General features: G+C 42.0%; 1 protein-coding gene across 1 annotated transcript; it reads left to right on the top strand.

Annotated features, from left to right (window-relative positions):
• The first annotated feature begins 75,759 nt into the window (after positions 1-75,759).
• CLMP (CXADR like cell adhesion molecule) lies at positions 75,760-248,287 on the top strand. Its single transcript, XM_082273760.1, has 7 exons — positions 75,760-76,236; positions 222,311-222,465; positions 227,989-228,184; positions 229,887-230,030; positions 230,160-230,276; positions 240,745-240,886; positions 247,522-248,287. The coding sequence occupies exons 1-7, from the start codon at positions 76,209-76,211 to the stop codon at positions 247,709-247,711; spliced, it is 972 nt and encodes a 323-aa protein (XP_082129886.1). The 5' UTR covers positions 75,760-76,208; the 3' UTR covers positions 247,712-248,287.
• The last annotated feature ends 40,071 nt before the right edge of the window (positions 248,288-288,358 follow it).

The raw sequence follows: 288,358 nt of genomic DNA, 5'->3' as shown, positions 1-288,358 counted from the left end.
GCTCGCCACAAGTAGTCATTGTTTTATATAGCTCTAGTTTACATCTGCGCCATGTGTTGATATGTATTTTTTGATGTACACAGAAAGGTGGAACCCCCCGACACACTATACAGCATAGAATGCGGACAGCGTCTTGAAAGGTCTTTCTTGTGGTCATCCCAAACTCCCAGCTTGCAAGTTATTGACCTGATATAACGGATATAAAATGGCATGGGAGATATTATATGCGAGTAAAAATCTGTGCTACATTTCCTTCATCTTACATAAATCACCCTGGGGAAACCAGAGCTGATCTCCTCAATTACACAGCAGCTTGTTACTCAAATCTATTTTGCCGTCAATTTGGCCGATATAACAATGGCAGTACATTGTGCAACAGCTGCACCTGTGTTTACCTCCATATATAGCTTTAGACATTTACAGGAATCCATGTGCAGTACTCTGCATCTCCCAGCAGAACACCATTGTTTTAATTAGGTATTTGCCGTTCACCGGCTATGAGGACTGCAGGGGCCTCTTTATGTGATGTTGGTGTGTTTGTGAGGTGATAAATGTATTGACAGCTGCATTAGAGATTATGCAAATCAACTAAATGGAGTAAATGAGTTAATTGCATATTCGTAGGCGTGATGTACACTTCTATTAAATCCTCTGCACACGAACCAATCCCTATACACCAGCTATCACACACTGAGCGTTATTGTGATTATGTCATTATTTCAGACCTGTCACTGTGTAAAGATTTATCACCTGCATGAAATATGGGATACACTATAGTTAATATCACTAACATATTCTTATTTATTTTCTGTTACAACTACTTGACTGTGATACACACAAATATACACGAATACCAAACATTAAATAAAGCTTTTACTTTTTTTAGTAACTCTGTCAACAGTAAAAAAAAGAACACACCCTGCACAAGAGTTGTATTAAAGGATAAGTTCACCTTTAAATAAAATAAAAATAAATAAATGCACATTTTTTGCAGGTAAAAAATGTGCATTTACTATTTTGTTTTTTTCTAGGAGCCTGTGAACCATTGCACCAGTGACCAGCAGATCACTGATGCCATGCAAGACTCCTGCAGACTGTCAGTGTAAGCTGTCTGCCTGTACCTCATACAGGAAGGCAGTTTCACACTGACACGAAGAATCAATGAGCTAACTAAAGCACTCCACGGTGCCGTGGTAGTGCATTGAAAACTACAAGCCAACAGCAGCAATGGTTGTCAGTAGTTGTAGTCCATTCTTCACAGAACACTGTTTTCTTTAAATTGTGGAATCTAACGGAGTAAAGAAGATCCCCCGCTCGCTGCCAAAATGGGGGAACGGGGGGTGCGGGGGCCAGTATATTTGTAATATGTTACACCCTGAATATGGGTGTAACAGATGTTACAAAAGGTGAACGTATAATTAAATGCTTAACTGTCCTGTTGTGGGTGCCCCAGATTTCACTCTCCTGCAGAACCTCAGCCACTGGCTGAACTGTCAGATACTGTAGCACTGATAAAGAGCATACATTAGATCCATGGCACTGGTGGCAGGACAGGTAAGTATTAATACTGTCCCTTTACAGGGTGTTTTTTTTTTCCTGCCAACAGAGTCCTTTTAATCATATGTCTATTCATTCAAACAATAACTCCAGCCAAACAGCTGAATACACAGTTAAAACACACACTTTATATACAGTACTGTGTTGTGCAAAGGTTTTAGGAAGGTGTGAAGAAATGCTGTAAAGTAGGAATGCTTTCGAAAATATATATATATATTAATTGTTTATTTCAATTTATTGAAATTCTATTTTATTTTAATCAATTTACAAAATGTAACATGAGCGGACAGAAGAAAAATCTTATCTAAATTAATATTTGGTGTAACTAGAAAACCAGCATCAATTCTTACACTTGCACACTTTGTACTCTTGCACAAAATCAGGGATTTTGTAGGATTAGAGTCAGATATATGATTAACCAATTATACCACGCAGGTGCTAATGAACATCAATTTCTCATATAGGTTGAAACACAGTCATTAACTGAAACAGAAACAGCCTTGTAGGAGGCTTAAAATTGGGTGAGGAACAGCAAAACTCTGCTACTAAGGTGAAGTTATGGAAGACTGTTTCATGTCACAGGTCATACTCTATGTCAAGACTGAACACAGCAGCAAGACACAAGGTAGTTATACTGCATCAGCAAGGTCTCTTCCAGGCAAAGATATCAAAGCAGACTGGGGTTTCATGTTCTTTGAAGAAACACAAAGAAATGGGAATGTTAAGGACCGTAGACGCAGTGGTCAGCCAAGAAAACCTAATGCAGTAGATGAAAGACATCATGCTTACTTCCCTTCGACATTGGAAGATGTCCAGCAGTGCCATCAGCATAGAACTGGTGGAAACTAGTGGGACCCAGGTACACCCATCTACTGTCTGGAAATGTCTGTCTAGAAATGCTTTTCATGGAAGAATTGTTGCCAAAAACCCATGCCTCCAATGTGGAAACAAGGCTAAGCGATTCAGCTATACATGAAAACATAGGAACTGGGGTGCAGAAAAATGGCAGCAGGTGCCGTTGAATGATGAGTCAAAATTTGAAATATTTGGCTGTAGCAAGAGACAGTTTGTTCACCGAAGGACTTGAAAGCAGTACAATAATGAGTGTCTGCTGGCACAGATGTAAACAGTAAAGCATGGTGGAGGTTCCTTGCAGGTTTTGGGCTGCATTTCTGCAAATTGAGTTAGAAATTTCGTCATGATCAATGGTGTCCTCAATGCTGAGAAATACAGGCAGATACTTATCCATCATGCCATACCATCAGGGAAGCATATGATTGGCCCCAAATTACTGTGCAGCAGGACAATGACCCTAAACATACATCCTTCTTCACTATGAAGAAGAAGCCTACATCCACAGAAGGTGTGTGGTTAGTTCTCCAAGATGTTTGGAACAACCTACCTGCCGAGTTACTTCAAAAACTGTGTGCAAGTGTACCTAGAAGAACTGATGCTGTTTTGAAGGCAAAAGGGTGGTCACACCAAATATTGATTTGATTTGGATTTCTCTTCTGTTCGTTTACTTCCCATTTTGGTAATTGATAAAAAAATTTAAGTATTTAATACTTCTATTTATGAAAGTATTCTTCATTTACAGCATTTTTTTTTACACCTGCCTAAAAACTTTGAACAGTAGTGAAGATAACTCCTTTACCTGAAAAAAAGATTTGTAAACTACTCTTTCAATCCACACACCCCTGCTGTACTATATAGCTATAAAACATAGAATGATACCCCTTTTAGAGATGACAGTTCAGTAAACTCCACACCCCTACTCTGCCTGTCTGCTTCTTGAACTACTAATAAACAGAGCTGGAGCATCCACAAGCCAATCTAGGAGGGGCCTGTGCCAGGTGGATGTCCAAGGGGCCTAAATAACCTTCATTCTTAAGCCTCGTACACACACGTCGAAAATCGTCAGGGAATTTTCGTCTGACGACCGATCTGCCGATTTTCGGCTTGTTAGTATGATGCTTCGGACAACCGACTCAGACTTTTCGGCCGAAAAAAAATCTGGTGTGCAGGCTATAAAATTTTTGTCCGCCGTCAAAACACGGCCGATTTTCGTGCTGTCACTACAGATTTCGACAGGGAAAAATCTAATGAGCAAGTCTGGGCATGCTCAGAGAAGAAAGAACACAAAGAAAGCAAACCAACACATGACATCACTTCTGAAGTTGAATTTGTCGGGTGAGAAAATTCGTGTGCAGTCTAGGCACATTCCAACCAACAAAACACCACTCTGGACAAAAGACGGACGATCGGTCGGCCGATAATCGTTGCGTGTGTACTAGCCAAAGATGCTAGGTCCTAGGTCCCCATTCTATCGAAATCTATATCTGCTAATGAATATCACTGCAATGGTTTCCAACCTACAGCTTTCTTCATCTGGTAAGCTCCCCCTTTCCCTACAAGCTTACATAGCAGGCACTCCGGCTGCAAGCCTAATCTAAGCTTTCACATAGTATGTTGTCAGCCCAACATAAAGAAAAATGCTTAAAATAATTAAGGACTCATTTACAGGAGATGCAGTTGCACACATTTTAATTGCAGTAGAAACACATGTGTAAGAAAAATGAACCTACTGTATTTTAATTAGTTTAGTTGTGGTGTGTTTACTGTAGTAAACTGCATTTTTTGTGCATGTGAATGCACACAAACACATTGCAAACCAATATCAATGCAATGCAGTAAAAAGAAAAAACAATTCCAGAAACCTCACCACAAGTGCTTTACAAATGCATGTGGAACCTCACACTGAACACAAGGATCAAAGTCTAATCAAGGGAGGGTTTCATTTTTAGTGTAAAGGTAGATTAAAAAAAAAAAAAAAGGAAATGTGTACTGAAAGAAATACAAAACCTGCTATTGCTGACCTCTTGAAAAAAGGGCTGCCTGGTTGTCTTTTATATATTCCGAGTCACTGATTAGAAAAAGCATGCAGATCGTGTGGAAGGTTAAAACTCCTGATCTGTGACTCAGAAAGCATTGAAGAATTTGGGTCAGCATAACAGCCAAGCGACTAACATTTTCAAAAGTAGAGTTCAGTGATGGCAACGTCCTCATTTTCTCAGAACAGGTTGCCTTTAACCAGCTTGCCAGCTTCTAATAATCAAAGTGGATAAGAAAGAGACGACCTTGACCTGGAAGGAATTTCTAAAATAAATGGTTCTACATCACAACACAATCTATGACTCCATAAAAATTGATTTTGCATGCTGAATGCTGATTAATCTATTGATTATATGTATGTTCCTGTTCTTCAGGGTTGGCCGAAACCCAGGAGCCAAAGCACCTAAAGAATTACTGCTGGCACCCAATCTTTAGGAATCCCATCTACAGACGCCACTGTGTGTACAGCTTTGCTTCCTAAAATAGCCTGCTGGTTCCCTGGTCTGTTTTATATTGAATCTGTCAGGACAGAAATATGGGAGCTGCCGTATCTGACTGGTAATAGATGCATGGTCCACAGCCACTGTCCTTATCCTTCTTTTTATGACTTAATGAGTCCATGAACTGGAACAAGAATGTGTGGCAGGTGAGCATAGAAGCTGGTCCCCTGTCAGTGGCCCATCAAAGAAATAAAGAATCCTGATGTAACAATTCTAAAAGAAATCTTTAAACAGGAGCTGCCATAATTCTAATCTGCACATGTATTTGTAATCAGTCGGTGTACGTTTATTATGATGCTTGATACAACTAAATGAACTGAAAATGCTCAAGTTGAATGGATGTCAGATGTACAGTTGTTCAGTGTATCTAAAGCTGAAACTTTATTTTTTTTTTGGTTTTTAATGGAGTGGTGAAAGGTTAGCACCCCTTCTTGGTTATTATGGCTATCTGTGCCCCCACTGGAGTCACCAGAACAGGAATGGAAGGGAAATCTTCCAATGGGAACACATGTTCCAGTGATAACCTTCTTAAATAATTTTAAAGTGGAATTCCTGCCTAACACTTCCTATTTTGAAAAGTGTCCCCTTCCTCCTACTGCTACCTATACTGCCTAATTTGTGTAAAAAAAAATGTGTATGTTTATCTATATTTAGTTACATAGTAGTTAAGGTTGAATAAAGACAATAGTTCATCCTGTGTAGGGGTGTGTGTGCGTGTGTCAATGGCGATAATCATTTCCCATATCCCTGTACATTGTGTTCTTTGAGATGCACGTCCAAGAGTCTTTTAAAAGTATCAATACTCCTCACTGATACACCCAATTGTGGAAGAGAGTTCCACATTCTTACCCCTATTTAACCAGTTGCCGACCATGCGCCACAGATTTACTGTGGCATGGTGGCTTGGCTGCGTGAACTGACGTAACTGTACATCGGTCTCGCGCAGGGCTAGGGGGCACACGCACACCTGCCGTCCCCTCAATGTGTTGATTCGGTTCAGAACTGATCAGTCATCAGGTCCAGGCCAATGATTTTTTGCCTGGACTTGGTGATCGGTTCTGACCAATTGCAGAACATCCTGTGCCTGTGTAATGTAAACACAGGCACAGGAAATTATGCAATCTTCTCTCCTGGAGCCCTTTCAGTGAGTACACAAGCAGTACACTGACATCAGTACACATAGGCACATATTTAACCCCCTGATCACCCCCAGTTAACCCTTTCAATCCCTGTCACAGTGTCACTATATATAGATAATTTACTCATCACTGTATTAGTGTCACTTGTGGCTTCAGTTAGTATGAGTGACAGTTAGTGGTAGTTTGTGTCTGTCCCAGATAGTTTTAGGGTACCTGCCATACATCCCCTAATAAAGAGTTAATACCCTAATTTTCTCCAGGTAACCCCTTCATTGCCCTGTTACAGGGTCACTATTATAGCGTATATATCTTTTTTCTGATCGCTGTATTAGTGTCACAGGTGACATCAGTTAGCGTTAACATTAGTTAGAGTCAATCCATGATAGCGTCAGATTAAATTTATTGGCCAAAATGTCCAAACAGAGGTACACTAGTGAAGAGGCATAGACGATGCTGAGCATGACAAATGGGAGCGATGGGGAAGCCTCACTGTCAGAATCAGGCTCATTATTTGAACCTGTAGAGAGCAGATAACTCTGATGACGGAGTAGTGGTCCGTGCTAAGGTCAGGCCTACCCGACCCCGTTCTTCTGTTACAGAGGTGCAACAACTGCAGGGTTCTCACATGCAGCAGAGTGTCGGTACTAGTGCCGCTCAACTTCCTGGTGAACTGGCAAGCACCAGCGGCTTAGTACATCCTGGTCATAGTCAAACCAGCACCGGAGTAACACTTGGTGGCGAGTCCCATAAGTGCAGTTCAAGGTGGTGCAGTGGCCAGCACAAGTAGTGTCCCGCAGCCACCAATAATTCAAAGACAGGCCCATAGATCCCACAGTGCCCTTCCTGATGCGCTTGCAAGTCCTGAGTGGGAGCCCACCACTTCTACAGTGCCCGTACCCCCCCCCCCCCCCATTAACTGGCCAACCCGGAATTCAGGTGGAAACAGCTGATTTTACTCTTCTTGATTTTTATGAGCTGTTTTTCACAGAAGATCTGCACAGATCTATTGTAGACCAAACCAATTTATTTGCTGATCAATTCCTCGCCGCAAATTCAAATTTGACCCTTGCCAGAGAATTTGCATTGAAACGTATCACTGTTTTCAAATTTAAAACCTTTCTGGACCTATCCCTTCTCATGGGCATTACTAAAAAGAGTGAGTTGCGGTCATATTGGTCCACTGACCCAATTCATCATATGGCCGTATTCTCTGCTGCCATGGCCAGGACTAGATACCAGCAAATATTGAGGTTCATGCACTTCAGCGACAATGAACTCTGTCATCCTCGGGGTGACCCTGGATATGATCGACTCCACAAAATTCGGACCCTCGTAAACCACTTCAACCAAAAGTTTGCAGCCTTGTATACACCCCAACAAGCTGTCTGCGTTGAGGAGTCCCTGATTGAATTTTTTGGCCACCTTGCTTTCAAGCAGTTTCTCCCCAGCAAGCATGCCAGATATGGGGTCAAGATGTATAAGCTCTGTGACAGGGCAACAGGTTATACATGTAGTTTCCGGATTTACGAGGGAAAAGATAGAAATGTGGAGCCCCGAATTGCCCAGACTACATGAGGAGCAGCAGCAAGATTGTTTGGGTGTCACCCTTATTCCGAAAGGGGTACGACTTATACATGTTCAATTAATACACAAGCGTGCCATTTTTTAGTCACCTTTTTGATTCTGGAATTGGCGCACGTGGCACCATGAGACCTAACCGCCAGGGCTTCCCCCAACAGCTTGTAGATTCCCAACTTAGAAGGAGGAGAGTCTGCTTGAAGTGTGAAAAATTGCTCGCAGTGAAGTGGAGGGACACACACAATGTTTTCGTTCTGTCCTCCGTTCACGCAGATATGACAGTCCAAGTTGCAACCGCGACTAGTGTTGTTGAGAAGCCCCTCTGTGTCCACGAATACAACCTTAACATGGGACGGGAGGACTTTAACGAGAAGAAGATGGCGCCACACTTAATTCCCCATAACGCCAGACGCTGGTACAAAAAAAGTGTCTGTTATTCCAATTGGCTCTGCTGAACGCTTATGTGCTATACAAAGCGTCAGGAAGAAGTGGATCCTTCCTAAAATTCCAGGAAAAGATCATCACGGCACTTCTGTATCCAGAAGGTGCTGTGGCTCAAATTCACAATCCAGATGCAGTGAGCCGGCTGCATGAGAGGCATTTTCTGGATGTCCACTCTGGTACCCCTACCCAAAGAGCACCCCAAAGAAGATACTTTAGAGTGATGGTGAGTGATGGTGTTGCATATTTTAAAGGCAATGTTATGTGTATTTGGTAACAATGTAAATTTTTCTTAAATAACGTATACAATTTTATGACATTTGTGTCAGTCATTATGTGCCAACAAAGTCAATTTCTAGCTTCCCATTCTTTCCACCCCAAAGAAGATGTCGTTTCTGTAGAAAACGTGGATATAGGCGTGACACCCCCTATTTTTGTCCCTCCTGTCCTTGCTAACCTAGTCTCTGCATCGGTGACTGTTTCCATCACTACCACACACTAGTAAAGTATTAGTATAGGGTACAGTACTGCACAATCTATGGCACACTTTAACACAGGATCTCAAAAGATGTTATATGGCTATCCCATTTCGAGAGACCCTAGACTGGAACGTTTAAAGTTTCTTACAGTTACAAAAAAAGTGTAAAAAAAGTTAAAAAAAAAAATTAAATTTAAAAAAATAAAAAATAGTTGTTTTATTGCGTTAATTTTCTGTTCTTACTCTACTTTTCTACTCTTTCTACTTGTACTGTACCTTATAATATACTGTAATGTCTTACTGTTACTGTTTCATTGTTAACCATAGTTTTCTTTGCACCATTCTACTGTTTAACTGCGCTGTACTATTATATTGTTTAATTGTTACTGTTTTATTGTTATTCATGCTTTGCAGGTACGCCCATCAGCTGCAGCACTGATTTGTTTATTCTGCAGGCAACAGCGTTTGCTCTCAGAATATACGTAAATCAATGATTGCAGTGCTGTAGGAGGTGACTTCACCACGGCAGTTAAACAAAAAAAGAGCATGTATGTCGAAGCATAGGGGATGGGGTGGGCACAGAGGGCGGATCTCCCCTATGCTTCACCATGTATATTTTTAATACTTTTCTTGGCAGAGATTTCTTCATCCACATTGATCAATGCGAATGGAGGAATCTGCTATGTTCTTTTTTTTGTTCAGCCCATGGGCTGAATGAAAAAAAAGAAAATTGCATGTATGCCCATCATTAGAAGTGGGTGGATTCTGGGAAGTCTAATGGCGGACATACCACACACTTTCTGGCAGAGATTTCTTCATCCACATCGATTGATGTGAATGGAGGAATATTTTAGGTTCTCTTTTTTCATTCAGCCCACAGGCTGCATGAAAAAAAAAAGGAACCATACAATATTTATCCAACAAGGACCAGCAACGTATAAATTGGCCACTAGACTGCTTTAACAAGCAGTGGGAGGGGACCAGAATGGCTCCAATCATCTCTATGGCCTAAGATGCTGGAAGCTAAAAGCATTTCATGACTTCGGTTTCGCCATATATTACCAGAGCCATTGGGAAAGCATCTTATCACAGCAATCTTGGTGTGGCCAGATGCTTTAAGGGCAGAGAAGAGATCTAGAGTTTAATAGACCCCAATTTTTTTTTAAAAAAAAAGAGTACCTGTTACTACTTATTCCTATCATATGGGATATTTAAATTCCCTGTGATAACAATAATAAAATTATAAAAAAAAAAAAAATGAAAAGGAAGGTGTCAAAATAAAATAAAAAAGCAAAATAGTTAATAAAAAAAAATTCAAGCACCCCTGCTCCCCTGTGTTTGCGCGCAAAGGCGAACGCAAGCATCGGTCTGGTGTCATATGTAAACAGCAATTGCAGCATGCATGTGAAGTATCATTGCGAACATCAGATCAAGGGCAGTAATTCTTGCCATAGACCTCCTCTGTAAATCTAAAGTGGTAACCTATAAAGGCTTTTAAAAATGTACGTAGGTTGTTGCCACTGCACGGGCATGCACAATTCTAACACAAATGGAATCAATGCCGCTCCAGGTGGGAGATAACAATCCAATCTAAACTGGGTGCACGTCTAGTTCGTGAACCATGGAAGTATTGTCTTTGCAGAAAATGGTTTGACAGCACTCCAGTGTTAATCGGATGAAAGTCTTTATTTCTCCATAAATGTGACAGCACAATAGACAGAAGCCTCAAACAGCAAACGCGTTTCACTAATCAAGTTTGCTTATTCATTGCAAAAAAAATTTTTTTTAAACACCTGTGACAAAACTAAAAAAATATTCAATGGGCTCAGCATGCTTCTCAGGAAATTCCTTGGGGTGTCTACTTTCCAAAAAGGGGTAATTTGGGGGGAGTTTGTACTGCCCTGCCATTTTAGCACTTTAATAAATGAGCTAGGCAGTCAGAGAGTAAAAGCTTAATTCCAGCAGATACACCATAGTTTAGACGCTATAACTACATAGTAGACGCTATAACTTGTGCGCAAACCAATAAATATACACTTATTGAGATTTTTTTTTTAAAGACACGTACCTAAATATATTTTGACCTAAATGTATGACAAAAATTTAGTTTATTGGATATTTTTTATAAGAAAAAGTAGAAAATTTAATTTTCTTCTTGGATAAAAAAAAAGAAAATGTAATTTTCTCTCAAAATTTTCGGTCTTTTTTCCATTTATATCGCAAAAAGTAAAAACTGCAGAGGTGATCAAATACCACTAAATGAAAGTTCTATTTGTGGGAAAAAAAGGACATAAATTTTGTTTGGGTACAGTATTGAATGACTGCGCAATTACTGGTTAAATCTACGCAGTGCCAAATTGAAAAAAAAAGGCCTGGTCATTAAGGGGGTAAAACCTTCCAATCCAGAAGTGGTTAAACTATGAATGCTACAGGCAGACCTACCCTTAACAGTGAATTCATACAGGTCTCACAGATGCAATATCCATAGGTTTCAATGTACCAGCCATTGTTGGCGCTCCCTCCTCTCCCCTGTAGCTGCCACTGACTGACTGAGGGCAACTGCAGCTGCAGATCATTTTACCGGACAGGAGTGGCTGAAAATAGGGAAACATATATATTTTTTACACAGGGTAGGCAAAAGGATAGCAGAATAGGAGAGGGGACATTTTCAAATACAGGCGGTCCCCGAATTACAAACATATGAATTACAAACTGAGAGAGACAACAGGAAGTGAGAGGAAATCTCGCCCTAGGAAGGGAAATTCACTCCTGTAAGAGTTCTCATGGGAAAAAGGTGTCTCCACTAAAGCTTTAGCACTAATCCTTCTTTCCACAGCAACCAAAAATTTTCAAAATCCAGTTGTCATTGGGACAGAAAGTGAGGTTAAATCTTCTGAACAGGGGCACAGACAGCAAAACAAATGGTACAGGGGTGTTAAGCCTTCCCTATGCTATCCAAAAAACATAAAAACTATTTGTTTCGCTGGAACTACACTTAAAAAATTTACCTGTTCTGACTTACAAACAAATTTGACTTAAGAACAAACCTACAGTCCCTATCTTGTTTGTAACCCGGGGACCGCCTGTATAGTGTTATGTAGGATTTTTACTTTAATCATTACCCAGTCTGTAGAATATAAAGTAGAAATTGTTTGGGCTTTAGATAAACCTCAAAATAGACTGAGCCCATGTCCATTTTAATATCTGGCTGTACTGTCCAGATGGAACAAGAGGTGAATTTTGGTGTCGTCTCTTGTAGGAATTGTCTATCTCTGACTGCTACACAGGGGAAGGAACCTGTCATCCTCCAGAGCGCACATATGGAATGATTAGTCCTTCATTAGCATTGTATGTTTTACTGGAAGTATCTTCCTTTCAGGGAACATCTGGGCTAGATGTTTATGAGAATGACACCTATTAATATAATGTCCTCATATGGTCTTAAATCCTGTCTCCAAATGTTCATAAGCAACGGTTTAGTTAAAGTGAATGTATACTTAATAAAGAGCTTCTGCTTAGTAAAAAAGTAGCCCAACAGTATTGAAAATAAAGGCTTTGCTACAATACTCAACTTCAGAAGGTCTGTTGATATGTGGGCTACACTCAGGGTTGTAGGGGTTTATTTCAAGGACAACTTAACTAAAAATTAAGCTGTAAGGTTTTTTTTTTTTTACTTTTTCAAATTTAAGAAAACCCCACTATACAGTGCATCCAGAAAATATTCACAGCACTTCACTTTTTCCTCATTTTGTTATGTTACAGTCTTATTCCAAAATGGATTAAATTCATTATTTTCCTTAAAATTCTAAAAGCAATACCACATAATGACAACGTGGAAGAAGTTTGTTTGAAATCTTTGCAAATTTATTAAAAATAAAAAAAATCACATGTACATAAGTATTCACAGCCTTTTTTACGGCACTCAAAATTGAGCTCCCGTGCATCCTGTTTCCACTGATCATGTTTCTACAACTTGATTGGAGCCCACCTGTGGATATTTCAGTTGACTGGACATGATTTGGAAAGGCACACACCCGTCTATATAATGTTCAACACTTAACAGTGCATGTCAGAGCACAAACCAAGCCATGAAGTCCAAGGAATTGTCTGTAGACCTCTGAGAAAGGATTGTATCAAGGCACAGATCTGGGGAAGGGTACAGAAAAATGTCTGCAGCACTGAAAGTCCCAATGAGAACAGTGGCCTCCATCACCCCTAAATAAAAGAAGTTTGGAACCACCAGGACTTCTACTAGAGCGAACCACCCGGCCAAACTGAGCAATTGGTCACTCTGATAGAGCTCCAGTGTTTCATTGCCGAGAAAGGAGAACCTTCCAGAAAAACAACCATCTCTGCAGGACTCCACCAATCCAGCCTGTTTGGCAGAGTGGCCAGATGGAAGCCACTCCTCAGTGAAAGGCATATGACAGCCCGCCTGGAGTTTGCCAAAAGCCCACTTTAACCACTTGCCGACCGGGCCATAGCCTAATGACAGCTACAGCGCGGTCGGCTTATTCTGGGAGGGCGTACAATGATGTCTTCACAGAATCGCGCTTCCCGTGTGTCCCCTTGGGGGCGCACACAGGAGTGTCCTTGTTTGCCAGGTCCCAGGGACCCAGCGCATCATGGATTGTGGTAAAGGGCCAATTACAGCGGGCCTTTACCATGTGATCACTCTGTCCAATCACGGATCAATCACTTGTCAACAAACCGGCGCATGTTCTGTTCCTTTCTCTCCTCTCCTCGCACACTGTACGCAAGGATCGGTACAGTGTGCGAGGAGAGGAGAGAAACTGTAGCTGCAAGCATCCTCTGCCTCATCCATACCCCAATTATGCCCATCTGTGCCTCATCCGTGCCACATCCATGCCTCATCCGTGCCACATCCATGCCTCATCCATGCCACATCCATGCTACATCTGTGCCCACCCATGGCACCTCAGTGCTCATCCATGGCTCAAATGGATAGACTGAAAGGGTCAACCAGAATGTGGAACAATATCTTAGTGCCTTCATTTATGCCCATCAGAATGATTGGGTAGACCCTTACCCTGGGCAGAATTTGCCCCCAGTAACCACGCTAATGCCAGCACTGGTTAGTCTCCTTTTTTAATTATATATGGTCGCAATCCTTCGGTACCATTTCCTGTTCCGATCTCTGATGAGGTGCCGGCGACTGCAGAGATGTAACAATCTCTCAATTCTATCTGGGCAGATGTTTCCAAGAATTTACATCTGGCAGCTTCCAGGTACAAAGTAGCGGCAGATCGTCATCACCGTGTGAGTCCCAAATTTCTTCCTGGTGACATGGTTTGGCTCCCTACCAAGAATATCCATCTTCGAGTGACTTCTATGAAATCTTCTCCCCGTTTCATTGGTTCCTTTACAATTCTTTGTCAGGTTAACCCTGTCGCTTTCAAGTTTCGTCTCCCTTCACATCTAAAAATCCCTAATGTTTTCCATGTTTCTCTTCTTAGACCATACATCATCAATAGGTTTTCCCGCCCTATTTGTCATCCTTCTCCAACAGTCAGTACCTCAGATCAGTATGAAATCAAGCAAATCTTGGATTTTAAATTCTCCAGGGGGAGGATCTTGTGTCTAATTGATTGGAAGGGATATGGTCCTGAGGAGAGGTGTTGGATTCCTTCTACTGATGTTTCTGCCCCTCGTTTGGTGAAACATTTTCATCAGAAGTTTCCTCTCAAGCCTGGCCCTAAACGAGTGGGGAGACTTCGTAAGAGGGAATGTTTTGTCACAAGTTAGCCTGTAGTTCTTGCTGGTGTACTTTTACCTGCTTGCTGAAGTGTTTTTCAACCCGGTTTCCTTTCACATGTGTGGTTTGGCTGTGCTCATCTATGGGCGTCGTCTGCTATTTTGTGGGCTTTTATTTCCTTCCCTTTCATCACTTCTTGACCCGCCTCCTAGTTGGCTTGTCTATATAAGACATGCTCAGTGTAACCCACATTGCCTGAGCAACTTCACAGCTCTCTGAACTCCCGTTGTATTCCACTTGTCTATACTGTGTCTGATTACCCGTGTACTGACCCCGGCTTCGTTTACCGTCTGTGCTTGTTCGCTACCCGCCCTGACCTCGGCTTGTCTCCTAGATTTCTTTTCATCTGCTGCTTGTACTCTGCATACGCGAGTGGTATGCACATCCTCAGTTGGGCATACCCGGGGGCCGCAACTTGGTTCCAGCTTGCTGCAAGTCCATCCCCACCATCAGGGGTTCTGGTGAAGAAGCAGGCTGGGGCTTAGACTCTGCGCCCTGGGGAACCCTGAGCTGGCGATCTACAAGCGCTTACTACCAGACTCCTGACACATGAGGCTGTAATTGATGTCAAAGGTGCTTCCACAAAGTATTGAGAGAAGGCTGTAAATACTTATGTACATGTGATTTTTTTTATTTTAATACATTTGCAAAGATGTCAAACAAGCTTCTTTCATGTTGTCATTATGGGGTATTGTTTGTAGAATTTTGAGGAAAATAATGAATTGAATCCATTTTGGAATAAGGCTGTAACATAAAATGTGGAAAAAGCAAAGCGTTGTGAATACTTTCCGGATGCACTGTATGTTACAGTGCCTTGAAACAGTATTCATATCCCTTGAAATTTTCCACATTTTGTCATGTTACAAGCAAAAACATAAATGTATTTTATTGGGATTTTAAGTAATAGACCAACACAAAGTGGAACATAATTGTGAAGTGAAAGGAAAATGATAAATGGTTTTCAAAATGTTTTACAAATAAAGTATTATACTATAAATACAAGGTTTTTTAGACATTCGGCTGGCAACATCTTATGAATAAGGCATATTTGCTGAAACGCGTTAAGGCCACGCCATTGATAGCCTACCTATGTATTCCTGTTATGCTTGTATCCATGGGATGTCTGTAAGTGCATTTTGTTATTTATTTTTTTAATACATTTTAGCAGTATTACACTATATTTTGCTCCCCTTTGCTTCATTTGCCACGTCTTGGCCGCATGGGAGTTTTTTGTGTGGCGTTATACCTGCTACAAGATCTCACTGGAACATCTCTGGATATATCATCGATTTGGAACATCTACTCACAATTTATCAAGCTCTTCTGACCCAGGTGCTATATGGCCTTGGTCCTCAACCCTGGTCCTCAGGGCCCACTAACAGGCCAGGTTTGCAAGATAACTGAAATACATCCCAGGTGATATAATTTGCTGCTCAGTGATTGCAGTATTCTAGTCTGCATCTCCCCAAGGTAATACCTAAAATCAGGCCTGTTAGTGGGCCCTGAGGACCAGAGTTGAGGAACATTGCTATATGGCATCCTCCTGAGTCCTACCCTTCTGGTGAGCATTTATTATCTACATTCCCTGTTGGTGTCGGGATCTGCTGAGCACTGTGATCATCCACTGCTTAACTGGACAAATATGTCACTCCTATCACTTGGGAATGTTCAATTTGGACTTTTTAATATACATTGATTATTTAGATGTTCATTCACATTGATTTATGTCACTCCTATCACTTGGGATTGTTGATACATTTTTGATTATTTAACACTCATTATCTAGGTGTTTATATACACTGCTTGTTTACTAGCGCTACTTAGTTTTTTACCCAACAATCTTTCTGTCAGTTGTTTGTGTTAGCGGCTTATCCTCATGGTTAGCGCAATATTCCTTTTTTGTATTCACTAGAATAAAAAGGCGATAGTTGCAAATTTTTGTGTCCCATGATATTTGCGCAACTGTTTATTAAACGCAGATTTTCAGGAAAAAATATAATACATTTTAGTTGAAAAACACACCATATGATACCCATATTTGGTTAAATATGAATGATGAGGTTGCATTGAGTAAATAGATACCAAAAATTCCATGTCTTAAAAATGCATGCGCCCACAATATCGCTAAAACTATGATGCCCAAAAATCAACATAGGTGACGCTTTAAAAGCTTTTACAGCTCATCAGTTAAGAGTTAACTAGGAGCTCTTGTGCTAGAATTATTGTTCTCACTCTGACGTTCACAACAATGTGTCACACATGTGTTTACATATGCATGCACACCCTGGGCTTGCTTTTGCACTAGGGTTTCGACAATTTTTATTTTTTTTAAGTTTTTAACATATTTTATTATAATTTTATTTTTTTTAACTTTTTTTCTTTTATTTTTTTATTTTTTTTTGCTTGTTGGCAATCACAAGAGGTTAATAAACTCCTATGTGATAACATTGGGCAGGTGACAGGTACCCTTTATGAAGACATTAGGGGTCTTATAGACCCCAATGTCTCCCCTGCCCTTCACACCATGTAAACAAGCACAGAACAGCTTGGTTAGATGTGTCCCCTGGCTGTACTGGCCAGGAAATGGTGCATCTGAACCCGGAAGTAACATTACTTTCGGCTTCATTCTTTGCATGTGGGTCTAACAGCAATCTCTCTCCCCTAGTTGGCGGCTGTTCCTGGGCACCAGTAACAGCGGGACAGCCAGAAACCACTACAGGAGGGGGAGGGGAGTGCTGGCAGGAGGGGGGGTGGTACTGCGCTGCCGGCTGTGTGAAAGTGATCGGCAGCTATGGAGCTGCTGCATCACTTTCACTTTAAAGCCGGGAGCTGGCTGAACAAAAACACACATAAACTAATGGCTGCTACTGCATAGTACATAGTACATCCAAAGAGCTGAACTGCTTAAAGGCAAGCAAAGGGCCAAATTCAGCCCGTGGACCGCAGTTTGGTGATCACTGCTCTAACTGATACATTTGTAGGAGAGCTTGTTCTGTTGAAAAACAACAGACTTACTGGCTGGATCCCCAGGTGAAAATAAAGTAAAGAAGACCTAGAAAATAAAACAAATGTAGGCATCATATCTAAGAATTAGTAAGCTGTTATATAGTGTTTGCTTTTGGGTTTAATATCACTTTAGCCTTTTGTTAGGAGAGTGTTTAAATCTGGTTTACAGCTGGTGAGATCTGCCAGCATTTTTTTTTTAAGCCATGCTATGCGAATAGGAACATATAACAAATATAATGTAGGTGTTATACCAATTTGGCTGCAAAATTGGAAATATACTTTAAAGCGGAACTGAGGTAACAGCAAGCAGGCAGGCTTTTATTGCAGAAGAGACATTCACTGTCTCTTCTGCAATAATATACAACTACCTGCCTGCTCACTGCCTTCTCCAGTGCTGTAAACTGGACTTTTACTGCATCGGGCTGGTCTCTGAGTGCTGGGTTGACTAACTCCTGCACGTGCGTGAAGGGAACCAAAGACTGGCACCCAGAAAAAGATGACCGCACTGGCGATGCACTGTTGGACTTTAGGCTACTAAATACAGGAACTACAATAATGTAGAATATACAAATAATTTGGGAATCCAGGTGAGGGATGTGATTGTTATGGCCTTCTAGAAGGGGAAGGAGACGCAGCCTACTACAGACAAACCTCTACACTGAAAGGAGTTGTAAAGTCTCAAGGTTTTTCACCTTAATGCATTCTATGCATTAAAGTGAAAAACCTTCTTGGTTGCAGCTGCCCCCCAGACCCCCTGTTATTCTTACCTGAACTCGAACGTTCCAGCGACGAGCACGTGCCAGCTCCAGCCGCTGTCTCGGGTCCTCATTGGATAGATTGATAGCAGCAGGAGCCATTGACTTTCGCTGCTGTCAATCAAATCCAGTGATGCAGGGGACGGGGCCAAATACTGCTGTCTGTGTGAATGAATGTGTGAAGGAATGTGATGAACACTTGTGAATTAAGCAAAATGTCTATTTTTCTATGTGTGTTTCTCTGTACATGTACATATCTTTTCTGTCTTCCTTACTCAAAATGGCCGTTACTAGATACTCCCCACCACCGACAATGGAATGTGAGAAAAAGATGGAGCCTTAGCACAGTGCCTTCAAGAGAAGATAACATTCATGAACTCGAAGGGGACCTCCTTATAATGGACATGACTAATCAGAAAGCTGCAAATAATCAGTATTATGCTAATATTATGCTTATGACGTACTAACATATGACACCGCCTACTAACTATTTAATAGACTGTCCATTAGAAATAAACAGGAAGTATCATTTACCTGAACAATGTGTCAGTCTATGATATCCTCGTTCATGCACTCTAATTACCTATCTAATCAGATCCAGCAGCAAGAAATCTATTTTGAACCTGATTGAGGTTCGTTAACCATTACAAATGGCGCCCTGAACGTGGAGCCCTCAGGTGTTCGTCTGACGAAAAAGCCGCAAAGGAGGTTTGGCGAGTGGATGAGACAGACCCAAGAGGGACTTGTGCACCCCTGAGAGTACGGTAGGTACTTTTACCTTACCACTGTACAACTTGTTTCTGTCTTATCTTAATCGCAGATCTCAAGTGCTTTTCGAAAGACGTCTCAGAGGTGGGTAATTTTATTCCTCACCTGGGGCTGTTTTTATTAACCTGCCGTAAGATTTCTGCTGGCTGTATATTGTTTGTTCAGTGTCTGCCACCCTGGCTGGTTGGGACTCTGCAGACTGAAAGACAGTCCATCCTGAGTGATTGGGACTCTGCAGACTGAAAGACAGACCACCCTGAGTGATTGGGACTCAAAAGGAGGTTGCCCGACACTAGGGTGGATGTACGTCCTTCGGGACGGGTTACTCAGGGGGTTGCTGGTTAAAGTGACCGCCTGAGGGGTAAGCTCAGTTGCAGTAGGTTGCCCGACACTAGGGTGGATGTACGTCCTTCGGGATGGGTTACTCGGGGGAGTTGACTGGTTCAAGTGACCTCCTGAGGGGTAAGCTCAGCTGCAAGTAGATACCCGACAAAAAGGGAGGCAGGTGTAATGTCTCAGTGTCTGTCGTTTTGTTTGAAGTGTGTCTCTACAGACTGAAAGGTTGCATTTGTGTGTCCTGGGAGGGCGGATATTTGCAACGTCATTCGGGATGGTTACTCGGGGGGGGGGGGGGTTGGCTGGTTAAAGGTACCCCTGAGGGTTAAGCTCACCTGTTGAGGTCACATGACAAGAGAGAGGCGACAGGAGTTATGTTTTGTTCTGTGTGTGTTGTGAAATAAAACGTACATCTCTCAGCCCACCACCCATTATCCTCACACCACTACTACTCAAACGCAAGCCACAAGGACAGTTCCTACAGACGGCCATCTTGGTGCAGTCAAGTCTTCACTTCCTGCCCCGCCCAGTACAGTTCCTGCAAACGGCCATCTTGGTGCAGTCATGTCTTCACTTCCTGCCCCGCCCAGTACAGTTCCTGCAGAGGGCCATCTTGGTATAAATGGAAGGCCTAACAAAGGTCTATATCCAATTCTCCCTGTTCTAACACTCCCATCCAGTGGATTAGGCAGTGGCTGAGTGGCAGACAACAGAGGGTTGTAGTCAATGGAGAACATTCAGAACAAGGTCATGTTACCAGTGGGGTACCTCAGGGATCTGTACTGGGACCAATTTTGTTTAATATCTTCATAAGTGATATTGCAAAAGGTCTCGATGGTAAGGTTTGTCTTTTTGCTGATGACACAAAGATATGTAACAGGGTTGATGTTCCTGGAGGGAAACGCCAAATGGAAAAGGATTTAGGAAAACTAGAAGAATGGTCAGAACTCTGGCAAAGGGCAGAATATAGAATATTTGACACAGTCCTGACCTCAGTATCTGAGGAAAGGGATTTAGGAGTAATTATTTCAGAAGACTTAAAGGTGGGAAGACAATGTAATAGAGCAGCACGAAATGCCAGCAGAATGCTTGGATGTATAGGGAGAGGTATAAGCAGTAGAAAGAGAGAAGTGCTTATGCCGCTGTACAGAACACTGGTGAGACCTCACTTGGAGTATTGTGCGCAGTACTGGAGGCCATATCTCCAGAAGGATATAGATACTCTAGAGAGAGTTCAGAGAAGAGCTACTAAACTAGTACATGGATTGCAGGAAAAAACTTACCAGGAAAGGTTAAAGGACCTTAACATGTATAGCTTGGAAGAAAGAAGAGACAGAGTGGATATGATAGAAACTTCTAAATACATAAAGGGAATCAACTGGGTAAAGGAGGAGAGCATATTTAAAAGAAGAAAAACTACCACAAGAGGACACAGTTTTAAATTAGAGGGGCAAAGGTTTAAAATTAATATGAGGAAGTATTACTTTACTGAGAGAGTAGTGGATGCATGGAATAACCTTCCTGCAGAAGTGGTAGCTGCAAATACAGTGAAGGAGTTTAAGCATGCATGGTATAGGCATAAGGCTATCCTTCATATAAGATAGGGCCAGGGACTATTCATAGGATTCAGATATATTGGGCAGACTAGATGGGCCAAATGGTTCTTATCTGCCGACACATTCTATGTTTCTATGTTTCATCCTCCCTGGATTACAGGTTCAATATACTAGTGATGAAGACACATCCGACTGGGACGACCAACCGCAGGTGACAAGCGCACCCAAAGATTTAACCCCATCACGAACAGCGACCTTAATGACAAGTCTGCCTGACCCAGAAACACGGCCAATGCCCCTATACCACAGGATAGTACAGCTACAAGAAATTTACCTAGTCCTCTTACTGAGCCACTCCGAATGGGGACATTTCCTGATTTGCTTGCCAGATTTGTGGTGTCTTCTACATGCCCCTTGCATCTGCTAGGAGCTGATTCGCTGTCTGGACTACAGGCCTCAATTTTTTTTACTCCCGAAGGAGGAGTGAAGCTACATACTCCCCTATCCTTAGAAGACTCATCTGTCTTGTGTTCTCTGGCTCTCATGAAGACACTCAGTGAAGCGACAATTCCCTGTTCAGTACCACTGAAGTACTTGGCAGGATCCATGCATGCCTATGGTCCACAGAACCGGAAGACATTGATCACTTAAAAGTACCACTAGTCATGGTGCAACTAAAACCTGGGGCACTCCTACCTGGAAAAACATGCCTCCGAAGAGACTGGACCCGTTGAAGCCAGCTCAATCCGAAGCTATCTCAAAACAGGTTGAGACCCTTGTGTCTAATGGTGCTTTGATACCCTGTACTTCTGAATGAAACACACCTTTGTTCCCAGTAAAGAAACGGATCCCAAAAAGGTGAAATACAGAATGGTCCAAGATTTCCAAGCCAATTTGCCAAAGCCATAACCCCCGTCCTTGATACCTGGCAACAGGAACACCCTACAGTGACTCTTCTCCTCTTTGCAGATGACTACCCTGCTGCTGAAGAAAATTCAGAAAGTCTACTATGCTACCTTGCAGAACAAGGCTGTAAGGCCTCCAAAGACAAAATACAGTGGTGTTCCAGACTGTCACCTTTTTAGGCCACTGCATTTCTAAAAGGCACAAGACATATCACATCAGACCGAGTAGCCGCAATCCAGAATATTCTTCAACCAAAAGCAGCTAAACAACTGCATGCCTTTCTTGGACTCATATCTTACTGCAGGGCGTGGATCCCTGCTGCATCCCTCCTCATGCAACCACTCTATGATGCTCTCAAGTCTGTGCCATTTACCCTGTCAAACGAGGCCCTGGACAATTTTATTCTGCTGAAGCAAGCAATATCCACAGCTCCTGCTTTGGGCCTTCCAGATTATGAGAAACTCTTCAAACTGTTTGTGTCGGAGAAGAATGGCCACGCCACAGGGGTACTGGCTCAGGAACATGGAGGACGGACTAGACCCATTGGTTACTACTCTTGCCGCCTAGACCCCGTGGCTAGAGGTGGTCCTTCCTGTCTAAGGGCTGTCTTTGCTGCCCAAGCACTCCTAGACAAAACTTCAGACCTTGTCTTAGCACATCCCCTGCTTCTTTTGGCACCGCATGACATTGCTGCCATCTTAAATCAGGTGCAACTTCGACACCTGTCTACAGCCAGACATCTATGGCTGCAAATCTCCCTCCTACTTCCTGACAAAGTGACCCTCCAAAGGTGTCTCACTTTCAACCCGGCCACCCTTCTGCCGTTTTTTGAGGGGGGAGAAGGAGAAGGTGAAGAAGGAGACCCCTATGACACTCCACATGACTGCCTTGAAATGATGCGCTTGGAAACCTCATATCTCCCTACAGTGAGTGAAATTCCTCTGGAAAACCCTGACTACATGCTTTTTGTGGATGGCTCTAGATATGCAGATGAAGGAGGCAAGTACCACACAGGTTATGCTGTGACTTCTGAATTTGAAATCCTACAAGCAGAAGCATTACCACCAACTGTATCTGCCCAGGAAGCAGAGCTTCAAGCCCTCACTGCAGCGTGCAAGATAGCAGAAGGCAAAAGAGCCAACGTTTACACAGACTCAAGATACGCCCTTGAAGTAGCTCATGATTTTGGTATCATCCGGAGAGCCAGAGGGTTCCGGACAGCGGCCGGAACACCGGTGAATCAAGGATTTAATGGATGCACTGCTTCGACCGGAACAAGTGGCTGTCTTGAAGGTTAAAGCACACGGCAAGCTGAATTCTCAAGAAGCCAGGGGAAACCACTTGGCGGATAAAGCGGCTAAACAAGCAGCAACAAACCAACGAAAAACGGCTGAAGCGGCTGAAGAGCAGAGTGAATCCCCAGTGCAGATGCCTTTGGCAGTGCATGTGCCATCTGACAGACTATACCTAGCTTCTATGCAAAGGCAGCCTACACAGATGAAAAGCTGGAATGGATCGACAAAGGAGAAGAATACGAAAGACGGGGAGGACAGAAAAGACACCGCAGAAACATTTGGAAAAACCCCTATATCCATCCAAGAGGATACACATTGATCACATACAGATGCCAAAAAGCGGCCGATATGAATACGCCCTAGTGGTGGTGGACATGTTCTCGGGCTGGCCAGGAGCCTACGCAGTCGCAAACATGACAGCTAAAACCACGGCTAAAAAGAAAAAACTACTTAGTGAGATAGTACGTCGATTTGAGGTCCAAGAGGTGATAGAGAGCGATCAGGGCCCAGCTTTCACAGCCACCCTAACAAAAGAGTTTTGGGCAGCACTGGGAGTTCAGTTGGTTTTACACACCCCATACCACCCTCAAAGTAGTGGGAAGGTAGAAAGAATGGGATTCTAAAGAACAGGATGTTAAAGATGGCCCAAGAGACTAACATGAGTTGACCAGACAGTTTGCCTATTGCCCTGTTCAGTGTCAGACACCCCCCCCGGGGGGGGGGGAAACATGCCCTGTCTCCATATGAAATTTTGTTTGGTTCAGCCCCCAGACTTGGCTGTTACTCCCCACAGCAGTCGCAGTTACAATCTGATATGTTAACTTGTTATGTTACATATTTGTCTAAAGCCTTAACTAATATCCATTCTCGAGTATTTTCCTCCATTCCAGATCCAGAAACAGACTCGGGAACCCACAGTCTTCAGCCAGGAGATTGGGTGTTAGTGAAGAAATTCACAAGGAAAAACTCACTTGATCTCCGATACGAAGCACCTGGATACACGCCTTTCACTGCAAGAAAGCCCAATTTCCTGAAGACAAGATCCTGCTGGCAGCACAATGATTGTGCTGTATATCCTTTTTTTTTTTTCTTATAAGTTTGATAAAAGCTCAGCAGGTGATTATCACCAAAACAGGTACTCAACAGGCGGCCATCACTAAGACAAATGGTATCACTACATTTTGGTACAATTCATCCAGCACACAAGTGGTTACGTTTATTTTTTTTGATTTTTGTAGTATAATACCCCTGATAAATACACTGACTCAGCACCCAACCACAGGAGGAAGCGAGCAGCTCCCGCTGGAAGCTTTGATCCTCATGTGTAAATAGATGCCATAGGGGTCCCAAGGGGGGTCCCAGATGAATTCCAAGCTAGAGATCAGGTAAAAGCTGGTTTTGAGTCTTTGCTCCCCATAATAACCTTCCTGACAACACTGGTCCAAATGGTAAGGTTACTCTAGCTATCAAGAAATTGAAAGATCTGTCGTTTGAGTTGAAGAAGAACTCAGGTATTACAGACCCTTGGGATCAATATTTTAGCTGGATGAGTGGGTTGGCAGAAGGCGCTCGCCCAGGTAGGAGTAACAGTACTGATAATCCTAGTTTTTTTAGCCCTGATTGTATGCTGTATTCTACCATTTATAAAGAAGCTAATGAGCAAAGCTGTAGACAATAGCACACCTACATTTCTCCACCAAGAAGAAGAAGACCGCCTTATGATGGAAGAGGACAAACCCTTCACCCCTCTACAGTCACTCCCTGTTCATAATATCACAGTTCTATAGGGTTATAGGGATAGATAGCACCTGACTGCCCTCTCCAGGCTGTATCGAGGGGGGTAGTGAACTAGTTACTGCTCTTCTCTATGTACAGCCCTAAAAAAAAGTTCCGGAGGAGTATGGGCCAGGTGAGTAGGCATTTTAGTATGAGGGACAGAAGAAATATAGCCATTTTAGGGGGGCTTGTGAAGGAATGTGATGAACACTTGTGAATTAAGCAAAATGTCTATTTTTCTATGTGTGTTTCTCTGTACATGTACATATCTTTTCTGTCTTCCTTACTCAAAATGGCCGTTACTAGATACTCCCCACCACCGACAATGGAATGTGAGAAAAAGATGGAGCCTTGGCACAGTGCCTTCAAGAGAAGATAACATTCATGAACTCGAAGGGGACCACCTTATAATGGACATGACTAATCAGAAAGCTGCAAATAATCAGTATTATGCTAATATTATGCTTATGACGTACTAACATATGACACCGCCTACTAACTATTTAATAGACTGTCCATTAGAAATAAACAGGAAGTATCATTTACCTGAACAATGTGTCAGTCTATGATATCCTCGTGCATGCACTCTAATTACCTATCTAATCAGATCCAGCAGCAAGAAATCTATTTTGAACCTGATTGAGGTTCGCTAACCATTACAAACGCAGCAGCAGGACTCGGGAGCGCACCTGCAACGGGTACCCCCAGGGAAGTGGCCAGTAGCGGTGCCAGGGGACCCCAGAAGAGGAGAATCGGGGCTGCTAAATGTCTAAAGGGATACAGGCCCAGCAGCTTTCCTCATTAGAGCTCTGTAGCTGCACAGCTGATAGATAATTATGAAACCACTCTCATTTGACCCACTCAGCAAAGAGGCACAGAGGAACAAACAGGGATTTCTTCGGAATAAGAAAAGGTAGGAATCTGCAACAAAGTTTGTTAAAATCCTTGTAATGTAGAGAGATTACCCAGAGGGGAATGCTTTTTATCTCAACAAAAGTGAAGTTACGCTTTAAGCTACTGTTATATTAAACTACAAAGTCTTTAGGCTGACATTTCACCATTTTATAAATGCCTCTAGGCTACTACAGTGCTTGCTGCAGATCTTTACCTCTTCTAAGTGGCAACGTGGCTACCAGCATAATGTGATCATTTCCTGTTAGACATAATGGATTCCATTCATAAACAACCCAACGTTTGCAAAGCATTTCATCAAAGAAATAACATAAACCTCTAAATATGAAAAAGCTTACAGTCACAGAGCTGAACATTTAATACTTGATACAGAAAAATAGTAATATCAGAGAGGGGAAAAGCCTCCAGTTTTGATGATGGGCTACAGAAGCTGTGAAATTAGCTAATTTGTTGTCTCCACAGAGAGAAATGTGTGAGCCACAATTGGTTACTTTTGCTATAGAGATAGAGGAACATTAGGCTGATTGAGTAGGGAACGTCACATACAGTCCCCTGTTAGCCAAAGACCTTTTCCTGCACATCCTGACCACTGCTGGGAAGTAATTGGTTTAGCTTCATACAGTAGAGAAGTGAAACAGTGTGGAATTAATGCAAAGAGAACATTTATTTGGAGAAATCTCGTCTTTTGAGCAGAGTATAAATAAATCACAGCTAAGATTGGCCTTCATGGGAGTGCAGGTTCACTCTAGCTTGACAGGAAAATTGTTGCTTCTCTGGTGGGGGGGAAAAGCTGCTAGTCGGGAGTCGTGTTCTGCAATTGTGAGCTTTGAGGTGTACTTACAAATCTGAAGATAATGGATCTGCAAGAGAGACACCGATCCCAGGAAACCATGCAGGTGAACAGGAGGGAGGGGGGTCCTCGTTCTTTTAGCTGACACCCTAATGAGCCTGTGTCTGTAGCAAGTATGTGCAAGATCTGTATGTTCATTATTATTACAAAAGTGGAACAGAGATTTTCAGGCTGTCATTTTTCATTAGGACTGGGCCTTTGCTCCAGGGACAGGAAAATAAAATCAGAACTGGTTGTGCAGTGCAAGGATGCTGTACAGAATTGCCAGAAGCTAGCAAACTTCATCACAGCCCAAGATCAACTTCCAAAATAATGATGATGTTACGTTAAAGGCCAGTGACATTATCCGAAAAAATTGGAGAGACTGCATATTAAAGTCAGCATGATAAGGAGAGAAGTGGGAGGATAGGATGGGTGAACGGAATGATTTGAGACAGCAGGACAGAGAAGGAGAGAAGCTGACGATCTCTCTCCTCGGTCGCAGAGTAGCTGTGCCTATTCTGAGTAGTAGACGCCAAGTCCTCTTCTGTCAGAGGCGTAATGTAAAGAGACAAGCTCAATACTAGCTATGTTCCCTGGGAGAGAGACATTCTGCAATTCAATGTATTCGTTTTCATTGATTTATGTTCTTTCACAGATCCAGTGAACCGCTTAAAGAAAGTGCTCTCAATTTAATCACTGCCGCACAGGCATTCAGAAAAATAAATACACACACACAGACACATATACATTAATGCAAATCTAAAGAAAAGACGATAGCCCTATTCTCAGTGGTGCTAGCATATAAACGAGTAGAAAAGCCACAAGTCAGTTATGTCTTATGAAGCATGTACACTATATTACCAAAAGTATTGGGACACCTGCCTTTACACGCACATGAACTTTAATGGCATCCCAGTCTTAGTCCATAGGGTTCAATATTGAGTTGGCCCACCCTTTGCAGCTATAACAGCTTTAACTCTTCTGTGAAGGCTGTCCACAAGGTTTAGGAGTGTGTCTATGAAAATGTTTGACCATTCTTCCAGAAGCGCATTTTTGAGGTAAGGCACCAATGTTGGACGAGAAGGCCTGGCTCGCCATCTGCGCTCTAATTCATTCAAAAGGTATTCTATCAGGTTGAGGTCAGGACTCCCACTGTTCCCACAAAGTTGGGAGCATGAAATTGTCCAAAATGTCTTGCTATGCTGACGCCTAAAGAGTTCCCATCACCTGAACCAAGAGGCCAAACCCAACCCCTGAAAAACAACCCCACACCATAATCCCCCCTCCACCAAATGATTTGGACCAGTGCACAAAGCAAGGTCCATAATGACATGGATGAGTAAGTTTGGGGTGGAGGAACTTGACTGGCCTGCACAGAGCCCTAACCTCAACCTGATAGAACATCTTTGGGATGAATAAGAATGCAGGCCTTCACATCAACATCATGCCTGACCTCACAAATGCGCTTCTGGAAGAATGTTCAAATATTCCCATAGACACACTCCTAAACCTTGTGGACGGCCTTCCCAGAAGAGAGAGTTGAAGCTGTTATAGCTGCAAAGGGTGGGCCAACTCAATATTGAACCCTACAGACTAAGACTGGGATGGCATTAAAGTTCACGTGTTTGTAAAGGCAAGCATCCCAATATTTTTGGTAATATAGTGTATGCCAGACTGGTGCTTTTTGGACTGTATGTGGTTCCTTAATACTTTGCATCCCTTAGCCTTTTTTTTAGCGATTGAAAGTAAATAAGGTAATGGCTTTTCTCCAACTGATCAAAGTTTCTTACATAATTTTACAGTGTACAGCGGTAGTTTACATCTGAATATTATTATACAAAATGTATATAGCGCCAACAGTTTGCGCACAGCTTTACAACATTAAGGGGGAGACAGTACAGTTACAATACAATTCAATACAGGAGGAATCAGAAGAATATTTCAGGGAATATTTATTCAGCGTCTTTATCTGCAATACAATGTTGTACATATTAATTATTATGTTATTGTTTGAACTCTAAGCTCCACAAATTAATGCAACTAGATGTTCAATAATAAAGCTTTAACCACTTGACCTGCAGAAGATTTAGCCCACTTCATGACCAGGCTATTTTTTGCGATACGGCACTGCGTTACTTTAACAGAGAATTACTAGATCCAACGCAGTAGAGCCGCCTTGTCGCCATATATCTAAGTGATACAGTCGGTAAGCGGTTAAAGCAGTATTAAACCCAAAACCAAAATGTAATAGATTGCAGCTTACCAATCATTAGATGTGGTGGCTGTATTCGTTTTCTTTTTATGAGTTTGACATGCCTGCTGTAAAATTATTCATCAGTTATCTTTGAACCCATCAAAGTGAATTTTAATATCTAGTTTATAGTTCAATTGTCACTATGGCAACCTTTGTGTATCTGAGCAGTCAGGTCCATTATGACACCCCAGGGGGACTCTGGAGGTAGGTTCCCAGTATGTCATGTCACAAGGAGTTTAGTGTTGAGCTCACGATGTGTATTATTGAATAGGGGAAAAGAATGGGTCTTGGAAAAATGCTCTGGTCTTGAACTTGATTTTAAGTTTAAAACTACAAACTAGTAAAATATAACAACTGAACAGAGAACATTTTTTCCCAGCAGCCAAATTCTATAACAGTAATACAAGTTTCACTGGAAAAAACATGTAAATGTTTAGGAATGGTCTCTCACTTCAGGCTTTATATGCTCAGTAAATCTAAAATGTTTTTTATTGAAAAATACTTAAAAAAGTAACATGGTTAAAATGGCTGTCAAGGTGTTTGTAATGTGTCCCATTGGGGAGATTTTCTCTCACTTCCTCTACATGGGACATAACATGATGTCAGATGAAATCTCTCCAAAGCAAAGGAAAGATTTTCTTATAATCTTGATCAAGAGACAGTTTTGGATTGGATTTCCCATCACTTTTTGGCAATGCTCACCATGAAAACAGAGAGGGTGAATATGCTCAGCAGAGACAGAAAGCAATAAATACCTGACAGGAGTTCTAACACTTTCACTCCCTATGCAAAATGTAAAGACATTTTAGAAACAAATTAAGGATTGGGTCAATAGGTTATTCTGGAATATGCATTTTATTTTCTATAAAGAAAGGGCGGACACAAAAATGTGAACACCAGTTTTAAAGAGCTTAATGCTGTTTAATTGCATAGGATACACTGAAAAAAAAAATATGGTAATTATCTTTTTGTCTAAGCTCTCTGGGTTGTAAGCCATTGTAATATATGTTTTGCAGTGGCAAGTAAAGGTGGTCAATAGAATAGGTACAGTAACTTGTCAGACTGTTGGAGCCAGTGTAGCTGGAGCAATTGTTACCAGAAGAGCCTAATGCCCCATACACACATGCAGATTATCTGCAGACTTTTGTCTGCAGACTTACCAAAACCATATAATATGAGGTCAAACCTAAACATTTTCAATTTGTATGCAATCCGGCAGGCCCTTGTACTACATAGAAAAGGTAAGTCTGCAGACAAAAGTCTGCAGATAATCTGCACGTGTGTATGGGGCATTATTGTTTGGTGTTCCAAGAACAACTGTTATGGCTGAATACCCAAAGCATGGCAAGACGTCCTCAGTGAAGAATAGTAGCCAAAATAAAATGTTACATTGGTTTAGGTTCTTCTATGGATATTGACTTTGTAAAGTTTTCCACAACTTTGGGGGCCCCCGAGGATTTTTAAAAATCTGTGTATACATACCTTTTTTTGCAGGTGTTCTCAGTCCAGTCACATGATCTGTGAGGTCCTCTTGCTACTAGTCTGTTCTCTGCAATAGGCGGTCCTGAATGCTGCAAAATATACACTCACGTAATGCAGTGCCATTCTCTTCAGCATGTTCCTTTGAGCCCAGCCCAGAGGACATACACCCAGAAAGCTGGTCCTTGATGCACTGTACTCACGGAAAGATGTCTGAATAATAATGGGCATCATTTAAAACAAAGAAGGAACAGCCCCAGAGCAGTATGTCTGTGGGGGACAGAGAATAAGAGGAGGTAAGTATCTGCAATTTGGTTAAAATAACACCTGGTGATCCTGCCATGAAGGTCGTTATTTAGGCACTTGCTATCATGTGACAAAAGTCAATACCTGTCCGCCAATTTCACTCCTGGCTTCCCATAAAGACCACAAATGGTATGCTGATGCCTATTGCACAAGCATGTTCTGCATTTGCCACCATCAGGACACCAACCCTCAGAAGAGATGTGCAGCTGCAGTTGTGTATGGCAGTTATGTATTTTGCACACTAGTTTTTACATATAAATGTAATTCTTTTTGGGTTTACATCTACTTTAAATTCCGGACCTGCTCAAACGTTGTTCAGAGCATCACTGCTGCTGAACATTTGTTAGTGATGTTGTTGTATTGCTGCTTATTATATGTGGTGATCCTCCGGGGGAAATCCCCCCTCATTTTCTGTATGACCACAGATAATATTAAAAAACTGACTTAAGTTCAAACCCTTTCCTGATCAAATAAAAAAGTGGTGCTATTTCTATGTCTCTGTTAAGAGGTTCTGCTCACCTCCTGTCCTGGAAGCCACAAAGAAACTGAGGGTACTTTTCTCAATGGCCCACTAAGAGCAATGAAAGCCTGACAGTTTCTAACCCTTCCCCATTTATCCATTGACATTTTTGTTTTTGTCCATCAATGTAGAAAGAATCAGTAAACATGGCAAAAAAAGGATTTCATTACTTTATTTGTAAAAAAAAAAAAAAAAAAAAAAAAGCTTAAACAAGGTCGAAAGTCCTGAGACCAGCACATTTATTAATGAATATGCAGGTGCCAGAGGGACAGTTACAATACGTCTCATGATAGACATTTTAAGCCTTCGAGGGAGGAATAAATATAAAAAGCTCACAGAAGGAGCTGCATTCCCAAAGGATTTACATTCAAGTCAGTAGAATATATATCCACTGCATTACCATAGATCTGACAACTGAGATCTTCAGCCCTTACAGAATCCTCTGGCATCAGTGTTTCCCAAGCACTGAATGTTATCACAATCTGTGTCTACCATTCATCCTTTTTAGGAGTTAGAAGTAAACTGACAGATTATTCTGCGTTATTAGTAATCTTTTTAAATCTAACAGGATGCAGTACACCAGTATATCGAGGAACACACTAAAGTTTTAATGACACGTAAGTGTAGAATCCAGTCTTTCCAACATGATGTCTCCCCAGCCATGCTCACTGGAGACAGCTATTTCATGGGTTAAAAAGACATTAATCCCCATAAATGAATAAAGTTTAACTCCACCCAAACAGTATCAGTTTAGGGTAACCACTGATGGGTGGAATCATTCATTGACATCTTGTGTCCCAACTGTAGTTTGTTTCTCTACCTTCCATACATACAATATCACACTCTCTATTCTAGCTGGAATCACAAATGGTTTTCTTATTCTACAGTATGAAGACTGCATGAAGTTAGTGAAACACTGTTTTTTGGCTTTACAATGTCAGCTTGGCAAATATTGGAATTCCAGGGTGATTCAGGGGAATATGTAGCACTAAACCCCTCAGTTTCGAGGCCTAAAAGAAGTTAGAATGTGATTCAACTGTCCATATCTTTTTGGGTGAAAATTACCTTTAGAAACTAACTGCTTCCAAAAACAGATTCAATATACAGGGCTGTTAAAAAGTATGTGCCCCCTTCCTGATTTTGTGAAGAATTCATTGCCAGTTATCGCAATGAGACTTTATAGGCAAGTGGCTTATAACGTGTGTGCGTGTGGTCCTTCCCAGTTGCTCGAATTGTCAGAACTTCCACTGCAGAGAATAGAGGTGGAAGTAGGGGGCGACAGGGGCTTCTTCTGTCTCTTACCTAGCTTCACTGGTGTGGGCGGTGGCTTGGACATGGTGATTGGACAGTCTTTGGAAAGGCAGCAATGATCATGCTCAGGGCGACTATGGAGGAGATTGTTCAACTATGTCCTGAGAATGAGGAAGTAGTGGAGGTGGGTGAGACAGTGCTGTCACCTTCCTGATCCACACATGCACCCATAGACATACACCTTGTGTCACCCCCTGGCTGTCTGCTGTGCTATACTGTGGGGTTGATTTACTAAAACTGCAGCATGCAAAATATGATGCAGTTCTGCAAAGAAACCAATCGGCTTCCTGTTTTTTTTTTTTTTTGTCAAAGCTTAATTGAACAAGCTGAAGTTAGAAGCGGATTGGCTACAATGCACAGCTGCACCAGTTTTGCACTCTCCGGTTTAATAAATCAACCCCAGTGTGTCTGACACATGACAGGAACTAGGTGAGGAATTCCTCGATGTCACTGTGCCAAATCCAAATCTTTCTTTATATATAGTACTTCTCAATCAATAGGGACTAGCTACATTTTTGTATATTCTGAAGGGACTCCAGGAAGGGAAGGGGGTGCTGACAATCCACAGGTCAGGGGGTGCAGAACTTGCCTTGCCCCAGGCACCTGCAACCATCGCCATTATTTCCTTTTGAACGAGGACTAAACCCACCAAGAAATGATATTGTGGTATTAAAATTGCAATCTTCTGTTATTCAGATGTGACAGCATATTAGGGATTTTTCACACTGAAGTCCTTCCCCCCCACATAATTTCTAACCACTAAGTCATTTTAGATGATGTATGTAGACATGAAGACTTTTCACAGATGTATCTTTATATTTATTTTATCTACTGGACAGCAGTAGCTGCTGGAGGTGTTTAATATTCATAGCTAAAAGCCGTTGTTTAGAAATATCCAGCAAGATAGTGGATCCTCAGGCTCACTGAGATCATAAATTTGCATAAGCCTTGGAATGCAAAAATATCTTCTGTAATCCAACAAAACCTTCCAATACAGTGCGACTCGTAAATAGAGTAAGGCTGGTCTGTACTTGACAAATAGGTTATCATTATTACAGCCATATTCCTTTATAGCTGTATATAACTTTAATCCACAATCACTGTATTTTTACACTAACCAATGAGATTTATACATTAAATACATGCAAAACACTGATAAAAAACTCAATGATAACCATCCTGCAGAAGACCTAACCACTTATCTTTAGCCATTCAGATGTTTGCCAATGGTAGCTAGAATGTTTATTTGCCTATTATAAAATAATCAGCTCTGTCAATAAGCAAATAAAACATGCATAAGAGGCTGTATTCACAAAGATGAAGTCACTTTATATGGCTTTATCAATTCCCCCTCCCCCCTCCACTTCAATACTAAAGGATATCAAAACCCACAGAACAAAATTTAAATATATCACAATTTACCAGTCTTTAGATGCACTGACTACAATAATTTTCTTTTGTCAGGTAAGAACATTTTCTGTAAGCACAGACAAAAATATTTTGATCTTGCCAGAGATGCAGTGTCTTTGTATCTGTGATCTCATATGATGTTATCTGCGCCATCTTCTGTAAACTAAAAACATCGCCCCCTGTAAGGCTCCATTCACACCTGAGCGTATCATTTTCAGGCGTTTTTTTGGGGTGTTTTTCAGGTGTCTTTTAGGGCGTTTTTTTGCAGGTGTTTGGAGGCAGGCATTGACATCTACCAAAAACGCTTGTAATCTGCCAAAAAAGAAGCTCATGTACTTTTCGAGGTTCAGGCATTTTGCTTCAGGTGACAAAACGCTCTTATGTGAACAGGGGCCATTGAAATGAATGGGATTTTGCTTGTTGAGCATTTTGAGACTTCAGAGATGAGCGTTTTTTACGAGCTGAAAAATGCTCAGGTGTGAACAGGGCCTAATTGAGAGGAGAAAGATATTTGTAGTGTAGAATAATAGATAAACCTAGGGTGACAACACTGCTCCTCCACAGATACAGAGTATTTAGTGAACACAAGAAATGCAACTCGTTTTGTACCAAATATAAATTCGGACTAATATTTAGTTATTTGGAAATTCGGATGTATCCAAATCTCCGAATGAAATAGTAACGAATTTCGTTGAAATTTGTTTAGTTTCGTATATTTGTTTTATAAGGAATTCCACATTTTTGGAACAATTCGAATTTGGATCGTTCGAAAAATTATCGACTGATTCAAATTCTGTGTGAAGAATAGCTGGTTGTTAAGGAGCATGGGGAAGCCAGCCACCACCTCCTTAACAACCAATGACTTATCAGCTGTCATTGGGCTTTCCCACTGACAGATGAAATGTAAACAAAATAATAAACAAGCAAAAAATTTGGGGGAGCATCCAAGGGTTAGAAAGGCTGGATTCATCTCTTTTTCATGGATAGTGTAGGACCCACTGATAATGGGGTACTTTGACGCAGTAGTGGGCTTGAGCAAGATATGGCCATATGGTGGGACCAAATCCCCATTTTTATTTATGGACTCTCTTCAGATTTGGTAGTAATTTCTTTTGCATTTGCGCGCTATTCTTTTTTAATAAACAAAATAATGCCGACAATGAAAAAAAGCAAAAAAAAAAACATGCATGGCCCCCCCAATTAATACCAGGGTCTTTGGGTCAGGTGTGATTTTTAAGGGAAACCCCACACCAAAATAAAAAACAGTGTAGGCTCCCCCCCAAAATTCAGAAAAGGGGGGGAAGAACCCCCCCGCTCCTGAACCATACCCGTCCACATGCCCTCAACATCAGGGGGTGCTTTGGGGCTCTGCCCCCCCCATAGCACCTTGTCCCCATGTTGATGGGGACAAATGCCTCTTCCCCATAACACTGGCCCGGCTGTTGTGAGGAAGCAGGGTTGAATTATCAGAATCTGGAATCAGATCCTGGCCCCCCCCATTTGAATGAGTATGGGGTTCATAGATAAAACGTCAATCATAATCCCTGCAGCTACCACACCCGACTAAGGTTTCTGCTATGTGACAGCTCCGCCAACTGACATCCCTTCCATCCCTTTAGTTATTTAAGAACTGTCAGACAGCAGAGCTGTCACACGGCGGCAGCCTTCATTGAGTGCGGATTTTTTTTTTTCGGGTTGGCGGTAGCGGCGGGCATCATGATTGACGTTGGATCTTCTTTGGGGGACATTTATTTTTTGTTTTTTTTATAAAGGACATGTCAAAAACATGTTGTTGCGTTTTTATTTACTTTTTACACTTTTTGGTGAATGAGTAAGGGAACTATGTACCCCATACTCATTCATATAGGGGGCCAGGGTCTGGGGGCCTCCTTGTTAAAGGGGGCTTCCAGATTCTGATAAATCACCCCCTGTACCACCACAACCATGGGTTAAGGAGAAGAGACCCCCCCATGTTGAGGGCATGTGACCTGGTATGGATTTAGGCGGGGGGGAACTCATCCCCCTGTCTTCCTGGTCTGCTGGGCTGCATGCTCAGATAAGGGTCTGATTTGGATTGGGGGGGGGGGGATGCTGTTTTTTTGTTTTTGTTTTTTTATTTTAACATGTTCTTTTTTCTGCATTTTTCATTGCCAGCATTCTTTTGTTTACATTTCATCTGACAGCTGATTATTCATTAATTGTTAAGGACGCAGCAGCTGGCTTCCCGACCTGCTCCTTAACAACCAACTATTCTTCACACAGAATCCGATCCAAATTACAATTGTTCCTAAAATTTGTAATTCGTTAGAAAATTATTAAACTAAACGAATTTCAAAACGAATCAACAAAACAAAATGTGTAACATAACGAATCTACCTAAAATGAAACAAATAGGCTTTAGATCACATGTCAAACACAAGGCTCTCAAGGCCATCTGCTTAGAATTATTATGTGAATAATACAATTCTATGCCAGCTGAAAAGGAGGTCGCACACCACTGGCATCATCCACAAGAAGCCTTATTGGATACTGCTCAGACAGAACACCATGGCAGAACCATGTGCGACCTTCCTTTTCAGACTTGCATCATCTGCTACAGGAGCGTGAGCGGGCTCTGTGCCAGTCTGCACCACAACCTAAAGCTGAACAATACTCACCTCGGCTCCAGCAATGTGGCATCCCCGAGCTCCCCGCCTGGCCGCTGACATCATCGAGTGGGTGGCTTCTGGGTCTCGATTGTGGTGGACCGCTGTCATTTGTTGGACGGGAATTATGTAACTCCTGCACATATGCAGGAGTTCAGTCAGATACGACATTGCTAAATTTTTGAGCTGCGCGTGGGCAGACAGGCAAGTAAGAAGCATGTCTCCTAAAAATCCTGCTTCACCCAATTTTACTTGCCAGCCTAAAGTTCCAATTTAGGGTATTACTAAAACCAGTTATAACCAAATATAGATGCAATGATTTAATATGATAAAGAGTAGATACATTTACAGTGGGTATAGAAAAGAATCACCCCCTTTAAATAATCACATTTCGTTGCTTTGACACAGTTTCTGTTTTAGCCAGGTGTATTTATGCAACTTATAACATCCAAGTAAAAGTTATAAAATATATAAGTAAAAGATATAACACCAACATGTCAGAAAAAAAAAAAACAGCATTGCTGAGTTGGAAAAAGGATCACCCCCTCCTAAAAATGATTTGTAATCAGGTGTACCTAATCACCTTCTCAATGGCATACAAAGCCATTTGACTTTCAACTGTGATCAGCTGTGGTCATTTTCATTAGCTCAGCATGAAAATAGCTTTCCTGGAGCATTTCAGTCCCTGGTAGTGCAACTGAAGCAAACAATCAACTATAGGTGGCAAGGCATGATCAAAAGGTCTCAAGGATAAAGTTGTGAAAAGGCACAAGTCAGTTGATAGATTTACAGATAGACAAATCATTTCGAAGGCTTTATCAATGCCTTGAAGCAGAGAGCAGTACATTATTAGGAAGTAAAAGGTATTTGGTAAAACACAGTCCCTCCCTGGATCAGTCGCCTCAAACAGGATGAAAGAGCCAAGAAGAAACTGGTCAGAAAGGCTACCAAGAGTCCTACAGCAACTCTGAAGCAGTTGCAGGAATTTATGACAAAGAGTGGTCATTGGGGTTTATTTACCAAAGCTAGAGAGGGCAAAATTTGTCACAATTCTGAAGAGAAACCAATCAGCTTCTAACCTCAGCTTGTTTATTAAGCTTTAGCAATAAAACCTGGAAGCTGATTGGTTTCTTTGCAGAATTGTGCCTAATTTCCCCTCTTTAGCTTTAGTAAATAAACCACATTGTGTGCACATGACAACAATATCACAAATTCTCCACAAATGTGGCTTGTATGGGAGGGCTGAAAAAAGCCACTCCTCAAGAAAGGCCACATGCAGTTACGACTGAGCTTTGCCAAAACTCACCTTAAAGATTCTGAGGCAACATGGAAAAAGGTGTTATGTTCAGGTAAGACTAAAATTGAATTATTTGGTCTCAACGCCAAACGATATGTCTGGTGGAAATCGAATACAGCTTTCCATCAAAAAAACACCATTCCTACAGTAAAGCATGGAGGTGGTAATATCCTGTTTTGGTAGTGTTTCTCTGCAGCAGGGACTGGAGCACTTGTCAGGATAAAAGGAAAAATTGATGGGGCAAAATACCATCAAATTCTTGTGGAAAATCTGCTGCCCTCTGCCAGAAAGTTGTCAATGGGAAGGAGTTTTACCTTCCAATAGGACAATGACACAAATCACACAGCAAAAATGACCACACAGTGGTCGAAGGAGAAGAAGGTGAATGTCCTTGCATGGCCTAGTCAGAGCCCCGACTTAAACCCCATTAAAAATCAGTGAAATGACTGCAGTCCACAAACGGCACCATCAAATTTAACTGAACTTGAGCAGCTGAGCAAAGAAGAGTAGGTAAATATTGCAAAGTCTAGATGTGCAGTTAGAAGAGATATATCCCAATAGACTAAAGGCTGTAAATAAAGCAAAAGGTGGTTCAACAAAATACTGACACAAGGGGGGTGATTCTTTTTCCAACTCCAGGAAAGCTTTTTTCATGCTGAGCTAATCAAATTGACCACAGCTGATCAGGTGAAAAGTTGACCACAGCTGATAACAATTGAAAGTTAAATAGCTTTGTGTGCAATTGATAAAGTGATTAGATACACTAAATTGAGTTTTTAGGATGGGTTTTCCTTTTTCCAACTCAGTGATGCTGTTGTTGAATTTTGTTTTTTATTTTCTTCTGACATTTTGGTGTTATATCTTTCACTTGGATGTTATATATTAAAAACAGTAAATACAGCTGGATAAAACTAAAACTGTGTCTGTCTTATTTCAGGCTGCAAAGAAACAAAATGTGATTATCTTAAAGGGGGTAATTATTTTCTACACCCACTGTACAGTATATAGTCTTACAGATAAAAGATTGAAGGCCACTATAATGCTGATGTGGCCCACAATACAACTGAGTTTGACACCCCTGCTTTATATAATCCTGGTTTAAATTATCTCTATAAAAGCTTTAATGATGAAGCTTTTAAAATTTCTAAATATAATTGAGTTTTATTTTTTATTTTGTTTCCTGGATTTTGAAGAATGGAGAATATAATAATTAGCAGGTCTCTGAGACATTGCCACGTCTGTGCCATACTGTCCATGTGTCAGGATGACTGACAGCAGATCAGAGAAGCACAGCAGACATCAGGAACGCTTGGTGGGTTGTGTGAAATTTCACATGGCCATTATCTCTGTTACAGAATGTATCTGCTAATATCTGAACAACCTTCAGCTGTTGCAGCTATAAAAGTGTCAGTCGGTTATTGCATTAGGTTCAGTGAGTTGAATCTAATTGTCAGTTCTGCAAATATCAATGGGTATCCAGAACACAGTTTCTAAATTATATTCATTCCTGAAATAAAACATTGGTTTGCTGGTTAATCACTACATTGATGCTACTGTCACTCCTGCTCGTTACCGGTAAACTGGGGAGGACAGCTTGTTAGAAAGATACAATGGAAAGGAATAAGTATTGTCGATCGGAGAAAGATTTCTGTAACCACTGCAGAACTACTATTGCAATCCCTCTAGCAACTGTGTTTGATATCTTGGGGGGTGGGTAACCAAGAACTCTATATAAATAAACTGCTCATATCTAAAAGCAATTTCAGATCTGGGTTTAACAAGATTTTCCTTTGGCTACATTGTTAAAGGACTATTCTAGCGTATGCAATGCCATTTGAAACAATACAACTATGCTGTTTTGCAATGTATATGTTAAAGGACCAATAAACTGCAATTTAAAATAGGATTTCCTTACTGTAATGTTAGCGGCAGCCTTTAATATGTCTATTGTACCCCTTGGCATAAAATGTTGTAAATCTCTAAAAGTTTTGAAAAAAAGTTTTTGATTTACCTGCAAACTGGAGTACAGTACAGAACACAGGACTTGTATTCGTAGACCATGGGTTATATGCAGTCTACTTTCAGGTGATTGGACACTGACAAAAAGTTTGCTAGGGCTGCCCCAATGTACAATCATATAACCCCCACCCACTCTGTGAGACTCCAGTTTTTAGGCAACCAATAAGAAGTGACCACAGAAGACAGAGAGCAGGATCCTGTGTCCTGCACTGTGCTCTAAGATAAGGAATTTACAGGTATTACAGGTATTATCTTCATCGTACAGTACAGGACTAGCCTTCATAATAGTGATCGACCTACATCGTTTTTTTAATGCCGATACCGATATTTTGGTCATCGGATATCGGTATCGGCCGATATCTGCCGATATTTTCAGACATTAAACATTTTTTTTTTTTAGGTACTCCTTGTGGAGGGATCTGGTGGTCTAAAAGACCCTAAACCCCTCCTCAGCACTGAAAAGCATTCAAAACGCCAAGTTTGGCTGCTTTGAATGCTGTCAGTTTTTTTAATTTGGCGCCGAGTACCCGGAAGTGATGTCATGACATCACTTCTGGGTTTTTTACATGGAGACCCGATCAGAGCCGAATGCGGCTTTGATCAGGTCTTCTCTTCAGCGGCGGCGGCGGTGGAGGTAGGATGCCCGGGTCTCCCGGTGGGACAGGAGACCCGGGCGAGCCACGGAAGGCGGCAGGAGGGGGGATGTCCCCTCCCGCTCCTTGTAATGACAGCCGAGCTTCTCAGCCTCATCGGTTGTCATTACAAGTCAGCCGACCATCGGCTATGGACACCAGTACCGGGGTGATGCCTCTAGCTGCAGGCATTACCCCGGTACATGCACTTTCCCTAAATATTGGCAATATCGGCAAATCCAAACGCCGATATAGATATATCGGGGAAAGTGCATATCGGCACCTCTCTAGTTCATAGGAAATGGGACATCCCAAAAAATTAAATTGAGGGGTGGGTAACAAGAGTGCAGACAAAACTGCCAACAGGCTAACAAAAAACAAGGGTTAGGGACCCAAAAACACTCAAATAACAGCTTGAAGCACCTGAAGCACCTGAAGCACCTGAAACTCGCATCAGCCGAAGCCTGAAAATCCACTTGGTAAAACCTGGAGAGCGTTTGAACAGAGGACAAGGTGACAGTCTTGCAAATTTTGGATACAGATGCTTAATGCTGGAAAGTCCGAGTGGTGGAATGAGCTCTGTGTCAGGAACCATAGACCAGACGGAGACAGAAAGGGCAGTTAAAATTACACCTTTAATAAAATAAAACTCTGGTGAGTGCAATGTCAGGCTCAGGATGAAGCCTGCATGTCTGCCCCTATAGCAAGCGGCTTGCTTGCTATAGGGGCAGACACAGAAGAGGAGGATTTAAGATCATCGCAAGGGTGCCCCAGAAGAGAAGGGCCAATCTGTGCAACACCTTTGTACAGAGCAGGTAGGTATAACATAAAATAAAAATAACAAGCTTTGCAATCACTTTAACTCCATATTCCTCTGCCTGTGTATTCCCATTGTCCTGTAAGTACTGTGGGCTGTCTATGCAAGTTAGGGGTCTTAGTGTAGTAATACTAGAAATTCCCCGTTTCAATCTATAAGATAGTATTAGCCAGGAACCTGTCCTAAAATACAGGGAAACCCTGTCTTACCTTATATCTGTTGCTGAACCCATTGGGGGTCCAGGCTTCGCCCCTCACTTCACAGTAGTCATATCCCTGAAGGGCAAAAAATATAAATACCAATAAGCTCTTTGAGATAAAAACATTTTCAACCTATTACACTAGCAACTGTGAAAGCATCATAAAATTATATGACATACAGAATGTAGAAGTTACAACAGCACTGCGATTAGAAAAACTATACTGTGCAAAAATAGCTGCTGTTCCTGATAAAGTCAACCAATGACCAAATGTGTTGGGTGGAGCTATACACAATGACATCATCATGTACTAGAGAGGGAGGTCCATGCAAACCTTTGCTAGTTTGTGACCAGAGATACTAAAAGTTGAAGTGAATCTATGTGTTTTCTGACCAACTTTAGTTAACTGGTTACATCAGTCTTGTGAGTTTATTTCTGTTGGGGATATCTCTGGTGTTGGAGAAAGGTGCCCCCTGCCTATAAATTACCTTATGCTATTTTTTCACTTAATTGAAGACTGAAAACAATGTTTTTTTTTAACACTTTGGGATAAAGTAATTGAATGAACTTTATGCACTTTTATGCAGCAGCCACTGTTGCGTTTAAACTGAGCATTGAGTCATTAATTTACAGAGATCTGTGAATGAATAATGAAGCTCCACCCTCCGCGGCAGACGGATTTGTAGTTCTCAATTGGCAACGAGTGCGCTGATCAGCACAGCCGTGGTCCATTGACACTTTCTGCAGCTCGGTAACTGGAAGCCTTTTGTAGTGAACTTAGTCTTGAAGATCAGGCCTTTTCTGACACTTTTTGTTAACATGTGAAAATCAGTATTTTTTGCTAGAAAACTACTTAGAACCCCCAAACATTATATTTTTTTTTTTTAAAGCAGAGGCCCTAGGGCATAAAATGGTGGGTGTTGCAATTTTTTATGTCACACAGTATTTCACAGCAGTTTTTCAAGCGCAATTCTTTGGGAAAAAAATACACTTTAATGGATTTTTATGCACAAAAACACAATATAATACCCAATTGTTTAGTAAAATATAAAAGATGATGTTACACCGTGTAAGTAGACACCAAATGTCTCATGCTTAAAATTGTGCACAGCCGTGCAATGGCGAAAAACGACATACATTTTATTATCTATAGGCAATGATTTAATAGCCTTTACAGGTTACCAATTTCGATTTACAAAGAAGGGCTAGAATTATTGCTCCCTATCTAACGTTTTTTTGTTTCACAGGGTATATAAATATCCCCTGATATAGGCAGTCACAGGTACTCTGTACCAAGAGAATATTAGACCCCAGATCTCTCCTGTGCCTATAAAACCTAAAAGCTTCAGATTATACCAAGATCAGTATGATTCAATGCTTTTTATACCACTAATGGTTTGTTTACAGCAGGCGAAACCGAAAGTGAAGAAATGCTTATTGCTTCCGGTTTCTCAGACTATAGAGATGACCGGGGCCATTCCCATCCCTGATCAGCTCTATGGTCAGCCAGCAGAACAGCCAGCTGCACACTCGCGTCACCCGGTCCAACGGGAGAGCCCGGGAGAGCAGCGGAAGGTGCTGGGAGGGGAATTAGCCGCTAAGATTGCTTTTACAAGAAAGCCGACCGCTCGCTGAAAGAAAACAATTCCGCAATGATCCCTTCAGCTGCAGCTATCATCCCAGTAATACTGTAATTAAACTAAAAAAAAAACTGCGCTTGCTATCTAACAGAAATTAAGACTGCAGCTCCCACTGTATACACTAAATACAGCTTCCTATAAACATTAATGTGTTATATTCACCATTACATGTAAATACATAAAAAACATGAATCTCATGAATCACCGAAAGTCTTGTAGTGCTAAAGTGCATAAAATAAAGTGCAAGTATATCACACTTTTAATGATTTGAAAAACAATGCAAACATATATAAAAGTCCATCTATTAATATCCCAACGATGTCATAATTCAAAAATCACACCGCTGAGTGACAAACTACTACCATCAGCAATCTGCTTACTGAAGGGTTAACCTCCACATTATAAGAGGTTACACCAGAAAATTCATCCACTCTCCCAAACACAGGAGGTCAGTCTCAGATGGAATTCCAATGGATGGTACCAAAATTTGACCCTGCTCTCCACAGTCTCAGCTCTGGGAAAAGCACCAGTGAGACCAGAGACCATGGCAAATATCTTCCACAGAATTGGTGTATTTTACTATAGGGTACCTACAAAGAATATAGGCATGTACAATGACAACAGCACCCGATGGTGGCATGTGCAATGACATCACAAAATAGGCTCTGCCTAACGGGTTTCATGGCAACCCACGTGCTCAGGGGACTGGACCGATTGTGCAATGTCTAACAATTTATATACTGGTAGCCATAACCCTCCGAGATGGGCAACAAAGCACCGCTATAATACCATGGCCACCTGAAATATAATTTACACATAAAAAACACAATGTAGATCAGCAGATCAAAAAGGATGGAGCAGGCTTAACAAAAAACTTCTATAAATTGAGATAAAAAAATAATCCATAATAACTAAAATAATATATTATGCTAGTGTAGCTTCATCTACTGGAATAAAAAAACATCAAAGTTGTACCAATTTACATTACAATTTATCAGATTCACCTTTTTAAAACGTTTACTTAAAAAAAAAAATGTAACAAATTAGAAATACATATACTCATACCATCTATGGACATAGCACACCTAAAAGCAATTAAGTTAGCACCTGACAGAGGAGACTGTTAGCTGGTAAATAAACACCTGACAGGGGAAACAATTAGCTATTATTATTAAAGCAATTAAGATCCCTTCCACATTTAGGCCATATGGAGTATAGGATCTCAACTGGTAAATCCAGCGGGTTTCCTGTATGGAAATGTCCCTAATCATATTACTTCACTAGTGAGGAACATGTTTATTAATCCCTACAACTTTTATCAAAGAGGGGTCTTTATTATGATAAGTCCGAAAATGACCAAAGAGACTATGTCCTCTAAAGGGAAATTTCCCTAATCATATTACTTCCCCAGTGAGGAACATGTTTATCAATCCCTACTACTTTTATCAAAGAGGGGTCTTAATTATGATAAGTCCGAAAATGACCAAAGAGACAATGTCCTCTAAAAGCCCTACGAATATTACCCACCCTACATGTTTTAACCCATACTCGTGGAGATACACAACTTCTGTAGTAGAGCACGTGATGAAAGTATTAATATTGTATGTCTTTTGGGTAATCTGGGAGGAAAAGTTACTAGTCCACACACAATTGGACATGTTACAAACCTTGCATCTGCGACAAGAAAAAAAAACCTTTTCGGTTCTCAAACAAAACAGGACGAACAGGCCTATCAACCATATTGTGGGCAATTTTGCTCCTCAATGTGTAGCCTTTACAAAATATTATAGAGGATCTCCCTGGTACATGTGGGCTCAAAATAAATCAATTCCTGTCTGTTTTCTTAACCACTTGACCTCCGTAAAGCTTTACCCTCATGACCACGTCTTTTTTTGCGATACAGTACTGCGTTACTTTAACTGATAATTGCACATGACAGTGTACCCAAATGAAATTTATGTCCCATGAAAAAACTTTTCCCACAAAAACAGCTTTCTTTTGGTGGTATTTGATTACCTTTGCGGTTTTTATTTTTTGTGCTATGAACAAAAAAAACCCGACAATTTTGAAAATAAAAACAATATTTTTTACTTCCTGCTATATAACATATTAAACATTATTTAAAAAAAAAATCGAATTTCTTTCTTCTAGTTCAAAATATAGAAAAAAAATCCCAATAAGAATATATTGATTGGTTTGGGCAAAAGTTATAGCATCTACAAACTATGGGATATACAGTATTTATGGAATTTTTATTTCGTTTTTATTTTTACTAGTAATGGCGGTAATCAGCAACTTATAGCGGGACTGCTATATTTCGGCCGACACCTAACTAGCACTTTTGACACATTTTTGAGAATCAGTGACACCAATACAGTGATCAGTGCTAAAAATATGCAATGTCCGTGTACAAATGACACTGGCAGGAAAGGGGTTAACATCAAGGGCGATCAAGGGGTTAAATGTGTGGCCAACATGTGTTACTGGATGTGCTGTGTGCTGATTTTTACTAAGGTGAAGAGAAGGTGCAGCGCCATAATTATTATAGAAAACTGGGACTACAACAGGTATAACAATCCTGCAACAATCTCAGCTTAGTGTAAGTGAAATACACCATGTGTGAAATTGGAATAGGAATAAAATAAAATTGAAAGTACAATACTCCCATCATCCTGTGTCAACAAGTAGAAATATTTGCATAATGTAAAGAATGTGTCTAGTTAAAATAAAATTTATTATAAAACTGAAAATAAACTCAGATTATGTGCTAACCAATAAAGGTGAATACACCTGCTGAAATTAGGGCAAATGAACAGAAAAAACAGTCAGAAAAAACATGTAAAAAATTGTGTATTTAGAGAAAAGATTGTCCAAAGTCACTTGTGATAGGGCTCTGCAGGGAAAGTGTTCAATAGATTCCAACAGTCTTCACATTTCATCTTTAAAGATCACTCAATCGTATATAAACCACCACCAATAATAGAGGGGGGCTTACCCGATGTAAGGGGCACAAATAGGCATATGCCTAATGGGCCAACAAAAGCATATTCAGTCAGCGGTGACCACTTCAACTTCTCCAATTAAAATGTAGACAGCCAAATAATAACTGCCTTCACTCCTCCAATGTGGGTATGTGCGGATGGGATCAAGATGAATAGGGCATTCAATAAGACCGACAACAGAATCCTCTCTGGACCATCTCCACAATAACTCAAAGAAAAGAGGAACTCCACAAAATGTAAAAACTTCCCAATAAAATATTTAATAAAGATTGGATACACTTAAAAAATAGAAGAACAATAAGCGCTTGTTTTTTACTAAGCAATGTGCTGTTTTATAGACAACAGTTTGTTTATTTACCTACACAGGGCTCTTTTCGATAATATCCGGAGCCAATTGGCAGATGCCGGTGACCTATCAACGGCCGGCACCCAATCGCAGCACTCCTGGGGTATAGCTAAGGTTGGCAGGCCGCAAGCAGTTGAAAAATGTCCCCCACTTTATTTGTTTTGAACTCCCGTGACCCGCTCTCAGCAGAGAGCGGGCTGAAGTCCACTCTCTGCTGACATCACAGAAGTCGGTGGCACCCGACTCAGCCTCTCAGCTCAACCCCTTTGCAGGGGTTTCCCTGCAAAGGAAGCAATAAAAACCAACAATCATCACACATTACACACAGTAAACATCGTTAGGCGTCTTTCACACGGAGCGGACCGTATTTCGATCCGCTCCGGGACTTTTTTTTTTTTTTTACGGACACGGATGACACTTGTTTGTAGATGCAAACCAATCAATATACACTTATTGGGTTTTTGTTTTACCAAAGACATGTAGCAAAATAAATTTTGGCCTAAATATATGAAGAAATTTGATTTTTTTATGTTTTTTTTACTGGATATGTTTTATAACAGATATTAATATATATACTAAGCAAGCGGTTCCTTCTCCATTACAGATGAAGATGCTTCCCGAATCTATACTGGGACTGTGGGATCGATAGATTTCTTGACACAAGACTCGTCACTGCAGCTCTCACATAAGCTGGAAAAATTGCCCCAGAGAACTATTACTATGGAATTGCATGAAGTTACCCTGGCGGAGTATTTTAAACTGCAATTTATACCAAGAGGCTTACGAGTGAGGCTGATCCGTACGTTCTCTGAGCTGTGAGTGCATGTCATGTCCTCTTTTCTGATGGATTTATAAATAAATATGAAGATTTTATACTGGATGTGCCGCCACCTTTGCTCTTCTTTGTCTCTACTCCATGGTTGTGGACCCTGGCAGACACCCAGCTCCATCTGGTTCCCCCTACAGTGGTGGAATTTTTGATAGTCCGCCTTGAGTGTTGGAAACCTTTTTGTTGTCTGCTGATCCCTACTTTTTTTTGCCCATGACATGGATTTTAAAAAAAGGTTTGCACAAATCATCAATAAATGTTCGTTTGATATTATGACACTGACTGTTCAGTTTATACAACAGGAACGGGTCTCTCTGGCTAAACAAATAGCAGGAGTAGAGACACAGTTGGATAATCGTATGGGCCAGGAAGAGCTGTTAAAAGTGAAGAAAACCTATATGGATAAATTGGTTACATTTAGAAAAGATGTTGAAACCCACAAAAGGAACTAATTGGAATGAGATCAGGATGATTATGCCCACAATAGAGTTCACAACTGGTCGGATCCAAATTAGCAATGGTTCAGATCTCATGAGCAGGGATATCAGTATACAGCTGCAAGAAAAAGTATGTGGACCCTTTGGAATGATATGGATTTCTGCACAAATTGCTCATAAAATGTGACCTGATCATCATCTAAGTCACAACAATAGACAATCACAGTCTGCTTAAACTAATAACACACAAAGAATGACATGTTGCCATGTTTTTATTGAACACACCATGTACACATTCACAGTGCAGGTTGAAAAAGTATGTGAACCCCTAGACTAATGACATCTCCAAGAGCTAATTGGAGTGAGATGTCAGCCAACTGGAGTCCAATCAATGGGATGAGATTGGAGGTGTTGGTTACAGCTGCCTGATGTGAATGATGCCTCGCACAAAAGAGCTCTCAGAAGACCTACAATTAAGAATTGTTGACTTGCATAATGCTGGAAAGGGTTATAAAAGTATCTCCAAAAGCCTTGCTGTTCATCAGTCCACAGTAAGACAAATTGTCTATAAATGGAGAAAGTTCAGTACTGCTGCTACTCTCCCTAGGAATGGCCGTCCTGTAAAGATGACTGCAAGAGCACAGCGCAGACTGCTCAATGAGGTGAAGAAGAATCCTAGAGTGTCAGCTAAAGACTTACAAAAGTCACTGGCAAATGCTAACATCCCTGTTAGCGAATCTACAATACGTAAAACACTAAACAAGAATGGATTTCATGGGAGGATACCACAGAGGAAGTCACTGCTGTCCAAACAAAACATTGCTGCACATTTACAGTTTGCACAAGAGCACCTGGATGTTCCACAGCAGTACTGGCAAAATATTCTGTGGACAGATGAAACCAAAGTTGAGTTGTTTGAAAGAAACACACAACACTATGTGTGGCGAAAAAGAGGCACAGCACACCAACATCAAAACCTCATTCCGAATGTGAAGTATGGTGGTGGGGGCATCATGGTTTGGGGCTGCTTTGCTGCGTCAGGGCCTGGATGGATTGCTATCATCGAAGGAAAAATGAATTCCCAAGTTTATCAAGACATTTTGCAGGAGAACTTAAGGCCATCTGTCTACCAGCTGAAGCTCAACAGAAGATGGGTGTTGCAGCAGGACAATGACCCAAAGCATAGAAGTAAATCAACAACAGAATGGTTTAAACAGAAGAAAATACACCTTCTGAAGTGGCCCAGTCCTGACCTCAACCCGACTGAGATGTTGTGGCATGACCTCAAGAAAGCGATTCACACCAGACATCCCAAGAATACAGAAGAATTCCCAAGAAACAGTTCTGTAAAGAGGAATGGTCAAGAATTACTCCTGACCGTTGTGCACGTCTGATCTGCAACTACAGGAAACATTTGGTTGAAGTTATTGCTGCTAAAGGAGGTTCAACCAGTTATTAAAACCAAGGGTTCACATACTTTTTCCACCTGCACTGTGAATGTTTACATGGTGTGTTCAATAAAAACATGGCAACATTTCATTCTTTGTGTGTTATTACTTTAAGCAGACTGTGATTGTCTATTGTTGTGACTTAGATGATGATGATCAGATCACATTTTATGAGCAATTTGTGCAGAAATCCATATCATTCCAAAGGGTTCACATACTTTCCCTTGCAGCTGTAGATCGTATCATACCTGTTCCTCATCTGTGGCATCTACTGGCTCATCGAATATTGTGACCGATCCAACTTTTTTAGAGGCTGCCTCCCTGGACCCCTCATAGGAGGAAGAAAGGGGGTAAGTGGCATAAGAAACCAAGGCCAACGAGGAGTGGCAACCAGAAGGATGAGACAGAGGAAACCGTAATGGAAAATGTAGTATATTTTTTCTGTTGAACTGTCAGAGACTGAATTACATGTAATTAATAAGGGATTGGGTTTTTGCCCAAAAGAACGTGTTAACAAATTAATTTTAAAACAGGACCTGTATAGATTCTATAGACAAATTCCTTTAAAAGCTTTTTTTCTGCACTACCATTTGTGTATGTCTCTAATATGTTACCGTTATCTAAAGGAAATCTAAACTTGGGTAACAAAAGACAAATAACCCCTCCCACTTCTTCACCTGCGGTGGAGCTATACATAAAAAAGGTTGATCAGGATATCAAGCTATTTTAAGAAGATCGTACACTGATAGATTATACACCTAACAATTCGAATCGTGATGAAACTGCAGCGCTAACCTCTTTGTCGGCTAGGCAGCATATTAGTATCAAGCCTGCTGACATAAGAGGCTCCATCGTAGTGATGGACACAGTGAAATATGATAAAAAAATTATGTGACACTTATCTGATAATAATACTTATGCATGCTTGGAGTTTAATCCAGTAATTCGCATACAAAAAAAGAATTAGGGATCTTTTGAAATGTGCAGTGAATGAGAAAATTATTGATACTGATATACAGACATACTTAATTGCCGAATTTCCGATTACTCCTGTACTGTACATCTTACCTAAGATCTGCAAAAATGCTTATGATCCATTAGGTCGCCCTATTGTGTCCAGGATGGAATCAGTGACAGCACCACTAGCCAAATATTTAGATAGGTGTATTACACCTCTTATTTTTGTGACACGTTAGTTTATAAAAGATACTTATGATTTTTTGGATAAGGTTTATAATATCAGGGTGCCTTCTGATTCCCTCCTGGTCACCTGGGATATTTCAAGCCTTTATACTGTGATCCCACATGATTTGGGATTAGAGGCTTGTCGTCTATGGGAAAGCTCATAATTCTACACAATAGTACAGATCGAATTCTTGTTGAGCCTTTTGAGAATTATTTTGGAGAAAAATGTTTTTTTTGTACAAAGAAACTCATTACAGGCAGCTCAGAGGAGCGTCTATGGCAGGGATCCTCAAACTACGGCCCTCCAGCTGTTGTGGAACTACACAGCCCATGAGGCATTGTAAAACTCTCAGACAAGACAAGGCATGATGGGAATTGTACTTCCTGAACAACTGGAGGGCCATAGTTTGAAGACCCCTGGTCTATGGGTTCCAATGTTGTCCCCCCATACGCAAACGCATTTATGAACATGAAAAAATGATTTTATTTATGAGAATGTTCTCTTTAAGAATAACTGTAAAAGCTGGTATTGTTTCATGGATGACGTGTTTGTGATATGGGGTGGCGACATTGATACCCTTTTATTATTTCATGCATATCTTAATTATTTGGTGCCTGTCTTAAAATTTAACATCAGTTATAGTTATTAAAAAATGTCTTTTTTAGATACATGTTTGCGAATTAGTGAGGACCGAATACAGAGTGATCCTCATGTAAAACCAACCAATCGTAATCAGTTATTATATCACAAGAGTTTCCATCCCCCTGGAGTATTCAAATCTATCCCTAAGAGTCAATTTACTTGGGTTAAATGGATTGTTAGTGATCCAACTCAGAGAGAAAGACGGTTAGATGAAATGGAAGAAAGGTTGGTAGGAAGGGGTTATCCCAGACAGGTAAATAAAAAAGTGAGAAACTATACAAAAGATAAAAAGAATAGAAGGGATATACCTAGGAGACTACCATTTGTTACACATTTTCATTCTTATTCTATACAAATACACAATATTGTGAAAAAACATTGATCCATCCTTAGGGAGAATTACCCCCCAAATTGGTGAGTTTAAAAATTTCCCCATACAATCATATCGGAAGGGGAGAACTTTATATAGCAGACTGTTAAGTCTGACCAATATAGACGTTGTACTAATATTTCTAGAACCTTTTTGGGTTCCCCTAACAATGGATCATATCCTTGTCCTAATTATACCCAATATAATTCTATGATAAAAGGAACATTATTGAATCATCCACATCGGGGTATGAATATAGGAATCGAGGGGTATCACACTTGTCAGTCTTCGTTCGTTATTTACATTATCAAATGTCCATGTGATCTCTTATATGTAACAGAAATCACTCAAAAGGTAAAAGATCGCATAGCCAGACACAAATACTCTATACGTGACAAATTAACCAAACCTCCTTGAGCTAGGCATTTCGTTCAAATGCAACATACAGTGGCACAGCTTCGCTAAATGGGGATTGAAGCCATCCCCCATGATAAAAGTGGTAATCAAGAATTAAAACTTAAAAAACATGAAATTCACTGGATTAAGTGCCTTGAAACTTTACAACCTAGAGGGTTAAATTCTGACTTTAATCTGCACCTGTTTTTGTGATGCACATGTAGTCCCTGGCAGGTATATATAGATAAATATTTCTAATGATGGATTTTATGTGCAACATTTATGAACATTCCATGAAGGGTTTTGTATTCAATATGTCATTTTTGTATTCATTTTTATAGTTAATGGTGTTTTTCTATCAATTATATGTGTTTTGATAATAGGTTATGAACGAGGATCTTCTCGTTAACTGTATAAACGAACTGTGCATCCATCGATCTGAGATTCAGGATATTATGATATAAGAGATACTTGCTTTTGTATTGAAAGAGTTAAATGGCTATTTAGTTCCCTGAATAAGAAGACTATATAATGAAGTTTGATACTGTAAATCATTTGTAGTTGTTATAAACCTGAAGAAGGGCGTGAACAAGTTGTAGCCCGTTGTTATGAAATCTTTCTAATTTTGTATATATATTTTTTCTAGAAAATTAGTTAGAACCCCCAAACATTACATATATTTTTAAAGCAGAGGCTCTAAAGAATAAATTGGTGGATTTTGTAATTGTTTATGTCACACAGTATTTGCGCAGCAATGTTTTAAATGCTTTTTATTTTTTTGGAAAAAATAGACTTTTTTGAATTTTAATGCAAAAAAAACAAAATGTATAACCCAATTTTTTTTAATCAATATAAAAGGTCAAGTTACACGGAGTAAAGAGATACCAAACATGTCACACTTTAAAATTGCGCACGCCCTTGCAACAGCAATAAACAACGTAAATTTTACTTTACAGGTTACCACCTTAGATCTACTTTAGACCATGATCTGATGTTCGCGGTGATACCTCATGTGTGGGACGATCGCTGTTTGAGTGAATGCGGGACAAAATTGCGCGCTCACCTTTGTGCGTAAGCATGGCAGGACAGAAGCACTTTAATTTTTTTTTATTATTATTATTAATGTTGTATTTTTTTTTTTTTTTTTACACTGTCGTTTACATTCTTTTTTGTAGCACTTTTATAGCTGTCACAAGGAATGTAAACATTTTTGTGACAGCAAAAGGGATGTGACATGTACTCTTTATGGAGGAATCTGGGGTCTTTAAGATCCTAAATCCCTTCTTTGCACTTAAAAGCAATAAAAATACCAAGATTGGTGTTTCTGAATGCTTTAGATTTTCAAAAACTGGCGCTGGTGGTTTCTGAATAAACTGAAAGTGATGTCATGTCATCGTTTCCAGTTTACCATAACAAAAAGCTGATCAAAGCTGATCCCAGCTTTGTTCGGCTGTCTGGCCAGCCAGCGGACAAGCTGGCTGTCACTCTGGTCTCCTGGTGGGATGGGAGAGCCCAAGAGAGTCATGGAAGGCAGCGGGACGGGGAAGCATCCCCTCCCACTGCTTGTAATAGCAGCTGAGCTGCTCCAGTTGATGTTACAAGAGAGCTGACCGCTAGCTCTAAAAACGTTACCAACATGATTCCTTCAGCTGCAGGCATCATCGCGGTATAACCACCAAAAGTCCAGCATCGTACCGCTACATCACTGGACGGCAAGTGGTTAATGTTGTGTTTTCGTGTATAGTGCAAAAAATAGAAAACCCAGTGGTTTTCAAACACCACCAAAAGAAAGCTCTATTTGTGTGATTGGGATGATTGCGCAATCACCAATTAAAATAGCGCAGTGCCGAATAGTAAAAAATGGCCTGGTCATGAAGGGGGTAAAATCATCCAGAGCTGAAGTGGTTAAGATAGCCTGCATATAATCCATGGTCTATGAATACAAGTCCTGTGCCCAGCAATAAACTATTATGATAGTTCTCACTGAGCCAAAAGTTGAACTTCTGCTCATTTACTTCCTCCCTCCCTCTGGTGCCACATTTGGCACCTTTCAGGGGGGAGGGAGGAATTGGTACCTGTTTTTGACAGGTACCCTTTCCCACTTCCAGGAGACAGCACCACAGCGCCGTCCCTCTGAAGTTCTGTCCCCTTTCTCCTTCCCCCGCCGCCGAGCCAATGAGAATGTGCAGCGTGCTTTGCACCTGTGCATTAGGGAACCCGGCTGTGAAGCCGAAAGCATAAAGAGGAGTTCCAGCCACAAAATCGACATAATCAATTTTGTGGCCATCCGCTTGCTTTTCCTCACCTGAAATAGAAATGGATAGTTAGGATTTTTTATTTTTTTTTTACTTACCTTGTTATTGTAGAAAGATATACTCACCTTTCTTCCACTTGCTCCCTCAGCGGCCGCTGCCCGCGCCGTCACTTCCGGTTTGCAATGATTCCTGGGAGCTGAACGTCATCGCTCCCAGGAATCAATGCGACGGCACCGGCCCCGCTCGTCCCTCCCGGCGCGACGCCGCATTCCTTGCTAAACAGCTTCTGGGCATGCCCAGAAGCTGTGGAGGAATGCGGCGCAGCACCGGAAGTGACGAGAGGGGCCGGTGCAGGCGCATTCTGGGAGAAGAAGACACGGAAGAGGACGCAGAAGAGGATCGCACTGGATTCAGCTGCCCACATCAGAGATGGCAACGCTGAAAAAGACATTTTAAAAGTGAGTATTTCTTCTTGCAGGTAAGTGCGAACTGGGACAGATCAGAGGCTAGCCATTGTGGAATGTACTAGCCCTGACTTTCCCGGGGGTATTTTCATTGAAAAAATGTTTTTGTGCCGGAACTCCACTTTAATTGCCGGTCTCCCTTAGAGAGAATGGCGGTGGAAGCACCCGGCAGCCGAGCCAAAAATCAGCTGGGGTGCAGACATTGCGGGCTCCCTGAACAGGTGTCTATATATTAAAATTCAGCAGCTACAGTATTTGTAGCTGCTGACTTTTAATTTTACTATCCTCAGCTGGAACAACGCTTTAATACTACAACCGATCAGATTTTCAGTTTATATAGTTATTCAGGAAAATGGTCCATTTTTGCTGCAGTTTTCTATGCGCAGTTCCCATTTACCCACAGGCTTCTATGTCTGAGGAATGGGAAGGCTGCAATTTTCAGCCATAAATAATGTAAACACAATGGTGTGATTACAGTGCATGGCATATCATGAAGGCATATCATTTTTAGCCATATCGTTCTCTACTGAAATAAAATAACACATTCACACAGTCCCAAATACCTCTGAAGTAAAAACAGTGGTTGGTACCCAACTAAGCTGTGCATACCTTGCAGGTGTCATTTGTTTAGACAACAATTGAAAATGATGCAGCCACAGTCAATATGTAATGTAAGTGTTTTATAGCACTGGCATGTGTATTTTCTCCCCTTCTCAGAGCTCCGCTCATACTTTCCTTCATTTTGGATAGGACAGAAGGACAATCTATACCTTCAAACAAATACATGTTTTTAGGACCTGCTGATGTTTATATATAGACTGCTTTACAGAGCTGTTTTAATTACATTGTCAAGAGAGTGAGGAATACATAAACAATACCAAACAATAATGACAAGTAATCTGTAGAACAGGGGTCAGAATCCCTTTTCACCTTGTCAGTTTATAGTCATTAAAAAACAGGAGTGCTAGTTAGACCTTCACCCAATAAAATATCTTATTTCCACCTGGCTATATATATATATATATATATATATATATATATATATACAGACACACACTGTATTGTCAAAAGTATTGGGACACCTGCCTTTACAAGCACATGAACTTTAATGGCATCCCAGTCTTAGTCCATAGGGTTCAACATGGAGTTTTCCCATCCATTGCAGCTATAACAGCTTCAACTCTTCTGGGAAGTCTGTCCACAAGGTTTAGGAGTGTGTCTATGGGAATGTTTGACAATTCTTCCAGAAGTGCATTTGTGAGGTCAGGCAATGTTGGATGAGAAGGCCTTGCTTTGTGCACTGGTGTGCAGTCATGTTTGAACAGGAAGGGGCCATCCCCAAACTGTTCCCACAAAGTTGGGAGCATGAAATTGTCCAAAATGTCTTGGCATGCTGATGCTTTAAGAATTTCCTTCACTGGAACTAGGCCCAACCCCTGAAAAACAACCCACACCCTAATCCCCCTTCCATCAAATGATTTGGGACCGCGTACAAAGCAAGATTCGTGAGTGAGTTTGGGGTGGAGGAACTTGACTAGCCTGGACAGAGTCCTGACCTCAACCCGATAGAACACTTTTGGGATGAATTAGAGCAGGGACTGCGAGCCGGGCCTTCTCCCTGCCTGGTCCCACAAATGCGCTTCTGGAAGTATTCCCATAGACACACTCCTAAACCTTGTGGACAGCCTTCCCAAAAGAATTGAAGCTGTTCTAGCTGCAAAGGGTGGGCCAATTCAACATTGAACCCTATGGACTAAGACTGGGATGCCATTAAAGTTTCTATACCTCTGACAATATAGTGTGTATATATCTTTAAATGACTTCTTACATTTTTTGTGCTGCATTGCAGTACTTCCTTCTTTTCTTTCTTGCCTAAGCGAGAATGACGAAGCACCCCCCCCCCCCCACTGCCTTGGATGTTTATTTCACACATCCTAGGATAAAGATTTACTGATGCAGATATGCTGGTTTCTGAAGCCCTGCAGCACGTGCGGGGGTTCCCCAAGCATATGAGCGGTTGTCGCAGGTATTAGGGTCCCAGATACCAATATTATGTTAACATGCACAAGAAAACTTAATGCATGCACTGCTGTTTCGCAGGCCTTTGCCGGGTCTCAAGGATCTGGCAGATGTATTTGGCACATGTGCTAAAGTTTTTTAAAAAATTGCGTGTCGTAAACGTATAATTTATTTTCTATTTATTTTTATTTTCTACCCTTGCAATAATATTACTGCTAATTTTAAGTTAAACCCATTAACTATTATATTAACCACTTAAGCTCCGCTCACATTGCTGCTACTGCAGCAATGTGGCTCGTTATCGTCCAGCGACGTAGACCTACGTCGCTGGACTCCGCCCCTCGCGGGCGGCGCGCGCGCGCCGCCGGAGGCTCGCTCCCGCTGTGACTGAACGCCGCCGCTCTTCCCCGATCATCGGGGAATCTAGTTTGGAGATCCGCCCGCTTGTGTAAACAGAGCGGGCGGATCTCCTAAGTGACAGGGAGTGACAGATCGGAGTGTTCAGCATAGCTGAACATCCGATCTGTCCTTGTGTCACACAGTCACCTCCCCCCACACGTTAGTAAGCACCAGGCATACATTAACCCCTCCCTCTCCAATAAAATTAACCCCTTCCCTGCCAGTGTCATTTTTACAGTAACAGTGCATATTTATAGCATTGATTACTGTAGAAATGTCACTGGTACCCCCAAAAGTGTCAAAAATGTCAGTTAGGGGTCCGATCTGTCCACCACAATGTCGCAGTCCCGCAAAAAAAATCGCAGATCGCCGCCATTACGCGTTCAAAAAAAACACCAAAAATGACAGAAATCTTTCCCTTAGTTAGTAAACGCAATAACTTTTGCGCAAACCAATCAAAATACGCTTATTGTGATTTTTTTTACCAAACATAGGTAGCAGAAAACAAATTGGTCAAAAATTAAAAAAAAATTTGATTTTTACATTTTTTGGGGGGGGAATTTCATATAAAAAAATGTTAAAAATATTGTTATTTTTTCAAAATAAATGCTATTTTTTTGTTTATAGCGCAAAAAGTAAAAATCGCACAGGTGATCAAATACCACCAAAAGAAAGCTCTGTTTGTGGGAAAAAAAGGACATAAATTTCGTTTGGGTACGGTGTCGCACGACCACGCAATTGTCAGTTAAAGTCGCACAGCGTCGAATCGCAAAAAGTGGCCTGGACGTAAGACAGCAAAATCCTCCGGTGGTAAAGTGGTTAACATGTACACACACAACACATGTTAATTTTTAGGGTTAAACTGACAAATCCTAAAACTGCTCCCACTCTCCTTCTAACACCTATACTAATTACCCTGTAAAAGAAAGATTTATGTACTTACCTATTCTTAGGCCTCTCCAATCTGGTCCGATCACATGATTAGCAACCCTGTGTCATCATGTGATGGCTTCAGAACAAAGGAGGGAGCGCTGACAATGGATGGCCTATGGGTGATGACACATCTTATACATTCCAGCTGCTGTTAGAGCACTGTCTCCTCTCCCCTGTAGCTGGCGAAGCTGACGCAGGGAAGAGCAGGTGACCAGACAGTAGCTGCCTGAAAATAAGTAAGTATACAGATCTTTGTTCTAAAGGGTAATTAGTATAGATGTTGCAGGTGCATCTCCAAAAATTTGAATATCAATAAAAAGTTAATTTATTTCAGTAATTTAATTAAAAAAGTAAAACTCATATTTTTTTATAGATTCATTACACACAGGGTGATATATTTCAAGCATTTCTTTATTTTAATTTTGAGGATTATGGCTTACAGCTAGTAAGTAGTGATGGGCCGAACACCCCCTGTTCGGTTTGCACCAGAACATCTCAAACAGGGGAAAAGTTCTAGCGAACATTAAAATTTTATTAAAGTCTATGGGACACGAACATCAAAAATCAAAAGTCCTCATTTTAAAGTCTTGTATGCAAGTTATTGACATAAAAAGTGAATGGGGACCCGGGCACTGCCCTGGGGGACATGTATCAATGCAAACATTTTTTTTAAAACAATTGTTTTTACAGGAGCAGGGATTTTAATGATGCTTAAAGTGAAACAACGAAAAGGAAAAATTCCTTTAAATATCCTGCCTGGGGGGGGTCCCCTTTATTTGACTGTAAAGTGGCACATCTGTACGATGTATGTAGCCTGTTGCAGCAATGCTGACATTTCTAAAGGAAAAAACTTAATTCAAACTTGCTCACAGCTGTAATGTATTGTTGGTTCCCGGCAATACAGATAAAAAAAATGAAAAAAACAGTTTAGGGTCCCCCCAGTCCATACCAGGCCCTTCGGGTCAGGTATGAATTTTGAGGGGAACCCCATGCCACAATTTAATAAAAAAAAGGTCCCCAAGCTGTTTTTACCCTCAATTTTTTTTTAATTTACATTTTCTTTTTACAATTATTTTTTTAAATTCAGCTCTCAGCAGGGAAATCATAACAACCAATTGACTGTGCGCTCGGCAGGCGAACATCCTGCTAAGTGCCGAGAAAGTTCAGGTGTTAGGAGAGTACCTGAATGGGCGATGTTTAGGCCAAACTTATGCTCGGCCCAAACCGTTCACCCATCCCTAGTGGTGCCAGAACACTGTTACCCCTCACAGTTTCTCTTGCTGGGTGCAGGAACAGGCCCTGCTGTTAAAAATTAGAAACAAAAATTGAAATTACATGTATTTGTCATACTGGTGCACAAAAATTGGGCCTTGGGTGTTGGTGGTGCCTGAACACTGTAACCCCTCACAGTTACTCTTGCTGGGTGCAGAAACGGGCCCTGCTGTTAAAAATTAGAAGCAAAAATTTAAATCACATGTACTTGTCATACAGGTGCAGAAAATTGGGGCCTTGGTGTTGGTGGTGCCTGAACACTGTAACCCCTCACAGTTACTCTTGCTTGGCACAGGAACGGGCCCTGCTATTAAAAATGAGAAACAAAAAATTTAAATTACATGTCATACAGGTGCAGAAAATTTGGGCCTTGGGTGTTGGTGGTGCCTGAACACTGTAACCCCTCACAGTTTCTCTTGCTGGGCACAGGAACGGGCCCTGCTATTAAAAGTTAGGAACAAAAATTGAAATTACATGCACATGTGATACAGGTGTAGAAAAATTGGGCCTTGGGCGTTGGTGGTGCCGTAAATCAAAAACATTGTTGGAAGCTAGCATAATCAATATATTTAGGAATAGGATAGGCAGCATAGGCAGTCTTCAAGGGATCCCAGATCCCTAGCAAATTCAATCAGTTACATCGCAATCAGGGGCTTGATATCTGCAGTTGATGCAGGACTGATTCATTTTGATAAATGTCAGCTGGTCAACTAAGTCTGTGGACAGACGCACACTTTTATCCATCACAAAACCTCCAGCAGCACTGAATGTCCATTTGAAAAGCACACTGGAAGCAGGACAGGCCAGTAGCTTGATTGCATATTGAGCAAGTTCTAGTGGTCCATCTTCAAAACCCAGTAACCCAGTGAATGCTCAGTTAAAAAAGTCTGCTCTTGTCCCTAGATAATCCTGCACCATATGCTGCAGACCCTGCCGATGGTTGCTTAAGCCTAACAGCCCTGGGCGCTGAGGACTAAAGAATTGTTTAAAGGCATCGGTCAGCCGGCTGCCTTCTCCACCGCTCCTGCTTTGACGGAACGAAGCCTCAGAAACACGTTGTCCAGGAAATGGTAACTTCCCAGTGTCTGGAAAGGTGTTACACAAATTTTTCTTCAAGGCAGAGTCAAGATGTTTCATTCTATGCTCTCTCTGCTAAGGCTGGATTCTTGTAACGTGGATCAAGAAGGGTTGCCAACCAGTAATGGTCCCTCTCCTTAATAGCACAAATCCTCGGGTCCTTTTGCAGGCTTTGCAGCATCAGGGAGCCCATGCAGTGTAAGTTTAAGGAGGCCTGAGATTCTTAGTCCTCTGGGTCATTAAGGATGACATTGTCAAGAGCAACCTCTCCCCAGCCATGTACAACTCCTAGGGTTTCTGGGGAATGAAAACCATCCCTTGAAGACTGCTGTAGGTTATCCTCTACATCCATGCTGCCACAATCCTCCTTCTCCTCTTCCTCCTGTGTGTTTTGTGGCCCCGCAGGAATGTTATCTGCATAAAAGGGGCCTTGTGAGGAAAGGTAGTCCTCCTCTTCCTCCAGCTGTTCTGCTTCAAATGCCCTGTCCATGATTCCACGAAGCGTGTGCTCCAGCAGGAAGACTAGAGGGACAGTGTCACTGATGCATCCATCGTCGTGGCTCACCATCCCTGTGGCCTTCTCAAATGGTGAGAGGGCAGTGTATGCATCCTTTATCAGCAACAGCATGCATCCTTTATCAGCAACCACTGGCGTGGGGAAAAGAAGCCAAGCTCCCCTGAGCCTGTCCTTGTGCCATACTCACACAGGCACTTATTAATGGCCCTCTGCTGTGTGCGCAGCCATTGCAGCATTGCCAATGTTGAGTTCCACCTGGTGAGCATGTCACAAATGAGGTTGTTAGTGGGCAGGTTGAATTCCCATTGAATGTCAGCCAGGCGAGCACTGGCATTGTAGGACCGCTGGAAATGACCACAGACTTTTCTGGCCTGCCTCAGAAGATCTTGTAAGCCTGGGTACCTGTTCAAGAAACGCTGCACCACCAAATTCAGGACATGTGCCAAGCATGGAACAGGTGTCAAGTGTCCCTGTCAGAGGGCGGAGAGAAGGTTGGTGCCATTGTCACATACAACCATTCCTGGCTCAAGCTGCCTTGGCATCAACCACCTCTGAGCATGCCCCTGCAGAGCTGACAGAATCTTTGCCCCGGTGTGGCTCCTGTCCCCTAGACAGACCAACTAAAGCACTGCATGACATCTTTTAGCCGAACTGCTTGCATAGCCCCTTGAACGCTTAGGGAGAGCTGCTGGTTCAGAGGACAATTCAGCAGAAGAGGCCATAGAGGAAGAAGAAGAGGAGGGGGTGGAGCAGACAGATGTGGCAGCATCACCACCAATGTTTTGCAGGCATGGTGGCGGAACAAGCTCCAGCACTGAACCCTGTCCTGCATCCATCCCAGCTGCCAGCAGTTACCCAGTTCGCCATGAAGGAAAAGTAACGTCCCTGACCATGCCTGCTGGACGATGATTCAGCAGTAATGTGAACCTTCCTGCTAAACGCTCTGTCCAACGATGCCACAACATTGCCTTCCACATGATGGTACAGAGCTGGAATGACCTTACGCGAAAATACAGTTTTTTTTTTAACCTTCCACTGGGGTACAGCATATTCCACAAGTTCAGGAAAGAGGCAGAGTCTACCAGATGAAAAGGCAGCAGATGTAGTACTAGAAATTTGGCCAAGCTAGCATTTAGATGCTAAGCAAGTGGATGGCTGGGGAAGTATTTTTTTTATGGTTCAGCAACTAGGGTAGCGAAATTTGGCTGCTGGTCAAATCAACAGGTGGTGTACTGCTAGCAGATTGGGTGCAAGTACCGCTGGGGCACCCGTTGCTATACCATCATCCCTTTCAGTGTAGGTTTTTTAGAGGACTTGAGGTATAGTAGGGGTAGAGATCCCAGATTAGGAGCAAGGAGAAGTCTGCATTTTATTATGATGTGGGTCTTTCAGGTGCTGTTGCCAACGGACTGCATGGCAGGTCATCATATGTCTTGTCAAGCATGTGGTGCTCAAAGTCGCTAGTGTTCTGGCCACGCTTGATCAGCTTCAGGCAGAGATTGCAAACAGCAACGTTGCAGTCTGCTGCACATGCGTTGAAAAAAGCCCACACTAATGATCTTTTGAAAGTCTGTGGGGAGTTAGCAGCACCCTGCACCTGTGGAGCTCTGTGGTGTGATGCAATAGAATGGCTGCCCTTAAGCCGACCCCTGAAGGACATCCTGCCTCATTGGAGTTTTCCCACCTCCTCCTCACTTTCCTTCTCAGGCACCCAAGTACGGTCAGTGACCTCATCATCCCCTCCGTCCTGGTCACTGGAGCAAACTTGGCAGTATGCTGCAGCTGGGGGAACAGGACTGCTAATTTCTTGTCCGTCATTGTCACCCCCTCTCTCTAGGCTCACATTATTCCCTTCCTCAACCTGGGAACCAACATGGGACCAATCAAATTGCTGCACAACCTCCATCATCATATAACTGACACTATGATCGAATAATTCAGATGACTCCTCAATGCATGATGGTGGGGCTACGGAAGGAGTAGCTGTGGACAAGGAGCCTGTGAAATAGGCTGCTTTGGCAGCTGCGGTGGAAAGCAAACTAGTATGAGCCTGGGTGACAGAGGATGAGGAGGATGAGGACGACTTAGTTATCCACTCCACCAACTCTTCTGCATGTTGTGGCTCAATAACCCAGCCAACACCGGAAAAAACGGACAAGCGTGCCCCGACTGCAAAGGATGCACCATGTCCGCGACCACCACTTTTCACTGTGGACACAGAGGCTGCTTGCCCTCTTTTAGTGGCCTGTGAGCATCTGCCTCTCCTTGTTGGCCTTTCAGATAGGGGTGGGGATTTTTGAGGGGATTTTTATAACTTTTTATTATAGAAGGTGGGATGGAAATATGATGCTTGGGTGTAATACTTTTGAACTTGATGCACTATAAACCCTTTTATTATAGTTTTTTTTTTTTTCAATAGAGAAAAACTTAATAAAGCAAAAAAAAAGAAAGCCCCTGCTGATGCAGGAGGAATAGCACCTACGACTCAAAAGGGGGGAAGGCAATTATGCCCTAAATATAATTAGTCCTACTGTGCGACAAAAAAAAAACCCTGCTGATGCACAAGGAATAGCACCTGCGATGCAGAAGGCGGGTCAGCAATTATGCCCTAAATAATATTCGTGCTGCTGTGCCATGAAAGAAATACAAAAAAAAAAAAAAACTGCTGACGCAGAAGGAATAGCACCTGCGACACAAAGGAGGGGACAACAATTATGCCCTTAATAAAATTAGGGCTGCTGCGCCAAAAAATAAATAAAAACAAAAAATCCTGCTGATGCAGAAGAAACGGCACCTGCAATGCAGAAGGTGGGACAGCAATTATGCCCTAAATATTATTTGTGCTGCTGTGCCATGAAAAAAAAAACCCACTACTAACTCAGAAGGAATTTCACCTATGATGCAGAAGGGAAACAGCAATTATGCCCTAATTATTATTAGTCCTGCTGTGCCACGAAAAAAAAATAAAAAAATTTTGCCGTATATAAAATGAGTGCTGCTGCATTCCAAAAGAAAAAATCACTGCTGACGCAGAAGGAATAGCACCTATGACACAAAAGAGGGGACAGCAATTATGCCCTAAATAAAATTAGTACTGTTGCGCTGTAAAAAAAAAATCACTTCTGACTCTGAAGTAATAGCCCCAGTGATGCAGAAAGAAGGACAGCAATTATGCCCTAAATATTATTAGTTCTGCTGTGCCATGAAATATATTAAAAAAAAAAAAAAAACAACCGACTGCTGATGCAGAAGGAATAGCACCTACGACACAAAAGTGGGGTCAGCAATTATGCCCTAATTAAAACTTGTATTGTTGCTCCACAAAAATGACTACTGCTGACGCAGAAGTAATAGCGCCTGCGACAGAGTAATAATATTGCAAAAAAAGAAAAAATATATCAATGAGGAAAAAAAAAATTAGATCATGCGGTGACACAGACGTGTTGTATAGACCAACACTTTAGTGGTCCCACTACACTGTGTCACACAAGAATCACAGCACAGCACTACGCAGACCGCACTACACTGTGTTACACAAGAATCAACACAGCACTACACTACACTGACTAAACTACACTGTGTTACACAAGAATCAACACAGCACTACACTACACTGACTGCACTACACTGTGTTACACAAGATTAATCAGCCCTGCACTACACTGCACTGACTGCATTAAACATCAAAGCACAATCCACTAACTACCCTGCCTAATCTCCACTCCTAACACACTACACAGGGCTGCCATGTAAGCAGCCTTACTGTATATAGTGTGTGGTGTGGACTTAGCCCCTGAGCCATGATTGGCCAAGGCACCCTGTGATTGGCCGAAGCATACAGGTCAGGTGCAGGCTTTGGCCAATCACAAGTACTTAATGCACTGCAATTAACTGATTAGAGTGTGACACCATGAGTCTAAAATATTGAACTTTTTCACAATATTCAAATTTTCTGAGATACTGAATTTTGGGTTTTTACTAGCTGTAAGCCCTAATCATCAAAAGAAATAAATGCTTGAAATGATCTATAATAATATAATATAACATAACATAACATAATATAATATAATATAATATAATATAATATAATATAATATAATATAATATAATATAATATAATATAATGTAATATAATATAATATAATGAATCTATATTAATATATGAGTTTCGCTTTTTGAATAGAAGTACTGAAATAAATTATGATGATTTAATTTTTTGAGATGTGCCTTTAGAGGGGGATGGGAGAAGTTTTAAGATTACTTAGTATAAGCTTGGAATTCAACCTTAACCACTTCTGGACCGGAAAATTTTCCTCCTTAATGACCAGGCCATATTTTGTGATTCGGCACTGCGTTACTTTAACAGACAATTGCGAGGTCGTGCAACGCTGTTACCAAATAAAATTGATGTCCTTTTTTCCCACAAATAGAGCTTTCTTTTGGTGGTATTTGATCACCTGTGCGATTTTTATTTTTTGTGCTATAAACAAAAAAAGAGCGGCAATTCTGAAAAAAATATTTTTCACTTTCTGCTATATAACATTTCCAAAAAAAAATTTTAAAATCTAAATTTTTTTACATTTTAGGCCAATTTGATTTATGCTACATATTTTTGGTAAAAAAAAAAATGGCAAAAGGCGTATTTTGATTGATTTGCTCAAAAGTTATTGCGTCTACTAACTACGGGAACGACTTATGTCATTTTTATTGTTTTTTTTTTACTAGTAATGGCCGCCATCTGCGATTTTTAGCGGGACTGCAACATTGCAGCAGACAGATCAGACCCCTAACTGACATTTTTGACACTTTTGGGGGGACCAGTGACATTACTACAGTAATCAATGCTAATAATATGTACCGTTACTGTAATAATGGCACTGGCAGGGAAGGGGTTAACACTGTGAGTGATCAAAGGATTAAATGTGAGCCTAACTGTGGGGGGGAGTGGCTTGTGAAATGACCATAAAGACCTGTGTTCCTATATAGAAGGATCACAGGAGCTCTATGATCATTCCAGGGAGAAAAATGGTCAGCTGTGTTTACAACAGCTGACCGTTCTTCTCTTTCAGCGGGGAGCGATCAGGCGGGTGTCAGGCGGCAATCAGAGCCACCTGCCCCGTGAATCGGAGTCTCCACTGCCGAGTGGGGGTGGGAGCGCACCGCTGGCGGCGTGCGCTCGCCCCCTAGGTGTAGGCGCGTGACCGAGGTAGGTCTACGTCGGTTCGGGCAGGAGGGCCGTACTGCCACAGTAAATAGGCGGCGGGCGGTTCGGGAAGCAGTTAAAGTGTACTACACAGTTCCAGTGTGATCCCTGACCCTGTCTTTCGCAGCTTCGTTGTGGCATGTTTGAATGTTCATTTCAACTGCACACACTTTTGAATTATCTGTTGTAAGTCAGCTTTGAGGTGGACTTCATTCTCTGACAATGAACATGCTAAAGGAAAGAGAGAGCAAATTGAGCAGAGAGATTATCAAATTAGTCTGGTGCTGCTCCTCTCCTTCAGTTTCCAATCAAATACTGAAGGTAGAAAACACATGCATTCCTTAACTGTACCATAGAAAGCAATGTCATCAATTTTAGCTGGCAGAGCTAGGTAGGTCTTAAAATTGAACAGACAGCAATTTAATCCTTTGGCAGGCAAACCAGCTTTCATATACTGTACACAGTAAATTACATCTGTGGATGTAGATGTTTGCTTGAAGGTAAGACTTTAATTTACACAAAAATCACAGATAATATTCCACTGATATTTTGTATGAATGTTGACAGGTTTAATCACAAACTGGCTTCTCCTCTGTTTCTTGTAAATGCCAACAGTGAGACCTTCCAAGTTCCACCCAACTGATGCAGCAATCTCAAACAGGCAAAGAATCAAACTATAAGAGAGTGAAACCCTAGATCATATTGCAGTATGTGAAAAGTATGCAAACTACTGCTGGAAAATTTCCTTACCAGGGTCTTAAGAAGAATAAAAAGTTTGAAGTAAAGAACAACAAGAACAGGGGACAACGTCCTTCTTCTGTACAAAAGGATTCTGAACGGGTTCCCCCCCCCCCCCCCCCACACACACAGTCCTTAGAGGATTTAGTAGCAAAAGTCCATTACAGATTTGAGCTCTCAGCCCCTCTGGAAATAGCACAAAAATTGAGGAAAATTGCATGTAGGAGTGCATCCTTTCCTTGTGTAGATCTTCTCCCAGCTACATTGCTTGCAGCCACTACCAGCCCTCATGGCTGCTCTAAAGATCTCCCAGGGCAAGCTAATAAAAGGGTTAAGCACATCGCTGTCCTTTTAGAAAGCTTGCTACATGTGTCTGTCTCCCCCTGACAATCCCTGGGTGTGATGATGTATTTACTCTGTCCTTGCTCCCACTGCTTTTCAGGCAGGATTCCATGTCAAACTGCTCTGTTAAATATATATCCCTGAGCCAGCCCAAGTTAAGCTTGGAGCTGGGGTCTCCCCTAGACCTAAGAGACCCCTCCTAGGCCACCGACAGTCTCCGCAGCACTCCATCTTCCACCCGACTGCCCTGCTGGCATGACTCATCCCTAAGTATGCAGATCAACCCTCCTGGCCTCCACCCACTAACTTCTAGAAGTTTCTCCAAACTTCCAGGACCAGGGGGAGGCACCTGAGACTTGCCTCTGTGAGTCATCCAGCGTGACCTGCAGTAAACCCTAACCCAGGTTCCAAACTCACACTTACCATAAATTAATTTATTTACCTGCACCAAACTAAAAGCACACTAGAGGGTGCTACATGAACCACAAAATTAGTGCAGCTCTGTGATCACTAATACACCCTTACACGTATTTTTAAATGCAGACAGTATCGGTACCTGAATTTTCAGGGTATCAGCCTAATACAGTCCCTGTATAACAGAGCTTAGACTGAGGAAGGTGGAAGCTATACAAGCAGCATTCTGATAGGATAGCACATCAGTCTGCTGTTTCTACTTTCACTATTCATTCACAGGCTGGGGGAGTGTTTATTACTAAACTGTAGTAGAGGAAAATCGGGTCTCCTGTTCTTCCAGTTAGGGCTGTGCTGGGGGGCACATCCTTGTAATCCTCAGGACTGGATGGACAGAAACGTATGTCCTTTGGCAAGTGAAAATGCCTCCTATATCTGTATCCCATTCAGTGTTGCCAACCACCCGGTAATTTACAGGCAGACCGTAAATTTTAATCCATTTTCAGGCTGCCCATTAATGTCTGTTATGCAATAAGGCTGCAGGTTGACAGTGCAACTGTGCATGTGCCGTTCCGAAGCCTGTCGGGCTCGGGAAAGCTCCTACAACCTTGGCCATTTTCGGCCGGGGCGGGGCGCTTGCACAGTGATGTAACAGCACCACATGGCGCCATTTTTTAATGGAAGTCTCTGCGCCTCCCCAATTGCCACATCAGTGGGTACGAGACTGGACCACACCATGGCTTGAGGAGTCTGTGGGGACTCCCACCACCACAACGGTACCATGTCCACATCCTCTAACTATCTCCTGTACCATGTCCGCATCCTTTAACTATCTCCTGTACCCGGTTTACCTGTATATCAGTAAACACCCATACCTTAGTGTATTCACTCTGCGGAAGGTGGTTTCTGGTAACCAGAATCCCCCCCCCCCCACATCAGAGTACCCGAGGTTCCCCTTTACATAAGAGTTTGCAGGATTCCCCCATACAGTGCAAGGGGGAACTCTGCGGACCCTGATGTAAAGAGTAATGCTGCAGATGCTGATGTAAGTGGAAACTCTGCTGTAAAGGGAAACACAGAGCCCTCCCCCCCCCCAAACATCAGAGTTCCCCCTTAGATTGTTATCTGCTGCATTCCCCTTTACATCAGACTTTCCTTGCACTGTAAGGGGGGATTCTGCAGACTGTGATGTATAGGGGAACTCTGTGCTTGCTGGGATATATTAATCTGACCTTCATGTAAATAGGGAAATATGGTTTTTGACTTTTGTTTAACTTAAACACATTGTTAATAACACTAGCTACATGTTTATAGTTTAAATATTGATATTTGCACTGTTTAGCACTGAAAACAGCCATTTTAGGTACTTTTTTGCAGTGTCAGTAAAAAAAAAAAAAAGTGGCTCTGTCAGTACATTTAATGATTTTTGCCCATAAAAAATGGTGCCGTTTGTAAATTTTTGTGTCCTGTCAGTAAATTTCACTTTAGGAGGTTGGCAACACTGATCCAAACTGTGTATGTAGCTTTTTGATTGGAGTTCCACTTTAGGAAGATAGATGTAAAGGGATCAGGGTAGAAAGGATGGCAGTGGGAATGTAAACCACGTGGAGATAATTTTTATAAAGATAACTGAATTCTGCTGACCATTTTCTGTATCCACACATTGCAGTAAATGTCATTATGTGTGAAAAGGCTGTGCATGAAAGTGACAATGTCGTATACATTGTGTGACAGGCCTCTTACCCTCCACAACATTAGATTTTACAATGTGATTTAGTCCTGGAGCTTTATTTTTAAAGCAGAAGCTTTATTTTATTTAGTGTCACTTAAAGATACAGGGAATTATGTATTTACTCTAAACATGTCGCTTAAGACTTTAACAACATCAGATAATCCCTATTTGTATCCAAACAGGTGAATCAACACCAAATAAAACCTTTCTATGAAGAAAAACACTATTTTTTAAACACTTAGACATGTCTGGAAGAACACAGAAACAGGTACCTGTGTGTAGCTGCTGTTCATTATGTCATTGTAGAGTAGGACTGAAAAAGGAAAAAAAGGTATATCCACATGATGCCACTCAGCAGACAATACCAGAGCTCAGCCAACTAAAAAAAAATTAAATGATTCCAACCATTAGGGATAGACGTTAGCTAAGGTAAATTAAGAAGGTTTTTACACAGAGTTTTCATAGCTGCTATCTCGGAATTGCTTAAAACTGTAAAGGATCAGTATATGGCTTACAACAACCTTCTTGCAAAAGTACCAATTTAGACGGGGAAAAAAAAGGATGGCTGCTATCAGCCAAGCTCTACAAGAAATATTATGGCATAATCCTCCTGACTTTACTAGATACCACACACTGCATTTGACACTAACCAACTCCCTGCTTGTAAATTTTTACAAATCAATTCCAGTGAATAACCAGAAATGGTACAAAGATAAGTGGTAAACTGCCAGAAGTGAAAAAAAGTTAAGGTAACAAAAACTTAAAATAAATGTACATTTCAGAGTTATTCAGAGCACCCTTCTAGGTAGGAGCTAGGATAGTTAGATGGAGGTGGTGTGTGTTTTATTAGGTACATTTAGTTGCCACTCTGTAGTCAGAGAGGCTGTAATTGTTGTTTGGCAAAAGCATAGTTTGCTCACTGTACTCAGTGAAGCTGTACTCTGTTAGTTAGGTCTGCTCAGTGTTTTCAGCTGCTGCAAGTCTGGTCTAAAAGCTCCTTCTGCATCTAGAGAACGTGAGAAGTTTCTGGATAATAGGCGTGGAGCTATGCAGATGGCAGTATGAATACTGATACAGCCCTGACCTATCCCAGAGAGGCAGGCTCTGATGGCATGCTGGGAGACTGTATTTATTCTGTGAGCACACTGAGCTCTGGGTCTTTTCCTGGAGAGGATCAGTTCAGCCCGGAGGGCACTGCTGCTATGTCTGCTGTCATATGGGCCACAGGTGGGTGACCTGGGAGCCTGGATGCTGAGACCTATTATTATATTAGTTCCCCCTGAAAATTGGACACAGTATTTTAGACCAGACTGTGGCTCCCCAAGATAGCTTGAGAGAGGATTAGGTGTTCTTCTCCCTCCAGCCTGCAGTGGGCAATAGAGAGAGCCAGCACTGAGACTTAGAACTCATCTTAGTATCAGCATGGCACTGCCCAGGAATGAAGACAGACTGTCCTTCTACCTCTTTCCCCTTGTCATATGACTTATCACATGACTAGAGAGAGGAAGTAGGAGCTGTCTTCCTTGCAGAGTTTGTAATTGATCAGGGAAGGGGGGCCTGATGTGGATAGTAGATTTAGGGGGGACAACTGATCTAAGGGGGTACTCTACTGGGGACACCTGATATAAGGGGCACTCTGATGTGGACAAGAGATGTAAAGGGGCACTCTGATGGGGGAAATGGATCTAAGGGGGTACTCCACTGGGGATACTAGTTGTAAGGGAGCACTCTAAAGTGGAAACTAGATGTAAAGGGGCACTCTGATGGAGGCAACTGATCTAAGAGGTTATAAGGGGGCACTCTAATGGGGGCACCCAATGTAAGGGGGCACTGTATTGGGTACCCCAGATGTAGGGGAGGCACTCTGATGTGGACACCAGATGTAAGGTAGCACTCTGATGTGGACAGCAAATGTAAGTGAGTACTCTGATGGGGACACCAGATGTAGGGGGGTACTCTGATGGGGGCAACTGATGTAAGGGGGCACTCTGATGTGAACACCACATGTAAGGGAGCACCCCTATGTGGACACCAGGTGTAAGGGGGTACCCTGATAAAGACACCTGATATAAGGGGACACTCTGATAAAGCAAATGATCTCAGGGGGTATTGCACTGGGGATACTAGTTGTAAGGGAGCACTCTAAAGTGGAAACTAGATGTAAGGGGGCACTCTGATGGAGGCAACTGATCTAAGAGGTTACTCTGATGGGGACACCTGATATAAGGGGGCACTCTAATGGGGGCACCCAATGTAAGGGGGGCACTGTATTGGGTACCCCAGATGTAGGGGAGGCACTCTGATGTGGACACCAGATGTAAGGGAGCACTCTGATGCGGACAGCAAATGTAAGTGAGTACTCTGATGTGGACACCAGATGTAAGGGGGCACTCTGATGTGGACACCAGATGTAAAGGGGCACTCTGAAGTGGACAACAGATGTAAGGGGGTACCCTGATGAGGACACCTGATATAAGGAGACACTCTGATAGGGCAACTGATCTAAAGGGGGACTCTGATGGGGAAACCTTATATAAGGCAGTTTTATTTTTTTTTACTTGAAATATGGATGTGATTGGCCTACTTTTATGTTTTATTAAAGAGCATTTCGGACCTAGGCTGGAAGAAAGTTTTAGCAACTGGACCTGAAGATATTTGTGAGTTGCAGGAATGTGTGCAAAAATCACCCAATGGTAACCATATTAGTATTGTATATTCTTTTATTTTTTTTATAGTTTTATAATTCGAATTTTGTGGCATTCATTTTATACATCCGCCACCTTTTGTTATGTTTTTTCTTTCATCCCTGGTGGGCATAGCCGTCACTGAGTGTGTTGTGTCATCCAGCACCCAATATACATTTATGACATTCGCAAATGATGCATAATTATGCCCCCAGATGCCAGTACATTACGGCATTGCTAGAGTTAACATTTTCCATTAATCAAAATGGCGGATTGTGCCTCACTCAATTGCCATGGTTACCTTGGCTGATATAACCTGGTAAATGTCACCCCAGCTCGTACCCTTGAGAAAGTCATGAGGTGTGTGACGCAACGCGTCGGGAGGAGCCGGGTGATGTCACTTCCGTGTCTACGGCCGTGACCGGAAGTTCTACTTTTATCCCTATCCCGCGATCTGTGGTGGAGCATCCTTCTAAATGTATATGTAAGTTACTACTTTTTGTTTGAATAAATAGTTTAATATACTGCACAATGAGCCCCCTTCTATTATTTATGCTTATGATGGAATACTTTGGAACACTTTGAGTGAATATCCATGGGGCCAATCCATATCATTCTATCTGCTGTGTGAGCAAGTCTGAACAGAAGACCAACTTTAATGCCTATCCCTTTGAGTGCCTGTGATTGAGAGTTGTCAGGAGACACATTCTCTCTACCACGCCTGTTTATCATTTGGCTAAGGTGAGCGGCCATTTCTTTCCAGCACCTGGATTCACTGTGAAATTTAACTACACCGACGACCACCTTGAAGCTGAGTGTACCTGGTGTCACTCATATCACTTCCACAGAGTCACGATATCTTTGCAATCTTGCACTATTATTGAAATTGACTGTTTTTTGATGACAACACTTTCACTTTGTGCACCTTAAATGTCACTTATATTATTACTTTATATCAGCTACTCATTTTTATTCATCTTCACTATTGCACTTTATAATTGCAGATTTGCATTTGTTTGCACATTATATTCACTATCACTCTTTTAGCTATCACAGATTTATTTATTGTTTTTATTATATGTGTCTTTTAGCACTATGGATGTTTGATTTATTATTATATTAATTTATTGGTGTACAACCCTTTTATCTCACCATTCACATATTTGGAATATCATCCTGTTTAGAGAACTTCTAAGCCATTGAAACCTTCACTCTTTTTTCCCATAGGCTTGACACTTGATATAGCTAGAATTTATGAATATAGCGCCAATTCATTTTCTTTATGCATCTATTTAGTACGTGGTGACACTACTAGGATTGGCAGCGTATTCTACTAATATTTGTATCCTTATACTCACTATTTCCATCATTGCTTTAGTGGCAGCACATTAGGCCTTTTTCTCTTTATCGCAAAAATCTGTGCATTCCTGCAGTGCTCAAAAACACAGGGCACTTTTGCAGGTGCGCAGTGGTGCCATTCATTCTTAATGGCACAATCATACACCTTCTTTTTTCTTTCATTCACCACTCATTTTGGTGCAGCATAACTTTTAAAAATATTACACAGGTTTTACATCTATTTGTACATTTTGTTTTTCATTTGTTTTGTATACTACAAAAAAAATAAAAAATTGGCGAGTGCTGCTAAACTGTTCGGGTTTGGCTAGAAAAAAAAAGTGGCAACTCTACTTCTTATACAAAAAAAATCTTAAACACAAATAACGCTTTTTTATTATACAAACTAAAATGTACATACCCTTCTTTAGGAAAACACACATTTAGTCCAAATACACAAATTGCCACTTTTGAAATTTAAGGATCTTGGCTATCACTCGTGTTTACCATGTCTTTGACAAAAAAAACTCTGAAATGATTCCAACAACTAAAGGAAGCTATTCATATCCCTAGAATACACTCTTTCCAGTACTTACAACTCAGACACGCCATTAAAACACAACAGAAGGGGTTATATCACAAATATATACATATCTGCTCTGGGCACTTAGAACCACCCTCCCATGTATAACCAAATAGAAGAAAGATCTGGGTCATATTTATGGTGAACAATGGAATACCATTCTACAAAATATTCCCTTCTCAAACTCTAGAAGGCTTACCCAACTATTTATCCTACACAGGGTCTATAGGAGCCCGCAAAGGCTTCACAGATTTGACTGTCAAGGATTCTTCTTCTTTGATATCATACTGAGATGGACAATTTCATACATATGCTTTGGTGTTGTCTCATGCTGTTCTGGTATTGGCAACCTATTGTTGATCCCATCAATAAAATATTCAATACCTAGCTCAAAAATGCTCCAATAACTTCTTTGCTGGGCCAATTTGAACTTCCAACTGACAATCATCTCATGCTGTCTGCTATAAACAGACTCTTTTTTTTTTTAGCCAGAATGCTACTGCCAAAAAGGATATCTACAACACCTCCCATGGTCGACATGTGAATTAAGAAAATTACCTCCTACTTTAGGTTGGAAAAACGTAAATATTACCAATGCGTAACCAGTGCGGTGGGTTACGCACCCTGGTTTTGTTAAATAAGTATTGTCTGCATTGAGGGGCCAATGGACAGGGCCATGTATTGTAAAATCTCAGCCAGAACACTGAAGATGGGTCATGGATGGGTCTTCCAGCATGACAATGACCCAAAACATACCACCAAGGAAACAAAAAAGTGTCTCCAGAAGAAGCACATTAAGGTCCTGGAGTGGCCTAGCCAGTCTCCAGACATTAATCCTAGAGAAAATTTATGGAGGGAGCTGAAACGTTAAGTTGCCAAGCGACAGCCAAGAAACCTTTAGGATTTAGAGAAGATCTGTAAAGAAGAGTGGACCAAAATCCTTCCTGAGATGTGTGCAAACCTGTACCAACTACAAGAAACATCCTATTTCTGTGCTTGCCAACAAGGGTTTCTTCACCAAGCACTAAGCCATGTTTTGCTTGGGGATCATATACCTATTTTACTCACTGAATTGCAAATAACATTTGCATTATGTGTTTTGTTTTCTGGATTTTTGATTAACATTCTGTCTCTTTGATCTGCAGGGGATCAAATAAATATTTTCCCCACTGTATTTACATTTTCAGATATTGCTGTAGAACCACAAGATCGATGAAAGATAATTACTGATGTTTCTTTTCTCCTAATTCTTTGATCAATTGTAAATAGCCAGAGATTATTGCACCAATGGTATATTACACAGTATTAATGAATGTGTTCACATAAAGCTTCCATTAACAAGACAGAAAACTGCAAATAAAGTTAATATTTTCCGTTTTTTTTTTTTACATATAAGAAACCAATAGCAACCAAAGTTCATCCAATCTTGGTTTAGTATTAGTAAATTCTGACTGGTTGCCATTGGTAACTGAACGTATTACTATTTAGGCTAAATAAAGCCAATCTTCTGTAAAGTTTTTGCACGTCAAATTGCACCCTGAAATTTAAAAATCAAAGTCCAAATCAGATGACTGCCTCTAGTTGAGCTGAAATCCAGGCACAGCCCGGTAGCATTTTTCCAAAATGCTAATTCTGGTAAATCTCAAACAGTTGTATATCATGACAATGTGCTTCTTAAAAACAACTGTTATAGTTCCATTTTTAGAAGATATTCCTTGCTGTGAATTGAATATATAATCACAAAGAAATTTCTTTCACAAATTACAAGGATGCTAATGTAGAAGCATTAACAATCTCTCCCACCCGCTGTAAAATCATTTTCAAAAGTGAAAGGGTGGGGGGCTGATTTTTCTGTTCCTGGATAAAATCAATTACAAAAGGTTTCTGCTCAGCCTGGGGAGACAGAAGATCAGCATGACAAATAAGGGAATTTCTGAGCCCCCTTCCAAGGCTTCAGCTGAGAAGAAGAAAACGTTATTAAGTCACAAATATTCGTAGCTAAGATTCAAAGTGCTTCCATTAGAAAGACAGTTGATTGGGAGAGTGTGTGAGGCTTGGACATATAGTGCACCTCCATCCCTCCTACTCTGCAGGAGTTCAGCATAGCTAGCTCTCCTTGGCTAATCCCAGCAGATAGCTGGGAGGAGCAGGTCTGGGACGCTGCCATGTGGTGAATGTTCAGTGCTCAGTATATTTTCTTACACCCCTTCTATTCTGTACACGGATAAGTCGCTGCTATTACAATTTTTTTTCCCTGCGTTCGCCAATTCAGGACTTTCTTGGCTTGTAGAAAGCAAAAAGGCAGGGACCCCTGCACTGCACTATTATCTCCAGACAGGGACCAGGAGAGTGGCAAGTACTGGCACAAAAGGCAGAGAAAACTTGGTTCCTGGACTGACACATGGAGGTAATTATGCTGCTTGCATTCCACACTCTGTGAAGCTTCCCCCATGCAGGGCTATCTGCCATTCCAGTAAGGAGCCAATGCACAGCGCTTCACCTCCAACTCTGCCCCAACTCACCAGCCCACAAATTCCTCTGGACTTATGAACAAAGATGCAAACGTTTCTCGCCTTCTTTCTGGGTGAGTTACTTTTTATTCTTTATTTGCTGGCTGTCTGTGTTCTGTTAAAGGTGTGACAGACAATGACTGATTCTGTGCTGCTAAGCTGAGAGCAGTTACCTGTTGGATTTGAAAGAAGACCCTTTCTTGTCTCTTATAGCAAAACAGATTTTTTTGTGTGCATTGTTTCATTACTGTCTGTATTTATTCAGTATTTCCTATATCTATTGAGATGTAAATGGTTGCTTTGTAAAGGTCAATGGCTGCATCTGGAATAGGCAGATCATGTATAAATGGTGGTGTGGAAGTTAAGAGAAAGGGTATTTGTGTGTCTCGAATTGAGGAGGTGCTGCTGCTGCTGGTCTAGGCACACAAGTATTCTTCAGGTTAATAGAGAAGGCTATTGTTTGCCTGGAACAGGCGCCTGCAACGGCACATATTGGAAACAGATGTGCTGGAGGGGAGGCTGGAGAAGGAAGGAGGGAGGGAGAGATGGAGAGAATAAAAGTGTTCGGAAGGAAGGATAATGAAACTGAGCTGACCAGAGAATCTGGAGAAAGGGAACACAATGCATGAGGACAATGGGGTTCACCCTGACATTTTACAGTCAGATTACATTCTGCTGTGATTTGTATAATGGTGGCAAGACAAGCAGAACATCTAATATTCAAGCTGTGGGGTCACTGGTTTGCTCTCCCCAATTTGATTTCTTCTGGAAAAAACATGACATTGAGTACACAGTGTAATCAGACAGAAGCCCCAGGTCACAATCACATTGGAGGAGCTAATGTCTGAGATGTCTATTGGAACAAAGCCTGATAAGTAAAGATATGGCACATGGTGTGCACAATATTTCCTTTCACATTCACACACAATAAAATTTTTTTTTTTTTAAATCCTATGTATATGTGTGAGGAAATAAGCCTAAAAATAACCAACAAATAAACGTGATTGCAACCTCTTTCCCTTGTGAATGGGAGATAAAGGTGTAAAGAACAGATCATGGTCTCCTGTCACCAGGAACAGATCAGTTTCTATATGTTGATGGGATTCATTGTGTACCCAGATCTCCGTAAATGTGCCAGTCAGAACAAGCGGAGGGGGATGGTTCAAACATCATTCACAATATTTATGAGATGTGCTGGTGGAGAAGCCTCTGAGTTCAGTTTAATGGGTAGGGTTGTAATGAAAATTTAAAATCTGCCATCACTTTTTTTTTTTTTTTATAGAAGTTTATGGTCTGAAAGCAAAATGGATAAAAATGGAATAACAGCTCAAAACTGATTAGTTTAGAAGAAACAAAGTGCATTTAGGAATAAGACCTTTAGAAAAATAATTGTTGGTGTTCTCCTAAACTTTGTTTTCATTGCCTACTTGCCAAAGGGCTTTTATTTATCAAACAAGATGTCAAAGAGCCTGGATTTACTGCTCCTGTCACCCCGTATCTGTGTGGTGTAAAAACACTGCCAATTACTGATAATCACTGTTCTAGGGAATGACAGAAAGCTTTGGGCTTCTTGAACCCTGACAACATTAAACAAAAACTCCAGGTTCTCCTCATTGCTCTACAGCTATTAATAGTGTGTATGTAGCGCTCTGAAGTATTTGTTAAGGCTGTAATAAAATGCAATATATTACAATGTAACTATGCATATTTTATATGTGTTTATGATTTATTGATTTACTGCCAACTATGTATTCTTAGGCTCCATTCACACCAATGCATTTTTTTCAGGTTTTTTGCTTTTTGCAGAAATTCAGGATATTTTTTAAACATGAGTTCACATTAATGCATTTTTGTGACTCTGTGTTTTTGGAAAGGGTCAGGCCAGTGCTTTTTTTTTTTTGCTTTTTTGGTTCAATAGAAAAGCTGCAGAAAAGCATGTAGTGCGTTTTTACCGTGTTTTTACCACGGTTTGCGTTTTTAAATTTGCCTAAGAACAAATTGCAGTAAAAAAAACACGGAAAGCACAGCAAAAAGGACAACAGAAATGCTCAAAAGCAACATGCATAGGTGTGAATCAAGCCCTAGCCTCAGTGCACACTTATACAAATTTTATGCGGATCAGATGCGATCCGAAAAGCATAAAGTCGCATGTCATGTCAAAAAGCATTATTTCCAATGAAGTCTGTTTACATATATGTGGTGCAAATTTGATCCTGTTCAAAAATGGGTCCTGTGTGACTTCTATGGAACTAGATTGAAATTGCAGTCCAGTCCAGTTCATAGCACTGCAAATTTTGTTTTGCCTAGATTTGATAGAAAATAAAATCGCAGATGTGAACACTCCCCTCACTAAATTTGCATGGAAACCGCACATGCTTAGCAGAATTCGCATTGCGTTGTAAAAAAACGCAATGAGAATTTGCACTGTGTACCGCTTTAAATTTGCACCCAATTCGCACCGCATCAGTGTGAACCAGGGATAGAGTTACACAATGCAGAAGGTTGGAATACAATGCAATGCAAACAAGCTTTGGAGCTAATCATGTATTAAATGCAAGCTAAATCTTTCTTCCTCTGACCCATCCAGCTTTCAGTTAAGTACTAGAGGATATCTTCAATATGGTACATCGAAATTAGGAAAGACATGTTGTTTTTTTTTTTTTTTAAAGCTACCATGACCTCTACTGAGAAGGTTTCAATTCCTTCTGTACATTAAAGTGTGCACCAATACATTTGGAACATATGTGCTATAATGGCCTGTAATGCACCTGTCATAATATTCTAAAACATACATATTACATGCTCCATTACCATTAATGTGATAGAGGTATTGGTTCTATATAAAGAAATATTGCAACATAAGCCAATAAAAGTAACAGCAGGGATGTAAAAAAGCATCATAAATCCCGCCACCTTAACAGTTCTGCTCCCAAGTAATTTCTGCAGTGTAATTGATCTAAAGTTCAGTGGGGAACAATGGAACCCAGGCAGTGCTGGCTTTTTCTGTGCAAATGGGGCTGTTACAGAAGACCCTAGCCTATAAGTGGGGAATCACTGTTGGATTTCCATAATCAATTAAAATATCTGAAATTGATAACAGAACATAATAACCCCCACGTTTCAGTTTAGTGACCTCTTCCATGCCCCCCCTAATCCTACTCATTTTGTAAACACCACTTTATACCTATGGTATCTTGTTACAGCAAATCAGAAGTCAGCAGTGTGCAGTCATTTTGTTTTTCAGGTACGGATTTCAGTTAAAAGGGAAGATTACTGTTACAAAGTTGGGTTAAGGAGGTGTTTCATTCAAAAGGGGCACTCGCTTCTTCTGTTCTGGACCATGGCACCAATCTGGCAATGTAGATTCAATGATTCTAGTAGTAGCAAATTACCATGGCAACACTGCATCGTGCTAGTAACAGGTGTAGAAATGTAATAAGGAAATGAGAGGTCAGGACGGCATTCTAAGCACAAGGCCACTTTTGTAGACTTCACTGCTAATGTTAAGGTAGAGACAGCAAGAATTATTTTAAGGGGGTGTAGGGGGCACCAAATGTTTTACACAGGGCTCTACGTAACCAGGCCTGGCCTGAGGGGCAAACATACCAATCCAATGAACAGCTAATCTTGCCCACTCACAAAAATGTAGTCTCTCTTCTAAATTATTAAAGGAGTTAAAGAAAAATATAGAATTATTGGGCAATATAAAATCTTCTTCTAGATAAGATTTTTTTTAGTGCTGGTTCACACTAATACGACTTGTCAGGCGACTTGGTCAGCCTGGCAAGTCGTGCACGGTCGCGGTCCATTGAGTAGTACAGGACCGGTTCTAATAGGAGCGACACAAGTCGCTCTGAATTATAAAAATGGTCCTTCCTGTACTACTTCGGGGCGACCTGGAGGCGACTTGCATTGACATTAATTTTATGAAGTCCGTGCAAGTCGCGCCAAAGTCGCGCCTAAGTCGGAGCGACGTAGTGTGAACGGGCACGTCTTTCTAACTATCAATATTTGTTGCAATTTGCTGGCCAGTTGCAATTTAATGTGACTGAGTATTTAAAGTGATATTAAAGTCTCTTTGTTTACCCAAAAGGAAAACATAGGTTTATATTTATCTGCTCTGTGCGAGAATATTACAGAACGACCCCTTACCTCCTCCCCCGCAGGAACTGTCTGCAGGGGACAAGCACATAGCAGATAATAAAAAAAAAACAAAAAAAAACTTTTGATTTCATTAGTGCCAACCTCTAAAAATTTGTGCAAGGAAAACATTTCCATTAATGGCAAACATTTTTGGCTTATCTTTACCAATGTAGATATACGTATGGGTGTTAGGCCTATCCTGGGTATTGTTGGAAGCAGTTTGATTTCTTCCCTCCATCTTTCATAAATCAGGTATTTTTAACACCATATATCTATAATATTTATATCTGAGATATAAAATTTCCTGGAGAAATTCAGGTTGTACACCTCCGTTGTAGGTTGGATAAGGCATTCAGATCGTCATGGCTGTCTATTTTCAAGGAAATTCCTTTAATTTCCATGAACAGGAATATTCTGTCAAGCCTGTTTTTGACAACACTGCTTTATCTCAAAGAATGAAAGTCAGGTGCTGCATGGAAGCTAGACCATCCTCAGAGGGCTACAGGGACCTTAGTGAGACACCACTTTAAGCCCCCGTTCACACTAAGGCGACCTGTGAGGCAACCTGGTCGCCTCACAGGTCGCCGTAGGTCGCCTCCCATAGGGAAGCTACGGACCCGTTCTAATAGGAGCGACACAAGTCGCTCCGACTTAGAAAAAGGGTCCGGAGCTTCTTTGGGGCGACCAGGAGGCGACCGCCATAGACTTCAATGTTATGAAGTCCGTGGCGGCCGCTCCGAGGTCGCGGCGCGCTGCTCGCACCGCGACCTCGGAGGTCGCGGTGCGAAGTAGCGTCGCTCGTATGTGAACGGGCACTAAGACATTCTTGGGCTATACGTATGGATCATTATGTACAAAACTTTCATTCAGAAAGAACAGCCTTAAAGCATAACTCCGCTTTTATTGAGAAATAAACATTCCTCTCTGGGTGATCTATGTACATTGCAAGGATTTTACCAAACTTTGTTGCACATTTCTACATTTTGTTATTCTGAAGAAATCCCTGTGTGTTTGTCTGTGCCCCTGTTCTAAGTGAGTCTAATGGGAGTGGTTTCATAATTATCAATCAGCTGAGTCAGCTGCAGGGCACTAATGAGGAAAATTGTAGAGCCGGCATTCCCTTTAGACGTGTTCCTATTGGGAGTATCATACCAAAAATTAAATTTTTTGTTGCAAGGGATGCCTGAAATCTGATTTGTATGTTAGTGCAGACTTTTGGGAAAATCAGTGAACCAATCACAGAAGCAGGAAATTATGTTTCTGGGGGGTGCTCTGGATACCTTCTGTGTACAGAACAACTCCAGGTAGCCATATTGCATTGCATTTTCAGAAAATACAGCGGTTGCAGATTGAAAAGGAAAGGTAATTTTTAATAACATCATTTTGTTAAGCGCTGTTTTTCATGCTAGCGCTGTTTTAATTTGGTTAACACATACTTTTTCCAATATTGTTTTGGATGCACAGCAGCTGCATAACACACTTCACATTTTTCTAACACTTTAGGTGTTGAGCGCTGTTTTAATTTTGTTTCACACACCAATTTTTAATAACATCATTTTGTTAAGCGCTGCGCAAACTGTTGGCGCTATATAAATCCTGTATAATAATAATAATTATAATTACTATATGATACAATTGTATACGCTATAACTTTTTTCTTTATTTTCTATTTTGTTTCCCCCATGAAAGTGGAGTTACCCTTTAAATAAATACAAAAGAAGCCTGATAATGAAAAATACCACTAATTGTATTAATGGTTCATTAAATGCTTGTTTTTTTTTATCTCAGAAATACGAAAACAAAGAGTCCATATAATCTATAGGATTCTTCAAACCTTACTGAGAATTACAATGCTAAATCTGGAATCATGGCTAAGAAAGGGCAGTGTTACAATGCTAAATTCCCATCTTGAGTTGATTTAATTCCTCCAGTTCTATGCTGTTCTGTTTTCCCCTGCCCTGCCTAGAAAGATTTGGTTTCTATAATGTTCTACTTTTTAGCAGGACAGTAAGGAGTTAAGGCAGAATGTTGTTGTTTCATTACGGAACACTGTAAATCCTCAAGATGCTTTTAGTTTGGTCTGGTTTGATTCAGGGGAAAGGTATGTCTCCTTGTACTTTGCAGAGAGTTACGTTTTTCCTTCTGACCTCATTAGAAGGTTCAGATGTTATTCTCAGCTGTGAAATGTGTATTGGGCTGTGGTTTTGGCCCATGTACTTTTGTTCCAAAGGTTCTTTGTGCAGTTAGGCAACAGCAGACATCGGTCAGATGGATGAGAGTTTTGGGTAAATATAAACAGCTGTGTCAGCAACCTGTCAAGTTCATGCAGAGGACCCAACCCTGTACCAAATAAAATTGACATACCTTGCAATTCTATAAAGTTATGGTAGATGGGTGTAAACGTGCTTGAATTTACGTCCGGGTCCATTCAGATTCATCAAACAGAATGCAAAACCTTTGCGCCCAGATTTGATTTTTGCAGACCTAAATGGAAAGGAACACATGTATATATATGTATATAAACAGACACACATCCGTTTACATATGACTAAAATAGGAATTACATGGGTCTGTTTTTACATCATAAGATGGAAGAAAAAAGGAAAGGATTCAAAACAGACACAGATGTCATATATGTGGCATTCATTTCTGCTGCGATCTGACGATATGATGGAACGGGCTTCCATCAACTGAGTGGAATGGTAGCACCCATGTAAAAGGGGCCTTAGAACAGTGCCTTGCAATCTACTGCTTTTAGTAGATAAACAAAACCGTATGTGGATAGCAAAAAAGAAACTCAAACAGTATTGCTTATATATATATTTGCTTTATAATGAATCCAAACAAAATGTCTAGGAATGAAGGGACTGATATATGTTGTTATGCTTTCTCTGAAATTAGAATAAACATCAGAAACAGCAGTACACATAGAGCTCAGCACAGTGATAAATGTATCAATATGACCATACGGACTTTACCAATACAAGTATTGGCTTTCCAAATAGCTTCATATCAAGTGTGAAAGTACCTGATGCTGAAATTGTCTGTGTTGCCTATAAAATAGATAGCACCACCTGTAAGTATTATAAAATGTTTGCCAAATCTTATTGGTTGGTTACAACTACAGAGAGGTAGTCTTTTACAAAGTGTTGTGGCTTGTGAACAGAGATTTGCATTTTAAGTACATTTTGGATATTTTTTTAAAAGGTTATGAGTTTGCTTGCTGATATCCGAATAGGATCTTACAGAATAGGGTAGACTTAGGATTGTCTGATAAGTGTCTTACAGCATCTCACAAAAGTGAGTACACCCCTCACAATTTTGTAAATATTTTATTTTATTATATCTTTTCATGTGACTACCCTAAAGAAGTGACACTTTGCTACAATGTAAAGTAGTGAGTGTACAGCTTGTATAACAGTGTAAATTTGCTGTCCCCTCAAAATAACTCAACACACAGCCATTAATGTCTAAACTGCTGCCAACAAAAGTGAGTACACCCCTAAGTGAAAATGTCAAAATTGGGCCCAAAGTGTCAATATTTTGTGTGGCCACCATTATTTTTCAGCACTGCCTTAACCCTCTTGGGCATGGAGTTCACCAGAGCTTCACAGGTTGACACTGGAGTCCTCTTCCACTCCTCCATGATGACATCACAGAGCTGGTGGATGTTAGAGACCTTGCGCTCCTCCACCTTCCGTTTGAGGATGCCCCACAGATGCTCAATAGGGTTTAGGTCTGGAGACATGCTTGGCCAGTCCATCACCTTTACCCTCAGCTTCTTTAACAAGGCATTGGTCACCTTGGAGGTGTGTTTGGGGTCGTTATGTTGGAATACTGCCCTGAGGCCCAGTCTCTGAAGGGAGGGGATCATGCTCTGCTTTAGTATGTCACAGTACGTTGGCATTCATGGTCTCCTCAATGAACTGTAGCTCCCCAGAGCTGGACGCACTTATGCAGCCCCAGACCATGACACTCCCATCACCATGCTTGACTGTAGGCAAGACACACTTGTCTTTGTACTCCTCACCTGGTTGCCGCCACACACGCTTGACACCATCTTACCCACTTAAGTTTATTTTGGTCTCATCAGACCACAGGACATGTTTCTAGTAATCCATGTACTTAGTCTGCTTGTCTTCAGCAAACTGTTTGCGGGATTTCTTGTGCATCATCTTTAGAAGAGGCTTCCTTCTGGGATGACAGCCATGCAGACCAATTTGATGGTGTGTGCAGCTTATGGTCTGAGCACTGACAGGCTGAACCCCCACCTCTTCAACTTCTGCAGCATTGCTGGCAGCACTCATACGTCTATTTCCCAAAGACAACCTCTGGATATGATGCTGAGCACGTGCACTCAACTTCTTTGGTTGACTATGGTGAGGCTTGTTCTGAGTGGAACCTGTTCTGTTTAACTGGTGTATGGTCTTGGCCACCGTGCTGCAGCTCAGTTTCAGGGTCTTGGTAATCTTATTAAAGCCTAGGCCATCTTTATGTAGAGCAACAATACTTTTTTCAGATCCTCAGAGAGTTCTTTGCCATGAGGTGCCATGTTGAACATCCAGTGACCAGTATGAGAGAGTGAGAGTGATAACACCAAATTTAACACACCTGCTCCCCATTCACACCTGAGACCTTGTAACACTAACGAGTCACCAGGGAGGGAAAATGGCTAATTGGGCCCAATTTGGACATTTTCACTTAGGGCTGTACTCTTTTGTTCCCAGCGGTTTAGACATTAATGGCTTTGTGTTGAGTTATTTTGAGGGGACAGCAAATGTACACTGTTATACAAGCTGTACACTCACTACTTTACATTGTAGCAAAGTGTCATTTCTTCAGTGCCGTCACTTGAAAAGATTTAATAAAATATTTACAAAAATGTTAGGGGTGTACTCACTTTTGTGAGATACTGTGTATACCATTCATTTTTAGGAGAGATTCAAGACAAAAGGTAGATTTCCAGGATATTGTGTTTGCATAAATACAATTTCCAGATGTCCCCTATGAAATAAGATAGTAAATCTTTACTTTTTGACCTTAAGTGATCCTGAATGCACCAGAACTCATGGCCTTGTAGCATTTTGCATGCTTCTATTCTGACGCCTGTGTACACAAGTCCTTATTCATAAAGCCCATTACATCCTGGATCTGATGTTTGGGAAATGAGTAGTTAGTAATAGAAACTGACTTCACACTAATCTATTCAATATTACAGGGTATGGTTTTATCCTGTGTTGTAGCAAAGCATTAGAGTTCATGGAACAAATTAAATAAATACACAAAATATTTTGGTCTACTACAACAAAACTAAAGCATGCAGTTTATTCCAGCAAGTACAAATTGGAGACCCATATCTCAGGAAAATAAGCCCATAAATTCCAGGGGACATCTCTCCTTATACAGTTCATGTGGTTTGTGAAAATCCTTATCAGGTTCTATTTGAAGTAACAGGCAGTGGATCACAACAGGCCCCAGTAACTGGAATTGATAATTTGCTTCCCTCATGTTGAAGTCTTATTCTTGTCTTCAAGCAGATCTTTCCACTAAGAAGAAAGCTGTTTTATCATGATTAAATCTCAGCGAGCTGGCATTCATCCACTGAATGAGCTCAGCCTATCACTGATAGTGAACCGATAATGGTGTATGCTCATAATCAAGTGCTGGCCGGGATGTTCTCTGCAGTGCTGTTTGTATGCAAGCAACAAGCTTGTGAATTTTAAGTACTATTGCCCATTAATGTCTACCATTATATTTTGTCAACCAATTATACATGTATGTGAACCATCTTAAAGTGAAACAAAACCCTCCTATCCTTTATAGCTAAGAAATGTGCCATTTTAGCCTATGTTTGATCAGCAATTACCATGACATTGACATTGTGATCAGTGATGACACCAGACATATGATGACTTGATAGGTTAGTAGAAAGCACATTGAAATTCATCATTCACGGCATGCCTTGATTGCTACTGTTTTTGGAAACTATTACATTCATGGGTTTACTTCTGCTTTAAAGTTTATGCCCAGCCAACACTTTTTGGGTGGAGGGAGAAAAGTTTAGAGTCCCTGTTGGGTGTTTACTGCTTTCTGAGGCACCATTAGAGAGTTTTTCTTACTTATTGTCACTGTACCAATGCTTTTATCAGATAGGTAGTGAAGAAAAATCTTCAACAGGGTCACAGATAGCAATAACAATCTGTCAGAGGTTCTTACCTTCCCTTATTCTAGTAAAAAAATAAAGGAGGTTTACCATCACTTCCAGTTTGGTGAAGTTGTTGTCATCAGAACAGAAAGTGAGGGGAGATCTTTATAATGAGGCCCCAGACAACAGTAAAAATGTAACATGGGTTCTAGTTCTCCCCCCACTTTATATGGAATTAAAGAGGAACTGCAGTCTGCTTACATAATTTGTAAAAAAAATTGCCAGGCCGAAGCTTCCCTCCAACCACTTTGCATATTATTTTTTATATACTGTGATTCTGTACGTGCCAAATATGCTGCAGAAATCTCCCTCCACTAAGTCTGGCTGCAGCCATTTTAACTGTGGGCAGCTAAAGCTGCTGCCTGTTCACTTCATGAATTTACACAGACATGCACACACACACACACACATATTTACAGACACACACACACACACATATATACAGACACACAAACATATATAGACACACACTAACACCACTACTTGCCAAATATGCTGCAGAAATCTCCCTCCACTAAGTCTGGCTGCAGCCATTTTAACTGTGGGCAGCTAAAGCTGCTGCCTGTTCACTTCATGAATTTATACTGACACGCGCACAGACACACACACACACATATTTACAGACACACACACACATATAGACACACACTAACACCACTACTTGCAGGCACATGTCCCCTCTCTGGATGAATACATATGGATCTCTGCAGTCTCCCGCCCTCATTCAGCCCCCTCCAGCTCTGCAGGTCTCCTTGGTTCTCCTGTGATTTATCCCTCCTCCACTCTCCTGCCCCTCCCCACCTGCTGGCAAACTCTCACGAGAGTTAGAGAGACTGCTGCGCATGATCTCATTAGCCTAGGCTTATTACTAGACAAGAAAGAGGAAGTAGGATGTATAATGTATTTAGTGGCAGAAAAAAAATGTTTTACTATCCAAAGTTAAAACAACAAGGGAAGAGGATTTAATAGATGGAAAGATGAAAGAATGACTGAAGAGCTCCTTAAAAAAAAAAAGTTTTGTTAAATGGACAAATGCTCACTTCAAACAAATGTTCAGAGTGATCTTACCTAGGAAACTGCAGACTGCTACAGCAGGTTCTAAATAATATGTCATATTATGACAAAATTAAGTCTTTGCTGTCTTCTAGTTTTACATGTCATTGATGGGAGTATACCTGTTAAGCACAGAATAAAAAATGTCTTATTATAATGTATTGCAAACATTGTAGAGAACAGCACACATAAAACTCTCTCACAGGTACATTTAAAAATCAGCACCTGTAAACTGGAATCAAAGGATACAGGGGTCAGATGTATAGGGTTCATCTTGAGATCTTTCTATATCCATTGCCCTCTCCTGAGCTCTAGCATTTATAGCACATCAGTATATTATAAAGTGGTCCAGTGACAGGAGTGTTTTGTAATACACACCAATGTACCAGAAAGGCAGCAGGCATCAGTGATCTCTATGGGTACAACCAATTAAGCCTTGTTTGTGTTATGCTGGCATGTACTGGAGCAGAAAACAGTTCATATAAGCATGAACTGTACTCTTGAATGAGCTGTAATGCATACATATTATTCCAAAAGAATAACAATTTATGAAGAAATGCCAACAGGGAGACTTGAGGGATAAGTATGACCTTTTCATTGTGTGAAGTAGCCTTTATAATGTTGTCCTTCCTGACCCTTTACACAAGCGAACGTCGACTTCAGTATTATTAAATTAAATTGTTCTGTGGTATAAAAAAAGCTTGGAATTATAAGTAATTCTTTTGTCTTACTACAAGGCAGAAGCTATTGATTTTTATATTTTAGTTTTTATCCTGCTACACTGTAAAACCTGTAGCCAGCTACTTTTATTCAATCCAAGAAGCAGCCATACTTATGCCGGCCATAGATGGTTTGAATCGTGGCCGGTTAAGCAGAGACTGGCCAAAATTGGAACCATTTATGGGTAGGTTGATTGTAACCATTGACTGACTTTGGTACAACCTAAAGGTGGCACTGTGCCATTTCTTTAGGGTGGCAGGAGCCCATTGAAGACTACTTGTCTTTTGCTATGGGCTCCAGGCAGCCATCTTGGGAAGAATAGCAACCCTATTAATTACTGAAATCCCATGAGATTTGGGCAGCCACCTTGGCGTAAGATTCCATAATTAGTAGGATTCTGTGTCATTCTGTATGCCCACAATGTGAGGGTAAGATAGGCACAGAGCCTACACTGATTAGGTAGAGTAGGAGAAGCATTGGGGAGAGGTACCTGTTGAGGAGAGAAAGAATAGGTTTACCATTAAAGGGTGTCACTCCTTTAAGCTTACTGGAGCAGTCTCCCACTGGAAGCCGGATATATGCAAGAACATTTGGGAACTGCAGTGTGAACAAGCTATGTCATAGCCCCTGCTGGGGAAGTGATCCCCTTGCATTGCGTGGTATGTAAGTGCCCGATACATTACTATTGGAAAGTGCCTTGTGGATAAACAGTGCCCTCTTCTGTCTGCAAAAGTCTATGACCTGCAATATATGTGGTGCTATTGCTGTAGATTGCCTTTTGTCTGTGATCAGTCAATTTCTACAATATAGAAAAGATTAAAGCAGAGTTCCAGCCTCTTAAATAAAATGTAAAAGTCAGCAGCTACAAATGATGTAGCTGCTGACTTTTAAAATAAAGACACTTACCTGTCCATGGTTCCCACAATTTCACCCCCCCCCCCCCCACCAGCTGATTCATCTATCTGCTCAGGTGCAGGCACTGGCATTGCAGCTAAGGGAAACCGGTAGTGAAGCTTAACCACTTTACAACTGCTCACAGTAATATTACTGCGGCAGAGTGGCTCGTTATCGTCTGACGACGTAGTACTACGTCGTCAGACACTCCCCCTTCTGGGCGGCGCTTGCGCGCCGCCGGAGGCTCGCTCCCGCTGTTTTCATTCACAGCGGGAGTCGGGCCGATCGTCGGGGATCGAGTCTGGAGATCCGCCCGCTGTGTGTAAACACAGCGGGCGGATCTCCATAGTGACAGGGAGTGACAGATCGGACTGTTCAGCATAGCTGGACATCCGATCTGTCCATGACTCACTCAGTCACCTCCCCCCCCCACACGTCAGTAAGCACCAGGCATACATTAACCCCTCCCTCTCCAATAAAATGAACCCCTTCCCTGTCAGTGTCATTTTTACAGTAACAGTGCATATATATAGCACTGATTACTGCAGTAATGTCACTGGTACCCCCAAAAGTGTCAGAAATGTCAGTCAAGGGTCCGATCTGTCCGCCACAATGTCGCAGTCCCGCAAAAAAAAATCGCAGATCGCCGCCATTACGCGTTAAAAAAAAAACACCAAAAATGACAGAAATCTTTCCCTTTGTTAGTAAACGCAATAACTTTTGCGCAAACCAATCAAAATACGCTTATTGCGATTTTTTTTACCAAACATAGGTAGCAGAAAACAAATTGGCCAAAAATTTTTTAAAAAATTGTTTTTTACATCTTTTTTGGGGGGAATTTCATATAAAAAAATGTTAAAAATATTGTTATTTTTTTCAAAATAAATGCTCTTTTTTTGTTTATAGCACAAAAAGTAAAAATCGCACAGGTGATCAAATACCACCAAAAGAAAGCTCTGTTTGTGGGAAAAAAAGGACGTAAATTTCGTTTGGGTACGGCGTCGCACGACCGCGCAATTGTCAGTTAAGGTCGCACAGCGCCGAATCGCAAAAAGTGACCTGGACAGAAGACAGCAAAATCCTCCGGTGGTAAAGTGGTTAAAGGTTTCCTACTGTGCAATGCGCTAGTCACTCTGCTCTTTCTGAATGGCCCCATCAGGGGGCAAGAGAAGGAGCCAATCTAAATCTGGAGATGACTTACCTCCCCACAGCAGTGTAGGACAGAAGCCCTGCTGGAAAAAAAAAAGGTACAAAACGCCCCCCCCCCCCCAAAAAAAAAGGTAAATTCAAATACGAGGGGATGTGGGGTACTCGGTTGGATTACACCTACTTTGATTTTGATACTTTAAGTATCTCTGTGCGTTTACTCAATTCCCAGGTACAGGCAGTCCCCGGGTTACAAACAAGATTGGGTTCTGTAGGTTTGTTCTTAAGTTGAATTTGTATGTAAGTTGAAACAGGTACGTTTTTTTAAGTGTAACTCCAGACAAAAAAAAAATGTTTACATTTTTTTGATAGCATAGGGAAGGGTTAACACCCCTGTTTCCCGTTGGTTTTGCTGTCTGTGCCCCTGTTCAGAAGATTTCACATCACTTTCTGACTCTGTGACATTTGGATTTTGAAAATTTTGGGTTGTTGTGAAAACAAGGCATTTGGGATGCAGTGCCTTTGAGACTTTCTTCAATCGATCCATTCCTGCTCTGTTGTGGAAACAAGGATTGGTAATAAAGCTTCAGTGGAGATACCTTTTCCCCAAAAAACTCTTACAGGAGTGAATTTCCCCCTCTTAAGGGTAGATTTCTTCCCACTTCCTGTTGTCTCCCTCCATTTTAGCAGTATGTAAGTTGAATGTTTATAACTTGGGCATTTCCTGTACACTGATTAGGCCCTGCCTACAAATATGCTAAACAACTGTCTACTAACCATCTGCGCAAGCTATGAGCCAACTTGAGGGATTGTATACATCATTACTGAAGATCCCCACATTATTGTATAGACCAAGATGATTGAGAAGGGAGCCAGCGAAAGGGGTTAAATCCCATTACAAGAATACTTTGATAAATTAATCCATTACTGAAGCTTCCTACAGTAAAATCTGGAACAAATTTGTTGTGTGTGCTATGTATTCCCTATGGACTTATGAACTACGGCACACACACAAATAAAAACCTGATTGTACATTACTTCCTAATGTATCAGAAGCACATTGTAGCCCCTGAGGTGTTGCAAAGGATGTGATCATATACTTTTAAGTATATGATCAAGACAAAGTTTTGAATATCATTTTTTTTTTCATTGTTAAAAATGGAAGATCTTTTGTATAGCCTATAACAAAAACAAATTAAATATCATGTACACATGTGTGGTAAACTAATGAAATGATGCTAAAAAACATATGGAAATAACGCTAACATGTATAAAAATATCAAACACATTTCTAGTGTTGCACTCTCTCTGGAAACGTGCTATCCTGGGGAACAGTGTATTCATATCTACAAATATGTTAGTAAAACTAAAGGAATGTGTACCACTATCCCTACGGAGAAAACAAACAGAAAAAACATCAGATTTAACAAGTTCTTTTCTGGTTTACATATACAGATACATAGAAATGAAAACAACATTTCATTTTGTGTGTGTCCCTCTAATTTTATTCTTAACATATGCAGCTGGGAATTTCAGCAGACAGTAGAATGACCCTGCTAATGAAGGTCTTGTGGTTAATGGTCCCCAATAAATGGATTATAACAGCTGAAGTGTGGATTAAAATGTTGTGATCACAGTTTTTTCTACTTGGCCCTCAGGGACATGAAGCAAGGTGACTGGAAGCATGATGGAAGAGATGACAGGACGGAAAGTGTTTTCTGGGTATTATGTAGAGGATACAGGAGCTTAAAGCATAAAAAGAATACAAAAAATTAACATAAATTATTATATATATATAAAAAGGGGTTGATTGGGGTTGATTGATTACTGATTGATTAGGGGTTGATTGAATACTGAAACTGGAGAGTGCAAAATCTGGTACAGCTCTGCAAAGAAACCATTCAGCTTTCAGTTTTTTTGTCAAATCTCAATTGAACAAGCTGAAGTTAGAAGTTAAATACTTAACAACCAATCTTTCTGCTCCCGTTTGTCTCCAAGCTTCTTGAATATCTTGTCCACAACTGTATAAGTTGCTACCTCACTGATAACAACCTTCTCAATCCTCTACAGTTCGTCTTCCGCCAAAAACATGCCACTGAATCTGCCCTGCTAAAACTCACCAACGACTTACTAATGGCTAAAACCAACAGCCATTACTCCATTCTCCTACTTTTAGACCTTTTTGCTGCCTTTGAAACAGTTGACCACCCACTCCTCCTCAATAAACTCCACTCACTTGGCCCCTTGGACTCTATTATTTCCTGGCTCCCTGCTTGCCTATCGCAGCGCACGTTCAGCGTCACATACAAGAGCACCTCCTCCACTTCTCTTACTTTTGGGGTACCCCAAGGTTCCATCCTTTGACCCCTCCTATTCTTTTTCTACACCTCTTCCTTGGGCCAGTTGATAACCTCCCATGGCTTATGATACCACCTCTATGCTGACAATACCCAGATCTATCTCATTACTCCCCAGGTCACTCCTCGGTCTCCTCAAGTGTCACAAACTTAATGAGCGACATCAGTATGGATGTAACACCACTTCCTCAAACTCAATCTTTATAAAACCGAGCTTATAATATTTCCTACCCCCAATTCCCCCACCCCCCATGACTTTACCTTTGAGATCGACAGTACAACCATTGCTCCCTCCACACATGTCAGGGTGCTAGGTGTAATCCTAGACTCTTACTCTCCTTCGGGCCCCACATTCAATCACTGGCTAAATCTTGCCACCTTAGCCTCTGCAATATTTCCAGAATTCACTTCTTTATGACTAATGACACCGCAAAACAACTTATTCCCTCATGGGTTATTTCCTGCCTTAATTATTGCAACTCCCTCATCACTGGCCTACCTTTATCCCCCTTCCATCTATCATAAATGCTGCTGCTAGACTTGTATACCTTACCAACCGATTCATGACTGCTGCTCCTGTCTACCAATCCCTTCACTGGCTTCCACAATGTACAAAGCCATTCACAACATCACCCCCACCTACATCACCAACCTGCAGATATCACCCAAATCGTCCTCTCCACTCCTCCCAAGACATTCTGCTATCTAGCTCTCTTGTTACCTCCTCCCATGCTCACCTCCAGGACTTTTCCAGAACCATTTTCATCATTTGAAACTCCCTACCCCAGTATATCTGGTCATCTCTTACCCAGTCCACCTGTAGGTGATCCTTGAAAACTAATTTATTCAGGGAAACATTCACCTAAAAAACTGTACTTGAGTCACCTCCATCAGATCATCCCATGTAGCTATTATCTTTTCTACCACTTCCCCCTCCCTTTAGACTGTAAGCTCCTTGAGCAGGGCCCTCCTATTCCTTTTGCATTGAACTGTGTAGTAATTGTACTGCCCCCCCCCCCGTTAATTTGTAAAGCGATGCGCAAACTGCTGATGCTATCTAAATCCTGTATAATAATATACATCTGAAAATTGCTGATGTGTCTAAGGCTAAGTGAGGTCAATATTTTGTGATTTTATAGAAGACACAACAAGAGTTCTTTTTTTTTTTTTTTCAAAATACAAAGAAATTTACACATACCAACTGTATATATTAAGGTAAAGATCAAGGTAAGAATGTGTAAGAAAGAAGAATCTGGCAGAAAATGTGACCATGACCTTACACAGCACAAAGATCAGCTAAGGAAGCAGCCTAGTCTCAGTTCAAGCAAAATTAGGTAATGCACGAAAAATTTTTACTTCTGTACACATAGTTGAAATATGCAGAAAATTGCAACAATAATTAAATAAAACGAGGGAATGATAAAAGCCCTGACCGATAAATGCTGAGCTCACTTTCCAAAATGAAACATAGAAGGAAAGCTTTGAGAAGCTGTTTGGGTGACCTTCCATCCACTTCCGACCAGTGAAGTACCCGTATGTCATTGGACTTACAGTGGTTATACTGGGATAATGCATCACCCTGGTACCATTTTTTTTTTACAGCTGGTCGTTGGCTCTTTGTAAAAGCAATCCTAGCGACTAACTAGCCACGGCTTGCTCAGGCTCTCTAGTCCCACCAGGAGACCCGAGCGACCAGCTGGCACGGTCAGACAGCCGAACAAAGCCGGGATCGGCTTTGATGGTCTCTCCGCTATGTTAACCACAAAGCAATGACCTGACATCACTTCCAGTTTGCCCAGATGTCAATGGCAGCATTCTTGGTGTTTTGAATGCTTTTAAGGGCAGAGGAGGGTACTGGGGTCTTATAGACTCCAGATTTCTCTATATAGTGTACCTGTCACATGCCTATTGCTGTCACATGGATGTTTACACTTAAAAGTGATTACAAAAAAAATAAATTTAAAGCAACAGTGTTAAAAAAAATAGATAAAAATAAGTTAATAATTAAAAAAAAAATTAAAGTGCCCCCATTCCCCCGATGCTTGCACACAAAAGTGAATGCATCCATTGGTCCCACACGCACGCCAAGGGATACCTCGTCTCACGTTTGCAGGGATACCTTGTATCACACATGTGAGGTATCCCTGCAAATGTCCGATCATAGGCAGTAATTCTAGTGCTAGACCTCTTCTGTACAACTAAAGTGGTAACCTGTAAAGGCTTTTAAAACGTTGCCTATGTATAGTAAAATTTACGTCGTTTGTCACCATTACACAGGCGTTCACAATTTTAAATACACTTACAATATTGCGAATATTTAATTTACAGAAGAAGATTTTTATTGCATTACTGAAAGATTTAAAATTAAGATGATGGGACACAGAAGACAATAAGATAAGATAAATGTTTACTAACCATAATAAAAGCTATACAATAAAAATTAAGGTAAACAACAGTTATACAGTAGGTACAAATACCATTTAATTTAAATTCGGTTTTGAAATATTTTTCATATAATCTTCAACATAATCAAATAATTTTCAAATAAAACTCTGGGCTTAGGGCTTACATCTCTCATCTCCTAGCTCTCAGTACCATTTAGATAAATACACTAGCCATTCCTTACCACCTTAATATCACAGTGTATCAAATGTGGGAACAACATTTATAATGAAGGTATACTGGACAGCCACTGAACTATCTAGTAAATATTTAAAATAAACAGACACACCAGGAGCAGTTTTTATAAAAAGCATAAAACAAAACTTTACTGGACTTTAAAATACATAAAGTCCCTAAACATAAAATTTACCATAAACATTACACAAAATACCACGACTTAAACATATACTCCTATTCCAAATATCCCAAAATATCAAATAATACTTAGCTCTGGTAGTTGAAGGTCAACAGCTTACATTGGATAGCTGGAGGAACAGGACAATAAGAAATTCTGGCTGCATGCTTGGTCTTTTCACACTTCCAAAAAACAAACTATTCCTCATGCTATGGACTCTTTTATAGTCCTATATACCAGAGACCAAATGTAATTCTCTGGGCAATCGGGAGCCAGTGTAGGGGTTGGCGGAGAGGGGTGGCAGACACTGAATGGTTAGTAAGGTGGATAAGCCTGGCAGCAGCATTCAGTATAGACTGAAGAGGGGATAGGTAAGGAGAGGTAGGCCTATGGGAAGGGAGTTGCAATAGTCGAGGCGAGAGATAGCAAGGGAGTGAATGAGTAGCTTGGTGGTTGAACAAGGGGGGATAGCCCAATTGGTCAAAGCTGTGTACTTGGTTGTCACTTTACAAATGAGCATGTACTTGTAGACATTTGGGGGTTGATTTACAAAAAACTGGAGAGTGCAAGATCTGGTGCAGCTCTGCATAAAAACCAATCAGCTTCCATTTTTTTTTTCTCAAATCTTAATTGAAAAAGCCGAAGTTAGAAGCCGATTGGCTACCTTGCACAGCTGCACCAGATTTTGCACTCTCCAGTTTTAGTAAATCAACCTCTGATTTGGGTGAGGCATGCAAGAACAGGTAATGCAAATGGGGAAGCTCCTTCATGCTTTTTTATCTATGTCAATTAAAGGAATGGGGAGGGGGAGGGGCAAATATGTTCTCTTACCTAGGGCCCCATTCTGCCTTATTCTGTCTTATATTATCTCTGGTTTTACCTCAAACATATAAAACTCGCAAGAACACGAAGCACATCCCCAAAATAAGCCTTTGATAAACAGTCATCAAGCCATGTGCTAAACTAATTATTATGGATACTTTAATGTGTCTCGTTAATGGGAAAACACCACTTAAAACAAATCAAATTCACATTACCAGGCAATGTGAATTAAAATAGGGATGCCCTGGACCCAGAGGTTCATGTGATTAAGCACATCATTCTGTAGTCATTCCTCTCATGAGTATTTTAGTGTTAATGGTTTATGTAGGAGCATAAGCAATTTACACATTTTAAAGGCAACTGTCAGGAAAGGAATGGGAATAACCACTCCATGATAGGTCTTCTTCTCCTGTAGGATATGTGCCCATTCTTCTCTATCTCTTGCCTGCCGTCTTCAGACTTGAACTTCCAGATGTTTCAGGTCTTCCTTAACAACAACATACAAAGCTGTCTGCAATTCTGCCCCAAGTTTCTTCATGAACCATATTTCAAAATCACCCAAACTGTCCTTTTCCCTCCCGCTAAGACCTCCTGCTCTCTAGCTTCCTCATCACCTCCTCTTATTCTCACCCCCAGGGCTTCTGCAGAATCTCTCCCATCCTCTGCAACTCTCTAACTCAATCACTCTGGCTATCACTAACTCTGTGTGCATTTAGATGATCCCTGGAAATTCATCTCTTCAGGGAAGCCTATCACAGCTCTACCTATTAACTGAACTTTCTCCATTAATGCATCTCCTCAAAGTTATTACCTTTTCTCTCACTTGTCCCTCCATTTTAGATTGTAAGCTCCCATTAGAGGGGACCTTCTAAAGCTGACCATAGATGGATAGAATTTCAATTACAATTAATTCTTAGGAAAGGTTACAATTAATTCTTAGGAAAGGTTATTAGGAACATTTGTACAAAAATTCTCAGAACATTAGAATGTCATCTGAAAGATTTAATTTCCTTTTATACTTTAATTTAGGAATACATGGACTGTACTAAACAAAAATACAAACACACGTAATGGTAGAAATATGTTTATTCCAGAAAAACTTTCCATCCTGCTCCTTCAAATGTTCTTCTCACTGTGGTTGAATATTAACATTGATTTATATAGTTAGTTACATAGTTTGTCAGACACAAGTCCATCTAGTTCAACCAAAAAAAAGATTTAAAAAAAATATCCAATATACACAATCCTATACCCACAGTTGATCCAGAAGAAGGTGAAAATCGCCAGCAAAGCATGATCCAATGTGCTACAGCAGGGGAAAAAAATTCTTCCTGATCCCCCGAGAGGCAATCAGATATTCCCTGGATCAACTATACCTATAAATGTTAGTACCCAGTTATATTATGTACTGTAAATTTAGAAAAGAATCCAGGCCTTTTTTTTAAGCAAATCTACTGAGCTGGCCAGAACCAGCTCTTGAGGGACTCTATTCCACATTTTCACTGCTCTTACTGTGAAGAACCCTTTCCTCTGCGATGACCTTAAAGTGAATAACCCAACACCAAGTTTACTATATGGACATGTTGATCATATCCCACCGTAATCTCCTCTTCTCAAGAGAGAATACATTCAGTCCCTCTAATCTTTCCTCATAGTTGAGCTCCTCCATGCCTCTTTTCAGTTTGGTTGCCCTTCTCTGCGCTTTCTTCAGTTCCCTGATATCCTTTTTCCTGAACTGGTGCCCAAAACTAAACTGCATATTCCTAGATGAGGTGTTACTAATAACTTGTACAAGGGCAAAATGATATCCCTTTCTATGGAGTCAATGCCTCTCCAAATACTCCCTTTGGAAACCACAGCTTGGCATTGCATGCTTTTATTAAGCTTATGATCTACCAAAACCCCCAGATCCTTCTCCGCTATGGATTCCCACAGTTGTACTCCCCCTAGTATGTATGATGCATGCATATTCTTAACCCCCCAGCGCATACCTTTACATTTATCCACGTTCAACCCTTTTTGCCCCCTAGTTGCCCAATTGAACAGTGCATTGAGGTTGGCTTGGAAATTGGAGACATCCTGAAAGGATGTTATTCCACTGCATAGCTTGGTGTCATCTGCAAAGACTGAAACAGTACTTTTAATCCCAGACCCTATATCATTTATAAATATATTAACTACTTCAATACAGGGCACTTTCACCCCCTTCCTGCCCAGGCCAATTTTCAGCTTTTGTCGCACTTTCAATGACAATTGCGCGGTCATGCAACACTGTACCCAAAATATTTTTTTTATCATTTTCTTCACACAAATAGAGCTTTCTTTTGGTAGTATTTAATCACTGCTAGGTTTTTTATTTGTTGCTAAATAATTGGAAAAATACCCAACATTTTTGAAAAAAAAAATTTTTTCTGTCAGTAAATTTTTTAAATAAGTAATTTTCTCCTAAACTGATGTGCGCTGATGAGGCTGCACTGATAGGCTACACTGATGGTCACTGATGAGGTGGCACTAAGGGGCACGGATGAGGAGGCACTAATATGAAGCACTGATGGGCACTGATAGGTGGCACTGATGAGCACTGATAGGTGGCACTGATGGGCACTGATAGATTGTACTGATGGGCACTGATAAGCGACACTTATGGGCAATGATAGGTGACACTAAAATATTTTTTTCCCAGGAAAAACTCATCTATGTGGTCTTTTATTAAACTCTACAGTATCTTCCTGACTATAAAAGTTAAACTAATATGTTTATAGTTACTTGCTAAAGACTTTGATCCCTTGATGAACCATTGTGGATCATTTGGTGTTTTGTCAATACCATCACACTATGAACAAGAGCTCCCCCATGCTCCTTTGTATACACAAACTGAAGAACGTATTTATTAAGTTTGCCTTCTCTTTGTCCCAAGTCACCCACTCTAGGTTATTTTGTAAAGGGCCTATATGCTCAGACCTGACCTTTTTACTATTAATATAATTAAAGAATTTTTGGGGGTTAAACGTCTACTATCTTTTGCAATCTGTCATTCATTTTGAATTTATGCGTTCTTAATTTCCTGTTTACATATTCTTTTATATCCTTTTTAACATTTAAACGATGATAGTGTTCCTTCATTTTTTAAAGCTTGTTTCCTATTATTTATATATTTTAGCCATGAGCCACAGGTTTTATTTTTAGCCTTTTAAACCTATTGCCCATGAGAATATACTTTTCAGTGAGTTCGCATACAGTCTTTTTGACAAATTCCCATTTCTGTTCTGTGTTCATCGATGACAATATTCCCTCCCAGTCTAAGTCTTGGAGAGCGGCCCTCATTCTTGGAAAATTCGCTCTCTTAAAATTGTGTTTCCAGTTAATAAATATTTCCAGTTTGAGCTTATTGCTTACAGCTAACATTAAATAAAATCATATTATGGTCACTGCTACCCAGTTGTTCTTTTATATGAACATTGTGTAATAAGCTCTGCATGGTTTTAGATTACCAGGTCCAGTAAAGCGTCATTCCTAATCAGGGCCTCAATAAACTGGACCATAAAATTGTCTTGTAATAGATTTATACATTTTTCCCCTTTAACTCTAGCAGTGCCATTACTCCAGTCAATTTCTGGGTAAGTAAAATCCCCATTATTATCACTGTCCCAGCCCTTGCAGCCCTTTTTATCTGTGCAAAAAGCTGAGTCTTTACCTTTTCATTAAGATTGGGAGGTTTATAACAAATTTCCAATGATAACCTTTGTAGTACACACACCCATGTACAGTTCTACCCATAATGCTTCAGACTCATCACACTCTCCATCAACTAGGTCCTCTTTCACACTCGCTAAGAGATCACTTCTCACATAGAGGCAGACACCACCACCCCTCCATTTTACCCTGTCTTTCCGAAAGAGAGCATAGCCAGGAATAGCCCAGCCATGTGAAAAATGAAGCCAAGATCCCTTATTACCAATTAAATCATAGTTCTCCTCGCGCACCAAAGCTTCCAAATCATCTATTTTGCTTGGAAAACTTCTGGTATTAGTGAACAAACACTTTAAATCATTGTCACATTTTGCAAAATTATTTAGCATTTTTTATTTTTATTTTAGTACAAATAGTACCATTTCCAATTTGACCCACTAATGATTGGAAAAATGAATTAACTTTCTTAGAAAATTATTTTCCTAAGAAATTGAATTCAAAATTCTACCCATCCACCACGGCCAGCTTCACTCTCTTGTGTTGAATTCTACCTTAACTGTACTGTCTCCCTTTGAAATGTGAAGCACTGTGCACTATATGACTCCTGTATAATAATAATACATGCCCTCTATACAGTGTACAGTATATATCTTTCTTAGCCTACAAATACCTCTTCTACACTGTGGTTTTCCTTTACACCTTTCTGATCACATCTCTCTTCACATCTCTCACCCCTACTCTCTCTACAGTGCCCCATCCATCTCAATCTATTAATTTTAACATATGTCTGCTTCTTCAATAAAGTCTTCTGTGTTCTCATTCTTTCTTTGTCTCCATAGTCAATTCTCACAAACTATTCCATACACTTTTCTTAACACCTTCTGTTCTCATACTTGATGCATCTTCTCATTTATATGTGCTAAACATCAAGCTTCAGATCAATATGTTATAGTTAGTCTAAATATAGCGTTATAAAGTTTTATTTTGAGTGTCTTTGATAACAGGTTCTTTGCAAACCAGTATTTATATTCGGCATTTATTCTAGTTTTAATGGTACTGCTTATGTTTTGTTTTGTTTTTTCGCTGTAATAACAGATACCAATTTTTTCAGTAAAGTGTAAATCCCTTCACTTTCTGTCACAGTGACAAGTTTCTCTAGCCAGGAAGTGATGGAAATTCTGCAACAGGGGCATAGAGAGACACAATCTGACAGGGACTCTATCCTTCCACTAGTAAAAAAAACATTTATATTTGTTGCTACTGTGGATTGGCAGCATGACAGTAAGCAAGGATAAATCTCTTTAACAACTTCCTGTCTAGCGTATGTATATAAATGTCCTGGACGAAAAATGGTCATACCAGAATGGCTAAAGCTGCAGTTATGATCCTGGTGTAATTTTTTTAAAGCCGGCATTCATGTAAAAGTTATCCAAGGGGCTCTACAGCCGAGCAATCACATTTACAGGACTCATAGAGCCCTCCCTACTCCAGGCTGCCATTCTTGGACTCTTCCCATTCCATCGAGGAGCCCAGGACAGCTGCAAGCCGTTGAGCCGGCTGCCCACAGAGAGGATGGAGGAACATTCGCTCCCTAATCTTCTTTGTTATGAATAAAGCCAATTTCCGTGCTGTGTTTCCCTGGTTGGTACTAACCAGGGAAGCAGCCAATCAAACAGATCTCTATTTAACTGGCTGCCTTGGAGGGCAAAGGAGAGATCAGGCATCTAATGTCAGACAGCACATGGCTTTGACTGGAGGAGACTGGACTCAGCATATTTTTAAAGCACATTGCTTTGTGTTATTTTTTGAAGCTGTGGTATGGCTGTTGATCATTCATCAAGTCAGCAATAGAATCATCTATAATCCTCTGCTGACAGTTTCCCTTTAAGGCTGGGTTCACACTGCAGACGGTTGCGGCTGACAGCAGGGGTCCGGTGCTTCCCTTTTCTCCATTTCAGGGACGAATCATTCCTAAATTTTTGGCTGGATTTATACCTGAAACGGAGCCAAAGACGCACAGGACCCCTGTGCAATTCGCTCTGCAGCCGCTCGGAGATGTGTGAACCGACTATTGATAGCCGGTCACAATCTCCTGTCATGCAAATTGGATGCAGGGAAACCCGCATCCAATTCACACTAGTGTGAACCCAGTCTTACTAAACACTAGGCATCAATGGCCAATATATCCCTATAAAACAATATCGAAGGGGCCATATATCCAGAATCCCCTCATCGACCACACCTGATGAATAAAATATGAATAAGTATTCCTATTTGTTTGCTGAAATAAACCTTATGTATGTAGCAGATTCATTGCTTTGTAATTGTGGCATCAGCTATGTGTGCATATGAGTGGTAATATACATTTGCCCCTATACAAATAAGAATGAGTATATATTTCTCACACATATTACTAGGTGGGTTATTGCGATCATATCACTGATATTTATGACTGCGTCATATCACCCTGACGCAGCAGCAGCAACCAGTGGCAGTATGATGGACTACAGGTACTTTGATTTAATAATGCAAATCTGAGGGGGTTTCTTTCTGTTTAATGTTCATTATTTTTCACTCTGCTCTTCACACTAGGCAAAATGATAAACACTGTTTAACCATGCAGATCCCCATTTTATTTACTGCATAGCACAAGCAATGCTAAATCCCAATTAAACAGTAGGAGCCATAGAATAAGTAATGAACAGTAATAATGTTATATATATATAAATAAGACATAGAAATGCTTATTGAAATGCAAGCAGAAATAAATACATTATTACCTTTCACATTGATTCAGATCAGTATAAAAATAAAGAGGTAATAGGTATGGTCTACATTTACAGTAATCCTTTCCTTTATTCGTCTAGGAATTAGATTGAAAAGATGCTTGATGGCTTCTTGAGCAATGTTATTCCAGACTTGTATAACCTAGGCTAGTCAGTTCTTCAATATTTCAAGCCAGCGTGTTCACATGCAATAATGGTTCTGTCAATCACATTCCAAATGTGTTTGAATGAGGAAAAACAAATGGCCTAGAAATATACTCCACTGTGTCCAGGCTCGGACTGGCCCTCTAGGGATCGAAGGATCCTCTAGTGAGCCCTTCACCCACTGCCTTCACTGAAAAAGCCAGAATACTAATAGTACATTTTATGAATAAAAGTACCCTGGCAGAAATCACTCTGTAGGCAGATTGATTTGCACCCGATGGATCTGAAATATTTCTGGAACATATGCCTGTGCACTGTAAGACGATATTAAAAGAGGCACTGACTGGCAGTGTGCAGGATCGTCACTCTTCATCCTCAGGTGGCACTGGCTTTTGCTTTCCTAGGATAAATACCACCACTGATGCCAACGATTCAGGGGGCACTCTAGGGACCACTATCCTACTGACACCAATGATTTAAAGGACTATTCCCCCAGGGGTCAATATCTCACTAGCCATGATTTTGAGGGCTATTCTCCCCTAGGGGTAATATTCCTAGCTCAGGTAGCTGGATCTTGAAGAAATCTTCACTGCAGGGATGCCAGTTCTCTTCCTGCCTCTGAAAGTCTGGCACTGCCATTGTTAATAGCTTTAGGGCTCTGGGTTGAATTCAAAAGAAAAAACTCCTGACAGAGACCCGCCCCTCCGCCATCCTTCAATGAAAAAACATGTTCATTAATTTTACTCCATGTAACATGATCTCTGAACAGGAGTGAGTTCAACGAATGACAGAATTCTCTCCCTAGCCTAAGTTATGTTACATGCAGTGAAAGCAATAAAATAATTTTTCTCAATAGAGGAGGAGGGAAGAGGCGGCAGATCCTCCTCTTGAACCTTTTCTACTGAATTCAGCCCTGTGACCTGAAGCTATTATTCATTGCAGTGCCAGAAGTTACATAGTTACGTAGTCTGTGAGGTTGAAAAAAGACATCAGTCCATCCAGTTCAACCCTATGATGTGTGTGTGGGTTTGCTGTTAACCATAGAACAAGGGTTTGTTGTATGGGCGCTTCCGTGGAATACAGCAGGCTTTAAGTGAGACACTGCGCTTTGGCAGCACTGGAGAGGAGAAGCTGCTCTGAAAGTGATAAAGATAAAAAGACAAAGCGCCTCTAAGTGCAGTAGGCTGTGAGTATTTATTAGGTTAAAAGTGTAAAAGCACTCACATTTGGTAAATTTGACATGGGCATAGCAAAGATCTGTCTGGAGTCTTCCTATCCGCTGTGCTGAGTGATTGCAATGAGGACATCCGGTGATCCGCTTCCTGTAGATGCGTCCTTTCGTCTGTGTCTCAGCTTAGTCTGCATGAGATTTCCTGAAGGCAGGGTGTGGACGCAGCGGCCGGTGTCCAATAGAGCAGGTGGTGGGCGGTTACAGGTTTCGGAGCTCAGCTCCTTCGTCAGACCTCCACCCGCTGGAGGTAAAAGGACATTTATATAGGCAACTGAAATCGTTATTACATGGGACAGGTGCATTCAGGCAGAAGATAAATTGATAGGAAATTGATACCAGCATGTGCATACCCCTGAAAGCTGGTAACATATACTAACTTTGTTTTTATTTGCCCAAGGTTCTTTGGTAACAGTAAGGTATGCTATTTGAATAATATATTTGGAGATGGTCACTGGTAGTTCAAATGGCATTTAGGAAACAAGGCAGAGTGACACGATGTCTGCAGAATTACCTGGCCTAAAAAGTATTCTCACATCTTAAGCTGTGTAGCCATACTGTTCGTCACAGGATAGGCCATAGAGATAAATGTTACTTTCAAAACTTTTGGTTGGTATATCAATCCCTATATGTGGTTTGAGGCAAAGTTTGTGAACCCTTAGGAAATTTCAATGCATAAATGGCAATATATCTAAACCACCCTAAATAAACATGTATAGCCATGCACATCAAGTTTCTATTATTTATTGCAGGAGTGCTCGTTGCTATGTAGCAGCAAACTGCTGTAATACCCATTTCAAAGATTAATTCATGTTGAAGTTGTGTATACACAGCAGCCAGTCTGGGGAAGAATGTGCCTTGACTCCACGTCATTATTTACAGAATAAGCTGGATGGTGTCTCTCACTTCTTGTTTATATCTCTCTTAATTACCATTTATAGGAACGCTTCTTAGTGCTGTCCTCTTCAGCACTGCCTACAAAATCTAAACTGTTTGCTCTGCACGTTCGACATGAGGAATTCTGCAAGTGATGCATTTAAAGTTATCAGTGAACTAGACTGTAAAATTCACAAAAGTGTCTACTCTTCAAGAAAGCCACTTTATCCAGCGATCTCCATCACATATTTATGCAGATTGTTGTCATTACACACCGCTATGAATTCTTGATACACACTCAATTAGTTAAGCGCTCCTTTACCCAGAACATAGCATTTTATATGGTTGGATTAGCCCATTATCTGGCATTGATTAATTCATGTAACACTTTAAAAGCTTGCTACAATAAAAATTTACATAATGACATATAACACTGATTTTCAAGAGCGGAAGATATGGTGTGTGTGTGTGTGTATATATATATATATATATACATATAGCGGGTGTGTATTAGAGTAATCTATATGTTAAGTACCACTTTATTACAACAAATAACACCTAGAAGCTAGAGGTACCTGCAGCAGCCTCCTAGTTCCTGTTACACCAAAATGCTGGGCCGCACTGATAGGCAATGCTCTGTCACATCCTGCATTGTATAGAATTGACCAGAGCTTTCTGAACATTAACATTGGCCAGTGAGGCAGCCCGTCATAGTAATAGATCAATAGCAATTTGTGGGGGGCGAGAGGTTGCAGTTGAGTTTGACACTACCTCAAAGAACAGCCTTGCATTCCTTAACCTCCCTGGCGGTCTGATTATGTCAGTATTTTTGAATGTCAAAACGGTACATTGTTTTGCATGGAAATATGTTGTCTTATATTGTAGGCCTGTAATTCTTAGGAATAACGCACTTAAATCTGTTCTAACAAGAGTCTAGTAGACATCCCGGGTATGATAAAGTTTGAAACACGAAATCATGAATTATGATATAATAATAATAATACATTTTATTCAATAATGTAATCAAAGCAAAAACACTGAAATCTGTCCATACAAGGATGCAAAATTACTTATCACTGTAATAATAGACACTGCATATTGGTTTATTAAACATCCCGGGTATGAAAAATTTTGAAACATGGGACTGCACAAAGTCCGGTGTCACAAACACCTGGTTTCCTTTCTGATATTCCTTCCACTGTCATCTCGCTTCGAGCAACAAACCACACACATCCTTGTAGGTGCTGACTTTTTCTCTGTTGGTGGGATGTAGTCCATGAAGTGACGACCAGTCAGGCATTCTCGGTTGACGCTACCAACAGCACAACGTCCAGATCTGTTCACAGCCAGTGATGGTGTTTGGTTCACAATGATACATTCGGCAATTTTCCAAATTAAGTCTTAATGAATCACAGGCTTGTCCCTTTTTTCGAGCAGAATGTAGGCATTCCACAAGCATTGCTCAAGAAATGTCTGAAGATCTTCTTATAGTACTTCTTTTGCTGTTTCCTCATTGCTGGGTAGAATGTCATTGCTTGGTCAGCTCTGTTGACACCTCCCATGGTGTTAATGTAGTCTATCAATACTTGTGGCTTCATGATTTCTTTCCCACCTTTTGTGCGTACCATAACAGTGGAGGTATTATGAACTATACTCATTAGGCACACATCTGTATTAGGATGTAAAGTATTATGGATGCGCTAACCAAAAATTAAAATGTGGCTGCACTAAGAACTCCAAGAACTGAAGAGTGAAGAAATGTGTAAAGAAAACTAGTGCGCTCAACAAAAATATACAACGATCGGTGTATATCTAATGCAAATTCATATACAATATTGTGGTGAATAGTGAAACCATACAGAAACCCCACTGTGATCATAAATGCAGTGCAAACATAAGTGATATGCTCTCTGATTAAAAAAAGTCTCTTAACACAAATGTGATATACAGGTATCTCCTTTAGGTGAACAAATAAAAATCCAATAAAAGTGACTCCTTCAAAAACAAAGTTGAAAAGCCAGCTGTGTGTTCAACACCACGTGATGCAAACATAAGCGATGGATTGGCTCCTTACCAGATCCCACTCCTAATATGCATGAAGTGAATAAATGAATAATTTCCCAATCGCAAAAATGTACCAACACTCTGTGTATCACCACGTGCTGTACAGATAAGTGGATTGCTTCTTACCAAATGACCAATGAGGGTGAGCTTTAAGACATACGCTCCATAGGGAGACTCCCAGAAAGGATGTCCAGGCTGAGTTCCTATTGATCCCACGCTTGCTTCTCTATGTGGATACCATGTATTGGAGGCTCAGCCCCCCCCCCCCCCCACCTTACACTCCCCAGAATGGAAAGGAATAGCCAATAGTGCAATATCTTTTAACAAAGTTTGTTAAAAAAAAAACAGACACTTACATGGCAATGGAACTTTGAGACACGTATGCTTCCTCTGAAAGACCAGCGCGGCCGCCTGCAGTGCGGACCGCGCGATGTGATGGCGCGGCTACTTCACCCGACGTGTTTCCCCTCACAAGGCATCAGCTGGCATTGGAGGTTGAAAAGATAATGCACTATTGGCTATTCCTTTCCATTCTCGGGAGTGTAAGCGGGGGGGGGGGGGGAATTGTATCCACATAGAGAAGCAAGCTTACTAGCGTGGGATCAATAGGAACTCAGCCTGGACATCCTTTCTGGGAGTCTCCCTATGGAGCGTATGTCTTGAAGCTCACCCTCATTGGTCATTTGGTAAGAAGCAATCCACTTTCCACTTATCTGTACAGCACATGGTGATACACAGAGTGTTGGTGCATTTTTGCGATTGGGAAATTATTAATTTATTTACTTCATGCATAATAGGAGTGGGATCTGGTAAGGAGCTAATCCATCCCTTTATGTTTGCATCGCGAGGTGTTGAACACACAGCTGGCTTTCAACTTTGTTTTTGAAGGAGTCACATTTATTGGATTTTTATTTGTTCACTTATATATCACATTTGTGTTGAGAGACTTTTTTAATAAGAGACCCTATCCTTATGTTTGCACTGCATTTATGGTCACAGTGGGGTTTCTGTATGGTTTCACTATTCCCCACAATATTGTATATGAATTTGCATTATATACTGTATACACCAATTGTTGTATATTTTTGTTGAGCACACTAATTTTCTTTACACGCATCTTTATTTCATGCCATCGCAGTGCTATCATTTTTCCTTTCTGCCAGGCAACCATTTCTTCAGTCTTCAACTTCTTATTGCCAAATGTTGGCCGCATGTCGCGCCGGTTAGCCCTAATGGTTCCATAAGCATCTGTTTTGTTTTGCAGAAGAAACTCATAAAGTTCAGGAGACGTATAAAAGTTGTCCGTTGTTACGCAATAGCCCTGATTTAGCAATGGCTCAATGAGTGAAAGGATAGAAGATGTTGCCATTCCATAGCTGCTGTATTTTGGATTGAATTTTGTTCCTTTTCCAGTGTTTATCACTGAATTCCAAATGTAGCCAGTTGACGATTCACATAGCATGTAGGATTTTCCGCCAAATTGTGCCCTCTTTGATGCAATGTATTGTACCCAGCTGAGCATTCCCTTGTAGGCCATTAGCCTTTCATCTATGCCGATGTCTCTTTCTGGCACATAGCTCCGTTGGAAATTCTTTAGAATCATTTGAGATACTTCCCAAATGTTCTTTAGTTTTTGTGCAGAAAGAGTAGTTTCCTCAAATTCTTTGTTGTTTTCGAAGTGTAAATATTTCATAATCAGGGAAAATCTGTACTCTGACATGACCGTAACAAAAAATGGAGTGGCAAGTAATGTATTAGTTGTCCAATACCACTTTTGCAGGGGTTTCCCCACCACTCCCTGAAGTCTTATTAGGCCCAGAAATTTCCAAATGGCATTTTGGTCAATGGTTCCCACTTTCTGCTTCTTGAAAACTTCCGATGCAGAGTAGCCAATTGTTGCTCTTTGTACAGGTCTGGACAAAGCACTAGGGACAAAACTGAGGTGAAATGGTTTCACACAGTAATGTAATCCTAACAGATTACAATGTATTACAATGTGTATGTCATGTTTTGTTTATTTTTTTGAATTTCGCGCCTTGTTTTGCCCCCCTGCGTCGCGGGAGGATATCAGGGGATCGTAGGGACAAGGTAGGTTTCACTACAGGGTAACCCCGAGTGTGGCTCAGGGTTAACGCTTTTGGTACTGAAAATTAACCCTGAGCCACTCTCGGGATTACCGCCAGGGAGTTTAAAGGATAAGTCCACCCTAAAACTAAAATCCCTGCATCTATAGATCTCCACAATCTAACACTACTTATCCTTTAAGGTGTACTTATCCTTTAAGAAGCAACTATGCACAGGTTCCCCTAGTTTCCAGAATGTATTTTTGTTGTTTGCAGTTTGGGAAATGGTTGGAGCTTTTGTCAAATTGCTGTTTTTGTTATGTGACTCCCTGGGGTAGGTTTACCCTTACTTGACTTGGCCTGCAACAGCAAAACACTTTTCCAAATTCTTTATTAAAAAAAAAAAAAGGTTCTTGCTACTTTTCTGTCTATATTTTCGATCACATCTCTGTAACCCCTTGTCATTAAAAAAAAAATTATTTTTGGTACGATGGCCAATTTTATCTGCAAAATAGAGGGGTGGCCATGGGGGCCAAGTTTGCCCCTAGTATGGCTAACCTTTTTATGGGCAAGTGGGAAGAGGATGTCGTCTTAGGTGTGCCTAGGCCAGAGCTTGTGCTCTGGCGTAGGTACATTGATGACATCCTCTTCCTATGGAATGGTAGCCCTGATTAACTGCAAAGCTTTATGGAGGACCTCAATGCCAACCAGAGGGGTATTAACCTACAGTATGAGTCGAGCAGTACTGAAATTAATTTTTTGGATCTGCGCATTCGTGTTGAAGAGGGACAAATTCTCACTTCGACCTTTTTCAAGCCGACTGACAGGAACGGATTCATAGATACCACAAGTTGTCATCACAAGGCATGGTTGGAGTCCGTTCCTGTCAGTCAGTTTTTGCGTCTAAAGCGCAACTGCTCGCGCAGGGAGGAGTTCCTGGGCGAAGTGGCAGCGCTGAAGAGAAAATTTTTGGAAAAGGGTTATGGGGAGGTGGCCCTAGATGGGCCGATATGAAGATCAGGGATGACCTATTACAGCCTAGGGTCAGAGAAAATAAAAAAACATTTGATTTTGCTTTTTTCTCTTCTTTTTCTACGCAACATTTTTCTGTTAAAAGAATGTTGCGTCGCCATTGGCACATCTTACAGAATGATGGTGTACTAGGTCCACTGTTGCCACAACAACCACAGGTTGTATATAGGGGAGTCCCACCCCTAAGGCTACAAGTGGCCCCGAATATTAGGGACCCCCCTAAGAAGGTGTCCTTCTTCCAACAGAAGGGGGTTTCTACAAATGTAGAAAATGTGCGATTTGTAAGCTTAATAGTGAAAAGAGGCGATGTGTTGAGAGTGAGCCACCAAACACGTGGTTTACCTGATCCGGTGCCCGTGTGGTCTTGACTATGTTGGCCGCACCCTCCGGGAGCTGCAAGTGAGGCTCAAGGAGCATGTGGCCAGCATAGTCAAGGGCTGTCCTAAACACAACGTATCACGTCATTACGATAAGTTCCATAATAGAGACCCTACGGGGACCCTATTTTTGGGGATAGATAGGTACGTTGGTAATTGGAGGGGCAACAATATGACCCGTGGGGTATCAAAACTCGAAACCAATTGGATCTATAATATGAAGTGCCATACCCCGAGGGGGTTAAATATTGAATGGGACCTTAATGCCTTCATTAAAAACTCCTGATTCACTCTTATTCTTATTTTTTCTCAAGGGTTTCCATTGTTATGGGTTTATCTTTTATTGCTTACTACTTTTTATGTTTCTGTGTTGTTTGTAATATAATGTATTGCAGTTTGTTCTCCAGCATGTTCCGCTGTATTTCCACTAGATGGCGCCGCTTCCTCCAGGACTGGACGGTTCCACTTTTATCATATTATGGATGTTAGGTCTTGATTTTAATTAGTGCGCCTTTTTATTTAAATATATTTGGCCGCTTTTTATAAACAATCTTTGTGAAATAATCATTTTCTGTAACTTGCCACCCATTATAAATCGGGTTCATTCCCTGTAATCTATTACTTGTTACACATCCGGTTCATTTCCGGTAAGTGGAACGCATGTGGTGGTTTCCGGTTTCCAGGTTACTCTAATCATATCCGCTTTTCTCCATCGCTATTTAAAGCGAAGATGACCGTGAGACCGCGCCCCTAGAAGACGTCTGTTACGACGAAACGTACGTCGGGCGGTGCTTGCGGTCACGCTCGCCCACACGGAGGAGACGTGGCTGCCATCTTTTCGGTGGTTTGCTGCGGTACTAGCGGAATATGCTGGATTGAATCATCTTCTGATTGACATGCTCGATTTTATACTGCTCTTGTAAGTGTTTTTAATCCCCTTTTTTTGGTGTGAATAAACTTAATGGTCTGCGCTATGATGCTGCCCTGTTTTTTATTCTATACCCACCTTTGATCATTTGCCTGGAGATTGCGGGATAGGAGGAAAACCATCCTGGGTCTTTACAGAATCTTTTGGCATTTGGGATCTCTGTCATGGGGATCATCTCCATCTGGTAAGGGACAATGTGAACTGGGTGTTTGGTGGTGGTATCACGGACCTGCAGTATTATTCATCTGATTAATTGGGACTTTTTATGGACTTTACATGCTCAGCCATTCTGAGTTGTTTTCTGAGGATTAGCGCTACATTGTCTTACATTAAAAAAAAAATGCAGGAAAATCTCCCCAATGGAAATACATTGTCACGAACCGGCAGGACTGGTAGTGGATCCTCTGGACCAGAGAGACGATGGCGCGGGTTGTACTAGAGGACCGGTTCTAAGCAGTTACTGGTCTTCACCAGAGCCCGCCGCAAGGCGGGATGGATTTGCTGCGGCGGTAACTACCAGGTCGTGTCCCCTAGTAACAACTCGATCTCTCTGGCAGCTGATATGGCGTGGTACACAGGGAGTAGGCAAGAGCGTAGTCGGACGTAGCAGAGGTCAGGGCAGGCGGCAGAGGTTCAAAGGCGAGATGTCGGTAGCAAGGATTCCGCAACAGGCAAAGCAAACAAACACAGAAGGGAACGCTTTCACAGAGGCACAAGGCACAAAGATCCGGCAGGAAGCTGTGTGAGGAGAAGGTATTAATGAGCAGTGCACAGGTGAAGCCTAATTAAGTCAGCACTGCCTTTCACAAACCTTAACCCTTAATAACCAGTCTGGGCCAGGTACCAATCACCTGTGCACTGGTCCTTTAGATCTAAGAGTCCCGGTGCGCTGTGAGCGCTTCGAGGCCAGCAGGGGGCCCGGAGCGCTGAGCGTAACATACATACTGTACCGTACATTGAAAAAAAATGAACAGTATATTTATCCTCTCTCGACTCTATACAAACCACAAATGTTTTGATTGCAGATGAGTTTTGAGGACATAGAAACATGGTCCTTTTACAGATTACATCTTTTATTCCAAAATCTTAGCCTTCTTTAAGGAAAAGTGTGAGAAATATAAAAGAAAACGGCATATATGATGCAGTCTGTCACTAGCAATAAGACAGCAGTTTTGATAATATATTTTTTGCCCCATCCCTCCCAACTGCCATTTTTGCTGGACAGCTTGGTCTGCATGAAAACTGGGGAAACTATAATTATAAATAAAGGCCTATGAATGAAAAAAAAAAAAAAAAAAAGAATCTATATACTGAGTTCCAAGTATTAATAATACTTAAAGTGGATCTTTAGTCAGAAAATTAAGTCCTGCTAGATAACTTCAGGTTGGCCCTTTTTGCAGGTATATCTATGTAAAACATTAAAAAAAAAGTGCCTACACTGTTTAAAATCTATTAATACATCGTTTCACCCTGCTCTGCACATGCTCAGTTGCTCTAACATTTTAGGCATTTTTAGGCACTGCTGAGTTTGTAAAGGCCGATCTGCTGACAGCTTTAAAGCTAAATTAAACCCCCCTATCCTTTACAGCCAAGGACGCTGCTTCTGTTGTTTATTAAAGTTCCACTTTAAAAAATAATGATTAAAATCATTACAAGTAGTAACCCCAAACGGGTACCAGAATACACTAATGTGGGCTTCTATAGAAATGTGGACAAATCCAAACAATGCACCTTATTTGACAAAACATACTCAATTGCTTTATACATTTTGGAACCCTGATCAATTTAGAGTTCTTACATTGTGCAGCATTACTGAATAAAACTAGTATACCCAAGTCAAAAATGCATTACATTTTTCTTGCAGCTGAACTAGTTTGTGTTGAAAACTGGCTGGAAAATATTTGAGCTCCTAAATATAAAAGAAATGTGTAATCTTTTAAATTACTATTTTTGTAGCTACAGTGGGGATCAAAAGTTTGGGCACCCCAGGTAAAAATTTGTATTAATGTGCATAAAGAAGCCAAGGAAAGATGGAAAAATCTCCAAAAGGCATCAAATTACAGATTAGACATTCTTATGATATGTCAACAAAAGTTAGATTTTATTTCCATCATTGACACTTTCAAAATTACAGAAAACAAAAAAATGGCATCTGCAAAAGTTTGGGCACCCTGCAGAATTTATAGCATGCACTGCCCCCTTTGCAAGGCTGAGACCTGCCAGTGTCAGGGATTGTTCTCAATCATCATCTGGGAAGACCAGGTGATGTCAATCTCAAAGGTTTTAAATGCCCAGACTCATCTGACCTTGCCCCAATAATCAGCACCATGGGATCTTCTAAGCAGTTGTCTAGAAAACTGAAACTGAAAATAGTTGATGCTCACAAAGCTGGAGAAGGCTATAAGAAGATAGCAAAGCGTTTTCAGGTGTCAATATTCTCTGTTCGGAATGTAATTAGGAAATGGCAGTCATCAGGAACAGTGGAAGTTAAAGCAAGATCTGGAAGACCAAGAAAAATATCAGACAGAACAGCTCACAGGATTGTGAGAAAAACAATTCAAAATCCACATTTGACTGCACGATCCCTCCAGAAAGATCCGGCAGACACTGGAGTTGTGGTACACTATTCCACTATAAAGAGATACTTGTACAAATATGGTCTTCATGGAAGAGTCATCAGAAGAAAACCTCTTCTACGTCCTCACCACAAAAATCAGCGTTTGAACTTTGCAAATGAACATATAGACAAGCCTAATGCATTTTGGAAACAAGTTCTGTGGACCGATGAGGTTAAAATTGAACTTTTTGGCCGGAATGAGCAAAGGTACGTTTGGAGAAGAAGGGGCACAGAATTTAATGAAAAGAACCTCTGTCCAACTGTTAAGCATGGGGGTGGATCAATCATGCTTTGGGGTTGTATTGCAGCCAGTGACACAGGGAACATCTCACAAGTAGAAGGAAAAATGGATTCAATAAAATTTCAGCAAATTTTGGATGGTAACTTGACGCCATCTGTGAAAAAGCTGAAGATAAAGAGAGGATGGCTTCTACAAATGGATAATGATCCTAAACACACCTCGAAATCCACGGGGGATTACATCAAGAGGCGTAAACTGAAGGTTTTGCCATGGCCTTCACAATCTCCTGACCTCAACATAATTGAAAATCTATGGATAGACCTTAAAAGAGCAGTGCGTGACAGACAGCCCAGAAATCTCAAAGAACTGGAAGACTTTTGTAAGGAAGAATTGGCAAAGATCCCTCAAACAAGAATTGAAAGATTCTTGGCTGGCTACAAAAAGCGTTTACAAGCTGTGATACTTGCGAAAGGGGGCAGTACAAGATATTAACTCTGCAGGGTGCCCAAACTTTTGCAGACGCCATTTTTTTGTTTTCTGTTATTTTGAAAGTGTAAATGATGGAAATAAAATCTAACTTTTGTTGATATATTATAAGAATGTCTAATCTGTAATTTGATGCCTTTTGGAGATTTTTCCATCTTTCCTTGGCTTCTTTATGCACATTAATACAAATTTTTACCTGGGGTGCCCAAACTTTCAATCTCCACTGTATACATGTAAGAGAGATCAACTATCGACATGAACACACATACACCAAGTACACAGGTTGAACTGGATGGACTAGTGTCTTTATTCAACCTTACCAACTATGTAATATGTCACTAAAGGCAAAACTTTTTTTTGGTTTTGGATAGAGTGGAAGGGATTAGAACTCCTGTCAGGTATTTATTACTATCTGTGCCCCTGTTAGGAAGACTCACCTCTATTTGTCTTGTTTACCATTATCGCTGAAAGTAAAGGTAAAATTAAATCCCACATTTTTGGTTGACTTTATAACAGGAATAGAAGACAAATCTTCCAATGGGAACACTATTTCTGGTGACACCCTAGGAATTCCCTCACTTTGGAGGAATTTCCTCTAACTTCCTGTTTGGGTAAGACACATATGGCAAAAAAACTCACTGGGGTGGTAACTACTCTATCCAAAATGAAAAAAAGTTTTGCCTTTAGTGACACTTTAAGTTTTAAGAGTCTGTAGACTGTGATTATATATGTACATAAGTGATCACTGTTCATTACATATGTAGTCCTTAGGTCTTACTTTGCAGTGCCACAGAAAAGTGGTACTTTGCTGCTTCTTCACACAGTAAAGTCTCTCCAACAAAAAATAAATCTAAGGCTAGCATTGAATAAAAGTCACCAACCAGCTGCCACATCATACCTATATGCCATCTAACCTCTCTTCCTTCCCAAGAGTAACACCAAAGCAAATGCAAGTTGCTAAGGCACTGAACAGTGAACTAGTGGGAGCGCACTCATATTCTCACCATACCTTTGAGATAACAACATACTAGGCAGGCTGTGACCTCTTTTGTGAAATGTAGTTAGCAGTGCACTAGCCTTAGCTTTGGAAATAAAACACTATGCATGACAGTTCCAAATTAAAACCATCCTAAGTGTAAAAACCCATGCCTTTCTTTCTCCTTCCATATTCATTTCCTAATTAGAGATACATTCTAAATAGCAAGCATCCAACACTGGAGCCTTTGCTCCACTTTCTCATTAAAAAAGTAAAAAATATACTGAATGTGAATTAAACAGTCACACATCTTGAAGAAGCATCTTTCCTTCATGACATGCTTTCAGCTCTAAGCCTGCTCCTTTTTTTGTTTAAATGGAGCAATATTCTGTTTTTACACACCAGGTGACACATTATCAGCTGCTTTGCTTGATGAAAACACATCTATAATAAGTAATGTTAGTTTTCAGACTATGTTCCTTGATATCTTTGCTAAAATATATAAATAGAACCTATTTGTCAAAATAGCAGCTAAGAAAAATCACTGTGGTAAAATAAATTGCTTTAGCCCAGGCCTGACCAAAGGAAAAAAAGTGATGTCATCAATTATCTACAGTCTTGTCTGACTCAGTACTCAAGGGACTTGATGGTCCTATACTCTCTATTTACTAGTAATACAGACTGTGATCCAACTTACTTCAAGACAGGAAATTAATAAAACCTCCCTGGTGGGACACAGACAAGAAAAAAGAACCTGACAGTGGTTTTGACCATTACCCAACCTCCAGCCCCTTTTCAATGAGATTGCCCTTACTGGCCACTGAGACCTTCTCACCTGACAGTGGAATGGCAGCTGGCAGGGCTTAGCACAGTCAAGCTATCGTATGGCATCTGATTTTAGGAAGGCTTTTTGAGAAATAATGGCAGCCTATAGTATATATTACTGTCTTAGCACAGGATTTCTTTAAAACTACACAGGTTTATAGACAGAAAGAAAAAGAGAGATCAAAATCATCCAACACAAATCAATTAATTAACACAAAGTGTCCATATCAAACTTTTCGGAGTATGTCCCCAGGTGTTTCCAGTTGCCGTGTAGCTGCAACAGTTTCTGTACATCAACGCAGAGTAAAAAGATAGGAAACTCTGCATTTGAAAAATAATTGCGTATTTCAACAAGAAACGCAAAACACAGCCTTATCCCGAAGGAATGTCTGATATTCTAGAGAGAAATCCCATACTTTTTGCATCAAATATCTTTTTAAAGTCCCTAAAATGTCCTTTGGGAGAGAAACGTTGAGGATCTGCGCACTAAAAGTGAATCAGAGGCACTGACATTAGCAAAGCAGTGACATTAAAATGTTGTGACATTAAAATGACTTTGTATGTGATGGATTATGCAGCTAGGAACCAGAAGGCCGACTCCAGGCTGCAAATCTCAGCAAACCTTGACATTTGTTTCTGCTAGTTTTCATTCTTATGTAACATTTCTTCTTGCAGAAGAAAAAGGAGACAAAGAATAACGAGGTGAAACGTACGGGGAAATGAAGGAAGCAATAGGAAAGCCTGTGTAGATCAGTAGTTCTCTCTGCTCCTCCAGGAGCCCTGGCAGAGAAGGTTTTAAAGATTTCCTCAAATGACAGGTGGCCTTGTTAGGGGTCACTAGGGACTGCAGTTCGTGGACCTGGAAATTTAATGAGATGGAGTATTGATGCACTGAGGGGGTCAGAAAACCAGCAGAGGCTGGAATGGAAAGCTTGTCCTCACTGTGAAAAAAGTAGATTTTTTTGCTAAATAGTTATAGTGTTAGCAAAAAGAAAGCAAAAGAACAGCCCAGCTCTTACGTATTCAATTCATTGTAAAATGATGGACAACATATGGAGCACAAAGTACAATTTTTGCACTTACCATAAACTCAGTTGCTGAAGTCTATTTGGGATTGTATTAAGACATAGATAAATAAATTATACAGCCACCTTCAGGAGGATTGAACACTGGTAAAACCTACAATGTAAAGCCAGAACTTGAATAGCCCATCCTCCAACAATCATGCCTCATTTTCGTCAGTATAAGATGCAAAGGGGCAATATTTTGAGGGGTGAGTATCTTTTCATGAACTTCATAAAACAGATTATATAGTAAGTACAAAAATCTTATTTTCTTTATTATCCATTAAGGGTCACAGGATTGTATTACGTTTTGGACATGTGGGACATAAAAAAAACAGTCCAACTGAGGGGTGAGCAGGCAGATAAGAAACCCAATAGATGTGAAACCTTACTAGAATGGAAAATTAATTGAAAGCCTGATGAAAAAGAATACCAAAACAGAAAGGACATTGTAAGGGAAATGAGACCAAGAAATAACCTGGTATTCCAGACTAGGGAAGAGAAATCCACAAGGTGAAAGTAGTTCCTGTGGAGAACAACCAATCATTCACCTTAAGGGAAAAGGATGGGAGCAACAGCATACTTACAGATAGATGTCATAAATGAGCAGTTACATTGATCAGCAGAAGAAGTTATGTCAGTCAGTATAAAGGCCTGTCAACAAAAACCTTGACTTCTGACATAGGAAGTCAGAACAGAAAAGGTATGTGTATTGGAAATAAACCAACTAAATATAGCCAAAGGCTATGTGGAGCATTCATAACCCTTGACATCATGGAGAATGAGTTCCATCAATAAAGTAATGCACCCATAAAATGCAATTTGCAAAAAAAAAAGAGACATGGTTATAAAAATCAGGAGAATCAGGAAATGTTGGCTTGTAAGAAGCAGAAACCAACCTAAAGGAATCCTATGGGTATATGAAAAAAAAAGAAATGTGAAGAGGGACAGAAGAGTGATTATTTTTCCAAAAGCAGGTTCCATAAAAAGCTTGCAAAAAGTGGTCACTGCCTCCACCTATAACTGGTCTTAGTGGTAAGGAGCACTGGAAGGGCGGACACAGATCAAAAAAACGAAGAGATTTCCAGTCACAACTTACCAACCAGCCAGCGACCAACCGAATTGACCTGTCTAACAGTATGCGTTAAAAACAGGACTCTTTAAATTGTAGAGTTAGGGACTGCAGATCACAGGGTGCCTTGTCGGGGCCTGCAGCTTACGCATGTATTTGCAAATGTGTGCAACTAAACCCCTGTTTTTAACGCATACTGTTAGACAGGTCAATTCGGTTGGTCGCTGGCTGGTTGGTAAGTTGTGACTGGAAATCGCTTTGTTTTTTTGACCCATAAAAAGCTTGCAGACAAGCAAAAGTCCACAAAGTGGAAGAGCACTGTCATATAATAGAAAGCGGACTATTGATGCTCCAAGGAGGGAACAAATTATTAGATAAAGGATCCTTGTTGTATAACTGAGGAACAACCAAGTAGCGATCAGAAAATTGTCTACCTTGTGGAAACAGAATAAAGGAGTATTGTTACCACGATAAAGGAAGAGATGGAGATTAGTCCTTAATGTGAGTGGAAATCAGTCATATAAAAAGATGAATGGAAATAATTTTAAATACCTGAGCAATATAAGGTAAAGAACCCTCTGTCACTGGAACTGTAAGGATGTGGGACACTGTCTATGGTCAGTGAAAAAAATCCAAAGCATTCCACTCAAGGAAGCTAGGAATAGGAGGCACCAAGGAGGACACAATAGTCCATGGGCATAAAGTAAAGATTACCAGAGTATGCTGAAGAATTTGGTGACACATGAAACTATTTCTTCTTGATGTAGGAATAGGAAGGAATGAAATCTATTTAAAGAGGGATGGGGCTTGAAGATGGTAAGGAGTACTAGAATGCCAGAAAAGAAAGTTAGAAATTTAGAAAAGAGTCATGGGACCTGAGCCTTCGAAAACTGATAAGATACTAACAAATGAGTGATCGAGTGGCACAATAGAGAGCTTCCTTCATGAAAAATTGGGATGAAGATTTAAGCAGAGGGCTAAGAACATGAGATTGAGGGAATGTGGCCTTGAGCTCTGCTGTTTGAATGGGAAAAACCTATTGGAGGTACCGCATTAGAAGAAAAAGTATTTGGAATGGGTTGACTAAGGACAGAACCAAAAAGACATCTATTCTTAAAAGAGGAGTACATTAAATTATTTTTTTAGGCTATTCACAGCATTCCAAGCACTAAAGCAAGTTTAGTTGCATGTAAGAAACGATAGCAGCTAAAACACAATACTTTAGACATTTGTTCCCGAAGCTCCAGGTTGTGACAGTCTGACCTTGATATGGTCAATTTTGGAGTGAAAAGCCACTTTGACATGGATGTATAAATTTGTGTCTCTGCTAATAAGAGATTGACAGTTATACCAGATAACTCAAACCGACACCATAGAAAATAATCCAAATGACCATCAGCGAAATCCTTATAGGGTCATCGTGAACCTTTTTGGTGGTATGTTCATTAAGGTGGATGACTAGAGTGTCTACAATGGGCAGAGACCACTTGGCAACAATTTCCCTTGGAAAGGAAAAAAGCTCATCCTCATTGTCAGTGGGGAGCTATGACTCCGCAGTTTATCTCCAGTCCTCATAATGGTAGGTTTTACAAACAGAATGTAGTTGAAAGGTCTTTGTAGCCACAGCTCTAAGAGACTCAATGCCTGAAACTGCAGGCCTATTCCCTAATTGCATGGCAGAATACACTGCATCAATCAGAGGATCAATAATTCCTTGTGAAGCTGAATCATATGGGACATATTAAAAAAAACAGGCTCTTTAGAAAGTGGTTGTGAAGTCGCTGAATCTAAATCAGAGAGAGTAATATGAACCACAGACCCACTTTTAGGGGGCTACAACAGCTGGTTCATGGGTAGAAAGAGAAGGCATGGGTCTGGAACGCTTTTTAAGTTTTTTAAATTAATTGCACACAGACCAATACAAATTCCACTGTGGATTTTAAAAGTCTTCTGGATGTGTGCAAGACCTCAGATGAATAAGTTTCCAGGGAGAAATTGAGAGGGATCCCAGGATCTATGTTGCAGCCCTTGGTCAATCTGTAGAGGAATATGGGCTGAGGTCACCTGTTGCAGCAGGGCAGTTCTCTATGTGTCTTTGAAGAAATGCTGTACAGTGTAGGGAACTTTTGATTTTCAGAAGTTTCACAAATATAATTTAGTGCCCAAAGGTCAAATCATGGGCAAATCCTTATGGCTAACAGTACAGTGGTATATGGCTGCAGCCATGTAAAAGCTGGCATAACGCAGGCTCTTTGGTTCTTTGGTGGGTTCTTTTCATAAATTAGTCTGAGGAGTGTAGGGCACAGGAGAAAATGTACCATGGCTCTAGACAAGGAGGGATCCCTGCATTTAACTACACATTGCACAGGTCTGGAAAATGCTAGAAGCAGAATTTAGTGACTAAAGGTCATGAACTAGATTAAGCTGGGCTATAAACATATAGTCTTTTTCTGTTTAGCCTAAAGGTTGAACGGAAAAAATCGAACCGATTCGTCCTTCCACACTGTACAGTGGGGATGGACGATTTTTCTGTTGCATCTATTTTGACAGGCAGCCCAGCTTTCAAAATACCCAAACAGCAGCTGCATCTGTTTGGATGTAGGTGATCTTGGGCCAGCAATTTTCTGCCCTGTTTTATTTTTGTTGAACAGGAGGCAGCAAACAGGACCACGCACTGTGCAAATTAAGGCCAGTTTATCAAGAACCAGACAAAATTTGTTCTATGTCTGCCCTTCTTTGCTCACAAAACACCCGATTAGAAAAGCGCATTTAGAGCTTTCAAAGCAATACTGTAAAAAAATATCCATATACGTAAGGCTCCTTTCACACTTGAGGTGGTGTCTGAACACTTTATTGTATAATAGGAGAATAGAGACACATCAGAGGTTGTGCCACTGATCTAGATTTGCATAAAACACTTTGTGGCTAATTACATAGTTACATAGTTACATAGTTAGTGAGGTTGAAAAAAGACATCAGTCCATCCAGTTCAACCTATAATGTGTGTGTGTGTTTGCTATTAACCGTACATTGTATAGCCCTGTATGTTGTGGTCTTTAAGGTGTCCATCTAATAGTTTTTTGAAACTATCAATGCTCCCTGCTGATACGACTGCTTGTGGAAGAGAATTCCACATCCTTACCGCTCTTACAGTGAAGAACCCCTTACGCACTTTAAGGTTAAACCGCATTTCCTCAAGTTTTAGTGAGTGGCCACGTGTCTTATTGTATCTCCTCTCTCTGAATAGTTTGTTCCTTATGCTCGGGTCGCCAGTACAGTATTTGTACATTCATATCATATCCCCCCTCAATCTTCTCTTCTCCAGAGAGAATAGGTTCAGTGCTTGTAGTCTTTCCTCATAGCTGATGCCCTCCATTCCCCTAATTATTTTTGTTGCCCTTCTCTGGACTCTTTCCAATTCCAGCACATCCTTCCTGAGGACCGGTGCCCAGAACTGGACAGCATACTCCAGATGTGGCCGGACCAGAGTCTTGTAGAGTGGGAGAATAATCTCTTTATTTCTGGAGTGAATCCCCTTTTTTATACAACCCAGTATTCTGTTGGCTTTGCTTGCGGCGGCTTGGCATTGCATGCCACTTCCAAGCCTGTTGTCTACCAGTACCCCCAAGTCCTTTTCCATCCTAGACTCACCCAGATGTTCCTCCCCTAGTGAGTAGCTTGCTTTCTGGTTTCTGGCCCCCAAGTGCATTACTTTACATTTTTCAACATTAAATCTCATCTGCCATGTAGTTGCCCACCCCGTTATTTTGTTCAGGTCCTCTTGCAAGGTTTCCACATCCTGCATAGAAGATATTGGCAAGCCTAATTTAGTATCATCTGCAAATACTGAGATTGTACTAGATATCCCCTCCTCTAGATCATTTATGAATAAATTAAACAGGATTGGTCCCAGGACAGAACCCTGGGGGACCCCACTTTCCACACCCGCCCAATCCGAGTACTCCCCATTAATCACCACCCTCTGGACTCTACCCTGGAGCCAGTTCTGTATCCAGGTACTCACCTTATGGTCCATACCTACCTTCCTTAGTTTGTACAGTAAGCGTTTGTGGGGAACGGTGTCAAAGGCCTTTGCAAAGTCCAGATACACCACATCCACAGGCTTACCTTTATCTAGGTGGCAGCTCACTTCATCGTAGAAGGTTAATAGATTGGTTTGGCACGAACGATTTTTCATGAATCCATGCTGATTACTACTTATAATACCGTTTTCATTACTAAAGTCTTGTATGTGGTCCCTTATCATCCCCTCCAAAATTTTGCAGACTACTGATGTTAGGCTGACCGGCCTATAGTTACCCGGGATATATCTCGGGCCCTTTTTAAATATTGGTACCATGTTGGCTTTTTTCCAATCAGCTGGCACCATACCCGTCTGTAAACTATCCTTAAAGATCAAGAATAATGGTCTGGCAATCACCTGGCTGAGCTCATTAAGAACCCTCGGGTGCAAGCCATCCGGTCCCGGGGATTTATTTATGTTAAGTTTCTCTAGTTTAGCTTTAAGTCTATCCTCTGTTAGCCATGGCGGCACTTCCTGAGGTGTATTATTTAGTTCGGCCTTACAAGCAAGGTTCGTGTAGCCCCCCCCGATTCCTTTGTGAAGACTGAAGAAAATAAATTATTTAACACTTCCGCCTTTTCTCTGTCCTCTGTGGCCATTTTTCCTTTATCATCTTTTATGGGGCCAATGTGTTCTGACCTCGCTTTCTTACTGTTTATATACTTAAAGAACTTCTTGGGGTTCTTTTTACTCTCCTCCGCTATATGTCTCTCGTGTTCTATTTTAGCCGCCCTGATTTCGTCTTTACATTTCTTATTACACTCTTTGTAGTGCTTAAATGCTGCCAATGACCCCTCAGTCTTGTATTTTTTGAAGGCCTTTTCTTTAGCTCTAATATACATTTTTATGTTGGAGTTTAGCCACCCAGGGTTTAGTTTTGCTCTTTTAAATTTATTTCCCTGTGGAATGCACTGGCCCACCCCTTTGTTAAGTATGCTCTTGAAGCACTCCCATTTTTCCTCCGTGTTCTTTGTTCCCAGGGTTCTATCCCATTTGATATTTTCTAGCAGCGAGCGCAGTTTAGGGAAATTGGCTCTTTTGAAATTCAGTGTCCTTATATTACCTTTGTGTTTCCTATTACTGTAATTAATACTGAAACCAATTGACCTATGGTCACTGTTCCCTAAGTTGTCCCGTATTTCTATATCCGTGAGCAGGTCTGTATTGTTGGTAATCAGTAGGTCAAGTACCGCATTGTTTCTTGTCGGTGCATTCACCATCTGACCCATGAAATTGTCCTGCAAAACATTTAGGAACTGCCGAGCCTTGGCTGAGTGCGCAGTTCCTTCTGCCCAGTCTATATCAGGATAATTAAAGTCCCCCATTATAATGACATTTCCCATCCTTGCTGCCAATCCTATCTGTAACATGAGGTCCGCCTCACCCTCCTCCCTCTGGTTGGGGGGCCTATAGCATACGCCCAATATTACCTTCCCCACCGTGCCTTCCCTTTGAAGCTCTACCCATAGGGATTCTGCCTCGTCCATAGCTCCATTATTAATATCATCCCTCATATTTACCAGTATACTGTTCTTAATATACAGACATACCCCTCCCCCTTTTTTACCCTCTCTATCCCTGCGATGAAGGGAATACCCCTGAATGGTCGCCATCCAGTCATGAGAGCTGTCGAACCAAGTCTCAGTTATCCCCACAAAATCTAAGTCCTCCTCAAACATCAGCAGCTCCAGCTCTCCCATCTTGTTGGCCAGGCTTCTGGCATTGGTATACAAGCCTCGTAATTTTGATCGGTTACATTTATCCTCTTTTGATGTTTTTAGGCTGCTCTCTTGATTTTTCCCCATACCCACCCTGGGTTTAGGAGCTCCGAACACCCTACCGCTAATAATTGACACAGTACACAAAGCCTGGAAAGCACCACAATGCAGAGCTCAATATCGAAAGGTGGCTAACTATGTCAGTCTTTTTCAAGTATAAAGGGGAGAAAAAATTCCTGCGCAAAATTAAATAAATGACAGTGAATTCAGTATGAATTATATAAGCAGCTAGCACCAAAATCAACTAACAGTGATCAATAACCAAAATCTTTACAAAAAGTGCAGCGCTAAAGTAATTAGAATAATAATGTGACAAGTGAAAAAACACAAAAAAACATATACAATATAAGCAAAATAGTGTCCAAAATACTTAATAAAGTCCAAAAACAAAGATGCAAATGAAAATGAATCCACATGCAAAGTGTTGAGAAGAACAATCCTTTTCAGTGACACCCAGGGAAAAGTGAAGGATGGGGACACCTCTGTGCACAAGTATCACAAGCAGCTTACCAGAACTCCTTGGCTACTCAATTTAACCTCCCTGGCGGTATGATTCTTTTGGATTTTAGGTGCTGAAAGCGGTACCATTATTTTAGGTGCTGAAAGCATGTAATTCTTGTGAATGAGCAGCCCAAACCAACTGTATACATTTATTATACATATTATATATATATATATATATATATATATATATATATATATATATATATATGTATGTATACATATATTATGTATACATATATTATATATATATATATATATATATATATACGTATATATATATATATATATATATATATATATATATATATATATATATATATATAATGTATACAGTTGGTTTGGGCTGCTCATTCACAAGAATTACGTGTATATATATATATATATATACGTGTGTATATATATATATATATATATATATATATATATATATATATATATAATATGTGTGTGTGTGTATATATATATATATATATATATATATATATATGTATATGTGTATATATATACGTATATATATATATATATATATATATACTGTATATATATGTATATATATATATATATACATATATTTACATAAAAAGTACAGTAAAACTGCAGGAAAGGGCACTGGGGGGTAATGTAATGTGATTTTATTTTATTTTGAACGATATCAGTGTGTTTGGTGCATTTTACATTCGAATTTGCCGCCGGTTCCACCCCCCGGCGGACGTCACGTCGCCGGAGACGGAAGCCGGGGCTCGCAGACGATCGGGAGAGAGCTCCGCCGCCGCACACCGCTCGCAGACATCGCTGGATCCCGGAGAAAAGGTAAGTAAAACCTCCTCCAGCATCCAGCGATCTTCCTAGCGCTACCCCGAGTGTGACTCGGGGGTTACCGCTTTTGGCACTAAGATCTTACCCCGAGTCACACTCGGGAATACCGCTAGGAAGGTTAATGAGACAGCCTCTCCCAGCAAGATGTTATACCAATGTCACCAGCGGTTGTCAAGCTCCGATGCTTCATAATCACTCCATCATATAAGCATGAGTATATAAAAAGAATAAGAGCCCATAGCGTAATTCCGTAACATATAAAATCCAATTTATTAAAAGAGTACTACTCACAATGAGAAGGTAAAAAACAGGTACATAGAACGTGCTGTTTCCAGGACCAGGTAGCGGCGTCCCGCAAATGTCCAAAGCAGCATCAAGCAATGTAAAGCAGCCGACTCCGTAAGGGGGCGTGTGGACGTTGTGTCTGGAGTCACCAACGTTTCATCATCAAAAGACTTCTTTGCATGTGGATTCATTTTCATTTGCATCTTTGTTTTTTGACTTTATTCAGTATTTTGGACACTATTTTGCTTATATTGTATATGTTTTTTTGTGTTTTTCCACTTGTCACATTATTATTCTAATTACTTTAGCGCTGCACTTTTTGTAAAGATTTCAGTCTTTTTCATGGCCATAGGCTTTCTCACAAAGTAAGGCTACAGAGGTCTCATCAACAGTTTTGCCATGGCTCTGGATTCTGATAAAGACACTATGCAGCTAACTGACACAGTACATGTCACAGTCTAGAAAGCACCATATTGAAGGGCCAAGCTTCTGAATGACATAGTTTAGTCTATCTTTTGCCCCATCCATGGGCTTACTCTTAGAGTGAGCCTTTAATAACTGGGTCACATGAAAAGCTGTGCCATAGCTCTGGGCATAGAGAGCACCCTCTGGATAACTAACACAGTACTGTAAGGTCTGGAAAGCACCAAAAGCAGAGTGCCATGCTTAAAGGTCACATTCCAGGCTAGTCCCACAATCTTTGGTCTTCCGGTGTCAGGGTACAGCCTCCAAAGCTGTTGCTGAGGGTACGCAGATCCAGATATCTGCTTTGAGGAGGCTAGCTCATGCAGCTTGTTAATGGTCTTACTTGAAATTAGTGAAAAAATAAATATATCCAGGCTGTATCAAGAAACTTGATTGAAAAGAAAAATCTTAGTAAAAAATATATTTAGCATTTTCCACAACAGTTGAGGAAAATGCTTCCAACTTTCAAGAACACTAGCAAAAAACTGCCCGTGTCCAAACCTCCTGAAGGTGGATGTACAACCCACATATACAGGATTTACAAGGAAACGTATAATAAATCCTGTGTCAGTCAACGGACAATAAAGAAAGTTAATTTCAACAAGCAGAAAAGAAACAAGTGTAAATTTCTACAGACTTTGAATGCCTTATTCACAATGGCACATGTTGTTTATGCTTCACAGATGATTTCTCCTGTGTTTAGAAAAGCTAAATGCAGGTTTGCCAGTGTAAATAAGGACTAAAGATTTGTATTTTATGTAATTTTACTAGGCCTCTGAAAAATAAAACCATATAATCTGACTAATGGGAAATTTTCTGCGTACTTTGGCATCAGCAAGTCACAACACCTTCCCGTCCATGGTTTGAAGAGTGAATTTTGTTGATGCTTCAGTAGCACCGCCTTATACATCCTTGTGAGCTGAGATTGAGAGAGATCCATCTTCTGGAAGATGTCATTTTTCCAGATAGGATACCTAATTATACTCATATGGTCATGTGATTTCTGTTGAAAGGAAGCAACAAAGTACGGAATAACTTATCCTTCCTTTCAGCAGAGATTATGTGACCAAAGTACTAAAAAAATTTCACATGACTGACGTGGGAGGGAGCCTGTAGCAGTTTTTTCTGCAAAACAGGCTAAGAATTTCAGCTTCTTCTACTCAATATTTATCTGTCTCAGCAAAATTGTTAAGATCACTTTATGGTATTGTGTATAGAGCCTGTGTCTAGTTTGCCCTTACTTCCTGCCTATAATGACATAGGTACAGGAAGTGAGAGGAAATCTTTGCAGCAGCAACACAAATGGGCTTCAATAAAACAGGTCAGGGTGACTTTCTACAAGGAGAAAAACAAAATATTAGCAGTTCCCTTTTAAATTGCTTTTGGGAGCATCAACAATGATAGGCAATAACATAAGCCTCTCATACTTGCTTGCACCCTAATTATTCTGTAAACTGGGCTAATGAAATGGATATATTAATGTCCCAGCACGACACCCTTTAATTGTTTTGTATTTAAAGAGAGATATCCAACTTCTAAAAACTAAAAATGGTTTCACAGTTCTATTCTCCCAGTAGGTACTTTGCATTAAAGATATATGTAGAATACTTACCACCACCAGAATATCTTCATTAAACTGGTTTCCCCCAAAGAAATATGGAATTTTTATGGGATAATGGAAATTTAGAGCAATTGGGAAGGAATGAAAACCCATGAAAATTATTACCTTGCCCACCTTTGGTTACTTTAAACTTTCCAACATGAAAATTGCCAAAGACACACACACACACACACCATTATTGCCCTTGCATCTAAACTATTGACCTGACAATAAAAACCATTTACAGGACTAAAGTGTAACTAAAGGCAAAAGATCTCTAGTTGTCCTGTTTACTTTTATCAGTGAGCGTGAAAATAAAAGAAAATCTTACATTTTGAGTTTTCGCCAGAACAGGAATAGAGGGGAAACCTTTCAATGGGGACATCAGCTCTGGTGACCCTAGTGACAACCAGGAACTCCCTAAGTTTGGAGAGATTTCTTCTCACTTCCTGTTGTGTCTGTAGGACAGAAAGTGAAGGGCATTGTCCCCAATGGACACAGATGGCAAAAAAAACCCTCTCTTACTCTATCCAGGATGAAAAAAAGATGCCTTTAGAGTTTAAGGTGGTTGTAAACTGTCATTTTTTAAAAAAAATAACAAATATGCCTAAGCTTACCTGCTCTGTGCAATAGTTTTACACAGAGCAAGCCCAATCCTCTTCTTCTGGTGTCCCCCACGGGCACTCCAGGCCCCTCCTCTTCATCGGTGCTGCTTCCATTGACACAGACAGTGAGACTTGGTCCCGCTCCCGTGTCATGGCTTTTGATTGACAGCAGGGTGAGCTAATGGCTCTTGCTGCTATCAATCTCTCCAATGAGGAGAGACGACAGCAGTTGGGATTGGGCTCAGGTAAGAAAAAGGGGGAGTCTTGGGGGGAGCTGCAGCACATAAGGTTTTTTATCTTAATAGATAGAATGCTTTAAGGTGAAAAACCTTAAGGCTTTATAACCACTTTAACTATTTTCAAAGAAATGGGGATTGCTTTATATGTATTGATGTATGGGAGAATGTACAGAATGTACAATTGCAGCTCATACAGCTCATACCATTTTCATATCGGATTGACAGTGTTCATGTATTTATTTTTAAATAAACAGTAATGTAAGCAGAACTGTTTGGTAGCTTCATTAACAAGGAACTTCACTCCTCCTGTGTCAAGTTGTTTTTAAGTTTATTCTTATTTTTTATCCCAAATTCACATACTTACTCCCTGAGTGAATTCAGTGTTGTCCTGCTGTGATCTACTGCTTGGCTACAATACACTGGGTCCAACGTGGCCATCTTCTTCTATGATGTCACTGGGAGCCGGCTCTCTCTTCCGGGTTCAGGCAGTTGGCCCCCTTTTGACCTGCGTCAAGTCTGGTTCAGCCAAAGTGTGGAAGCTGATGCCTCCTAAGATATATGCATATTCCAGGGGGCTTCAGGAGCTGAGGAAAGTCAATAAGTACTTATAAATTCATAATGTATATGAAAGAATTATAAACAAGGGTGGGAATAGCTCAAATAGAGATGTCGTCTGCCTAATAGAAAATCAAAACACAAAATCGGCAGAAAAATGAGGAGGAAATAACCGTCTTTAAAATAACTATTCAAATGGGTAACAATGTATAAAGCTTTTAGGCATCCTCCAAATGCTGTCAAAACTATTTAAAGCGTTTTTTGTTTTTTTTTTAGGACCTGCAAAGTAAAGACAAAATGTGCTAGTGTGCATCGCATAGTAGCACATTATGTGAAACTTACCTAAAAAAAAACAAAGCCCTCCAATGATGCGATGTAATCGCTGGAGGCAGCGTCCATCTTCACCCGGTCTTCCTTTCAGGCCCACGGACTCTGGCTGTGTGACAGGCCAGAGCCGCAATGAGATCACAACCGCGCATGTGCGGGGGAGCCGTCATTCACGGCACAGGTATCTGAAGGAATGGCACTGGGTTCCTTCAGAGCGCATGCGCCAATGACGTTATCAGCTGCATGTAATGGTGTACGTTTAGGAGATATTTACAGTACCTATAGGTAAGCCTTATTATAGGCTTACCTATAGGTACAAATTATGCACAGGAGTTTACTTCCTCTTTAATAAAAAAAGACAAAAGAAGAAATACCTCACTGTCCATGTTCCCAAAAAATACAACAATAAACAAAAATGACCAGAGTAACCAAAAGCCTTTATTTCAATGACTGTACCCTTTTACCCCAACCCCAGAATAAAGCCCTCAAATTAAAATATAATCCACCATATTCCCTGGATGGAACCAATGTAAGATGTTATAACTGCTATGACAATAAAAGATCTGAAGCTATTAAATTGGGGAGCGCTATTGAGTAAGTAAGTAAATTGAATCTCAAATCAAGACATTTTTTTACCTCAATGCATTTCCTGTATTAAAATAAAAATGTCCCAGTACTTGTATCACCCCCAACTCCCTAAACACTTACCTGAGCCTTTTCTCAATCCAGCGCTGTGCCTATCTGCAGCAGCACTCTCCCCTTTTCCACTTCTCACAGGACACAGAGGCAGCAGCAGGAGCCATCGTTTCCTGCTGCTGTCAATCAAATCCTTTGAGGAGGGAGTGGGGGGGTTGGACCGAGCCACACTATGTGTGTCTATGGACGCACACAGCCAGGCTTGGGAGCACGCCTGCATGAGTGCCCCCATAGTAGCCTGCTTGCTATGGGGGCACGGGAAGAAGAGGAGAAGCGGACAGCGATGGCAGGGGACCCCAGAAGAGGAAATAAGAGACCACTCTGTGCTATACCAGATATAGTATGGTAAGAAGTCTAACTTCTTTTTTATTTTAGGGAAAAAAATTTGCCTTTATAACAACTTTAATCTATAAAAGCATAATCTATCACTGCCAATCCCTTGGAGAAAGTAAGCCATCTGACTTAAAGCAAACCCCACTTCCCCCTCCTATAATAAATATGCATTATAAATATTTACCAAGTAAATAAAGTAGGTCCGCAAAATGAACATACATATGCCATTGTCCTCTTTTATTCACTGTGCCTGATTTTTCCCCTTCACTCATCCTTCTGTTTTCCGCGCAGCTATTTAAAAAAATTATGCCATCTTCAGCTGGCTTTTTCTTCCAGGTTCCCTTAGTCTGCCCACAGATGACGTGTGCATAAATCCTATTCATGCACTATTATGGGGTGTTTTGTTGTGTGTATTGTGTATAAAAGGTTACCCGTGATCTCACGAGATTTAGCAAAATCTTGTAAGATTTTACAGCTTTCGAAACAAGATCTCTCAAAAAGGCAGTGGAAACTTGTGGATGATTTTAGAACAGCATGCTGAGTAGCATGCAACAGGTGACTGTTTATTTGATGAGGGGGGGGGGGATCTGCTTTAGGCTGGCTGTATGCTACTAGAATTTTGTTTGAAATGTTTTGTTTTCAGAACATTTGTTCAATTTTCTAATTTCATTGGGGTCAGGTCGACATTCATTTTCAACCGCAGTAATGAGAAAATTGAAAGGGGCTGTATGGCAGCTTTTTATTTGAAATGGTTGTAAACCCCAGTCATGAAATCTGACCTAGACACATATATCTGTAGTGTTTACTTATCTCTCTTCAAAGCCCTATGTCCCGTGCCTTTCTGCTGCTCCGTTCCTCCAGTCCTTCTGGTGAGCTCTCCAACACATGAGATAAAAGCAGCTGGAAATTTGTGTCAGGGAGGGAAAGTAGTGAGAGATTAGCAGAGAGCTTGTCTATTCAGACTGCAGCTCTGAATGTTTCCTTGTTCGTCTGCATATGTGGAGGGGGGTGTGCCTTTCCTCCAATCAGCTCACACACAGTCTAAGCCCAGACTCCACACCCAGTGCTAAATGAGAAAGAAAGATTTGTAACACGATGTGCACTTTCTAAAGTGTGTAGAAAGTTGAAGACAGCAGATATACAAATAAAACTTATGTAGGGAGATTGGTTTCATCTCCGTGTATCATCTGAGGCTGGTTACTTCACTGGATCTATGTGAGGGTTTACATCCCCTTTAAGGAACAAAATTTTAACAGGTAATGTATTTTTACTCGGGAAAGTCTATTTATTCGAATGTTAAAAGCAAACAACTTTGAAAGCACTTTCAATCCATATTTGTCAAATCATTTAACCTCTTCATGCCGACTGTATGCAAATATTCAGTCCTACTGGACTGGGCTTTTTTTCTTTCTGTAGGGCTGCATTTTTGCGTATCTCCCTTTGTGCTGGGAGCGCTCCAAGAACCAGAACAGCAGGTTCAAGGTCACCTGACCGCTCTGATAGCCTCTGATTGGCTATCACATTAATCAGTCACTGTGAAGCCCACCCCGTGTTTTCTGTCTCAGAGGAAAAGAAGCTATCTGGTAAGTGGCAGTGTAGCCTTCAGGTTTACTGGGTTTTAGTCGTTTTTTTTTTTTTTCAGTTTTTTTTTTTTTAGAAAACATGATCTCAGAGGTAGCGGTAGGAAGTTCTAAAGTATGGAGTAGAATTTGAGTAATATTAGATATGTTATAGCAGTAAATCGGGTGATCTATCGCATAGGTCTGGAACTCTTTGTTATAGGTAAGAGTTATACAGCTTAGCCATATGTGGCCCAAAATACCATACTATTCAGTCAAGGTTTGAGGTAAGGTGGGTTTTACCTATTCATAGTTTAAAAGAAGGATCTAGATTTTTGAGTTTGGAGGCAAACATGGAATCTTCTTTGTTTCCCTTTAAATAAAATTTATATTTGGTTCTCCACAGCTGCTTTTCTGCTATGTTGGTGGGAAGTAGATTTATTACGTATTTGTCTCTTTTGAGATTTGTTTTATTGGTAGTGTAGGGTTGTTTTTATGGATGTGGTAATATCTGTTATATTTATCTCTAGTCCTTGAGGGTTAGGCTTCCTTTTCTATGGATTTGTCTTGCAAGTTTTATTAGGGATCCTCTGATGACTTCTTTGTGGGGGAGTTAGTGGGATGCAGTCATTCATGATATAGTCTGGTATGTAGCAGCGTATCGTTTCACAGATTGCCGAGTTTGTAGAAAACAATTCATTTCAGGACCAATCTTTAATTTTGTTGTCAAGTGATGGAGGTATATATATATATATATATATATATATATATATATATGTATATATATATTACATTGTGATCTGACTACAGGATGGGTATTGAATGTGATGTGATATTCAAGAATAAGAATTCATTTTTGACAAAAATATGCTCTATACAGGAGTTGCTTAAGTAGAAAGTGCAATCTTTTTGAGAAGGGTTTTGACCTGTCTTTGGCACTTAGTACAAAACTTTAGTGCTTTCTTGATCTTGGTGGAACCCAGTACATACACTTTATTATCAAAAGTATTGGGACGCCTGCCTTTACACACATATGAACTTTAATGGCATCCCAGTCTTAGTCCGTAGGGTTCAATATTGAGTTGGCTCACCCTTTGCAGCTATAACAGCTTCAACTCTTCTGGGAAGGCTGTCCACAAGGTTTAGGAGTGTGTCTATGGGAATGTTTCACCATTCTTCCAGAAGCGCATTTGTGCGGCTCGACACTGATGTTGTAGAGAAGGCCTGGCTCGCAGTCTCCACTCTAATTCATCCCAAAGGGATGACCTTATCGGGTTAAGGTCAGGACAAGTTCCTCTACCCCAAACTCGCTCATCCATATCTTTATGGACCTTGCTCTGTGCATTGGTGTGCAGTCATGTTGGAACAGGAAGGGGCCATCCCTAAACTGTTCCCACAAACTTGGGAGCATGACATTTTCCAAAATGTCTTGGTATGCTGATACCCTAAGAGTTCCCTTCACTGGAATTACGGGGCCAGGCCCAACCTCTGAAAGACATTGCACAAAGCAAGGTATTTTAGACCCATATAGAACTTTTTGAGCTAAATAAACAAAGTTTTAAAAAGTAACATAAAACTAGGGAAAAGTCAGAAACCGTTCTATAACATAAAACAAAATTAAGTCCTGCAGCACAACCCCATTCATGAAGTTCAACCTGCAGCTAGTAAGGACTCAAAATTGATATTTTACTATGCCTACTTTGTTCATTGTTATTTGATGTTTTTTCTCCACCCAGCTGAAGGCAGCTGAATGTCTGAGCTTTACTTCCCAAAACATTACTTCTGCCCTTCTCTGACATAATCTCTGACATAATCCCTAAATTCTCGCTCATGCGCAGACTAAAAACCAAGCTGCTATGCAGGCTTCCTCCACAGTGCTTGGCATGCAGTGCAGTCACGCAAGAATAAACATCTATGCCAAAGACATAGCAATACCTCACCCCATCAAGGCGCTCTGAAGATCTTGGCAAAGATAGTATGCCATAAATGCTGGATAAATAGCACATGCACTGGAATGGCCTAATTGAGAGTGGCAACAGCAGTGCATCATTGTTGCCACACTACATGGGAAGCTGCATTAGGTGGCACTTTACTGGAAGGATCAACAAGTATTTGTGAGACTTTGCGGGGGACCAAAAAAAAACTGTAAGTGCAGATGTAATTATTAAGTGCTGCAACAACTAGTTTTTAAAAGGGAGGCCATAGTTATACTTTAAGTGTCCATGATATTTTTTTCTAGACCATGTTGTAAAGCAGGGTTTCTCAACCTTTTTGCAGTCAGGGCACCCTTAAAAAATGATGGATAGTTGCAAAGCACCCTTTAAAATTATAGTCAGTCTTGAGGCACCCCAGTCTAAAATGTAAAAGCGATTTTAACCAGTTGCTGCCCGCCGCACGACTATATACTGCGGCGGTCAGCCCCGGCCAGGCAGAGTGGCGTAGTTGTACGTCACTCGCCTGTCACTGACTTGTGAGCCAATTGCGGGCGGGCGCACGCCCGCCACGGCTCGTTCACTGACAAGTCAGTGCGTGTGACCGGTGGACCCGATCGTCCGCTGGTCACTCACGATCACTCCGGTGAAGGGAGAAAGGCGCACGGCTTATGTAAACAAGCCGCCTGTCATTCTCCCTGGTGTAAAAATGAAGATCAGACGGTTCTATTATGTAGGATCGTTGATCTCAGTTTTTGCACCAATAGCCATGTCCCTTTACAGTTAGAAGCACGCCCCTAGGACACACTTAACCCCTCCCTCTCCAATACAGTTAACCCCTTCCCTGCCAGTGTAATTTTTGCAGTAACAGTGCATATTTATAGCACTGATTACTGCAGAAATGTCACTGGTAACCCCAAAAGTGTCAAAAATGTCAGTCAAGGGTCCAATCTGTCCGCCGCAATGTCGCAGTACCGCAAAATAAATTGCAGATCGCCGCCATTACGCGTTAAAAAAAAAAACACCAAAAATGACAAAAATCTTTCCCTTTGTTAGTAAACGCGATAACTTTTGCGCAAACCAATCAAAATACGCTTTTTGCGATTTTTTTTACCAAACATATGTAGCATAAAACAAATTGGCCGAAAATGTTAAAAAATTTAGATTTTTACATTTTTTTGGGGGGGAATTTCATATAAAAAAATGTGAAAAATATTGTTATTTTTGCAAAATTGACGCTCTTTTTTTGTTTATAGCGCATGATCAAAAAATCGCACAGGTGATCAAATACCACCAAAAGAAAGCTCTGTTTGTGGGGAAAAAAAGGACGTCAAATTCGTTTAGGTACAGCATCGCACGACCGCGCAATTGTCCGTTAAATTCACGCAGTAAAAAATCGCAAAAAACCCCCTGGTCTTTTAGCAGCCAAATCCTCCGGGGCTTAAGTGGTTAAAAGTTTTGCATAACAAAGCAGTATTCACACACGTAGGACACCCAACGTTAGAGGAGATTTATTCTTCCAAAGCAAATACACGTTTGTGAACTGGTAATGACTAGTATTCCAATGTTTCTCTTACCCCTCAATCACTCAGCTAATGTGCCCTCAAGAAGGTTGTAATGGTGCCCAAAGAAACCCTGTGGCTTTTTGTAACTAAAAGGCAGCTTTATTCACACACCAGCTTGTATACAATTGTTGGGCAATTTTTACGTATTTTGCCAAGGCACCACTGAAGAAATCTCAAGGCACCCCAGGGTGCCTGGGCATCCTGGTTGAAAAAAGGCTGTTGTAAAGGATTGCCAGCTTCAGCAATGGAAAAAAAGCAGTGTACAATGGCAAAAATTTGCCCTCAATCTTGATCTAATCTATGTCATTGTAGCACATTGGTAGTTTTTGTAAACTGGCTATAGTGTCTATGAGGTATTTGCAGTATCTCTAGTTTTCAGGTTGGGGGAAGTATTTAGAATTCCTAATTCAGATTGCCAGGGTTGAGCACTAATGTGTTCAGCTACCTATGTAACTGCCTTGGTCATACCCTCAAAATGGGATTTAAGTTTATACAACATGTCTTCCAGTAAATCTATTAACTCTCGGATTAACTCTGCTGGACCGGGAGATTTAGTGAGAAATCTAAAATTAGCTGATACCTTGTCCAGACCAAACTCTTTTGAGTCATATTATATACTGTAGATGACCTTTCTAGTGTTTTTTTTTTATGAGGTTTTTTTTTTTTTTTTTGTAAATGTTGATTTTTGGGCAGATAAACTTTCACATTTCATACAATAACTAAAATGTTATTTAAATAAACCAACAAAATAGAACACACTGTCTCTCTGCCTAAACATTTGCTAAGTACACCCACATATCGGGAGATTTGAAATAAAAAGAAAGACATAGTAAAATATATGTTCAAGAAGGATATTTCAGGAAACAGAATAATCACAAACAATTTTTCTACTTAATAGGAAAGGGAAATAAGTGCTTACAGTGGTAGTTGAGCACTAAAACACATACAAAATCAAAAGTGGTATAAACCTCAGACATGAAATATGAACAAAACATATCCTTCTATAGTGTGTACTTGTCTCAATCCAGAGCACTAAGTATTATTTCTGTCTGCTGCCTAGTTCCTCTATCAGGAGGACAAGTTTTCCTGACACCAAAAGAAAAAAAAGGTGACAAAGAAGGGAGCTCCAGCTGATTGACAGCCTCCGCTCTGCTCGGGTGTGCTGTATGAAGGGGGTATGTCCCTCTTGTCCAATCAGCTTTCAAAGCTCTTCTCAGTGATCTCTGCAGAGTGTAACTTCAGCTCCCTGCCCCCTGTTTACTGAAATCTCAGATAAAGCTTTATAAATTCTACACTTTGACCAGCTGTAGAAAAGAGAAGACTGCACATAAACAGGTACAACTTACTGTATGTAGGAGGGTTTGTTTTATCTCTGTGTATCATCTGAGGCCAGTCACTTCACTGGGTATATGTAAGGTTTTACAACCACTTTAAAACGCAAATCAAGATTAAAGTGTATGTAAACTCCTAATAATGAATGTCTCTTATACACTCTCTTTTGGTCTCTTAAATATACCAGTAAAGGTATTTTGTTATATCTTTTCGATACGTGCAAAAAAATACCTGTTCATCCTCCCAAAAATTTGTGAGTTAATAATTTTTGTGTTCTCTGCTTCTGCTGACTGTTATCACTTAGCATTCTCCCCATTTGAACAGTGTTAGCTCATCTTTTAATTTTTTTCTGAATCCATTGGTCACAACATACACTTTCCTTTTTAAACATCAACATTGAAATTGCAAAATGAACAATAGTTAGTTTTTGACAATCCAGTGTAAGCTTACTTAAAAAAATACCTGCTGCCTGTCTTCTGGTCGTCTCTTTCCACAACTTCCTGGGTTCCCTGCATGCTTTTCAGTTTCTCCTCTGCTGTTTACTTTTCATTTCTAAGGACTATATGTCCCATGGTACCTTGCTGACTGCAAGCATACTGACTCCGCCTCCTGGGACTCTTCTTCTTAGCACCTCTGTTCAGAAGACAGGCTCTGCGCATTCTGTGACACGGAAGTGCCTGTCAACAGGGCATAATGAATATGTGTTACAGAATTCAAGGAAGTAAATGTGTGGTAATTTTTGCAAAGTACATTTACAAACTTCAAGATCATTCAGGTTAATAGGAGCAAGCTTTAAATAATTGAATTCCAATGTGGAAATTAATACTTAATTTTACATTTTGACCATAGATCCCAGATAGCAAGGATACCTTTCCATAAATTTGTGGCAGTGTTGAATTGTAAGTCTGTTAACTTACTGCACATTTTCACTGGCAAGTTGTACACTTGCAGAGCACTTGAAGCACAAGTTCTAGTTGACAATTTTGTTTTCTAATTTATAGCAAATTTGCGTGGCAAGTCCCTAGCAACAGAAAAGTTGCAGTGGTGAGTCTACAGCAAGTCTATAGAATAAAAATTCAGCCACAGTGACCTCTGTGGTGGGATGACTATTGTACAACATAACTGAACCAGAACTTACAGCAAACTTACAGAATGTTTGCAAAGAAAGTTAATCTGGGCTCAAGCAATGCAAATTTGCTGTAATTTTGCAACAAACTTGTGAAGCCTGGCAAGTCTAGGAATAGCCTAGCAAGTCATTTTTAAACTTGCAGCACAATTGCTTGCTGTCTGAGATACACTTTAAGCACTAAGCTCAAAGCCTACACTCCCAAACCTAATGGCCTAATACCAATGTCCTCAAAACAAAGTAACTAAAGTTGAAAAATGAATTCTGTGCAGACTGATGAGGTAAAATGATGGATTCTGTTTTCATAACAATTATAATTTCCTTATTTCAAATACAACATTTCTCACTGCTGTTGAAGGTTTTTTTTTATGGCCCCTCACTCAACAGCATCAACCTCAGTGGTTGCCCTAAAAATAGGTAAAGGGCAATTAAGCAGATGTGTGTCTGTAAGAGTATCATCTCTGTGTGCAGTAACACAACTGGGCACTACAGAGCATGGCTTTGATTTTATCTCATATCCCTGGGGGGGAATCACTTAAAACCCATTTAGAATGCTCAGGAAAGCAATTTGCAGCCAAGTTACAATGCTGAAAATGTAATAATCTGAAAATAAATCGTACTGTTCTATAGAAGAAAAATAAACAAGTACAAAACAAGTGGTGAATAGCTGAACAAATGATGCGAGAAATTATTAAAGCCAATACAATGTATTCATGGTTCATCAGTACCACAAATATATACAGTATAGTAAACTGACTAGTAGAAATTGTAAAATGGTCCTCTCATTTAATACCACCAGCTGAAATCACCACCCAAAATGGCACTAGAGAGTGCTAGCAATGTGAATGTGTATTAAGAATAGGATCTCGTTCACACTGTGCATTCGGGGATGTGCACCTGTACCAACACAGATGGCAAATTTGGAGCAGTGTTTGTGTCTGTGCGGCCACTGCGTACTGATGAGGAAAAGGGAAGCAGCCATTTTATTTATCAAACATTTATGATTAGCAAACATGTATTTATGATTAAGCAGATATATTGGATATATATATATATATATATATATATATATATGTTGTGAGAAATCATATTGTTTAACAGCTGTTGTGTTCAAAAGCCATTTACACCTCCAGCTGTTAGATTGCTATCTAGGATTTTTGAAGACCTGTTCCTCCAAGGAGTCAAACTACTTGGAAGTGACAAGTCTATGTTAATGACCATCCGCATATAAAAGAATGTCACCAAAGACTCAGATGTGACTTCAAAGAAACTTTAGATAGCTAGGTGCCACCCACTTCAGAAGGTATAAATTGTATTAGGTGTCCTAGCCAGCAAGAGCAATGTTTTTCAAATCAACAGAATGTAATGTGACTGAATTGCTCTCCAAACATGTCTGTCTACCTACATGTTTGTCTAATAAATAATTTTCAAATCTGGCTTCAGCAGTCAAAATTTTACTGAAACCCATGAGTTTTGGGGTTTCCCCTACAGTACCAACTGGCATCGATGGGGCGGGAATGCCTACATGGTGATGCACAGAATTCCTTTGCATGCCCCTGCGGGTAAACATCGCCCTTGCACATGCATACACTGTAGTACACCCTAAATCTAGTGATAAATAGGGAAGGCAATATCATATATGGAATGATCCAAAATGTGTGCCTCTCTACGCATGTTACAATCTAATTGTACAATCTTATTTAGATCTACCAACAAGTATGTAGTTCAAGAGCCTGCTTGATTGAATACAGATTGATTGGATAGTTTAGATAGGGCCTCATATTACATAGAGTTTGTAGATCTAAGGTTGATTGTACAGAGATTGTATAGTCAGGTTGTACCATGTAAGGTCACCCTGAGTTTTACGCAAAAACAGTCTAAGCAACTTCTTTCCCTCTCTCCTTTCAAGCTTAAATAATGTGTTTTTTCACTTGAAAATTCAAACATTTATCATTAGAGACCCCATATAATACCAATGACATCATACAAAATAACATTACAACCAAGCTGTGCTATACCAGCACAAATCCTTTAATGGCAAACTTTTAGAGGAAAGAGCTGACCACTAAGCACACCCAATCAAATTCAAACCTACACAAGGAAATACCAACTGGAGAAAGAAAGTTTTAATCTGATTGGCTGACAACATGTCTGTTGCAGCACCATTTCCCTATAGCCTACAGTGTAATGCGTTTTTTTTTCTAGTGGCCAAGGTGACATACATAGCATACAATGGGATCTGGGCCAAAATAAATAGAGCTTTAACCTATCCAAAGAAGTAAAACAACAATCAGTCTAAGTAGTAAAGGGGAATCCCACCAAACAGCCAAATACAAAGCTAAAATACTCAACTGTTTTACTGTTTGAGGCCCGGTTCACATTGGTGCAACATGGGATCTGACTTGTCAGAGTCACATGACCTATCAAATTCAATGTTTCCCTATGAGAGCCGTCTTAACTGATCTGACACAAGTAGCTTCAACTTTAGAAAACGTTCCTGCATTACTTTGGTTCAACTTTGATATGACTTCAATGCCACAGAGTGCAAAAAGTCACAATAAGTCAGATCAAAGTTGGAGTGAAGTTACAGGGCAAAGTCGGATCGGAAGTCGTGCGACTTTCATGGTGGAGCAGTGTGAACCTAGGCTTAGGCCCCTTTCGAGCGGGGCAGATTCTGTTCTGATCAGCAGGAGATCTGTGAGCTAATCCACAGCTGATTGAAGTAGATCAGGATGGATGACACATCTGTGTCTGGTCAGTTTCTGCAGAGCGGATACGGACAGAGCCCACTATGTTTTGTGGGCAGCCAGGAGTAAACAGACCCTGATGTTACCTACCTCCTCCGATCCGCTCCACCTAAACAGAAGAGGACAGAGACCTCTCCCTTTTTTATTTGGCAGGTCTGATCCCACCTGGAGGTAGGTGTGTATAAATAGACACAAGTCAGTTTACACCTGCCTGTCCATAGTGATGAATGGGCCTTCCGATCGGGTCCACCAGAAAAATCGTCTGAAAGGGGCCTAACTGTGCCAAGATATCTATAGCTTTGCCCAGGTACCCCTGTGATTTATAGACCCCTTTCATACTGCATAGCAGGGCTCTTTATACCACTATTGACTAGCCATTGCAGCTTCCTGTATCCTCGGACAGCTTATTGGAATTTAAAGTCCAACCTGCTTCATCACAATGCTAGGATCCTGACTGCATTCTCCTCCAACTGTAAGCTGCCTGAACACATCTCCCTCCAGCTTAAAAAAAGCTGGACCTCAATTTGGTAAGCCAGGCAGAGCTTATAGTATAACTAAAGGCAAAACTTTTCTTTTCTTTTTAGTTTAGTGCAGAGGGATTGGGAATGCTTGTCAGTTTTTATTGCAGTCTGTGCTCTCATTAAGCTCTTCTTCACACTGCCGCGACTTCGAACCCGACATTCCTGCATGACTTAATCGCGGCTTGCTGTGGGAAGACAGAGATCTGTGTTCCTGCTTAGCAGAAACACAGGATCTCTGTTCTCCCTTGTCACAGAAAGACAATCTACCTTGTTTACATAGGCAGACCGTCGTTCTGCTTCTCTCAGGAATGATCTACGGGTCCCGGCAGACAGTGGGTCTACCAAACTCACTGATTGGCTCCCGCTGTGTCCAATCACATCACAAGCAGGTCGCTGGCGGCACACGTGCGCGCCCCAGGCCTGGGGGTGCAGAAGCACCACCCAGCAGTAAATATATGTAGGGCCGTCGGCAAGGGGTTAAAAAAGTCAATGCAAGTCATGTTGAAGTCACAACAAAGTAGTGCAGGAACCTTTTTCTAACTCAGAGTGATTTGAGTCGCACCAATTACAAAGGTTCCATTGCCTTGAACTCTCAAATTGCATGACAAGTCAGAGCAGTGCGAACTGCGGCTAAAGAGATTCTCCCTCGCTATTTGTCCTGTTTATCATTATCATTGAAAGTGAAAATAAAAGAAAATCCCAAATTTTGTATTGTTTCCAGAAAAGTAATAAAGTGGAAATCTTCCAATGGAGACACTAGTTCTGGTGACCTGGGGGTCCCCAAAGATTTTCCTTAACCACTTGCTACCCACCCACTGTCAAATGATGGCAGAGCTGTGCAGCTATTGTTCTGGGACGCCGTCATAGGACGACACACCAGAACAGCCTGTGCTAGGACACAGCACAACCCTGATCTCAGGAAAGAGTCAATGACATGACTCTTTACCCATGTGATCGGCTGTGTCCAATCACACCTGGTCACATGTAAACGAGGAAGTGACGTTATTCGGCTCTCCTCACCTCACAATGTCAGAGTGTGAGGCAAGGAGAGCCGATCGGCGGCTCCTCCTCATAGGGGAGACAAGTACAAATAATCAAAACACTGATCATCAGTGGCCTGATTACACAAAATGTAAATAAAGTGCCAATTACTGCCCACCATCAGTGCCCGCCATCAGTGCCCACAATCAGTGCCCATAGTGCTGCCCATCAGTGCCTGCTCATCTAGGCACTGATGGGCACTGACTGGCAGCACTATGGGCACTGATGGTGCTGCCCATCTGTGTCCATCAGTGCCCATCAGTGCCGTCTGTCAGTGCCGCCTCTCAGTGCTCATCAGTGCCACCTACTAGTGCTCATCAGTGCTGCCTATCAGTACCACCTATCAGTGCGGCATATTAGTACCTCCTCATCAGTGCCACCTCATCAGTGCCCATAAGTGCCACCTCATCAGTGCCCATAAGTGCCACCTCATCAGTGCCCATCAGTGCAGCCTATCAGTGCTGCCTCATCAGCGCACATCAGTGAAGGAGAAAAATTATTTATTTTCAAAATTTTCTCTTTTTTTCTTTTTTTTTTTTGTAAGAAATAAAAAACCCAGAGGTGATTAAATACCACCAAAAGAAAGCTCTAATTGTGTGAAAAAAATGATAAAAATTTCATATGGGTACAGTGTAGCATGATCGCGCAATTGTCATTCAAAATGTGAGAGGGCTGAAAGCTGAAAATTGGCCTGGGCAGGAAGGGGGTGAACGTGCACTGTAGGCAAGTGGTTAATTTGCAGGGTTTTCCTCTTACCTCCTGTTTGGCAATGGGACAGAAGTGAAGGGAAATCTGGAGAAAAAAAATCTGACGGGGGTTATAACCCTCCCTTGCTCTATCCAAAATGCAAAAAATGTTTTGCCTATAATTCTACTTTATTGTAGAAATAAAGCTAATATAATATTATTAGCTTTGTTAATGGACAACATACAAACGGATAAGCCAACACAAAAAAATCATTATGGGGTTTCATAATGATTTTTTTTTTAATTTAGAAAATGTATTTACTGATGGGCAAGTGCTTGTGGCAGGACAATCCTGTCACAAAGGCATTAAATACCGATCAAGCTAATAATAAATTTACTTGCATTACATTTTTTGAAATAGAGATGTCATCTTTAGTGCATTTGAGGGCAGCAGACACAAACGTTGAGCTTTTTTTAAAATGTATTTTCCCCTAAAATCGTATCAATTTTTAATTCGCAAACAAGGAAGAGAACTGTTTTGTCATCCAGTAAAATATCTAATCATGTCACCACACATACTATTTTAAGGCCCATGCTAATTTAACTAACTTAATCTCTGTCTGTTGGAAAGAGATTACTTTGAGAAGAGAAAACTGGGGCATCAAATTCATATAGTATGCATTATTTTGTAGACAGTGTGCCTAACATGTAGTAAGCAGCACTCACTCTCTAGAACATGCTCCTTAGGACTGCAAAGCACGTTCGTTTTGACAAATCACCTTTCTCAAGTCCATTAATTTCCTCTCTACCTTTCCAGGTTTTCTTCGCAGATATTAAATGCATAAAAGCTGTGTTTTTTTTGGCTTCACTTCATTGAAATGTACAAAGGGCTGTCTACATTTATTTGTTTATTGCTGTCGTTTTATTCCATTTGGTATTTTTCCAATTAAAACTGATTTTTATGGAGAGCAGCTGTTTTGTTTGCCGCTGAATTATGAGTTAAAGGGGATGGATAAACTCTTGGCTTAACAAAAATGAATACCATTATTAAACCACACCAGAAAACACCCTAAAGAGGCATATAAAGGAAGAGAGGAGAAATATGGAAACCTGGATTCCCAGATGTGACTGTTCAGATGTATTCTAAAACCACAGTAACTAACGTACAATCAGGGCCATCTTTAACCACTTGCCAACCGGGTCAACTCTGAAATTTCTCTCATATATTTAAAAAAATCTTTGATTTTGTTTCTAGAAAATAACTTAGAACCCCCAAACATTATATATATATATATATATATATATATATATATATATATATATATATATATATATAATATATATAATGTTTGGAGGTTCTAAGTTATCTTCTAGAAAAAAAACACGGATTTATTTAGATACCCTAGGGAATAAAATGGCAGTTGTTGCAACTTTTTATGTCACATGGTATTTTTTTTATTGTTTATTTTATTTTTATTTATTTCATTTTACAATTTATCTTTAAAAACATTTTTTTGATCACTTTTATTCCTAATGTGTAGGAATGTACACAACCCTTGTAATAGGAATAGGGCATGAAAGGTACATTTTATGAAGAGGTCTAGAAGTCCCCACATCTCTCTCTCTAAAAAAAACATCTCAGGCTTTCCAGCAAAAAGACAGCAGTGTTTACATCTGCCAGCCCCAGAAGTGACATCATGATGTCACTTCCAGCCTTCAAGGGTCATAGAAATGGCCGGCGATTATCTGGTCCACTGCCAGCTCTATGATAAACTGCTGCCGCCGACAGTTTCATTCTCTGGTTCCCTGATCGCACAGGAGAGACCAGAGAAGCATTGGAGGGCGGCAGGAGGGGATGGCTATGATGGCTTTTACATTGCAAGGAATCGCTGGTGGCCGGGGATCATCTGGTCCACTGCCAGCTCTGTGATAAACCGCTGCCCCCGACGGTTTCATTCTCTGGTTCCCTGATCGCACAGGAGAGACCAGAGAAGCACCGGAGGGCGGCAGGAGGGGATGGCTATGATGGCTTTTACAAGGAATCAGTGGCTAAAAACAAAGATATCTGAATGATGTCAGCAACTGCAGGCATCATTCAGGTATCTCCACTTAAAGCCCAGGACGTCATATGATGGCCTATGGCGGGCAAGTGGTTAATATTGATTGGATTCCGGGGACTTTTCTTGGCCCCCATTCCCAATGCAATTTGATAATTTGCATGATAAATACATACATTATTAGCAATGCACAATGTGGGTATAGTATGGTAAACTTCAATGTTCAAAAATCTTGGGTCCAGTACCCTGTTTCAAACAGTCAACTTTTTAGTGCCATCTAGGCAGCGATCCTGAGTAAACCTGAACAATAAAGTTGAGCAAATGGATCCTACGGAGAAGGGTATTGATAAGAAAGATTTAGAAAAAAGGGAAAAGGGGAGAAAAGAAAGGTGCCCCTTTTGGCTTAATCTCAACTCATCTTCACTGTTGTCCGTTCTTTTGATCCTAAACCGGAGATTCCTTTTTTCATAATGCAAACACAATGACCAGATCGAACACCACAAAAATATGTTTCTCTACAGCTGGTAAAAGTAATACAGCAGGTCTGTAGCCATGCTAGAAGGGCTGATTTATGAAAACTGGAGCAAACACAGAAAAATCAAACAAGCTATTTGATTGGCTTCTGTGGGCAGTTGTTCAACTTCTACACCAGTTATATATTTAGCATTCCAAATGTCATTAAAACCCTCATGACTGACCGTGAACTTAGAAAAGAATAAAATATAGCCGAAAAAAGAAAAACTACAAGCTATAATGAAGCAAATAGATCATTAAATGAGGATATGTAAATTATGCTGATCCTTCAAAGCAAAAGTGAAATTTGAAACGCACACAATAAATCTAATCATATCCTCTTAGAATGGAAAATGATAAGATACATTTTAAAGTCAATTCCACTTTCATGTTTAGGGATTATTAAACAAAAAGGGAAATGTGCCAAATATAGTTTGTATCTTCTTTATTTTTTATTTTTTTTTGCATTTGGTTTACATTTTTGTAAGAAAACAAAAACTTTCAGCATTAGAGCTAGTTGACAATTGTATGTAATGACATTAGATGAAGATAAGATGTGCATACTGACAGATCTTTACAAAAACATACACCGTCAGTAGGCCACACTTGCACCTTTTGCGTCTAGGGTTACCGCTCAGCAGACATCCCCGACACTGATCTATGAGAAAAAAACTGACTGGGTGAAACCAACCATCCAATTAATTTTTCCCTGGAAAGACCCAACCACGTGATGCATGGGATAGTTATCAGGATCATACAAACAAAAGATAATTTTTTCATCTGATCAAAATCAGACTCATAAGACAAAATTTATCCTTTTTCTGTAGGTACCATAAATGTACATAGGAAAGGCAGAAATATGGAAGCTGCCATTGTTGACTTGTGAATAAATTTGCATGTTTGCACAGGATCAGTAGTTCACTAAGTAGAGAAACTAGGAGAAGAATAATAGCCCTAAGGTCTGCACCTTTAAATGTAAGTTAGTAATGCTAGCTAGTAATCACATGTCTAAAGGCCCGTACATACGATAAGAAAATCTGAAGGGAAATTTCGTCCGACGACCGATCTGCCGATTTTCGGATTGTTAGTATGGTGCTTTCGACAGCCGATTCAGACTTTTCGGCCGAAAAAATCCTGATGTGCAGGCTATAAAATTTTTATCGTCCGTCAACAAAAGTCTGATTTTCGTCTCATTAGTACAGTTTGACAGAAAAAAATCTTAAGAGCAAGATTAGGCATGCTCAGAGACGAAAGAACACATACAAAACAATCCAACACATGACATCACTTCTGAAGTTGAATTCTGTCGTACGGGAAAATTCGTATGAAAGTAACCTCTTCACTTTACACATCAGACTAGCATGCCACAAAAAACGGACGACAGATCGTTCGATAATCTCATTGTGTGTACGGGGCTTTAGGCTAGGTTCACAATTCTGTGGGTGCTGCAATTACACAGTAAACATAGGGAAAACATTCCGATCCTTTTTTTCAGACCCACATAGTGCTGCGGAAACCATGCAGTTTTGCACAACTGAAAACGTGGCATGGGTAACGCCAGTGGGTAACTCCACTTTCATGAGGAAAAAAATAGCAAAAAATAAATAAATAGTATAGCATATACAATTGCGACACAAGTCATATTGTAATTAAATGTTATTAAAAATTGCCTTTCCTTTTCAATCTGCTGCTCTGTAATTTGCTGTAAAGTGCAATGCAATATGGCTATCCGGAGGTGTTCTGTAAACAGATGGCTTACAGAATTCCCCCCAGAAACATCATTTCCTGCTTGTGTGATTGGCTCATTGATTTGACAGAAGTCTGCACTAAGATACAAGTCAGATTTTTGGCATCCCCTGAACCAAAAATGTCATTTTTGGTAAGATACTCCCAATAGGAAATAACGTCTAAAGGGATGGAGACCCTGCAACTTTCCTCATTAGAGCCCTGATACTGCAGCAGCTGGTTGATAATTATGAAACCACTCCCATTAGATCCACTCAGCACAGAGGAACAAACAATGATTTCTTCAGAATAACAAAAGGGTTGGAATCTACAACAAAGTTTGTTATATTTCTTACAATGTACAGAGATCACCCAGAGGGGAAATGTTTTTTTCTTAACAAAAGTTGAGTTATTCTTTAAGAATCAATGGCACCCCTGCGTGTCTGTTTTGCCTGCAGGTTGGGGGAATGCATGTGATTAGCACAATCCGTATATGTGTGAACCTAGCCTAACAGACAAAGTAAGGCCCAGAATATGGTTCAAGAACATTAGCACAATATAGTATATCTATACTAGTGATCGACCGATATCGGTTTTTCGTTGCCGATACCGATATTTTGGCCATTGCATATCGGTATCGGCCGATATTTTCGTACATTTAAAAATATATCAATTTTTATTTTTATCACTTGACAGGTACTCTTGTGGAGGGATCTGGGGGTCTAAAAGACCCCAAACCCCTCCTCTGCACTTAAAAGCATTCAAAACGCCAAGTTAGGCTGTTTTGAATGCTCGCATTTTTTTTAATCTGGCGCCAGACAGTACCCGGAACTGATGTCATGACATCACTTCATTGCTTATATCTTTAATTTGTACATATGTGAGTGGCATATTCAATAACATTTGTAAACGGAATTATGCTATGTGACATCATTTTACCCACAAATGAGCAATATTTGGAATATCTGCAATATTGACCGGTTCCGGGGCCGTTACAGATATGTCGGCAAAAGTCAATATCGACCCTCGATATATCGGCCTTGCCAATAACTGGTCGATCCCTAATCTATAATGTGCTGAGATTATTGTTATGTGGTGGTGATTTATATAGTATATGAAAGCGGCAAATGTCTTAAGCTCTGTACACAAGGGCCGAAAATCGAGCAGCATTAGGCCGAACATCGGGCTTCTGTCAAAGGGGCATGACCGAAAAAGGGGAGATCGCTGTACTAACATCGGGTTACAAAAACTTCTAGTGTGTACCAGGCTTAAAGCCTCATACACACGCAACGAATTTCCGCCGACTGGACGTCCGTCTTTTGTCCAGAGTCGTGTCTTTTGGTTGGAATGTGCTCTAGACTTCAGAAGTGATGTCATGTGTTGGATTGCTTTGTATGTGTTCTTTCATCTCTGAGCATGCCTAGTCTTGCTCATAAGATTTTTCCCCATCGAAATCTGTACTAATGAGACGAAAATCGGACGTGTTTTGATGGTCGACAAAAATTATATAGCCTGCACACCAGGATTTTTTCAGCCGAAAAGTCGGAGTCGGTTGTCGGAAGCATCATACTAACAAGCCGAAAATTGGCAGATCGGTCGTCGGATGAAAATTCCCGGCCTAATTTCCACTGGTGTGTACGGGCCTTAAGAGCCAATGTGTCTCAGGGCTCCATAACATCTTCTCATTGACAATACCTTAAAAAAAATACCTGCTCCACTATAAATGTCACTAGGAGCTTGAATACAGAGCTAACCCCCAAGAACTGTCTTTTTACTGTCTAATGAGAGTGACTCTGTAGCCAATGAGTGTACTGTCCTTAGAAGTTTTAGCCCTTGGTCACACCAGATCGTACCTGAAGTATTATCTAATGTGTTTTTTTTGTCAGTGTTCTAATAAATACGATTTCAAAAAGTACGATTTGAGAAGTAGTTAATATATTACTTTTTTTCAGAACATCAGCACAATTTCACTGCCATGGACTATAATGTAAATCGTGCTGCAAACCGTACCTGTGTCTATATCAGCACTACTTGAGCCCTGGTCACACCGGGTACGATTTAAAGTAGTGTGATTTAAAGTCCGACTTCTAAACCACTTCAGCACTACTTCTGTGAGATTTGTAACCATTTGATATGACTTCAGTGCTACTTCAGTGAGAGGGGCTGTCCATGTCACATTGAGAAACAATGATGTTATGAACAAAAGTTTAACTAGCAAAGGGTTAACATTTAACTTCTTTCAGGTAGTGCTGATATAGACACAGGTACGAATTGCAGCGCAATTTACATTCTAGTCTATGGCAGGGAATCGTGGTGAAGGCCTGGTGAAGTCCTGAAAAAGTACTACTTCTCAAATTGTACTACTTGAAATTTATCTATTAAGTCACTGCAATAGAAACACATTAGGTGCTACTTCAGGTACGATTTGCAAATCTTATGTCATGCCTGAAGTCGAACTGGTGTGACCGAGGGCTGAAAAAAGTTTATTAAACTTTTGTTCACAAAATCTCTGTTCCTCAATGTGACATGGACAGCCCCTCTCACTGAAGTAGCACTGAAGTCATACCAAATCAATTCAAATCTGACAGAAGTAGTGCTGAAGTAGTGTTTAAGTATTGTTGAAGTCGGACTTTAAATCGCACTACTCTAAATTGTACCCTGTGAGCAAAACTTTTTTTTTTTTTTTCATTTTGGATAGCCCAAGGGAGGGTTATAACCGCTGTCAGATTTTTTTTTTCGCCATCTGTGTCCCATTGCAGAGATTTACCTTCCCTTCTTGTCCCATAATCAAACAGAAAGTGAGAGGAATTCCCTACAAATTAAGTAAATTCCTTGGGGACCCCCAAGTCATGAGAACTAGTGTCCCCATTAGAAGATTTCCCCTCTATTTACATTTTCTAAATTAAAAAAAAAATGAAACCTAATAATTATTTTTGTGTTGGCTTATTTGTTTGTATGTTGTCCATTAACAAAGCTAATAATATTATTACATTAAAGTATAATTATAGGCAATTTTTTTTTTGCATTTCAGAGCAAGGGAGGGTTATAACCCCTGTCAGATTATTTTTCTCCAGATTTCCCTTCACTTCCTCTCCCATTCCTGTCCCCACCAGCAGTAACTGCCAGCAGTAACCACCAGCAGTACCAGACAGCAGTACCCACCATTAGTACCTGCCAGCAGTACGCGCCAGCAGTACCAGCCTGCAGTAAAGCAAGTATCCCAGCATGTGCAGTGCTTCTGACTCCTACCACCATGACCACTTCAAATCACTGATATCTGTATAGGTATTTTTGCATTTTAAAAAACACTGTTTAATTCATATTATCATAGAGATGAAAAAAGGAATTAATAGGTAAGAATTTAGTCAAATTAGGTGAAACAATGGGGAAGTTTATAATGCAGCTGTCCTTTCCTAGGGACAAAGCGTCAATACCTGGACTGTCCCCTGACAGCAGCTATAAAGATATCTTAAATGCTGTGTTCATTGGTGCAATGAGGTGGCAAAAGAAAGCTTTATTCAGCTGCAATCAGCTATTACCTCTGCTGTGCTTGTTGCAATGCCACTGGCTATGGGATCAGACCACTGGTTAATACTACCCTTGTAATGATGCAACATAGTGCAGCAGGGTTGCTAGGCAACATGTCAATCATTTTAAAGAGCAGCTGAACTGGTGATGGATTTTTTCCAACTCTTTTTGCCTAATTGTGATTGAACAGAGAACAGAAAGAAATATCAGTGAAGCAAACACACAGAAAAACAAGGATATAGTTATTGTACCTTGTACTGGCTTTAAACAATAAACTGATTACACAGAATGCACTTGGAAACTATGGTCATATAGGGAGCTTTCAGTTTCACAGATAAAACACTGTGCACTGTAGAAATATAGATGAGCAGTCCCCAGACCATTTCACTGACAAACAGGACAGTTAGATTTACAACAAGGTTCCAATGGAAGGAGAGACAGTTATATAAATTGGTGGTGGGCAATAGGAATGAGTGTATCCTGCCTTGACATGTCACCAGAGAACCTTATTATGCAATATTATGACTTACAGTGTTGCAGGTGTGCATACTGTAACTAGAAGTACAAATTGTACAACATATATCTCATTTGCAGGTCTTACAGTGCAGCCCATGTCACAAAATCTTCTGTCAGCCTACAACTGGAGTGACCAATGTCCATAATTGTCCTAATCAATCATTGTTTTAGAAAGGCCATCCTAGTCCCTGACAAAGAACATCTGTTTATATTGTAGTGGAATGCCCATGACTTATTATGCTCAGATGCAGGTGTGGGATACAGTCTAATGGGCCATACACACTATAAGATTTTCTGAGGACTTTTTCCTTTAGACTTACCAAAACCATATAATATGAGGTCAAACCTAAACACTTTCAATTTGTATGCAATCTGGCAGGCCCTTGCACTACATAGAAAAGGTAAATCTGAAGGAAAAAGTCTTCAGAAAATCTTATAGTGTGTATGGCCCTTAAGGGCTCATGCACACCGCAGGTCAAAAAAAAAAAAATACTTCTTTTACAGGCATTTGAGCTTTTATTTCTCTGCCTAAAAGCTTGAAGAAGATTGTGCACTTTTGTGCACTTTCATTGAGCTTTTTTGAGCATAAGCATTTTTTTTTTTCACAAACCCTCTCCTCGGCTCAATCTATCTTTTTTTTTATTGCATTTTTAAGCTTCTATGAGCTTTTTCACATTTTTCATGTGTTTTTTGGGCACTTAGGCATTTTGTCTGCTCAACAGCTCCTCTCTAAAACTCAAGTTGGGGGGGGGGGGGGTTCTGCTTGTAAGAGCAAATGCCTGTATTATTGTGAAAAAAACATAGTGTGCATGTACACATTGGCTAACATGGAGATGAGTTTCCAGGCAGAAAAAATGAGAGTTCAAAAGAGCTCAAAAGCCTGTAGGAGCAGCTTCTTTTGAGCTGCAGTGTACATGAGCGCACTCTTTTTCCAACAATCCCTTGGGTTTATACAGTTCCCTGGGTTCCTACAAGTCCCTGAGGGAGCTACCCTTTAATGCTGTCAGCAGATCGGCCTCTACAAACTCAGCAGTGCCTAAAAATGCCTAAAAATGTATAGAAACTGAGCATGTGCAGAGTAGGGTGAGACAGTGTATTACTGGACTTTAAATAGTATAGGCACTTATTTTTAATTTGTACATAGCTATACCTGCAAAAGGGTTACAGGTTGCAGGTTTTAATTTTCTCAACAAAGTTCCACTTTAAAGTTATACTCTGATCATTCAGCCAATCCCCCTACCTGTTACAATATCACCTTTCTTGTTCACAGGATTACAATTTTGATGTAGTTTTGGGTAACTAAATTAAGACAATGAGGGAAGTATTATATCTAAACACTCCTGATCTCCAGCTTTACTTATTTTTGGTACATGAAATTACTTTATTGTCTGGGATTACTTCCACGACATGTTTTTGTAAAGCTATTAAATAAGTGCCTACACTGTTTGAAATCCAGTATTAAAATAATCCTGAACATTTAACAGCGTTAAGAATGGAGGCTATGGGGTTGTGTACAAAATAAATAGGAGCTGTTGACTTTGCAAAGCAAAGGGCCACTGAGCTTCCTAAATATGAAGCTGTCTTCACTACAATCAACCAATCATGTACTAGAAAACATCTGTTTTCTAAATTTCCCTCACACATGGTTAGGTGTTCAAAATGAACACAATTTTAAAATGAACACAGTTTTTTTAGAATGTAAAATTATTTAAAATTCAAAATTGAACACGTAATAATTCACAGTCCCTTTGCTAGGTGAACAGCCTCTAAATGAAACTCTATACAGGAGGTCCCCGGGTTACAAGCAAGATAGGGTCTGTAGATTTGTTCTTAAGTTGAATGTGTTTGCAAGTTGAAACAGGTACATTTTTTAAGTGTACCTCCAGCCAAAAAAATAATTTTTAAGATTTTTGGACAGCATTGGGAAAGGTTAACACCCCTGTTATGTTTCTTTTTCTGTCTGTGCCCCTGTTCAGAAGATTTCACCTCACTTTCTGTCCCTGTGACAATTGGATTTTGGGTTGTTGGGGAAAAAGGATTGGTAATAAAGCTTCAGTGAAGACACCTTTTTCCGATTATAGCTCTTACGGGTGTGAATTTCTCTTCCTAAGGCTCTATTCATATATAGGGGTCTGAGATCGCAGACAAAATTGCCACGATTCTGCCCGCGATCCCTAACCATTGCAAGTCGCGGGACCCCTGTGCGATTTCCGTGACTTGCAATGGCATCCCAAACGCATCGCAATTTTGCCGCGATTGTTGCCTGACAAATCACAGTAAAAAGGCACAAATAGAATAGCGGAACGCCTGTCGCCCAAAAAAGGTTCTTGTACTTTTTTTGAGCAACAGGCATCCTGTGATTCAATTTCCGTGATTTTACTGCGATTTGTCAAGCGAAAATCGTGGCAGAATCAAGCCGCGTTTGGGTGCCATTGCAAGTCACGGGAACTGCACGGGCATCCTGCGACTTGCAATGGATCGGGATTGCGGGCAGAATCACGTCAATTCTGCCCGCGATCCAAGACATCTATATGTGAATGGAACCTTGGGGTAGATTTCCTCCCTCTTCCTGTTGTCTCCTTCCATTTGTAAGTAGGAGTTGTTTGTAAGTCATATGTTTGTAACCCCGGGACCGCATGTACCTGGGATTCATAAAGATGGTGTAGACATATTTTACAAAAGTGTTATGTGCCTGTCTAGAACTTGCACTTGAATTTGGTGCATGCTGCACCACATTTAGAGCACATGCAAGACACTTTTGTAAAATCTGTCTCTGTATGCCAAAAGAAAGCTGGTCCTAATTAGCTCCACTTTCATAAGATACAAACTCTCAGTATTTTATTTTGAATTTGGCGTAGGTGGTTGCGCAACAATGTTGAAGTGAAGCAAATTAGAACTACCTGAATTTGGTGCATGAGTCGCTTTTTAGAAGCAAAACTGTTGCAGATGTTTTTTGAATCATGCACAACACATTAAAAAAAGCAAATAACACCAGAAAAGTGGCACACTGAATACCCCCCATGTCTTTTTAACTAAATATAGATACCAAAACTTTGCAAATAGAAGACCTGCTAAATTTAAAAAAAAAGAAAATTCTTCAGAGTCCTGGTGGTCCTTATGATTTGGAATTACATTCAATATTATAAAGGATTATTAACTACTTTTAATGTAATTTATTAGTCAAAATGATTAGACACAAGCTTTTTCTGTAATTTATCAAACATGGTTATAATGTTTATTTCTATATTTTTGGTGTGATTATCATTATTTTTAGTTTGGCTATTTAATTTATTATGGGAACTATTGTACTATATTTACAATTAATATCCATAAGCTCTACCAAGCAGGGCCCTCTAATTCCTCCTGTATTGAATTGTATTGTAACTGTATTGTCTTCCCTCACATTGTAAAGCCCTGCGCAAACTGTTGGCGCTATATAAATCCTGTATAATAATAATATGTAAAAGGTTTCAAGATTTGAAGTTATGGTTTTATAAAGGATTTGTTTAAATTATTGTTTCAATTTTGCACAAATACATGATATAAAAGGTTGTGAAGAGGGCTCATTGGAAGGGAAAAGGATTTTGAGTCTTGCAGTCACCAGCTCTGAGAAAGGGGGATCCAGCATGAAACGAGTAAGGGAGTAGGTGACAACAAGTGAGAATGGAAGTTTGAAGTATTGGGGAATGCACAGTGCAGGTCCAATTAGCACATTGGGCTTGCTTGCCACAACTGACTGTTAACAATAAAGCTTACTGGAAGAGATTTCTATGATACATGCTCTTCACTGTTTGTGTATGTGAGTGCATACAGTGAGGTTGATTTACTAAAGGCAAATATACTGTGCACTAGAAGAGCACTGCAAGTGCAGTTGCCTTAGATCTAAGGGGAAGCTCTGCTGATTTCTATCATCCAATCATGTGCAAGAAAAAATTTTTTTTTTTTTTTTCTTGCATGTTCCCCTCAGCACTAGAGCAACTGCACTTTCCTGACAGACTCCATGGCAGCATACGTTTGGGTAGTCCCGCCTCCACTCCTACCCTATAGGACCCCACTCCCATAAATCCTTGCTCCCTTTCAGCATCCGTGTTCTTTTTTTGTCCTCCTCCATGCACCTGTTTGGTGCCGAATTCCTACAAGTATGGTCGTTTTAAATGACGCAGGGTCATTGAGAGTCGGCAGGACCTGGTTTCCCAATAAGCCCTTGCTGCTGCGGGGTATGGGATGGGCAAGTTGAAGAGGAGCCGAGAAAATGCCTGACAAAGCAGGCTAATTAAGGCATGGCCGATGACCCAGCTGCGGTAGGGGGCCTCATTGTATTGCCCCAACGCTGGATTGGATGTCCTGGTGTCTGGCTCTAAATGTGTCCCTGGTGTCTAGCGCGAGGAGGGGTAAGTGCTTTTTTCCTTATTTTTTTATTGCTCTTATTTACCTGGTGGTCTAGTGCTGCCTGGTAGTCCGGTGTACGGACTTCTCGTGCTGTCCATATTCTTCCTGGTGGTCCGGGAGGCTCTGTGGACACCGTGGAACGCTGTGCGTTCCATCCCCGGCGTCCTCGGTCGCTCTGCGCATGCGCGCCGACTGACCGAGACCGAGGCTTGGTTCGCACATGCGCAGTATCGGCGAGTGCCGATACTCGCGCATGCGCAGTGCGCCGCGACCGTGACGTCACGGCCGGCGCCAAATTTAAACAGCTGTCAGTTCCACAGTCGGTGGAACTGACTATATATCACGGCGCCCAGTCCCTGCTCCTGTTCCCAAGTGCTGACACTCCATATTCTTCAGGTATGTGGGTCTCCTTTTTGGGCAGTTCTTTATTTATGCTATTTCTATGCTAGTTCTTAGCTTCATCCCATTGGTCTGTTTTAGTGATCTCTGTTGCCCTATGGATCCGTCACCGCTCCCCTGTGACCAGCCCTCTCTTAGGTAAGTGCAGGGCTGCAGTGAGGGGGGGAGCGGGACATACGGGTGGGCGCATTACTTTATTGCTTTATGTGTTCCCTTTGCAGCTCCTCCTCTAGGTCGGAACAACCGCAAGGCACGCGGGAGGACCGCCATGCTAATCCACAGCATCACCGTTCCTCTTCCTCCAAACATGGCTCATCCAAGTCCAGATACCGTAGCAAAGACCGGTCACCTCCCAGGTCTTCACGCCAATCCAGCGAGACTAAGTGCTGGGGCTGTGGTATCCGTTTACTGGACGGTGGATCACTATGCGATTCCTGTTATTCCCGTGCATCGAATGAAAGGGGAAGATCTGACCAACAACTTGAGTCTATGGTCAAACGCATAGTCAAGGATTCGCTGGCTGATTTTAATAAACGTCAATCTCCAGCGCCAGAGCCATCTGTATCTCCAGTTAGAGAGACCACTAGCGGAAGAGCCCTTGAATCCTCTGATCCTAGCCATCCCTCGGTATTCGAGTCTGGTAGCGATTCGGATCAGGATGAACCAAGTTTAGGATTCTCTTTCAATTTGGTTCCACCTTTAGTAAAGGCCGTCAGAGAAACTTTAAACTGGGAAGATCCAGTAGCTTCGGCCCCGAAGCAGAGAAAGCTCTTTAAACAGCTGAGCAAGGAACGGCTGAATTTCCCGTTTATTCCTGAATTAGGAGAAATCATAACGGAAGAATGGAGCAAGGTGGAGAAAAAGAATTCTATGATCTCAAAATTGGCCAAGCTCTATCCATTCAAGGAAGAGGAAGTCAGACATCTGGAAACTCCTCCTCTGGTAGATGCGGCTGTCATGAGGCTAGTGAAGCACGTAACTTTGCCTCTTGAGGATACTGTCTCCTTCAAGGATCCTCTTGACAGGAAAATCGACACGGATTTGAAGCGTGTCTATCTTTCAGTAGGTGCTGCCTGTAAACCGGCTTTGGCCCTGGCTTCTTTGTCCAAAGCCATGGAAGTGTGGGTGGACAATGTGGATGATTCCCTCAGAAGCTTCTCCGAAGATGCAGCTAAGGACTCTCCTATCGAAGAGTTGAAACTGGCCTCAGCCTTTCTGGGGGAGGCGTCTATTGATGTTATTCGCCTGTTAGCCCGGGGAATGCTATCGTCCGTGACGGCGAAGCGTGCACTTTGGTTACGCCCTTGGTTGACTGATCCTGCTTCTAAGCAGGTGTGGTGCCGTATTCCCTTTGAGGGTTCGTCCCTCTTTGGGAATAAGTTAGATAGCGCCATTTCCAAGGCTACTGGCGGTAAGTCGGGCTTTCTCCCCCAGGATAGGCGTCTTCTGGGTCAGAAGAGGCCACCTCTTAGAAGACAAAATTCTGATCGTGCCAGGGAGGCACGTAGTTATAGGCCAGGAAGGGAGTTTGGAAGAAACTGGAAATCCAGGCAGTCTTCCTTTCGGAAAGGCCCCAAGAGCAATACATCTGGGGATAGAGACACCACAAAGTCCTTTTGAGATTGGGCCCGCTCAGGCCGGTCAGGTGGGGGGTCGTCTCTTTCACTTTCGACGGGTCTGGGCGGCCTCAGTCCGGGATGCTTGGGTCGTCAACACGGTCTCTGCAGGTCATTCTTGGACCTTCATCAGTATTCCCGGAGACAGATTTGTTCCTACCTCCCTTCCGCGGTCAGGAGACAAGAGAGAGATTCTCTTATCCTACGTAGACTCGCTAGTCACACAAGGAGCAGTGGTTCCAGTGCCAGAATCAGAAAGAAGACTCGGAGTGTACTCCCCTCTTTTCATGGTGCGCAAAAAGAGCGGCGCCTGGAGACCAGTGATAGATCTGACGCACTTGAATCGCTTCATCAAAGGAGAAAAATTCAAGATGGAGACTCTGTTCTCCATTCAGCAAGCCGTTCAACCGGGAGATTGGATGGTCTCAGTAGACCTGAAGGATGCATACTTCCATGTGCCAGTGGCAACAGAGTTTCAGCAATATCTGAGGTTCTCGGTCGGCCAACGTCATCTGCAATTTGTATGTCTCCCCTTCGGGCTTTCCACGTCGCCTCGTACCTTTTCGAAGGTCTTGTTAGCGGTGGTAGCCTTGATAAGACTGAGAGAGGTCCGTCTTTTTCATTATCTGGACGACCTCCTTCTTCTGGCCCAAGACAAGTCTGTCATCCTGGAACATCTAGCTCTGGTCATCTCGTCTCTGGAGAAGTTCGGCTGGATCCTGAACAGAGAAAAGAGCCATCTGATTCCCACTCAGTCCCTGGTCTTTTTGGGCGCGCTGTTCAACACCAAGAACAGTACCATCTCTCTGCCAGAGGAAAAGATTCCGATAATCAGGGACAGAGTGTCTATGGCTTTGTCGGCATCCCGTCTCACAGCAAAACAATGCCTAAAAGTAATTGGCACCATGGTGTCAACAGCCCCTATGGTGAAGTGGGCTCTCTGGAAGATGAGGCCTTTTCAGAGGGGTTTTCTTCAGCAATGGAACGGAGTCAGCAATTCTCAGAGAATAGTAATAACCGCAACCATGAAGAGCTGGCTTCCTTGGTGGCTACAGCTGAAGAATTTGCACAATTGTCACTCCATAGCCCCCATATCTTGGGTGATAGTGACATCAGACGCCAGCAACACCGGCTGGGGCGGTCATTGCGGAACAGAGATGGCCCAAGGGAAATGGGACTTTCGGTCTCGCCAGATTGTGTCCAACATCTTAGAACTACGAGCGGCCTTTCAAGTGTTACTAGCCTTCAGCCACCTCATTCAGGGCACCTCAGTCATGCTGAGGTTAGACAACACGACTGCAGTAGCCTATGTGAGGAGACAAGGTGGAACTCGCAGTGCATCCCTGCTTCGGGAAGTAGAGCCAATAATGACCTGGGCTCAGAAAAACCTGGTCAATCTGTCGGCAGTTTACATACCAGGGGCTCAGAACACACAGGCGGATTTCCTCTCGAGAACACAACTCAACAACAACGAGTGGTCTCTCCACGAGGATGTGTTCAACTGGATCCTGTCCTTGGAGTTCATCCCAGAGGTGGATCTATTTGCCTCCTTCAACAACAGGAAGTTGCAGAAGTTTTACTCGAGGAACAGAGATCCCAGAGCATTCGGGGTGGATGCCCTGACAGATTGCTGGAAGTTTCACAAGGCTTATGCCTTTCCCCCAGTGCCAGTCATCTTTCAATTTCTGCGAAGAGTCCAGATGGAGTCAGTCAAAGTGGTTGCAGTAATCCCGTTCTGGCCCAACAGACCGTGGTTTCCCCTATTATTCCAGCTGAGCTACCGCGATCCAGTCCCTCTTCCTCTCAGGGCAGATCTGCTGTCCCAGGGCTCCATCCTTCACCCATGCCCAGCCCGTCTGCACCTTCGGGTCTGGTTTTTGAAAGGGGAAGGCTGGAAGCGTTAGGATGTCCGGAAGTAGCCATACCAACTCTGTTGAGTGCTAGAAGACAGAGCACGAATAAGACCTATGAAAGGATTTGGGCTAGGTTTACTTCTTTCCTAGAGTCCAAAGGAAAGTCCTGGTCATCTCCTTCCGTGCAAGATATTCTTTCTTTTCTTCAGTCTGGATTGGAGTTGCCTCTTTCAGTGAGCGCCTTGCGAGTCCAAGTCTCAGCCATATCCGCTTTCACAGGCATTTCCTGGGCTGCACATCCTTTGATCAGGCAGTTCTTCAAAGGGGCAGTAAGGCTAAGGCCACAGAAGAAGCTGAGATTCCCCAAGTGGGACATGCCTCTGGTCCTTGATTTCTTATCATCGGTTGGCTCAAGTCTTGAAGATCCTATATCAGTAAAACATCTCACCCTCAAAACGGTCTTTCTGGTGGCCATCACATCTGCTAAAAGGGTGTCAGAGATCCAAAGTCTGGGAAGTAAGGAACCTTTTCTGACGTTTTTCCCGGACAGAGTTGTCCTCATTCCAATGCTGGGAGCAAGGCCTAAAGTCACGTCGGTCTTCCATGAGAACCAAGAAATTGTTCTCCCTACTTTCAATTCATCGGCCGAACCTCCAGAAGTCCATCCTCTGGATGTGGGCAACACGCTCAGACAGTACTTGGAAGCTACAGTCTCTTTCCGGAAGACAGATTATCTCTTCGTCCTATTGTCTGGGAAGAACAAAGGTATGCGTGCCTCTTCAAGATCAGTGGCCTCCTGGATAGTAGAGGCGATTCAGTGGGCTTATAGAGAGAAGGGCCTGGTTCCTCCTAAAGCGGTGACTGCACATTCTACACGTGGTGTTGCTACTTCATGGGCAGCTTCAAGACACGTCGCACCGGATGTGGTCTGCAGAGCAGCGTCTTGGTCGTCCATTCATACATTTATGTCACATTATTGTGTTGAGCCGGCGGCTCTTTCTTCTGTTGGTTTTGGTGCTCAAGTATTATCTGTTGCAGGTGTTAATTAAATTTATCAGCATCTGCCCACCCAATTGTGTTTTGGCGAGTTATTTCCCAAACGTATGCTGCCATGGAGTCTGTCAGGAAAACGGAAAATTTATATCAAATACTTACCGTAATTTTCCTTTCCTGATGGACTCCATGGCAGCAGGAGTCCCCTCCCAGTTCCTGAGTAGGCTAGTTACAGAACACGGATGCTGAAAGGGAGCAAGGATTTATGGGAGTGGGGTCCTATAGGGTAGGAGTGGAGGCGGGACTACCCAAACGTATGCTGCCATGGAGTCCATCAGGAAAGGAAAATTACGGTAAGTATTTGATATAAATTTTCCGTTTTCAGTGCAAAGACTACTTACCTTTAGTAAATCAAACCCATTGTTTCTCTAAATCCAATACATGTTTTAGAAAGTATTCTTTATGCCTATGCACTCTTTATATTGCAGTATTTAATGTGTCATAAAAAAACATGTACCCAAAGAGACTGTCACTTTGTACATTCAAGATAGTCTCCAAGTTTCTTGCTTGTCCACCTCTGATACATTTAAACTATGCAGTGCTCCCCCACTGCTTCTTTGGAGAGGGGACTTAAAGTGGAGTTCCGCCCATTTTAGTAACTTTACATATATGTAATCCCCTTTAACCACTTAAGCCCCGGAGGATTTGGCTGCTAAAGGACCAGGGTTTTTTTTGCGATTTTTTACTGCGTGACTTTAACGGACAATTGCGCGGTCGTGCGACGCTGTACCTAAACGAATTTGACGTCCTTTTTTTCCCACAAACAGAGCTTTCTTTTGGTGGTATTTGATCACCTGTGCGATTTTTTGATCACGCGCTATAAACAAAAAAAGAGCGTAAATTTTGCAAAAATAACAATATTTTTCACATTTTTTTATATGAAATTCCCCAAAAAAAAAAGTAAAAATCAAAATTTTTTAACATTTTTCGGCCAATTTGTTTTATGCTACCTATGTTTGGTAAAAAAAATCGCAAAAAGCGTATTTTGATTGGTTTGCGCAAAAGTTATCGCGTTTACTAACAAAGAGAAAGATTTTTGTCATTTTTGGTGTTTTTTTTTTAACGCGTAATGGCGGCGATCTGCGATTTTTTTTTCGGTACTGCGACATTGCGGCGGACAGATCGGACCCTTGACTGACATTTTTGACACTTTTGGGGTTACCAGTGACATTACTGCAGTAATCAGTGCTATACATATGCACTGTTACTGCAAAAATGACACTGGCAGGGAAGGGGTTAACTTTATTGGACAGGGAGGGGTTAAGTGTGTCCTAGGGGCGTGCTTTCCACTGTGTAGGGACATTGCTATTGGTGTAAAAGCAAAGATCAACAGTTCTACATAGTAGAACGGTCAGATCTTTACTTTTACACAGGGAGAACTGACAGGCAGCTTGTTTACACAAGCTGCTCTGTCTTTCTCCCTTCACAGAAGCGATCGCAGTGTGACTGGCGGACATCGAGTCCGCCGGTCACACGCACTGACTTGCCTGTGAACGAGCCGCGGCGGGCGCGCGCCTCGGCGGGCGCGCGCCTCGGCGGGCGCGCGCCCGCCCGCGATAGGCTCGCAAGTCAGTGACAGGCGAGTGACGTACCGATACGTCACTCTGCCTGGCCGGGGCTGACCGCCGCAGTATATAGTCGTGCGGCGGTCGGCAACCGGTTAAAACTACTTTTACCAATGGAAACATTTTTTTTTCTTTTGCTAGGAAATACCTTTTTTTCTTCTTTATTCATCCTCTCCTCACTTCCGGGTCCGGCCGCCAATCGGCGTTTATGTCATTCGGCGATTCGCAAGGGCTGCTGGGATGTATCTCATGGGATGAAATCTCGCATTATTACACAGGTGTCCTGAGCTGTACTGTATGTATTGGATTGAGTCCGTCCTCTGCCCCGCCTCCTCTCAGTGAGCTCTACGGGATATAATGCTTTCAGTCCTCGCTCACTGAGAGGAGGCGGGGCGGAGGCAGGGTGGAGCACGGACTCAATCCAATACATCCGAGTGCAGCTCACTGAGAGGAGGCGGGGCAGAGGCGGGGAGGAGCACGGACTCAATCCAATACATCCGAGTACAGCTCACTGAGAGGAGGCGGGGCGGAGGCGGGGCGGAGGCGGGGCGGAGCACGGACTCAATCCAATACATACGAGTACAGCTCAGGACACCTGTGTAATAATGCAAGATTTGAGATACATCCCAGCAGCTCTTGCGAATCGCCGAATGGCGTAATCGCCGATCGGCGGCCGAACCCGGAAGTGAGGAGAGGATGAATAAAGAAGAAATAAAGGTATTTCCTAGCAAAAAAAAAAAAAAGTTTCCATTGGTAAAAGTAGTTTTAAAGGGGATTACATACATCTATGTAATCCAAGTTATTAAAATGGGTGGAACTCCACTTTAATCATGGTGTAAGCTTTAGGTTGAATGGTGTTGAATTTTTTTATAGGGTTGATAACAACACTCCCTGTGCTTCAAGGGAGGAGGTTGTGTTCCCCTCATCTTTCAATACTCAGAAGAACCAGGTTTTTGCTAGGATGGTGGGGGAGCAAGGCAAAGGTAAGTATAAGTTTGTCAGGAGATGGGCTAGCAAAAGACGTTGTCACTTTGCCCATTTAGACTATTTAAATGAGTTTTATTTTTTATACATTCTTGTATGGTTGTGTAGTCACCTTGCATACCTCCCTAACTGTGTGAAGAAATTTACTGGAGGAACAGGTGGAATAAGTCATTACATTCACAACACAATTAGCAGAAATGTGCTCCCAGATCATTTTGCTGGGAACATCAGGAACAACAAAGGATAATCGACTTTGCAGGAAATAGTTACTTATAAATTATCCATACCAACAGGCGGCTACATTAATTTAATCTCAATTTAAATTAAATGGATTACATACTGCTAGAGCAAAATTAAATAAAAATACAGTAAAAACAGTTCGCTGCTCAGACCAAGGACTCTTTCTAAGGTAGGCTACATACTGCTTTTTGACCTATACTTTTCTTTTATTATTGAACAAAAATGTGGTCCCCATGATGGCATGTGTCACGATCGACACCCACGGCGACTAGCTAACCGAGATGTGGTTTTGTGACTGGGGAGTATAAGGGAATAAGGGAAACTCCTACTGAGTAATAAGACTGGCTGTGACACTTTCACAGCCCGCACTGCCTTTGGTCACCACTAGAGGGAGACTCCAATCCAGCTGGCTGACCACACACAGGCAGATACAAATCTTACATACAATCTGGTGCACTCTAAGGGTTGGGGAGCAGTCTAGCAATTGGTACACACTACTAGGATTCCTCCAGCTATCCTACAAGCTAGAACCCCGGTGTTAATCACTCTTCCCACTGTCCCCACACACCACAAACGATAGCCTGCCACCACCCAACAGTTTGTCCGCAGACTGGTTTGCTGGGCCACCACAAACACGCAGATCTCCGTCTGGTTTACAATCTGCATGCAATCTGCCAACACACAGTGCAATTGCATACAGATTGGCATATAGCTTAGACCAAGCAATTAGGCACTAAAATGCAACAATCTCTTCAGAGATTTGAGTCCTAGCTTAGTACACAGAAGTCACTTATTAATTTTATAATTTAATATCCCGAAAGTGGGCAGTGCATAAAAAATATATACAAAGCAAAAGCAGTTACAAAAAATACACAAAAAGATAAAAAGACACACAATTGGCAATTTGCTATGAAAATAAAAAGGAATAAAAAACAGAAATAAACTTTACCACAGCTTATCCCTTGGTAGAAGCATACCGGAAACCGTGTGGGGACTCCCCAGTTCAGAACTGGCTTTATGGAAGAACGTGTTCATATCTCAGGTTCCCCAATTTATTGGGATATAGATGTGGGCTGGACTTTAGCCCTTGGCCAATCAACCCCAGGGGTTTGCCCCCGTCTCAGCCCACAGGAGGTTTCGTGTCCTGAACTGACCAGAGATGAATTGACCCAGAACGGCGCTGACCGCTGAGTCAAGGATAGGAATTCAGACACCAGCGCATCGGTCTGATTGCGACAGTACCAAACACTGCTTGCCTGCCGTAATCAGGCGCCATATAACGGTTTTGTGCAATTCTCTAGGATTCCACACACGCTACAGACACAGATTTACAAGTACTTGTAGCCCAACACGTGAGCCATAAGAAGGAATTATTTTCATCTCTCTGCCACTAATATCTTAGCTTTTATGAGAGATAAAATACATTCCTTAGATCTGATGATACCAATCACAGCTTGCAGACCATTTGGAGCCTCTCACTTCCCCCCTGCGGATCCCTGCAGCCAGGATGACCAGCAGTCCTCTTTGAAGCTCCAGGAAGGTGACAATCCCGTCCTGACAATTCCTGTCCATTTGTATGGGAGACTTTATTGGCATGTAGGTGTCAACTCTATCCTAGAGAATGGTCCTGTATCTTTCAGATGCTAATAACAGGACATATGTGTATGACTGATACTAAATACTACAATTCTTAATAACCCAAAATGACACTACATCCACAATTATACTATTTCTACAGATCACTTCATATCTCGCTAAGGCACAACTACCCTACACTTACATTTATGTTACAGCATGTATACCAGCAAATATTAGTTCTTGCTACCTATTCCTTTCATCTATCAGTACACTGAAGCAGAACACAGGGATGTACAGTATATGACTAGTTACTAGAACAAAGAACCACTCCATTTATGGCTATAAAAACATTAAAAGAAGCATGTGTCGACCATCTTTTTTTTCTTCCATCATTCATGCAGGAACAACACACAATTCAGATGAAAAATGTGAGTGAGCCCAGAAGCATTTATGTTCAGATGCCAGGAATATTAATAACTAAATTACATTTTTTAATACTGAAATTATTATATGCTGTGCCTGAATAAAAATGATTACAAATATAGTGCATGCATACAGTAGCTTTCAAGGTGCATGCCACGTAAAGAATTAGGTACTCTTTATAACATCATGAAGCTATACATCATATGTTACAATTTGAAATTAACTAAAAGTGTAAGCCAAATTCCTCCCATGTGACTATCTTCAATTTGCTCTTTGCTTTGAGTGGATTCCTCCTGGGAGGTGTAGGCAGGCGTCTAGAAAATATTGGAAGGAGACAAACATTCCTGACTAGTGGTGGTTGGAAAGGACCGGGCTTGTTTACACAATTCTCTTCTGAGAGGCACATATGAGGAAACAGTTTGTCTCCCTGGATGTGTACAGTTTGACTGAAGATTGTTTTTAATATAAGGACTGGCTTCCCTTGGGAGATGAAGTAGTGAGCCGGGCTGCAAGCTGGCTGCAGGCTGCACGCACTGGGGATCTCTCCCGGCTCGTGGGAGCAGGTGACCTTTCATCTCTTGACCCTGAGTTTCAAAGAAGACTGATGAGAAGCAGCTGTTTGAAAAATGTAGTTTTGTATAAATTGTAGAAAGCGGACACTCCTCAGGGAGACAAACTAATTATCCACAACAACATTATGCTGTCATCTCAATTTACTGGAGAAATTCTAATTAATATTCATTTGTTGCAAGCTTAAATACATTGCAAGGGCGATCTATAACTAAGCACCTAGGCGGCAGCCATTGAGGCTTTAATTGAACTCAAGGTACACTTACATTAAGGGCCTATTCCACTGTATCAATGCAACCTAAGTACTGCAACAGCCTATAATTGTGTACACATAGTTATAATGTTAAAAAAAAAGAAGATGTGTTCACATCTCTGCGCTGTTTTGCCACGTGGTTTGAAAAAATTTGATTTTTTTTTGTTACTCACCATAAAATCCCTTACTTTTGTCTTCTGAATCTTGATCAGAGTGTTTTATAGAGCCACCTACAGGAATAGGACATTTTTCACTTGCGGACCACCCCATGCATATATACAGTATGGCAACTGGGCGGCCTCTGTGCACTGGATCACGGACATGTATGTGATCCAGCATTTTCGAGTAGGGGCACGTGCACACACCGTCTGTGATTCGGTACAGCACAAGATGATCAGCAGGTCCCAGGCATAGATTTATGGCCAGGACCTGATGATCAGCTTAGCAAATCACAGTACTGAGGCCTGTGTTTACTAACTACAAATGGCTCTGTACACGGAGATGTGGCTGTCTTTTTCTTTCTGCAAAGCAGGGAGAAACATCAGCCATATCTACAATAAAAACAGCATATATTGTACACATTACACTTGTTAGGCACACAGTTAACCCTTTCATTGTCCTTAGATGTTAACCCCTTCCCAGCCAGTGTCATTAGTACAGTGACAGTGTAGAATATTAGTACTGATCACTGTATTAGTGTCACTCGTGATGTGTCAGTTATTCCAGCATAAGAGTGTCGCGCAATACTACAGTCATGTGAAAATACTGCTCACCCTTGACATTTCCCCAGCTTAACACAGTTACCCTAATTATTCTTTAGTGATCAGGTTAGTTACCAGCTTCTGCATGTAGCTAATTTATTCACAATACTGCTCACTTGGGTCTCATTAAGGTATTAATTAGAAATTAAGAGGGCACAGAGGGAGTCTTTATATTTACTGCTATGCGGGCACAGTTTCAAAAAACTGAAAGGATAATTATACCGGCCGATGAGAATGCTACCCCTCGGCCCCTAAACACCTAATTTTAGAAGAGAATTTAGGAATACAGACTGCCTACTGCATTCTGCATGGATTAAAGTCAGGGAAGGGAAGTGAGATTTCTGGTCAGTGAATTTTGACAACGAAATCTCAGGTGGGAAAAATAGACCAGTACCCATAAATTGTTTAAATTCACAGTTCTCTGCACTTTCAGAGGCAAATGTTACAAACTGTCCATAACACGTAACCTGATAATATGCAAGGATCATAGAGGAAACTATTGATTCCAGTCCTCACACATCAAATGGAACAGTTTTATCTCTTATAATAGCAGCATTGCAAGTCCACTCCCTTCAGGCTCCGTTTACATATATGCAAATTGGATGCGGGGAAACCCGCATGACAGGAGAGTTCTAAATGAAGCCAGTTCACTGCCCCAGGGCAGCCACGGTCCGCATTGAAAAAGGATCCTGTGCGTCTTCTGGTTTGATTCAGGTGCAAATTCAGGCAAAAATTCAGACCTGATTCGCACCTGAATCAGTGAACCGCGTATGTGAACGGAGCCTCGGGGTAAGCACAGTGAAACTGATTACTGTTTACGCTATATTATTTTTTCTTATATTAGCTATCCCCCCCCCCCCCCCATTACAGTGAAGTAAGGTCTGACCTATAGCAGTTTTACAGCTGCAGGGCGGCACCTCTGCGTTGAATAATGTATATATACGTTATCCAACATTTCCAGGTATAGGCCATGCATCTGCGGCTCTGCTCCCGCTGTGAGTACACACAGCAGGAGCCTATTGGCGGGAACTGCGGACTCACTGTCTGCCAGCACCTACAGATCATCCTGCAGAGAGAAGGCAGATTGCCGTTCTGACAGGAGGGAAGGCATGGGTCCTGTGTCTCTGCAAAGGAGGGACTAGGATCCATTTCTTCCTCTAGTAAAAGCACCTCACACAGTACAGTAAAACACAGGCTAGGCAGTACAGTGAAAGTGCATATTTTTTAGCACTGTTAACTGTATTACTGTCACTGGTCCCCAAAAAGTGCAAAAAGTGTCAGTTAGTGTCCAAATGTCCGTCTCAATATTGCAGTCCTGCTTTAAAGCGGAGTTCCGGCCTCGGGGGGGTCAATTTTAGCTAAAAATACCCCCGGGAGAGTCAGGGCTAGTACATTCCATAATGGATAGCCTCTGAACTGTCCCGGGTCGCACTTACCTGTAAGAAGAAATACTTACCTTGAAAGGTTCTTCTCCAGCGCTGCTATCTCAGGTGTGGGCAGCTGAAGCCGCAGCGTCCCTCTTCGTGTCCTCTTCCGTGACGTCGGAGTTCCACAATGCACTGCACCGGCCCCGCTCGTCACTTCCGGGGCAGGCGCGGCATCCCTGCACAGCTTCTGGGCATGCCCAGAAGCTGTATAGCAGGGAATGCCGCGCTTGCACCTGAAGTGACGAGCAGGGCCGGTACAGGCCCATTGATTCCTGGGAGCGGTGACGTTCAGCTCCCAGGAGTCATCGCAAACCGGAAGTGACGGTGCGGGCCGTGGCCGCAGAGGCAGGCAGTGGAAGCAAGGTGAGAATATTTTTTTCTATAATAAGGTAAGTAAACAAAAATAAAAAATCGGCAGTATCCATTTCTTTTTCAGGTTGCTATCAGCTTTAAGTGGCTGATCATCGTGATTACCAGTATTTGAATAAAAATATCCCATAGTTTATAGACGCGATAAAGTTAGCATAAACCAATCAATATATGCTTATTGGGATTTTTTTTAGCCAAAAATATGTAGGCCAATGCACATTGGCCTAAATTTATGAAGAAATATGATTTTTTTTTTTCTTTTGTCTGCTTTTTTATTTATATAGCACAAAAAAAATAAAAAACCAAGAGGTGATCAAATATCACCAAAAGAAAGCTTTATTTGTGGGAAAAAAGGATTTTATTTGTGTTCAGCGTCGCACAACCACGCAATTGTTAGTTAATTGTAACACAGTGACGCATCACAAAAAATTACCTGGTCATGAACGGGGGGGTAAATCTTCCGAAGGTCACACCCAAACAACATCACAGCTACAATAAACAAAAACCTGCAAAGCATTTTTTATGATCTTTAGTAGAATTCTTTGGTTTCAGATGTTTAGATGACAGCTTTTATGCATTTTTCTATTGTCGGTTCATATCTAATATTGTCTTATGGCAAGCTAAGTATCACAATGGATATCAAAGGGATTTATAAGAGTAATATCTTGTCTGTTACAGAAACAAATTACACTATGAGTGCCTGACAACCGGTCCTATTTCTCTTTCATGATACTGTGCTGCCCAAACCATACACATTTCAAGGTTAACAAGAAACACATTAGTGGTCTAGGGATTGGAGGTTATGTAGTCTTTGAAACATGGCTGTATATATGCAATAGTGATTTAGTTTACAAAGAGACCAGACAACACATTACATATAAAACTATTACTGAAGTTTAATCCTATATTTTGACTTTTCTGGTCCCTCGTTCTCGCCTTCATCAACCTGCTAAAAACATTTTTAAATAAAACTTTTAAATAATAGAAAAAATCCTTAGCTATGGAGATGTAAGGGGATGAAGGGGCTGCAGATTCCCTAGAATATAGCAAAAGCTATATCTGAATGATGAGTGTATAGAGGGGTAGGGAATTGGCGCTGCCCAATAGGGATAATGTGATGGCGTCACTATCATGGATAACTCAAATAAATGGAAGGTACATAAATGGATGGTACATATACACATAAAATATCAAAATTATATATATATATATATCACAGTACAGATAAATATATAAATCTAAAGTGCTTAGTGATATAAAGTGCAATAAGGGTGATGTGGTATTGTGCGAAAGATTATAGTTAGTAAATTATATGTATCCACACATATAAACACAATGACATAATAAATATATTAGACAAAGTGACAATAGTGAATAAATATTTTACTCCATATAAATATTGTGCTAGGTGTGTGGTGCTCCCCTCATAATTATACACATTAAAGTGCAAAGTGATTGGGGGATACAGATAAATGTGCAGTGTTCACCTATCGGGTGTAAACACTAACAAGTGAAAAAGTGATTGGTGTATAATTTGTTTTTGAATATATCATGCACAAATGTGATCTACCTTATATACGCTGCAATAGTTTATTTCATTTACAATCCGTATATCATTATTCACCAAACGGTTGTCATCACCAAAATATGGATAGTTACTATGCCCGGCGTCCTTGGAGTTAACTAACACGGATTCCTTTATTTGGTTTCCACCGTGGTTAGTTGCCGAGCAACCGCAGCGTATATACGGATGTGATTGGGAAGTGAGGTGACGCTGCTGAGGACGTCTATGACGAAACGCGTACAGCGTAGTTGCGTTACTTCCCGATCTGGATCTGCCGTGGAACGTATTGCGTTCCGGAATACTGCACACGAGGCCGCCGGCTATTTGCTTGTTCTCTCCCCTGAGAGGGAGATACTGTATACACTGTTATTTCTTCACACAAATGTGAGTACCTTTCCTTATGTGCTAAAATAAACTTAACAAAACGGAATTACACTATATGTCCCCCCTTGTTTATTTTATACACCACATCACCGGAGCATTACCCAAGGATAGCTGAATACCGGAGAACAGCACGGTCCCTTCCCTCTCCCTCTTACACAGAGCAACAAGGAAGTAGAGGACCCTTAGGAATTTACATCCCCATGTTGAGGTATACAGCTATAATATACCCTGCCTAATACCCTTGTGTGGGGTTGGGCACTCTGGTGAGTGCAATCTATTACACCAATTAATTTGAGCACCTTCCTTAGTGTATGAAGAGTTTGAACACTGCTATTACAAGATCAAGCACTCTACTATATGGACTTTCTTGATTGTTGCTGCAGTCTTTTTATCCAGGAGTCCTTTTAATGTGCACTTATTAACTTGCACACTTTTTCCCTTGTTCATTTGATACATTGTTATCAAATATATATTTTTTAAATATACACCAATCACTTTTTCACTTGTTAGTGTTTACTGCACATTTATCTGTATCCCCCAATCACTTTGCACTTTAATGTGTATAATTATGAGGTGAACACCTAGCACAATATTTATATGGAATAAAATATTTATTCACTATTGTCACTTTGTCTAATATATTTATTATGTCATTGTGTTTATATGTGTGGATACATATAATTTACTAACTATAATCTTTCGCACAATACCACATCACCCTTATTGCACTTTATATCACTAAGCACTTTAGATTTATATATTTATTTGTACTGTGAATACATTGGAAATGTTATATATATATTTTTTATATATAATTTTGATATTTTATGTGTATATGTACCATTCATTTATGTACCTTCCATGTATTTGAGTTATCCGTGATAGTGACGCCATCACATTATCCCTATTGGGCAGCGCCAATTCCCTACCCCTCTATACACTCATCAAATAAAACTTTTGGTTTTTATTACATACCTTATTTTAGACCAAATGATTTCATCACTGGGTCTCTGTGCTTTTCTTTACAATTAAAGAATATGTAAACCCAACATTTCATTCTCTTTATATGTGCCTGCTGTACCATGCTGTATACACTTATATAAAAAAGTATCCTATCCTCTTTGTATTGCCTTCTTTGTATGAAATCCAGCCAGTCCCTCTGCTTTCCTTTGAAAAACTGACAACACTAGGTTGAGAGCACAGCATGGTCAGTGTTCTTGCTGTGTTGATAACTCAGCTTGCTCTCATTAATTTATCAGACGTGTGCTAACTCCACCCACACAGTCATTTACTGGGAAGACTAGTATTCTGCTGTTTCTCCTCCCCCAGCTCTCTGAGCTCCATATGCAGCTGAGAACACAGGGTATGTGAACACTTACAAAAATGGGGAAATATTTATATTGTTTTTATGTTTACAGACAAATGTTCTGCCTTTCATTTTTATTTTAAACTGAATGGGTTGTTTTACAAGGTGAGGGTTCACATATACTTGAAGGCGGATTATGGGTGGTGGTTGGGGCTGGCAGGGAGCTGTACATAGCCCCTCTCAGGAGTACTGAGCCCTGAGGCAGGCAGTGAATATACAGCGGGTAAAACATTTTTGTTCATCCCATTGTAGTGCAAGCAGGCAAAGCCTACTTAAGAGAGCCTGCTCAGCTCTGAATTCAAGAGCAGATCATCACAGGAAGCTGAATTAGGTTAGCACTACCGGCAGCATCAACAGGCATTTAGGGGTCTTTTCAGGTGTACATAAAAGGCCATAGCTCAGTAAATGCAATTCTAGCTGCAAATAAGGATATACAGTATATAACCATATGACAAATAAATGGCCAGATGGCGCCCCTACTAGGGCAGGTGGACATACCTGTATGTTTTTTCAGTTTACCTTTGTGCACATGCTCGCTGTAGTGAGATATTAAAATTGCACTGACCAACTATGATTGTGGGATTGTTTGGTGGCAGGGGGGGGGGGGGTTATAGTGTTTTAGGCTTAGCCATGACAGCTTGCCACTGCACACAATGCAATTTTACTGCAATGCAATTTCAACCTCTCTCATCCTCCATTAATAACAGAAGACTTGTTTCTCGCTTCAGTGGACAACTTTTAAAGGCTGAAGCCGGCCATAAATGGTTCGAATCCTGCTGAACTGGCCAAGATTCAAACCATGTATGGGCAAGCTGAATGTACCCAGTTGATCCACTTGGGTACAATCTGCCTGCTGGATTTTACATGTAATTATTGCTAGTGGCTGTTGTAGTCACTGTGCTCTCCCTTTGGGACAGCAAAAAGGCTCCACGGGAGGGATTCCTTGTAAACACTATCTGTGTTGATGGGGGAAATCAATATTCTTTGCTGCAGCCCATGGTTACAGAAAAGAAGACTACTCTGTCTAAGTGCGCCTTCATTTGTCTGAGTGTTATGATACAGCAATGTTGGGGCAAAAGTGCTAAAATGTTTGCTTGGCAGACAATGATTAATAGCTTTCTGACTGCAGCAACTTCAGACATCTATGACATAGGGAGTAATGGGCTTGTTCAAACTTGACTAAATCTCTAAGGCTTAACCTCCCTGGCGGTATCCCCGAGCGTGACTCGGGGTGGATTTTTTAGGCTAGGATCGGTATCCCCGAGTCACGCTCGGGGTAGATGTGCAGAGCGCGCATCGCAGTCTCTTACCTTCTCCTGGCGATCCAGCGATGATCTATCATTGCTGTGACCGCCAGCCGAGATCCCCGCCGCTCGTCCGTCGGTATGATGACTTCCTAGTTCCGTTCCCTGCAGCAGCAATGCTGCATGGGAGCGGAACTGGGAGGGAAATTCAAACGTTGCACCAAACACAAACACATAACACATTTATATTATATATATGTGTATATATGTGTATATAATATATATATATATATATATATATATATATATATATATATATATATACCTATATATATATATATACACATATATACATATATACATTATTATATATATTATAAATTATATAATAAAATTATATTATTGATTAGATTATAATTCATGCGTTTGTGTTTCAAATTTATCACATCTGGGATGTCTACTAGAGTCTTGTTTTGGTCAGGTTTAAGTCAGTAATTACTAAGAATTGTAATTACATAACGCCAAATTTCCATGAAAAAAAATGTACCGCTTTTGGTACAGAATTCTTGACATAATCATACCGCCAGGGAGGTTAACAAACGCTCCTATAATGTTTGTATGGCATTAGTATGGACATCAGACAGGCGTCAATGAGCTTTAGCATGGGGCGTTTTACAAGCGTTAAAAATGCTCTATAAACTCCCTATGAGCAGTTTTGGCACATGTGATGAGTGTTAAAGCTGCTCCACAATGGAAAGCGACAGAAATAAACAAATTTTCACGCAGAACAACCGCAATGAAACCGCACTGAAACCGTGCCACAAACCCCTGCCGGAGTGTTTGCAAAGCATTACCATAAACTTGAATGGGAGGCGTTGAAAGGCTTCAAACGCCTCCTGGCTCGACATGAGGCTTCAATTTTGAAGAGAAACAGCGCTAACGCTTCATGTTTTGACAGTGTTTCTATTGTATCTTGTGCATAGGCGTTTGAGGGGGGTTTTTAACGCCTGTCAAACGCCTGCTTTTAATCCCAGTGCCTAATGGAGCACATGAAAGGTATACTGTCATTTTCACTATGCGCGTATTTTGTATACTAAGTATCTTTCCATCACGACAGCAGAAAAAAACAGATGTACACATACAGACAAATTATTATTATTATACAGGATTTATATAGCGCCAACAGTTTGCGCAGCGCTTTACAACATGAGGGAAGACAATACAGTTACAATACAATTCAATACAGGAGGAATTAGAGGGCCCTGCTCATTAGAGTTTACAATCTAGAAGGGAGGGATAGATCAACAATCCAAATCTGAACAAAGTAGAGTATGACAACGACAGTAGGACCTCAAGAGCTACTTTACAGAGGAAGACCATGTGTTATCTGCAAAATCAGAACAGTTTAACAGTATAGACCTCCCAGAACTGGAGCATTGTCAGTCTCTGGATGAATGCTCAGTGAATCCTCACTATCCTTTCTCCAGCCTGGAAAAAGAAACATTACTGTAACATGCAATTTATAGAGGTGCAATAAAGGCTGAGTGCCACCAGGGAGCAAAGGGTTTAAAACAGTTGGATATGAAAAGCAAAGCAGAGATTTATAGAGTTCAGTAGGCTGTGAACCCATTCCGGTTATCTATTCATACTATTCTCTCTCATTCATATGTGGTGCAGAATACAAATGGGATTTACTGACGTGATGTAAAAAAAATATATAAAAATCAGATTTCAGCATTTTAAGATCTTTATGTCAATGCATACAGTGAGCATGTCTAAGATGAGAAGTAAAACAGGTTTATTCCAGTAACAGCCATCAAGGGCTCATACACATATGAGTATTGAGGTAACACATTATCCACTTGAAGAGTGCCTACCATACATATACGTTGCAGGTTTCAACTGGTATACCAGTAAACCGGTATTGTTTTTTTCTGCTGGTGATCAGCATTTTAGTAAAAGCCATCCTAGTAGCTAATTAGACGCTTGATTGCTTTTACAAGCGGTGGGAGGGGTTTACCCCCCCCCTCCACCTGCCGGTGCCTCGCACTCGCTCTTGCGCTTCCACCGGCTTACCATAGAGCTTTTTGAGGACTTAAAGGTCCCCGATGAGCTCTATGCTATGATATAGGAAACTGGAAGCAACAAGCATTTTCGTCACTTACGGTTACCCGGATATAAACAGCGCTATTTTTAAAATAGGAAAGGATCTGATCACACTGGGCTTGGTGTGGTTGATGCTTTTAAGGGCAGAGGAGACATCTTGGGTCTAATAGACCAAGATCCCTATATAAAAAGTACCTGTCACATGCTTATTGCTGTCACAAGAGATGTTTACATTCCTTGAGACAGCAATAAAAGTGATTAAAAAAATGTAAAGAAACAGTGTAAAAATAAAAAAATTAAACATTTTTTTTTAGGCGCACCGTCCTCTCATGCTTGTGCACAAAGGCTAACACATGTGTTGGTCCTGCACGCATATGTAAATGGCGATCACACCCCACATGTGAGGTACTGCAGCAAACGTCAGAGCGGAACAATAATTCTAGCACCAGACCTCCTCTGTGACTCTCCACTTATAACCTATAAAGGATTTCAAAGCATCACCTATGGAGTTTTTAATTACCGTAGTTTGGCACCATTCTGCGAGCATGCGCAATTTTAAAGCATTACATGTTAGGTGTATATTTACTCAGAGTAACACCATCTTTTATATTTTACCAAAAGGTAGGTATTATATTGTGTTTGTGTGCTTTAAAAATCATTAAAGTGTATTTTTTCCAAAAAAATTTTGTTTATTAATCTGCTGCACGAATACCGTGTGACATAAAAAATTAAAAACCCACCAGTGGTTGTAAAGTCAGAAGGTTTTTTTTTTTTTTACCTTACTGCACAAAAAAGCCTTCTGCATGCAGCTTCCCCACACCCCCCTGAATACATACTTGAGCCCCATCTCAATCTAGCGATGTGAACAAGAGCTGAGGCTCTCTCGGTCTCTTGCTCCTGATTGGCTCAGATACAGCAGTAGGAGCCATTGGATTCCGCTACTGTCAATCAGAGGCAGTGGGGAGAGAGGAGGGGGCAGGGACACTCGGGGCTCAGGAACACGCAAGCATGAGTGCCTCCATAGCAAGTGAGCGCCAGCAGGTGAGGATCGGGGCTGCTATGTGCAAAACCATTGCACAGAGCAGGTAAGTATACCATGTTTGTTATTTTAAAACAAATAGCCTTTACTATTACATTAGGTGGTTATAAAATGTGTGTTTAACCATGTGTTACTATGAATGACAATTTCAATTCTGAATAAAACAGTACACAATACCCATTCACTTAAGGGGGGGGTGGGATCTGGGGGCCCCCTTGTTAAAGAGGGCTTCCAGATTCCGATAAGTCCCCCACCTGCAGACCCCGACAACCACAGCCCAGGGTCGTTGGAAAGAGGCCCTTGTCCCCATCAACATGGGGACAAGGTGCTTTGGGGTTGGGGGGGGCAGAGCCCCCCTGCCCCAAAGAACCCACCCCCTCATATTTAGGGCATGTGGCTTGGTATGTTTCAGGAGGGGGGGCACTTGCTCACCCCCCCCCTCTTTCCTGACCTTCCAGGCTACATGCTCGGATAAGGGTCTTGTATGGATTTTGGGGGGGACCCTATGCCGTTTTTTTTCCATTCTTTTAATCTATATTTCCGGGAGCCAGCAATACATTACAGCCGCGAGCAAGTTTAAATGACATTTTTTCCTTTATAAATGTCAGTATTGCTGCAGCAGGGTCCATACATTGTACAGATGTGCCACTTTACAGGCACATTAAGGGGATCCCCCCAGGCAGGATATTTACAGGAATTTTTCATTTTTGTTTTACTTTAAGCATCAATAAAATCACTGCTCCTGTAAAAACAATAGTTTTGAGAAAAAATGTTTGCGTTGATACATGTCCCCCAGGACAGTACCCAGGTCCCCATACTCTTTTTTGGAAATATCTTGCATATAAGGCTTTAAAATTAGGACTTTTCTTTTTTTTATCTTCGCGTCCCATAGATCTTAACGGAGTTCGCATGTTCGCTAGAACTTTTTCCCTGTTCAAGATGTTCTGGTGCGAACCGAGCAGCGGGGTGTTCAGGCCAACACTAGCGCTGACGAGCATTCTCTTATTCCACTGACATGTCCTCCAGCTTTCAAACCTGTACAGAGAAATCCTGTACAGAGGTATGGGCTGAAAGAGGACATGTCTGCAGGAGCCCACATTGCACCCATATTCTACTGATCGTGAATGCAATGCTTTCCAGGCTCCTGCAGAAAAAAATAATAAATGCACATTCTTTCTATAAAGGTGAACTTATCCTTTAATACAGGGGCTGCCACATTTTTAATGGGCCAGTTTACTGTCCTTCAGACTTTAAGGCCAGATTCGGACCCATGCCCAGCATCAGCAAGAATAAACAAGGAGGAGTAGTGCTCCATCATTGGTATTAGTAGGAGGAATAGTGTCCCATCATTGGTATCGGTAAAAGAAAAAGTGCCTCATTGTAGGTGTCAGTGAGAGGAATATTGCCCCATCATTGGTATTAATGGGAGAAATAGCGCCCCGTCATTGATATTAGTAGGAGGAATAGTGCTCCATCATTGGTATCAGTGGGAGAAATAGTGCCCCATCATTGGTATCAGTGGGAAGAATAGTGCCCCATCATTGGTATCAGTTGGAGGAATAGTGCCCCATCATTGGTATCAGTGAGAGGAATAGTGCCCCATCATTGGTATCAGTGAGAGGAATAGTGCCCCATCATTGGTATCAGTGGGAGGAATAGTGCCCCATCATTGGTATCAGTGGGAGGAATAGTGTCCCATCATTGGTATCAGTGGGAGAAATAGAGCCCCATCATTGGTATCAGTGGGAGGAATAGTGCCCCATCATTGGTATCAGTGGGAGGAATAGTGTCCCATCATTGGTATCAGTGGGAGGAATAGTGTCCCATCATTGGTATCAGTGGGAGGAATAGAGCCCCATCATTGGTATCAGTGGGAGGAATAGTGCCCCATCATTGGTATCAGTGGGATGAATAGTGCCCCATCATTGGTATCAGTGGGAGGAATAGTGTCCCATCATTGGTATCAGTGGGAGTAACGGTGTTCCATCATTGATATCAGTGGGAGGAATAGTGCCCCATCATTGGTATCAGTGAGAGGAATAGTGCCCCATCCTTGGTATCAGTGGGAGGAATAGTGCCCCATCATTTTTATCAGTGGGAGGAATAGTGCCCCATCATTTTTATCAGTGGGAGGAATAGTGCCCCATCATTGGTATCAGTGGGAGGAATATTGCCCCACATTTTACATTTTAGGTACATTGGGTGTGTAGACAGCTCAATAAAAGTATGTTACTGCACTGAAACAATAAGAATGGGTTTTCCCATGCTTCTACATTGTTGCTACTGGGCCTATTCAATGGTTCCTATTCACCAAATAATACATAATAAGGACTGTTCTGATTGCTAATAGCGGCCAGGTTCTTGATTTTATCTTTTTTCAATATGGAAATGAGAATCTTATTGGCTGCCCTGGGTAGAGATCAAGTTACATTTGTAGACACTTTGATAAACAGGTCCAATTATCTACTAATAATGCAAAAAATCAATACGCTCCAATAAAGACACCAGAAATGAGTGCAAATAGAAGAAAATCAATGTGGACACAGATAAGTGGTAGATGTTAACAGTTTGTTTACACAGTGAGGATGGTATGGCGCAGCACATATGCTCAGATCCGATCATTTTCAGAACATACATATTAAACACTGAACATGTCGAATATTTCCCTCACGGCTGGCTGCCTCTCCAGAAGAACCTCCAAAGAAAACAAACATTCCATGCCTTTAATAGAGAGGCTGCAGCCAAAGAAGATGTTTGGCCAGTGAAAAGGATGTTCAACCCTTTAAAAATACTGAATTGCACTTGGTTACAATACATTTTAAAAATGGCAAGAAATAATTAAACTGTGTGTAGCAGGAGAAATCTATCAGCTCTCATAGGTAAAGTAAAAAAAAAAAAAAAAAAAAAAAAAAAAAAAACTATAGCTCATTGCCACCTCCTGGAAGGATGTGGTTTTCCATTTATAAACTTGGCAATGACATCTTAGACAAGTGACGGGTCTGGCAGGAGTACAGTAAAAACACAGATGACATATTGCAGCAATAGTAAATAGATTAACCCTTTCTGTACTCAAAAGGAACAATGTAATGGTGATAAACCTACTCCAGTTAATGTCTCAAGAGTACAGTCTGCATGCCTGGCTGCATGACACCAATATCCTTAGCAACCAAGCAGGGAACAGAAACGTATTTCGTACTGCTATGTACAAAAGGAGAGTAGTTGGTCAGGTAGGCTGGCAACATTTAAAATGCTTCTATTGCCCCAATTGGTATACCTTTTTCGAACAATGGAAATACCGGTACCTAACCACTACTTTACCTCTCTACAATCTACTAAATCAATATCTCTGGAGGGGGGAAAAAAGCCTGCTGCGCATTTAGTAAGCCTATCAAACATTGGAAGGTGGGGGGCTTTGGACATGTGGTTCTTAAGGATTACTACAGTATATAGCTATTGTACTTGCTTAACTTAAAAGATGGTTTGCCCAACCACCCACTTCCCTTTGGGCAGATATTGAGGCTGCATTAATACCCGGTAAGAATGTACTAACCTTTTTACTATCAGCATCTCTTAAACCACCAAAAGTACCTCGCACATCGCCCACCATCTTACCCTCACTGTCTGCTTGGAAACTCCTACAAACCCTACCTAACACTGATTGGGTGACCACTCTTCCTATACCAATATCAGTATGTAATATAATGATTCCTAATTTATCGGTGGACCACTGGACCAACAAGGAAATTTTGTGGTTCCATGATCTCTTTAGAAATGACTCCCTGAAAACCTTTCTAGAACTTCAGAACAAATATCAGATATACCACAAAGACTATTACACTTACCTACAAAATGCATCATACTTCCATCATAATCCTTCAATCTTCTGTCACCTTCCAAGCAAAATTTCACGTTACTACCAGATAAGTAAGAAACCGAAAGGGGGGAATATCATTTTTTTACTCTCTGCTACAGGATAAAAATACATCTTATAGGTCTTTGTCATTCTTAGCCCGGAAATTGGATCTGAGGACAACTTTTACCCACAACCAATTGGACTATGCATTACAATCCAATTACAAGTCAACTAGTAATGTAAATTTATGGGAATTAACGCAAAAACGACACTTACATTGGTATTTAACTTCTCATTGTATCTCCACATTTGATCCCCTTTCCTCCAACCTTTGCTGGAGGGGATGTGGCCAAATAGGTACATTGTTCCATCAATTATGGTCCTGCAAATTTCTATCTAAATCCCCCCCCATTTTTAGAATCCTTTCCACAGTCACATCCATCCTAATTGCTGTCTCTCCAAATCTAGCCATTCTGAACATAGGTTTGGAGAATATTCCTCATTCATTGCAATGTGTAGTTATGCATGTCCTATTGGCAGCCAGACTAGCATTATTACGGAATTGGAAGTCTACCTCTCCTCCCACAATTTCTGAAGTGCTTAGAACAACTCATCTTCATTTTCATTATGAATCCAGGTTTGCTTCTACTAATAGGTCATACCCACGTATATCATCTCTGTGGCAGCCATGGGCACACTGGTATGAGACACAGGGTAAAAATTTTATTGATAAAAGTCCTTGATATTTCATCTCTGTACGTTGTGATTTTTTGAACCATTTCTTTCTTTCTATTTGCTTGTATCCAAATCCTCGTGACTAAAGATTCTTTGAACTGCATATGTTGATAGACCTATAAGCTGCTTTTATGCTGCTCCTATAGTGTTGATTTTCTCTGTTACTTTTGTCTGTATTCTTGGATTGATCATTTTATACTTTATCTTGATTTAAGATGACAACATTGTTTGATATCTAAATTTCAATAAAGAAGTATTAAAACTAAAGGGAGAGTACGGGATGACTGAGCAATTTCATTAGATTATGGACTTCGGAGTGCTTTGAAAAACATACAACAGTATTTAGTACTAATCTCCACCTTTCTCAAAGTTAAAAAAAAAAAATAAGAAATTAGATCCCACTGTAATACTCCCCTTCTCTCCAGTGCTGTTCCCCACAGAATCTCTGCTATGGTATCCAATTCTGGTTCTCATCTGGGTTTTATGATGGGTAAACAGGGCCGGTGCTAGACTATTTTATGCCCTAGGCAAGACCAGCTACTTGCGCCTCCCCCCCAAAAACAATAAAAAAGGAAAGGGTAAAAAACTCCTCTATGTCATACCCAGTGGCCCTGATCTGATGGCTCCTCTATGTTATGCTGTCATACCCAGTGACCCCCATATTCCTCCATGTCACACCTGGGGACCCTAATGTCCCTCTATGCCACACCAAGGGACCCCGAAGATCCTCAATGTCACACCAGGGGCACCTGATGTTCCTCCATGTCATACCCAGAGACCCTGATGTTTTTCCATGTCACACCTGGGGACCCTGATGTTCCTCCATGTCACACCCAGGGACCCCAATTCACCATTGCACACCTGGTGACCCCGAAACCCTGTTACACCCAATTTCCCCTATCCCCCATGGCACACGTGGTGACCCTGATTCCCTTTCACACCAGGGAACCTCCATGTCACACCCAGGGACCCTGATCCCCTGTTCTGGAGACACTCACTGGGCGGTATGAAGAGAGTGGCCCGCACTTTGCCCTCCTTCACCGTGATCCTGCTGATTCCTTCTTCTAGGATGCTCCTCTTCTGGACCACAGTGCTCACCACAGCTCCAACCGGCTCCTGCTGAAGGGAGAAGCAGCAGTCCAAGAACTCCGCACGTCCCTAATCCCAAACCTCCTCAGACCATTCCGGTGTCTCGTCATTTCTGCTCCAGTAAAGGTGCCACCCTCCAGTGCCAAGCTTGGGGTCAGGTTTAGCTCTCCTCCGCTCCCTGCTTAATACCGACCCAGGGAAATGAACGGCTGCCCACCAGCTCAGTGCAGAGAGTCACTTCCTGCCCAGGGTTTACACCATTCAGCTCCAGCCAAAGAGGATCATCATGCAGGTAGCACTCCTGTGGGCTCCCTTCCTGCCTCTTGCCCCCCCCCAACAGTGGTGGAAAGCCAGGGCCTGGTAGTTCAGCCACTGCCCCAGACACCTGGTATCTTCCTCTGTCCATTCTTCCTCCCCCACTGCCGCCCCCTCCCCTCAGCTCACGAGGATCATTCATGATATGATGGACAGAGAGTGCCAACTCATGGCTGCGCCCCTAGGTTGCAATGTGCCCTAGGCGGCTGCCTAGTTTGCCTAGTGGAAGCAACGGCCCTGTGGGTAAAATGCTTTAGTTGGGCTTTAAAGCGTAATTAAATCCAAACAAAAATTGCAGTTTACATATTGCAGTTTACCAATCATTAAATGTGGTGGCTGAATTATTTTTTTCCCCCCTTTATTATCACCTGGTGATCTGGCCAGTAACACACTTCATGATTTGGGATGGCTCCACTTTAGGGAGGAGCAACAGAGCCAGTCTTGAGGCCCGTACACAAGATCAGAAAATCGTATGAAAAATCCTGCTTTTAAAGCGATTGTATGATAACCTGAATCCGATCGCAACAGCTCATCGGATATTTTCCGATTGGAAAAGCACGAAAAGTTTTCTCATACAATACCAGATTGTATGATTTTCATTTAATCAGTACAGTTGTCAGTTGAAAATACAATGCAAATACACTACAACACATAACATCACTTCCGAATTTTTATTCTGTTCATAACTTTAGTAAACTCTTCATTTTCGATACTACTAACATGCAAAAAAAAAAAAAAAAAGGACGATCATTCGTCCGATAATCTCATTGTGTGTACCATGCATTAGAGAGCATCATTGTCCACCTGTGAAGAGAATAGTGTTGCACGGACTAGCAGATTTGGATGGAAAAAACTTTTTTAACAGTTACAGCAAACTTTTATTTTCTTTTGGAATAAATGTTTTACCCAATTGAATAAAATCTGACCAATAAACATCCCTGTCAGTGTTAAATGGTTTGTCTCAACTGTCTAATTGCCACTTTGGTGGACAGCTTGGTCTTTTAGACCCCCTGCATGCGGGGCATCCAGCTGCAGTGTGTCCCTCCTGGCATTTTAATATGCCCAGGAGAGACGGGTGCAGTGTCCAGCCCCACAGCTAGACACTGTACAGACTGGTATTCCAGACCTTCATCCCTGAATGCACAGAGCCCTAAATGACAGTACTTCTCAGTACAGCATCCAGCCCTGTCCAGCTGAAGCCTACCATGACTTGCCTGCAGCAGGGCTGGATGTGGCCCCTGTCCCTCCCAGGCACACTAAAATGCTGGGAGGAATGCACTGTAGGACGTGCAAGGGGCCTTGAAGAAAGTTGTAAACTAAAAGACACACTGAGAGGATCATCAGGTGAGGAAAAAAGCAGCCACCAAATGAAAGGATTGGTAACCTACAATATATACATTTTTTGCTTTTGCGTTTAGATATTCTTTAAAGTAAACCTGCCTGTAGTGCAATCTTTGCTCACTGGAGCTAAGTGTAGCACCCTCCTACATAAGTGCTAGGAAAAAGTATATAGGTGGCCCTGTTTGCATATCAGGGGGGGGGGGGGGGCTGATCATTTAGTTAGGCTGTCACATGTTTCCAGGTGTGACCTGTTGTGCCTAGGGAGTCTCCCCACTGTTTCCAATGAGGGCTCTTATTGGACAGTGGAGGAAACCTGGCCAATAGCACACCAGGGCTTATGGCTATCTCGGTGGGCAGAGTTTGCCGCACTTCACTCTAGGATGAGCTATAAGTGTGACGGGAGCATGTGACAGGACATCTTTGGTGGGAAGCAGAGTCCCAGGAGGAGGGTGACGGCTGTCTCTCCTCCTGTCAGCGCAAGTGAAAGTGTCCTGGGCGGTCGGCCTAGAGGACGGAGGTTGAGCTGAGCTGCAGAGGAGGGATCCAGAGTGCTGTGGACCGAGTGGAGCTGCTGGGCAGAGGTTTCGGAGAAAACAGTATTGTGAGTACTTGAGACGGCCCAGGGGCCTGCCTAGGAGAGGGGACCACTCCAGAAGGTCAAGGGGATCCAGGAGCCAGCTAACCCGTTGAGAAGGTGTAGAGAAAGGGGGTGCCAGTGTCTAAGCCCTGAAGATAAGTGAGAGAAAAAGGGTGCCAGGTGGGCCCTGAAGTGTTTAGCAGCGCAGCAGCAGTACAAGTAGCTACCTCAGCAAGGAGTGCTTAAGGGAGCTAAAGAAAGGACTTCTTTATGCGAGAGAGCAGTCCAAGGTCAATTTGGAGTTAACAGGCAGCGTTGACCGGCATTTAGTCCGCATCAAGTCAGCGCCAAGAAGCGTTTTCAGCTGTCCCTAGCAAATTGTGCATAGTTGAGCCAAAGGAGTATCCCACTCATTCCCTTCTCCCATCCAAGTTCTTCAATAAACCTAAAAAAAAAAAAAAACAAAGATACTGGACTGATCATTGTCTCAGTGCTCACACTTGGAGGAATATGCACAAGGGTACCTTTGTTGCACCCGGTGTCCCAGGGGGACCCATATCCAGCAAAACAGCTGGGAATCCTGCTACATAAGTATTAGAATAAAGGAACCCAAACATGGCTGCAGAAATTAAATATTCCCAGCACTCTGGTTCACCCAACTGTCACCACCATTCATATGCTAACAGACGGAGTCACACGGCCAGAGTGGAGTCTTTATAATATGGAATAAACAAATTAGTAGATTCAGCTGCGAGAGAGTGTCACCTCTGTAATGGTCTTGTGGGAGGGGATGGAAACACAAACTACCGCTAGGAAATGTCACCATTTCACTTCCCAAGAGATATAGGATGGCTTGTTGATGATTCAGCCTTGGGTTATAGCTGACCTTGAAAACACAGTGTATAGCTATCAGGGTTTAAGCACATAAGCATCACTAGTAGTCCATCTCTCCTTCATTACACGTTTAGCTCTACAATGGAAAGATGCCAGTTTGAAGAGAAATGGCTGGCTTGTTTGCAGGACCACTATTTCTAAAAGGGAAGTAGATTTGCCCAATCAGAGGAAAATAAATGACTGGCAGACCTGGAGTATTGATGTAATGTGGGAACTACTATCAGTCAATGGGAAAGCAAAACAGACCTACTACTTAAAGGAAACATAATGGAAGCAACTATTGTTGAACTCTCCTTAAAATGCTGGTTCCCTGGCTGTTTTACTTACCCTCTTGCTTGAAGTCATTAACCCAGAAGAAGAATGCAGTTAGGCTATGTTCACGCCTATGCGTTTTGTAGTGTGTTTTCAGTTTTGCCAAAACGCATTACAGTCCATTTAAACACATTAATGTATACAAGAAAAATTCCCCTATGTATGGGACTGTGAATGCCACTGAACACTGTGTTTTGTATAAAAATATCTTTATTAATTCCAAATTATGAACCAAACAAACAAACAGTAACATAAATCAATAACATCACAGGGCGTTAAAAATGCATGCATATGACAGACCAAATACCGAACCAAATAGGGGCGCTTAGGTGATCATGGGTCGGTTCCGGTTCCATGATCACCTTGTACACCTAAGCGCCCCTATTTGGTTCGGTATTTGGTCTGTCATATGCATGCATTTTTAACGCCCTGTGATGTTATTGATTTATGTTACTGTTTGTTTGTTTGGTTCATAATTTGGAATTAATAAAGATATTTTTATACAAAACACAGTGTTCAGTGGCATTCACAGTCCCATACATAGGGGAATTTTTCTTGTATACAACATATAGGGATGATGGCCACTGACACTGGGCACTGAGTGAAAAGATACTGCTTGTTCTCTTTTAAACACATTAAAAGCGCGTTAAAAAAAAAAGCAAAACACACTGGGAAAACACATCAACAGCAACCTGAATAAGTTTGAACTTAGCCTTAGGGACTTCTGACTTTTCTTATCTGTGATCTAATTTGAGATTAGTTGGTAAATACTGAAGCCAGTGGGTCAAAATTACTTTCAGGTGACCAGCATTTTCAGGAAGGGTTAGCATAGGTAGAACCTGTGTTCATCTCATGGCAGGCTTCCTTTTAGATAAAATATTTTTTTATTGCATACTTTTTAAAATTCATGGAAGTAATAACAAGTGTTTGACAGGCAATATCTTACAAATTCCCTGTACAGTAACTTGGTACATAATCACATTTGGAATGCAGAAACACCAAGGCATATACATGAAAAGAACGAGTAATATTTTGATTGGGTAAAGGGAAGGGGGGGGGGGGGAACTAGGAAAGGAGGGTAGATATGAGAGAAATCCTGGGATTGCAATGTTCACATTTCGATTTATGCATTGAAGGTAAACAAATAAATATTGAGAATGACTTCTCAGGTATATTGCAACTATGGGTGTGCATACAGTGGTAGAACGTTGTACATTTTAGTCTACAGATTCCATCTGGATGGGTACAGGGGAGCACATTACAACAGGGATAAGGCATGGAAACTGATTCCTTATACGCTCTCCAACATGTCCATAAGATACAGGTCTTTTCTGAATCATTGCTGTCCTCTGCTACCAAGGTCTCCATTGCAATATTATCATTCAGTATCTGGATCCACTCCAAAATATGAGCAGGAAAGGTCGACTTTCAGTTTTAGGATATGGCCACTTGTGCCACCAAGAGGCAATGGGGTTGATTTACTAAAACTGGAGAGTGCAAAATCTGGCGCAGCTGTGCACAGAAACATCAACAATTAAAAGAGAAGTATGGGGTTTGGGTTTTTTTCAGATTCATTCTTACCTAGGTGGATGCAGCATGGGTCCGATGCAGCATCTGTCTCCCGCTGGCTCTAACACTGAGAACCGAGCGATCAAACACCACTGATCCCTCGGTTCTCAGAGGTCCCTGAGCAGAGAGCTGGTGACTGTCAGTCAGCAGCTCTCTGCTCTGCTCCCCCGTGGTCACTGGTGCACTAGGCCATGGAGGTGGGTGGGAGCGGCCGGCTCAGGCTCTCAGCCACCTGCTGAGAGGCTGAGCCGGTCCAGGTATGTGGGCGGATCCCCACCATATGGTCACGATTCTTCCCAAGCCTGGACCGACTCAGTGACATCAGCCGGCAATGAGCTTAGGCCCACTGTCTGCTGAAAACAGGTTACAGGAGTGCAGAATGAACTGCACTCTTGTGATCCACAGGAGAAGTAAAGCAGCACCAGCTTTACTTCTCCTTCAATTGAACAAGCTGAAGTTAGAAGATGATTGGCTACCATGCAGAGCTACACCAGATTTTGCACTCTCCAGTTTTAGTAAATCAACCCCACTGTTTTGAAATTCCTTGCTTGATTTTAGAGATGGGTCCAGAAATCACTGATAGGGAAGCCACCTCAGGGGAAGCACCAACATCAGACATGCACAATTTGTTTCAGTATAGGTATTAAAATTGCTTGCCAGAATGGAGTGATTAGATGACATCGCTACCACACATGTATGTAGAAGCCATCTGTTTCCCTGTACCTTCAGCAAACCCTTGGGGATGAAGGAAATATATGGCTCAGTTCCAGTGGAGTCCTGTACCAGAGTAACAGAGAGAGGCGAGCTTATAGCTGTTTTTCCTGGCAGAATGAAGACATAGATAATTTATGTGTAAAGATAAACAATTTTCTCCATTCTTCAGCTGAGAAAGATTTATTCAGGTATTGTTCCCATTTAGATAGAAAGGTGGGTCTCTCTCTAGATGTCCCCTCTTTCAGCATGCAGTATAATTGGGGTACCGTATGATCAGGGGTAGAGGATTGGCTTGGAAAAACAGGCTTACTTTTAAAGGACCCTGTAAGGATAGAAATATGGGGATGCCTTTCTAACTTTTTTTTAAGGTGCAGGTTCCAGGGCTGTCATTCTAATCCATTGTTACCTACCGAGTCACTGACCTGGAGCAAGTATGCAACTGGTGAAGTTGGAGCTCCCATTCCTGCATATTGTTCCAGGTTAGTGACTCACTAGGTAATGAAGGCAGGATCAGGTTGACAGCTCTGGTGCCCGCTCCTTTAACACAATATATCATAAGGAACTCCTTTACTTCTATGCTACCATGTTCATTTTCATGAAAAAACGGGAAAGTTAGGGTGCCCAGATTACATACCATAAAGCAGAACTAAAAACTATAAATAATAGCACATTAACAGAAATGAGTAATTCGGTAGGCAGCGGCATCACAGGCGCAGAATGACCATGGCCTTCAGGCTCCTACGTGACTAAAGGCTCAGCTTATTCTGTGCCACTGATGCCGCCTAGTGGATGACTAATTTCAGTAACTCAGGGTTGGGGGTTGTAAATATCAACAACATGGTGGTGCAGGCACAGAGTGACCTCAAAATTTAGTTATGCAGAATAACTAAAGTAGGAGGTTATTCTACGCTGCTGCTACATTGTTTATGCTTACACCTCTCCGCTGGCCCTAAATGCAATAGGCAGTGGTGGCGGCGTGGTGAGCTGATTGAATGCATGATTTTTTTTATATCCTGTGAGTGTTAAGCCCCTTTTAGTTTTAAATAAATTTTGGGAAACAGAGAGCACTATAGTCTTTCCGGTTTATTTCATGTCATGCCATACCAATGACCATGGATTAAGAGGGGAGTAATGTGTGGGAGCAGGAGGAGTGTTGCTGTACTATCCATAGTTGGACTTGATCAGAGACTAATGCCTCGTTTCCACTGAGTTGTACGGTACGGTTCGGTTCAGTACGGTACGGTTCGGAATGGTACACCTTGCGTTTCCACTGCCAATAGTACCCTTTCATGATAGGCGTGGTGTAGCAGGAAAGCTGTGATAGACGATTCTCTGTCAACCAATCAAAGTTCTGCAGAGTGTAGCTCCACCCTGTTGGTACGGTACTAATGTGCTTGGTACCCCAACGAAAGGGTCCCAAAAAAGTGGTACGGTACGGTTCCGAATTAGGGTACCATTCACAATGGAAACGGCAAAAATAGCGTACCGTACCGAACCGTACCGCTCAGTGGAAACAAGCCATAATATGACTTTGTAGTGGGGTCAGATACTGGAGGTGATCAGGCACTTTATCTGGAGGTGGTGGGCACTGAATACACTGGAAGAAGTTATATGAACTGTCACTGATATTGTACAAAGTGGTGGAGTTCTGTGTATGCGACTTTCTTTATGGAATTCTATTTTTTTACAAATTCAAGTTGGAGTATTTTGTTTAATAAATGTGTAATTTATACCTGACTGCACTATACTTATATTATGCACTGTGACATGGCATAGGCCATATCTATTTTTTTGTCAAGCATGTAAATATTCACACAAACATTTACATGCACACCCTACAAAATACGGTTAAAATCAGACCATGGACACAGTCTTTTCTTGTTTTGTTTGAAGCAGCTAAATGCTAAGAAGCACAATGCAACTGTGTACATGATCCCATCGCATACAATGTTGCTTAGTTCAGATATATTTAAAACTGTACACACTACATATGTGAATGCAGCATATTTTACACCCATGTGCATAAGCCCTAACGTGGTTGTAAACTAAAGATCTACAAAAAGGAAAAATTTGTTTTGTTTCATATTCATTCAATAAGTTAATCATTTCATTTTGTCATATTTTTTATGTTAGAATTATTTGTTTTCAGAATTAGTTTAGTTATTATTATTATTATTATACAGGATTTATATAGCGCCTACAGTTTGCGCAGCGCTTTACAATGTGAAGGAAGACAATACAGTTACAATACAGTTCAAAACAGGAGGAACTAGAGGGCCCTGCTTGTTAAAGCTTACAATCTAGAAGGGAGGGTCAAGTGAAACAAAAGGCAATAACCGTGGGGGATGGGTTGATGGAGAAAAAGGAGGTACATTTGTTAGGGGTTGGTAGGATAGGCTTCTCTGAAAAGGAGGGTTTTCAGAGATCGCCTAAAAGCTAATAGAGTAGGAGATAATCGGAAATATAAGGGTAAGGAGTTCCATAGGATTGGAGAGGCTCTGGAAAAGTCCTGGAGGCGAGCATGGGAGGAGGTGATGAGGGAGCTAGAGAGCAGGAGGTTTTGAGAGGAACGAAGAGAACGATTAGGTTGGTATTTTGAGATGAGGCTGGTGATGTAGCTGGGGGCTAGGCTGTGGATTGCTTTGTAAGATGTTGTAAGTATTTTGAATTTAATTAGTTGGGTGAGCGGAAGCCAGTGGAGGGCTTGACAGAGAGGAGCAGCGGACACTGAGCGATTGGTGAGGTGGATGAGTCTGGCGGCAGCATTCATGATGGATTGAAGGGGGGATAGCCTGTGTAAAGGTAAGCCAATGAGAAGGGAATTGCAGTAGTCGAGGCGCGAGATGACCAGGGAGTGAACTAGGAGTTTTGTTGTGTCTTTGGTTAGAAAGGGACGTATTTTGGAGATGTTGCGGAGGCTGAGGTGGCAAGATTTGCACAGCGATTGGATGTGGGGTTTGAAGGAGAGTTCAGAGTCCAGGAGAACACCTAGGACCTTGGCATGCGGGGATGGGCTGATAGTAATGCCATTGATATTGACAGAGAAATCAGGGGAAGGGGCACGCGGTGGAGGAAAAATTATAAGCTTGGTTTTGCACGGATTGAGTTTGAGGAAGTGGTGAGACATCCAGACCGATATATCTGATAGTAAATTAGTTTATTCAGATTTGTTTTGTATATTCATTGTTGCAAAACGAATCCTAATTTTGGAAGTTATTTTGAATGATTTGGATTCCTTCTTTGTCATGGTTCTGAGATTTTGATGGATCCACCTCCATCCAACTCAAACACAATAAGCCTAAATTCACACTGATGCAATGTGCGTTGAATCATTTTTTCAATTCTGATGTGTTTTTTGATACAGTCTCTCTCTTGCCACACTGCTGCGACCCCAAAGTGCGACTTCCAGTGCAACTTTGCATTGCGACTTGGGGCAACGTCATTAAGATTTTCATGCGACTTTGATGTTTTTCCACTTTGGCTTTGGCCAATCATAACAATACAGAGTATGACAAAACTAGAATAAAAACAAGTGGATCTGAATCAATTTGTGTCATTCATTATGTAGTTACATTATATCGGATGCTTCAAACATTAACCAAAGATCCAAGCTATCGCATGCTGTCATCCAAATTAAACAAATTCATTTGTTGTTTTCATTATAATTTGATTTCAGAATTGTTGAAATTCGTTACTATTATGATTCAGAGATTCAGATACATCCGAATCTAAGAATAACGAAAATTTAGTCCGAATTTTGAAATGAATCGCAAATGTCTATTGGAAACCCCCTATATATACCCAGTGAAGTGAATGAAACACAGAGATAAAACAAATCCTTCTACATAAGTTGTAGTTGTTTATCTGCAGCCCACTTCCGTAGATCATTCCAAACACACACAAAGATTAAAGTATTTTCTTCTCAGCTCTAGCAGCAAGGGGTTGGATCTGAAGTCTCACAGTGCCGATTTCAGTGATTGGAGGGAAAGGCCATACCCCCCCCCCCCCCCCTTCACACAGTACACTGAAAACATGCAGAGCTAAGGATATGAATCACAGGCTGTGTACTGGAGATCTCCACCCCTGTCACATTTTTGTCTCTTGAGGGTTTATTTACTTAAGGTAGAAAGGGAAAAATGAGTCACAATTCTGCATAGAACCCAATCAGCTTCTAACCTCAGCTTGTTTATTTTAAGCTTTAGCAAAAAAAACCTGGAAGCTGATTGGTTTCTCTGCAGAATTGTGACTAATTTTGCCCTCTCTAGCTTTAGTAAATAAACCCTTTGGTGTTTGAAAAACCTGTCAGTGATTTGTGCTGATAACAGGGGAATGAAGCAGCAATGAGAAATCACACTCAGCGTTTTGGTTAAAGGCACGTACATAGCATAGAATGATGTGCTTTGTTCATATTTCATGTCTGAGGTTACAACCACTTTAAAAGTAAGCTTTTATTTTTGGTAAATTACAATTTCTTTTTTTTTTTTTGGAACTTGGCATTGTGCTTTCTTTCGCTAAACAAACCAAGTATTAAATCTAAAACGTATACTTCACTATTGGTGATGGGATGTTTTGAAACCCTGTAATGTATTTTTAATACACAGAGCTCTTAATCAAATCTAATTAGTGTCACTATATTCTGCTCTGTTATAAGACTGTAAAAATGTAAAAAGGGGAGTGAGGAGGGGTTTCGTGGGCTTTCAGATAATGGTTATGTAAATCTGTCCCTATCCTTACTGAACCCTCGGAACCTCTCACATATGCTATGGCTTTGACATTGACCCAAGTGAGTTATTTTTTTCTTCTTTCGTTTTTTATATAATTATTACTATACAGGATTCATCCAATGCTGACAGTTTGTGCAGCGCTTTACAAAATACTTCCTTTTCACTTCTGTCTTACTGCCCTTTATGTCTCCAGCTAATGCTCAAAATATTTTACATTGATGCCATTTTTGACATTTATAGGGTCCTGCCATTACCTTTTACTTGAAAAGCAATAAAGATGATTGAGGAAAAAAATGAAGACTTATTGCAGATGTGATACAGCTGAATAGCAGGGGGCGGAATCACTTATCTAGCAATAACAATAGCTAAGGATTGCCACAGTAGAACTATTGTCATGACAAGTTGAATAAATAATACATGGCTATTGTTTCCCACTGCAAATTGTTATTTGGATTATGAGTGATTTCTCCAGCATATCGCACAGCTGCTGTTTTGACACATACAGTACATGGATTGCTAATCATATTATTCTACAAAAATAGAAGCATTGGATTGTGAATTTGTTGTCCATAGCAACGAAGTTCCTGGTTTTGTTGTAGAGTATATTAAAGCACTGACTGGTCCAGGTGCCATGGGCAACATGGCATAAGCATTCTATGCATTAAAGAGGAAGTAAACTTCCATTGATTGTTTTTACCTATTGGTAAGCTTATAATTAGGCTTACCTATAGGTACTGTAAATTATCTCCTAAACATGCACTGTTTAGGAGATATATACTGTGTATACAGCCGATGACATCACCTTCAGTCACACAGCCAGAGTCCACAGACTAGGAAGGAAGATGGGTGAAGATGGATGCGGCCTCCAGTGATGACAACGAGGGCTTCGTTTACAGGTAAGTTTCACATAATGTGCTACTATGTGATGCATACTAGCACATTATGCCTTTACTTTGCAGGTCAAAAAAAAATAAAAAATTTAAGCGGTTTACTTCCTTCTGTGTGCAGCCCCCTTCTATACTTACATGAGCCCCATCTTGTTCCAGTGATGTGCATGAGAGCAGCAGCTCTCCCAGGTCTCTCTTTCCCAATTGGCTCAGATAGCAGTGGGAGCCATTGCCTTCTGCTACTGTCAATCACAGGCAGCATGCCAATGAGGAGACAGTGGGGGTTGGGGCCGAGCCGCACTATGTGTGTGAATGGAAATACAGAGCGTGGATCGGGAGCGAGCCTGCGCGAGTGCCCCTATAGCAAGAGGTTTTCTATTGGGGGGCTTTCAGAAGGGGGAGGAGCCTGGACCCAAAAAGAAGAGGCTCGAGGCAGCTTAATGCAAAATCATAGCACAAGAACAGATAAGTATAACATGTTCCAGGATAACAATTTCTAGTATAAGCATAGACTGTCTGGTAAGAGCCACGTGTATTCTTAGTGGTATCTTGGTTTGCTTTGTGTATTTCTTCCGGATCTGTGCAATAATCCAGTGTGGCACTTCTCCTCTGTGCAGGAGCTTCCTGTAATAAAAAACACTCACTGCTGCTCGTAGGCAACCAATCTTTTTTTTTTAGGTGGATGGGATAATCCTTCTCACTAAACTATTGTTTAGTGAGAATTCTAGTGGAGCCTTTCCCTCCACTAGAATACAATAATCAGTGTTGCCGGTTATAGCCGGAAGCACTGATCTTTCAGGAAAAACCCAAAAGGCCTGTCCAAACATGGATTAAAATTTGGCTGGTCCCTGCTGAACTGGCATAATTTTTGATCTGTGCATGCCCAGCTTTGCTCTTTGTGCAAGGTGACTGGTCTTGTCTCCCCCCCATCCTGCAGTGGCTCGACCTGTTGAGCCCCTCCCACTGATGTGCTTTCTGCACAGGCTATGCGTAATGCCTGAATGGGGAGAGAAGATACAGCCCCTCTAAGTGCAGTATATATGGAAACAGTTTTCATAAAAAGTCAGCTACTCACAAAAGAGCAAAAAAGCAGCACTTTGCATAGCATGATGGTCTCACTCTGTAGACCCGTGGTCGGTCCGGATGCGCCCGTGTCTATGCGTGTTCCGCTGGTGGCTTTTGTAGATGGTATCCAGCAAAGACAGCTCAATCCGGGAAGTGGAGAACACTGACAGCTCGGGAGTGACGTCCCTGCCGGGTACAAGGTGGACGAGGCGGCTTCGCTTGCTCCTTCTTCAGGCCATCTACCAGGCTCCTTCTACCAGGCATGCATAATGCCTGGTACACACGATGAGAAAATCGGATGAAAAAACCCGTATTAGGAGCAATCTTTTGATAATCTAATCGTTAGTACACGGCTTCCGAGAGCTGATCACAACAGTTCATGCAATTATATCCAAAGGGACAAGCACAGAAATTTATGATAACAGAACAAATGATTTTTGTGTAATTAGAATGGTATTTGTATGAAACAAATCGAGTCAACAAGGCCGCGCATGAAAAAAATAAAAGACCTGGAAGAAGAAAACGGCAACGAAAACAATTACCGTATTCAACGAGAATTGTTCTTAAATACGAGAAATCATAGTTTGAATTTTATGAATAGTATTTTGTTATCGTGTTGATAGCCCTGTAGATTATTATATACAGTGGGTACGGAAAGTATTATATATATGTCTTATATAGACAGGTGTGTGGCTTTCCTAATCAAGTCCAATCAGTATAATCAAACACAGCTGGACTCAAATGAAGGTGGAGAACCATCTCAAGGATGATCAGAAGAAATGGAAAGCACCTGAGTTAAATATATGAGTGTCACAGCAAAGGGTCTGAATACTTAGGACCATGTGATATTTCAGTTTTTCTTTTTTAATAAATCTGCAACAATGTCAACAATTCTGTGTTTTTCTGTCAGTATGGGGTGCTATGTGTACATTCATGAGGAAGAAGAATGAACTTAACCGCCTTAGCGGTAATCCAGAGCGTGACTCGGGGTTGGTTTTTCATATCAGGAGCGGTAACCCCGAGTCACGCTCGGGGTGGATTGCAGAGAGCGCAGCGGTGTCTCTTACCTTATCCTGGCGATCCAGCGATGATCTCTCATTGCTGTGACCGCCAGCCGAGAGTCCCGCCGCTCCTCCGTCGGTCTCCGTCGCTCTGATCACTTCCTAGTTCCGTTGACTGCAGCAGCAATGCTGCATGGGAGCGGAACTAGGGAGGGAAATTCAAAAAAAAAAAAAAAAAACGTTGCACAAAACACAAAACACATTTTATATTATATATGCATATATATATATATATATATATATATATATATATATATATATGCATATATATATATATATATATATATATATATGCATATATATATATATATATATATATATATATGCATGTATATATATATATATATATATATATACACCGGTATATATATATATGCATATATACATATATATATGTATGCATATATATATATATATGCACACACACATATATCTATATATAATATATAATGCATGAATTATAATCTAATCAATAATATAATTTTATTAAATATATTATATATTAAATAATAAAATAATATTATTGATTCGATTATAATTCACGTGTTTGTGTTTCAAATTTATCACATCTGGGATGTCTACTAGACTCTTGTTTTGGTCAGGTTTAAGTCAGTAATTACTAAGAATTGTAGGCCTATAATACATAACGCCAAATTTCCATGAAAAGAATTGTACCGCTTTTGGTATGTAATTCCTGACAGAATCATACCGCCAGGGAGGTTAAATGATTTTAGCAAATGGCTGCAATATAACAAAGAGTGAAAAATTTAAGGGGGTCTGAATACTTTCCGTACCCACTGTATCTTGTTATGAGAAGAGGGGTCACGTAGATTACATCAGGCGTACATTATATCACTTCTGATTGCACATTAGAATGTAGCTACATATGCGGGAAATTGTATCCTCTCCTACAAGACTTTTCATACCTTTAGTAAGCCCTTGTCTTCGATATGAGACTAGTGTGCAAAAAAAAAAGACAGATGATCGTTCATCCACTTTCCCATTGTGTGTGCTAGGCTTAACACAGATTATATCACCACAGTTCCCCCCAGTGTCAGTTAGTGTCACATTGCTCACCGCACTATTGCAGTCCCACTATAAGTCACTGATCACCATCATTAGTAGTATAAAAAAAAGAAGAAAAATCCAGTATATATACCATCATTTGTAGAAGCTATAACTTTCACACAAACTAATCAAGATACACTTATTCGGATAATTTTTTACCAAAGACGTGTTGCAGAATACATTTTGGACAACATTTTTTAATAAAACATATTGTTCTTTTTAAAATGAATGGTCTTTTTTCATTTACATTGCAAAAAATAAAAAAATAAAACAGTGTTGATCATATACCACCAAAAAACATCTCTGTGTGAAAATTATATAAATTTTGTTTGGGTACAGCTTCACATGACTGCGCAATTACTGGTTAAAGTAGCACAGTGCTAAACAGCAAAAAATGGCCTGGTCATGAAGGGGGTAAAACCTCCTAGAGCTGATTTGATTAAAGGTTTTATTCAATCGAACTGAATCACAAAATGATATCCATTGCACTCAGAATAAAACAGTGCACTGGTCCTATTGTACTGTCTTTGCCATGCATTTGTTCTGGAAAATGCCACAAATAGCATAGCAACATTACCAGTGTGAACAAGTCTTGCCACAGTATGTCTGTGTTTGTCATATTTTTTTGTACTTGGACAAACATACCAAAATAAAAAATACAATGGCTCACGAAAATCACCACATCCCATTTATGATTACTGGGCCGTTCCTTTTGATTGGCACTTCAACACCTTGTAAACAAAGCTCAATGCATATGCACTTCAGAGCATTAAAATGCACGGATGGGAACCATCTGTGCAATGCGGTGCGCTAAGTTAAAATAAAACATTTTTTTTTTACTTTTTTTGTGTATTGTGGTGTGTTGGCAGTCCATTCAAAATGTATGAGCTGCCTTAACGCAATGCACATTAATGTAAGTGTGCTAGCGCACTTTAACACAACAGAGAGGTTGCTAGTAGGATTTGGAGAGCAACTATAGTGTTGCAGAGAAAAATCTGCTCTAAAGGAGCTGGGAGGTAAAGATAGATACTACCCTTTTTTTTTTTTGTTAGGGTTTTAGGGGATTTTTGAAAATTACAAAACAGAGTGGTGATATACGTGAGATGAACAGTGTGATGCCAGTATAGTTGCCTGGCTATTTTGTTTACTTTTTTTTTTTTTTGCATTTTAAAAATTAAGTGTTTTAGAACACCACCTGCTTATTTAATGAATTCCTGTACAGATTTACAAATAACCTAGAGGCACATTTGGAATACGCCAGCTCTATAGTGTAAATTATTTATGTAAGGTGTGCATAATTCACTATAGTAATTGCATGGTTTCTGTAAACGATCTGAAATGTGCAAAATTACAAACATTTTTCAACAATGCGCTTTGCTGTGTTAGATTTCTCCATTAACTCCCCCATTAAAAATGATCACCTGTTATAGGCAACAGCTTTCCTTTTCATGTGAGCCCATGTGTGGCTATGATTAGAGCCAATAAGCCCGTGTCATTTAAATGGTAAAAGAAAAAATCAAACGCAGGAAGGTAAAAATCACAAATTTTCCTGCTGTAGGTGATGGTGCTATAATAATCAGTAATAATGTAGAACATCCATACCTATGATGATATATTTATGTAAGTACACTAAAACAAGAGGCATCTGCCCATCCATTTTCTGATGGCCTTTAGCAAGGCTGAAACAAAATACATAGCTGACCAATTTTTGGCAAACAGAGCACATAGCAAAGCATGTGAATTTACACCTATGCAATGGTGAAGTGTCAGGTGCACCATTTATTGTATTGACGTGTTGTGGGAAAAATAGGAATCAATATAATGAATGCAAAACACATGTACAATGCAGGTTAGCAACACCCATTCACAGGCAGGTCAATGTGCTAGGTGGTAACAAGCATGCATAGGTGTTATTTGCAATGGGTTTGGGCGTGTTCATATTGAGCCCGCCAGAAAGCAGGCACTACACACCGCCAATTATAGGCAGCGTGTGTATGTGCAGCTGCCGGTCAAGAAATGCCTCACTGCCTATGATTGGCAGTGTGCACTGAGGGGTCGATCCAAACCCACCCGAACCCATCACTAGTGTTAATCCAGCCTCACTCTGGAAGGAACTAAACACTCAAATCTTGGTTATGCATGTCAGCATATTCATTTATTTTATTTATTACAGGTATTTTTATATATATATATATATATATATATATATATATATATAATAAAATATATATATTTTTTTTTTTACATTTACAGTAAATTATAATGTACATTTACATCAGTCCTTGCCCTCAGGGAGTTTACAATCTAAAGCTGGCTATACACGAGTCCGTTTTTTTGTTCAACCAGCGGATTGAAGGGAAAAAATGACGGCATACCCCCATCCACACACTTGATGTGAATGGGGAAATACTCTCCAGTGTCTCCACTGTGTCAATGTATTTTGACAGCAGGGAGACTCCTCCACTGTCAGCAGAGTTGTATAAAGTACTCGAAACCCATACTTGAGTAAAAGTACAAGAGTTCGATCAAAAAGTGACTTGAGAAGAAGTGGAAGTGCTCGATCAAAAAGTGACTTGAGTAGAAGTACTAAAGTATTCAACATTTTTTGTACTTAAGTATTGCAAGTAGTTTTTTTTTAAATTTTGCTACTCAAGTACTGAAAGTAAAAGTACCAGTAGTTTTGAAAAAAAAAATTGCTACTCAAGTACTGAAAGTAAAAGTACAAGTACTGTGTTATGTAGTTATTAAAGAAAGAAGTCAAAAGTTTGAACATCATATTGTTTTTTATTATTTCAAATGCAGCTTTTATTTATACATACAGTAGCATTTATTTTCGTATGCGCTGATAATACACATGTTTTGAGCTTCATGAAACCTGCCATCTACTGTTCTGGCAGTGGTAATTTTTATAATTGTAACGAGTAACTATGCAGCACAAAAAAAATATTGGAGTAGAAGTATTGAAATCATTGAAAAAAATGTAGTGAAGTAAAAGTGGAAGTAGGAGAAAAAAATTCTACTCTAGGAAAGTACAGATACCGCCTTTCCGTACTTAAGTACAGTAGTGAAGTAGTTCTACTTAGTTACTATACATCTCTGACTGTCAGAATACACAGATCAGCGCTGCAGTATATTGCCTTCGGCGCTGATCGAGCAAGAATATACAGACAGGGCAATTGAAGAGGAACTGATTGCCATATCCACTACTGTTAAACCACAGTGGCCACACATGGATTGAAATTCATCCAGTCCCTGCTGAACGGCCAAATTTCGATCCATGTCTGGACAGCTGAAAGCGGTTGTAACGGTAAAAGATTTCCAAGCATTAGGGTAAAATACCTTTTAAGTGTAGCTCCCCCCCCCCCCCTGCAGCACCCTAAATACTCACCTGAACTCACTCTTTGTGTCAGGGAGCCAGGAAACCACATGGGGATGCAGGTAAAATAAAGCAGTTTATTGGAGCAAACAACAATAAACGCACAGCAAGAGTGAGGAAGTGAGAGCAGGAACAAGCCGGGGTCAAACCCTGAAGTGGGTAGTCATCCAAGCCGGGATCGAGTCTAGAAGTGGGTAGTCACGGAGGAACACGGAGAACAGAAGACTGCTAGCAGAGATGCACCTTGGAGCACAAACGCAAGGGCAAGGACTGCAACCCATCAGGTAATATAGTCAGGTGTGCAGCACCATCACTGTGCGACACCAAGGCAGCAGGCAAGTGATGATGCAATCAGAGTTTAAAAGGGGCAGCAGTCTGCACATGTCCCAGATGGCTGCCAACAGGAGGGCAAGGTAAGACACTTGGTCAAGCGCTGTGCACATCTGCAGCAGTCTTCTGCCCTTTACCCTGCTCTCACAGGCTTGGCTGAGAGCAGAGGTAGCCATTGGCTCCTGCTGCTGCCAGTCAAAACCTGTGAGTAGAGAGTGGGGGGAAGGGCTTCAACCATGCTGTGTGTGTGTCTGAATAGACACAAACAGCCCATCTCAGGAGTGAGCTTGCACGAGTGACCTCATAGGAAGCAACTTCAGTAGGGGGGGAGGAGCCAGAAGTGCTGGCAGGGGACCCCGAGAAGAGGAAGATCGGGTTTGCTCTGTGCAAAACCACTGCGCAGAGCAGGTAAGTATAACATGTTTAATAGTTTAAAGAACAAAGCCCAGAAGGTTTACAATCACTTTAACCCCTTCATGGCGGCGGTACGCATATTTGCCGCCTCCTGGTGAGTAGGCCTTAACCTTGAGAGGCAGCATAAATGCGTACTAGAATGTAAACGGAGCTGTGCCGAGCGTGCAGCTAACAGGAAGCTCCCGATCTCTAATTGGGATGGGGAGCTTTTCCGATCATGTGACCACTGTGGCAGCCAATCATGGTGGGCACATGATCAGAGAACCTGCCCCCCCGGCATCAGAAATCTCTTAAAGGACTGGGAGGCACCAACGTTAAGGGGTTAAGGTCCCTAACTCACATATACTGTACATACTAGGCCCAGTTTTGGACAGGAGCCAATTACCTTCTAACATGTCTTTGGAGAATAGAAGGAAATTTGAGTCCCCGAAGGACAACAATGCAGAGAACATGTAAACTTCATGCAGGTAGTGCCGTGGTTGGGGTTCGATCTGACTACCCTTGTGCTGCTAGGTGGAAGTGCTAACCACTTAGCAACTCTGCTGCCTCATATGTATATCATAGCATTTGTTTCTGAAGCACAGAATGATTCCTTGGCATTAAATCATTTTCTGACCACTCTGAGAATGCTCTCCAAGTAAGTAATCTTTAGAATGAAATTCCCCCTGTGACCTTCCCCTGACAGAACAAGTCTTCCAGAACATTGGCTCGGGTATCAATCAACACTGAGAAAAACATATATATTGACGATCTTGCAAAGCACCTTGCTTTAACCACTTTAAGACCTAAAGGATTTTCCCCCTTCCTGACCAGGCCCTATTTTGCAATTCGGCACTGTGTTACTTTAACGGACTTTTGCGCGGTTGTGCGACTCTGCACCCAAATAAAATTTGGCCTTTCTTTCCCACAAACAGAGATTTCTTTTGGTGGTATTTGATCACCTGTGCAATTTTCATTTTTTGCGCTATAAACTAAAAAAAAAACAAAAAAACGACAATTTTGAAAAAAAAAAAACAATATTTTTCACATTCTGCTATATGACAATCGAAAAAAAAAAATAAAAAAATCTAAATTTTTTAACATTTTTGGCCAATTTCTTTTCTGCTACATATTTTTGGTAAAAAAAAAAAAAATCACAATAAGCGTATTTTGATTGGTTTGCGAAAAAGTCGACTAACTACGGGAAAGATTTATGCCATTTTTATTGTTTTGTTTTTTTTACTGGTAATGGCGGCGATCTGCGATTTTTTGCAGGACTGCGACATTGCGGTGGACAGATTGGACCCCTAACTGACATTTTTGACACTTTTGGCGGTATCAGTGACGTTACTACAGTAATCAGTGCTAAAAATATGCACTGGTACTGTAATAATGACACTGGCAGGGAAAGGGTTAACACTGTGGGTGATCAAGAGGTTAAATGTGAGCCTAGGGGAGTGATTCTAACTGTGGGGGGGCGTGGCTTCTGAAATGACCATAGAGACATGCGATGCTGTATAGAAGGATCACAGGCGCTCTATGATCATTCCAGGGAGAAGAACGGTCAGCTGTCTTTACAACAGCTGACCGTTCTTCTCTCTCAGTGGGGAGTGATCGCGGGCATCAGGCAGCAATCGGAGCCGCCCGACCTGTGCATCGGCTTCCCAGCTGCCGAGTGGGGGCAGGAGCACGCCCTCTAGCTTCCCGCATGCGACCAACGTAGGTCTACGTCGGTTTGCGCAGGAGAGCCGCCCTGCCGCAATAAAAAGGTGGTGGGTGGTCAGGAAGTGGTTTACAATCAAACAAACCTGTGTTGTCATTGTTACACCAACAATAAACTCTACTTCAGAATTATTATTATTATTATACAGGATTTATTCCGGGATCATCTAAAGATGGATAGATTAGGAGACAGTTGGACAGATTGGGGTAGAGCGTTCCAAAGGATGGGAGAAGCTCTGGAGAAATCCTGTAGACGAGCATAGGAGGAGGTGACAAGGAAGTTAGAGAGCAGGGCGGCTTGGCAGGACCGAAGAGAGCGGCTTGGTTAATATTTTGAGATCAGGTTAGTGATGTAGCTTGGAACAGAGTTGTGGATTGCTTTGTAAGTTATTGTTAGTATTTTTAATTGAATTCATGGGGTGAGCGGAAGCCAATGGAGGGATTCACAGAGAGGGGTAGCAGACACTGAATGGTTGGTAATGTGGATGAGCCTGACAGCAGCATTCATGATAGGATGAAGAGGGAATAGCCTATGTAAAGGTAATCCAATGAGAAGGAAGTTGCAGTAGAGGCGAGAGATAACCAGGGAGTGAATTAGAAGCTTTGTGGTGTCATTGGTCAAATAGGGCGTATTCTAGAGATGTTGCGGAGGTTGAGGAGGCATGATTTGGACATGGATTGGATGTGGGCCTGAAAGGTGTGCCATTGATTTTGACAGAGAATTCAGGGGAAGGGGTACATGGGGGAGGAAATATTTTGAGCTCTGTTTTAGATAGATTCAGTTTGAGGAAGTGGTGTTACATCCAGGCTGATATGTCTGTTACTAAATCAGTAAAGCGTGAGGAGACTGATGGGGTGAGCTCAGGGGTAGAGAGATAGATTTGGGTGTCATCAGCATAGAAATGGTAGTAGAAGCCATGGCAGGCTATCAGCTGACCCAGGGAGGAGGTGTAGATTGAGAATAGAAGAGGTCCAAGGACAGAACCTTGGGGAACCCCATCGGTAAGAGGAATTGGAGAGGAGAGGGTGGAGTTGTAAGTGACACTGAAGGTGCAGTGAGATAGGTAAGATTCGAACCAACGGAGAGTGCAGCTACAGAGACCAAGCAAATGTTGTTTTTTCAGGAGGAGGGGGTGGTCAACAGTATAAAGGGCAGCAGAGAGGTCCAAGAGTAGGAGTATGGAATAGTAACCGTTGGTTTTAGCTCTTAGTACGTTGTAAGTGAGTTTTAGGAAAGCACGTCTTTATAATCACTCAGGCTCCATTCACACCTGGGCGTTCTGAATCACGGGCAGAATTGCTGCGATTCTGTCCGCGATTCAGAATTGCGACAAAACACACAGCATGTTTGCGATGCCATTATTTATTAATGGTACCTTTAAATGCGGCACGATTTTGCCACGATTGTCACAGACAAATCACAGCGAAATTGTGCAAACAAAATCGCAGGACCCGTGTCACCCAAAAGAAGTTCAGGAATTTCTTTTGGGTGACACCCATCCTGCGATTTTGTTCTGTCAAGTGTTTATAATGTTTTTATATGTATACACAAATGTTTTGCCTTTGATATCTATTTTAAACTAAATGGGTTGTTTTACAATGTGAGTGTTTATATACTTTAGCCCTTGAAGTGGGGGCACCGCAATGGTAACTTTAATTGTAATTCCCAGAGTTAAGCTTTAAGGAAACCGCATTGTGCAGAAATCCGCAAATAACAAGCAGTCGTCTTTTTTTTTTTTCACTCCCTGCTGTGGTGACAACGATGTCATTGAGAAAGGAAATCTCCCCACAACGATACAAGAAGCGATAAAAACTGTTAGGGGTTTTTATGTTTCTCCACTTTTTTTAATGAACATTAAAAAAAAAAAAAAAAAAATCCCAATATTTAAGCTATAGTTACACTTTAATGATGGGGTTTAAATTTACAGCTAAACAATTGATATCACTGTACTAAAATTGTTCTCCATATAATCTTATGTTGAATTACTCAATCTTGGGTAGATGACAATGCATTTTGAGCCCTGCTTCTCCAAAGGGATAAATAGAGAATTAATTTAACCCAATGACAAAAGAAGCTCAGCCGAAAAGCCAAGCCTGGTGTTCCAGAGTTTATATATAAAATCAGGAGGATGTTTGAAAATCAGGAAACCATGGAGAGAAAGAAATACAATTATTTAATACTGTTACTTCTTTGCCTTGTAACCAGGGATGCACCAATACCAGACTTTTATCGGCAAATACTCGCTGATACCGAGTACTACTTAGCAGTGCAATTTGTATCTATAGAAAATGAATGGGCACAAATCACACTGCAGAGAATCGCATGTGATTTAAACAGGAATGCAGTGCGATTCCTGTCCGAATCCCATGGGGTTTCCCCCACTGCTCATGTGTGAATCCAGGCTTGTCATAGTAATTTCAGCCTGGGTTCCGAAATTGCATGCAATTAGGACAGGAATCAGTTTTGGGCACCAGTTCTTAAAAAGGATATCGGGGAACTGGAGAAAGTGCAGAGTAGGGCAACCAAACCGATAAGAGGCATGGAGGAGCTCAGCTATGAGAAAAGATTAGAGGAACTGAATTTATTCTCTCTTGAGAAGAGGAGATTAAGGAGAGATATGATCAACATGTATAAATGAATAATGGGTCCATATAGTGAACTTGGTGTTGAGTTGTTCACTTTAAGGTCAACACAGAGGACAAGGGGGCACTTTTTACGTCTAGAGGAAAAAAGATTTCGTCTCCGAATACGGAAAGGTTTCTTCACCGTAAGAGCTGTGAAAATGTGGAATAGACTCCTTCCAGAGGTAAATCTGCCTAGCTCACTAGATTGCTTTAAAAAAGGCCTGGATTCTTTCCTAGGTGTACATAATATAAATGGGTACTAACATTTTTTTTAGGCAAAGTTGATCCAGGGAATATCCGATCAGGAAGGAATTTTTTTTCCCTGCTGTAGCAAATTGGATCATGCTTTGCTGGGGTTTATTTTCGCCTTCCTCTGGATCAACAGCGGGTATAGGATTGTGTATATGGGATTGTATGGTTGGGTTCTCAAAATTTTTTTTTTTTTTTTTTTTTGTTTTTGGTTGAACCCGATGGACTTGTGCCTTTTTTCAACCTGACTAACTATGTAACTATGTACTTGTGAAAATACTCTGCATTGGCACAGATACCAATTTTGGTATTGTTGCATCCCTACTTGTAACAGGTAAGAAAGCTGGGAGGCTGCCCAGGACTTGCCACGTACACAGTGTCTTTGCTGTTCCACTTCACTTAAACATGCTCACCAACAGCACAGCTTCCATAGTGCTCCTATTGCAGCAAGCAGTGAACAGGTAAGAAAGCTGGGAGGCTGCCCAGGACTTGCCACATACACAGTGTCTTTGCTGTTCCACTTCACTTAGCCACTTACCGCCCGCCCGCCGTCATATGACGGCGGGACGGTGCGGCTATTATCCTGGGCAGACGTCATATGACGTCCGCAGGAAATGCAGGGCAGGCGCGCGATCGCGGGCGCGCCGCCGTACACAGCCGGTCACCGGCAGGGGGGAAACAGCCAATAGGCATGGCTGTTTCCCACGTGATCGGCTGTGTTCCAATGACACAGCCGATCACAATACCGGAGCCCGGAAGATGACCGCGCATGCGCGATCGGGAGCGCGCAGCGCGGTCATGTCGGTGGCACTGTGTTCCGTAGGAACACAGCTGTCACTGGCAGTAGTAAACAGTCACTGACAGTGACTGTTTACTATGTGATCGGCTGTGAATCCATTCACAGCCGATCACAAAATGTAAATACAGAGCAGTAACTGACTGTTACTAGCTCTTCTCCCCTCATACAGTTTCCAGTAAAATGTAAAATGTAAAAATGTAAAATCACACAAATAAAGGTCCCCCCACACAGTCCTCAGCCCCCCCCCCAATGTCACCTCTCACCCAACAGTCACCTCATCAGTGCCCAGAAATTGACACCCATAACGTTCACATGTGAGCGCAGCGATCGCGGGCAGAATTACAGCGATTCTGCCGCGATCCGGAAATCATTGCAAATTGCGGGACGCCTGTGCGTTGCCCGTTTTTTGCAATAGCACCCCAAACGCTGTGCGATGCTGCCGCCATTTCCGCCTGCCGAATCGCGGTAACATCACGCAAACAACGCATGACGCCCAAAAAAGGTACAAGAGCTTCTTTGGGGCGTCATGCGTTGTTTGCGTGATGTTACCTCAATTCGGCAGGCGGAAATCGCAGCATCATCGCACAGCGTTTGGGGTGCTATTGCAAATCACGGGCAACGCACAGGCGTCCCACAATTTGCAATGATTTCTGGATCGCGGGCAGAATCGCAGTGAATCTGCCCACGATCGCTACGCTCACATGTGAACGTAGCCTAAAGTTCACCGGTCACCAGAGACTGCCATCAGTACCGCCGTGCACCATCGCCCGTCACCTGTCACCCATCAGTGACCATCGCCCGTCACCTGTCACCCCATCAATCACCGTCACCTGTCACCCCATCAGTCATCGTCATCTGTCACCCCATCAATCATCGTCACTTGTCACCTCATCAGTGATCGTCACTTGTCACCCCATCAATCATCGTCACATGTCACCCCGTCAGTGATTGTCATCTGTCACCCCATCAATCATCGTCACTTGTCACCTCATCAATCATCGTCACTTGTCACCTCATCAATCATCATCACCTGTCACCTCATCAATCAACATCACCTGTCACCTCATCAATCATCCTCACCCCATCAGTCATCATCACCTGTCACCCCATCAGTCATTGTCACCTGTCACCCCATCAGTCATTGTCACCTGTCACCCCATCAGTCATCGTCACCTGTCACCCCATCAGTCATCGTCACCTATTTGCCATATACATGCAATCACTTACTGACCGCCTAACGACTATATGCGTCGGCCATTAAAAGCTAAATACAGGGGTTATGGCAGCAGATAGCCCCCATAACCCCGGTATTTTTTGAAATGGCGGGCGGTCGGCTTTCAGATAAGGGTGGTCCTAGTGGCGGATTCGCAGTGGAATTACCCTTACGGTGCAGGGGAAGAGGTGCCCCCCCCCCCTCCTGCCGCTTCCCAGACGTTTTCCCAGCTTACCGGACCCGCCGGCAGCGGGGGAAAACTATCCGGTCCCGGATCCTCAGAGACAGGAAGTCGAGTGAGGGCAAGATGGCCCTCACTCGACTCTATGGTCTTGGAGGACCGGAGCTACGTCAAAAGACGTTGCCTAGCAACCGGTTTAAAGGGACGCTTTTTTTTTTCTTTTCTTTTTTTTTTCCTCTTTCAACAATTTTTCTTTTTTTTTTTTCTTTTTTAGTGTAGTTGTGAGGTGTGAGGTCTTTTTGACCCCAGATCTCACAATATAGAGGACCTGTCATGCCTATTTCTATTACAAGGGATGTTTACATTCCTTGTAATAGGAATAAAAATGATCAAAACATTTTTTTTTTAAACTGTGTAAAAATAAAAAAATAATAAATAAAATAAATAGGAAAAAAAAAAAAATTAAAGCGCCCTGTCCCCGTTAGCTCGCGCGCAGAAGCAAACGCATACGCAAGTCCCGCCCACATATGTAAACGGTGTTCAAACCATACATGTGAGGTATCGCCGCGAAACTCTAAGCTAGTAACCTGCAGAAATTTTTAAAATGTTGCCTATGGGGATTTTTAAGTACCAATGTTTGGCGCCATTCTGTGAGCATGCGCAATTTTGAAGCATGACATGTTGGGTATCTAATTACTCGGCGTAACATTATCTTTCACATTATGGAAATAAATTGGGCTAAATTTACTGTTTTCTTATTTTTTAGTTCAAAAAAGTGAATTTTTTTCAAAAAAATCGCATTTGGAAGACTGCTGCGCAAATATGGTGTGATATAAAATATTGCAACGATCTCCATTTTATTCTCTAGGGTCTCTGCTAAAAAAAAATATATAATGTTTGGGGGTTCCAAGTAGTTTTCTAGTAAAAAAAATGATTTTAGCTTGTAAACACCAAGTGTCAAAAATAGGCCCAGTCTTAAAGTGGATAAATGGACAACTTTGTGTAAAGCGCTACTTGGATGTTAGGCGTCTGTATGTGGCCAGGCTGTGAAAAAGTGTTACACATGTGGTATCGCCATACTCAGGAGGAATAGCAGAATGTATTTTGGGGTGCAATTTTTGCTATGTACATGCTATGTGTTAGAAATATTGCATAAATGGACAGCTTTGTGTAAAAAAAATGTGTTTTCATTTTCTTTCCACATTTTCCAAAAACTTGTGGAAAAAAATGACATATTCAAAAGACTCATTATGCCTCAAAAATTATACGTTGGGCTGTTTGCTTTCCAAAATGGGGTCATTATATGGGGGTTTCCATTGTCCTGGTGCTCCAGGGCCTTCAAAAATACGATAGGTTGTCAGGAAATTATATGTGTAATTTGTGCTCCTAGAATGCCGGACGGTACTACTTGGATGTTAGGCCTCTGTATGTGGCCAGGCTGTGAAAAAGTCTCACACATGTGGTATCGCCATACTCAGGAGGAGTAGTAGAATGTGTTTTGGGGTGTAGTTGCAAGTATACATATGCTGTGTGAGAGAAATAACCTGTTAATACGTCACTTTGTAAAAAAAAAAAAAAAAATCTTCATTTTGCAAAGAGTTGTGGTAAAAAATGACAACTTCAAAAAACTCACCATGCCCCTTATTAAATACCTTGGAATGTCTACTTTCCAAAAAGGGGTCATTTGGGGGGTATTTGTACTTTCCTGACTTTTTAGTGTCTCAAGAAATTAGATAGGCCTTCAGTACATCAGGTGTGGTCAAGTGTGATCAATTTTCAATGAATAGCACCATAACTTGTGGACTCTATAACTTTCACAAAGACCAAATAATATACACTTATTTGGGTTATTTTTACCAAAGATAAGTAGCAGTATAAATTTTGGCCAAAATTTGTGAAGAAAAATTACTCATTTGCTAAATTTTATGACAGAAACAAAGAAAAATGCGTTTTTTCACAATATTTTCAGTCTTTTTTTATTTAAAGCACAAAAAATAAAAAACCCAGTAGTGATTAAATACCATCAAAAGAAAGCTCTATTTGTGTGAAAAAAAGGACGCAAATTTTTTATGGGTACAGTGTTGCATGACTGAGTAATTGTCATTCAAAGTGTGAGCGCGCTGAAAGCTGAAAATCAGTCTGGGCAGGAAGGGGGTGAAAGTGCACTGTAGGTAAGTGGTTAAACATGCTCACCAACAGCACAGCTTCCATAGTGCTCCTATTGCAGCAAGCAAGCTGTTCTTTTTTTTTTTTGTTACCTGGCACCTATTTGTCCAGTTATTACCCACTAAGAAAGCATAAAACCCACCAACAGGGCCAAGCTTTCAAAATCCTTCATGTTTTAATGACAAAAAGACTTGATTATGACATCATAAGGGTTTGTTTTCAATGAAAGGGTTTTAATGTGGCTATAATTATAATAGAATTATGTCATGAGACCATTTTACAAAGCAATAGAGTTTAGCGGAGACACAGAAAGGCATAGATGAAATACTTCTATGCTGGCTCAAATAAATGAGCAGCCCTTGCAGAATGGCACTGGCGATGTCATTAGCGTTCAGTAACTTAGCAACCCTTTCTACTATTGATGTTTATAGTTGTAGCATGAAGTCATTTTTCAGGATGTCTGAAGAAAGGGAGGTCCTTAGTGTATCACAGCTGCCTACAGAAACATGGCTGGTTTTATCCAGTAAACTATATACGCAGCATTGTTTCGCAAACCTTTTTTTTCAGTCATGGCCCCCCTCGAGGCTCAAGGCACCTCAGGTTATTTAATCCTTGTTTGTTCAGGACAAATTGGACCTTCATTTGGTGGTGATTGGTACTTGAAATCTCCTGATTTATTTACTTTTTAATGATCAAAGGAAATCTGTTCGAAAATAGTAACAAAAATATATTTCCTGGTGCCTCCATGGCAGCATACTAGTGATAGAGCTCCGCCTCGACTCCACCTTCAGGATCAGTGAATAGCATAAATTAAAAGGTATAGCCCCCCCCCATCATTCTCCTTTTTTTCCTCATACCTCTTGAGCAGTGAAGATGGCAGTATGTCCCTACCTCTGCCTGTGAAAACGGGCAGCTTCCACCGGGTTCAGCCTCTCCCGTGTGCAGTCCCTGTTCTTGGGCCGCTAAACGCGCTAATAAGACTGGGAACCCCTTCTGTGGATCTTCTGGGGTCTGTGAGTAACGGCGTTTCCTAACGTGGAACAAATATGCCGTCTTTTCTAAAGATATATTTATATGCATATATAAATACATTTGTGTTGATACGTATGTATATGGAAATCATTACATATGAGGTGGAAGTTATGGTGGCAGAAGGATCAGCAGTCTGTCCTGGCTTTTCTGTTTTGTCTACTATGGTGTGTTTGTTTCCTGTACTGGCTCCCCTTTAGGTAGAATTTTCCCACTATTTATTCATTTTAATATGCCTGCTTTTATTTAAGCTGTACCTGGGGTTTGTGCCTTGTATCCTTTGTTAGCATTTATTTTCCTTTCTACCGAGGGTTTCCATGTCGGGTCCTGGGGCCGTGGCGTCCTCGTGTCTCGTTCGCGCCGGTCGCGCTGTGATGACGCGACGGTCGGCGCATGCGCATTGACTCCCGATGCGGCCATTTTTTCGGTGGGAGCAGCGGTGCGGCGACACGTCGGGTTGCGGCGGCGGCTGCGCATGCGCGGTAACTTCGCGGCGGCGGCGCATGCGCGGTAGAGATCACGGCGGCCATTTTGCCGTGGTCTTAAAAAAAAAAAAAAAAAAAAAGAAGGGAAAAAGGACAAATAAAATATAGATTAATGATAATTTAAAACAAGTACATTTTTACAAATGATTATATCAGGAAACAGACTGGGGAGGTTAAATTTGGCAATGGATTAGGGACAGCATACTTGGCTGTTCCCTTAAAGAGGCGGTACTAAAAAAAAAAAAAAAAAAAAGAAAAGGGGGGGATCCGATTAAAGGCTTTCCTGTATCCTATTGGTACCTCGGTTCAGGTGGAGGTGGAGCTTGAGGTATTTAAGGCAGGAAGTTTAGAGTGGTAGTGTCTTCGGTTTCAGCTAGCCTTGCCCTGCAGACCCCTTTTGTTTGCTCTCACTCGGTAGGTAATTTCAGGCTGTCGTTCTTACCTTTCCTTTATATATATGTATATATATATTTGTATACATATTTTTCTTTTATAATTTTTCCCTTTTCAGCTGATCCTTTTGCCCTTACCATGAGTCATTCCTCACGAAACCAAGATCCACCTGACCGTAATAGGTATGGGACCAACTTTTCGTGAGTATTAAAAAAAAAAAAAAAAAAAGAGTGCGCCATTGACATCCATTATTTTTGGTTTGTCATAGTCCAGTACCATCGAAGAGATCTCAAAAGTCATCGGGAAGACGGGATGACCACAGTCCTGATCGCAGGTCACATTCCTCAAGATACCCAGAGAGATCAAGATCCAGAAGCCGTTATCGCTCTCCTTCACCACATTATTCTTCGAGAAAAAAGTGCTGGTCTTGTGGCGCGGAACCCCTCCCGAGAAAGCTGGTCTGTAAAGACTGTCTCAGGGATTATGCGGCCAGTTGTGACACGGAGAGCCGCCAAGTAGTTGATCTACTTAAACAAACAATGAAGGACTCAATTTCAGAGCTGATGTCCACCATCCCAGCTCGTCCTATACCACAGGCTTCTCAGCCACAGGAATCGGATCCGGTGATCGCAGGTCCTTCCGCTATCACTGTTAGCGCAGTTCCAGCCACTAGAGATCCTTCCTCGGAGGAACATTCGGACAAATCTTCAGATGAAGAAGAGCCTTCAGGTTTCAACTTTGCTTTAGTTCAGCCGTTTATTCAGGCGGTTAAGCAGGCCATCGCCTGGGATGAACCAGCGGAAACCCGGCCTAAGTCAAAGTCATATTTCCCTTTTCTCAAGAGGAAACAAGTCGCTTTCCCTTTAATGGGAGAAATAAGGGAAGTGATTGAGAATGAATGGAGTAAGACAGATAAAAAATTCTCCTTCAACAGAGTGAATAAATTTTATCCGTTGCCGGAAGAAGGAATACAAGCCTTATCCTCCATGCCAGTAGTGGATGCAGCGGTGGTGCGTCTAGCGAAGAACATGACCCTTCCAATGGAAGATTCAACTTCATTTAAAGATCCATTGGATAGGCGCATTGATCTTGACCTAAAAAGAGGCTATCTGGCCGCAGGGGCAGCTTGTAAGCCCGCTATTGCGCTGACTTCAGTCTCAAGTGCCATTCATTCCTGGACTGACAACGTTGAGACAGCTCTGCGACAGGATGTCCCTAAAGAGGATATTATCAAGTCACTTGAGGAATTGAAGTTAGCGGCAGACTTCGTGGGAGAAGCCGCCATTGACACAATTAGGTGCGCCTCTCGTTCAATGCTCCACTCAGTGATGGCTAAGAGGGCACTATGGTTGAGGCCTTGGACGGCTGACTTGGCATCAAAGCAGAGCTGGTGCAAAATACCTTTTGATGGTAAATCGCTATTTGGTGAAAGATTGGAGAAGGCCATTTCCAGGGTCACTGGAGGAAAGACTGGTATTCTTCCACAAGATAGGAAGGAACGCAGAACAAGGGGTTTCCTCTCAAGGTTCCGCCAGTCAAATTCTAGAGGCTACAGACAGACCCGTCCATTCAGGGACAATAAGAGGCCCTGGAAAGGTACCCAGTCTTCCTTTCTTGCATCCAGAAAAAATAAAAATCTCACTACCCCACAAGGGGAGACAAAGTCCTTTTGACGCCAGAAAAGAAGTGACCGATCCAGTGGGAGCCCGACTTCGCCACTTCTTACCAAATTGGATGACAAAATGCCAGGACCCTTGGGTCCTTTCTACCATCCGTTACGGTCACTTCTGGACATTCCAACAGCAACCACCTCGGGCGACTTACAACAAGACGACACTACCATCATCCCCACAGAAGGCACAGGCCTTAAAGGACTTTCTAGTTTCACTTCAACTTCAACAAGCGGCGGTACCGGTACCCTATGGGGAACGCTTCACAGGTTTCTATTCAACCCTGTTCCTGGTGGAGAAGAAGACAGGGGGTTGGAGGCCGGTTATAGATTTGAAAGGTCTAAACCGCTATATTCATCTGGAAAGATTCAAGATGGAGTCTTTACAGACAATAATCCAAACAGTACAGCCTATGGATTGGTTGATATCTGTGGATCTGCAAGATGCCTACCTACACATTCCTATACTTCCCGCCTTCCAAAAATATCTAAGGTTCGCAGTAGGTCATGTCCACCTACAATTTCAAGCTCTGCCTTTCGGCCTGTGCACATCCCCAAGAGTCTTCACAAAGGTCTTGATATCGGCCCTTGCCCCCCTAAGGGAGAAAGGATTAAGAGTATATCATTACCTGGACGATATCCTCCTCCTAGCCGACTGTCCACGGAAATTGATTCTCCACAGGGACATTCTACTACAAACCCTGAAGGATCTAGGGTGGTTAGTAAATCGGCAGAAGAGTCAACTATCTCCAACCCAGGTGATGGTATACTTAGGGGCAGAATTCAACACGGCCAGAGGCACGGTCTCTCTACCCCAAATGAAGGCAACAGCAATAATTCAAAAGACACTTCATGCCATAGGAAGGGACTACATGTCAGCTTCACAATGTATGAGTCTGATCGGCTCAATGTCTTCCTGCATCCCTCTAGTGCCATGGTCACATTGGCACCTGAGGTTCTTTCAGTCGGGATTCCTGTCCCAGTGGCGCACACGTCAACTCTCGCAAACGATCCAGATAACATCGATAATGCGCAGAGGCCTTCATTGGTGGACAGATCCGGAGAATCTCGCCAAACCTCACCATCTGGGTTCTCATTCCTGGACCATGATCACATCGGATGCGAGCAGCCAGGGATGGGGAGCGCATTGCGAAACAATACAGATTCAGGGGAGATGGTCCTTTCCGGTGAAAGGCTTGGTTTCCAACATTCTGGAGCTGAGGGCGGCATTCATGGCACTAACCTCACTAGCTCCTCAGGTGAGGGCGCAGAGGGTCCTACTACGCCTAGACAACAGGGCAGCGGTTTCATACATCCAGAAGCAGGGAGGAACCCGCAGCAGGACCCTCCTGAGGGAAGTAGAGCCCATTATGATCTGGGCAGAAAGGTATCTGGTGGCCCTCAGAGCAGCCTATCTACCAGGCAGATTGAACACAGTGGCGGATCATTTATCAAGAGACTTCGAGGACACCAACGAATGGGCAATACATCCGCACATTTTTCAGCAGATCCTCAGCCTATGGGATCTCCCACAAGTAGATCTATTCGCAACTCCAGAGAACTCCAAGCTCCCGAGTTTCTTCTCACGTCTCCCTTACCCGCAAGCGGAGGAAGTGGATGCTCTGTCCTGCCCATGGCGGTTCACGACAGGCTACGCCTTTCCACCACGTCCCCTAATTCACAGGTTCTTACTGAGATTGACGAGGGAACCAGTACAGATACTGGCAATCCTTCCGTATTGGCCGAAGAGGCCTTGGTTTCCATTGGCCCTACGCATGAGCGTATGCTCCCCGATCAAGATTCCCCCCTTTCCTCACCTACTATCACAGGGGGGGAGGTTCCATCCAAGACCACAGACTCTGAACCTTCGAATATGGCTGTTGAGAGGAGGCGGTTTGAATCCTTAGGATGCTCCCAGCAAGTCATCAATACTCTCCTCAAAGCCAAAAAGCCAGCAACCAATTCCGTATATGCTAAGATCTGGAATAGGTTTGTGTCCTACGCGGAAACAGAAGAATTTGATCCCATCACGCCTTCTGTTTCAAATGTATTGGCCTTCCTTCAGTCTGGCCTAGACAGGGGTCTCGGCTTGAGTACACTTAAAGTTCAGGTGTCAGCGATTTCAGCGGCAACCAGCATCAGATGGGCAGATAATCCGCTGGTAATCACCTTTCTCAGAGGAGTTCTTAAGATTCGTCCTCCAAGTAGAAGTCCCTTTCCTCAGTGGGACCTTCCTCTGATTCTGGAGATGCTGTCCAAACACCCTTTTGTGCCGGTGGAGCAAATTTCGCTATGGAACCTGACTTTGAAGACAGTTTTTCTAGTGGCGATCACTTCCGGCAAAAGAATTTCAGACTTGCACTCCCTAGGAATAGGGGAGGAGCATATATCGTTTTTTCCTGACAGAGTGGAGCTACGGCCTCTTCGAGGTTTTACTCCGAAAGTGACTACACCAGACAACTTAAGTGAACCATGGGCATTACCAGTCTTCTCAGATTCGTGTCAGGAACTAGATGTTCCCAAGATATTAAAAGCCTATCTGGAAATGACAGCAGCCTTCAGGAACTCGGAAAAGCTTTTCGTGATTCCTTGGGGTAAAAACAGAGGAAAGGAAGCCTCAAAAAGGACCTTGGCATCCTGGGTAGTCAAGACCATTCAAAAGGCCTATACTGCACAAAACATGGATGTTCCTTCCAGAGTGAACGCACACTCAACAAGGGCAGTGTCAACTTCATGGGCAACGAGAGCAAACGTCTCATTGGAGACAATATGCAGGGCGGCATCTTGGTCGTCACAGCACACGTTTCTCAGACACTATAGAGTTGATCCAGGGGCCCTAACGACGGTTGAATTTGGAAGACGAGTTGTTCAAGCAGCAATGTCTTTGTCTAATTAAACTTTATTTTTTGATTAAGCATTATCCCACCCGTGTAAGCTAGTTATTTATCACTAGTATGCTGCCATGGAGGCACCAGGAAAACGGAAAATTGTATCATACTTACCGTAATTTTCCTTTCCTGGTGCCTATCCATGGCAGCATACTATCCCTCCCTCGGTTTTCCTATTTACGGAGAATGATGGGGGGGGGCTATACCTTTTAATTTATGCTATTCACTGATCCTGAAGGTGGAGTCGAGGCGGAGCTCTATCACTAGTATGCTGCCATGGATAGGCACCAGGAAAGGAAAATTACGGTAAGTATGATACAATTTTCCGTTTTTTAGACATTTATTTTTTTTTGCCATTACAATGACCTACCACCAAAAAATATATAAATAAATAAATAAAAAAAATTCTGCTACTGCTGATGTGAATCAGGATACCATATAATTTCTCCATCCACACAATAGCGTGGATGGGTGAATCACCTCCTGACCAAATCTCCAACTCCATTTGCAGAAATGCAGGATATATTTTTATACAAGTACATGGTACAGCAGGCACATATGAGGAATATGACATTTTGGGCTCACATATTGTTTAAAGTAACCTTTCAAGTTAAAAATTCTAAACAAATTATCTCTAACTAACCACTTCACGACCGTCCTATAGCAGTTTTGCTATATGTATACGTATAGATATGTGATCACACACTTCAAGGTAGTGGGTGCGAATGCACAGTGGAGGCCGATCAGCGAGTATCAGGGACTCGATGTCTGCCAGCACCCACAGATCATTTATTACAGAGGCAGAATGGCATTAAGATTGCCGTTCTGTCAGTACAGAAAGCATGGATCCTGTGCTCCTGCAAAGCAGGGACAGGGATCCATGTCTTCCCTAGGGATGGGCCAAACTACCCCGTTCGGTTCACACCAGAACTGTCAAACATTGTGAAAGTTAGGAACTGAATAACGAACCCCATTCAAATCTATGGGACCTGAACTGGAAAAATCAAAAGTGCCAACTTCAAAGGCTTATATGCAAGTAATTGGGCATACAATGGTTTTGGGAGTCCGGGTGCTGCCCTGGGGAACATATATTAATGAAAAAAAGGTTTGTAAAAAAATGTAATGAGCAGTGATTTACTGATGCTTAAAGTAATAGCATCAAAAATGAAAAAATAAAAATTCCTTTCAATATAGTACCTGGGGGGTCCCCTTAGTCTACCTGTAAAGTGGCACATCTATACTGTGTATAGAAACTGCTGCAGCAATAACTGCATTTATAAAGCCAAAAAAGGATGACATTTTCCCTGGAAGATTTCTTAATTTTATAAACAACGGCTTGGGGAATCAGTCTGTATGATAATGCCACAATGTAGAGCACTGGGAACAAGATTAGAGATTTTTTAGATAAATTCTGGTGTCTTTTCCACAGACTTTGGATAGAAGTAACAGGTGTAAAATTGGTCACTGAAGACAACTTGGCAATACACTGCGTCTGTGGGAACGTGACTGCCAATTTATGTACCAATGTTTTCCCCTCTCTGTAGGCTCATGTTCCTACCTTCTTTAAACTCAGAACCAATATCTGAATCAAGTAATGGCTGTGCATCATCCAGGAGCAAGTGGCTGACACTGTGTTCAAATAACTCAGCTGACTCCTCCATGCCTGATGCTGGGACTATGGCAGGAATAGCTATGGGCAAGGAGGCAAGTTTAGCCACTCTGGCAGCTGCAGTGGACTGCACACTAGTCTCTGCTTGGGCGACGGACTATGAGGAGGATGGTTTAGTAAGGCAGTCCACCACCTCCTCTACATGCTGTGGCTGGATAGCACGGGCAACATCACTTAACAGAGAAAATTATGCCCTGCCTGAGGACTGGCCACGTCCATCTTTGCTTGTGGACACATATGCTGTTGGCCCCTCACAGTGCCACGGGAACGTCTGCCTCTCCTTGTTGGCCTCCTAGACATGATGGGAAGGTGCTTATTATCAAAATGTAATAAAGATGTGGAAATGTGTACATGGATGCACTTTAATCAATGGAAAGTGGTGTTTGGTGCACTTTAACCTGAGAACTCACTACACAGACACACTCCACCAACACACTACAATATACTGCAGTAAAACTGCACTAACTCACAGAAACATACTGCATTAAACATGCTCCAACGCACAGAAATTTGCTGCAATAAACATGCAGTAATGCACTGAAATGTACTGTGTTAAATGTGCAGTATTGCACTGAAATATACTGCGTTAAACGTGCACCAAGGCACAGATATATACTGTTGTAAATGTGCATTAACGCATAGAAATATATTACGTTAAACAGCGCCTAATGCACTGAAATATACTGCGTTAAATGTGCACTAATTCACAGAAGTATACTGCATTAAACAGGAAGTAACGCACTGAAATATACTGCGTTAAACATGCAGTAACACACAGAAATATACTGCATTAAGCGTGCAGTAATGCACAGAAATATACTGCGTTAAATGTGCAGTAATCCACAGAAATAAACTGTGTTAAACATGCAGTAACGCACAGAAATATACTGCGCTAAATGGCACATAACATACTGAAATATACAGTGTTAAACGTCCAGTAACACACAAAAATATACTTTGTTAAACATGCAGTAACAAACAGAAATATACTGCGCTAAATGGCATGCAACGCATTGAAATATACTGGGTTAAACGTGCAGTAACGCACAGAAATATACTTTGCACTAACGCATGAAACTATAATGCAGTAAACCTGCCCAGACAAAACAAACTGACACTAAAGTAAAAATGAATAGTCAGGTCTCTACACTCACACTGACTGAACTATTACTAGATTCAGGGCAGCGATGAGAAAATTTTGGGCCCCTTACACAGCTTTAGGCCTGGGCCCCCCAGGCCTGACCACCAACATTGCCTAGGGCCTGCTCACTGGCCGTCCTACTGAATCCACTCACTGACCATCCAACCAAGTCCCATACCATTTCCCCCTCCTCCTTCCCATGTCCTCCTCTTCCTTCAGTCCCATCTCCCCATCTCATGTCCTCTCACAATTTAATCTCCCCCATCCCATGTTCTCCTCCTCCTTCCCATGTCCTCCTCCTTCACCAGTCCCATCTCCTCCACCCCATGTCCTCTTCCTACAGTCCCATCTCTCCATTCTATATCCTCTTCTTACAATCTAATCTACCCCATTCCATGTCCTCCTCTTACAATCTCATCTCCTCCATCCCATGTCCTCCTCTTGCAGCTCATTTTTGTTCAAGTATCGTCGTATTGTGCTCCTTGAAACAACCGCACCCTCTTTTTCCAGATCAGCCTGTATCCTGGATTTCTTCTGAGATTACCTGTGGGTTATTATTTGCATCCTGAACAATTCATTTGGCAGTTGTGGCTGCAAACTTTTTTGGTCTAACTGACCTTGGCTTGGTATCAAGAGATCCCCGAATTTTCTACTTCTTAGTAGATGACTGAATAGGTGACTGAACAGTATTCACTGGCATATTCAAGGTTTAGGATTTCTTTTTATTTCCTTTTCCATCTTTATAAAGTTCCACTGCCTTGTTACGCAGGTCTTTTGCCAGTTCTTTTCTTGGCCCCATGGCTCAGTATCTAGCCTGCTCAGTGCATGCTTGTGAGAGCTAACAAGCTCAATGACTATTTATATACACACACTAATTGCAATTCAAAAAGCCACAGATGTGAGAAATGAAACTTTAATTGCCATTTTAACATGTGTGCGCCACCTTGTGTGTCTGAACCAAGGCCAAACATTCCAGGGAATGTAAATTTCTGATCAGGGTCATTTGGGTGATTTCTGTTATCATTATGATTTAAAAAGGAGCCAAACAACTATGTGATAACAAATAGCTTCATAAGATCACTATCCTTAAATAAAAGACAGTTTTTTGGCATGATCATTCATATTTTTATTATCAAGGTCAAAATTTCACAATTTCTGCCAGGGTATATAAACTTTTAGGCACAACCGTACTTTATTCATTCATAAAACTTGGCAACACAGTTCATCACAGCAAGAATTCTCTTATGCATTTCACACCCGCTATGACTACTCAGAGGATGATCTCTTGAGTTCCAAGCCGTCATTTAACTTCAATACGCCCCCTATATGAGGCATAGAGGGGGAAGTGAGGAGTCACTTCAATTCAGCTAGCATTACTTGTGAGAAAAAAAGCTATATGCAAAATTAGTTGTCCTAAAGTTAAAGCTCAACCTAGTGTTCCTTCCCCACAGAATAACGCCCCCCCCCTCCCCCCCTCCCCGTGTGATTTTTTTTTTGTTATTAATACTTACCTTTTCTCTGAAGTCTTTAGGTAGGTCATGTGACGTGGTGCTTGGTGATCCTTGATGCAGAGAGCATTGCTTATGTGATAACATTAGCTCCATTCCCTGCATTATTATATTGTAAGTGCAGAGTTCTGTGGTGACACCCCCTAAGGCAGGGTTTCTCAACCAGGGTTCCGTGGAACCCTAGGGCTCCTCCTGAGGTTTCTTAGGGGTTCCTTGAGCAATGGGCAATTTCTGCCTCTTAGATAAATTTCTAATGACACCATTGTTCCTTTTAGCTCTCTGTAAGGGGGTAATTCTTCCCAATGATGACAAAAGTAAAGAGCATTCTTCCCACTGACTGTTAAACTAATGTCATGAGTAATAGATTTTTAATTTTTAGCCCGAGACTAGAAATTTATTTCAAAGGTTCCTCTGTGTTGAAAAGGTTGAGAAAGGCTGCCCTAAGGGAATGCCCTGCATTCACAGGAAGTGGGCACAGCGGCTTAGTCTGCAGAGGGCAGTGCAGGGGGTGAGTATGTCAGCCAAAGCTGCTTCTTTTTAGAAATGTCTGGAACATCAATTTATCATTATATTTTGAAAGTGGAGTTGGAAGTTCAGACTTGATTTAGGTTAAGAACTCACTAGGTAGCAAGTCGTGATCTGATCTCCATGAAACCACTGAACAATGCCAGGCGCCATATTTTTATCCTTGGAGGCTTCCTATAATCTACTGTAAATGTTGCATAAGTCTTTAAAAACGAACAGTTTGTACTTTACACAGTTTCAGAACCAGAGGCCAGTACGTATGAAGGTCAATAAAGTAAAATTGTATTTGTGTACAAAAACAAACAACTGAAGAAACCTGCTAGTTCAAATTAAACTTTGATATTTTCTGATATCGTTGGAAAGAGTTGACCTTATGCTGCAAGCTTGTTAATGCACACAATATCAGTATACAAGTCATTCAAATACACAAAGATATGCTAATCTGTAACATTTCCACAAGCTCACTAGCAGGAAAACTAAAACATTTTAGGAATTCAGCTGGAAGTGATAGCAGCCAGTGAAGAAATTTAGATCATTAGCACACTCTTGTGGTCAAAACCTTAACTGCAGGTTTAATTGCATTTTATAGTCTATGAAATCATGTACATAAAATGTCCATTGATAAAATAACCCCAAACATTTTTTTTGTATCATTCACAGGTCTCTGCTGTTTTATTGGAGTGCTAGCACAGATAGAGATTCGAAGTGTATCTGAGGAAAATGTGACCCTGCCGTGTCAGCACAGATTGGGATTGGTGGGAACCAACTTGGACATTGAGTGGCTGTCAAACGCTTCTGACCATGGCCAAAAAGTGGTAATTTACACAATTCCTTATTGGTTGGTTGTTCCATGAACTCCTACACATCTAGAATCTGAAACAAGGCCGAGAAAAGTAGATGAGAGGCAACAGGTTATCAAGCAGTTGCCAACATTACTGGCTTTAAACCGATCCCTTGGATGTTAGCAAATCATCTCTGATCCCCCTCTAATGGCTCATAACTGTGGTGCCCCCAAGGTTAAGAAGGCAAAAAGAGAAAAAGACAGAGGCCGCAGGAGAGTTCCTTATAATGTAGTGGTTTAAGAGATGTTAGGATGAAATGTAAGAAGAGAAGGTAAAATGGAAGGTGTTCTCACATCTGTGAGGTTTCTGAACTCCCTAGTGGGGAATCAGACAATCAGGAGTGAAAGTCTGCAGGGAATATACACTGTATTACCAATTACCAAAAGTATTGGGACGCCGGTCTTAGTCTGTAGGGTTCAATATTAAGTTGGCCCACCCTTTGCAGCTATAACAGCTTCAACTCTTCTGGGAAGGCTGTCCACAAGGTTTAGGAGTGTGTCTATGGGAATGTTTGACCATTCTTCCAGAAGCACATTTGTGAGGTTGGGCACTGATGTTGGAGAGAAGGTCTGGCTCACAGTCTCTCCTCTAATTGATCCCAAAGGTGTTCTATTGAGTTGAGGTCAGGCCAGTCAAGTTCCTCCACCCCAAACTCGCTCATCCATGTCTTTATGGACCTTGCTTTGTGCACTGGTGTGCAGCCATGTTGGAACAGGAAGGGGCCATCCCCAAAACTGTTCCCACAAAGTTGGGAGCATTCAATTTTCCAAAATGTCTTGGAATGCTGATGCTTTAAGAGTTTCCTTCACTGAAACTAAGGGGTCAAGCCCAAACCATAATCCCCCCTCCACCAAATGATTTGGACCAGTGCACAAAGCAAGGTCCATAAAGACATGGATGAGCGAGTTTGGGGTGGAGGAACTTGACTGGCCTGCACAGAGTCCTGACCTCAGCCTGATTTGGGATGAATTAGAACACCTTTGGGATGAATTAGAACACCTTTAGGGTGAATTAGAGCAGTGTTTCTTAACTCCGGTCCTTAGGGCACACTAACAGCCCAGATTTACCTTGGGGAGATGCAGACTAGAATATTGCAATCACTGAGCAGCAAATTATATCACCTGTGATGTATTTCAGTTTTCTTGCAAGCCTGGCCTGTGCCCTGAGGCCCGGAGTTGAGAAACACTGAATTAGAGTGCACACTGCGAGCCAGGCCTTTTCTTCCACATCAATGCCTGACCTCACAAATGCGCTTCTGTAAAAATGATCAAACATTCCCATAGACACTCCTAAACCTTGTGGACAACCTTCCCAGAAGTGATGAAGCTGTTATAGCTGCAAAGGGTGGGCCAACTCAATATTGAACCCTACGGACTAAGACTGGGGTGCCATTAACCACTTCAGCCCCGGAAGGTTTTACCCCCTTAATGACCAGGCCATTTTTTGTGATACAGCACTGCGCTATTTTAACTGACAATTGCACGGTCGTGTGACGCTGTACTCAAATAAAACTGATGTTCTTTTTTTCCCACAAATAGAGCTTTATTTTGGTGTTATTTGATCACCTCTGCATTTTTATTTTTTATTTTTTTTTTGCTCTTTAAACAAAAAAATTTTGAAAAAAAACAAAAAAACTATATTTTTTACTTTCTGCTATAAAACATATCCAATAAGAAATGTAATAAATCAAATTTATTCATTATTTAGGCCAATATGTATTCGGGTACATATTTTTAGTAATAAAAAAAACCCAATAAGCGTATATTGGTTTGCGCAAAAGTTATCGTGTCTACAAACTATGGGATATGTTTATGGCATTTTTATTTATTTATTTTTTTACTAGTAATGGCAGCAATCAGCGATTTTTAGGAATGCGACACTGCGGAGGAAGAATCGGACAGCTAACTGACACTTCTGACACTTTTTTGGGAACCATTGCATTATTACAGTGATCAGTGCTAAAAATGTGCACTGTTACTGTACTAATGACACTGGCAGGGAAGGAGTTAACATCAAGGGCGATCAAAGGGTTAAGTGTACCCCTAGCTGGTGCTTGCTGACTGTGGGGGGGGGTGGTCTAACAGAAACACAAGATCTCCATCCAATTCCCTGTTATAACGGCAAAATGCCTTGTATACATGGGCAGATTGCCATTCTGCCTCTCTAGGGAACGATTGTGGGTGGCCGGCGGACATCTGGTCCACCGGACCCATTGATTGACATCCCTGTTAGCCAATCACGGCGCGATCGCGCCTCCGGTGGTGCAACAGCGCAATCTAGTGGCTATTGCACAAAATGATGTAGGTACGTCATTTTGCGCAATAGAGCCTACCTGCCACAGTAAATATACGTTAGGCGGTCGACAAGTGGTTAAAGTTCATGTGTATGTAAAGGCAGGTGTCCCAATACTTTTGGTAATATAGTGTATCTGTCCCTGTGCAGATACAGGTCACACTCAATGCTCGGTGGGGAGATCCGGATGATACTACGCACTGCACTCTTTGGATTCCGGTGTGTTCACAGTAAGAGGTCTTAAAGCCCCAAGAGTAGGGAAGTGGTGTCAGCAGAGACGCCTGAATGTGAAGGAGAAGCTGAGAAGTAGATTCTGCATAAATTCAATATATTGAATCCACTTCCCAGCTTCTCCTTCACATTTGGGTGCAACAAGAGGTCACAAGGATAGGCATTAGGAGGCTTCAGACAGTCCACAAAAAGATCAGGTGCCGATAGAGAGGAACTGGTGGAATTTTAAGCCCTGAGATCCATAGCTGCTCATACAAATCTCCTGGAAAGGATAGCCTCAAAAGTCAGTACCAAAGAACAGAAAGCGCTTACGGTCAGGCTTGTAAAAAGATAAAAATAAAAAATCAAATGTGAGAATTCCACACTTCGCACCAAGATGTATGGTAAAACTGAAGTCTTTATTCACCACAGATAGACATAAAAACACTGAAAAACTTTGAAACAGGGCTATTACAACCCTGAAGCACCAACTGGATGAAAGGGCAACACACTGTGGCTGTGCCTGTCTACTTACCCAACAGTTAAAAGGTGTCCATGGGGAGGTAATCATATGCCACAGCCTAAGCTGGAGCTCCATGCAGAAAGACACTGGATCTCCTTGAGAGTGCAGGTGGCAATACGGCAGGTGAAGAAGCCGGATGAGGGAGGTGCAGAGGCGTCCGGAGGCCGTGGATGGGAACCGGAGGACAGCTTCTGTGGGGAAGCGGCCAGTAATGAAGTCACTCACCGCGCCAGTAAGACAGGCCTAAGCTGCAGTGCAGTGACGGGACCATTCATAATTGGCTTGCCCTCCACCGACCACACTGTTCATGCAGCTTAGGCCTGTCTTCCTGGCGTGGTGAGTGAAGTCATAACCAGCCGCCTCCCCACAGAAGCTCTCATCCGGTTCCCATCCACGGCCTCCAGACACCGCTGCACCTCCCTCATCCGGCTTCTTCACCTGCTGCACTCTCAGGGAGATCTAGTGGCTTTCTGCATGGAGCTCCAACTTAGGCTGTGGCGTATGATTACCTCCCTGTGGACACCTTCATCTTTTGAGCAAGTAGACAGGCGCAGCCACAGTGTGTTGTCCTTTCATACAGTTGGTGCTTCAGGGTTGTAATAGCCCTGTTTCAAAGTTTTTCAGTGTTTTTAAGTCTATCTGTGGTGAATAAAGACTTCAGTTTTACCATACATTAGGAGGCTCCAACCTATCCCTAATCTATCCACAACTAAAAAAAAGTTTAAAGACAAAGACGTGGTAAATACGTAAAGGTCTAAGCAAAACCTTTCATTTGGTTTCCAATGGTAAGCTGTTTAGATCTCTGTTGCAATATACTTTACAAAGGTCACCCTTCTCATGGATAAATCACAGAAGCCCCTCAAAGACCACACACAAATGATGACTTTTTGAAAGGTGGCATGTGTATAAGGCTAGACCCTCGCTCCAATTCCCAGAAGACAGGTAGCATGTGTGTTTCCTTCCCTGAAATGTTGGGTGTTTAGCGGCCCCATCTAGTAGGAGAACATGCTTTGTAAGTGTATGATGTGATACTTGGAGAGAGGTTTCTAAATCTGTTACTTCTCTTCAAACTTACCAGCAAGGGACCTTTTAGGATCACTGGGAAGCGGGGAAGGGGGCAGTCAACGTGTCTGCGCTTTCCACACTATTAACAAATCTGCCATGCTGAGAGAGAGTGGCATCTAATTTTTTCTTTCTGATTCTTATACATGTAGTGCTACCCCCTTAGGAGTTGCTGGATTTTTGGGTCTTCCCTCAGATGCACAGTCAGACAACAGGAATGTTCCAGTATTCAGTTAAGAATCAGTCCAGGATAGGGATGGGAAGGTATGGAATGCCCAGAACTGTAACTGGAATGCAAACTGAGGACTTAAAGTGGTTTCTAGCTGCTAAAGCTCACCATGCTGTCCTCCCGTATGATAAACGGATCAACTTAACTGTTAGCAAAAAATGTTCCAAACACTAAATGCAGATGGTCTCTCTCTTGTAGAAAATACACTTGCACCTGGCAGCTCCATAGATTACCCAAGAAAGATGTGTAGCTTTAAGTGGCTCTAAGCTGCCCCTTTGATAGTAGCAAGCTGGGTATTGCCCTGGCTGCTTCTCCTTTGTCAGGCTCTGGGGTGTAGTGGTTGAAGTTACTCACTCAGTCCCTTAGGTGAATAAGAGGCTCAAGAGACTTCTGAACAGACCTCCTGCTGAACAGGTCTGGACCTTGGCTTTCAGGATGGCTTCAGCTAAGCCTAGCAGAGGCTGAGAAGATGTGAGGCTTCATCTGCTTCTAGGTCTTTCTCTCTGGCTCCTTCCTCCTGCCCAGGGGCAGAGCCCCCCAGTTGAGGGGTCCACTCCAGGCAACTGGACCCTGGTCTCTGCTCCCACATTGCCAGGCTCCAGAATATCTGTGGTCAATCTCTCCACCTTCTGGGCTGTCCCCACCCAGGGATAGGAGGAGATTCCATACATATTCAGGCCTAATCTCTGCTCCTCCGCCCTCTAAGTTCTACAACCCTCTAGCAATTCCAGAAGCCAGGGGGAGATAACAAAGACTCAATCTTTGGAGCTCTGCCAGCTAACTCTAAACAAAGTGACCCCAGCTCCTCTGTCTACAGAGCAGCCCGAATAAAATTTCCTACACTGTACACAAAGGGTGCTACATACAGTATATATAAATGACCTGTTGGAGACATAGGGACATCATAAAAATTTTATCTTGTCAACAAAGGTGCTTTTTTTTTTTACTGTCCTACATTTGTATTATGTTGTGACGAGAGATATATATACCCTCTATGACTTGATGATGATAGAAGTATCTGCTTCCTATAATTAGAAACACACAACAAGCCACAAAAGTATAGGGCCAGAGACTTGAACTTCGTGATTCACACACTTGAGTTTTAAAAGACATAAATAAGTGTCTGCAAAAAATGCCAAACACTGAGGAGAGAATATAACCAGTGTTATGTACTTTACAGATCCTCAGTTACAGCGGAGGACAAGTCTACGAAAATGAAGACCTGAAGGGCCGTTATAGTTTTAGCTCCAACTTCTTAGCTGGAGATGCTGCCATATTCATCAGATCTCTGGAGCCTAGTGATGCTGGCCTGTACACCTGCAAAGTGAAAAACGCTGGCCAATATGAATGGAGCTATATCAGACTGAGGATTCTAGGTGAGCATTTGTTAAATGGAATTAATAGCTGAAAGTGTCCGCTTGACATGAATGACAACACCAGTTCATCTGTTCCATCAATTTTAATTTGCCACTAGTTCTTTTCCACTGGTTTATTACTGCCATTCTCAATTTTTTGGCTGATATGCCTAGCTTAGGCAATAGAACAGGGGTCTTCAAATTATGGCCCTCCAGTTGCTCAGGAACTACAATTCCCATCATGCCTAGTCATGTCTGTGAATGTCAGAGTTTTACAATGCCCCATGGGATGTGTAGTTTTGCAACAGCTGGAGGGCCGTAGTTTGAGGATCCCTACAAAAGAGTAACTAGATGTTTAAAGTGGAACTTTACACATAACAACTTAATGTAACGATAAAAAAATGTTCTTTAGCAAGGAACATACTTTCCACATTAATAATTATGATACCGAAATTATTGTGTTGTAAATTGTCTCCAATTGGTATTGTTTCTACTTGCTGGATGCTATCATTTTGCTGAAGCCCAGAGCCCCTGAGCAGCAGTAAATCTTTGGGATGTCAGCAGATTGGCCTCTACAAATTCAGCACAGTGTCTAAAAGCAGAGATCAACTGAGCAAGTGCAGAGCACAGTAAGATAGTGTATTACTGGATTTTAAACAGTATAGGCACTTATTTTTATGTTTTACATAGCCTATCAAGTGGCCGAAGGCACAGGACCCGAAAGAAAGACCATGTAAAGATGGAAGTGCCAGGGGCCCACCGGATTGGTCCCAGCGATGCACCGGGAGGACACCATATGCTGTGCACACTAGTACATTATTGCATAAACCACCTGGGGCCTTAAAAAAAATAACAATTTATATTGGACTTTACTTGAAGTGATCTGACAGGACTTTATTTTTTACTAAAGTTCCACTTTAAACTGCACCTTGAACTTTTGAATTCTAAAGCATGTTTAAGGTTGTAAAGATACAGTAAGTGCACACAAAAATATGTAGAACTCAGTAGCTAATCAGCTTGAGCTGTGCTATAAATCTGAATTTACAATGAAAGAACTAAAAGTAACTAAAATGTTGGGAAGTCAGCTATTTGTTCATTTGTGGAGTTGGTTACCTCGTCCCTGAATTGGGTTGAGCTCTGTTACTCAGAGATAAAAACAGCATAGAATTCAAATCCCTGTGCAGTATATACTGCAGCATTTCAGTTGGGTTGAGGTCTGGACTCATTCCACAAAACCAATTTTCTTTTTTTAAGCCAGTTGAACAGATACATATATGGAAACCAGAGCAAGATAAACAAATTCCAAATAGGTCTAACTATAACTATAACAGACTATGTGAATGGCCTCCAGCAACCAAGGATTAGACCGGCTACAAAATAATTTATCCAGACAGCTGAAACATTGGTCCAATCATTTTAGTTAAATTGAATGTACAAATCCTTTGCATTGCTGGAAAGAAAGTAACCTTGTACAGTGATAATTAATGATGTAGACTGGCACAGGTCTCAGCAACTGGTATGTTTTCAAAATAGATGTTGGAAAACCATAGGGCTGTATAATGCTATTTTTAAATGGATTGGTATACATTTAATTAATCACTTTTTCTTATGTCAATCCTAGCCATAATAAACCTCTATACAAAATTACACACCTTTCTATAGACAAGACTGCAGAAAACAGAATCCTTTCTCTGACTTGTAGTTATTTCTATTCCTTTCACAGTGAAGCCTTCTGAACCTGAGTGTTGGGTTGAAGGAGAACAGACAGTAGGAAGAAATATCACTTTGCGTTGCAATTCAGTAGATGGGACACAACCCATGTCCTATCGGTGGGAGCGGATAAAGCAAATGGGTACTGCCCACTTTGGTAAGACACCCCACTAAATATATTATTTTCAATAATATTGCACAAACTAAATGTCACGCACTCTGCAGAGTTGTGTGCTTTTCAAAAGGCCTTCCCAACTTACAATATTTTTTCTATATTTTCTTTTAGGCACATCCCAGCGACTAGTGCTGAAAAATTTGAGTACAGCAGACAACGGCTCTTACCGCTGTGTTGTGAGCAATGAAGTCGGAAAAAGGACATGTAATATAAGTTTGACAGTACAATGTAAGTCCCAATATTACCAGGTATTGAAGGGGAATATGTCCCACATGGGGGATGCATCGATTTTAATATGCAGGCCATTTCATCATACATTTGGGAAGTAGAGCACAACCGCATGAAGCAGAACTGACTGTTACTGTCTACATATGCTGCTCAATTACAAACTATGCACATAAACATGGTCCTAAATATAACAAACACTGTTATGTATATTGATTCTGTTATAGAGTTGCCCTAAAACCAAAGCAGAAAATAGGTAAATACAGTAAAAATAAAAATTTTAAATTAAAAATAACTGAAAAGAAAGTCCAAATGTGATGGAACAATGTCATTCAGTAGTGGATACACCATATGTCACCTGAAAGGGTACGTGATCCTTAGTGAATGCCTCCATCTTAAAAAATGCTTGCATACTACTAGCTTATGTTGACCTCCTATTACGGAAGGTCAATTTCGTTTGTGGCTCGAACCCAGCCAGGGCCTCTTATCCATCCAAGGGAGCTTAAGATGAAGTAGGGAAATCCACCACTTGGGGCAACAGGACGACGTCAGTGTGTGACATAACGCGTCGGTTGGAGCGACATACTGACATCACCACGCTATGCTAATCCCGGAAGTATGAGCTGCTACATGGAGCAGGCCGGCCTATTACCTTCATTACCTCCAGGGCCTCTTATCCATCCAAGGGAACTTAAGACGAAGTAGGAAAATCCACCACTTGAAAAGACTCAGTCATGGGAGATCCCAAAACAGATAAAGCTCGCCATAGTATAAAATCCTTTAAACATCTCTTAAGATAAAAAATATTGCATTTACAACACAACACTTTAAAAATCACATGAAGGTGTTGTTTGGGGGAGGGTGGGTTTTGCTTAGAGAGTAGTTTCTTTTGTATAGTTAGTCGCCCCTAAAGTGGTCTTTGGGGTGCTTTGTTTTTCTTGTGTTAATGTCTGTTATTGTCTTCTTTAAAAAACTAATAAAAATAATTTTTCAAAAAAAAAATCACATGAAGGTAATAGGCCGGCCTGCTCCATGTAGCAGCTCATACTTCTGGGATTAGCATAGCGTGGTGATGTCAGTATGTCGCTCCAACCGACGCGTTATGTCACAGACTGACGTCGTCCTGTTGCCCCAAGTGGTGGATTTCCCTACTTCATCTTAAGTTCCCTTGGATGGATAAGAGGCCCTGGTTGGGTTCAAGCCACAAACGAGATCGACCTTCCGTAATAGGAGGTCAACATAAGCTAGTAGTAAGCCAGCAGTTTATAAGGTGGAGGCATTCATTAAGGATCGCGTACCCTTTCTGGTGACATATGGTGTATCCACTTCTGAAGGACATTGTTCCATCACATTTGGACTTTCTTTTCAGTTATTTTTAATTTCTAATTTAGATTTTTACTGTAGTTACTTATATTCTGCTTTGGTTTTAGCGCAACTCTATAACAGAATGTACTTGGTGCTGTGTGTGCCAGAATTTTAATTTATTCTGACCATCGAAAAAAGATAAACGCTGAAGTGCTTACCTGCCTAGAGTTTATGCGCATTTATGGGCGTTTATGAGCGTTTTTCAGCGTTCAGCAATTTTTCTGATCAGAAGAACTTTTAGGGCATTCAGACAACAGCCCATAAACTCCCCTGCTGATAAACTGCAAAAAACGTCTATGTGTGCATGGACACATAGGATAACATAGCAGGGCGTTTAAGGGCTGTTAAAAAATGCCCAAACTCACAAAAATGTGAGTTTAACAGCAGCAATGTGCATGAGGCCTTAGGCAGCAAATATTTTTTTTTGCTGTGGATGGGTTTCACGTGGCCTGTGCTGGTCAAGAATATACACCGGTCCAACAAGGGTGGTTCTTCTGTCTAAGGGCTCTTTGAGACGGGTGGGGGTGGGGGTTGGTTGATAAATACAGGCAGCTAAACCACAGTATTATGTCCACACACACGCATGCACACACACCCGGAATGCTAACAGTTCAGCTGGACAGGGCTTTATGCCACAGGTACATGTTTTTTTTTTTTTTTTAAGTATATTTTTATAAATATATTTTTTGTAAGGCTTATAAGAGTAATCGGTCTTATCAGGGAAGTGTATGCAGAACACCACATAGCCATTAGTTTGTGTGCTCCAATGCAGAAAGTACAACGGCCATCCACAAAAAAAAATGAAATATAAACTTAACATTAATTTACAGTAGCAGTTGCTTATACCAAACACTGACTCAAAATACCTAGAAGACTCCTTCTAACTGCAGAGCATATTGACTATAGGGTTCTAGACTGACTGTTTGAGATACTTCCTGCATGGACATTGCAGAGAATAGAGAAGAAAGAGAAAAGAAGGAAGAGAGGGACATCACAGAAGGAAGGGGAGAGGGAGTAGGAGGGAAGCAAGGGAAGGAAGAAGCAGGGAGGGAGGGATATGTGTGGAACCTGGGTTTCCTTCAAGTCTCTCCTGACTCGGGCCAAGAAGGGGGAGAATTAGTGGGGAAAATTTCCCCAACCACAGACGTGAGGAGACTCCCTAAATATCTGAGATGCTGCAAGAGAAAGTCCAGGACCAACCAAGGTGGATTTACATTCAAAGCTTCCAATTTTTAAGGTTTATCTTAAAATTAGAAATTGCACTGTACATCTGGAATTCACTCAGTACATTTGAAAGGGAAGTTAAGGGATGGGTTATCTGTATAAAGAAATAAATCCTCTGCTTAACGTGCTACCTTGTGTTCCCATAATTAGGTAGAGATTCCCCTAATGTTGGGGTTGTCCCTGATCCGACCTAGGACCAGTTCCAGGGTTAATAAAAAAAAAAGTGGGGATAGTAGACAACCTTGCCTCGAGCAAAAGGTTCAGACTGCATGCCGTTTATGCTAAACATCGCTGTTGGCCAGAAATAAATTGCTGCTATCCACTTTAGAAAGTTATCTCCCAAGCTGAAGAATTAGAGGGCTGAATTAATAAAATTTCCAATCTACTCGGTCAAACGTTTTTTCGGTGTCGGTCAAGAGTACCACAGTTGGTGCAGCCTTTGTAGGTGCCCAGTGTATAACATTAATGGCCCTGGTAGTGTTATCCTTAGCCTCCCTTTGTGGTACAAAACCAACCTGGTCTTGGAAAATTATGTTTGGGGCCAAGTGCAGCAGCCTGTTCACCAAGATTTTCATGAACAATTTTAAATCATTGTTCAATAGAGAGATTGAGTGGTAATTATTACACTGAGTTGAGTCTTTCCCTTGTTTTGGTATTATGGTAATGTTGGCTCTAAAAGCATCAATCGGAAAAAAATTCCCTATCCAAAAGAGAATCAAATCTGTTGGTAAATGGTTGTGCTAAGAGCTGCATTTAAAATTTTGCAATATGCGAGGAAAAAACCATCTGCTTTTTAGGACTTTGTTTCTTTAAGGGCCCACTGCCAATTCCTCTACCATAATTGGTTCTCCTAAGGGGAGACTGTCCTCAACTGCCAGATGTGGGAGGCCCGCCTCAGCTAAAATCTGATTGATTCTATCTAGCTTGTCCTGCAAAAGCTTAGTAGAGGCTGGAGGGGAAGAGTTATGAAGGTCTCTGTAGAAATCCTAAAACCGTCTTGCAATGTCGGAGGAAGTGTACATTAGTCCCTCTCTGCCACAATCAATGCACGGAATGTAAGACCGAGCCCTTCAGTCATTGAGTGCATTTGGTAATAACCTTCATGGGTTATTTTCCCATTTATAGAACCTCTGACGTACTTTAGTGATATTAACCTTAATTTTACAGAGAATGTTGTCGTTTAACTAGCTGAGCTCTCAAGCTAATTTTTTAATTTTTGCACACGTGTATAAATCTTAATTTTTGGCAATAAAATCCCTTAAACCCCCAGAACATTATATTTTTTCCGAAAGCAGGGGCCCTGTAAAATAAAAATATGATAGTTTCAAATTTTTATGTCACATGATATTTGTGCAACTTAGCAAATTGTCAGGAAAAAATATAATAAATTAATTTTAGTGCAAATGCATACAATATAATAATGGAAGTGGATGATAACCGCGCTAAGCTCCTATGTCAATAAGCAGCAACTTAAAGTGTGACAAACACATAAACAAAAAATATTAAAAAAAATATAAAAAATAAGCGCAGCTTACTTTTTTAATATACAATATAATAAGCATTTTTTGTAAAATATAAAAGATGTGTCAAGTAAATAGATACCAAACATGCCACATTTTTATTTTTACTTGATTGTTATCACAAAGGGTTAATAAACCCGCATGTGATAGCATCAGGCAGGTGGCAGGTACACTTTATGGAGGCATTAGGTGTCTAAAAGGCCCCAATGTCTCCCCAACCCTTCACACCATCTAACCCAGTACAGATCGCCTTGGTTAGATGTGTCCGCTGGCTGTACCGGCTAGAAAATGGTGGATCCAAACCGGAATCTGTACGTTTCCTAAGCTTTACACCTACAACAAACAGGTGGACTGGCCTATGTGGGGAAAACTAAATCGACAGCAATAGAACCCTGGAGACCGGTACTTGTCACTAACAATAATATTTCTAAGAAGAAAATCAGCTGGGGATCTCAAAAGTAACCAGCCAGAGAAGAAGATATTTTAGGGCAGCCAAAACCAGAGCAATAAAATAATCTAGCGACGTCCATCACGGGGCATTGGCCAAGGGAGGGCCTCACCCCACTGTGCACATGTCTCATGTAGGATTCACCTCCAGAATGAGAGAGGAATACTGGAATATTTCCCTGAAGGATGTGAACAGTAGAGAGGAAGGACCCCTGGGGCATTCCCTTCAGCAGAGATTAAACTTCCAGTGAATTCAAGAGATAAAACAGATAAGGAGAGCAAACATGTGTAATACAACATTATTCCATCTGCGTTCTAATCCTTGAGGGACCTCCGGAGTTTCAAATACATTCACCAACTGGGAGATGGGAGGGAGGCTTTGTTAGTGAACTAACGGGCACCATTCCAGTAGCTTGTAGGAGGTGGAATATTGGAAATCCCAGTCCACGAGAAACCAGGTCATTTGTCTCCTACGCTGTATCCTACCCACTTAGGGAACCCCCCCCACTACTCTCTCTGCAAGTCCCCTTAAAGGTGATCAAACACAATGCTTAAAAAATTTGCAGAAAACTGAGCATCATAAACAAAAGAAAGAGAAAACCACCTAGGAACTATATCATGGCTATGGTATGCCTTGACCCCCCTCATATCAAAAGTATAATGTTCCCAGAGTCCCTGATAATGTACAAAGTGAGGGCCAAGCAGACATCTCCCCCCCCCCCCCCCCCCACACACACACACACATACACACACTAGTCAGTGGGAGAACTAGGCCAGACCCTTCTCTGTCACAAAGATAGCCAAAGCAAGAGTCTGCAGGCATGAGGTTCTTCAAGGAGTCCCAGGGACATCAGCAGGGACAGGGGACTGCCTGTTACAAACTTGGAGATTGATCAACAAGACAGTAAAAGCATTTAGCGTCGAGACCCTAGTAGTGATAGGGGTAGATATGAAACAGTTAGCATTCTCCCCTGGTTTAACGTCAATCAGCTTAAAATGTAAACAGTCTATATAACTGACCCGAAGATGAAATCTGGCAGTCAGTAGCACCCCTGTGCTCGTCGCCATCTCAGAACACCTAAACATAAACTAGCGTTCGTTCTTTCTAACCAGGAGGTGAAACGAGTGCCCCCATTGATATGTAATATTCACTGCACTAATGTTGGAAAAGTAGCCGCAGTTGTCTCCACATGAAGAGATTGTGACTTGACAAGTCAGGGAAAAAGGTGATGGTGGCCCCATCAAATTCAATAGCTTTCATATCCCATACCTTCCGAAGCACCTCTTCTTTGAGAACAAAAAAATGGATGCAACTTAGGACGTCTTTTGTGGGGCAGAATTGTTTACTGGATCCCTCAATCCTGCTACCCTGTGGGCACAATCCAGTTCTATGTGCGTGGCAATGTCCCACTTCAACAAGGTATTAACGATCGCTTGCGCTACGTCCCTGAAATCTGGCCCCCAAGTTTCTTCAGGTACTTGCAAATGAGGACATTATTCTGCCTCCTGCGGTTTTCACTGTCATCTATCTTCAGTGCCCTTGCTTGAGAAGCATTAGGCCCCTTTCACACAGGGAGTGCGTCAGGCAAACTCCATTTTTCTCAGCGGGGCATGATCCACCGATCGCCCGCTGAGCAGACAGATGGCAGCTGTGTCTCCGCGCTGTGTGGGGGAGACACTGCTTTCAGGTTCCTTTGTTCTCTATGAGGGAATCGGATGGGAACGGACCATCTGGCATGAGGCATAGGCCCCCTGGAGCATGGGGTTTACATGAGTCGCAGCAGTGGTGGTAGAGGCAGCATTGATGGGGGGGGTGGAATAAGTGGCAGCGGTAAAGGGATGGCATGAGTGACAGTGGTGGGGGGGGAATAGGTTCAGTGGCAGCAGTAGCGGTGGTGTAGATGCAATGGGATGCGTGGCAGTGATGGTGGTAGTGTTTGGGGGGATGGGATGGGATGAGTGGTAGTGGTGGGGGGATAGGATAGGGTGAGTGGCACAGGTGATGGTGGGATGGAATCAGTGGCAGGGGTGGTGGTGGGATAGGATCAGTGGCAGCGGTGGTGGGATGGGATGAATGGTGGTGGTAGGCGATGGTATGAGTGGCAGCGATGGTGAGGAGGAAAGGAACAGTGGCAATGGTGGTGGGGGGATTGGGTCAGTGGCAGCGGTGGTGGGATGGGATGAGTGATAGCATTGGTGGTGGGATGGAATCAGTGGCAGGGGTGGTGGTGGGATGGAATCAGTGGCAGGGGTGGTGGGATAGGATAAGTGGTGGTGGTAGTGGTGGGGGGGATGGGATGTGATGAGTGGCAGTGGTGGTGCTAAAGGGGGTGGGATGAGGGGCAGCAGGGGTGGTGGTGAAGGAGGTGGGATCAGTGGCAGCAGGGGTGGTGGTGGGGGAGGCATCAGTGGCAGCGGTGGTGGTGAGGGGGGTGGGATCAGTGGCAGCGGTGGTGAGGGGGGGTATAATTAGTGGCAGTGGTGGTGGTGGTGAGGGGGGGAGGGATTAGTGGTAGCAGTGGTGGTGAGGGGGGTGGGATTCGTGGCATTGGTGGTGGTTAAGGGGGTGGAATCAGTGGCAGCGGTGGTGGTTAAGGGGGTGGGTTCAGTGGCAGCGGTGGTGGTGAATGGGGTGGAATCAGTGGCAGTGGTGATGAGGGGGTGGGATTATTGGCAGCGGTGGTGGTGGTGGGGGGAGGGATTAGTGGCAGCAGGGGGGTGAGGGGGTGGTATTAGTGGCAGCAGTTGTGGTGAGGGGGTGGGATTAGTGACAGCGGTGGTGGTGGGGGGGTGGGGGATTTGGGATTAGTGATAGTGGTGGTGGTGAGGGGGGTGTGATTAGTGACAGCAGTGGTGGTGAGGGGGTGGGATTAGTGACAAGTTTCAAGACAATTGATTGAGATTTAGGTACATTATGATACGTTAAGCTCTTTTTACATTAACTGTTGACATTAAATGTTTTAGGAATGTAAAATATAGCTTAATGTGAATAACTTTTGGTGTGAATAACTGTCTGACAGTCTCAAAATAGGCGAGACTGCCAGGCAGCCCAACGAACACAATTGGGGTAATGAATTGGACAAAGAAACAACATACACCAATATACACCATCTCTGTATATCTGATATATATTTATATATATATCCCTTACAGACATTCACTATACACCTGTCCCTGATGAAGTGGAATGCAGTCCACAGAAACGCGTCGCGCCTACTTTGATGCAATCTCAGTATTCTGCATTGTCTGTTCCTCTACATAAACTGTTTGAACCTGTCCTGTCATCATGTGATTCAGTCATACGCATTCAGTTTATACACATCAAGTCTGCTGGTTATTTATTTTTATTTTTGTCACATGCATTGTTATATTCTCTTTGTTATCTCTGTTGCATATGTATTGTCATTTTTATTTTTATCTCTGCTGCAATCAACATGTTTTTACTTCATTGGTCGTGGCACACGCCTCATTCAAAGTCTCGAACCTCTTCATTTTTGTATTGACATTGATAACTTCTTCTATTGTGTGAAGTTTGGGGGAAAATGGTTCACATCTAAGTTATTTATTCACAGGTTGAACTGGATGGACTATTGTCTTTATTCAACCTCACCAACTATGTAACTATGTAATTATTTTTTGTACGTTAAGCCACATTGAGCTCCCTCGAAAAAGAGCTTAATGTCCCCAGTTTGCCTTGTGGGAGACCGAAATCCACATAATCTCCAGGATAGGATTGGGAAGTGTAGAATTTAGGCTGTGCAAAGTTTCAAGACAATTGGTTGAGGTTTAGGCACATTATGGTACGTTAAGCTATTTTTACATTAAGCCACATGTTTTTATGGCTGTAAAATATAACTTAATGTGAATAACTTTTGGTGTGATTTACCAAATGATCTGAAATTTTCAGAATATGTTGGCATAGATAGAGTCTACTATTGTTTGAAGCTTGAGGGAATATGGTTCCCATCTAAGCCCTTTTTTGTACGTTAAGCCACATTAAGCTCCCCAAAAAAAAGAGCCTAATGTCCCTAGTTTTCCTTGTTGGAGACCAAAATCCACGAAACCTCAAGGATAGGTTTGGGAAGTGTAGAACTTAGGCTGTGCGAAGTTTTTAAGACAATTGATTGAGGTTTAAGTACATTATGGTACGTTAAGCTCTTTTTACATTAAGCTGTTGACATTAAATGTTTTAGTATTGTAAAAAAATAGCTTAATGTGAACAACTTTTAGTTTAATTTACCAAATGAGCTAAAATGTTCAGACTATCCTGGCATCAATAGAGTCTTCTATCGTGTGAAGTTTGGGGGAAATTGGTTAACATCTAAACTCTTGTTTGTACATTAAGCCACATTAAGCTCCCCAAAAAACAAGCTTAATGACCCTAGTTTGCCTCCTGGAAGACCAAAATACATCAAACTTCTAGGATAGATTAGGAAGTTAAAAAATTAGTGGGTGCAAAGTTTCAGGGCAATTGATTATGGTTTAGGCACTTTATTATACATTAAGCCATTTTCGCATTAAATGTTTGAGTATGTCCCCTCACCAATGCCACAGCCCAGACGGAGGCTGCGGTGAAGGATCAACCATTAAGACAGTCCCCTGACTCAGAATTGAGCCAATTGTGTGCCGTAGAAATGTACAGAATTCCCCTGTAATGCCCCATACACACGTGCAGATTATCTGCAGACTTTTGTCTGCAGACTTACCTTTTCTATGTAGTGCAAGGGCCTGCCGGATTGCATACAAATTGAAAGTGTTTAGATTTGACCTCATATTATATGGTTTTGGTAAGTCTGCAGACAAAAGTCTGCAGATAATCTGCACGTGTGTATGGGGCATAAGATGTTCTGTCCCATGACACTACACACTTGTAACTGATGTATGTTGCAGTAGGAGGGACATGCAGAGCCTTCGCCCACTCCACTAGTTCATTGTACTTATGTTACTTTACTCCCATTAACAGAATGGAGTCCCGCTGAGCACATAGCAGGCCCCATGCATGCTCATTAACCTGTTCCTTCCCGTACCTTATGATCAAGTGTTAGATCTCTATCTGCAACACTAGTCTGTTCCCAGTGCCTGTGGGAGATGGACAGCTAGGGAGGGAGTCAGGGCAACGACCCCTCGCTACCGAAGGACATGTCACATAGCCAGGTATTACACCAAACAACTGGTTGCTTTAGCTGTTCTCCCTTCTGGTTACCCATGGCAACTGCATCCACTTCTTTGACCTGCGAGTTAACCATTGTGTTACACATACCCCATAGTGCTATTATCGACCCAGGTTCTTTGCCCAACATGCACCCCTTTGAATAACCAGGCTCAAAGCAGTTGAACAACTTTTAGTAAAAATTCAGCATAACATGTGCAACAGGGTAAAACGTCCTTTTCCTAACTAAATCTACTTGCGACTACCCCAGCGTACCTTTGCAGGTAAAGTCCCTATGGGAGTAGTCCATCGTTGGAAAATCTCAGATGGAAATGTCCATTAGTACGGGAGTCCTGATGAGACGGACCACAGGTCCCCGCAGGCCTCTGCAATAGTAACCATTCTCTCGCCTGCTTTCCTGCTCTCTCAGGGCCCAGCCTCTTCCCTTTTATGACATGGGAAGGAAAGCCGGACCCCAGAAAGCCCGCAAACCTGACCAGGGAAGGTGGCAAAACAATTAACCTCTTCCCCCTAACCTGGGCAGCCAAGCTTGCTAACTAAACACAGTCTGCCTACAAGTCTAAATCAATCTGGAACCTGGAAAAGTAGTTAGCTACATTGCCAATCTAATGATATGATCATACAGTTAGGACATGAGAAGATGGGACTTATGAGGAGCACTTTGTTATTATCTAGAAACTAGTAGAGTCAAGCTCTCCTAAAAAGAATTAAAACATGCATGTTTTTCTTTTTATTTGCTTTACAGCTCCTACTAATGTGGCTTTTCTTGCTGGAACAGTCTGTGGAACTGTGGGTGGTGTGTTTGTCTTGTTTTTTATCTGCTGGTTGGTTTTACGTAAAAAAGAGCTCAAGAAAAGGGAAGAAGATGAATTCCTCAACGAAATTAGGTAAAATTACTCAATGCTAAGCACCCACAACAAAAATCACTTGGTAAACACAGTGCCCCTAAAGTAGAACTAAAGGCATTTTTTTTTTTTTTGGATAGAATAAGGAAGGTTTATAACCCCCTATCAGTTTTTGTGCCATCTATGACGAATTTGGGAAGATTAAATGTTACTTCCTGTCTCATAGCCACAGTTAATGAATCCCTGGTTCTCACCAGGATCACCATAACTACTGTCCCCATTGGAAGATTTCAGACTATTCTGTTTTGGTGACAACCCAAAATTTTTGATTTTCTTTCACTTTCACTCTGGTAAACAGGACAAATTGAGAGGGCAGGAATAAAAACCTGACAGGTGTACTAACCCCTCTGTCCACCCTATCCAAGCCAACAAAAACATTTCTTTTAGTTATACATTAACCTCCCTGGTAGTCTGATTATGTCAGGATTTTTGTGCTGAAAGCGATACGTTCTTTTACATGGAAATTTGTTGTTTTATATTTAAAAACTCACCTTCCCCTGTGATCCCCCGCCATCCTCCCGCTGTCCTCTCGCCATCCTCCCACTGTCCTCCCAGCCGATGCCGGCACCTGTCTTCCGGTTCGGTTCCCTACGAGCGTTGCGACGCAGGGGGTGAAACCGGCGGCAATTTCAAAAATGTAAATACAGTAAATGACATGATACAAAGTTGTGATCCTAACGGATTACACTGTATCGGCGTCCAAAAAGCATTCTTTTTGTGCTTTTAGCTGTCACTGTTTTCCCATTCGTCTAAAATCGCGTTTTGCGCAAAAAGAACGCTTTTTGGCCGCCATGGTCGTTCTCTATTTTCCAGGAACAAAGCACTGGAAAAGCACAGGCAGAGCACTGGAAAAGTCACCAGGTGAAATCCTGTGCTGAAACGGCATAATACAGTGTAATCCGTTAGGATCACAGCTTTGTATCATGTCATTTGTGTATTTACACTTTTGAATTTGCCGCCGGTTCCACCCCCCTGCATCGCAACGCTTGCAGGGAAGGGAACCGGAAGGCAAGTGCCGGCAATCGGCTGTGCACAAAGCGGGGAGAGAGTGTAAGGGCGGCGGGGAGGATGGCGGGGGATCGCAGGGAAGGTGAGTAACATTCTGGGGTAATCCCGAGTGTGGCTCGGAGTTACCGCTTTTGGTACTGAAAGTTAACCGCGAGCCACACTCGGGAATATTGCCAGGGAGGTTAACTGAGCTGAACGATTCTGGATAAAATGAGGATCACAATTTTTTCGCTTAGAGTAAAGATTACGATTCTCTCACGATTCTCGGTGTAACATCATCTTTTACCATACACAAAAAAATTTGGTATACTTTACTGTTTAGTTTTTCTTTAAATCATTGAAGTGTATTTTTTCCCAAAAAAATTGCATTTGAAAGACCACTGCCCAAATACGGTGCGACATAAAATATTGCAACGATCGCCATTATTCTCTTCTAGGGTCTCTGCTAAAAAAAAAAATATATATATATATATATATATATATATATATATAATGTTTGGGGGTTCTAAGTAATTTTCTAGCAAAAAATACAGATTTTAACTTGTAAGCAACTTGTGTCAGAAAAAGGCTTACAGATGGAAGTTCATTCCTTTGATCTAAAAGAATGAGATGATACATTGTAAAACGTTGTGTTTATAGTTATCTCTCAGGCTTAACAATGTTGATAAACATTTGCTGGAGGCTCTTTTTTTTTTGACAGCTGTGAGTGAGCAGAGAACAGCTCTGTATGAATTGGGGAAATGCTGTTTTAAGATCGTGAGGGGGGGGGGGGGGTGAATCGAGATCGGGATTTTTTAACGATTAATCGTGCAGCTCTAGCATTTCCTATGAAGGCCCCTTTCAATCTTTCATCTACACAGCTCCTGTAAAAGCTGGTCAGGTTCAGAGAAATGTACAGTAGGGATGGGCGAACACCCGCTCTGTTTGGTTAGCAGCAGAACTCCCGAACAGGGGAAATGTTCTAACCCAAACGGTGAACCCCATTAAAGTCTATGGGAGCCGAACAGGATAATTTAAAAGTGCCCATTTTGAAGGCTTATATGAAGTAATTGGCCATAAAAGGGATATCGGGGTCTGGGTACTGCCCTGGGGGACATGTATCAATAAAAATAATAAATAATAAAAAAATAATAATAAAAAAAATAACAATAATAATTTTCAAGGAGAAGTGATTTTAATTATGCTTAAAGTGCAACAATAAGGCCTCATGTACACTGCTACTTGTAAACGGACATTTAGGAGCAGTTGGGCGTTTCTCCTCTTCTATGTTATCTTATCTGTCCATGTACACTGGGTCGTTTACAGTCATTTAGAGGCAGTTGAGTTCAGTGTCATTTTTTGCAAAGCAATTATTTGCGTTCAGGATGTTCAGTGTGTTTACCGGCGTTTCAAACGCAAAACGCGACCGAACGCGATCACCCGCGTTTAGTGCTTGCGTTCTTACTGGTTAAAGGGGAATGATTTTTTGACCTCTAAAAACGTTTTAAACGTCCTTTACATAGCTGTTAAATTCCAGCGTTCAAAGGACTAAACCTCCCGTGTACATGTAGCCTAAAAATTTAAAATTCCTTTAAATATAGTGCCTGGGGTCCCCTTAATGTGCTTGTAAAGTGGCCCATCTGTAGCATGCATAAAATACAATTTTAAAAAATGAATCAAATCCTATTTAAATTGACTCGTAGTTACAATTGACGGGAGCCGACTATTGAAAAAATAAATTAAAAAATGGTGTGGCCCCCCCCCCCCCCTTACACTGCTCCACCTGGGAAAAGCAGATCAGACTCTGGGAAAGAAGGACCTCCCAGATTGGCAGAATCCAGGGGGGTATCATGACCGGATCCTTCAGGATCAAGAGCCATGGGCTCCTGGGCCAGTGCAGTGCAATGAGAATAAGAGTAGTATCTTTGTTTTGAAACTTCCTCAGAACCACTAGTAGTAGTATGGGTGGGGGGGAAGGCATAACACCTGGAGAAACGCCAATTCTGAGCAAGCGCATCTACTTCGAGCGCCCCATCTCACTTTTTCAGGGAGAAGAACAGCTGCATTCCTTCTCAAGGCAAACAGGTCCACACACGGCACCCCCCATCTCGTGGTGACCATTTCGTAGACATCCTGATTGAGGACCTCGTTGCCTTCCCTCAATGTCCTTCTGTTGAGGAAGTCGGCCACTTGATTCAACTCCCCCTTCAAGTGCACCGCTGAGATTAAGAGTACACTGGCTTTGGCCCACTGGAGGATTTGCTTGGCCAGGACCCACAGAGACCCGCTCCTTGTTCCTACCTTCCGGTTGATGTAGGCAACCGATGAGGAGTTGTCCAAGCAGACCTGCACATAGTGCCCCTGGAGTTCTCTATTGAAAGCCCTAAGAGCCAGTGCACTTTCCCTCAGTTCTCTCCACCTTGAATCTTCCCTCTTCCAAGAGCCCTGTACCAGCTAAGAGCCCAGGTTCACCCCCCAATCTGTGCCACTTGCATCTGTCATGATGACCCTGGTAGTTACTGGCAGGACCCACAAAAGACCTTGGGTCAGGTTTGACGATCTCCTCCATCACCAAAGGGACCTTTTCACCTAAGTTGGCACATGCACTAAGGAGTGCAGAGACCATTGATTGTGGTCCCACACTCCCAGGACAAAAAGTTGCAATAGACGGAAGCGGAGACCTGCCCACTGTATCTCAGGAATCGTGGCCATCAACAAACCCAGCGCCGACATGGCCTGTCTTATCGAGATTGGCTGGCTACTCTGTAACAACCTCATTGCTTTGTCCACCTTCTAAATTTTTTCCTAAGGAAGGATTTTCTGCTTCGTGGAATTTAGTTCATAGCCCAGAAAAGTGACCCTATGTGCAGGTTGGACTTTTCTACATTCAGAAGCCACCCCAGACTCTCAAAGATGCTCCTAGTTGACTGGAGGTCCTTGCACAACTGCTAAAGAGAGGGGGCAAACAGGAGCAGATTGTCCACATAAGCAATAACTGAAATGCCCCTGAGCTGCAAAAAGGCCAAGGCCTCTGCCATGACCTTGATAAAAATGCGGGGGGGGGGGAGAGAGAATAGGCCAAAGGGGATGGCCTGAAACTGAAGATGGTATGTGCCTTCTTTGGTTCTTATTGCCAGTCAGAGAAATTTTTGACAGCTCTCTGTGATGGGAATTTGTAGGTAGGCGTCTCTCAGGTCTATGGACGCTATAAAGCAGTTTGGAGGGAGAAGAGTCCTTAGTGAAAAGACTGAATCCCTATGGAACTTTTTGAAAGTTAATGAGACAATTGGGGGCTTTAGGTTCAAGATGAGCCTGAACTTTCCCAAAGGTTTCCACACCATGAAAATGTGGCAGTAGAATCCCTTGCCTATCTCCCCCAATAGACCCGCACAACGACCCCCTGCTCCTCCAGATCCTTTAGGGAGGAAAGTAAGGCTGACACTTTTTTCATGCATCTTGGCAATTCGGTGATGAACAGCTTGTGCGGGGAGGGTCTTAAAAACTACAGTCGATAACCCCCTCCTTACAAAGCCCAAAATAAATCAATAGGAGGTAATCGCTTCCCACTGTAGGAGGAAGTTCCCCAATCTTCCCCCCACCGTTGTCAAGCTGTCATTTTTTTTTTTTTGGGGCTGTTTCCCCTGCCTTTCTGACTCCAAGACCTTTTCGGTCCATAGGCCATTAGGGCACCAAACTTTTTCTGAGGGTGAAACTTCTTCTTAGCTTGCTCACCCATCTTTTGTCTGACAGGAAAGGACTTTTTCCTATCTGCCGTCCGATCTAAAACGGTCTCCAGTTCCGGGGCGAAAACAACAGGTCCCCTGTGAGTGGAATCCCGCAGAGTTTAGCCTTGGATGCACTGTCCCCCTGCTAAGTTTAAAGCCACTAAGCCCGACTTGCCGAGTTTGCTAGGGCTTAGGATCTGGCAGACATACGCACAGATTCTGCAGAGGCATCCTTAAATATACGCTATGCTCCACAAGAGCATAGGAAAGGACGTTGAGATTGTTTCCTTTGCGGTCTTCGCCTCTATGTGCACCTTAATCTTTGTTAACCAGTACTCCAAGTTCCGAGCCACTACTGTTACCGCCATGGCGGGCTTCAGGTTCCCTAAAGTAGAGTCCCAGGTTTTATTTTTTAGAGTGAGTCCATCCTCTTGTCCATATGATTTGGCAACGCCCCCATATCCTCAAAGGCGATGTCCGTATACCTGGAAACCTGAGAGAAGGCAGCGTCCAATCTAGGACTCCACATCCTCCACGAAGCGAAACCTACGTTTCAAGGCCCTTGAAAAGAAAGGTTTCCTCTCTGGGTCTTGACACTCTTTCTTGACAGCATGAACCAGAACCTCATTGACCCGGAACACCCTCTTCATCTGTTCCCTCAGGCCCTGATACATCTAGTCATGGAGTGATAGCAGCTTCATTCCCTCCTGGATTCCCAGGGTGGTATGAATGGCTCCCAAGAGATCCTCCTCCAGGGAAAGCTTGCAGCAAGAGGGCCTAGTTGACTCACCAATCCCTCTCCCTCTGACTCCACCTAGGAGCCTGAAGCAGCACTATCTGGCTCCTTCACAGCTCCCTCTCTAGTGCCCCCCAGTGCCTTTTCACCAGAGGAGAGAACAGCCAGTGGTGCAGGTGCAATACTCTGCTGTGCTGACAGGGAGTTGGCCTGGGGCTGCAGGGATTGTAAACTGGAAAATAGTGTTTTAAATGACTGAACAGTGCTAGAAAGCTCCTTCACTGACGCTTCTAAGTCACTACACTGCATAATGTATTGTTCCTTCACTATGTCCTCAATGCATTCCTTACAAAGAACCTTGGGCCAGGACTCCCACAGGGTGACCCTAGATGAGGGAAGCTTTCTCTTGGAACTGTGTCAATTCTTGACCCTGTCTGAGGTTTTACTCTGCAAGAAACAAGAAGGCAAACACACAGAAAGCCATGAGTGCCTGCCACCTGCCCTCCTCCCCTCCCTAGCCAGTACTCATGCAGAGTGCTCCCAGGACCTACCACCACCAAGTTCCCAGTACCCCTCCCCTCCGACCACCAAGAGGGGCTCGTTACCGTGATCAGAGATGTGGTGTGTCAGAGAGACACACTGCACTACGGTTCGCTTCACTGCATGCTCACGGGGTTGTGCACGAGCAGCTTGTTTTAAAGGACGTCATATGACATCCAGTCAGAACGAGAGAGCCACCGTCCGGCTGTCATGTTTCTATAGGCGAAGCTGGAAGGTGTTAAGGTAGAACTACAGGCAATTTTGGATAAAGCAAGGGAGGGTTATAACCCCTTTTTTTCATCATCTGTGTCCAATTTAGGAGATTTCCCTTCACTTCCTATCCCATAGCCAAACAGGAAGTGAGAGGAAATCCCTGCAAGCTAAGGGAATTCATTGGGGACCCCCAGGTCACCAGAACAAGTGTCCCTATTAGAAGATTTTCCCTCTATTATTTTTCTGGGGACTTTCACTTTCAATGATAATGTTAAACAGACAGCAAAAAAAAAAACTGACATATGTTCTAATCTACTTCCACTCCAAACTACAAAAAAAAAAGTTTTGCCTTTAGTTATACTTTAAGCACAATAACAGGTACAGGTGCACAAATGTTTTGTGAACTTCTTTTTCAGGGAGGATGCTGAAGCTCCTAAAGCTCGGCTAATGAAACCTGGATCAAGCTCTTCAGGCTCCAGAAGCTCACGCTCAGGTTCTTCATCCACCCGTTCCACAACCAACAGTGCCTCTCGCAGCCAACGAACTCTTTCAACACAGGAAACTCCTCGCGGAGAATTAAGACATCACTGCCTGGAGCAGATATAGCGGGAAAAGCCCAGCAGAGATAAAATGAGACATGAAGTCTTAAAAAGAATGTATGTGTCTGATGACACAGGAATAAGAACAGTGGGCCATCTATAAGGATAAAGACTAAAAAAGGATGCCTGGGTTTCATGTACATCTTTTAAACCACGTCTTTGTTTTATTTGATTTACTGTATCACCAGTAGAGAATTTGCACCTTTTTCAGAAAACAGATATGGAGTTACAAAGCATTAAAAGGAAACAGACCTGGGGAAGATCAAAACAATTTATTCTTGTCAAACAGGTACAAAAAATACTTAAAACCTTTCATGAAAGCTGCAAGGGAATGTGAACAAAAGCGGTACAACTTATTATGATTTGTGTTGTGAACAACACAAGGAAGGTACAGTAACTAACTTCAATGAACTATGTAGCAATGTGAATTGTTTCTGAAAGGGAAACTTCTTTATGACAAAGGTACAAAAAATGTTTGATGATCAGCATTTGTTCTATGAGAATGATTTTTTTTATTCAAACTGTTTTGATTTTGTGCATTTCAGTGTCTTGTGCAGCCAAAACCTCTAGCAGCAGATTAGTCTGCAAAGAAGGACTTCAAGAAATTTGCTTAAAAAAAAAAAGGGAACCAGCAACTTGTCAAAATTTTCATTTTATTGTTGTCTAATGGCCACTAACGACATAGACTAATGTGCATCTGCCACCTACACACAATGGAAAGGTCTATACTTGTAAGAATAAAGCCCACAGTGTCATATCTGGTTCCTAGTAATGAACAGGTTGCATTCTCATGCACAGGCACACTGTCACAGATGTTACCAGTTCCTTAGAAAAGCTCATTCCGAATAGCGGCACAAAATGGGCATTTCTGCTGTGAAAGAGTGAGTTGGCAAGCAGGCAAAATACAGTTTTTGCCAAGTCAGATCTTTCAGCTGGCTTTGCTGCCCCCTAACACCGGGCCGGGGAAACCCAAAGGAGTAACTGCAAAAACAAGAAACAGAGGGCACATGTGCCTAGCGCATTACCTTTGTGATTACTTTATTACTATAAAAAGTATATAGATGTAGATTCTTTTTTTCTCAAAGAATGGGTGCAGGTACTCCTCCCTACCCCGACCCAACCCTGTGCACGGTCCCTTGGTTCCCCCTCCCCCACCCACCTCCCAGTTCCTCCCCTTTCAGAGAATACAGAACCAAGTATCACTTTGTGGTGTTAAGTAATTTGTATGGACTTTGTTAATAATAACAAAAAAAGCAATAAAATATATTCCCTCCATATGCAAAATATCCCTTCAGTAACAATAGATCCTCCTGGCAACAATAGAACCCCCCATCAGCAATAGAACCCCTGCAACAAAATACCCCCAACAACAACAGATCCCCGCAAGCATCAAATAGACACATAACAGTCCACAATGTACTACTAACAGTCTCATCCACTGGGCAAGTCCCAAAACGTAGGAAGATTTCCAAACAGATGTTGCGTATCGAGGGAAAATCCCCTCTTTCTCAGAGCCCCGGGCTTGTTTTGGGACTTGCCTAGTGGATGAGACTGTTCGGAGTACATTGTGAACTGTTATGTGTCTGTCTGATGTTGCGGTTTGTGAGTATACCTCTATATACTTCTTATATCAATAAATCAAATACAAAGGTATTGCGCTAGGCTTGTGCGCCTTCTGTTTCTTGTTGTTGCACTTTATGAGTGCTGCCCTAATAATTATCAGATTTGCCAGTAAGGGAACGTCTCAAGCTGAGATCATGCCTACAGTGACATCATTGATAACGTGTAAGCTTAATTTTAAGTGTACAGAATTCATAATCAGGTCCCTTAAAATGAACAGCCTTAAAAGAAAAAAAAAAACCACAACATGCCAAGCCAAGGTGTAATGAATAAAAACCTCAGACAATAGCTATTATTTTGCAATAATGAAAAAGGTAAAATATTTTGTATACAAGTAAGGGCTCACGTTGGTTAAAAGGGTATTTACTCCTGAGTATTCCCTTATGGAACCACTGTCAGAATTTTTTTTCCAATTGCTTTTGGAGGAAAAATAACAACCAAGACAGTTGCTAACAGGTATGTTTACATACAAAGTGTATTTCTGGCTGTTACCTGCTCTTACACATAGGAGCAGCCCACATATAAGCCATAGCTTGCAAAAAAAAAGAAATCTATGAAACCTATGCGAATTGCTACATCATAGGAGCAGTCCTATGTCTTAACTTTTCTATTTGGAAACTAGTGTGATTACCTTTTTATATGGAGTCATCTATGAAGCCTTTATATATTCATGCTGATAAACACCAAGTTACTGCTCTAGTATGATATTGGTTTTGTGACTTGAATAGCTATTGTGAATTCCAGTATGTAGTATGAATTATGTATAGAGATGAATGCATTGCAAAAAAAAAAAAAAATACAGTTTGGATCAGATTGCAATCTGTGGGTTACAGAAAATTGTAACAACTTTTATAAACGTCTTTAATCTGAACTAACAAATTCTTTCACAAGTATATCAACTTACATGATCTGCATTTTCTTATTACAGCAGATTTTGTCTTGCTCTGAAATTTTTTAAAGCAGAACTCCAGCGAAATATATTCAAAATACAAGTAGCCCAGCAAAGGATACAATAACAAAACCAGCTTTTTAAGCAATATTCAGCTTCAATCTAGAGTTTTCCCTTGTAGTACTTTTTTCTACCCACAGATGCCCTCAATCTGATGGCCAGCATTATTCAACCCACTGCCTCCCGCCAGTCTGTGACTGGACAGTGAAAGGAGAAGCAGCACAGTGATGAGCTAATCCCTCCACTTTCTCTTCTTGTCAGCACATAAATGAATTGGCCTCTTGTGCTGTTTCTTCCTCTCACACTCCAGCCCTGCTGTACAGGGACTGCAAGAAGTTAAATTCAGGTACTTAAAAACGACATTTATTGACGTATTATTTATTACAGAGTTGCAATTATATATGTTTTATATCTGCCTAGAATTCAGCTTAAAAATGCAAAGAGAATACTTTTCTGCAACTGATTGATCCCTCTCTCATTCGCTACCCTAAAGACAAAAGAAATAACAGTTGTCAGCAAAGTAGGTGATAAGGGAAGATCTCCCAATGGGGGCCCCTGTTCCTGTGACAGCTGTGTTGTGTAGAGAGAAAAGCAGCCGCACTCCCACTTGAAGGTACGAAGTATAAAATCTGTTTATTAGAATCCAAGAAATAAAATCAATCCACAGTACAGTCCATAATACAGTCAGAGACAGGGGATAAAAGCATAGTAGTTGACGCGTTTCACGGATTCACGTCCGCTTAGTCGTAACTTCGTACCTTCAAGTGGGAGTGCGGCTGCTTTTCTCTCTACACAATACAGCTATCTGGACTGCGGATCCAAGCTGCACCCTGCTCTGATTGTCGGGATTGTTTTCTCACCTGAGCGGTTCTCCCTTTCCTTGCTGATCTGGTCCTGTGACAGCTGTGAAAGGTGGGATTTCCCTTCATTTTGAAGGGCTTTCAGCTCACTTCCTGTTGTATTTCTCGGACAGGAAGTATGAGAGGTTTACCCACTGAAGACAGCAATACAAACTTGAGGTTTTAACCCCTTCCACTCTCTATCCAACAGTTAAGATGTGTTATGAGTTCTCTGCAAAATTATGATGATTGCATCTAAAAAGCCTATCAAAGGTCACCCCAGTGAGTATATAGTATTATAGGAATGGCATTTATGTGCAAAGAGATATTTACACATTGCACAACTTTCTTGCCTGTCTTCTTTATTAAAATGGAAGCCCAGCAACAACTGGTATTTCACATTTTCACATACTGCTGCATGCTGGCAAAATAAATCACCTAACAACTTTTTACATAACTCAGGGACTCCAGCACAGAGATCTCATTACCAGAGCTTCCAAGTCTTAAAGGTAATCATTCAATACTGAGCCTGTGCAAACATCTAAATATTCAGTCTGAAAAGGTTGTTTATAACATATTTATATTTGACATTTTATTTAGCTTTACACTTAGATCACCTTAAGTCTTACAGTTGTGTCCCTGTCAGCTGTTTTTCCACACATTAGTCCCCAGTTTCTAAGGTTGGTATAACCTCATGTGACCTTTGATTCGCTGATACAAAACTAAAGGGTCAGAGTATGTAAACCAAAATACGGGGGCAAACACATTTTTAAGAAGTCTGCGCTATTTATTCTTACATAGGTCCAATTTCACTGCTTCACTATAATAACTAATTTGTGTACTGATGGGATAGTGCATGAAACATCATAGGTACAGTAAAACCTTGGATTGCGAGCATAATTCCTTCCGGAAAAGAGCTTGTAATTCAAAGCACTCGTATATCAAAGCCAATTTCCTCATAAGAAATAATGCAAACTTAGATGATTCCTTCCACAATCATAAAAAAAAAATGTGCAAAGGGAATGCATAAAGCAGAGTCCAGCAGAAGCTACGGAGTATAAAAGAGAAGAGAGGGCCTCTAAGTGTAGCAATATGGCTACATTTAATGAAGGTACAACATTTAGCAACTCACATGGTTGATTAATAAAACAGGCACATCTAAGTATACAGGCTTATGGGATAAAGCTGTCCCACATAAGCTGTCTTCCGCACCGCCATCTACATCATCCCTTCCACGCTGCGCTCCACGGGCCTTTCTAGCTTCGCTTTCAGATTGCTCTACTGCAGGGTAGTCTTCCCGGCCACGATTGCAGACTGACAACGATGAGAGCCGGTGGTGCAGAGAATGGTCAGCTTTATGTGGACAGCTTTACCCCGGATGCCTGAATACTTAGATGTGCCTGTTTTATTTATCAACCTTATGAGTTGCTAAATGTTGTACCTTCATTAAAGTGTTACTAAACCCACAACAGTAAAGTCAGTGTGTATATGAAGTAAAGCATGCTTGTTCTACTCACTGTAGAATCTAATGGGTAATCATTTGCATTGTGTATAAAGGTTTTTTATCCTGTCCCTTGAAACCTCCTCTTCTTCCAAAAAAAGAACCTGATATTTACAGAGCCAGGGGACGGGCTGCACATGCTCAGTTTGGTGTGTATTGCTAGAGAGTTCTTTTTTTTTTTCTTGGTAGAGTGCATGAGATCAGCACAGGGCCAATCAGCACTGTCTAGACATATCCAGACAGAGGATCAGGGGATAATGAAAACCCATCCTACAAGCTTTACTAGGAACTGATACAAGTCACAAGACTGTTATATACTGCTGATGAGAAAAGGTATTTAGCAGTTTCTGTTTACAAAAACATTGCATTTCCATGTTCTGTGTACTGTGGGAGAGCAGATATAGTTACTACAGGTTCTGGGTTTAGTAACACTTTCAATGTAACCATATTGCTACACTTAGAGGCTCCTCTCTTACTTGAGCCTGAAGAAAATTGAATATTAACCCTTTGCTAGTTAAACTTTTGTTCATAACATCACTGTTCCTCCCTGTGACATGGACAGCCCCTCTGACTGAAGTAGCACTGAAGTCTTATCAAATGGTTACAAATCTCACAGAACGAGTGCTGAAGTAGTGGTTGAAGTTGGGCTTTAAATCACACTACTTTAAATCGTATCCGATGCGAGCGCAGGCTTCTACTCGTATTGCAAGACATCACTCGTTTATCAAGTAAAATATTTTTAAAAATTTGGCTTGTCTTGCAAAACATTCGCAGACCAAGTTACTCACAATGCAAGGTTTAAGCCCGCATTCACACTACCGCGGCACGACTCTGTACTACTTCGGGGGCGACTTGTGAATATCCGTGCACCGCCACTTTGGTGCGACTTCCACGGACTTCATATAATGAATGTCTATGCAAGTCGCTCCGATGTCGCCCCGAAGTAGTACAGGACCCTTTTTCTAAGTCGAATCGACTTGTGTCGCTCCTATTAGAACCGGTCCTGTAGCAGTCAATGGACCGCGAGGGACCGCGACTTGTCAGGCTGAATAGTGTGAATGGACTCTTACTGTATTTTCAAAAGGAAATTATAATAAATTTATAGTAAATACACATGTTCAGTTATTATTAAACTAAAAATAGTTTTGACAAGATTTTCACAATTTTTGCTTGCTTGCTGTTTCATATATTGATCACTGCATTTCATTTACAGATCTGTAAATGATCCCTCTTGTAGTCATTTGTGCATCAAGGAATGCTTAAAGCCCAACTCCAAGCTAAATTTGATTTCCCACAAGAGTCCCTCAGCCAGTACAGGCTGCAAAACTTACCTTCGGTATCTGTTCCCGGCAGTACCTCTTTTTCATCACAAGATGTCCTAGTTTTCCAGGTTGAACAAAGTCCTGCCTTGCACAACCCGGAAGGCTGAGGACATACTGTGAATAATGCAAGGTGTCACCACAGCATCCTTCATTCAGTGTACTGGTGTAGAGCGCAGTGCTAACCTCATCAAGATTATAAAATATATTTAGAGGAACACAGAGTTGAGTTCAAAGAATGAAAATGATAAACACAGTAAGCCTTACAGAGAGTAAGCAGTAAAGTACATTTACTGTGCAATAATAATAAGAGTAAAGTAGGGCCCGCCTTTGTGCAGAAACAAAATAAAAACATAACAAAATTATGTAAATTAGACTGACCAAATTCACACATATGGTTGCCCAAAACTGGCTTGAAAAAAGGAAGTGTACTTCCTGAGTAACTTTGGAGACAGGGAAACATCCCCCAATGGACTAATTATTTACAGCTAGCCTATGGTTAAGAAGAAAAAAAATAAAAACAATAAAAAAAAGGTTTAAAGCAGTAATCAACCCAAAACAAAAACTGATTATTACATGTGGTGGCTGCATTAGTTTTCTTTTTTAGGCTTTTTTCTTTCTGTTTTTACCTGGTGATCTGGCCAGTAACACACCGCCTGTATTAGAGCGCCTCCATTTTGGATGAACTAGCACAAGGGGCAAATTTGGATAGCAACATTGCCAGTCTGGGGGAGGGGAGTGTTAGATGTAATAGCAGATTTGCATACAGTAACAAATTGAAGCCAAACTCCAGCTCACACTTTATAATCAGTTACAGCAAACAGTTTTTTTCTTTGTGGAATAAAGGTTTTAAACAAATACAAAAAAAACTGATCATTGCAAGAACCCCTGACAATTTTTATTTTTTATTTTTTATTGAATATTATTCATTTTGACAAAACATCAAAAAGTGGCGAAAATACAGCAAGAGGTTGCCTTAAAGTGATAGTAGGGCCTCGCTTTTTTTCTATTAAAATAAAACCCGCCCCCCCCCTCTCTTTCCTGATTGGCTAACTGAGTTTGATCAACAGCAGTGGGAGCCAATGGTGTCACTGCTATGCCTCAGCCAATCGGGGGAGAGAGTCCCAGACGGCTAGGTCAATCATGGACATTCCTGGATAGAGAGGGGGCGCAGGTAAGTATTAGGGGGGCTGCTTCACACAGAAGGCTTTTTATCTTAATGCATAGAATGCATTAAGATTACTTCACTCAACGATCCCTGCGTATAACCCAAATAAAGCAGTGTGTCGTCCGCTTAGAGCGATACTACATCATTATGGGGACCCCCTCTGAAGCCCACAATACCAGGGGAGGCCCGGATACGAGTCGCCAAGGGCTCCAAGGCCAGGGCAAACAGCAGGGGCGAAAGAGGACACCCCTGCCTAGTGCCCCTGTGTAGAGTGAAGGGTTCAGACAGCCCCCCATTAATTCGCAACCGCGCCGTGGGATTGGCATACAATAATTTGACCCAAGCTATAAAGGTGTCTCCCACCCCAAAACGGTGCAGCACCGTCCACAGGTAGGGCCATTCGAAACTAACGAAAGCCTTAGCGGCATCGAGGGAGAATATAGCTCTGTTACCCGGATTGTCCAAGGGAACTGGCATGTTCAAAAAGAGGCGCCGTAATTTCAGGGAGGTGGAACATGTAGGGATAAAATCCGATTGGTCTCTATGCACAATCTTATGAATGACCTTGGACAGGCGAGATGCCAGAACCTTGGCCAACAGTTTCATGTTCGCCGTAAGCAAGGATATGGGCCTGTATGAGTCAGCAAGCAGTGGGTTCTTATCAGGTTTGGGTATGAGAACAATAATGGCTGCAGTCATGGAGCTGGGCAGTGCCCCATTCTGTAACGCTGCATTATACATCTGCAAAAGGATGAGATAGAATGCATTAAGATAACAAACCTTCTGACTTTACAACCCCTTTAAGTTGGGCCACGTGGGGCCTTACAACAAGACAACAAGTGATAGGTGTTCTAAAAACAGAGACCCACTACCTAAAAAAAACAAACCACTCTAACCCCCTCCCCACTCCCTAAACCCATCCCCCGTCAAACTTTGCAGCGCCATAAGGGCTGGATAAATGAAGTGATACATAGTTATTCACAGTGCAGTTACATCAGTGTTAAATGGTTTGTCTCATCCCTGTAACTGATAGATCTGCAGGACAGCTTGTTCTTTTGAAAAACATTAGACTTACTGGCCAGATCACCAGGTAAAAATAGAAGAAAGAAAGCCTTAAAAAAAAAAAAAAAAACTAGTGCTGCCACCACATCTAAGAATTGGTAAGCTGCAATATAATATATTTTTGCTTTTGGGTTTAAAACCACTTTAAGCTTATTTTTAAAGCAGACCTTGCATCAAAATACAAGGTCATCTTACTGGTTAGACTATTCCCTTCCCCACATGTGTGCCCCGAACCTGGAAGAAGGCCCGGTGCTGTATATGTTAGTGACCGCGCATGTACCTGCCGCCCGCTCACAGTATATTTACTATGAGTGGTCGGCAGGTGGTTAAAAAAAAACACTTGTACACAAAAAGCAAAAACAGGCATAAAGGGTATCAAATAGAAAAGTTTGAAGTCAAACTAGAATATACAGGCTCCTTTTTAAGCATTCAAAATCCATTAAAAAGTATACAGGGGGCCGTTGTGGTCCTTGGGTCTATTATAACAGTTGGCTTTTTTGGTCTTTGATGCATTTAAGAATATCATTCATTTTTCAGATAAGTGACTGTTTCAAAACAACCCCGCAACACCCCAAAAAAAAAAAATAGCTGCCCTAGCAAATCCTGTCTAATGATTTCCTGAGAGAGGAAATGAAAAGATAGTCAAAAATAAAAAGAAGTGAGTTTTTTAGAGCTTTTAGAGCCGGTTCACACTGGGGCGACTTGTTAGGCGACCTGGTCGCCTGACAAGTCGCCTGCCATTGATTAGCTCAGGACCCCTTCTAATAGGAGCGACACAAGTCGCTCCGACTTAGAAAAGGGTCCTGAGCTACTTTGGGGTGACCTGGAGCAACCTGCAGCGACCTGCATTGACTTCAATGATATGAAGTCCGTGCATGCCGCTCCGAGGTCGCGGTGCGAGCTGCGCACCGCAAATTCACAGGTCGCCCCGGCAAGTCGGGTCGTGCCTATGTGAACCGGCTCTTAAAGCAGAATTTATATTACCAAGTACTTTTTGTGGATTTGATGGCAAATAATTATCTGATCCTGTTCTTTCACAGTATAAATCAAAACAACTGCATTGATAATATACTTTATATAAACCACTCTAATTTAGTGGGAGTTTACACTGTGGGGATGATTTACTAAAACTGGAGAGTGCAAAATCTGGTGCCACTGTGCATGGTAGCCAATCAGTTTCTAACTTCAGCTTGTTCAATTAAGCTTTGACAAATAAAAACCTGGAAGCTGATTGGTTTCTATGAAGAGCTGCACCAGATTTTGCACCCTCCAATATTAGTAAATCAACTCCTGTGTGTGTTAACTGCCATTTTGTTTACCAGAAGTAAAGGGCTCAGGGACTTGGGATTACTGATTCTTGTTATCATATGTGGTCATCCTATCCTATCCTTTCTACATACTGTATATTAAAAGCTGACCTGCTGCTAATGTTTCCTGTGAGCTCTCAGTGCAAACTGTAAAGTCCAGATATTATATTATATATATTAGTGATCTTCCCTGACCAGCTGCTCGAAGAGCAAGACATTTTTGATCTTTCACTGCTGGATAATTATGCCACCAGGAAAACACATGTGCCTCCTTTCAGATCCAACATCCGCATTCCTCTCCTGCACATAAGGCCCTCTACAATACTCTTCCTACTCTTCTTCTGCACATACTGCCCACTGTCATACCCTCCAAAATTCTCTCTACTCTCACACCCTCTGGCACTCCTCCCCTACACATAATGGCCACTTTTAAACTCTCCAAACACTCCTGACCCGCAGGTACTAACTGCTTTCATACCCTCTGCACTCCTGTACATACTGCCCGCTGTCAAGCTCTCTAACACTCATCTCCAGCAGATACTGCACACTGTCATACCCTACAAACGTCTCTCCAGCAGATGCTGGCTGCTGTTATACTCTCCATACTTTTTCTACTCTTCTCCTGCACATACTGCCCACTGTCATAGCCTCTAAAATCCTCTCCAATCTCAGAACCCCTAGTACTTCTCTCCAGCACATGCTGCCAACTGTTATATTGTTCTGCTGCAGATAATACCTGCTGTCATACCCTCTGCATTCCTCTCCTGTACATACTGCCTACTGCCAAACTATTTAACTCTCCTCTCCATCAGATACTGCCCACTGTCATACCCTACAAACTTCTCTCTAACAGATACTGCCTGCAGTTATACCCTCCATACTCTTTTTACTCTTCTCCTGCACATACTGCCCACTGTCATACCCTCCAAATTCCTCTTCATTCTCAGACCCTCTGGCACTCCTCTCCTGCACATACTGCCCACTGTCATACCCTCCAAAATCCTCTCCACTCTCAGACCCTCTGACACTCCTCTCCTGCTCATACTGCCCACTATCATACTTTCCAAAATCCTCTCCACTCTAGGACCCTCTGGCACTCCTCTTCTGCTCATACTGCCCACTATCATACTTTCCAAAATCCTCTCCACACTCAGACCCTCTGGCACTCCTCTTCTGCTCATACTGCCCACTATCATACTTTCCAAAATCCTCTCCACACTCAGACCCTCTGGCACTCCTCTCTTGCACATACTGTCAACTGTCATACTCTTCATACTCTTCTCCTGCAGATACTACCTGCTGTCATACCCTCTGCACTCCTCTCCTGCACATACTACCCACTGCCAAACTCTGCCAGCAGATACTGCCCACTATTATGCCCTCCGCACTTCTCTTCTGCACATACTGCCCACTGTCATACCCTCCAAAATCCTCTCCATCCTCAGACCCTGTAGCACTCCTCTCCTGCACATACTGTCATTGTCACGTTCTTCATACTCTTCTCCTGAAGATACTACCTGCTTTCATACCCTCTGCACTCCTCTCCTGCACATACTACCCACTGCCAAACTCTGCCAGCAGATACCTCCCGCTATTATGCCCTCGGCACTTCTCTCCTGCATATACTGCCCACTGTCATACCCTGCAAAATCCTCTCCATCCTCAGACCCTGTAGCACTCCTCTCCTGCACATACTGTCATTGTCACGTTCTTCATACTCTTCTCCTGAAGATACTACCTGCTTTCATACCCTCTGCACTCCTCTCCTGCACATACTACCCACTGCCAAACTCTGCCAGCAGATACTGCCCGCTATTATGCCCTCGGCACTCCTCTCCTGCACATACTGCTAACTGTTATACTCTTCTCCTGCAGATACTACCTGCGGTCATACCCTCTGCACTCCTCTCCTGTACATACTACCCACTGCCAAACTCTGCCAGCAGATACTGCCCGCTATTATGCCCTCCGCACTTATCTCCAGCAGATATTGCCCGCTATTATGCCCTTCACACTTTTCTCCTACACATAATGCCCACTGTACTACTCTCCAACACTCCACTGTACCGGAAACTGCCTGCTGTCATACCCTCTGCACTCCTCTATTGCACATACTGATCGCTGTAAAACTTTTAAACACTCCTCTCCAGCAAATACTTCTCACTGTCATACCCTCTGCACTTCTTTCCAGCAGATACTGCCCCTCTATCATACCCTCTGCACTCCTCTCCTGCACATACAGCCCACTGTCATACCCTCTGAACTCCTCCCCTGCACATACTGCCTATTGTAATACCCTCTGCACTCTTCTCCTGCAACTAGAAAACTATAATTTTCTGCTATACTACACAAATGTAGATATTGTTTATATTTCTTAACACGTCTATATATAAAACACTCCTGAACATTGTAATATCCCCAACCTTGCCCGTTTCAGAATGGGCAAAATTTTAAATATACCTTAAAATCCAACCTAGTGCGCTAGTTTTGCAAAAATTATGTCATTCTCTAGGGACAACATACAAGAACAATAATGGTGATAATAGCAAGAAAAAAAAATTTAGTTCAGCTTGATGGGACGAGGTTCATTATGCATAAAGATGCCAGCGGACTGTTGACCAATCAGATTTTCTTTAACAAACATCTGATGGTACCAATAGGCAATACTTTTTGGATAGTAACTTTTTACTCAACATAGATAAGTAAAAGATGAATGCTGATAGTTATCATGAGCCACTTTGCTGTTTACGCATTAATGTATTTCACCTACAGGAAGCTTTGAAAAATTACCGTTTCATGGTCGCTGTTTTACTATATATGCTTGAGGTGAGAAATTACACATTTTGTACTATTTGAAGTAAATCTGTCATGAAAGAAATGTGGAGGCTGCCATTGCTGAAAATGGTAGTAAGTCTTTGGCTTCAGTACTTTCTGAATTAGTGACACCGCCGATCGCTCGGTTCTGACAGCTTCCTCAGCAGAGCTGTGGAGGGGCGGGGAGAAGCTGGCTTAGGCTCTCAGCGGCTCGCTGAGAGGCTGAGCTGGGTGTCGGTCCAGGCACCTGTCAGATTCTGACTCCGTGGTCATGATGACGCGGTGCCTGGACCTTCTTCTGTGACGTCAGCAGAGAGCGGTCACAGGAGTGAAACTGCACTCCTGTGATTCATAGGAGATGTACAGCCAAACAAGCTTTGGTTGTACATCTCCTTTAAGGCAGTTCCCCAACTTAGAGATGAGCCTTCACTGTGTGCACCAATTAAAGTACAGAGTTCTTCTGAAAACTGACTTATTCCATGTCACTACACACTGTAACTTGTATGTTTGCATTGGGAGGGAAGTGCTGAGCCTGTGCCCCCACTCCACCAGTGCAGCGTACCTCTGTTACCCCACTCCCAGTAACAGCATGGGGTTGGATCGTGTGCATAACGTGGACTTCATGCAAGCACTTATTAACTCTTCCACTTCACTTACCTCGTGATCAGGCCATGGATCTCCATAACACAGATTCAGATCTGGTTTCTATGGGATACTGACCATTAGGGAGGGAGCCAGAACATTGACCTCCTTGCTACCTGAGGACGTGTCACATTACCAGGTACCACACCTAATGACTAGTTGCTTTGGGTCTTAAAGTTGTGCTTGGTTACCCTTAGCAACGGCTTTACTCTTCCTTGCCTTGCTGAGTTAACCCCTTGTAGCACCCTTTTGTGCTTTACTGACCCAAAGTAGTGTAGTGTATCCACCATAGGACACTCATGCACCCCTTTTGTGACTTCAGACCAGGCTCGGGAAACAGTTAACAAATTTTACTGAAAGTTCTGCAGCAGGTTATTTAACAGGGTTCAATGCATTCATCCCTAACTAGCTACTCTAGAATGTGACTGCCCAGGGAAACCTTGCAAAGGTGAGAGTCCATTACTTGGTACAGGTCCATGCTGTGGAAGCAGAGCTCAGGGAGCTCCTGGGTGGCTGCTGGCTGTTAAGGGGTAACATCCTCTTCTTTGAGCCTCTTGCTTCTATTCCCATGTGGTTGGAGCTGGAGCAGAGCCCTCTCTGTAAAGCATCTGGCGATTACATCTTTATTGCTTTTCTCTGTCTTCTTCCCATGCAGACTCCCTCTGTGAGCAGAGCCCTCCCTCCTTTTTTAACAGCACAGGGAGAAAGGCAGAGCCCAGAAAAAGCAGGAACAGCAGAACTAGCATTACCTGGGCAGACTAGCTAGTTTACTAACATGGTAAATTCCCTCTGGATTCCGCTGCCTACAGCCTTTGCCTACAAACTCAAACGAGAAAAATTAAAGAAATAAAAAAAAAAAAACAGCAATTGCATGTATGTTCTGTTATACTGTAATATCACTTTAAGTTTAGTAACTCAAAGTTTCAAAGTGAGGTGGTTACAATGACTGCCAGACAACAAATCAGCAATGGCAACCACCATATTCCTCTGATAGGCTGCAAATGCATCATTGAGGTTTTCTACCATACAAGTAAAAGGGAATCTATTTTAAAAGGGAAACAAAAAAAATGTGATGGGAAAATTTCATTGTTACACTAAAGTTAGGTGCTGCAAACTGATTTTCAGTGAATATTTTTCTGTTTTCAAATAATCGTGAAATGGAGTTACAGTCAATCCAGTCTTTTTACGCTGGGGTTCCACTGTACAATCCTCCATTATCCTGCAGTGAAATTCACAGTTTTTAATAGGTGTGTAGTTGGGCTGTTATCATTATGGGTTTCCTGTTGTATTTTTGTACCATTTCAAAATAAAAGTGTTATTTTTCTGTTTTTGCCAAAGTTTATTTCTTGTTTTTATGTTATTGCACTTTAGTTTTATCTACAGAAGATTTTGCTTTGTTGTAGGCCTCATTCTTCTCTCATAGAATGAATTGGTTATTCAGAGTTTGATGAAATGCCTATAAAGTATGAAATAATTTCTAAGTATAATTTAATAAAAAATAAATAAAATACAATGTTTAGCTTTGTCGTGTTTCCATTTAATTGTCTAAAAGTTGCAGAGGATTTAACACTTGAGATGAGCACTATCTAGATAAGGTAAGCACTGGTGTATGCACTGCATTAAACGTATAAATGAAATCTTCACATAAAGCAGAACTCCAGTTAGTAATAAAAAATAAAGAGCCGCTCCAGCAGACGTCACATGACGAAACGCGTAGGGCGGAGTCGCAACGTCAATACGTCACTTCCGGTTTCGGAGCCTGGGCCGTGGAACGCGGAAGCTTCCCGGCCATCACCGCTGATCCTAGGCAGCCTCAAACGTGAGTTTTATGCTCTCTCTTCCACGCTACAGATACGCATTGCATCATGGGGTTTTTTTCTTCTAACTTGAGGTACTAAAAGCCTGGTTTGGCTCACTGGAGAACCCCGGAAGAAACCGACCATCTTTTTCCTCAAGTACAGGTCGTATACTTAGGAGCGACATCTAGTGGATGTACAACAGAATTGCAACCCCATTTTTTATTTATTACTTTCTCTCATTCAATTTGACACTTTTCACTTAAGTGGTAATACAAACTCCACGCACAGCACGGATGAATTTATGTTCACTGTTTTATGTATTTTAAATCACTAATTTATTTATGAATTTAACTTATTTTCTGTTATTATCAACTGTCATCACAAAATAAATGCACATTGGGAACCCATTATTTCTTACTCATTAAGTACATGCAGCACAGCACTTGCACTTTACTGAGTTGCACCTTATGGGCCCAGTTTATTAACCAGCTAACTTGGTCACACCACAAATCACCAGTGCACTTTATTTTAAATTAAACGGTTTTTCATGACACATTTTTTATTGGCACTTTGTTTTAGGTTGGCACACACAATAAGCACTTATTCACTTTAAGGTAGCGCCGTTACCACCTCCTTTCATACATATTTCACAATAAAAAATAAAGAACTCCGCTTTTAAGAAAAAAAAAATGTTTTGCTGCAATACTCCCCTTCCATCTGCATCTATCTTCCATCTGCACTTCTTCTCCACCACTAGATGCTACCAGTCTTAAGGGTTGAATGATGGCCAATGTCATTCAACTCACTTGCTCTGAGCCCAGGCTTTCATGGACCCACCCCATAGCAGACATTATCATGTAACCTGGGCTCACAGTACTCCAGAATTGAGCAGCGTTCACACCTTAAAACTCAGTTCAGGTAGAAACACTGTAAAGAGTAATGAACAGTGACATTACCAGATGTGCCTGAAGACTTTTTAAAAAAAAGATTGCAGATCCACCCACAACAATAAATAGGAACCATGGAGCTCATGAGCTGCAAGCTCAGGGTCTGGTCCTAACTGTTGTATAAGAGTAAGCAGTGTGACGCTGGGCAGGATCAGACAGTGAAGATCACGGAATGTACCAAAGAAAATTTAATTCTCAAAATAATTTCAATCACAAAAACAAATGTCTAGCAGTGTAGAAAATTATAAGTGCATCTATTCCTAGTCGGCCAATCGTGGGACAATTCTAAAAATTCTTCACCAGCTTTCAATTTAAAAAAAATCATTACAACGAACGAAACAGTTCACTTTTTTGCCACTCAGAACTTCACCTATTTTTTAAGCCTTGTACACATGATGAGATTATCAGGCAAATAATCATTTGTTTTCTTTTTTTTTTTTGCATGCTAGTCTCATATCGAAAATGAAGAGGTTACTGAACTTACGAAAATTCTCGTATAACAGAATATAACTTCGGTAGTGGTGTAATGTGTTGAATTGTTTTGTAACGTATTCTTTAGTTTCCGAGCATGTGTAGTCTTGCTCTCACAATTTTTTTTAGTGGCGAAAACAGAACTAATTAAACAAAAATCGGACATTGTGTTCACTTACGAAAACATTTTCTAGCCTGCACTTTCAGGTTTTGTTGTCCTAAAAGTCGGAATTGGCTGACAAAAGCACAATACTAACGATCAGATAATGGGCCGATTGTTTGTCGTACCAAATTTTTCTTCTGATCCTCTTATCGTGTGTACGCCTTTACTATACTATAGATGCACCAAAAGATGTATATTGAAAACTGACAGAAACCCCACAATGGCAAACTAAATTGATTTTCAATTAGGTTTCACCATAATTTTGATTGTTTGTAACTGGGAAATTATTAAAAACGATAGGGATGAGATTGGTTCTCTATTCCATGCAATTCTTTTTCATTTTCAATCAAAAGCTTATGGAAAGCTTATAAAACTGCCACAGGTATGATCAATATAGACTGTAAATAAGCAATTACGTATATTTAGTTCTTCTCATTTTCTTTTTACGAATGTCTAATTGGAAAGAGATTTTACTGATGTATCCTTCTTATAAACTGTTAAATGGTAATGGAAAAATCTATAACAAGTCAAGTTTTATTGCTTCTTTATCTTGTGGTAAGTGCACAACCTATTAATGCTGCAATTCTGATGACAATTACAATTGACAGGATTTAACATCCACAGCTGTAAGTAAAAAGATTGCCAAAGATCAACAGAACTAATGCGCTAATGCTGAAAAAAGCATAATTGTTTTGCACATAGCAGCAATTCAGACGTCTGTGTTTGTTTTCTTACACGTCGACCCTGTCTGACTAACTAGCTACAATATTTACACTGTATAAGCGGTGAAGGGCCAAGCCAGACCCGGAAATCCAGTGCAAGCCTGCGAAGGAAAATGCAGATTAGACATATTACAGTCATGACGATCTGAACCAGTGAGACTGCCCTCTCCTCAGAGGTGACCTTCTCACCGTGCAATCTCCATCTACACATTCACGTAGAAGTCACTTGACTCGGCGTTCAACTGTTACTCCTGGGTCAAGTAACAATGGAACCTTACCAAGCTATCTATCTAACTTCACATACTGTCCTTAATAACTAGATGACAGGCACAGACCCTTCTTCAGCACTAGGGCACTGTCTCTCCTCCCATCCGGTCAGTCTCACAGTTCAGAGTGAAGACATGCGGAGTCCACCCAACTGGTGCCCACAGTGTTCTCTCCTCCTGTGACATGTCTTCCTTTTTAGGACAAGCTATCTTGCTGGAGCCTGAGCAAGCTTACCTAAGCTGTGAGGGTTATAGGTCTCTTCAAGGGGCCCTTTACAGCCTGGCATCCCCTTCTCCAAAGAAATTTCAAGCCACTACCTGTTCTCCCGAGGTAGCAACTTGCACAAAGTTCCTCCAACTGGCCCACTGGCCCAACAGGATCTTCGCAAAGTGTCCTTTTAGAAAAGTATCTTTGTGAAAGGATCCTCTTCTTCCAAACATTCCTCCGTGGCCTGATGGCCCAAATTTCTTTGTAGAGTGTCCCTTTAACTCTAAGGTAGTGAATGATCCTGGCCCGATGGCCCAAAGGATCTCCAAGGAATGTTCGACAAGAGCAACTTCTGTTAGCAGCTGAGGAATAGAACTGCACAACTACTGAAGTCTTTTGAACAAATAGTCTCTGTCAAAGTTAGAGGGTTGGCCCTCTACTGGTGATACTATCCAGTGGTAGCAGTTCCACTGACTCCCCTTTCCCTATTGCAAGGATAGAAGGGGAAGGGGTATTGGGAATAGGGCTTTGGCCCTAGCAACAAACTTGAACTTTGGGCTCTCATGCCCCTCTTCTTCTTTAAAGAATCCTCAGGCTAACCAGCCTTAACATGACAACTCTTGCTTAGGTGAACTCCTGCATCCTCAGCAGCAATAATCAGGGTGAGGAACCCGGACAGTTTTTCCCTCTGAGTCCTTGATACGGACAGACCAAGCCTGGCCACATCCGTTTGGGTGACGGACCTCTACGTGGTCTATGTAGACAGCCAAATTTCAATTTGCTTTAACAGACTGGAAGGTCTTCCACACTTCAGGCTTTGACTGGTAGGGTTTCGGGATATAAAGAAAGTCTCACACAGCCTTGTCACACCAAGCCTCTCTCTTGGCCTCTACCTCCATCATCACGTCTCTGGGAGCGTAGGCATAATCATATCCATATTCCAAAGCCACCTTCCGCTGTATCAGCCGTTGAAACCTAGAGAACCTGGGAAGTTTCTTCTGATCAACTCTCCCAGGTGGGGTGTATCGGGTCTCCTCTGGCTTTATTAGATGGGTATAAGCAGTATTCTGGTCCCGAGCTATGGTGTAGGTGTGGGACGGGGACAGATCTGGGACTCTTGTGGCATATGCCTCAAAGAACCCTAAGTTCTTTGCACACTTCATATGGAAAAGAGACTCCTTAGTTTCTTCACTGAGTGAACTGGAACTAGTTGGACTAGACTTTCCTTCAGTCCCATAATCCCGCTCAGTCTCTTCCTCAGAAGCCCACTCGTCAATCCCCTCCTCCAGGCATCCATAATGGTGTATAAAGCTGGGTGACCCCACATCAATGGCTCCAGCTTCTTCCTCACTGCTCACACTCACAGTCTTCCCCACCGAAGGCCATCAACTCCCCTCTGCCACTTTTATGGTGGTACAGGTGTTGCTGCTGTGATTCCTAGTGCATCGGGTGGCCGCTCCTCAGCCCTCACTATCTGCATGCACATTGCTTCTGTGGTATGGGTTTCCCTCACTTGGCATACTATAATGCAGACAGGAGTCACTGGTCCAGGCCCCAGCAGCACCCTTAGCACTCCTCTTCCTCTGCCCACAGGGATCCCCGACTCAGAAGCTGACAGAATACGAGTGACTCCAGTCTCCCACATCACATTCAGTCTCCTGGGTGGCAACCACTTTTTTCTGCTCACAGCAACAAATTGCCACAGTGCCCGCACTGGCTCCACACTTGTATCTGCATGGTAACATTCTGACACTGATTACATACCAGGCCCAGATGTTCCACGCAAACTCCGGTACACAATGCCAGCCTCCCAGTGGGCACAAGTTGCACTCCTGTATCCTACAGGGTTGACATCGGCATCCCAGTCCGCTCTGAAAGATCTCCACCAACACGTGGGATAGCCCCTGCGTTCTGGCTCACTCCAGCACCCGCCATCTTGTTCCTCCACACACGTGTCTCCCTCTCAGCTACACCCGAAAGCGGAAGTAATATATTGGCTTCCTTCCTCATTCTGGATTGGCCGTTCATGGGCGGCGACTCCGCCCACAACTCCATATTAGCTGACTCTCCGGCGGTGACTCCTCCTGCTAGGTAGATCTCTTAAGCGCACGCTTTCCCGTGCAGTACAGTAACCTCTCCACTGCTGCTTCAACTCTGCTCACCCAGCACGAAGATCAATGAACAGCAGATCGTGCTCCTCAATCCGCACGCATCCACCATTACTGTCTGTACCTGGCACTCAGTTGCACTTCCATCTCGCCAAGCCAACTGATCTCCCTTGCTGCTTTCAAAAACTATCCCACTGTCAGACATTGCACGGCCAACATTTTTCTTTACAGCACATGTACAGACATAACTTGCCACACTGCTCTGGAAAACTGTCCCCCTGTCATCAATTGCACGGTCAACACTTTTCTTTGCAGTATATTCACAGATATCAGTGTCCACACTATATAGGAAAACTGTCCCGCTGTCATGAATTGCACGGTCAACACTGATCACTGTAATAATGTCACTGGTCCCCATAAAAGTGTCAAAAGAGACACTGTCTCTATATTCTCTCCCTGTTCCTTATCTTTCTCTTCCAGACAGAATTTTTGTTTTATGGCACTGCTGAGACTAGTCCATCTCTAGCATCCCAGGCATCCCCTCATTTTCTCCAATATCTCTCTTTTGTTCCCCAATGTAGTTGTAAACATATATGGACCAAGGCCGTCTTTAACATGGAAGGAAAAGCGACAGCTGCCTCAGGCCCAGTCATGATTGTGGGGCCCAAAGCAGCTGACCTTCTCCTGTACTACACCTGCAGTCTCTGACCTTCTCTTTTAGTACACCTGTAGTCTCTGAGCCTCTCCTGTACTACGCCAGCAGCCTCTGACCCTTTGTTGTACTACGTCTGCAGTCTCTGACCCTCTCCTGTAGTAGGCCTGCAGTCTCTGTACTATGTCTGCACTCTCGCATGCACACACAAATACACACACGTTTTATGATGGTACTGTTGGTGGGAACTTGGTGTTATAAAGGTCTACTTAATAATGAGAGAATTGCAGGGAAATATGTTGAGAATTTTAAACTTTTTTGGCATCATATCACTGCACTGCCATGTACTGTCTAAGTCCACAGGCCTCTGACCAACCCAGTGTTGGGTAAGCCTCTGTTGCTAAAATGTGACCAGTTCATACTGGTACCTTTTGTTTTAACTGGACAGTGCTAGGGCATGACATGATTGCCACTGAGCGGCACCTGCACGGCACAGCACTCCATGTCACCTCAGAGTGTCCTGACTACACTGCGCTGTCAATCAGCAAAGGACAAGGACTAAAAGCAGTGGGCAGGACAAGGTGTGGCCAAGTGCTGATTCACAAGCAAGAGGCTTGTGAATCAGCATTGATAAAGTCACGCCCCCGCAACATGAAAGTGGCCACTCTGCTCTGAATTCAGGGGCAGTACAGCATTGTTGCCACACCATCAGAGGAAGCTGCATGAGGTGGGCTTCACTGGCAGGATCAACAGGTATTTGTGGGACTTTGCAGGGAAACTAAGAAAACTGTAAGTGCTTCAGCACATCATTCTTTTTCTTCAATTTGTAGTCCATAGTTTTACTTTACCCACTTCAGCTCTGGAAGGTTTTACCCCCTTAATGACCAGGCCATTTTTTTTGCAATTCGGCACTGCGTTACTTTAACTGACAATTGTGTGGTCGTGCGATGCTGTACCCAAATAATCTTGATATCATTTTTTTCCCACAAATAGAGCTTTCTTTTGGTGGTATTTGATCACCTCTGCGATTTTTATTTTTTGCGCTATAAACAAAAAAAGAACCACAATTTTGAATATATATATATATATATATATATATATATATATATATATATATATATATATATTTTACATTCTGCTAGTAAACACATACAATAAAAAAATTTAACAAATCAAATGTTTTCATCATTTTAGGAAAATGTGTATTCTGCTACATATTTATGGTAAAAAAAAAAGAATCCTAATAAGTGTAAATTGATTGGTTTGCGCAACAGTTATAGCATCTACAAACTATGGGATAGATTTATGGGCTTTATTTTTTTCTTATTGTTTGAACTTGTAATGGTGGCGATCAGCGATTTTTAGCGGGACTGGGATATTTCGACGGACAAATCTGACACCCCATGACACTTTTTGGGGACCAGTGACACCAATACAGTGATGAGTGCTAAAAAAAAAATAAAAAAAAAATGCACTGTTACTGTATAAATGACACTGGCAGGGAAGGGGTTAACACCAGGGACGATCAAGCAGTTAAGTGTGCTCCTAGGGAGTGCTTTCTAACTGTAGGGAGAGTGGATTCACTAGAGGAAAAAAGAAATCTTGTGTTTCAGCTTAGCTGAAACACAAGATCTCGCTCTTCCTCTGTGACAGAACGGTGGTCTGCCTTGTTTACATAGGCAGACCACTGTTCTGTCATTCTGCCAAATGATCAGGGGGATTCCAGCGGAACTGCTGATTCTGGCACATTGGCGGCTCTCCAGCAGCAAGTTTGCGGCAGTATATTTGCGGCAGGCAGTCCGGAAGTAGTTAAAGAATAAGTTTTCCTTTGTAAAAAAATAAATAAATGCCCATCTGTTTGCAGGTAAAAAAATAATGTGCATTTAATATTTTTTTTACAATGAGCCTGCAAAGCATTGCACCTGTGATCTGCTCAGCAGACCGTGGGTGCTATGCAGGGCTCTTGCAGACCGTGTACGCTGTCTGCTTATAACTCATATGGGCAGGTGGTTAAACACTGACAGGAAGCATCAATGAACTACCCAGAGCGCTCAACGCTCTGGTAGTTCATTGAGAACTACAAGCCAACAGCAGCATGGCTTTTGGTACTTGTAGTTTTCACATTTGGAGAACTCTGTGAATGAATGACTTGGCCAGGCAGGCAGAGCTCTGCACAGCGAAGTATTTTTTAAATTGTGACAACGAGCGCGGGGGGGGGGGGGGGGGGAGAGAAGATCCCCCTTCGCTGTCAAAACAGGGGATCAGGGGGTGTGCAAGGTCTGCTGCATATGTAACACGTTACACCCTAAATATGGGTGTGACATGTAACATGTTATGAAAGGTGAATTTATCCTTTAAATGCACATATATCCTTACTGGAAGATTTTTGTTGTAATGAATGCCCTCACAACTGGGTCTCTTTAAAAGGGCCCAAACAAACAAAGGAAGACCAAACTGTTTGCATTTTATAAACATATCCACAACAATGAAGTATTATAACGTTCTTTAATGAACTAAGCATGTGAGATGTGACAGATAACAGCTGAATGTATACACCTTAAACAACAGGCTGAAATAACAGCTGTTAACTACGTATATCAGCCTTTTGTTTCCATCTCGAAACTGAAAGATGACCTGTAGGCTTGCATTACAAAGAACTGATGTAAGTTGCCCCGCCTTGCCTAGAATCTTCTGTAACACTGTGAAAGGTTACATAAAGATCTCTTCTGAATGAAGCCCAAGGACATGATCTGACAGTTCCTCAACCTTGCCAAAAACATGAGGTTTATGCAAGGGTCTTTCGTCTGTAGGGACAAACATACAGTAGCACCGGCGCGTCTGCTGGCCAACTGATTAGACTGAGGACATTGGTCAAACAGGTTAAAAAAACCTGTCCCAATACCTGTTTTCCCACTCTCCTCATCACATCTAAAATGCCTTCAACACCAACTGTCAATGCCCGCCAAGCTAGACATTTATGTAAATAGCAACAGAGACTGTCAGAAGTACCATGGCATTTTAATCATATCTGAAACATACCCCTCTATTTTTAGGATTTAGCAAGTAAAAGTATTGCTGACTTTTAATAAACACACACAAAGGCCCCTTTTCACACGGGCTTTCCGTTTAGGTCCGCCTGTCAGTTTTTCAGGCGGACCTGATCAGGCGCTCTATTCACCCCTATGGGGGAGCGGATGTCAGCGGTGACATGTCCGATAACACCCACTGCTATCCGATCAGATCCTTGGATCACCTAGGCAATCCGAGTGAAAGTGGGAGTGGGTACGTGTAAAAACTAGGTACCTGCCCCCCCCCCAAAAAAAAATAAAAAATTACATGCCAAATGTGGCAGGGGAGGAGTGCTTAAAGTGGAAGTGCCCCTTTTGGGTGGAGCTCCACTTTAAGGCTCCTTTCACATGGGGTGGACTCCGCTTGCTCAGCAGGGATCTATGGGAGGTCAGACGTAAACAGCCCAGATGGAGAGGAACGGATCGGATGTAGGCAGGTGTAAACAGACACATTTACACCCACTGCTCTATAGAGGAGGATGGAGGGTCCGATTGGGTCTGCCTTCAAAGAGGACAGGTGGACTAGATTGGACCGCTAGTGTGAAAGGGGCCTAAAGCTAGTCACTGCAAAGCTAAAAATGGCTGACACTAGGCTGCCTTCTTCTGAACTGGCTTGGGGAATAGATCAGCTGAAAGAAAATAGATACAACATAGGAGAAAGGAGCCAAGGAGCCTAGTGTAGTAATTGGAGTTTCTTAAGATAGATGTAAAAGCAATAAATAAGCACTCACAGAAGTGGAGCTAGGCTAGGCATGCCTCCATAATGGAAACTCCAGGGCTGAGGTGTACAGATGGATGGGGCGACTGTATGACTACAGGATGCAGAGCCACTTGGACACTCTGACTGCTGATGCTGTAGAGCCGCTGGGATGGTGATCAGTGATGACTGGAACCTGCCGTCAGAGAGAGGCTCTTCCACCTAGATGCAACACTGTGAGGCTTGATGAAACTAGGAGCACATTTTGGAAGAGTAATCTACTTCATTAGCCTGTGGCGGTTTCCAGTCTTCACTAATCCCGGTCCAAGCAGCTCTGCAGCATCAGAGGTCACAGCATCCAAGTGGCTCTGTGGTCAACACTGGTCTGGCCCTATCCGTGTCCCTTTAAATGTTGCCGCCAAAGGCGACTGCACTGGCTGCTGGGGACTCGCACTCCTGCTATTGGCTCCCGCTGCTGTCAATCACAGCTAATGAGCCAATCAGGAGGCGGAGGGGGTGGGGCCGAGCCATGGCTCCATGTGTGAATGGACACACAGAGCCGTGGATTTGGAGCACGCCTGCTTGGGTGCCCCCACAGCAAGCTGCTTGCTGTGGAGCACCCGGCAGGAGGAGGGAGCCAAGAGGGGACCGGCAGGGGACCTTAGAAGAGGAGGATTCGGGCTGTTCTATGCAAAACCACTGCACAGAGCAGGTAAGTATAACATGTTTGTTATTTAAAAAAAACAAGACTTTAATTTTGCTTTAGTGCATAGAATGCATTAAGGTGAAAAACCATAAGGCTTTAGAACCACTTTAACACTTCAGGGAGCATTAGGTGCCTGAGCCCGTCGCTGCGTGCTGTGGTTCTTTCCGCTGATCCCCTACGTCCTTAAATGGACACAGGACCCCTACTGTGTCCTGTAATGACTTGTAGGAGGAACAAGAGAGCTCAGAGGGGGACCAGGAATCATACACACAGTTTTGAATTAAAGAAGCTTTTGCGCTACATGAGAGTGAATGGGAGGCAGGACACATGAGTAACCCTCTTCGTTTGAAGGTACATTTTTAAAATGAGCAACAGAGTTGTTTTCATGATGTATTAATAAATATAGTTTTATTTATCTGTATTGCTTATATCTGCCTAACAGAGTTTGTCAATTAAAATATATGATTTAAGTAGTCTGACTGCTTTAAAATGTATTTAATCCATCTTATTTCTTCATCTTGGAAAAGTCACATTCATTCAAAAATGTACCACAGAATTGCCATAGTTACCAGAAGGGGGTGCAAAGTAAACAGCAGAGCAAACCAAGAGAGAACGTAGTCAGGAAATTGCATATTAAGATCATGACTCACAATTCAGAGACATTACAGAAACCCCACCCTGCATGTACTTCCTGAGCATTATATGCTCAAACAGCCGGCACACAGCAGTGAGAGATCCAGGATTCAATGATCCAAATGAACATCACCTAAATAACCCGGCATTTGTGGGAGCATATAACTGGCACACAGTATATTTTTTTTTTCTATATTCCATCATTTATATTGCTTTACATGTGATGACAATGACATGATAAGCCTCTGCAGAAATCACCTACCTAATTTAGATATTCTGGGGTGCATTTACATAGTTGCCAACATTTGAAAAAAATTTCCAGGGACACTTTGCAGCGCAGCTATCAATTACTTACCACACCAACTTCCCTGAAGCCCTGCCCACTCTGCATAATTAATCTCCGCCTACTTATCAGATTATAGGGTCTACTTCATAAAGAGAGAATTACAGGAAATTGAAAAGGGAATTGAAAACTTGAGGCCAAAGTAGCAGAGTTGGAAATATTCTCCCATTCAGCTGCACTACTTCTGCCTAAAGTTTAAAATTCTCATCACAATTCCCTGCAATTCTAAAGTGTCAGCTTGTCGGAAGGTGCTCTGCCTCCCCCTGCTGGCGGATTTTGGAAAGTGCACCATGCTGACACCCTGGCTCCGGTGACACATTAAAATTTGCGACAGACGGAAAGAGTGAGCGGGCACCGAGAGAGAGAGACAACCTGCTGCCAGAACAACAACACATAGCTGGGGTGAGAGCGACACTGGGTGGAACAAAATTTAAAAAAAAAAAAAAAAAAACGGGACAGTTGGCAGGTATGCATTTACTAAAGGCAAATAGACTGTGCATTATGCAAGTGCAGTTGCTCCACAACTTAGTAAATAAGGGGAAGCTCTGCTGACTTCCATCATCTAATAATGAGCAAGCCAAAATTCTGTTTTTTTGGGGGGGTTTTTCATTGTCCTTGCACGTGATTGGGTATTCTTTGCAAATTATAGCTTTACCTCATTTACTAAGCTCTGGAGCAACTGTACTTGCAAAGGGCACAGTCTATTTGCTTTTAGTAAATCAACCCCTATGACTATGCTTAAACAAACTGCCTGATTACTGTAAGGGGTGTGAGAATGATATTGCTGCCTTTTTTATTGGCGGATTTGCTTGCTCCTAAAGCTGAGCGTCTGGCGAAGCAGCCGAACAGTATACCAACGCTTTGGGGTGATGAAAATATGAACTAAACAAAGAAAAGAATGACCTTTTGGGGTTAATATATTGTTAGGTTAAGGTTAGAGTTTAGGTTAAGTGGTAGGTTACAGTTAATGCAGAACCCCAGCCCTTTGCTGTATAACTTACCTTCAATCTAGAGTTGTCCCCCGTAGTACTTCTTTTCTGCCACTAGATGTCATCTGGGTTGAATGACAGGTAGCTTCAATCAACCTGCTTTTCTCCTAGCCCAGGCTGTTATGGATCAGCCCCCAGATAGTGTTGTGACAGACAGTGAATAAAAAGCAATACATTGATTAGGTCATCTCTTTGTCAATCTGCTTTCTCCTCCTATCAACATGCTCCTTGTCAGCGAATTGACCTGCACATTAGCCGGTAGGCCTTTTTTTTTTTTTTTTGCATGTGTACTTTTTTCTCTTTCGCTCATTGATGGACACAGATCCTGATTCTTCTTAACCATTGGGTTCTACTGCCCCCTACAGGAGTAGGACATTAGGCAGGAAAAAGCTTGACTACGCCTATGGGCAGTCCCAGGGGGTATACACCCACTCTCAGCTATAGGCACTTTTTTCTGCTTAGTCAGGAGTAAGGACTTAGTTCCTTGCTGGGGTCTCTGATCCTGGCAATTTTTTATTTTTAAATGGAATTTTTTCCTATCTCTGTTATTTTGTTCCTGTGAGAATCTACAATCAATGGGACTGGGCGACAGGCTGGATAATCTAGATCCAGAGGGTCCCCCAGTCTTTCCAGCAAGCGCTCGCAGGCCTCAGCTCCGCGCTAGGTTGGTCATGATATAGCCCTACTGGACGGGGGCTGGCCTGCGAGTTAACCACTTCTGGACCGGAAGATTTTCCCCCTTAATGACCAGGCCACATTTTGCGATTCGGCACTGCGTTATTTTAACGGACAATTGCGCGGTCGGGCAACGGTGTACCCAAATAAAATTGATGTCCTTTTCTCCCCACAAATAAAGTTTTCTTTTGGTGGTATTTGATCACCTCTGCGATTTTTATTTTTGGCGCTATAAACAAAAACAGAGCGACAATTCTGAAAAAAAAAGTATATTTTTCACTTTCTGCTATATAACATTCCCAAAAAAATTTTTTAACATTTTATGCCAATTTGTTTTCTGCTACATATTTTTGGTAAAAAAAAATTGCAATAAGCGTAGTTTGATTGGTTTGCGCAAATGTTATCGCGTCTACAAACTACAGGAAAGATTTATGTAATTTTTATTGTTTTTTTTCTTTTTTTTTTTTACTATTAATGGCAGCGATCTGCGATTTTTAGCGGTACTGCGACATTGCGGCGGACAGATCAGATCCCTAACTGACATTTTTGACACTTTTGGGGGGACCAGTGACATTACTACAGTAATCAGTGCTAAAAATATGCACTGTTACAGTACTAATGACACTGGCAGGGAAGGGGTTAACACTGTGAGTGATCAAGGGGTTAAATGTGAGCCTAGGTGAGTGATTTTAACTGTATAGGGGCAGGGCTTGTTATACGATCATAGAGACTTGTGATCCTATATAGAAGTATCACAGGAGCTCTGTGATCATTCCAGAGAGAACGGCCAGCTGTGTTTACAACAGCTGACCGTTCTTCTCTCTCAGCGGGGAGCGATCGCGGGTGGTAGGCGGCAATCCGAGCCGCCTGCCCTGTGCATTAGAGTCCCCGCTGCTGAGTGGGGGGGGAGCGCGCCGGCGGCAGCACACGATCACCCCCTAGCTGCAGGCGCGAGACCGACATAGCTTGCTGCTGACTGGGTTTTTCCTGGAGCGCAACGGGGGGGTTGAGCAGGGTTCCCTACCACCCTGGGGGTTGGTGACTAGGGCAAGGAGGTCCTCTGGGCTCCCTGCAGTAGCTGTTGGGCTGGGAGAGCGGATGGTTTAGCATCTGGGGGGCCGCATCCGGACAAAAATGTAGGCCGCGGCTTTGCAGCCTACTAGTCGTAAACTATGTGGGGAGGCCCCTGAAAGGTTGGATGAAGTCACTGCCTCCTGTTTGGGCGTCCTCCCTCCCCTCCGCTGCCCCTGGGTTGTCGGCTTCGCTGGGGCTCACGTCCAGGCAGCTGGACGCCCACAAAAATTGAGGCCGCGACTTGCAGCCTACTAGGCCATGCGGCCGAGTCAGGTGCCTCCATTGGGGGGGGCCCAGTGAGTTTGGCTGAAGCCCCCACTCTTCCTTTGGGCATCTGCCAGACTGGGATCCATGCACTTGCGGCTAGGCCTCCATGAAAATTTAGGCTGCGACTTGTGGCCTGCTAGGCCATGCGATCAGCTTGTCGCGTCACTTGCAAGGGGTGGCGCTGTGGGGGCGGGTCATTTTTTTATGACAGCCTTCCTGCCATTATTGTGAGAGGCACCTGCCCCTTTTTAGCGCTGCAGGACCATCAGGGTACCCTGTCTGCGTGTCCACGTCACAGCGGGTGGCCCTCTGTTAGGAGGCTATTTCCTCTTATGTGGGCCTCTATGGAAGGGCTTGGAGAACGACCCCTTGTCCCCTCTTTGCAGTGTCCAGTAGGTGGTCCATTGGTGGGCCCTCGGTGGGCATCCCATTTGCAGGATTGCAGTCGGCAGTCTTCCCCTGATTGTTACATCAGATCCTAAAATTGTTTTGGCCAACGCGGACGCGATAGCGAGAATGATTCCTCTGCTCCTCTAGCCCCGCATGAAAAGGCGCTGGTGGAAGCACGGTTTGTGTCAGTGCGTGAAATTTAAAAATGGAGGTTGTGGCTGATGCTGCGTTGGAGACGCTGGTTCCTTTCGGCACCCACAGGAGCTCCAAAGCGTGGAGGTTTTTCCCCTTTCCGCTTGCTTTGACAACATTGTCAAAAAACAGTGGGGTTGTCCAGAATGCAGTGGTTCCTAAGTGTTTTTGCCTTGCGGTATCCTTATGAGGATTAACTGCTTAAAAGGTGGATGGTCCTACCTGTAGCAGACTCGTCAGTTTCCAGGTGGAATAAATCTACCTTCATTACGGTTCAGGAGTCTTTTACGCAGGACCTGGAGGGGAAACAGCTTCCCCGGCTTGCAGAGCTGGCGGATCAGTTGATCCACGGGCTACAGTTCATCTGTGATGCTTCTTTGGATGCGGCTCCTTTGATTTCTAGGCTGTCTGTATCAGCAGTGGTCCTTCAAGGTATTATTTGGCTGAAATGCTGGTCTGCGGATCAGACTTCGAAGAAGGTCTTAGGCCTTATCTGATCTTTCCTTTGTAGGGGTTCTCCTGTTTGGGACTTCCTTGGATAACATCTTTAAGGGTCTCACAGGGGGGAAGAGTACTCTTCTTCTGCCGGCTACCAAGGGCAAGGAGCCCCATCGTAGACATGGGCTATTCTCCACAGCTCATGAGAGGTTTTTTCGTTCAGGGTCTCAAGACAAGGGATCAAAAGTCAGGGCCTCCACCGGAGGTTCCAAGAGGACCTGGTCTGGCAAGTCATGAGTGGGCTCTTCCAAACCTGCAGACAAGGATGCCTCTGCATGAAGGGGCACCCTCCCCAGTATCTGGGGTGGGGGGGACGCCTTCGCAGGTTTCCAGATCCATGGACCTCCCTGGTACAGGACGAGTGGGTCCACGAAGTTATCCTGTCAGGCTACAAGATTGAGTTCGATCTTATCCCCAGAAAAGGTTCTCCCCTTCCAACCTGCATTTGTCACCAGATCACTTACAGGGTTTCTTTTGGGCAGTGCAAGACTTGTTACTTTAAGGGGTGATTCCGACTTCGGAATTTTTTCATTTTTACTTTACTTTACGTTTTTACTCAAGCCTCTTTACAGTTCCCAGGAAGGAAGGCAAGGTATGTCCAATTCTGCACCTCATGGCATTAAACTGCTTTGTGCGGGTACAAACGTTCTGCATGGATTCCATTTGCATGGTAGTGGCGTCCCTACATCAGGGGGTTTTCTTCTCGCTTCTATCGACATCAAGGACGCCTACCCACACATTCTTATATGTGCCGGTCACCAGTGCTTCCTCCATTTTGCCGTGGGCGAGGAGCAGTATCAGTTTGTGGCGTTGACCTTTGGTCTCTGCTCCATTCCTCGGGTCTTCACAAAGTGTTGGCCCCCGATGCTGGCATTGTTTGAGTCTGCGGAGGATCGCGGTACTAGGGTACCTGGGTGGTCTTCTTCTGCGAGCAGAGTCTCTGACTGCTCTGATGGACATCTGGAGATCACTCTGCGAACTCTGGTTGGATTCTGAACCTTCAGAAGTCTGCTTTGGATCTGTTCTTAAAAAACTGGACTATCTGGGTCTGACTCTGAGAATGTTTCTTTCTCTGGAAGAACTACAGACATTGCAGGAGACAATTCAACTTCTGTTTTTCAGCAAACTATCATCCCTCTGGGCTTGCATGCGGGTGCTGGGCCTGATGGTGTCCACCTTCGAGGCGGTCTGTTCCACACAATATCCCACCAAAAGAGATTCTGGTGAAATGGGACCAGGATCCATGGTCTCTAAAGGTGGCTTCATTCTCCAGCGCTTCGACATGGAAAATCCTTCTCCCCCTGTACTGGACAGTTGTCAGCACAGATGTCAGCCTGTCCAGGTGGGGAGGCATCCTCAGCACTGATGTGCTAAGGGGGTCTGGACTCTGGCAGAGTCTAGACTGCCGATTAATGTACTGGAACTCCGAGCGATCAGACTTGTCTGGCTCTTTGGACAATTTGTCTTCAGGGGTGTCCGGTACGAATTAATTTGAGCAAAGCCACGGCCGTGGTCTATGTCAATCACCCAGGGGGTACAAGAAGTGTCCTGGCAGCTCGGTAAGTAGCCGAAATTCTAAGGTGGGCTGCCAATTCATCCCAGTCCTCTCGGACTCCTGTGCAGGATCAAGGCAGAAATTATTACGGTCATTCTTGTGGCTCCAGACTGTCCAAGGGACCAATCTTTAATCCTGCATTACAGTCGCTGGCTTTGACGGCTTGGCTGTTGAACGCCAGCTGCTGAAAGATAGAGGTTTGTTTGAGTCGTTGATTCCTACACTGTTGAAAGCTAGGAAATCTACTTCAAGGAAGATCTACTGTTGTACGTGGAAGACATACATTGCATGGTGTGAGTCTCTTGGGGTTCATCCTCGCTCCTTCTCGGTGGATCAGATCTTAACCTTCCTTCAATGGGGATTGAACAGCAACTGGCCTTGAGTACCTTTAAGGGCCAGGTATCAGCTTTGGCAGTTTTTAATTTAACGACCTTTGGCCACACACTCCCTGGTGCGTACCTTTCTTCAGGGTGTCTGGCATTTGGTTCCTTCAGTGCGGGCTCCGTTGCTGCCCTGGGATCTTTTTTGGTGGGTTTCACATCTGCGCGCAGAGTGTCGGAACTGGCGGCGTTATCCTGTCATTCACCTTATGGTGATTCACAAGGATAAGGTGGTGCTTCACCTCTGTCCGTCATTCCTTCTTAAGGTGGTCTCTGATTTTCATTTGACTGAAGACATTATGTTGTCTTCCCTGTGTCCCAGGCCTAAACAGGAAGGAAGGAAATTGCCTTGCATGCCTTGAATGTGGTCCAGGGAATTAGGGTGTACTTGGCAGCTACGGAGTCTTTTAGGAAGTCAGACACTCTATTGTGCTCACGGACGGACTTCACAAAGGGTTGTCCGCTTCCGCTGCGACTATTTCCAGGTGGATCAAACAGACAGTGGTTCAGGCCTATTCCATCAGGGGTCTAGCGCCTCCTGGGCTTTTCGTTATTATGCGTCAGTGACGCAGGTTTGCAAAGCAGCTACCTGGTCGTTGGTGCACACTTGTACACCACTTCTGTGATATACATGGTATCTGCGGATGCTTCTTTTGGCCGCAAGGTTTTGCAGGCTGCTGTTTAGAAGACCTGGTCCTCTTTGAGGTTGTATTGTTTTTCAGGGGAGCTCCAGTTGTTTATGGTAGAGCTCTATGTTACCTGATTGGCTATGGTTAGCCTTGGGACTTTTTTTCTAATGTTTTTCCCATCCCTTATGTTTAACACTGCTTTGGGACGTTCCAGTGGTTAAGAAGAATCAGTAGCTGTGTCCGTCAATGAACGAAAGAGAAAATGGGATTTTTGACTTACCATAAAATCCATTTCTCTGATGTTCATTGACGGACTCAGCACCCACCCCTCTGTGGAGTTGGCTTTTTTCTGACACTGCTTGTAACAAAATGGAGTGTCTATAGCTGAGAGTGGGTGCATACCCCCTGGGACTGCCCATAGTTGTAGTCAAGCCTTTTCCTGCCTAGTGTCCAACTCTTGTAGGGGGCAGTATACCCCAATGGTTAAGAAGAATCAGGAGCAGTGTCCGTCAATGAACATTAGAGGAATGGATTTTACGGTAAGTCAAAAATCAAAAGTCAAAATTTTTTCCCTAGGTCTTCAAAAAAAAAAAAAAAAAGGATGTGCTGGACAAGATTACCTTATGGCAAAGCAAAATAAATTATGAATCCACCCTACAGGGTAAGCATGACTGAGCCTGGCACCTACAATTGTAACCTGGTAAACCAAAATCATTTGCACAATAACAAAAACAAAATAAAGTCGCTATTCATAAACATAGAGGGATACTCATTGCATCATGAGCAATGGGGATTCTAGAATATAAGGAATAATGTATCTCCAAATGATTAGGCACTTACCATAGCCAGCAAGAAACTGCTTTGATAGCACTGAAGTGATTTTCATTATGCTTCAAGAAGCAAAAACAAAGCAGATTCTACAAAAATGGAAAGTTTGGAAAGTAATTATTAATTCAGCAAGTCTGTAAATAAATGTTTTTTATATATATATATATATATATATATATATATATATATTAGAGATAGACCGATATTCTTTTTTCAGGGCCGATACCGATATTTTGGTCACAACGTATCGGTATCGGCCGATATGGGCCGATATTTTGTACATTAAAGTTTTGAAAAATAAAGACAATTTTTGAAACAAATCTGGTACTGAAAATGTAATTTTTGTTTAATGCTTATTGGCTGGCTTGCTTGCACCCTGTGGTGGGTGGCTGGCTGGCTGGCTGGCACCCTGTGGTGGGTGGCTGGCTGGCACCCTGTGGTGGTTGGCTGGATTGCTGGCACCCTGTGGTAGGTGACTGGATTGCTGGCATCCTGTGGTGGGTGGCTGGATTGCTGGCATCCTGTGGTGGGTGGCTGGATTGCTGGTTCCCTGTGGTAGATAGCTGGCTGGCACCCTGTGGTAGTTGGCTGGCTGGCACCCTGTGGTGGATGGCTGGCTGGCACCCTGTGGTGGGTGGCTGGCTGGCTGGCTGGCACAGCAAATTTACACTGTTATACAAACTGTACACTCACTACTTTACATTGTAGCAAAGTGTCATTTCTTCAGTGTTGTCACATGAAAAGATATAATAAAATATTTACAAAATGTGAGGGGTGTACTCACTTTTGTGAGATACTTGTGTATATACACACACACACACCCATTTCATAAAATTAGAATATCATCAAAAAGGTAATTTATTTCAGTAATTCAATTCATTAAGTGAAAATCATATATTTTATATAGATGCGTTAGATACTGAGTGAAATATTTCAAGCATTTCTTTCTTTGAATTTACATAAGACCAATAAAAAAAAAAAAAAAAAAAATTTAATACAGAAATGTTGGCTTACTGAAAAGTATGTCCATATACAGTATAGAATGCACTCAATACTTGGTCAAGGCTCCTTTTGCATGAGTGACTGCATCAATGTGATGTGACATGGAGGCGATCAGCCTGTGGCACTGCTAAGGGGTTATGGAAGCCCAGGTTGCTTTGATAGCCGCCTTCAGCCCGTCTGCATTGTTGGGTCTGGTGTCTCTCATCTTTCTCTTGACAATACCCCACAGATTCTCTATGGGGTTTAGGTCAGACGAGTTTGCTAGTCAATCAAGCACAGTGATACCATGATCATTAAACCAGGTATTGGTACTTTTGGCAGTGTGGGAAGGTGCCAAGTATTGCTGGAAAATGAAAACCGACAGTTAGACCGGTAATGGTGTTTCTACAAACCTTCCAGGACTGCAACACATGAGGGATGAGAGGCTCCACCCTACAGGAAACATTCAGTTCACAGCTGTTTAAAAGGCCCCACCCTTCCCCTTCTCCCTTAGTTGTAAAAAAAAGTAACTCACCAAACCGGTCCACAAGGGGTATACATTCACTTAGTTGCTCACCACCTATTGTTTACATTCTTTCCTCACCCTTAACTGGGCGGGAAATAGGGCTGCCATCCTGGAAGGTTTGTAGAAACACCGTTACCGGTAAGTCTACCCGTCGATTTTCTCCTCTCACCTTCCAGGACGGCAACACATGGGAGGAAAATCAAGTAACCGCAGGCCTACCTTAGGGTGGGACCACCAACTGTAGTACCTTTCGGCTAAAGGCCAGGTCTTGCTGAGACAGCACCTCCACTCAGTTGTGCTTCAGGAAGGTGTCTTGGCTGGACCAGGTGGCTGCACTGCGAATCTGTTCCCAGAACGCTCCCACTTTCTCAGCCCAGGAGGTTGCCAGGGCTCTGGTTGAGTGAGCTTTCAGCTTTGCTGGTGCAGAAATACCTGAAATCTTGTATGACACAGAAATTGCTTGTCTGATCCACCTAGAGACTGAAGGCTTAGATGCTTGAAGTCCCTTCCTTGGTCCAGAGTAGAGGATCAAAAGATGATTAGACATTTATTTTCCCCCTAATTCTTAAGGTTATCACAACAGGGTGGTAAGGTTGTCTCCTGTGTTTTATGAAAGGATGATGCTACTTTGGGCAGATATAGAGGATCTGGCCCATGGATAATCCTATCTGGGAGGATTAACAAAAATGGTTCTTTAATAGAAAGACTTTGTAAGTCCCCTACCCTTCTAGCTGTTGTGATAGCTAACAGGAAAGCTAGTTTTAGAGACTAAAACTTAAGGGAAACCTCTTCAATAGGTTCAAAAGGGTTTCTAGATAATGCATCTAGAACCCTAGTCAGGTCCCAAGGTGGGAACCTATCTCTTTTAACGGGAGTAGCTCTAGCCCTAGCTGTCAAAAATCTTTTAACTAAAGATTCTTTTGCTAGTCTCGTGTCTAAAAAACTGAGAGAGCTGCTATTTGTACCCGAAGACTGCTGACCGCCATACCGTTCACTACCCCATCTTGTAGGAAATCTAAGATTACAGGAACAGAGGTGGAGGAAATCTGCTTCTGCCTACCCCAAGTACAAAATGTTTTCCAAATCTTAGAGTATATCTTCCTCGTTACTGGTTTCCTGCTCAGAAGGAGTGTGGCTATCACTCTGTCTGAGCAACCCTTTATTTCAAGGATTTGGCACTCACTAACCAGGCTGTCAGCTGGAAGGAGTCCAGTCTTGGGTGCAATACTGGACCCTGAGACAGTAGGTCTGGAAGGTTTGGAAGCGTACAGATAGCGTCTTCAAGGTCGCAAACCACGCCCTCCTTGGCCACGATGGCGCAATCAGGAGGAGGAGGCGGTGGCCTGGGGAACGACCGAGATTCTGTATGACTCGATGGATTAGAGTTAGAGGGGGAAAGGCATAAGCTAGCACGAACTGCCAGATCTGGGCCAAAGCACAGAGGCCCTCTGACTCTCTTTCCCGTGAGGGAGAAGAATTTCCTTGCCTTCTTGTTTTTTCAAAGCTGGTAAATAGATCTATTTCTGGGCAGCCAAATTTCTGGACTAGCGTCTGAAACATCTTCGGATTCAGCTCCGATTTCCCCTGTCTTATTGGTTGACGGCTGAGGAAATCTGCTTCCCAATTGCTTTCCCTTGTTATGTGAATTGCCGACAAAGAGACCAGCCTTCCTTCGGTCCCGTCTAAGATCTCCTTGGCTAGGTCTAAGAGGGGTCTGGACCTGGTACCATCTTGGTGATTCAGGTAAGCGACTGCCGTAACATTGTCGGAGCAGACCTGAACCTCCTTGCCTACAATTGAAGGTCTATAGAGCTTCACCCACTGCTGTAAGTTCCCTGAAATTGGAAGAAGCCTGGGCTACTTCCTTTTTCCAGGTGCCCTGTGCTTTGGCTTTTTCTAGATGAGCCCCCCATCTCCAGGTACTTGTGTCTTTGGTGACTTTCAGAGGGCTCCACTGTTCCCAGGGTTTACCCTTCTCCAGATTGCTTGGTACTGACCACCACTTTCTGCAGGATTTATCATCTTCTGGGTGTCTGATCTCACTGGGATTGCCAAAGGACCAAAGATCAGTAGATCGTCCAGGTAAGGTATTAAAGCTATTCCCTTGAGATGAAGATAGGCTACTTCCTCCACCAGAATCTTTGTGAAAATCCTTGGACTAGACCAAAGGGGAGTGCCCTGAACTGCCAATGAGAGACCCCATCCTGGATTACCAGCACTAATCTCAGGAAAGCCTGGTGTTCCGGGTTAATTGGAACATGCAAGTAGGCATCCCTGAGATCCAGAGTAGTCATAAACCCATTTTTTAACAGGTTTTTGCGTACTGAATAAATACCTTCCATGGAAAACCTTTTGTACTCTAGGAACTTGTTTAGGTTTCTAAGGTTTATGATAAGGCGGTATTTCCCTAAGGGTTTGGGTACCACAAACACATGGGAGTAAAAGCCTTGGTAAAGCTGTCTTTCTGGCACGGACACTACCACTTGCTGTTCCACAAGCTCCTGGATCCCATTTAATAGGGCTCTCTTTTTTATTACGTCCTTGGGTGTGTTAACGTAATTTTTTATGGGGGTTTGGACGAGAATTCTAGTCGGTAGCTTTCTCGAATGAGTTGAGAAATGTATGAACTGACTGAAATTTTCTTCCACTGGGAAATGAACTGATACAGTCTGCCCCCCACTTTGACTCTGGCATCACTTAGCATCCTTGGCGCTTGAACCTGGAGAAGGAAAGAGAAAATTATTTCTTTGTCTACCTCTACCAAAACTCCAGTTTATATTGGGTTCCTATTTGGATCTTTGTTGATTTTGCCCCGGGGGAGGGGGCACGAAAAAATTTCCTATATCTTTCCTTCTTGGGTTTGATAGGAAATTTCAGCCCTTTCTCAGTGGATCTGGACAAACCTTTATCCAGGCCTGGACCAAACAGCAAAAACCCTTCAAAAGGAAGACCACACAGTTTTACCTTTAAAGTAACATCACCTTCTCAAGCTTTAACCCAAATGGCCCTCCCAGCTGAATTAATAAGGGTGGCGGTTTTGGCTGAGGCTTTAACCGACTTCGACTGCAGCATCAGCCAGATTGCCGACAGCTTTCACTATAACTGAAAGGGAATCTAGCACTTCCTGGGACTCACTTCTCTGAGAAAGGTGCTAAGTAAGTCTTTCTATCCAGAAGTCTGCATTCCTGGCAACGCAGGTTGCAGTTAGCCAGCGCTAGGGCCATAGCGGATGAATTGGCATCCAATGCTGTCTTAAGCAGGGACTCTGACTTCAAGGCCTTGGTGCAAGAAACCATGAATGGCCCCCCGGACCCCTTCCCTTCAAGGCTGGGGCTCTTCCCACTGATTCTGGGGCCCTTTACTCTAGTTGCAGGGCCCTTTATTATGGTCCCGCAATGGGACCCTTTCATAAGTTCTGCAGTGGGCCCCCTTCCTGCCATCTTGGGGCCTCCCCACGGTGGTGGAATGCCAGGGCCCGGTCACAAGTGTAACCTTTGCGATCCTGGAAGTTCAACCACTGGTGTCAGTAATTTTTATTTTTTGGTATTTTAATTGTATCAATTTTTAACATTTTATTTTATTTTTTTACAATGTCATTGACTATGGAAGAAGCTGGTAAATTACATATTTACCGACCCTTTCCTGGTTCTCTATTGTGACACATCCCCTGCAGCAGCTGGCAGGAGAGGGAAGAAAGCACAGTGGGGGGGGGGGGACCAGGGGAGCACACAGGGGCCCAGAGACAGCAGAACACAAGTGAACTGGATAGGAGGAAAGACAGGGGCAGCATACAGAGGAACCAATCTCCTCCATTTTCCTCCTGCAGCTACAGGAGGAAAAAGGAGGACAGTGATTTCTCTACATGCTGTCCCCGCCGCCCCTCCTATCCAGGCATACGGGGGAGCTGCAGAGGCCACCTGGAGCCTGGGGCCTGGTTGCAATTGCAACACTTGCAACCCCTGCAGTTATGCCCCTGGTTTGTGGCATCTTTGATACTCCCTGTATACTCAAAGGAGAGGTCAGATCTTTTAGTCACCTGGGACAGGGAGGCGTTCAATTTAGGACTTTTAGGAATTTTTCCACCTCCTCCTCCTCAAAGGGGAATTTCCTTTTCCCTATGCTTTTGGTCTGACCAAGCTCCTTTCAAGAACATCCCACTCTTGACGAATTAAATTCTTCAAGGACTGGTGTACAGAAAATACTTTGGATTGGTTTTTAACCAACCCCCTATACATCCTATCCTGTGCAGAGGCCTCCTTGGGAGGTTCCGGCATCTCTTCAGTGGCACAGATAGCTTGAAGGAGTGCTTCTAAGTCCTCCAGACCAAACAGATGTCTGTTTAACTTGGTCTCCTCCGCCACACTATGTAGATCCAGATCAACCTTATCCCCAGAGTTGGGCTCAGATTTTGCCTGACTTTCTGCCTCTCCTAAGTCCCCCCCCCCCCCTCCTCCCTAGCTTGAGCAGGGGGAAGTCCCTGAGAAACAGGCAGAAAAGCACTCAGCCCTGTCTAGGAAAGTAAACTCTCCTGAGAAGAAAGGCCCTGCTTAGGGGTTAGCTCTTCTAAGTCTGTTACCTGGAGTGAAGCTACAGAGGTGGAAAAGGACTGGATAGTGGCTAACATTTCCTCCTGAACAGACTTAAGAAAATACTTAATTAACCCTGAGGCCTCCTTACCAGCCAACTTGTTAATACACCTATAACAAAATGGCTTAGCATGAGATTTGGATAATCTCTCCCCACAATTACCACATTGTTTAGAGAAGCTAGTGCTAGCGGACATAGGGGGTGGTTTGTCAGAGGCCACCTGGGTTCCACTTGGGGATTCTGCAAGAGAAGAGGAAAACAAGTAAAACATCACTCTTCCTGTCCCCTTTTTTAACTTGGCCACAGACCCCCCCCCCCCCCCCCCAGGAGGGGAGAGCATGGGGACTACCAGGCACTAAAGCCTGACACTGGTATTACCCCAAAGTAAGGAAAGGCAATTACCGGGTCCCGACTTGCTCTTGCCTGCAGCCACCTGTGTCATCTTTCTATCCTCCTTCTCCATGAGTTGGATCTTGTCAGGCTTCACACTCTTAGCAGCCCTCTGGCTCTTGGTAGCTGAAGAGCCTGTCACCTTCCCGCTGCCACGCAGGTCCGGCGTCTCCATAGCGCTTTACTCCCTTTTCCGGGTCGCGCTGTGCAAGCTCCGCCTCTTCCTTGTTCAGACCCGAAGTTCTGGTTTCAGAACGAGGCTTGCAGCGCACTTAGTCCTCCCCTCATTGCTACTGATGTTATGTGGCTGGCCCTTCCCAGCATGGCGCCCACTGTAGGCAGGGGAGGACAGGAGGAGACCCGGGCTGCTGAGCGAAGCACCAAAGCGGAGGGCCACCAAACTGTGTCCGATCCGCCTGTGCCACATCAAGAGGTGATCAGTGAGAAGCTTGAGGCGTGCAGGTAAAGTGCGGCCCTCACCGGCATCATTCCTAAACCTGCCTCACAGGGGTACCATCTGACTCTCTACGTCTTCTGATCAGAGAAAAAAACAAACATTTCGCAGTGGGATAAACACAATCAATGCTGAGGGACAAGGGGAAGGGTGGGGCCTTTTAAACAGCTGTGAACTGATTGTGTTTCCTGTAGGTTAGGACCTCTCATCTCTCATGTGTTGCCGTCCTAGAAGG

This window comes from Pelophylax lessonae, assembly GCF_965119305.1.
Source record: "Pelophylax lessonae genome assembly, chromosome: 12".
Lineage (NCBI taxonomy): Eukaryota > Metazoa > Chordata > Amphibia > Anura > Ranidae > Pelophylax > Pelophylax lessonae.
The sequence above is the reverse complement of the archived record's forward strand: the minus strand, read 5'-3'. Positions and strand labels throughout refer to the sequence as shown.

What these genes read in the sequence shown, in the direction of transcription:
- CLMP (XM_082273760.1), top strand. Translation starts at nt 76,209, where the DNA reads ATGCAAACGTTTCTCGCCTTCTTTCTGG. An exon ending in TATCAGACTGAGGATTCTAG is followed by an intron (nt 228,185 to 229,886) that starts GTGAGCATTTGT and finishes TTCCTTTCACAG; the next exon opens with TGAAGCCTTCTGAACCTGAG. An exon ending in GAATTCCTCAACGAAATTAG is followed by an intron (nt 240,887 to 247,521) that starts GTAAAATTACTC and finishes CTTCTTTTTCAG; the next exon opens with GGAGGATGCTGAAGCTCCTA.